General features: G+C 41.8%; 1 protein-coding gene across 5 annotated transcripts; it reads left to right on the top strand.

The window, feature by feature from the left end:
* Positions 1 to 97,350: 97,350 nt before the first annotated feature.
* Positions 97,351 to 254,967, top strand: Znf438 (zinc finger protein 438). 5 transcript variants are annotated; one of them, XM_059263730.1, is made up of 9 exons: positions 97,351 to 97,481; positions 138,085 to 138,162; positions 141,137 to 141,223; positions 177,074 to 177,299; positions 178,822 to 178,915; positions 216,491 to 216,558; positions 216,785 to 216,915; positions 251,017 to 252,802; positions 254,099 to 254,967. In XM_059263730.1, exons 7-9 carry the CDS (start codon positions 216,870 to 216,872, stop codon positions 254,655 to 254,657), a joined length of 2,391 nt encoding a protein of 796 aa, XP_059119713.1. In that variant the 5' UTR covers positions 97,351 to 97,481; positions 138,085 to 138,162; positions 141,137 to 141,223; positions 177,074 to 177,299; positions 178,822 to 178,915; positions 216,491 to 216,558; positions 216,785 to 216,869; the 3' UTR covers positions 254,658 to 254,967. The 5 variants fall into 5 exon arrangements, with proteins under 5 accessions (XP_059119713.1, XP_059119711.1, XP_059119712.1 ...); XM_059263728.1 differs by lacking the exon at positions 216,785 to 216,915 and adding an exon at positions 208,127 to 208,362; XM_059263729.1 differs by lacking the exons at positions 178,822 to 178,915; positions 216,785 to 216,915 and adding an exon at positions 208,127 to 208,362.
* Positions 254,968 to 288,358: the final 33,391 nt, after the last annotated feature.

Here is a 288,358-nt window from a genome sequence, read left to right as displayed (position 1 = left end):
CTTAGAGAGCCAGGAACCCTCCGCCAGGGGCTTTGTCCAACTCCATAACTCATCCTCATATTGGTTTTCCAGCCTTCTGTGCTTCGTCCTCTTCTTCCTACTCCCACTCTCTGGATCATCCTTCCCAATAAATATTTGCACTGGGGCTTTTGTCTCAGCTTCTGCCATCTAGGAGGAAGCCAGGATAAGCTTGTTATTTTTCTTTTTTAACCAAAAAGGGAGTCATAGTGTCTGTCTTCACACTTCCTCATCTAAGTCAGTTCAATAAATGCCAATAAAATAAAAGTTTGCCCTTCATTTTGCGGTGCGAGTCTCTATCCAGTTATGTGTATTAAACAATTCACAGGTGGAGGAAGCTTCCGGACACTGTAACACAATGTCAGAGACAATTAAAAGAGGAGAAGGATAAGGCTGGGGAGAACATGGAAGAACATGCCCAGTGGCATTGAGACCCTGCCTCTTAGACATTTTGCCATGTCCCCATAGTGCCCTGAGATCCAGGTAGCTCTAGGAATACTAGGATGGTGCCATTTTTCTCTTCCCCTGCTCTCAAGGACCCTCTCAAATCAGCTCCATGGGCTTGCCTGGTGATTGACAGCTAACCTGGTCAGCCTTAATTGTCAACTTGATAAAGCTCAGATCCATCTGAGAAGAAAAGCCCCAGCTGAGGAGTTGTCTAGAAGAGATTGGTCTGTGGCCATATCTGTGGGGGATCATCATAATGGTTAATTGGCTGTTCCCAATTAATGGGCTCCTCTCTGGGCCTGGGGGAAGGGGCACCCTATGGTCTGTGGAAGGCACAAGGTCAGGAATGGGGGAACCTCGAAGGCTTATTTGAGGCCTACCAGGGACTAAGCAGCACTATCAGAGTAACCCCCCTTCACTTGGGTGGTCCAACACACACAGGGCACCAATAATGGGGTGCAGGGCAGAACTGAGAAGAATAGCCAGGAGCTCAATCTTGCCACCCACTAGGAAGGTTTTCAGAGGAGAGAGCCACATTGAACAGCTGGAATCAAGGTCATTGTGTTTGACCTTCCAAACCCATGAAGAAAGAAGCATTCATTTTTCCAGCTACTGAGAAAGCTGCAGGAAAACCGTCCTCAATATTGGTCCTTTTAAGTTAATGCCTTGACTTGAGGGAAATTTTCTTCCTCTACCTAGCCACATCAGTAACTTCATATGGATGCAGCAGTCAGGGGGATGTTTGTAGCCATGTTCCCCGCCATGATGGTAATGGACTGACTGACCCTCTGAAACTGTAAGCAAGCTTCAATTAAATGTTTTCTTTTATAAGAGTTGCAGTGGTCATGGTGTCTCTTCACAGCAACAGAGCAGTGAGGAAGACACCGGCCTTAGCATTTAGGTCAGAACCCACAATCTGAGGACTTCTATGACATTAAACCCACTTTCATGAGCTCCATAGACTATTGCATAAGGATAAGGAACCCACTTTTCATCAAAGAGGCTGTTGGCACACAGAAGGAGTGGCACATGCCAGTGAACTCCGCTGCTTCAGTCACACACTAGGCCTTTGATCAGCTCTCAGTCAGAGGACAAGGGCACAGACATGCCTCACGAAGGTTTTCACTAATAATGCAGCTCGTGGGTGATTCTTTGTGAGCTCGCCTTAAATCAAAACCTCTATATGGTGGTTAGGGCCCAAGAGTCTAGGAATAGAAGAGTGGAAACAGGAGCGGTCCTCCCAAACTTCCCCAGTTGAAAATCCTCAATACTGAGCTGTGTGGCTTCCAAGGCCCTCATTCTTAAGACAGGAATGCTTCTGGTGGGATATCAAGTGGCAGTCCAATGAATTATACCTTTAGCTGATCTCTGAGTGCTCCTTGTTCCAAGGGACCAACTGGCAAAGAAGAGGAATGGCCATACTGGAAAGGATCATTGAATCTGATCATCAGGCAGAGGGCCGGCTGCCGTTACAGACAGGGGAGAAAGAATGGATACAAAACCCAAGGGATCTGCTTAGAACCTTTGGTATGTCCTCAATTTTGGAAGAAAAGAAACAACGATAGCTTGAGAAGGACGGAAAGGCAAGTGACCCACTCTCAGGAATTAGCTGCTCTTGTCCCTGGGAAAACCACGATCTGAAGTGGTGTTTGCTCCCACACGTGAGGGAAAGTCCTCATCGGATAAGGATGAAGGTGAGTATCTGTTGGCACCTTGGAGTCTGTCACATCACTCTAGCCTTGCTCTTCTGTCCCCAGTGGGGGCACAGGCTCACTGCTTGAGAAGCTTTGATTAAACACCCACAGAAGAGGCATGTCCAGTGCTGCAAAGGGTGGGCTGGAGCTGTGCTTTGATGCACTGCCCAGATTCCTACTCAGGAGGATTCCTGTCTAGGAACGAAGGCCTTTTCCCCCACATGCTGAGAGTACAGGCAGAACATGGCCCTTGGCTGTTAGTCTACGGGCTTTACCTCATCTAAAGTATAACATCTGTTGTGGAGGTCACATCTGCCAGGAGGAACCTGCTCCAAGTGACTGATATTAAAGGGGGAGGCCATGACCTGCTAGAACGGATCAGGAGCAGCTCTCAAAGACGCCCTATGGATTGGCTGGATCTTTTCACTGGGAACACATTACATGTTAATGCCCCCCCCATTCATTCTGCTTATCAATCTCCCTTCATCGTATATTGATACAAAGAACACTTTTTTTTTCATTTTAATGGCATTTATTTATTTATTTTGTTTTTGTGGGGTTAGGAGGAGCATGCATGCCATGATGCATGTGCGGATATCAGAGGACACCTTGCAGCAGTCAGTTTCTCCTTTTACCACGTGGGTTCTCAGGATCAAATTCAGGTTGACATGTTTGGTGCAGGCTTCTTTACACACTGATACCACACTGGTCCCCCAAGAGCACTTCCTGGGAACATGACTCACAACAGCCTATAAAATGTGGGTCAATAACAAATTAGATGATTTATGTTTCCAGGCTGATAAAAACCAAGAAAAATGTTGGTTACAAAAACAATCCATTTAATTAATACCAAACTATATGCTTAATGAGGGCCTTATTGGCTGTTTTGACCAAGTACACATACATGTAAGCAAAACACATTCTTCCTGAGAGCTCCTGCATGCATTCATCCTGGGCACATCCTTGTCAGATCCCAGACTTCCAAGCCTGATTTTCACCCTCCATCATTTCGTACAAGAGAAGGCACTGTCTCGGAGCCTAGCAGATGCAAAGACTCCTCTGTGTTTTGACTCATGGTCAGAATTTTTATGAGAATTTTTGGATTCATCATTTCATTTCCAGAATCTTAAAGTTTTGTCCTTTCTTTATATGCCTGGCATGCTTTTTGGCCAAATCAGTTTGTAACTGAGCTGCACTGAAACATCAGATATTTAATAGTTCAGATATAGGCTGAGCTCCACCTTCCACAGGCAACTGTAAAAACTTACAGTCGTAGTTTGAATTTACCCAACTTGATGGATCTTTCCTAAATTGGGATTTCATATCTATTCAACAGTAGCTTCATAAAGTCAGAAATTGATTTATGAGGAAATGTTATGGAAACCACTAGTTTGATAGTTAATTAAAATTATAATATATAAAAAAAGGAGTTTGAACAGAAGTATCCTGCAGAGGTGGGCAGTGTTGTTCCCAGAAGATGGGTTATTAAATGAAAATCTCAATGCCGGGCATGGGATGCCGCTCTACAAATAAGGGGTCATGGAAGCCCCAGCGGCACCCAAAAAACACAGGCTATTGCCATTCCTTTGTTTATCGACTGTAACTAACAGTAAGACTACTCCTGAGGACAACATTCACTTTGGATAAAGGACAGAGAAAAATCAACCTCAACTAACCAAGAAGCTCTCTCCCTGCTGGTTAGCTTCTGTAGTAGTGCTATGCAGGCTTCTGGGGAAGAAAAGTCACCAACAGTTTTGCCCAGCACCGAACTTTGCATGCTACAGTTCTGACCTACCTGGCAAGATGTGCCCACTGGTGACATGAGTATTATGGTATGTACTGACCTCTTTCTGATTGGATATGAGGCCTTCTCCACAGGAGGGAATTTCACGCCTGGTACTATAAACCTGGTCAGAAGCCCATGACTGAACAGATCACAGGCCCTTGGGGCAGGGAGGAGAAACCTACTATTGTTTTGATATATGTTCATGCTGTAAAACTGCCTTCTAAATACTTATATTTATACCCATAGATTCCTGCTTTCCTCAGCTTTGGTTAGAGATGCTTCTTTTCACAATGGGTATTTCTTAATGCAGGGAATCATAACTAGTCCAAGGCATGAGTGTAAGAAACTGTGAGTGGTCAGCTGTGAATGAATCATCTCCAGCAATCAAGGCTCAGGATCATTGTGAAAAAGAGGACAGAAAGCATGTAAGAGCTAGTGGGTGTGGAGGACAGCTGTGAGTGCTGACTTCTGGACATGTCCTGGTTGTTGCATGTGTCAACTCACTGAAAACATGGTTACCTTCACAAGATCTACATAGGATCAAGCCAGTCAAAGTTCCAGATTAGTTGGGGGTGGGGGTGCTCGATAGTTGGTGGCTGCTGAAGGAGGGGGCTCACTCTCCCATTGTACTCTTTTACTCTTTTACTCTTTTGGGAGTCTGCCACCCAGCTCCCAAATAAATCACACACACACACACACACACACACACACACACACACACACACACGGAAGTTTATTCTTAATTATAAATACCCAACCTTAGCTTGGCTTGTTGCTAGCCAGCTTTTCTTAAATTATCTCATCTACCTTTTGCCTCTGGGCTTTTTCCTTTTCTTACTTCTGTATATCTAACTTTCACTCTTACTCCATGGCTGGCTGTGCGGCTGTGTGGCTGGCCCCTAGCATCCTCTTCTCCTTGTTCTCTTGATCCTTCTTCTTTCTAGATTTCTCCTTCTATTTATTCTCTCTGCCTGCCAGCCCCACCTATCCTTTCTCCTGCCTTGCTATTGGCCATTCAGTTCTTTATTAGACCATCAGGTGTTTTAGACAGGCACAGTAACACAGCTTCACAGAGTTAAACAAACACAACGTAAACAAAAGTAACACACCTTAAAATACTATTCCACAACACTCTCCCTTAGGGATATGGTCACTTGTAGATTACCCACAGCCCAGGGGTCAGCCCCACACTCATGCACGTATGTATGGGCAGCACTAACTGTACTCAGGATTATTAGTAGGAAAAAGAAAAGAGAAAAGTAGAGAGATGGCTCAGTGGTTAAGAGCACTTGATACTTTTGCAGGTGACCCAAGTTCTGGTTCCAGCACCCACATCAGGCAGCTCACAATTGTTTATAATTCCAGCTCCAGGGGACCTGACACCCCACCCCTGCACCTCTTTAGGCCCCAGAAGGCACACTGCACACACATATGCAAACGCATATACAGACACATACATGACAATAAAAACAAAATAATCCTAACCAATAAAGAACATGAAGTAGAGAGGGAGACAAGTGGAGGCACTAGGGGCAGTTGGAGGGAGGTACTAGTCGGTGGATATGATCGAAACACATTGTATAAATGTATGAAAATTTCAAATAATAAATAAAAATATTATTTTTTAAAAGGAATGGTTACATACCCTGTTACCATCTGCTTGGTCATATGTCTGCTTAGTTGGGCAGGGGTTCCTGCACAAATTGGATGTGTAGTCTGCTTCTACTCCCATGTATGAGGCTACATCCTGAGCTGCTGGGAAAAGAATTCTTTTCTGGGCAGGCTTAGCAGATAAAGGCACTCAATGCCAAGGCTGTTGACCTGAGTTTTATTCCTAGACCCATATGAAAGGAGTGTCGTGCTTCCCACAGGTTCCTCTCTTCACACACAGATAAATAAACGTTCATTTCTAAGAGAATCTTCTTCATGACTTAAAGTTACTGATGTGAGGAGGTAGTTCAGGAAGCTTCTCCAGTGGGTTCATACAAATCCCCCAGGTACACAGTGCAGTGGAAGCTGGGTAGATACACCTTGACTTTGACTTATGTGAAGAATGCAGGACCTTTGTTTACATATAGGTCATCTGAGACATGTGACCTTGCCTTTCTTTCTACCTTAGCTCAAACCCCTCAGCTGTTTTACTAGAAGAGCATGTAAGCTAACCGATTCTATGATGCTGTCATTGTGTGTGGCCCCCAGAAGGGCCACACCTCAAACACACTAAAGGCTTCTCCCTTTTTCCTCCCACTTCCAACTCCATCCTTCCTAGTTGGTTGCTCTTGTCAGTTTCATTAGTCTCTGATTTCAAAAACCAGCCAGACAAACCCCTTGCTTTCTAGTCATGTTCAGGCCTTACTCGTGGAGGGCCACCGAGGCGGGAGCACTGGCATTTGGCATGAAGGCATGGAGAACCAGACAGCGTGAGCGAGTGATTCAGCCCAGACCCTGTGACAGCCTGAGTCAGCACACATGTTCTCTGGGCTATGCGCTTTCTCAGTCAGGTTAGGTTGTCTCCTCAGGCTGCCTTCACAGTTGATCTAGCCCATGCCAGTTGGTCTATGAGGCTGTTGCTTACCCCTTGTGTTTGTCTTATCAACACATGGTTGGATGTCAGAGTACTTGCAGAAGTATTTTTTCCTCTTCCCTTTGAAAACATTTAAATTACCCCTGAGTTTTTCCATTAAAAAAGCTACTCTTCAGAACATTTTAAGCCAATGTCTCCAGTCCTGGGCAACTGCCACAGTCCGTTTTCTGTTGTAACAGAAGGCCTGTAGCTGAATAACTTGGAGCAGAGATTTAGTTCTCATAGCTCTGGTTGCTGAGGAGTCTAAGAGCCTGGCGCTGGACTGTGGAGGAGGTCCTTCCTTAGTGTCACGATGTGGTGGAGGGCATCATGGTGAGGAAGCACGCAAGGCAGGAAGAAGAATTGAGCTGAGCTCGTGATTTTATCAGGAGTTCAATCCTGAGATAAGCAACCTAACAGCCTTAAGCCATTCAAGCTCCTACTTCTTACATTTCAGTCTGGGGGTTGGGGAGACAGGAAGGGGGCATCCACACCACAGTAGTAACTTTGTGGCTCTGACTAGCCATTTAGCGGCCAGTGGCTGCCTTCTTGGGCCCCCTTCTCTTATCATACCAGATTTAGCTACTTGAGTGTTTGTAGGGGGAATAACAAGTGGCCCCATGCTGAAAGTCAAATTTGGATTTGAGGCTTTTCTCTTTATGTGGGTCACGAGAATCTTCCTCAATCCTTCACGTATGGTCTCTGTAATAATTTAGAATGGATCTCCTTCTAGTGCAAGAGCCATGTGACCAGAACATGTTCTTTCTTTTGACTGCTGTTTCTGTGCCTCTAGGACAGTGGTGTCATGAGGCTGACTCCCTGTTTCTGTTGGCAGAGTCAATGGTCACTGCCTCAGGCTCCACGCAAGACTCTACACACACAAGAAGACATTGTGCTAGGCAAACATGTTTGCCTTGCAGAGCACTAGAGTCAAGGATGCAGGGCAATGTGGGATTATTGTCCAATCTCGTCATTTCAGGAGTATAGGGTGTGTGCTATTGAGTGAGGGTCTTGGGGTGGGTGTCAGCACCAAGGAAAGCAACCAGAAGATGGTTGTGTAGCCTTGAAGATAGAAGGAATTTATCGATACATCTGCATTTTAAGCTAACAGTAAGGCCATTTGCCATCTGGTCCCCTTCCTGCTCATATCATTTTAACCTAAGTTCTCTGCACTTAGAAGCCAGGCCTCCTGTTCCAGGGAAGCTAGTCCACTTTCTGTAACCCCAAGGACCTATTGGATATTATCTAGACCCTTTGGGTCCATGGTAGCTCATCTCTGTGGCTATATACATATGATCACTGCATCTCAAGCTCTTGCTCAAACCCACAGGATCCAGTCAGTTTCCCTGATGAATTCTCTTCTGGTCCCTTTATTTCCTCTTACTCATAACATGAGCTTTCAGTGTGTGATGCTAATGACCTATATAAATCACACTGGCATAAAGTATGATTTGGCTGTCTATAGGTAAAAATAACACAAAGAAAAAGTGTCAGGGTTCTCTCCTGTGTGCCTCCCTAAGGACAGAAACCGGTGTGTCAACAGGGAAGTCAGTCCAGCAATGTCCATCTGCTTTAACCAACGTCCTTTCCGTTTCCACTGCCACTATGCCAGTGTGGCCCTGTCACAACTATGTCAAGACTTGGTTCTTTATGTGAGCTTAGTGCTGCTTAGAGATATGTGTGCTTGGATGCGAGGAGTATAGAATGAGCTTAAAAATTACTGTGAGATTTTCTATTTTAATCCTGTGGGAATATGCCCATCTTTGTACTTCAATAAAAAATTAGTTAAGGAGGGTTGGGGAGATGGATCTGTGGGTAAGAGTACTTGCTCTACAAACACAAGGACCTGAGTTTAAGTCTCCAGTACCTACATAAGAACCATGTATGTCTCTAACCCCAGTGTTGAGGATGGAGATGGGAGGATCTCAGGAGCTGCCTGGCCAGCCAGTCTAGCCAGAACAGCAAGCTTCAGGTCCAGTGAGAGATCCTGTCTCAGGGGAATAAGGTGGAAAGAGAGAGGAAGACATTGTCTTTGTCTGGCCTCTGGTGCATGCACACACACACATGTGCATACACATGCAGAGATCTCTCTCTCTCACACACACACACACTCATAGGCACAGGTACACATGGACACACACACACACACACACATGTGCATACACATGCAGAGATCTCTCTCACACACACACACTCACAGGCACAGGTACACATGGACACACACATACACACACACACACACACACACACACAAATGAAGAAAAAAATACCTAAGTAAGCAAGATAGTATTAATATTATACTTGTGTATTATACTGTAGGGTTCACATAGAAAATAAATGCCATTTCTTTGGAGACACCTTCCTGAATCCTTAGAGTTGCTGTGGCCATGGTTTGCCTCAGTGCCTCTCCTCATACCTCTAGCACAGCATATGTAATGGGGGATTGTGGCAAAGCTTATATCTCTGACTCCTAGGCAGGCTTCTTCATTTGCATGCTTCTGTGATCTCCCTCGTCATAGAGCTCAACTCACTTCAAAGATACTCAGACGAATGGATGGCGTTTCTGTATTATTTGATGAAACCTGTGGTATTACTCTTTTACTATGGTAAAGAAACATAAAGCCAATAACTAAAAAAAAAATATTTACAGAAGAGTGTTTAAAACTCTGGATGACATTTTCTAAGATTTTCCTCCAAAATCTTTTATCCCTAGAATAGATGCCGACAAATAGAAGAAGTTAGTCACATATACTTGGGCCAGCATTTTTGCAGTGATGTGAAATTAATGGATTCCGGCCTTTCCATAAGAGTTTGAAAAGAAGTGGTGTCCCAAGCTCAGAAACATGTGGAGCAAATAGTTGTTCTGTGAATTATGGAGTATTAGGTAATTCTCTGGGCATATTCTTCCTCATCCTTAAAAGTTAATCTCTGAGCTATGCACTGTAATAATAGATCCGATTGAAAAAGTATTTCTGGCACTAATGCATAATGCATAAAATATGTGCATACAATCTGAAGGCTGAAAAATAGATCATTCTTTAGGGTCAAAGAATGATATGAGAGTGCCTGCCACTTCAGGGAATGGAGTGTGGGCATCTATGGTCTTAGCTGATTTTAAAGACTGGTTGCTAAACTGTTCAATGAAATATGAACACTTACTATGGCAATCCACATCCTGTTTCAGGGGCGAGAGGTAGCTTCTTAAAGAAACACACTCACCAGGTGATGTCAAGCATTATACAGTGAGTGGAAATTGAGGTTGAAGGGCCCCTTCCCTATTGGTTACTAAACCGGACTTTAATCTCTAAGAAAAGGCTGAAATGATAAACAAAACTCGGTATCCATGGCAACATGCATAAGAAGGTAATTATTTTTCTTTACATTTTCAAATCTCAGAGTTTAATAGCATTGTATATGCATTGCCTCAGGCCCACAGTTCCTGCAGTTGGTCATTAAGAACCAGAAAAATGCCCTCTCTACCAGTCATTGTTACTAATAAAACGCAACGTACAAGGCCTATGAACAAAAGAGCTCCAGTGTCAGTAGAAGGCAGGGAGGCATACCTTGACGATGTGGGGTCTTAGCATAGACAGCAGGGACCCTGGAGCACCTGGCCCAAAAGCCAGGCGTGGGTCCTGCGAGCCATGTTCACCAGGAAGTCCTTTCACTAATGGTTAATTAGACTCAAGAGAAATCACTCTGTTCTTTAGGTGAGCAGACCAGAAGGCTAAGCCCATGTCCTCACAGAGCTCCTCAGCTTCTGTAGGAATTTTACATGAGCAAAGAGTTCTAAGTGAACCCTACACCCATCAATGCCATTTTACTGTAGAGCAGTGGTTCTCAACCTGTGGATCACGAGTCCTTTGGGGTTGCATAGCAGATATTTACACTAAGGTTCATAACAGTAGCACAATGACAGTTATGAAGTAGCAACAAAACTAATTTTATGGTTGAGGGGCCACCAGAACATGAGGAACTGTATTAAAGGGTCACAGCATTAGGAAGGTTGAGGACCACTGCCTTTGAGGCTCGCTCTCCAATATACCAACTTGGAAATCTGGGCCTGTGGCATTGTTTCTTTTCCCGAGAAAGACAACAAATTGGATCATTGTGAAGGCCCAGAGGGAGAATTTACTTACAAATCTATCTGAGGTTCTCTCTGCATCCGCAGAGCATTGACAGCATTTAAGAACATCTGAGAAAATTCAGCCCAGTTGAAACCAAAACCTTTTCTCTGGCCGTAAAAGTCCCTTTCCCACCCCTGGTACACCTGCGTGGCTTACACCAGACAGGTACCAGCCTTGGGGTTTCACCCGGCTGCTTCAGTGACACTGTCCCCAGACGACTCGTGTCAACGGAAGACAGAATCTGTACCGAAAACAAGAGCAGATCTAGGAGGCTCTAAATTTAGACTAGCTTTTCCTTCCAAGAGAGAATTTGTTTGTAAATTAGTTTTGGGAAGCGAAAGCAAACATTTTCCCATGGAAACACCGTAATGTGGCTGTGCAACTCTAACCTCAACAACCAAACTCTACACGGGCAAAAGACGTTTGCATTGGATCTGCTTCTCTGCCATCGTTCCGCTGCATACATGATACGAGATGTACCTCTGTGGGACGGTCAGCACCTGGACCACCACGTACAACCGTTTCCTAGGAAAATAGTCAGTCACACTTGTTCCTGACGGGAAGAACTGCCCAGTTGCTAAAGCTTGGTGGCAAAGAGAGATTGCCTTGACAGTTCTGACAATGCCACCCAGAAGCCGAAAGGATCAGCTTCTCCTGTGCAAAGAACATTCTTAAATCTGGTGTTTGTACTTTGGAAACTGCCAGCTCTTAATTTAGAAAGTATGACAGCTTACTCAGGCTAACAGTGAACTCTGCAGAGTTTAGACCAGGAAGTTGAATAAGACAACATAAACAGTAATGCGAACTCAGAACACAGATTTACACAGAGATAGCCCCTGGAACTAAGTGCTTCTTAGCAGTGCTCTCAGTAAGACCCGCCTTTCCAGCCCCGAAACATGGCAACACAATGTATCTGGAATGGAAAAAGTAAGGAATCCAACCACAGGCAAGGGCGATGCTAGTTCCTGGAAGGTAAGGGCCACATCCTAGCTACTTAACAACCCCCAATTCTTCTCCCTCTCTGCTCTCCTCCCCTCCACTCCCCTCTCTTCTCCTCTTTCTCTCTTCCCTTCTGTCTTTCCTCTCTCTCCTCTCCTTCTCCCATCCGGAGCACGCTCTGGGTAGTGAGTGATAGCTCTCCTTCATAGGCAACTCCTCTAGTTCCTTTTGTCTCCAGAGGCAACAGAGGAAGAATGTTTCCAGCCAAGATGAGGGTTGGTGTAGAATAAAGACAGGAGAAGCCAAGGATGGAGCCACGAGCGTGGGGAAAGGCAGGATTTTCACAGGGTTGTTAGATCAGGAATCCTTTGGGAAGAGAGGAAAACTATAAGCCATAATTCCTGCAGGGAGAAATTAATTCGGAAGGCAGAGCCATGCTAAGAAAGATGCATGAAAGGGTGCTTGGATTCTTCCAGAAACAAAAAGTAGAAAGTGAAACTGTACACAAGGAGGCCAACTCTCCAACACTTTAGAAAAGAGACTGAGTTTCCAAGCAGGAACAGTAACCGTGGGGCTGATCAAAGACTCCTTCCAACTGTCAAAACTGCGAGTCTGTGTCCCATTGATCTGAAATCCCAGGCCCCAAAAGATCTCCACCACTCTCAAACCTTTGCAGGAATCAATTAATTTTCCATTCCCCTCACCTTCCAGTTTGGGTACCTTTAGAGATCTTGGGTTGACATTCTCCCGGTTCTGGTCCTGCCCTTGAAGAATCTTACTGCCAGGCCAGAGGGTCTCAGTCTCCATTGGTTAAAAACGAAGAGGAATTCAAATACTCTGTCCTTCATCATCACAGCTTCTCAGGGCAATGTGTCCCGTTTGCCATTACCACACAAAATGGCAGAAGGGACAGATTTTTCCGAGCTGCCTAGAAGCATTTTCAAATGTCAACTAAGAAAAGCACCATGTCATAAGTTATTTACCCAGCACCCAAATTTAAAAAAAAAATGACAGGACACAGTGATGCTATTGGGGGCCACAGCAGAGAGAGCAGCTTAATGGTTGGGAATGACCAGGCGAGTCACTGTCCTGGGCCTGGGGGTCTCTGCGCCTACAGGACGGTCCTCCATCTCTCTTTTCAACACTCCATGGAGAGGCTTGACCTTTTTGAATAGATCCCTTTCAGAAAGAAAAGCTTTATGATGATGAGTTCAAGTAATCCCTTCCTGCATGTATCCAGTGGAGAGAAACAGGAAAAGCAAATTTAAAATAAGATACAATCCAATGTGATGAGACTGTCTTGGGCTTGCTTGGAAACCCGACACCCTGAGATGCCTGTCACTGTAGCAGTGCTCTTGGGACACAGTGGCTTCCCAGCTCCTGCTGTTTGGAAAGTATGGTTTGAACAATAGACATCATTAAAATACATCAGTCTGTGGAAGGCTCAGGCCAGAAAATTCCTGCTCAGATGGACACTTCATGGGTTTTCCCCACCAGAGGCCTGCATGTCTTTCTTGGTTGTTAAAGGCCTTGATTAATTTCAAAACAAGATTTGAGCTAGGGGAAAGCAATGCACATGCTACCTTTCATCATCTTTATTAACATATCATACCAGAGAAACTTTCTAAAACGCCTCAGTAGAAAAAGGCTGTTCTGAGCCAATGCATGTCTGAATTCCAACACTGCTTTTTGTGCATATCAAGTCTGATTGGGTAAAGAAGTTTCCCTTGACTCTTTACTAGCATTGAGCATGGACTCCGCTGAAGGAGTGACTTCAACACAGTGCAAATAATATATCTTGGGCTACTCCCCATTCACTCCCATTCCACATCAGCCCATGAACTAGTCTAAGCAACGTTCCCCCAGTTCCTTCTATTCATCTCTATTCCAAGTCAGTGTCTAAAGTGGGCTAACAGCCCCCCATTCACGTCTGTTCCACATGAGCCTCGACAGTGAGCTGAGTAGAATTCCTTTGCCTCTGGGGATTGCAGAACAGCAGAAGAAAGTAATGGGGTGCTCAGTTCCTCTCAGTCAAAACAACGTGGGAAACCTCTGTAAAGGTCAATAGTAAATATGTCAGCAGCTTTTGCTGGCGCTACGGATTCTGTCAGTTATTCAACATGACCACTTGACCCATAAGCTTCTATAGATAATGTAGAAATGAACAAGTGTGCTGTTCACCAATAAAGCTTTCTGTACAGAATCAGGCTGTGAGCTGGATTTGTCTCGCCAGGCTGCAGATTGCCAGCCTGCCTTTGATCTAGTCCGACTTCCTCATTTTACAGATAAGGAAAAAGAAGCCTAGAGAGACTGGAATCTCTCAAAGTTGCCAGCTGGCCAGGGCAAAGCCAGAACCCTTGACAGAACCAGGACTAAAACCCAGCTTTCTTCCCACCATGCCACACTGGCTTCATCTTATACCATAAAGATTCCTTTGTCCTGTCTGCGATGCAAATGAGTCAGAAAATAAGATATGAAGAACTCCATCTGGATAGAGCCAGAAAATAGGGTTGCTAATTCACCAAAGAACTGTTAACCTCCAAACTCTGACTCTTAGCTTGGGATTCTGGAGTTAATGGCTTCATGAAGCTCATGCAGATTGCCCTGTGTCCGTTTCTCCTCAAGGCAGAACACACAGGTATAAGATTCCCAAAGGGATTTGTGACCCTCAAAGCCTACAGGGTTATTTATTGACTGTGAGACATCCTCTGCCTGAAGAGGGGAAAATGAAGAGGCTTTGAGAGATGAAGCCCCTTCCTCACGTAGTCTTCTGGGGCTGCTCTCCAGAGGGCAGTCAGTTGGCCACCAAAAGCCACCAAGAGGGGACTAAAAGCCCTCATGACTTGGCTGACGCAGAAGCACAGGCACAACCCTTGGGATGACCCCAGCATCAGCCTGCTAGGAGTGAGTAAAGGCATAGGTCAAATTCAGCAACCAGTGGGAGAGTGTGGGTTTGGCATCTGGAAACTCAGTGACCTAGTACTACCATCACAGAAAGGAAAATGCTTAGACCAAGTAAATGGGAAAAGGGCCTGAGGATGTGGTGACTGCTGTTTGGACACAAAGCTGAATGCAGAAGGAAGGAGTGGAAACTCCCACATACCGGAAGCAAAGAGCGAACTCAAATAAGAATGGGCCGCTTGAACTGTCGCCACAATGGCCCAGGAAGCAGACACCTAGACTTTTAGTCCCCACGCACAGATAGAATTCCAGTCTACTGTCTACTGCATTGAGGAGTGAGAGATCTCAGCCTACAGCCCAAACCCTAATAGGGCTGCTGGGCCGTGAGGAAGAGTCTCGATATCTCTATGCAACAGCCCTGAGAAGTGTTAAGGAGAGATGCTGCATGTCCCAGGGCCCTAGGAAGAGGACAATGAACCACAGTTTCCTGATGCCTCTCCCAGGCTTAGGTGCCCATCCTAGGTGGCCTCTGCTTTCCCACTTTTCCCAATCCCGTCTTGGCCTTGCCCCGACAACTAACATTTCATAGTCAAGTAGGAGCTCTACAGCAGGGGGCCCCTCCCCACCATGGTCTCCTTGGATACTGTACTTGAGGATCTGTTAAGTCTGAGAACTCTGTGACGTGCAGGTGTTAGTAGGGCAAGCTGCTTTGGCACAGGGCCTTAGAAAAGCTGGATGTGAAGATGAGGAATTAGTTTCACAAGCCTCTTACACTCCCAGAGAGCTGCAGTTTTTGGAATTCTGCAGAGACTTGGGCAGTGCACACCAAAGACCAAGACAAATGATGCCATTAGCCGAAGCGATATGGCTGCGTCTTGACAGACAGGACTCGTTCTGGCTTCGGAGGGATCCAGCCACCAGGAGATGCTGAAACACCCTCTGTTTCTCCTGCTTGCCCAAAGCATACACTGTCTGAAGCTGAATCAGCAGGGTGTGCCAGCTGTGGGATAAAGTGAGGACCTTCATTATCTTCAATGATATGTGTCATCTAACTCCCCCAGAAAGCATAATGCCTCTCAATAAAGAGACCTTGAGTTCTGTAAGTATGCAGTCCATCCTCTCAGTGACAGTCTTAGTAACCACCAGAAGGTCCCTCAGAGGTTGCTCAAAGACTAGCAGTAGCTTAGGAGGGAAAGCTGAGCAACCATTTCTCCACCAGAAGCCACAATCTTGACTCTGAGTATCCAAGCAGACCTTCAGTAAATGGCATCCCAAGGTCAAGTGTGTCATCAAGGAGTTTTTTTTATTATAGTCCAAAATTAAAGGTTAGAGAATATCCCCGCTGAAGAAGCTATTTCCAGCAAAGGATTATGGGAATAAAATGGTTTGGGTCTTTGCGCCTGTCATAACAAGACTATGACCTGTCCAATTTTCTCCTCATGGTCCCCTAGAGAGCAGACCAGACCAATTTGGGTACGGGTCACAGTTTTGATGTATGCATAGAAATGTGTTTTGAGGCCTTCCTGAAGCCTGGACCATTTAGGGGACCATTTAGCGGGCAGAGGGAGTACAGAGCCCTCTTTTTCTGAATGCCCATTAGCGAGGCAGACTCATGGCAGCAGCAGATAGCTGAATCCCAGTTCATTCCTTTATCAGTTGTGTGACTTTAGGCATCTCAGTGTTTCTACGCCCCGGACTCCTCTTCTGTACAATGAAGAGAAGAAGAGGCTCTCCCACTGTGTGTTTTTGAGGATAGCTTTCAAGCTGTGAAGCACTTACCTTGTAATAAACGAAATTTTAGCCAAGGGAACCTCCCCCATCTGCAGAGCCGACACACATTATTAAACACCTAAGAGAAGAATCTGTGCTAAATTCCTGGGGTAAAACATCCTTTTAAGGCTCTGTGGCTGCTGGGGAAATATTCTCATACTTGGGCATTTGTAATCAAAAGAACATATTTTTAAGAAATAAGAACAAGAGGTTGGGGGTGTGGTTCAGTGGGAAAGTGTTTGCCTGGTTTGTGCAAAGCCAAGAGAGGTCAATCCCCAGTCCTGCAAAAACAGCTACAAGACAAACAGGACTTGGGTGGGCTGGGGGACAGAGTATCAAGTTCTTCAGTCTGTCCTGGAGTCAGGCTGTCTTGATGCACGAAGGTATGATTAGCGCCTGGCTCAGAGTCTCTGGAAAATTTAATAAAATGACTCATGTAAAAGTGACTGCCCAGCACTTGGCTCAAGCTAAGAATTCAAGATGTGTTGGCCACGCATGTTCGGGAAGCTTTCGAACACAGTGTCCCGTCTCCCGCTCAATCTGACTCATCGCTGAGCGCGTTTTCACAGGTGAATAATCAGAAGCAAAGACACTGGAACTGTCAGACGTATTGGAGCCCAAGCTGGGCCTGGCTACAGAGCTCCAGGGCCCCGTGTTCCCCACAGCAAACCATGCCTGGCTACAGAACGCCAGGGCCCCATGTTCTCCACAGCAAACCACTCTGCTCCTGACTTTCGGATAGCATGGGGCCCTCAGGATCTCTTCATAAGACTTGACCATCTTATAGTGCAGGACTTTTGCCCCTCAGCAAATATCCTGGAATTCTCCCAAGCAATGCTTTCTTCAAGATTCAGTGCTGGTTGGGAGTTTTTTGGTTAGGGGTCCTGATGAGAAAGAGCTGTTTCAAGATCCCACAGTGTGTCAGTGCTCCCAACACCCCACTGCTGTAATCACTCCCCATGGCCAGAGAGAAATCTTGAACTCAGATCCCCATGCTTACATGACAAGCATTTCACTCACTGAGCCACCTCCCCAGGTCCCCCCATAAAATGTTTTCAAATGCACTAATTAGTGAGCCAGCCACTCTTCTACCAGAACCCCACAGAGCAGTCACTTTATAATACTGTTTATTTGGGTTTTAACTAGAGTTTTCCCCTTCCTTTTTCTTACTTGATTCTAATCTGTGGAATTCATTACCTCCTGTTCACTGCTGCTGTGACCTGTGACTCAGTACTTCTCACTTAAGGTTACGAAATGCATTGATGAGCAGTATGACCCAGGAACCTGGCTTTCTTGTGTTTTTAAACAAACAGAATAAAAACATGAGGATATGATTGGGAGGTCCCTAAAATGTCTATGATAGTTAATCCACCCTTGGCTCTTGCAATTTCTGAGGAGTTCAAGGTTCCAATTGTATATACAGCTGGGTTAACTTTTGGAGCAGCTGGACAATGTTGCAGGTCCTGAACACGCGACACAGAATTTTCTTATGATTTTTTTTTTACCAAAGCCCTGTGAAGTGGAGGGTGTTTTTCAGATAAGGAAATGTAGCCTCTGGGTGATCGAGTGACTTGCCCAAGCTTGCAGAGCCCAGTGGGTTTCCTGAGTTTGGGTCTGGGACCCTCTCTGCTATGAGTGTCCCTGTAGATGGTGGAAAATGCAGGTAACCAAAGGTCCTGAAGCCCCAGGAGAGCTGCTGCAAGAGTCTGGGGAGATTACTAGACAGTCATTGGAACAGCTTGCTGAAATTTAGATGTTGGTATTGAATAGAGTGTTGCCAAGTGAGGAAGGAGAGTCCTGGAGACGTTCCCCCACAAATGGTATTGCCTCAATTTGGGAAGACACTGTCATAATTTTCTTACTTGGTCCTGGACATTTTGGGACTGGAATGAAAGGTTGTGTTTTCATTCATAAAGGCAGTAAAATTATAGGTGTGGTGCGTGCCTGTAGTCCTAGGACTTAAGAGGCAGAGGCAGGAGGATTGTGAATTTAGGTCAGCCTGGGCTATGTAGTGAGTTCCTGACAGGAAGGAAGGAAGAAATGGGTTGGGTGGGAATAGGGCACATTGGAGAGGACCATAGACAGGCTTTCTTTTAATACCGTCTTCCCTGACCACCGGTGACCCCCAGGCCTGTTGCACCCCTTGCCCTGGAAGTCTGCCCCACGTTCAGGTTCTCTATGCTCTTTGGGCAACATCCATTCGACTCTTGCCAAGGGAGCTTTCTGACCTCAGAGGGATACACCTTTTACTGCCTGCAAAGGTGTTTTACTAACTTGAGTTCCTGTCTCTGGGGACCAGTTGGAACACAAGTTCACTGTGAGGCAAACAGCGCAGCTACAGCTGCTGAGCGAGCAGCCTGGAGAAGGCATTACGAGCCTGGATGGAGGTTAAGGAGTGGTGAGCTGGCCCTGCCTCCAGCTGCAGGCTTAAACATCCCCCAGGTGAATCTCGCAAATTGTTCTAAAAGCGTCTCGAGTGAAAGCAGTGCTGTGCCAGGCCTGAGGACCTGCTCGTTCTTGGGTGCATTGGACTGCAGATGCTGCTGGGGCCTGAGAAACAGCTGCGAAGAAGTTAGTGTGGGGTAACTGTTCAGAGGAGCACGGGAAGTCAGAGGTCACCTCCATGGTGGGAATTAACACTTCACTTCTGGGCTTTTGAGTAATGTTCTCCTTCATTCCCCAAACTTGTACCCTCAGTCCCTACAGCTCTCCCTCACAGAGATCCCTGGAAAACAGATCCTGCCATGCTTCCTCTCCAAACTACTCTGATGGCTCCCATGTCACCCAGGGCAAGCCAAGTCTCGTAAGGCCCTACAAGATTGCCTTCCTCCAGGCATTACCTCCTATCACCTTTTTCCCAACCCTACAGCCCCTCGGCTGGCCCTCACTAGTCAGCCTGTGCACTGCCCTCCAGCTTTGGTACTCAATTCACCCTCTGCTGAGAATGCTCCTCTTCAGGAAGTCCATGGGTCCTGAGACCTTGAATCAGACTGTCCTTCTTAACATAACCCATGCGTTGATTTACTGCATTCATGGTCTTCTTCCCCTTAGGGACAGGGACATCCCCATCTTGCTCACTGATGCACTTAGGGTGTCTGGCACATGGTCTAGGCCCAGTTTACGTTGTCTGAGAGCATGGGGAATTCAGAAGGGATTTGTGTCAGCAGGCTGGTACAGAGCAATGGCCTCAGTTCCTGAGCGTGGTCACTCTGAGGTGTCCAAGTGTTCCTTTCCTGTTCGGTATGCAGGCTTCTGGAAGAGGGGAGAGATGTGCAGATGGGGAGTCTGGCTCCTGTTACACCAGCTGAGAGAATTCTTCTTTGGCAGAAATCACACCTAAGGCTGCCACATGGGGTTTGCTAAGGCAGAGGCTACAGGCAGACAGTCACCAGAAACCTTGGGGTGGAGCAGTGAGGATCCTACTAATCCCTCTGTTACTCAGGACAAGGGACTTCCCACCTCAGCAGCCCTCATCAGATGGTCCCTAGCAACTCAGCAAATCATTTCAGGCTGAGACTTCCTGTCTAGTCATTGAAAGGTCATGCCAGAACCAACAACATAATCTAGTGCAAAGAGCCCATTGTTTACAAGTTATTGGTTCAAAAGGGCAAGAACAGAGCCTGAAAGCCAGTGAAGGGCCCGTGTGACAGCACAGGCCCACACTCCTGAAACCAGCCATGGCCAGAACTGACCATGACAATGGCGTTTCATAGATGTCCCTGCCAGAAACTCACCTAGAATAGATGCAGACCACTTCTGTTCAAGGTGGGTGGCAGGTTTCGTCTAAGGAAGAAGCCCTCAGGTAGAGTGGAAACTGATCCCACGGAGATCATAAAGGCTGCCAGGTGTGATGGCACACACCTCAAAACCCAGCACTCAGACACAGTGTCAGGAGGAACAGGAGTTCTAGTCTAGCCTGGGCTACAGGACACTCTGTCTCAAACAAAAACTGAAAGAAACCTTAAGGTGCCGGAACTATATCCTCAGCCTCCAGCAAGGATGTCGTGTTGTAGGATGGAGGTGGTCCAAAACAGGTGACATCAAATGACCGAAGGTGGCATTTGCAGTCAGTCTGGGTTAGAGTCTGTGGCAATGAGCAGCTCAACTCTGATGTCATCTCTGTTTGGAAAAGCGGTCAATGACCAGCAGATGCAAGGAGAAAAAAAGAGGAAACTGCAGAGGACAGGCCGAGGTGGAGTCCTGTGGTTGTGGCTGTTAGGCTAAGAGGCCCAGGACCTTTCCCCATGAGTCAGCATATGGGGCATGTGGTTATTTTATTGTCAATGCTTGGTAGGTATCCATGGATACCGTGTGCTGATACAGATGCTTCTTAGGTAGATGGTACTATACAGTTTTGAGAGTGCTTTCCTGTGTATAATGGATGGTTTGGGTCCATCCTGTCAGTAACCCTGGAAGGTTAATCAAGTATCGCTGTCATCCTCAGACAAGTCTCTGACTGCCCACTGGGGACCAGTTGGAACACAAGCTTGTTGTTGACTGCCCAATGGTTGACAGAACTCCATTTTCAGTCTTTGAATACAGAGGAATTTGGACTCAAATTCTGGAGGAAATGTATTTTGCTCTATGATGCTCCGGTCACCCTTGGCTACCATCACCCCAGAGGTTATGGCCCAGGGTAAGCCAGTGCATCATCTGAAATGTCTACAAGTGGAGGTTCTGCTTCCAGGATCCCACCATCCCATCAGTGCTACCGAAGCGGGGACATGAGGAGTCGGGGTTGCAGAAAGGAAGCCCCTCCTTGGAAAAGGATGCCTAGGGGGACAGAAAGTGACTCTCTATGCAAATGTCACATTCCCACTTTAGGGGTCATCAGAGAAGATCAAGTTAACAGGCAAAGAAAAAAGGAGCCAGGGGTCCCTGTCCTCAACGAATGTGTCTTGAAATGGCCCATTAGCTTCTTATCAGGATTCCTTTGAAGTGCTATTGGTTTGATGCCCTGAGATGTGTGCAATTTGCCAAATTGGATTACTGTGCACATCTAACTCCCCTGCACAAACTGGTGCCTGCAGATGCAGCCTGTGGTCTAGCGTTAAAGACCCCAGTCATTAACATTTTCTCTAAAAACCACCTAGAGCAATTAGCCCATATTAATGAAATAATCTCTTGAGTGCATTTCAAAAAGAAAAAAGAAAAAGAGTGCGTTTTAAGCTCATCTCCATTTGAGCACAAACACAGGTTAACAACAGCTGAACTTATTTTTTTTTTCTTCTTCAAATTCTGCAAAATTCACTCCCAGGTTTACTCTCTATGCCAAGTTTTAGAGCTAAGCAAATTTTTATGGTCTAGTTATAAACCCTAGAAAAACAAGGTTTATAGGAAATGTTGACACAGTCGTCACTAAAGTGGAGCTAGCTGACACCTCTCTATTTTCAATTTGGGGATTTCTACTAGGAAAATATAAATGCTAATTCAGCAAAGGAAGCCAACTGTAATAAAAATGCTATAGTCTTCCTGTTCACCTTGTGAAGGTGTACTTCAAAAGCTGCTGGTGCGATGTGGAGGTGAGTCTGAATGAGACTCAGATGTGGGGCACCTGCAAAGGACTCAGCCACTGGTTACCTATAAATGCTGCCCAGGAATGCATGCCGTCACCATGAGTCATGCTGTCCAACGCAGCCCAGCCAGACACTGGAAGATTCCAGGTTTCTGCACCAAGATGTCTACCCAGCACTTCCTGTCCACTGCTGAGTATACCCGGGTGGAAAGAAAGGCAGGTTTCTTACAAACTGATAGGGAGACCCATGAAGACGGTGGGAACAGGAAGATGGAGTGGTGGCAGGAAGGGATCATTGAACTAGGTGGCTCCTGCAGCTTGGGCTATGGCCAGCAGCGTCAATCTGACCCTGGAAAGTCTGTTGAAAGATCAGGAGGAAGGCCAGCATCGGTGCCCATTCCCTGGCCTTCTGAACAGCCCTATGAGTAGCAGCACATGAGCTCCATGACCAAGCTTTGACTTTCTTATTCTGAAACCAGAGGAAGCAGTAGAAGGGTAGAGTTTGATTTGGGCTCAGTGATAAAGAGTGACACTCACAAATGGATCATAATGAGGGGCAGAGCGAGGTAAGCTGAAGTGAATGTTTGAAACTCTCAGCTCCACAGACTAAACAGCTTTGCCTCCCAGGGAGCCAGAAGACAGCTGTCTCTCCAGGCAGCCTTGTGAGGACATGCCACTCAGGCAGGCCACACAGCCTCCCGGGTCCTGTTGGTTTGTTGTCATGTCACGTGGAGGCCTGCTGTAGTGAGGAGACCTGGAGCTAGCTCCCCAGCTTAAGAAGATGGTTGTTTTGTATTGAGTAAATTTCTACTTTGGAAAAGTATCTTTAGAAAACGAAAATACTTTCAGTCAATGGACAAAGGGTTAGCATAAAAGGAATAAGTATAACGACAAAGATAAACTCCTCCTTACCATGTGTGGCATTGCTTCTAGAGGCTTCTGAAACAGGAACACATTGCTGACAACTTTGCTTTCGAGTGAAGTCTGAGAACCTACTAAGAAGGCCACTGAGTTACACCCCAAATTCTACCAAGTAAGTCTGACCTTCCCCAGTCACAAGAGACTGCTAAGTTCATATCTTCATAAGCAGAATATATTTGGGGTAATTGGGTGTTTTTTTTTTTCCTCCCAGGTTTTTAAGCCTGTTGGCAACATTTTTTCAGAGTACTTCCAAAAGCTTTCACAAGATAGCCTCAAAATTTTGGCAAAAAAAAAAAAAAAAGAAAGAAAGAAAAAGAAAAGAAAAAGAAAAAGAAAAAACAAACAACAACAACCACCAAACAGGGAGGCATGCTTTCAAGCTAACCTTCTGCAGACCCTGACTGTTTGGGAGGTTGAAAGGAAGACAGTGCGTTTCTGGATGTACCTGTCAAGGCTAAATGATTGTTCATTTCCTGTGAATTGGAAATAACGTAATGACATGCAGCTGGGGAAGCAGGGCTGGGTTTCTTGCTTTTTCCTCTTCCAGGAGCTGGGTTCCTTACCAGCTGGGAAATATTACCATATGAATGTACTGGAAAACTGAGGAGGAGAGGCAAAAGGAGCTTTCTAGATGTCAGCAATTGCTTCGCTGTTCCTACCTGAACTAACCCTGACAGTATTTTAATAACACATGTGTACAAACGTTCATTTACTTTAAAATAAGGGGTTGTGGGGGGTACAAGGAAGGGTTTACAAAGCCTCGAACACCTCTTTCTGTGGAATTGAGCTGATTAGATGTTCTCTGCTAAGATGATGTATGCTAATAACTGGGTGAGTTTGAAAGAAACAGTTAAGAATAATAAGATATTTTCACCCATGAGGAATGAATTTCTATCCGAGTGTCTATGCCTTGCTAACGCACCCTTTAAACTGAACAACAACAACAACAACAACAAAAAGCACAAATTCAATACCAATTTTAAAATTAAGATTCAGCAAAATGAGCTCCTGGGCACTTACTAAATGCATGCTTCTAATAAATTTTGCTCTGTGTTCCATCAGCCCTAACACTACGCATTGTGACTGTGTCAGATATGAAACGCCCAGAGCTGCAGTCAACTTCTCACGTCTGGTGGCCCCCATCCTCACCCACCATCTGATCAGACGGGAGGCGGTGGCCGTGGGGAGAAGTGATGCTCAGATGACCAGGTAGAGAAGACAAGCAGAAGCCACGGCAGCGGGCAGGTCTCTGCCAATGGAGTCTCACAGAGCAATTGCTTCTTGACCTTGATCTGTGGGGGGGGAGGGGCAATGACCACTGAGATCTGAAGGAGAAAAGAGAGGGCACAGCTTCCTGCTTTACTCTGTGCCTGAGACTCTCAACCGCACTGAGGACAAGAATACCTATAGAGTTTAAAACCTACCAACCAAGTCCCATCAAACCTCAAAAAAAAAAAAAAAAAAAAAAAAACCTCTAAAGTTACTATTGGCATTGAATCCTAAGCTGGGTGAAAAACAAAGGAGAAGTTGTAGTTGGAAATGAACTAAGAGGTAAAATGGAAAGGTTTTGTCTGAATCTTTCAGGCATGCCACTTGAGTCCAAAGAGCGAGCCGCATGTCCTGAAGGTCAGGTAAGCAAACTGACAAGGCTAATGATTCGTCTCAGTCCTTCGTCTCAGTCCCTGCCGCTTTCCGTGGTTGTCCCAGCACTCTTCCCTCAGGGCACTCCTCCATACCTGACAGGCACTAGCACATCTGTGAGGTGGCTGCCCTCTCTCTGTGAGTGCGAGGAGGCAGGTGGGGTGAGACTTGTCACCACATTTTACAGATAAGGAAGAGTGGACTAGGGATACAGTCAAGTTCTTGCCCACACAAGCACGAGAACCTGGCTTTACATCTCAGCACCAGTATCAAAAGCTGAATGTGGCAGTACCTGTCTGTAACCACAGTCCTGAAGAGGCGGAGGCATGTGGATCCCTGGAGTTCCCTGGCCAACCAGCCTATTTGAATCACAGAGCACCAGGTTCAGTGAGAGACCCTGCCCCAAAACTAAAAATAAAGATCCAGGGAGACTGAGGAACACTTCTGACATCCACATCCACGCACACACATGCGTATGCACACCTGCACACACGTGCACACGTACACATATACACATGTGGGAGGGAAAGAAAACACTCCCCATCCTCCCAAATCCCCTAAATGTGAACTGGTGGGCCCACCCCGTTTCATGGTTTTTTTCCCAAAGCAGTTATTGATACCTGATAGCTATCCCGCAGCAAATCGGGGCCAGGATGCAGGGGATTCCGCTCCTCGCCCAGCAGAGGAGAGGGGACCCAGGGGTCTTAAAAGGAGAGGAGGTTTGGGTTTCACTATGGTCTGCAGTTGGCTTGAATCCCGGCATGCTTGCTGGATCTTTTGGTGCTCCATTATACATGTGCTCTTTTCTGAAGTCACCACACCATGTCCACCGAGACTAGATACTGTCTCTTCCTTATCCACAAAGAAGAATGTGAGGAGAGGGGCGGCGAGGCTGCTTCCTTCACAGCCCTCATCAAGCAAGCAAGCAAGCACGTGGGTGCTTCCCTGAGGCCACTTTCCCACCACAGGCAGCAAGTGACACCTAGGTTAAGGACGGGACACACACACCACACACACACACACACACACACACACACACACACACACACACACAAGAATCACACACACACACACACAAGAATCTTCCAGTATATCTGGCGTTTATATTTTTGCTACTTGAATAAGTTTTCAGTGACCACAATGTGATGACGCCCCAACTGTTCTGATGGAAAGGAATAACGGTCACAGCATTTGGGGCTGGTGACTCTCACTTCTCTAGGAGAAGACCAGCTCAAGGAAGACCTGGTTGGAAGGATATTGTTAGACACAGCACTGAAATATTATCTTCCGAAGATATAGCTTACCCAGCTAATAAAATTATTGCACACTTTATGATCACTTACAAATGAATCCTAGATCAGATTATTTTTTGAAGCTGTGTGTTAAATTGTAGGTAGAATGGTGCCCCAAAGGCAGCCCGAAAATTCACCAAATTGCTTTCTACTTGGATGAATAACACAGCTCATGCTTTTGATTTCCCCGTCACGGGAAAGTATATTTACAAAACAACTCAGGTTTTATAACTCAGGAAGCTTACTATTTTATGGAGTTTTATCTTGTACATATGAGAGTTTAATGCTGATGGTGTTTAGGCCACGCTAACTCATATCTACTTTAATAATAACCAACAGAGAGGCATACTTTGAGAGTGAGTAAAAGGTGTTTCATGGGGCGTTGAACATATGTAACTTCGCCAGCCTTCGAAAGCGGGGGTAAAGGGCTCCTTTCTGGGGGCAGACGGGCCAATAGGGCTTTAGCTTAGCACCACCAGGAGAATACTGAAGTGTTGTCTTGAGCAAGCTGGTCTGTGTTAGGGGAGAGACTGTGGACTGTGCTGAGATGGATTAGTAATGCCTGTCATGAAATGTCAAAGGCCTCAGTAGAGGGAGGAAAGGAGAGCCACTGAAAGATGCATGTTTTAGTAAAAGAAGAAAGTGCTAATATGTGGGAAGAATTCCTTGGATGTCATAGTTTTAATTAATTAATTAAATGTGTGTGTGTGTGTGTGTGTGTGTGTGTGTGTACGCACACAGAGACATGCCTATTTGCATGTGTACCTGGGACATGTGCAGAGAGGCCACAGGACAAATTGCCGGAGTTAACTCTCTCCTCCCACCACGTTCATCCCAGGGATCAAACCCAGGTTGTCAGACCTGGCCTTTACCTACTGAGCCGTCTTGCTGGCCCTGATATCATAAGCTTTTACCAAAGTAAGACTTAACTCTGTTGATAATTTCAAAAGTCATGAACTTCAGCGAATTATTCAGGATGTGGGATGCATATTGGTATTTCTAAAAGATAAAGGTTTGGTCATTTTGTACTGCCATTGTAGACTGTGCCAGTGACCCTGAGTCGTTCTCAAAGGCTTTTTCCTTGAATTCCACCGGCATCCCAGCACTCAGCAGCCCGGCGTTTCCACTAGGATAGCCTTCGTAGTGCTCGCAGCCAACAGCCTCGTGCGCACCAGGTGGTTGTGGCACCTGCCACCTCTCTCAGATACACCTGGGAGAATGAGTGTGTCTCCAGCTCCAGATGAGTCATCTGCTTCCGGTGAAAACCACAAAATGGAAAGACATAGTGGGGCGCCCTTCTGGAGAAGCCGTAAGTGTACGCTGATGGGTGCGCTGTCTTTCTTACTGGCTCGGAGAGTGAGTTCTATGAAATGGCGAGATGTGTCAGGCGGACAGAACCGTTCCTCGACTGTGCTGTACTGTCAAATAACGACGTTTAGACGCACAGCTTTTGCACGACGCCGCTGCTGAGGAGTTTCTCTGCGGACGGCTCTCTCTGTTTCTTAGCCAAACTGTTTGTTCCTCTTGTTTTCAAACAGATGGGCATCTTTCATTGTCTGCGGGCTGAATCCCGAAGACACGGGTTAAACAGGAAGGACTCAAGTTATGGTTTTGTCTGTTTGTTTCCCGTGAAGCGCAGGAACGGTCCGTGAATGAAACCCTCTAAGAATTTGCTGCTTACGTCTTCTGTTACCTCCCTCCTGTCCGTTGGGACCCCCTCAGCTAGTCCACAGCCCCAAATTTCCAGCTGCTGACTAGGCATGATACTTCCAGCTTTTCTGCCTCCTCCAAAACCCAAGGGAGGCCAGCCTGCAGGCTCTTTTCAGTTTTTACATTATTCGTTTATTTATTCTCGGAACAGCGTTTGACTCTGTAGCTCTGACTGACTTTGAATTTGCAGTGCTCTGGGCTCACAGGTGAGCACAGCCCAGCCGTGGCTAGTGGCCCCTGAAGCCTCTTCAGCAGGTGTTCCCCTCTCTTGCACATACCACCCGCCCATTGGTTTTGTTGCCATTTCTTGCTTGTTTTGTTTGCTGTTTTTGCTTTAACTTAGGGAAGCACCATGCCTGAGTCGTGGCAGGAAGCAGGACGTGACCGTTCTGAATTCTTACACTGTCCTTGTGAAGGGACACCTTATCTCTCCTGCTTCCATATGTCATTTGTCTCTGCTTATCTCGGGAGCAGAACCCTGGCGCCCTGCCTAGGACCGTGTGGGAGCCAAGCAGTTTCTCTCTCGGGGTCACCATTTAGTGAGTTGTAAGCACCTAGTGGAAAATTACTCTCAACATATGTGCTGCAGAGCCTCCAGGAGAGTGGATGTGGAAGGCGGCTGGAGTTTCTTCAACCCCAGGAAACAGAACTCCCTCACCCTTCTGTAGACAGCTCTGCTGAGGTGGATGGGCAATGGCCATGGCCTTCCGTGCAGCACCTTCAGAGCCTGTGCTGGGAATGTTCCTGGCCTATGGTGTATTCACCTTTACTACAAGAATATGCCGTAAAGGACTTCATTTCTCAGGCACCCTTGCAGATGAGGACAGAAGTTTGTCAGCTATCGGCCTGTGTCTTGTGGTGGACTTTATGACGCCTGTTGTTTCTGGGCTACCTCAAGGAAGAGTTCCCCCTTTTACTCCCTATCCACTGGTGACTGAGCCCTTCAAACCAGGCCTAGTTCATGTTCCTGCAAGAGCAAGGCTTGCCCTGCTGGTGGGTAGCCTGGCAAAGTTTATTAAGAATACAACAGCAAACATTTTTCATGTTGACACAGCAGTAATACAAAACAAAAATGAAAAGACCAAGGTAGAATTAAGTCTGGCTACACTCACACACCTCCTCGAAAGAATGTAGCTGCATGGGAAATGCATATTTCACTGCTATCAATATTAACAAGAATGGATTTATTATTTTAATAAAAATGTGAATGCTTCATAATGATCAGCAATAATGCTTGGGTTGGGAACATCTTAAGCAAAAGAGGCATGCTCGTTGCTCAGCTTGGTAGCTCAGGTCTGTAATCCAGAAGTCTGACACACGGAGGCAGGCCATCCTGAGCTACTTAGCAAGATTCTGTCTGGAACATGCATATTCATATTCTCTCTCTGCCTCCTCTCTCTTTCTCTCTCTCTCTCTCTCTCTCTCTCTCTCTCTCTCTCTCTCTCTCTCTGCTTCTTGGGATTTATAGAGGGAGGACAGGGGGCGATCTCTGTCCTTCTAGACTAGACAACCTAAAGAGAAAGGCACACAATAAGGTAAAGAATCAGGATAAGTATACACAGTAGCACAGGTTGTGCACTGCCCAACTCCAGGGCATGTTATGCATACAAACTCTGGTATAAATGGTGCCTCACTGCCAAGCATGGCCTGCACAACCACATAGTGTTGGACCTTGAGAAATGTTCATTCTCAACTATGTTAAGTAGTGATAGGAGGTGGACCACCCATGGGAGCACATAGCAACACCCCCTGGCCCAGCCTGAAGAGGCTTCTCAAAGGAAATTACGTCAGCTGAAACTTGATAGTAAGTCAGCTTAGTTAGCCAAGAGAAAGTAAGAGTCGTCCAGGGAAACGGAGTTCCACGTTATAAGGACAAGGACAAGGGGTTCTGAGGTCGAGGTGAGCAAGGAATGAATATAATGGGCCTTGGAGGCTCCTGTTGCTGGCCTCCTGTGACAGTCTCCTATCTTTACAAACCCAGATCAGCTGTGCTCAAGGCTTATGGGTCTCAAGCTGCTCCCTAAGTAGCCCTTGTGACATCTGCTTGTCTGGAGTATTTGATTCAAAAGCTCTGGGTAAATGTGATTCCCAGAAAAGATCCCCATCTTCAGACAGATGGCTCCAAATGTCGCCTCTGATTCCTGCCACCTGTTCAACCTGATCAAATGTCAAACATTTTGATTCAGACAACAATCAATCTGATTGTGATACTTCTCTACTTAAAGCTTTTTAATGTAATGCTAAAGGGATTGACAGATGAAACAAGCTATACTTTTTGAGAGAAAGTTATAACTCCTTTACATGACTCATGAGGTACAGTAATCTTCCAGAAGGTGGTAGCTAATTTTATATTGTCACTGAGCACAATCAACTTACACAGAGTAAAATAATGTTATGGGGGATTCATAGTTAAAGAAATGGATAAGTAAAGGGGTGGTTGGATACATTGTGAAGAGAAGGATGGATGGATGAAGGAAGGGATAGATAGTGTATGAGCTACTCTTTGTTGCTATGACAAAATGACCATGACCAAAAACAACTTAAAAACAGTTTATTTTGGCTTATAGTTCTATTGGAAAAAATCCATAATGGAGTGGAAGACAAGCCATCCTAGTGGCCAGAGCAAAAAAATGGCAGAACATGAATACATATCTTCATCTATTTACAGGAAGCAGAGAGAACAGGAAGTGTGGCCAAGCTATAAACCCTCAAAACTTGCATCTTCCCCTCCCACCACAAAAAAAAAAAACAAAAAAAAAAACACCAGCACCCAGTGGTATTCCTCATCCAGCAAGGCCCCGCTTTCTAAAGGTCCTAAAGGTTCCATAACCTGCTCAGACAGTGCCACCAATTGGAGATCAATTATTTAAATACATGAGCCTACAGGAACAGTTCCCACTCAAACAACCACAGAAAAGAGAGAGGTAAATAAGAGGCATCATAGTTAGCTTCAGTGATCAGTTTGATCAGTTTGGAGAAGGAACCTCAATTGATGTACTTCTCTATCAGACTGGCCAGTGGGTCATTGTCTTGATTGATGGTTCATGCAGGAAAGCCCAGCCCACTGTGGGCAGTGATAGCCATAGGCCATGGGCCTGAGATGGCCAGAGGGAGAAAGCCAGTAAATAGCATCCTTCCATGATCTCTGCTTCAGTTCCTGCTTTCAGTTCCTGGACTGACTTCCTTCAGAGACAGATTGTGACCTGGGAGTCCTAAGATAAAATAAGCCCTTTCTATCCCAGCTGCCTTTGGTCATGGTGTTTATCACGGCAACAGAAGCAGACCAGGACAGACATTGGTACTGAGTGTGAAATTGGTGTTGCTGTGAACTTGACCATGTTGTTTGGGGGAGGGTCAATGAAGTGTTTGGATCTTGGGGCTGGAAATCCATTGAGTGCTCAGAGCTTGATAGGCTCCCTGTGGGTTCTCAGATGATAAGAGTATTGAGATGAATGCAGATGATAGAAGCCTGGCCTGTGAAGTTTCAGAGGAAAGCAAAGAATCCACCAGGACAGTTTCTGTGATATATTTAAATGAAGAGTCTGTGGAAGTGAAACCTTTGCTTTAGTGGGAAAATGGATGCTGGTCAGTTGGAACTGAAAAAAAAAATCAACAAGAGATCAGTGTCATTGAGGTGAAATCTTCTGGGAAGTATTTCCTCAAGGTCAGCGCCCAGCAGCTGTGATCTACATCTTCAGCTGGCAGCTGAACTTGGTCATGTGCAAGAGTCTCTCATCTGATCCAGGTTTGAGTAGCATGAAGAGGTCATGGAGAGCAGCTGAGGGTTTTAGCCCAACATGGCAGGGTTGGAGTCCAGGGAGATTCCTGGAGAGGCTGTTGGTGAAGATTCAGCCTCAGTTGCAGTGGAGACTCGGTATCTTCAAGATGCTGTGACTGTGGGACGTCCACCAAGGACAGCAGTGTGCCTAAGAGACAAACAGTGTGTTGTGGATGGCAGACTAGGGGACGTCTTTTGGAGCCAGAGTCGTGAGTGAGTCCCAAATGCAGGACATTGAGCTGTTTACACCGTTGAATATCGATTTTCCTTTGATGTGATTGTAACTGTGCTCTGGTTCTTCTCTCTTAGAATATGAAGTATTTAACTTGTTTGTTTTATTTTATAGGACTCAGTCATGAGACTTTGGACTATTTTAAAGAGACAATTAACTTGTAATTACTTAACTAAATACAAAATGACTGTGAGACTATATGAGTTGATAGATGGGTGAATAAAGGGGTGGTTGGATGAACAGGAAAAGAGATGGATGGATGGATGGATGGATGGATGGATGGATGAATGGATACATGAAAATTGATGGAGGAGGTAGTTGGTCAATCTTTTACTGCTCATATCTCTCCACTTAATCTACTCTTAAGAAGTGACTGGCATCCAGGTAAAATAATTTCCTATCAGCTTCCTCAGGTATCAAGGTGAACCACTTCAAATCCCTGTAACTTGACACTAAATTTTGGTTTATTATCTGAAAGAGAAAACTATACATATTCGAAAAGGTGTACACCCAAGACCATTTGCTACAGTATGGTGCTCACCATAAGGCATCACAGTGCCCTAAGGTGTCCATCACTAGAGTGCTGCTCATATAAATCATGGATATTAATGCACACTATACCACTAAACAGCCTGAAAGTGAGGAGAGGGACTCTCATTTTATCAGACTTGAGACAGTATCATTTTAAGATGCATTATCTTTTTTTTCTTCTACCAATTTATTTTCCTCCTACAACAAATTTATTGTTGGCAACAAGAACAAACAAGGCCATTTCTGTAAGCTGTTACTTAGAAATCCATTGAGCGGAGCATCCAAGTTCCTTGCTTACAAGTTCTGCTTTCCCTGTAGCTATATGACTTAATTGAGAGAAGCACTCTGCCACAATATAATGAAGGTTGTATCTCCTAACGTTTCCATAACAATGTAGTCCTAATGCACAACCAAATGTGTGTAGTACTCACATTTCAATTTTTCTTGTATTTAAGATATAATATAAATTCTCACGTACATAGTCTCATATATATTCTGTAACTTTAATATACGATCTATTTCTATTTCAGACCTGTCATTTCTTCTTAAATTACCACCAGCACACGCAGGCTATTTAATGGAAACTAATCTTTTATCTATCAGACTCTCAAAATTCTGAGCATTATCCAAGTTTAGGGTCACATATATTTTTTAGTTATTTATTAGAACAGCAAACCAATTCCGGGTATGAATATTATATTATGTTACTAGTACAATAAGCTACAAAAAATGGTAACTTTAACGAATAACGATTAATTTTCTCATAGTTATGAAGTCTAGGAATCTAGGATTGCTATCATCTCGCTGTAATCAAGGAGCCAACAGGTGAAATTTTATTTAACAGGAAAACTTTAATTTTAAACTTTTATTTCAAACTTCTGTCACTTGTTTTTACAAACATATTTTGTAGATGCCTAGTCCAGGTTTGTTTTTGTTTTGTTTCATTTTTTTGCTTAAGATGCATCATCTTATAATGTTAGAAAAAAATACTTAGCAATTTCATATCATACTCACTTCTTTTAGTAAGAATATTTAAATTACACACCATTCTTTTGCATACATGAAAGAAAAATACTAGCATAATGAAATATATTCCTGAGAGGTCTTCACTTTTGGAATCCAACTCTTCTGAACACACACCAGCCGAGTGATATTAATGCACAGGTATTTTTGTTGATAAATATCAGTCATACGGAATAATGGCTTTCATTGTGTATGTTGTGATCATGTGTAACACACTGTAATCATGGTACTTCAGTTCCCTCTTCATCCCCCTTTCCCTTCTTTCTTATTTATTCCTATTCCCTACTGGTCCCCCTTGTACTTTGAAGCCCTTCCCCTCCTAGAGTTTGCATATGAGGAAGCAAGTGATACTTGTCAGTCTGGCTTGTGTTGCTTAACGAGATGACCTCCAGTTCCATTCACTTTCCAAAATGGATGTAAATATTGTGTTTGTTTTTCTTGATGGCTGAATAACACTCCCTTGTGTATATGTGCCCCATTTTCTTGATCCATTCCTCTACTGGTGGGCACCTGGGCTGACCATAGCTGGGCTGTAGCCAAAAGTATCCCCATCTCAATAACCATGGTAATACAGGTACTGAACACTGACTTCATTATCTGCAGGTATATACCCAAGAGTAGTAGAGTGGGATGGTGTGGTAGTTCTGATTTTAGTTTTCTGAAGCCCATCCACAGAGGCTACAGTAACTTACACACCCACTAACAGTGCTGAAGGAGCCCTGCTTTTGCCTCTGCCTCCTTCCAGCATTTGTTGTTTGTTTTGTTTTGATGATGGCCATTCTGACTGAGGTGAGATGGGATCTCTGTGTCATTTTGATTTGTAGTTCCTCAGTGGCTAAGGATATTAAACATTTTTTCCTTATTTTGAGATATATCTGTTCAGATTATTTTCCCATTTACCAATTAGATTATTTAGGGGAGGCTGGTGTTTATTCTTGGATGTTAATCTTCTGTTGGATGAGTAGCTGGTAAGGGTTTTTCTTTCATCCTGTAGGCTGATTCTTCTCATAACTCTTTCTTTAGCTGTGTAGAACTTTTAAATTTCATGCAATCCCACCAATGTCCATGTACTTTTATGCAGTGTTATCCTCTGTGACATCAAGAATGGGTGTTGCTTTTCCTGAGAGTACATGAAATAGAAAGGGCCCAACTCCCATCTGGCTTTGCAGTTACTTGGAATGGACTGCCTCTGAAGTCCACCTTTTGGGAATACTGATAAGCCACCTTTGGTCTACTCTAGTAAACTCTTCCCAGGATCCTTTCTCAATAATTTTATTCCTAAGTGTTAAAAGAAAACTTACTTCTTGCTAATAGATTTTCCTGGGCCATTAATACCCCTCTGTCTGTGCTAATGGTTATGTGAATGTGTCCACAGTGGACACTGCCTGGCCATACTTCATCCCCATGGATTCCAAGATACTGTACAATGGCAAGATTGGGGAATGCTTAAAAAGAAAACAAAACATTAAAATCAATGGAATATATTATATCCAGAAGTGATCAAAAGCAAGTTTTAGACTAGCATGTGTGGTGAGGACTTTAACCCAGTAAGTTAGAAACATATTCTCACATATATTTGTGCCAGTTCAAAACATGTCCTTGGATATATCTATCCAAATACTTTCAACAATCATCTATAGATAGTGAGACTGGGGATATTTGGCTTTCTTTGTGTTTTTCTGTATAGCTAGCAGTCTTTATAGTAATAGTATAACATGTTTTAAAATGCAGTAAACATTTATAAATGATGTAAGAAATACTATTTATGGAAAATTGGGCACAACAAACATTCCATTTCTCCCCCCCCCTCTCTCTCTCTCTCTCTGTGTGTGTGTGTGTGTGTGTGTGTGTGTGTGTGTGTGTGTGTGTGTGCTATATATAAATTTCAAGAGGTTGATAAGGCCGGGCGGTGGTGGCGCACGCCTTTAATTCCAGCACTCGGGAGGCAGAGCCAGGCGGATCTCTGTGAGTTCGAGGCCAGCCTGGGCTACCAAGTGAGTCCCAGGAAAGGCGCAAAGCTACACAGAGAAACCCTGTCTCGAAAAACCAAAAAAAAAAAAAAAAAAAAGAGGTTGATAAGGCCCTGAAATTATACTTATATTCTTAATTTCCCCATCATATTAAGCATAGGATCTGAATTTCTCTCTAGGACCCTTGCAGCTTTTGGCAGCCTACTCATCCTCCTCTATCTAGTGTGTCCCTGGCATTTGGGTGTCAGATTAATAGACGAAGCCACCCTAACCATAACCAAGCATCCCCTCTCCCTGTTTGCCATCATATAACCCTAGTTTGCTTCCTTCGGAGTCCCAATGATTTTGGAGACTCCAATCAGTTAAGTGTGTATCCATCTCTCCATATAAGCAGGATTCTTTTTTCCCCCTTTTTTAAAATTTAGATATTTTCTATTCATTTTACAATCCAACCACAGATTCCCCTGTCCTCCCTCCTCCACCCCCCATTCCCACCTCCTCCGAGGCAAGGTCTCCCATAGGGAGTCAGCAGAGCCTGGTACATTCAGATGAGGCAGGTCCAAGCCCCTCCTCCCTGCATCAAGACTGCACAAAGTGTCTCACCATAGGCCCTAGGCTCCAAAAAGCCAGCTCATGCACTAGGGACAGGTCCCGATCCCACTGCCTGGGGCCCCCTAAACAGTTCAAGCTAAACAGTTGTCTCACTTATCCAGAGGGCCTAGTCCAGTACCATGGGGGCTCCTCCGCTATTGGTCCACAGTTCACGCATTTCCACGTGAGCAGGATTCTTGGCTGTCATGGTAACCACAGTCAGTGTGCATAAGTTAGTTTTCCTCCTTGGAAAAGCAAGTGCAAAAATGGAATTGAATGTGAACGAGATGTCCTGGGAGGAAAACCTGTGAAGATCATGGGTGCGAGCAGAAAGAGGCAAGGAGAATAATCCGACAAAATGGAAGCCTGAGTCCAGTGAAAGGGCAAAAGGAGAGGACCAAGTGGGAAGGACCAAGGAAGAGCAGATTGCGGGACAGTTCTGAATTGGCCAGTCTAGGGAGGTCCTCAAGCCAAAGCCAACTTTGGGATTTCCCCACTACAGTCAACCCCTCTGCTGTGTTCAGTCCTTCTCAGGGTTCTCAGTAGCTCTGGAGTTAAGACGTTAATGCAAACGTGGGCTGTGGATCCTGAAGTGGTTGGTCTTGAGGCAGATCTGAGCAGTGTGTATTTCCAGTCTCCTACAGCCTGTGACAGAATGATTTCAAATACACACACACACACGCACATTTATTTTTATTTTATGTGTATGGGCATTTGCTCACATGTATGTCTGTGCACCATGTACTTAGTTGGTGCTTGAGAAGGCCAGACGAAGGTATCAGATCCCTTGGGACTGGAGTTACATATGCCTATAAGCCACCATGCAGTGCTGTGAATCGAATCTGGGTCCCAGAGAAGGGCAGCCGGTGCTTCCAACCACTGAGCCATTTCTCCAGCTCATTTAAATAAAAAATTAAGATATTTATTTTAAATGATTGATGGGAAATTTTTCCGAAGTAGCTCACAATTCAAAAAAGTTAAGGACTGTTGATCTGAAAAATTCCCCAGGGGGCTATACATTCATACCACTTTTGTTTTATGAATTCTTTTTACTGAATTTGGTGAGGGTATTTTTTCTTCAGCCTCTTTTGACCACGAGCATTAGGAAATTGCTCAACAAGATGCTCTTTTCACTTTGAATACACACTCACAGGGCACTGTTTACTGTGTTAGTCCATGTTGCTTTCTTTATAAAGGGAAAACAGGTCTTCTTAGTCGCAGTACAAGGGGAGTCACTTTACTAGACCCCACCAGGTTAGATATCTACGTAACTGACAACGTGCACAGAGATGGAAGAGGTCTGGAGTCAAACTTGTGGCCCATTCTCAAGTGATTTCAACACAAATTTGTGTGTGCTATTTCATCAAATATTGATTATAGACCAGCCTTATTCATGCATTGATCTTATTTTTCCTATACTTAATTCTCTTGTCCCAAATTATGACATGCTTGTTTTTAACTTTTCTTGTACTACATATATTTTAACAAGGTAGCATATATGTTTTGAAGTACAGTTGGGTATAAATTAACTAGTGATTGTTTTATTGAACGCTAAGCATGGTGACAGTCATTATTTAACCCTGGCCTTTAGACTGGTGGTTCTCAAACTTCTTAATGCCGCGACTCTTTAACACAGTCCCTCATGTTGTGGTGACCTCCCAACCACAAAATTATTTTTGTTGCTACTTGATAACTGTAATTATGCTACTGTTATGAATTATAATGTAAATGTTTTTGGAGCTAGAAGTTTGTCAAAGGAGTCACGACCCACAGGTTGAGAACCACTGATTTAGATGTTCATCCCATCTACTCTTCCTGCTTCTTTGTTTTCTTCTTGATCGACCATCAGAGTCCTGAGGACTGTTTATGACAAAAGTTTACTTAGGGGCCTGCCCCAGCAGAGCATTCTAATGTCACTCATTCATACAGGCCCAATTAATCAATGTTCATAAACAAATATGGTGCTCAATTGAACGCCTCCTTTACTCTACCTCCAACACCCTCCACTTTCATTTTCTACTTCATTTATTTCTAAATTGCTTGTAATTTCACAAGTACAGCCCTCTTATCACTGGGGGGAGCGGGGGATAAAGATATATGGAGGTCTGTAGCTGGATTAATCTCTAAGAGACTTTTTGGTCTTTTCCCTCCAACCAGCACTTTAATGGAGATAAAGTATGAACTAAGATGAATGTGTACAGCAGAGAATACCAAAGAACAGTTAGAATTTATTTTACTAGAGAGCTGAGAATAGAAAATCCCATTACAGACAGAACTCTCTCCCCACTCCGATACCCTGTATATATTTAATCAATCAGGAAAATCAAATCAGAAAAAAAATGCTTTAAAAAGCAAGAATGTTCAGATCAGAAATAGAACGGTTTCCATTACTGAATAACTAAATTGGTTTATTACTGAAGGGTAAGTGTGTTTGGCCACTGTGGCATTAAGGAGGAATCCAGAGAATTGAGGTGTGGGTCGTTCAGAATTCATGTGTTATTAGAATGAGCAGACATCTTATTTAGAATGATTGATGGCCCCTGCTGAGATGAGCAAGTGTGGAAAACATATGCCACCTGGTTTTGTGTTTTGGCTGCCAGATGGTGCCTCACCCCACCCAGCCCTGGGCTGTCCCTCTCTCCTACCCAGGTCAGTCCCCTCCTTGTCCCAATCCCCCTCCATTCCCTGTAATCCACTCTCCTCTCTGGCTGGGGGTGGGGAGCGATGTATGAGGCCCAGGTGTCTTTTGCAATTTAGTGAATAAAACAAAAAGCTTAAATTTGAATGCTTTGTTTTCCAAGACATATTTTTAATTAATGTGTGTGTGTGTGTGTGTGTGTGTGTGTGTGTGTGTGTATGTGTGTGTGTGTGTGTGTGTGTGTGTGTGTGTAGTATGCATGCAGGTGCATGGTCACCCACTTGCCATGGCACATGTGTGGAGGTCAGGGTTGCTTCTGTCCTTTTACCATGTGGGTCTGAGGATTGAACTCAGGTTGTCAGGCTTTGTGTCCTTACCCACTGGGCAATCTCTCTGGCCCCCAGGACATATGTTGAGAGCATCTGAATGTCATATAGCTGTCTCACTTACCCAGAAGATCATCTTCCTCTCTTTAGTGCCAAAACATTCCTGGAACAAAGTAGTCGTGTAGCAGATGCTTGTTGTATGAATGAATTTTAAAGAATAAAACCATGATCAACTCATCAGACAACCTGGAAGAAAAGAAAATGTTCTGTGAACCTGGGTTTCTTCCCAACACTGAGTCCACCAGAATGTGCCAAAGACCCACCTTAGCCTTGGTTCCATTATCTCTGAACGTTTCTCCTCTTCCCTCAAAGACAGGGTGACATCAATGGAGTCAGTCTGCTCAGAGTGACCCTGGTGGAACAGTGCCACCACCTGCCATCGCTTCTATCTCCCTGATTATAATTTAACTGGTCTTAGAGGCCAGACTTTCTTCGAGGGGCAAACTCTTTTACTTGGAATCAAATATTCCCTTTTTTCATATGTATAAATCTACATTTTTAAGCTGGGTGTGGTGCTGCATGCACTTGGGAGATGGAGGCAGGAGGATCCAGACTTTACAGTAATCCTTGCCTACATAGTGAGTTCAAGGCCCGCATAAGATATATAATGCATCCTCTCAAAAAAAATGAATAAGTAAATCATGTTTTACTATGAATTAATGCAAATACATTGTTAAGCAGTAAAGAAAATAGGAATTGAGCTAGGGATGTGGCTGCCTAAAGTGGTGGCTTAGCAAGGTACTAGGCTCTACCCCAGCCCAGAAAAAGAAATAAGGACGAAGGGAGGAAAAGACGGAAACTCCTAAGCCTATCACCGTCTGATACAACCATATTAGGACTTGATAATGCAAGCCAATGTATTCGTCTACTGTTACATGGGGTTGTATTCAGTGCACATACATCTTTACTCCCTAAGTTTTTCTCTCTTTTTTTTTAATCACTGGGGAAAACAGAAACCTTAATACCGTAGAAGTTGCTTAATTTAAGGATTGGTGTTCTGCTTTGTTTTATTGTTGCTACAATACACGCCATGACCGAAAGCCATTTAGGAGAGAAAGGGCTTGTTTGGCTGATGCTTCCAGGTTATGATCCATTGTTGAGGAAGTCAGGGAAAGAACTCAAGGTAGGAACTTGAAGCAGAAGCCACAGAGGAAAGCTGTTGACTGGCTCGGACTCAGCCAACTTTCTTATGACCCCAGACCACCTGCCCAGGGAATAGCACCACCCACAGTGGGCTGGCCCCTGCTATGTTAATTATCAATTAAGAAAATATCCCATGGACATGCCCACAGGCCAATCTAATGAAGTAATTCCTCGGTTGAGACTCCCTCAGATAACTCTGAGCTGTCAAGTTGACAGCTGAAGCTAACTAGGAGACTTGGTTAAACAGATATTGGGGAACTAAGACACATAAAGAAGACCCTGAAATAAAACCAGGAAGTGGTCAGCACACCACACCCCTCAGAATTGGAGGACGCATAGGAGGGTTGGGGTAGTCAGGAAGCTTGGTAGGGAAGGAGAGAATGGAGACGTAGACCTCTGGGGAGGGTACAGAGATGCTTCTGGAGAGGGGAGCAATATGGGAGCACCTGTAAAGGCAGCTGGGTAACCAGTAAGCAAAAGCCCACACACAAGACAGTGCCACTTCTTCCTCACCTTGCCTTCAGCGTTCCTGGATCCCTACAGGTAGACTCTAACAGGGAGCTAGCCAGCAAAGAAATCTGATGGGAAAGGTTCCAGCTCCAGGTTCCCAAGAGGAAGAGAACAGCTTTTTAAGATGAAAGCAAATGACTCAATAGCCAACCTATATCTTAAGTCTGTTTCTGTATCACTGCAAAGCCCACATTTCTAATGATGGGGTGTGTTTTGTACAGTGACTTTAAACCTCACTTACTTAACCATTTCCTATTGTTAGACCTCCAGTTTCTGCCTGGGGTTCTGCTTTTGAAAATAAACGTGTCTTGAAAATGTTCCACATTTGTCCTCCTGTTCCCTCAGGGCAAATTCTCAGAAGGTTAATCCCTGTGTCTGAGGGCATGAAAAGTGTCGTGACACCTCCGATTGCCAAATTGCTTTTCAAACCAATTGTTTCAATTTGTGCTGTCGCCCACAGCACATGAAAATGAAAATGAATTGGCTAAAACCCACCACGTTCCCCAGGCCTCTGTGCTTGAAAGATTCAAGACAGTGTCCTGAATCCTCAAAGCTTCCCATTCTGACCTGATAAGCAGACACACACACACACACACACACACACACACACACACACACACACACACACGAGCTTCCGTGCTCACCACACAGCAATTAGGACCCGTGGCCACACTTGGCTAATGTTCTAATTTACAAATTTACAAATTTGGGGTATGTTCAAAAGTCATCCTTTTGGTACAGGCCACTAGGATACAAAACTTTTATTTTTAGGCAGGAGTTCACTGTGTACCCCGGACTGGTTTACAACTAGTGATCCTCCTGTCTCAGCCTCCTGAGCTCAGGGATTCCAGATGTGTACCACCATTCCTGGCTGGAGAAACTCCTGGGTCTCCTCTAATTTCCCCTTCAGATCATGTAGCCCAGTGATTCAGGCCTCAATGAGCGCAGACTACTTAAATGAGTCCTGTTCAATCTTGGACTAACAGTCTCAATTTCTCTAAGTCCATGAGTATATATAATATAAAATTCATTTTAAGACTCTATTTAAAAGCATAGTTAATTTTTTCCAAAGGTACTTGAGATAGAATGAGTAATGATCTCTGCCTTTGAGTTTATATTCTTATCTTTTTATTTTTAAATATTAAAAACTATAACTTTAGTATATTTAAGTTTTAAAGAGTTTAGTGATCTGGAAATTAAAAGTCAATATAGAGATATTCTAATCCATGTCCTTGAGTGTGTGAGAATGCACAGTGTTTGCGTGTGTGAGTTTGTGTCTGGTGTGTGTGTGTGTGTGTGTGTGTGTGTGTGTGTGTGTGTATTGCCAGGTATTGAATCTAGGGCCTCTCACAGACTAAGCATGTACTCCACCACGTCCATGTCTCTCTTACTTTCCATTTTGAGACCAGGCCTCACTAAGCTATCCAGGCTGACCTTGAACTCACTCTATAGCAAAGGCAAGCCCTGAAATTTCAATGCCCCTGCCTCAGACTCCTAAGTAACTGAGATTGGAGGCCAGCAGGCCCAGCCCTCAACCCACCCATAGTGCCTTTAGATAGTGACTTTTTAAACTAGTGCCCCGTGTTAGCTCCCAGAAGAGAAGAAAAGGTATGTGTGTTTATCAGTTACTTTGACATAGGCAAATTTTATAACATCTTGTTTATAATAGATGAGCATATATGAAATATCTTTTTATTCTATATCTTTATGTTCTCTGTATGAATAAATTCATTAGATCAGAAGAAGATATCATTGCATTATGATTTGAATCAAAGATTTTGTGCTAGGCAATTGAGATGGCTTATGGGGAAAGGGCCACCAAGTCAGGTGGGTTCTCAGGACCCACATGGTGGCAGGAAGGACAAACGGCACAGTTGTCCTCCAATCTCCACACGCACTCCATAGCTCCCCTTTGAACACAGGTATGTAGTAAACAAATAACTGTAATTTAAGCATTTTAAAAAATATTTTGTACTTAGAGCCAAACATGATGGCACATGTCTGTAATCCCAGCACTTGGGAGACTGAGGCAGAAGGATCAATAGTACAAAGGCAGCCTGTACTAAGTAGTGAGAAGTTACTGAAAAAAAAAAAAAGACTTAAATCCAGGCACATATGCCGTAGCTTCACACATAACTCTATGTAAAAATGCATCTGTGTTCATCAGCTAGTCCTTGGAGGGCTCAATTCTGCTAATAAATGACCATTTCCACTTCCTTTAATTAACTTTAATAAGGCAGATTTCATGTAGCAGTTTGTTCTATTAAATCTAAGTTGTCTCCTCTTTCTTCCCAAATTTATGGCCTCTAATTTTAGTGCACTTCATATTTATCAAAACCACACACACACACACACACACACACACACACACACACACACACGGAGTGATCACATCCTTGTTTTGTGGGGTTTAGGGTGGCTGGGAAGTTGTTTCTTTGTCTCCTTCCCTGGCTCTTTGGGTTGGTGAACTGGGGCATACTTTTCTCATTGTCTTGGAGAGGGTGTGAGGGGGAAGAAAGACCGACAGAAGCCTCTGTCTGCAGCCTCCATGTGGCCTGCAGATCCTGCCTAGTGTGAGGAGAGTGAGGGCCTGGAATGTGAACCACATTTTATGACCATTCTGAATTGACAAGTTAGTCGGCAGCAGAGCCCAGAGAGGTGGGAGAAGCCTCTGCCACCAGCCTTGAGTTGCCGGGCTGATGGCCTTACTCCTTAAAGTGGATAAATCAAAGGATGAGCATTCAGAACCAATTCTGAGGAACACCTGAAATGCTATAAATATGCGCTTGAAAAGCAGCACGGGGAAGAAGCGGAAGCACCTCCATACACAGCACCCGGAAAGTTCTGGAAAAGGCAGCGGCTGATCTAAGCTGATGGGGGGAGTGGGGTGGGTGCAGAGGCGAGCAAGGAGCAGCGGTGAGGCAGGGTGACAGAATCCAGGAGAGAACTTGAGGGTTTACCTCTTAACAAAGAGGACACAATCTGGTGACACCAGCAGAGGTAGAATGTAAGACACCCAATGATAGACTCTGGGAGGAGAACGAACTCCATGACAGGGTAGGGTAGAAAGAGTCTAGCCCACTAAGGACAGGAGAATTGAATACAGTAGTTAATTTACAGGCTGCTTGGACCTGACAACCTTGGACAGTGTCACCCGCGTCAGACCAGGGAGGTGGGGGAAAGAAAGCCACAGAGAGTCCAGGTGGAAAGGAAGACAGGCTGAACTGTGGAGAGAGGCGTGTGTCTGTGTGGGACACGGGTGGCAGGCCACGGGGCGGGTGGATGAGAATGTGGCCAGAGGCGAGCTCAGGCTCTGAAAACAGGCCTGGCAGAAGGCCCGCGCTGCCAGGCTGGTCTGACCACACTGGGGAGAAGGGAGAGGCCAAGGCCCACTGACTTTTCTGGATCACTCACTCAAGTCACACTACAGGAATAGTCCACATTTGTACCCATTCTATCCCTCGCTCTTTTCTCCAATGGCATCTTGTCCTTCTGTTTCTGTCCCACAGTTGAAGGTATGCCATATTTTAACAGTGCATGTGAGAGACACAGTCAAACCTGCCTGGCCCCAAGTTTGCCATCCCATAAGTGGTTGTGATTGACTCTCACTAGCACCTCAGCCCGGTACTGACAAGTCAGGCAGGCTTGAACCTAATTCCCAAGTCCCTGCCCTGTGACCCTGTCAAGTGGCCTTGGGCAAGTTACATAAGCTTTATCAGCGTCTGTGTCTTCATCCACCAAATGAAGACGATAACGTCTACCCTCAGGTTAGTTTCAGGAAATCAATCCATCTCTTACATACGAAGGTGTTCACACATACTGAGAATCAGACAAGCCTGTGGCAGATTGCTACTGTGGTTCACAAGGCAGGGGATGGGTTAGGAGGTGAGCTGATGCTGCCCCCGGAGAAGAAAGGGCGAAGGGCAAAGCAAAGATTTCTGGTAGGCAGGAAGTCGACTTGGGTAGCTTCAGCTTTGTGTAGCTGGGTCCATGCGATGTGTAGCAAGGTGGTCACTTTGCTATGTGGCGCTGATAAAACTCATGTAGCTTGTGGGCATAACTTCATTTTCAAGAAGTTTTGTCCCAAGAGGGTACCTTCAGTGGAGCTCTGAGCCCAGAGAGGGCTACAGTTCACATTACAGAATTCCCTTCCATCTCAAACTTCAAAAGGTAGGTGTGAAGTTCCTGAAGGAATGCTTCATCCTCAGATAATTAAATGGTATGAACACCACACCTTAGAAGACCTTAGAAGGTCAGTTGTAAACAAATAAATCTAAGCTGGAGGGGTCAGCCCCTCACCCCTGCTGAAAGTCCCTGGCAGATTCTGTGCTCCCAGGCTACATCCTGAAACATTTGCCTCAGTCTATCTTGATGGCTACTTCCTTTCCCCACCTGTTCCTGATTGTCGAGGCCGTGGCCCTGGCCTTGCTTCCTGCCCCTCTGACCCTGCAGGCAGATACTGTTTCCACCAAGCTGACCCCAGGCTTCCTTCTGCAGCTCAGTATCTGAACTGGGCCTGGAATCTCCCCGGTGCCAAGTCCCGTACCAGAGTGCCCTTTGAGTTCACCCTGCCTCCAGGAAGAGACCCAAGACCCACAGAACCTGTAATCCGGTGAGATTTGAGCCGCTTTAAAAATAAGAACACTGGATGACTTTAGGACTTAGGATTGGTTGTCAGTGTGAACAAAAATACAAATTGTGTAGCTCGAAAGGCACTGTGCACAGAAGGCTTCTCTTTCTCTAGGAATGCACACGCTGGAAACCAGACCTCACTCATACAGAATTAAAGATTAGTAACACACAGTAGAGAGTGGCGTGTTGGGGTCAGCCAATAGTCAGAGGGAAACCATGGTAACTAGTTGATCAGGAAAGAGCAGCAGAGCGCCACCGATTTCAATGCATTCGCATTAGGTAACACGGTGGTCCAGTCATGCCCAGTAACCACTTCCCAAGGCCCTGTGTCCACACACGGGGATACACGGCAGCCTCTCCTCCTGTGCAGATGAGGAAAACAAATACTGTCTTTTTTCTTCTTTACCGAGGAGGAAAGTGAACTAGAGCCATTGACACTTGTGCAAGGTCGTAATCTGTAAACGTTCGAGTTGGGAGATGAGCCTTGGAAATCTAGCCCCCGGCTCCATGCTTTCAACACATACCCTCTGTCCTGCTTAGTTCTGTTTTGTTAACTTGATACAAGGTAGGGTTACCACAATTAAGAAAATGTCTCCCTAAGATGGGCCTGTAGGCAAGCCTGTGAGATATTTTCTTAACTACTGACTGATGTGGGTGGTGCCACCCCTGGGCAAGTGGCTTTAGAAAGCTAAGAAAGCAGACGGAGCCAGCCACGAGGAGCAAGCCAGTAAGCAGCGTTCCTGTTCCTCCGTGGCCTCTGCATCAGTTCCTGCCTCCAGGTTCCTGCCTTGAGTTCCTGCCCTGACTTCCCTCAGTGATGGAATGTGACCTGAGAGTTGTAAGATGAAATAAACCCTTTCCTTCCCATGTTGCTTTTGGTCATGGTGTTTTATCACAGCAACAAAAGCCCTAACTAGGACACACTACGTTATACTGCTTCTCAAAAGAAAAATGTCATGCTGACATCTTCCCATTGTCACAGTTTTTAAAAATAATTTTTAATTAAAATGTAATCACATCGTTTCTCTCCTTCTCTTCTTGCCCATCAAGCCTTCCCATGTCCTCTCTTGCCAACCCCTCCCATGTCCCCCTCTTACTTCCTCATGGCCTCTTCTTTTTTGATGATTATTGTTACAGATATATGCATACACATGTAAATGCAACCTGCTGAGGTCATTTAGTGTTATTTGTATGTATATGATTTTCAGGGCTGATCACTTGGTATTAGGTAACCAATCAGAAGGCTCATCCCTTAGGAAGATCAAGTCCTTATTCCCTGTAGTCCTTCGCCTAGTGATGGGGCCCAGTGCAATTTTCCCGTCCACATTAGCATGTCTATCCTATCGGTGCTGTCTTTGTTCAGGCCTTGTTTAGACAGCAACACTGTTGTAGTATCCTGGTTGTCACTTTCCTGTCATCTCAGGTGACACGGTCTCGTGGCCAACTTCCCAGTCCTCTGGCTCTTACAAACTTCCTGCTCCCTCTTCCAAAACGTTCCTTGAGCCTTAGGTGCAGGAATTGTATTGTAGATGTATCCACGGGGGCTGAGCACCCCACGGTGAGTCCTTCTCTCTGTTGTGACCAGTTGTGGTTTTCTGTGATGGTCCCTGTTGCTGCCAAGAGAAGCTTCTTCAGGGAAGGATGAGAGCCGCACTCATCTGTGGGTATGAGGGGAAATATTTGTTCTGTTTTGTGTTTTACATGTTTGCTTGCTGTAGGAGATTTTTCAAGCTGGGAGTGAGTTTAGTGGACAAGGGCAGACACCACTTCAAAGTGACTACTGACTGTTTTCAAATGTTGAAAGAATGAAGCAGTGGGAAGCCAGAAATGCAAGGAAATGGAACTTTTTCTCATCAGTTAACCGACATCCAATACCTGCAAGCTGAGAAACAGCCTAAGCTACAGCAAATGTTCATGTCTGTCCATGTTTGGACACCTAATTTAGACAGCCCTAGAATTATGTGTCCTGAGCTTTACCAGAATCCTCAATCACTGGGTTTTCATCTTGCTTAACTTTATAGGGAGGCCACTAACAACAGAAGATCCTGAGAACTTGCCTTGTCTTTTGCTGGTTTTGTTTGTTTTGCAGAAACTGCAGTGGCTTGAATTTGTCACTAGTATGGCTGTGACCCATCTCCTGCATCCAAATAATCTTGGAGTGGGAACAGTTAGATGCTCCCACAACTTCCGGTTTATTGTTGGAACTCTGCTTGCCAAATGAGAAATGCAGACAAGTGATCCTAATGAAGTCCCAAAAACACTAGCTCTGAAAAAAAAAAAAAATCAAGAACAATGTATTCTCGAAAATTTTTGATCAAAACACTTTTACTATTGACCCAAATATACTATATTTTATTAGTACAAACAATGAGAAAAATTTTTGTGCTTTTTCTATATGAGTATTTCTCAGACACACAGTAGTGGGCATCACCTGCTGCGCAGTCCTGCATTCCTTCTTTAATAGGATTGAAAGTAGAGTTACAGCATCCAAGCTGGGAACACCCCTTGATCATGTATGTACACACATAAATATCAGCCATCATATATGTCACAGCAGTGCATCACGGGGAAACTCAGGTGTGTGGGGAGGGGTCCATTTTTAAGCGTCTACTTTTTTTTTTTTTCAACATTCACTTCAAAAACTCCATTGAATTCACTTGTACACTTTTGAGTCTTAATTATTAGTAAGGAATGTTTGCATCCTCCACAGTTCATACTATAGCAACACACGAGTTAGTTGAGATTCCCCCCTCTGAGAACAGCCTCTCTGTAGACTCCAGCTCTAAACACCATTCCAGACTGAGCAAGCTAACGGAACAAGCACCACTGTAACACACTGAGAAGCGACCAACCCAATCCAAAGCAAATAACTCCCTTCCCTCCACATTCCTGAGTGGCTAGGCATGTTCTTCCTACTCTTAGATGCCTATAATTCCTGGTCATAGAGTCAATTATGACAAGTAAGAGCCAATATACTGAGTTTTTCCTTTATGAGCAGCCCTTCTGAAATGGGAGCAACACATGTGGCTGTCACTGCTGGCAGCCACCTGGGTTCTCCCCCTCTGCTGGTCTTGGTGAATTTCTGACACTTCTCTATCTTTTCCAAGAGGCGTCATGGAGAAGTGGGATCACCGAAGACCCCTGAGGGTTGGTGTCACTGTCACGCGAATGTGAAATGTCCCCTCTGCCTTATTCATGCTTTGAAAACTTGGTCCTGGATTTGTGGGACTCTTTTGAAGGCTATAGAGCCATTAGAAAGTGTACCCAGGCTGTAGCAGTAGGTCACTACGGGTGGGCCTTTGCAGTTTAAGCCTGGCCACAGTTCTGGTTCAGCTTTCTGCTTCCTGGGCTGCTGCAGTGTGTGGTGTCTCGGCCTTGTGCTCACACCACCATGAAGGCCACCACAGACAGCTGCAAGAACCTGAAAGCCCTCTGAACCAAAACACACCCTTCCACCATTGAATTGCTTTTGTTGGATATTTTGTCTCAGAGATGAAAGGTAACGAACACAGTCACCCGATCTGCAGCACCTGGTGGAACCTAACACATAGCAGGTGTTTGATATTGATGTTGAGATGAATGACAATCAACCAAAGTCCCACTGTGCCTGTCTCCTCACCTAGAGCTTCTCTTCTCTTCAGTTCCCCACAGCCTCACCTCACTCAGTCCTTTCCCATTCATAGCTCTTCCAACGGCCTCTCCTGACCTAGGCTCCTCCCTCATTGGTCCCACTGTCTAGCACACCCTTCCTCCATGGAGAGCTGTTGACTTGGTCCTCATTGGTCCCTCATCTACTATCTTCATACCCACGTTTTACCCTGAAGAGTATCCTCTTCAAGATGTGTCTTTCTCTTGTACTAGCAGAGATTATAGTAAGTACATGTTCCTCTTATGAAATTTTCCTATCATTTATGTATGTCATATTCTGCTCCAAATAGAAAGTCAAGTCCTTTGAGGAAGGGCAAAGGACTTTACCTTTTACTCATAATGAGTATGGTCTGTTGTGCATATGCAGTCCATTTTCTGTTGCTAATAACAAAATGATACAGACTGGATAAGTTAGAAAGAAAAGAGGCTTATTTTGACCTATGGTTGTCATCCAAGGCCAGGAACCTCAGAGAAAGCCTTCTTGCTGGCAGCCCTAGGGTGGTGTAGGGCCTCATGTAGTGAGAGACAGGGTTGTGTAGAACTTGCCAAACTGGGTTTTCAGAAAATCCATCCTGAGACAACTCACTAATTGAATAGATTAATCCATTCATGAGATTGTAGCCTATTTCCTATCCCACCTATTAGTGTTCCATAGTAGGGGTTAAGTTTCAGCACCAGACACACCATATTCCCCCCACAGAAGAGGCTGGCTATTAATGTAATACTCTAGAGATGTCTGTGACTCTCCAAACAATGACAAAACCTTAGAAATGCTGGAATTGTGCTTAAATCTGAATGTGCGAGTCATTAAGGGAATTAGGTTGTTACCTTGTTGTTCTATAGACAGAGGCCGCTTAGTAAAAGTGGGATTCGTGAGTTTTGATGTTTGTTTTCTTAAGACATTAAACTATCAAATGTAAACACATTAATTTACATAAGTTCCCTAATTTTTTGCAGAAATGTGCAAAGAAAAAGAATTCTTATTTTGCTAGATTGTTTTCTCCCTTTCTACCTCTTCTGAATTTCTTCCACCTCTGAACCCTCTACACATCGACACAGATGTGCATTGTATAAATAGAGTGTTCAACGGACAAACTTATATGATTTATGGCTGCAAATCTATTTTTTTTGTAATAATTTTCTACTTTAAAAGCCAGTTCCAAAAGCTCCACTCCTTCTTCAGTGCACTGACTGTGGTAATATTGTAAATCTCCATTCTCATCCTGGGAACCGCATTTTTATTTGATTTTATTGGCGCTGCTCTATTGGAATGTGTATCGCTCGGGCCCCTGTGGAGAGCTGAGCAGGTGTGAGGCAAGCAAAGCATCTTTTGTTAATAGACGTTCACCCTGGGAGCTCATGAAAACACTGTCATTCCCATTGCTTTTATGAAAATTCTGTAAATTCCCATGTTGTGAATCTCTAGCCAAGCCCAGGAGACCAACCATCCTTAACACAAGCCAAAGATATGATTGTTGCTATGACCGAAATAAACATTCTGCTTGCTTTCTCACAAAAAATAAATTCACATATTTAATTGGAATATTTAAACCGTAGAAAAATCATAGTAACATTGAGTTTGACTCTTCTAGCTGAAATGAAGTTAACTCTCCGTGAGATCAGCCCACAGAAAGATGATTCGTTCAGCTTCCCTGGGCAGCTTCTTGAAACACGAAAGAGGACTTAACCATCCTTCGCTTGGGTCCAGAAGGACTTGACAATGGCATTGCCAAGCCCAGGCCAAGTCATCTGCATAGACTTTCACTTCAAAACCAAGGGAAATGGGAGCAAGTGTTGCTCACACCCAGTCCAAGTCACAGACTTACAGTTTAAAACCAAGGGAGTGTGGCCAGGTCCCCTCAACCTCTTCGGGGAAGAATATGATATATTCATCTTCTATGTCTTCCTAGGCCCCTCAGAGCAGATGCCACAGAGGATCTGGGGGAGGCTAAGTCTGGGTTAAGGCCAAACATATATGATGTTGCACTCTCTCAAGTTGGAAGGAAAGACGTAGCTGGGTATATTACGGAACTGTATGTGTCATTAGAAAAAGATGCCAGAATGCTTTATTTAAAACTTTGTTTTCTCAGGTTGTGTTGCCCAAGTATATCTTGGCATGGACAACTTCAGATTCAAAAATTCCAAGACGTACCGTGAGTTTCACATAGCTGAGGCTATTATATTTGGTAGTATGCCACAAACACCTTTCTCCCTTCTTGCTTACTAAGGAGTGAAGTGATGACTGAATTTCTACTAAAAATTCGCTCTGTTCTCCCTGCAAACCACAGGGTCTGTTCTTGACAGGCTCATCTGTCTGCTCCAAAATGAAAAAACACAGAGTGGAGAGTGGAGTGAGACAAGTAGGTTTCTTAGATAAGGCCTTTAGAGTTGGCGCTTTCGCCATTCCAGGAACGACTTTCAGAACGATCTAGCAGGCTGCTCTGATAAACCTGCCAAATTGTTCATACTTGGCTAAAAACCATGGGCTCTCAGAGGCGTATTTTTCCTCCACAGAGCAGTTGAGAATGGAGCCGTAAGAGCTAAGCATGCTCACTTCCTGTCCTTGAGAGTTTTCAGGGTGAAGATGAGCACCCGTAAAGGACCCATGACAGCTGACAGCAAGCCGTCTTCATGCCCACTCGGCCATGCTGAAATGAACCTCCAAGAAGATACAGCTTTGCAAACAGCTCTTGTGGTTTCCTGTGCTGCTTGGCAGCTGGGTAGAGAGGTACCCAGGCATGGGTTATTTTTCCCCAACTTCCCCCCACAGACTCTCATGGGGAAACTTCTGTACCTTTTTTAAGTGTGAAACTTTGGTTGTCCTTACCTCTGAACTTGTCTGGGAATACAGTTCTGTTGGAGGAGGCCAAGTCTGGTCTCCCATGAAGATTCCTTGCCAATTACCTGAGCTAATGGACACAGACCCAACTGGCCTGAGTATAGTTGCCTGTCCCTAGTGACATTACCTTATTTCTACAGTTACATTACCTCAGTCTTTCATTGTTTCTACAAGCCATGTTGGGATTTAATTTGGGCCCCTTAGGCATACAGGGTAAGAATGTTAGCTAAAAATTACTGAGAGTAGGAAAAGCGGAGTCTGACAATTGGTGGCTACACAAAATCAGTAGAGCGAGAGAGAGGCCATCTGGTTCTCACAGGCGCCTCAGACCTCCTCACCTAAGCAGGCCAGCTGTGGTTTTGCATGCCTGGAATTCAGTCCGGAGGACTATACGTTCAAAGCTATCTAGGCTGCATAATGAGACCCTGCCTCAAAAACACAGAACAGGACCTGGAGAGAGGGCTCAATGGTTAAGGGCACATTCTGCTCTTACAGAGGGCCCAAGTTTGATTTCCAGCACCCATGACTAGCAGCTCACAACTGCTTATAACTCCAGCTCCAAGGGATCCACTTTCTGGTCTCCAAGGGCACCTGCACTTAAGCATGTATGCATGTGACACACACACACACACACATACACACACACACACACACACACACTTAAAATAATAAAAATAAATCTTAAAAAACAGAACAGAGAACAAGACAAAAAAGATCCTGCTACCTAATCTGACCCTACGTGACTATTGTTGAAATATGCCAATAAAGTGGTCTGGTTCCAATAAGGTGATGCATGGTGACGAGGGTGGGCAGGTGGGGAAGGTAACAAGAAGCTCTTCCCAGGGCCAGTGTTTCCTTGCAAGAGTTTTGCCTAAGACACCTGTTCACTTTTTGTTCACAGGTGGCTGATGGACCAGAAAAGCAGCATGTCAGAGTGAGGAAACAGTCACAGCTCAAATGCCCTGTACAGGTCCCGTGAGCCCAAGGAAGGCAACTTCATTTTCGTAGCAAAGCTGGAGAAATGTACTGGCCTAGCATGGAATCTTCCTGAACATCTATGCTGCTCATGATGGCTGACCCATTTGTATCTCCCACTCCAGGCAGGTCATAGGAAGAGGGAAGCAGGGACCTGGTAAGTTCCATGATGAGTGTTCTGGGCCTCTGGAAGGGAATCAGGAAGCCAGGGCTTTAAAGAGGACACCCACACAGAACTGGAAAGCCAAGACCAGGGCTGGCTCCACCTGCTACTGGGGAATGGAAGACACTAATCGTGACATCTATTTTCTCCAGCAGCTCAGCTGCAGGAAACAGCATCACTGGCCCCCTTATCCTAGACCTGGGAGGAGCCAGTGTTCTTCAGCTGTGTCCTTACCACACCCTTTTGGTGCCAGCCTCTCTGTCCATGGCCACAGAAATTTCAGCCTAGATTTGTATAAAATACACGAATGCACCGGTTTAGGTGAGTTGACCCACATTTACAACCCTAGTTATTATGTAGCTAGGTGTGTTAGGCACCTTATATTTATATAAATGTTTATTATGTTATAAATGCCAAGGCTTTTCCAGACTCTATAATTCTCTAATATAATGGGACCACTGTTTTCATTTATTGCCTGAGCACCTAAATTCTTAGATAATAATTAATAAAATCCAAACCTGTGGTGAGCCTCCAAAATTAATATGGAGAAGAGAGGAGACATTTTGTGGTGCTTGTTAAAGTGCAGATTCCTGGGCCACCCTCCCGTAACCCGTGGGTTAGTAAGTCTGGGAGGAGCTGAGAACTCTAAACTGCTGATTTTGCACCCGAGGTGATGATGGCAGTTGTGGCAGAGGACACGGCAGGAGACACGCTATCCCAAACCCCACCCCTTTAGCAGACCCCATTATTCCAATGCCTGCCGCTCAGTTAGACCTTGTCTATCCAGTTTAGTGAACATGGACTCCTGAGCCCCAGCTATGGATTCCTAGTTATCATTATCCCTCATAGCTCAAGAATCACTTCCCACATGCTTAGATCCCTATCTGTACTACAGCATTCTTTATTTTCTCCATTGGTCTCAGCATTTCATCACATGAAGCTAAAATTGGTACCCTGGGTGTTTCTACATAAAGACTGAATGTATACACATTTTTATTTCTTTTGAAAAATGCCTTCTAGTTCTAAAACAAGAAGGAATGCAGACCCTTAGGCAAAGACTCTCCAGGTCTCCCAAACCTCTTAGACAATGCAAGTCATTCTCAGACCCTAGTAGATGGGTCCTAGAAATGTTCTTGGGGTGGGGAGAATCACTTAAGGGTTCAGCCTCCAGATGGCCTCCTTGCACCCCATGGGGGGTGGTTCTTTCCTTTATATCAATTAATTCCTTTTCTCTCAAAAATTCTTGGGTTTGCCCCATTGCTTTGATTTTCAGCGTCTCCACCTGTTTTGTGGGATCAAGGTTTCCTTACTCCTCTGGCTCCTAAGCCTTGGGATAAGCCATAAATACCCTCCCACTCACTGACTCCTGAAGCTAGCCACAATCCTTTAATCCTTTTGAAGTTGGAAACAGCTGGAAACAGGCTGAGGGTAGAGAGAGCAAACAGAGACCCAGGATGTTAAATCCCTCTGGCTACTTTGTTCCATTGAGCATTTGGCCACATAATTGTGGCTGGTGCTTCCTGGATGTCCTGTATTCTGGGAAGCTCCTCCCAGGTCTACCTCCCGAATCCCAGGGCTCACCCTCCTGGCTTTCTCTCTCTTCCCCCAGTAGGCCTTCTTCCTTCTGCTTTATTTTGATATTGACTTCATTTCATGCCTGCTCAGGCAAGACGGAACCCAGGGTAATGTTAATGATGGACCCCAAGAGAGCTGTCAGCAGAAATAGACTGTCCTTTCCAGAGTCAAACTTCTGTTTCAAACCAACAGAAGGCCTCTTGATCTCCTTAAGGGAGTGAACGCTGGAGGAAAGCACACCAGGACATCAGGCCTAGGGTCTGCCTGGGGCAGGAGAGAAGCGGCTGATGATGGCCCACCCCAGAACTCCCCGTGCATTGTGCTTCCCTTTCCTTTCCTTCACACTTTGGCTTTAAGCCATACTCTCAGAGCTGGCCCCTCTGAGTCCATATCTCCTCCTGTGCTTGAGGAGCTGTCTGCCTGATTCAGGGGTTCACCATGAATGAGCCCAAATGTAAACTTGCACCATCCAGGAACCAGGACAACCTCAGAGGCAGCATTTGAAAAGCAAGTCAATGGAGAAGGCCCCCCATGCAGCCTTAGGAGCTGGGACACCTCCCCCGACACGTGACCTCTGCAAGTGACCTTTTTCTGTGCCTAAGTTTCTTCATCTGAAACGTGGGGTGCTAAAAAACAACCAGAGAAGGACTACAGTGGGGATTCAGTAGGCTAATCCACACATACACACCCAGTAACAGTGCTTCCCGTGTATTGAAAGCTCACTGTCTATAATTTGGTAACTCATCCTATTATTTTGCTTCCAGCTACCCGATTTCCTCATTCACTTCTTGGTTCCCTGAAGATCCTCGACAGTTTGATTCCAATTATAACTCTCCTTCAGATGGTCAAAAGCAAGTGTTTTTCAGTAAGTGGATCTGTGATTGTTCTAAACAATTCCAACCCAATTTGATCCCTTTAGATAAACTAAAATGTAAATCAAGTCATACATAGATGATTGGTGGGAATATGATTAGCAATATTAGGAAATTGACCTCTTTTTTTTTTTTTCTGGGTAGAAGGCCTTGTCATAGAAGGATCAGAATATGACCATCATCAACTAGGGAAAACAGTTTGAAGATCACATTTACCTCATAAATCACATTTTTAGGCAAGAAAACTGTCCTATGTGCAGGGTGAGCACTCTAGGGACGTAGAGGCCAGCCTCGGTGGCTTTCACTTGACAGCCAGAGCTATTGCTGGCACCACCTCCCCCCCCCCATTCACCACTGCCCCAGTCTCTCCCCCCACCCCCCAACTCTGCTGGCCTGAGCACTTGGCCAGCATAACAGCCAAACTGGGCCCTTGGGGTTATTGTTCCAGGAACCAATTTTGTTTTTACACTGCCCTGGTTGCACAAGTTTTGTAGTTCTGGACGGCCTGCTCCAACCTTATTTTTTCCTAAATTGAGTTACTAGAGTGACTGAGTCTACGTCTATGTGTGTAAGAGTTGGCATACTTCACTTATTTTTTTAAAAAAGTCCTTAAGCAGAAATACTTGCATGATCAGTATTACTTGGAAGATATATTTCACTGTATCTTCATTGTCTTAGGTGTTATCTAGTTTTAATACTGCAAAGAAAACCTAGCACTCATTTGTTTGGAAGTAGAGGCTCTAATAACCTTGTACCTCAAGCAGCATTGAACCAGAGTTACCTGGTTATTAATAAAAATTGATGACCCTATATAGACTTCAGTTTCTCAGCTTTATAACTGGGCTTTCTATTACTGTAATTTATGCCTAAGGCTCTCAGTTTATGAAGTGATTTTTGTTCACAGTTGTGGACATTTCAGTCCATCAACTAGTCGGCTAGCCCCATTGGGCCTATGGCAAGGCAGATAGATCATCATAGCATGGGGAGGGGGGTAGACCCCGTGACCAGAAATACAATGTATGAGAAGAAACAATCAGGGTCCCATAATCTCCTTCAGGATACCACCAAATAACAGCTTCTTAGAGTCTACCTCTTAAGGCTAACTCCTTCCCAATCTCAATTTAAACATACAGGTCTTCAAGAAACATTTAAGATGCAAATGATAACAATATTGATACTAAGCCATTTCATTTTCATGACCAGTATGTTTACTCTCAGTCTCTGTCCTCTGTGCCTCTCTCTATCTCTCAGGCTAATTTTATGAAACACCTGTTTCTCAGTGACTGCTTTATCTGTACTGCTGTCAGTGTGACCCATCACGCTAAGAAAAAGAAAGAAGTGATGGACAATTACCACACCATGAAGTTTTTGAGAACTTACTTAGATGTTCCCTTGTTTGGAGAGTTCACACATAAAGCCTATCTTACCTCAGGGGTGGATTTCTCCCAAATGGTGACATATAAAAAAACAAAAAACAAAAATAACAACAAATACCTTAGTTGGCATTCATGAGGAATATTACCTTTATTATGAAATACAGGTAGAGCAAATCCTGTTACAGCATGTATTATACACTCACCATGTTCTCTTTCTCTTCACACACACACACACACACACACACACACACACATGTTTATATATCACAAACAAATGTATTTTGTAATGTATATTACAAATAAAAGTAAAAACTAATTAGCTAATGCTGTAAAAATACTATGTACCAAATATTTTCCAAGTGTTTCACAGTATTTACTCCTTGGTTCTCAAGTCATCCCCTAGAAGATAAGTAGTCTTATTGTGTTGATTTTTTAAAAATATTAGTATTAACTATGACTGTGCATGTAGTCACACATGTGGGGGTCAGAGGTCAACACTGCTGAGTTGTTCTCTATGGTGATATTTTATTTGTATTAAAATGTTATTTGTATGTTAATAAATAAAGTTGCCCAGGGGTCAGAGCTATTAGCAAGCCATAGGAAAGCAGGGTGGTGGTGGTGTACGCTTGTAATCCCAGCACTTGGTAGGCAGAGCTAGGTAAGTCTCTGTGTGTTCAAGGATACAGCCAGTATTGGATACACATGCCTTTAATCTCAATACCAATCATAGAAAACCTGGAGGCCTATACAGACAGGCCATGACGAGGTGGTCATGTGGTTGGGTTTACAACCAATGAGAAGGCAGAACAGTTCTATATAAGGACTTTAACACAGGAAGTAGCTCTGGTTCGGAGAGGTAGGACCACCACAGGAGGAAGGGTAAGGTTTTAGCTCTTAGCTCTGACCTCTTGGCTTTCTTCTTTGCATTGGTTCTGTGTTTCTTATTTAAAAAGACGGTTGGTTACATCTACAGTTCTCCTTTACCAGGGATTGGATGACTATTATTATTAACTATGACTGTGTATGTAGTCACACGTGTCGGGGTCAGAGGTCAACGCCACTGAGTTGTTCTCCTTTACCAGGGATTGGATGCAGGGCACGGGCTTCTGCTGCAAGTGCTTGCCCACTGGGCCACCTTGCCAGCTCCGTTTTTTAAGTTTTTCTTTTTGCATGACTGTGTGTGTGGTATGCCTATGTGTATGTGTGTCTACATGTGTGTAGGTGCGTATGCATGTGTGTGCACATGTAGGCCAGTGACTGACCTTGGGTGTCTTCCTTGATTCCTCTCCATTCTATTTACTGAGTCAGGGTCTTTCACTTGAACCCCGAGAGACTAGTCTAGTCAGCCAGCTTGCTCCTCCAGGGATAGCCTGTCCCCATCTCCTTAGCTCTGGGGTCACAAGCAGGCACCCAGTGCTAGCCTGCACTTAGATGGGTACTAGAGATCTGAACACTGGTCTTCACAGTTAATTGGCGAGTACTTTACCCAGTAAGCCATCTCCCCAGCCCTACATTCAGTTTTCCGGAAGGGAAACTGAGGCACTGGAGAGCTAATGTGCTGAAGGTCGTACTGCTAGTTTGGAGCAGCGTCAACTCTGAAAGCCAGGCATGCTGGCTCAGTATGTGGGATGATCAGTGCGCTCCCCCCACCACATTGTCCTAAGGAGGAAAGAACATCCCCACTTCATAATAAGAATCTGAGGCTCAGAGGCACTAAGAACCTTGTCCCAAATCGCGGGTGTTAAGTGGCGAAATGGACTTGGCCTGATGGGAACCCTCCTGAATTCTAGATTTCTCTGTCCAGGCTCCAAAACCCTTATTACATCCTGAGGCTGGGGAGATGATTCAGTAAGAAAGACCTCAGTGATTTGTATTTATTACTTTTACATTTGAATATTTATCATTTGTTTCTGAACTGCATTTAGAAATGAGGATCTGATCTACACAGGAAGTCTTTCCTGAAGACCCAAATTTAAAAGACTTCTCCAAGTCTTCAAATGTGGAAGCTCTTTTTTGATTTCTATTTAAAAACGCTCCTGAATGAACTTGGCAGAAGACAGGCAATTTCTGACAGCTTTGAGATTCCTTACAATTTCTCTTTTAACATTCCCCAGGGGAGATCAAACAATTAAAAATGGAAATAAAAGCTAAGATCAATTGCAAAAGACCAGCCTGACTCACCACCACCATGCCAGTCAAGGGCTTGTACCGAGGAACACATTTTTTAAATTAAAAGTCTTGTACTCCCAAGCCTGAGCCAGAACAGGACAAATGTGCCTGAAGGGGAGATGGCCCTGGGTCTGACTCACCTGATCTGTAACTGTGATACACCGGGGCAGAGTTAACCAGAAAAAGACATATTCCCCAACTTCTGAACTAGTAAATGCAGAGTCTGATCTCCACCAGGCAGCAGCTCCTGGTCTTGTTTTTGACAATCTCCTCCTCCTCTGTTATTCACCTCTGGCCAGAGTGCCAGTAGAGAGCAGGGTGGAGGGAAGGGGTGGGGTTTATTGGAGAAATAACTTTGTAGCTTCCCATGGAAGAACTTTCCTCAAACAAAGAGACATCCTGGCTACAGAGGAAAAAGGAACCAAGTGCAGCCCTCTCGTCTAGGAGATCTGTCCCAAATTCCATTCAGGCACAAAATGAATTGGATTCTGTGTTATGTGAGTTTTAGTTAGCCTCCTGGATAGAAGGCCAACACTCAGGCTCCCTTCCCGAACCAGAGCCTCCATCTCCCAAGTGCTGTGAAGTAGACACAAAATGCTTTGCTTGGAAAAGCAGAGGAAAGTGTTCCCCCACACCAGGGATGACCTTCAGTGAGCTAACACTAGACAAGACGTCTTCTGCTTCAAGCTGGGACAAGGCTGTAGCTGAGCTCATTGTGGTGGGACTAGACTAGGCTAGAGAACTTACCAGCTTCTTCCTCAGCCCCATGTTATATCTCTAGTCCCTTGGGGGAGCATTTTTTATAAGCACCCTTAAGTCACAGTAAAAGAACCTCCAGCTCTGGCTGCTCTACAGGAGTCCAACCTAACAGAGTATATCGAACAAAAGCCCAGTCTAAAAACACCTCGAGACAAAAGTTAACACAAAAACCTTAATGCACATAGTCTTTCTTCTTATTTTATAATTGTCAAATTAGATTCCAGAAAGTACTGGGCCAGAGAGTTCAGGGTTACTGATAGACACTGCCGGATTTTCTCTAGGGATCATCAAATTGTACAGCTTCCCGCAACACTGAGAAGCACAAACTTCAACAAAGCAAGCTGCCTCCAATGCCGTTGTTAGGCCAATGTCCTAAGTGTGTGCCATTGCGGCTCTTATTTGTGTACCTTGAATTCTTCCAGAGGCAGAGTATGTCCTTCTGCCTGTCTCCTAGCTACACATCTCTCTTATTTCCATTGGATTTCTAATCTGAGAAGGACATTCCACGCCAGGTTTCCAGAAGTTTCAACACCACAAGATTAATCTGAATGTGTATGAGGGCTTTTTAGTTCCGTGGAGACAATTCCAAGTCTGAAGACTGGGCAGAGTCGGGACTGTTTTCCTGTGGAGAAAGGTTAACGTAAAGCAGATGTGAGTCTCTTTCTTCAGACTGGATTATTTGTCAGGGGATGTTAACTCTTACACACACACACACACACACACACACACACACACACGCAGAAATAACAGGCATTAAACTTACTTTTCATGTCTTCTTATTAATAAAAACAAGTGTCCTGAATAAACAGACTAAGAATAACAGCAACAAATGACCTCCTTGGCCACCATCCCCTGCTTCATGGCAAAGTCTCCTTGCTCTGTTTATCTCACTTCCTTCTTCCCTTTCTTCCCACTAAGCGCTCTGAAGGTCCATGTTTGCGGCTTTGGTTATTCCCCCTTTATATTCATCTTTTGTCTTTTTTCTTAAGGTAACTATCCAGGGTAGCTTGAGAAGCTGGGGCAGGAGGGATGAAAATACAGACTGAGGAACTGTCTAAAGAGTACAGAAGCAAAAGCTGATGATTCAGGTGAGTGTTTGTTTCCAGATCGTCTTGTTTCACTCTGGAGTGTGAGACTCTTCAGGGTGCCCCACAAATCTGACAGCACTGATGTGGTAAGGAAGAATGTTCAGGTTGGGTGCATGGCGGAGGTCTTCGTGTGATTCCCACACGACCTTGTAGCCATAGCTTGTTTACTGGAGCTTGACCTTGAGTTTAGAGACATAAAAAGGTATGTGGCAGACACTCAGCCCTAAGGTGTGTGTTTCTAACCTCTGTTAAGACTTTAAATTACTTGCCAATATCTAAATCTGAAATATCCAACCCCTAAATTATTTTTCATTTTACTTTATTTTGTTGCATATTAACTGGGCATACTAATAGGATTTAGTTATATTTCTGAAGATGCCTACATACCCCATATGTTTCCTAATTTCGAATCACCTTTTAGGTCAATCTTTTATATTTATTTACTTAGTGAGTTTCTACATATGAAAGAGAATACTATAATTTTGGTTTTGGTCTGGCTTAGTCTACTTAAAACAATGTCCTCCAGTTCCAGCCATTTTGCTGAAAATGACAGTATTTCAACTTCTTTTTTTTTGTAGTCCATCTTGTTAAAAGATTGTGTGAGTGTGTGTGTGAGTGTGTGTGTGTGTGTGTGTACAAATGCACGTGGGTTCTCTTGGAGGACAGAAGCTTAAGTTACAGATTGTTGTGAGCTGCCTGAAGTGAGTGCTAGGAACTGAACCCGGGTCCTCTAGAAGAGCAGCCAGTGCTCTTAACTGCTGAGCCATCTCCCTGGCTCTAGGTACTGCAATTTCTTTATGGCCAAATAGTACCATACCATGTTTATAGGCAACTTTTTGTATACATTCATCTCTTAAGATTACCTAGGGTAACTCCATATCATAGTATGATAATAAACAAGGATTTAAGGTGTCTCTTTGGTGTTCTGATATCATTTTCTTTGATTGTATACTGTGATAAAACTTGCAGAATGAAATAACACATTTGTCAACTATCCATTTGACAGAGGTAATTTCCAGAATACACAGGACTCAGTGTGATGCTTCCATAGAAAATACAAATAACATAAAAACACTTTAAAAGAGAAAACCAAGCAACTCAATTTAAAAATCAGCAAAGTAGACACTTGTCAAAAGAAGAAACATAAAGACCTGAAAGTACATGGAAAATACCTCAATAGTATTGGCTGTCAGGGAAATGCAAATAAAAACTATAGTAGGTATCATCTAACCCCAGTTAGGATGGGCACCATTAAAAAAAAAAAAAAAGCAGAGAAAGGTGGGTGTGAGCACTTGAATTTACTGCAGTCCGTGATGCTCTTTGTTGCCTTCAACCCCCAGAGCTCTTTTTCTTTTTTGTTTCTTGATGCCCTTCACTTCTTTCCTAGGCATTCTCTTCCTGTGCCTAAGAGTCTCTCCCTCCGTGCTTCCTTCAATTTGTTCCTCTACATAGAACGGCCTCTTCGGTTTAGTATTCTGTTGAGTGTCATCCATTCTCTGTATTATTTCCTGGCTGCACACTGTCACCCCTGTCAAGGTAAAATTGACTCCTCTGTGACATGCATAGCTACATGTATTTACATATAAATGTTAAACACCCAACAAATACTGAGAGAATGAAGAGGATACTATGTTAGTGGGTTTCCATAAAAAAAATGGTCATGAGCAGCATAGTTGTTGGGAAATGCCAGGTTAGTAGATTAGGTAAGGAGCTAAAGGTTCATAGAGAGGCTACTCCATTATAAGTAGGTATCTTGGAAGACATGGCTTGCTTGGTTTGAGATAGGAAAGACAAGGAGACATTAGCTCAGCCAATAAGTTGAGGAGAATATTTTAGGGAAGAAAGCACTGAGATGCATGGGAGCATTGAGTACATCATGGCTTATACAGGGATGGTAATCAGGTCAGTACTGGCACAGAAAATGATGCATTCTAAAAAGCAATAGAAAGTAAGCAAAGAAACATTTGAAAAACTCCCCTCCTTTAAAACCTATAGCTAGAGTTTTCCTGCCTGGCCCACAGTCAGGACAAATCTCTGTCACTGGCCAGTCCTAAGGCCACTCAGACCCATCCAAGTAAACACAGAGACTTATATTGCTTACAAACTGTATGGCCGTGGCAGGCTTCTTGCTAACTATTCTTATATCTTAAATCAACCCAGTTCTATAAATCTACACCTTGCCATGTGGCTCGTGGCTTACCAGCATCTTCACATGTTGCTTGTCATGGTGGCGGCTGGCAGTGACTCCCTCCACCTTCCTGTTCTCTCAATTCTCTCTGTTAGTCCCTTCTATACTTCCTGCCTGGCCACTGGCCAATCAGTGTTTTATTTATTGACCAATCAGAGCAATTTGACATACAGACCATCCCACAGCAAAAACCTGATTCCTTTGACTTCCTATCATAGCTAAAGTTAATACAAACAATTCTATTTTAGAAGCAAGACCTGACCGTTATCCTGAGATATGTGTTATGGATGTGTATGAAGTGCCTCCATCCTTCAAGGCTTGTGCATTAAAGGTTTGATCTCCAGCTGCTGATTCCATCACTAAAAAATGATTAACTAACAAGAGCCCTAATTTCATCAGTTAACTAATCCATTGCTGAGTTTGAGCTAAGTGGACTTTTAGGAGGTTTGAAGAAGTTAGTCAATGGGGGTTATGTATCTTGCCCTGATTCCATCCTGTCTGTCTTTCTGTTTCCTGTCTCCCATGAGGTGAGCTACTTTGTCCTACCATATATACCCTATCACAATGTTCTGCCTTACCATGGCCCAACATCAGTAAGCCAAGTGGCCATGGAATGAGGTCTCCGAAACAATGAGCCAAAGTAAGTCTTTTCTCCTTTAAACCATCAATATTTGTCATAGCAATGAAAATCCTGAGTGTCACACATACATCTGAATGTGTTATATAGTATTATGTGCATACTCAGCCTGTCATAGAACTTTCTTTGGGAGTCAGAGTTAAGGAGGGATTATGGAACGGTAATATAAGAGAAGATGTTTGCTTTTTTGTTATTGTTGTTGTTTTGTTTTGTTTTTTAAATATCCATCCCATCTTGCTTCTTTACTTTTCTAGCCAGAAATGTAAAAGTAAGAGGAAGACATTACAAATAGAGCCAGTGGAAATCAGGTAAGATTGGATAAGGCTTGCTCTCTTACCTTTGATGAAATACGAACTTCTGGAAGTTGCAATCTAATTAAATCTGATTTCTCCAAATCTCCTCTTGGCAATGTTCCAGAAGTATAAAATGTGAACAACAACAACAACAACAACAACATCTCCTTTCAAACTTCCTAATGGAGCATCTGCCACAGTGTTTGGGAAACACTACTAGGATCTGTTTTGCAGGCAGACTATATGATATTTTTACATTACCCTCTAAAAGCATTTCAAAAACTAAGTTGGAAAGGGAAGGGAGCCATTTTAGCACTAGAGTATCTTCCTTGTAGCTGGATTTTAGTTATAACCATCTAAAATGCACATAGTACACATTGACATTAAAATTCATCTTTTAAAATCCCAATGATTATCAACCAAGCATAAAAAGCACTAGTGAAAAGTGTTGGTTTTGAAAATCTGAGATAAATGGTAGTGTCCTTGATATTCTGAAATGGAAGTCTCCACAATCTTTAGTCAACTATCTCTCCTCTTGCTTTGTTTTGTTTTATTTTGTTTTCTGGTACTGGGGGTCAAACCCAGGGCCTTGTGTATGCAAGGTAAGTTCTTTACCATTGACTGTATACACGGCCCCAAACATCTCTCCTTTAACTGTGATCATGAACAGATTTCAGGGTAGAATAGAAGAGCTTTGTTGTTAGCATTCACATTCTCTCAGTAAGACACAGCTTCTAGGACTTCCCAGGAGAGCACCTTCAGGAAGCTATGAGTAGTTCTCACAGATTTCTGGGCAGAGTTTCTCACAGATTGCTGGGCAGGGTTTTGGATGCTTAGTAGCAAATAACTGATCTTGTTTGTCCTGCCAAATTCCTTGCTGTGAATTCCATGTTGCTGGAACACGATTAAATGCACATTCTTATTGATTTTTCCCCCCTCATTTGTTCAGAAGAATTTTGAAAGAGCTTCAAAGATATTGGTTTTGGTTGTAGCCCTGAAGGCTTCAGAAAACAGCTGTTTCTTTCACTTCACCTTTAGCCACAAGTCATGTACAAACACAGGGGTAGCAACAAGTTCTTCGGGGCAATCATAAGATGCATCAGACTACTAGTAGGAAAACAATACTTTGTTCTCTGGAAAAACTTAGTGTGATAACATCAGGTAAGACATTCTCATGGCTAACCACACAATCCAAGAGAGAACAGCTCTGGATTAGCTGCTGAATGACATCTCAGATAAATCTTTGGCAACAAGCTGAGGGCATAGCTTCCTCAGAAGTTCCTGGGCTTATGGAGATTTGTTCTCCAGTGAATAAAAGGATATGGGCTAAAGAGTACAGTTCAAGGGTAGTGTACTTGACTGGCACGTTCAATCCCTGCACCACCCAAATGGATGAAACATAAAGGATATTCTATACAAAATCTTTTTATCCATTAAAGTTTCTACTTTAAATGTTTAAAAATATTTTATTTTATGTGTATAAGTATTTTGCCTGCATATATCTGTGTATCACATGCATGTCTGGTGCCTGTGGAGGTCAGAAATGAGTGTTAGATTTCTTAGAATTAGAGTTACAGATGATGTGAGCTGCCAAGTGAGTGCTGGGAATTGATGGTTTGACCTCCAAGGTCTCTTATGCTAGAAACTTGGTTCCAAGGGAAATGGTAGGGTCAGTAAAAGGTAGGGCCCAGTGAGAGGTCCATAAATCATTAGGACATGGCACTGGCAGGGCGTAAGGGAGTTCTGTGTGGTCAGTTCTTGAGATAGAGTTGTAAAAGTTCAAGTGTGACCCCACCCAACCCCTCTGGCTTCCCATTTGAAACATAACATTTCCTCATCTTCACACTCCCTCCATTGCTATACACATTGATATGCTAGTCAAGAGACTTTATGAGAACTGGCTAATACCAGACAGCATCAGGCCCTTGCCCCTCCAAAACTGAGCTACAGAAACTTCTTCTCTTCACACTTAGACTGTCTCAAGTATTTCATTACAGTAATGAAAAACTCACTAATAGCACAAATCACATTTAATAAGCACAGATTTATAGTATCACCAAGGAAGAAATAGATAATAGGCAATAATAGTCTGCTGTATTAAGGATTACTACTTCAGTATAAATGGAAAGAAAATACCTCTCCATAATAGCAAAAATAAAGCAAAACTATCAACTGGAGACACTAAAACAAAGGTAATATTTATATGAAACTATCTTTTTTTCTTGAAGAAAACAAAACCTGAGTATATTAAAACTTATACCATATTGCTGGATGAAAATATAGTATTATAAAAATTCTTTTTTTCTCAGTTGGATAGGTGATACTTGCCCATAGTCCCATTCCTTGGTAGGCTGAGTGAGAAGGATTGCAAGTTTGAGGGCAGCCTGGACTACATGACAAGTCTGAAGTCATCCTAGGCTACATAATGAGACCCTATCTCAAAGTTAAAACATACTGACCCATTTTAATATGTTCTAGTGCAAGCTGAATCATAATCTACTTAGGTGTTATTTAACATGAACATGAATTATACATCTGCATATGGATCAGGAAAGAAGCAAATTTCAGGAAAATATACAACACTCTTTTACAAAACACTACATGTTTGTGTGTATGCTAATATAAATGTATCTGTGCATTGGTGCATAAAGAATAACTTGATTTACATCCAAAAGGATGAGTTTGTATGCAGACCGGAAGGATCTTTCTTTTGTCTTTATGCATGCTGATATTTGACAATGGAGTCCAGTCCAACAGTATCTTACTAAGAGAATCACAAAAGTATTTCAAATTTTGCTAAGTTTTTACTAAAAGCCGGCATGCTTTAAATTTGTACACATAAACTGAATAAATATCCTGCTCATTGGGCTCTACAAGAATGAAAAGATAAGGAATCATGGGCCAGCTGCCACCATCTGTATTGTTCATTACTCTTCAAAACCAGCGTGGTTGGCTTCAAAATATTGCATTACATTTATTTCTATAAAGTGGCTGCTGTGGTTCAGATTGAAATGTCCCCCAAAGGCATGGACCCAGCCCATAGTACTGTTTGGAGGCAGAAGGTAGTAGAACTTTTAAAAGACAGGGCCTAATTGGAAGAAGTTAGATCACTGTGGCCATGCTCTGAAAGGGGCTAGAGTTCCAGTAATTCTAGCCAGATTGTCAGCATGTTTGAATTAGTGCCCTGGGTCTCCATTCCCACAGTGCTGATGTGAATGGGTCCATATGAATGCTTCAACAAATAGGGGACTGAAACAAATAGGGGACTGAAACAGGATGGTGGAGTTGAAATCCCATTATTTCACTTCAAATGGCAAGCAAGCCTTGTCTTCAAGCCAGAGGTAGAAATAATCCCTTCCATCAAAACTGCTAACTTTAAACACACCCCACGGTAAATTTCAGGTAGGAAAGGATTAGGCTTTTGCATGTTTAGCACACCCAGCAAGACACACAGGAGCATGGGTGGCCTTATGGAGCCTCAGCTCTCATGTAGTGTTAATAAGAAATGATGTTTGCTCTTGTGAGCCACTGTAAAATTAGCTATTTGGTTATACACAAAAGTTGCAAACACATTGGGGAAAAACAACCCATGGCCATTGTATATTTATCTTACATTTTGTCACCTTACCCAATTCCCTTATAAGAAAAAGTGTTTTAATATAGTTTTTTGTCTCTTCTTTATCTTCCGCAAAACATGTGACTTGCCTATTGTTTTCCAGTATTTATATTGTTATTGATTTTTGGCCTTCTTTAATTGGCTCAAATCAACACTAACTTTGACTGAGAGTAAATATGATATTAATAAAGTCACTATATCTTCATTCCAAACCTATTTGACACTGTGCTATGATACCTAGCTCAAGCTCTGGGAATCACATTTTTGATCTGGAATTTAGTTTTTCAGTTCACCTGTGGGTGCAGGTGTTACAGGGCGATCACAGACTGGCTGATGAGTCTAAACAGAGATTTAGAGAAACAGAAACAGAGAGAATATGTGTATGTATGTATGTATGTATGTATAGTCTGTGGGCGATAGACACAACAATCTATTTCACAGAACTGAAATGGCAACTTGCAAAAGTAAGACCTTTGAACTGGTCTTATTAAGTCATATAAATAGCCAAGTATTGATCTATTCTCATAATCCCAATGCCAAGGGGCTAAGGTAGAATGCACAAGTTTGAGACCAGCTTGGGCTACAAAGCAAGATCCCAAGTCAAAGACATAAAAGATTACTCATTTATATCAGGTATGTGATAGGCAAAAATACTAGAAGATTATGAGCTTAAAATCCTACACAGTTGACTTAAAGAAGGGCTTTGTTGAAACTTTTCAGCAGTTCTCTGAGACGCCAATCAAGGGGCAGAAACACCAACTGTACCACATCAGTGTAGTGTCTGTCCATAGTCCCTTCACCGCGTGGCTTTAGGACCATGCTGCTTCCTGTACAGTTTTTACAAACAAACAAAAAACACCCCAACTTTTTGTTATTCTGATTTTTGTTTGGCTGATTTTAAAATGGTGCAGTTATCACTGAAAATAAAAGCACAGATCAGAGGGAAAAATTCCATCAAGTATTATATAGTGGGAGATCACTTCAAACACTTTCCAGGGTTAAAGTGGAACTTGACACTTTGGGCTGTGATATTTGGGCAGATTGTGGTTTGTTCTGTTCTGATCAGCATCTTAGAGTTTGTAAGGATTACTGAACTTTAGAGATAGCCCTGATTAGAAAAAGATGGAGGGAAAAGATGAAAGCAGAATACTGGAGAAATATCAGCCACTACCCTAATTCTATGGTGACATCTTTTCTGTTCTGAAACTATGTCATCGCAGGTCTTCTTATCTTGATTTCTTGCCGAAGGGGAGTGTTATCATGTTCAGAGGTTACCAGAAACTGCAGTGTACTGAAGGCTCATTTATATCTTACAAAATGTTGCTAACTAATCCCTGTCCTCTTAAATGTAAAACAGCTGCTACCCTGGTAGGCTTTAAATCCTCACAGCCAGAATCCTGGGCTCTCTGGATGCCTATATTACACCCTTGGTAATAATAATCTCTGCCCACCAGGGTGACAAGGAGGCAAAGTGCTTCGATGCAAATATTTTCTCTATTTGTATACAAAATGTTCAAACTTAATTTTGTCAGCGCATGGTTGAGTTTAAAAAATATTGATATTTGACACCATTTCAAGCCCCCTGACTTCCACTGCTGCTTCCTTTCTAAGTGTGTGTGTGTGTGTGTGTGTGTGTGTGTATGTGTGTGTAATTTTAAATATTACCTCTAGTTAGAGTAACTTGCTCACTGAGAAAATAGATGAATTGTCCAAAGGAAACACTAAAAAGCAGCAAGTCTAGAGAAACAAATTGCTTAATTTTAAGTTGTATTACATTTTATCAGGTTGTATTTTTGCAATTTAGAATTTACAATGTCCTCAGCCCTTATTTGTCAGGAAGACAATGATTCCAACTTTGTTCGTGAATATTTCAATGTCTGAGACATATGAAGATAGGTATTTTTACGTGACCTTTGAATTTTCAAACACACAATGCTGTTTTTTTCCACTTTATCTTGTTTTCACATCAATGTGTTACCAGAAAAAGATGATTTTGCTCTTCTTTCTCTTAAACTTTCTTGTAGATAACCTGTCCAATTCCTATAAAGATACATTCATCTGTTTGAACAATGCTAAAGATTATCATCATGGTAAGATAAGGCACTGACAGAGAGAGTGACAGATACTTTGCATGTTACCAGAGTCAACCCCACACCACCTTACAGTAAAGTCCTGCACATTGGCTCTCCTCCTGGTAAGGATTTAGTCTTTGAAGAGAAAGTTTATTTAAAGGAACCCTAGTATGTAAATCACAAAATCAAATGTACCAATAAGTACAGCTCTCATATTAAAATAGTCTCCCAAGGCTCTGAAGCCGGAGTTTAAAGTCCTGATGTTGAATTGTAACATTCTATAATTATATAAATAAACAGATGTAAAAAATAATTATTTAATTATTAAAAGTTTTATCTGAAAGGAATAAAATTAAATGCCCAGTAATCCTTAATTAATACCTTTAGAATCCCATCCTCAGTGATGAGAATTAACTTTGCAGTTTTATTTGACATTTTACAGTGTGAAAAAGTGAGATAAAAAATAAGCCTCTTTAGAAAAAGAACATTCTAGGCATTCCTTTTTAATCAAGTCCCTCTTCGTCTTTTTCCACTTTCCCCCTGAAGTTATTGGTGTTTCTCCCCTCTCCAGCCCTCCCCTTTCCTCTTTCTTTTTCTTTGTTTTTAATCAACAGAACCAGTTTTAAAGATCTAAGGCTTGGATTTCATTTTGCCTCAAAGTATGTACTTGGATTTGTTACTGGTTAACCTGAAAGTTCATAACTCAAAACAAGAATGTAGACTCTATCAACAAACAATGCATACTATTTTAGCTATGACACAGGAACCACATCTAGCATAAATTTACAAATGCTCATTACTTAATAATAATTATCCTTTTCAGTTTACCCATTCATTCTTTCATTTCATTTCATTCTTTCATTCTAACATTTTCAAGTTTATTCATTCCTCCTTTCATTAATTCATTGACTCATTCATTTCTCAAAAATGTATTGGGACTCATTAGGTGTTAGACATCTCTACCTTTGGACACCCCAATTAGTAGGAGGGGAGATGGGCAAACACAAGTTACAATGTTGGATGTTAAATCATTATGTAAAGAGCTACATAGTCCTAGCTGAGTGTGGCAGCAGCACACATGTGTAATCCTAACACTCAGGTGACAGAGACAGGAGGATTGCCAAGTTCAAGCCTTGCCTGGGTCACAACAGGAAGATCCTGACTCAAAAAAAACAAACTGGGGTCATAACTGTAGCATGCTTGTCTAGCATGTAGGAGGCCTGGGATCAACCCACAGCATTGCCACACCAGAAAAAAAAATTAAAAAAAAAAAAAAGTCAAACAAGTGAACAACAAAAACCTCCCAGAGGAAATAACCATTCATAATCGATTATTAAACAGAATGAGTGGAGGGAAGGTCATGTGCAAAGAAACTATGGGAGATGTGCAACTATACATCTGTGGCATTGCTGAAGGGCAGCCCGTGGGGACAAAGGAGGAACACATGGAACAGAGCCAACCTTTCTAGGCTGTGCCAAGCATAGGGGTTAATACTATGTCTGCTGGCAAGGGTTTTTGAGCAGAGGAATGACATAATCAGCTTTGCAATGATGACAGGTAAGAGTCCCTAAGAAAAAGCCATTAGAACTCTGAGATTTGCGTGCAGCAGATCATAGCGGGAATTATCCTGGAGACAGCACATGGCCTGGAGGGTAGGAAGAATAGCCAGCCTCCTGTTCCCATCAGTCACAACTGCCTCCCATGGGCTGTGCTGGAACTGGATTTACTGTCCAGAGCTGTAACACTCTGGAGTCAGCTGGCAAAACTTCCTGTGACATTTCTTCCTGAGAAGTTTCTGGATGTCTGCAATTTCTAAGGAGGGGTTATCCTAGGCAAGGGGGTTTCCTATATTTAGGGCAACACCTACAGAAGGACCCAACTGTGAGCATCACCACCCAACAATCCTAGCTGCCAAATGACCACTTCTGTTTTAACCAACGATGGATCAGCCATTGAAGAATTCACTGCAGCAGACTGGTGCCTTTGTAATTTAGCTTGTTTTTGTTTGAGATATATATATATATTGTCTTAAACTGAGCATTGTGAGGATGGTCTGGAGTGAGAAAAGATCACACAGGATTTTGTGAAAAGCTAATAACATAGTACGTGATCGTTCACCAGAAGAAAGATAGTCTGAAGCCACAGGGAAAGATAAAGGAAGCTGGACAAGTGACCCTCCAGGTGGGAAAAAAAAATGGAGTGGATTGGAGTATGTGTGGTTGTATTGGTGAGAATTGTCCCCCACAGGCTCCTGTATTTGAACACATGATCCTTAATTAGTAGTGTTGTCTGGGGAGGATATGGAACTTTTAGGAGATGGAGCTCAGCTGGGGGTGAGCTCTGAAGATTTAGAGCCTGGTGCCACCTTCCCACTTTCTGTTCTCACAGATTCTTGCGCTCTCTGTGTCTTTCTCTTGCTACAGTCCTGTATCATATGTGTCCTCCCTTTCCCCCAGTGAAAAGTATCCCTGTGGAACTCTAAGCCAAAATTAAGGCTTTCTTCCCCTACTTGCTTTTCTCAGGGTGTTTCACCATAGCAACAGGAAAGGAACAAATACAGTGTGTCAGCTAAAACTGGGACCAAAACTGTAACAAACTTTCTAGTCACACCTGATTTAGTTAACTTAAAAAAAAAAAAAGTAACACACCCAAGCAATGCATTAGACTCCCACAAGCTTTGCTATGAATAACACCTTTGACATGTGGGTTATGATAACAGTTGCTTAGGTCACTTTTCAGCATTTTGAAGGCCATTTTTTTTGGGCCCATACAAAAGCACAATGAGTGGGTACCTTTTGAAGTCAGCACCAGACCTCACTCTTCAGGTTATGCTGGTGTTGCCATTTTTTGAACATACCTCCCATGAGAGGCAATTTGATTGCACTCGGGCATTGACTTCCTTCCCCACACCGTAACCCATGCTGCCTCTACCTCACAGATCACGTCAAACTCCTTGGGGAACAAGATGATTTGAGACTTAGGTTTCTCACTTCCACACTATACTATCTTGCAGATAAGCTCATTTTTGTTCTGCCAAACCTATCGTTTGGGGATTGCCATAATGTGTGGAGGCAAAAACAGGCCTACTGTGAAAATAAGACTTCTAAGAAATCAGATGAAGAGACGACTCAGTGGTTAAGAGTGCTTACTGTTCTCTTAGATGACCTGAGTTCAGTTCCCAGTTCTAGGTAGCTCACAAATGGATCCAACACTTCTGGCCTCTGGGCACTCGCACACGCATGCACTCATAAATAAAACACACCTTTTTATAAAATTCTAAAAGAAATAAAAAGGAAAAAATCTGGGCCCTTAGGTTAGTCTAAACTTTCTTAGGTAGAGCCCTGGAAAATTAGCAATGTAAGACCTAATGTTGGTGAGAATTTGTAGGGGCAAGAACTCTTATACATCACTAATGGAATGTAAAGTTTTACAGTGACATTGAAGAAGCAATTTTGCATTTTTTTTGAAGTTAATGATGGACTATGAAATCCAGCCCCAATCTAAGGTATTTACTAAATATAGTATATTTATTCACCAAATTTTTACTGAATATTTACTAAATTTACTAAATAACTACAGACTAAAACATAGAATTGGACTCCAAAATTTATAGTAGTTTAATTTATAATAGACAAAACCTGGAAACTCTAATGTCTGTCAGCATGCAGTCAAATAAGCAAATTTTTTTTTTTAGCTTTTTTTAAAAAATTTTTATTTTGCAATAAAATTCAGTTCTACATATCAGCCACGGATTCCCTTGTTCTCCCCCCTCCCGCCCCCCTCACCCTCCCCCCAGCCCGCTCCCCATTCCCGTCTCCTCCAGGGCAAAGCCTTCCCCGCAGACTGAGATCAACCTGGTAGACTCAGTCCAGGTAGGTCCAGTCACCTCCTCCCAGGCCGAGCCAAGCGGCCCTGCATAGGCTCCAGGTTTCAAACAACCGACTCATGCAATGAGCACAGGACCTGGTCCCACTGCCTGGATGCCTCCCAAACAGATCAGGCCAATCAACTGTCTCACCCACTCAGAGGGCCTGGTCCAGTTGGTGACCCCTCAGCCATTGCTTCATATTTCATGTGTTTCCGTTCGTTTGGCTATTTGTCCCTGTGCTTTATCCAACCTTGGTCTCAACAATTCTCGCTCACATAAACCCTCCTCATTCTCGCTAATTATAGCAGGATACTAGATGTGGAACAAGGATGACTGGACTGCTACTCACATCACCAGGGAGGCTACCTGGAAAACAGGACCCCAAGAAAGACACGGGGATCGCCCAATGACAGAGAAATGGAATGAGGTCTACATGAACAGCCTGGACATGAGTGGGGGTAGTGAAGGGTGAGGGTCCAGGGAAAGAGAGCTTGGGGGAGCGGGAGATCCCAGCTGGATCAACAACAGAAAGGGAGAACAAGGAATAGGAGACCATGGTAAATGAAGACCACATGAGAATAGGAAGAAGCAAAGTGCTAGAGAGGCCCACAGAAATCCACAAAGACACCCCCACAACAGACTGCTGGCAATGGTCGAGAGACAGCCCGAACTGACCTACTCTGGTGATGGGATGACCAAACACCCTAATTGTCATGCTAGAAACCCCATCAAATGACTGAGGGAACCAGAGGCAGAGATCCATGGCTAGGCCCCAGGTGGATCTCTGGGAGTCCAAATAAGCAAATTTTGATAGAGTCATATCATTGCACGGTACTCAGTAAAAAGAGAGTTTTTGAACTCCTGATATAATGTCTCCAAAATATTGTGCTAAATCACAGACACAAAAGGCTGCAATCACAGTACTCCACTTCTATCAAAAACAAAAGAATCAGTGGTACCAGAACCTGGGGTGGGAAAGAATTTCACCATAGAAGTTTCAGGGAGCTTTTTAAATGATGCAACTATTCCTCAATTCACCATCATAACTGTATGGTCAGTTAATGGCTAGATAGGTTGAAATTTGATCAAACAATTATTACTTGCAAATTTTATGGTATACAGTGTGTGTGTGTGTGTGTGTGTGTGTGTGTGTGTGTGTGTGTGTGTGTGTACATATCTGTGGATGTCCAAGGTCTACATAAGGTCCTTCCTCAATTTCATTCCATCCTTGTTTTTGAGATCAGCTCTCTCACTGAACCCACAGATCATCAAACTGGCTAGACTGGCTGGCCAGCAAGTCCCAGGGATCTTCATGTCTTTTTCTTCCCAGAGATGCATGCTGGAGTGTGCCGCCATGCACCCAAGATTTTATGTGGGTATCACTTACCCAAGTTTTGTCCATGGGTGCTGGGGGATTAAATTCAGGTCCTCATGCTTGTGTGGCAGGTACTTTGCCACCTGAGCCATCTGCTAGCCCTGCACACACATTGATGTATTTGCAAGGGTGTTAGGCAGGCATAGTGGTGCTTGAGAGGTAGAATCAGGAGAATCGTGAGCTCGGGACCTGCTTGGGCTCCACAGTGAGCTCTACACAGCAGAATCCTGTCTCCAAATCAAATCTGTATAATGGGCTGCAGTAACAGGCATGGTGGCACATATCTTTAATTCCAGCACTCAGGAGGCAGAGGCAGGAGGATTTCTGTAAGTTTGAGGCCCATCTGATCCAGGCCAGCCAGGTTTGCACAGTTAAACCCAGTCTCAGAAACAAACCAGAACAAAACAAACTGAAAATATGCTGGGAACATAGCTCAGTGATAGATACAGAATGAAACACAGTAAACGAGAGCTCCTGAGCAGAACAAGCTGGGGCTTCATCTCCTTCTGCTGCAGGTCTCTGTGTAACCTGTGCTTTGGATCAATGGCCTGAACTGACTTAAGAAGGGTGGTCTGGGAATTAGCTGTCTTTCAACACTTTAGCTACTAGTGAACTGATAACTAGGTCCATTTTAAGAAGTCAGTTTACTTTATGAGATAAGATTTAAATAATAATAATTAAAGACAAGATTATAAGCTTTTAAAAGAAAAACATCAAAGCAGTTTAGGATACAACAGGCATGTCTTCACCTGAATTCCTTGTGTGTAAATGTAATGAAAATATAGTAAGTACCTTCTCAATTGACTAGATAGAACAGGGATAACAAGGAAACACTGATGGCCAAGGAAATGTCTAGGCCAGAAAATGACTTCTTATCCCTCCCCCTTACCTGTAAATCTAATGCTAATCCCCTACCATCCCTTCTCTTGGCCCTGAGAAAGAGTCAGACATGTTAGCATCTCTTTTGGAAGGAAATGACTATCTTTGTCTGGGACCCTCCAGGGGTCATCATAAATATCTACTGACCTTATTTTCTGCTTTGTGCCCACTTTAAAGGTTACCTTAATGGCAAATGGGAAGAGCATATGACCTAATTCATTTGGGTTGCTCTAATAAAACACTATAACTAGATGGTTTGTACACAACAGAAATTTGTTTTTTCATGGTTTGAGGGGCTAAGAAGTCCAAGATGAAGTTTTAAGCAGGTTCAGTGTCTGGTGAGGGTCTGCTGGCTGGTCTGTGCACAGCATCTTCCTTCTGTGTTCTCCTAAGAGATAAAGCAGCACTCTGAGCCTCTTGAATAAGGGCACCAATCTTACATATGCTGGCACCACCCTCAGGACTTTCTAGTAATTCCCACCATAACTTTCTAGGAATCCAAAGGCTACTCTGGGGAAGCAGGCAGACTAACTGAAGATGTTCATCTCCCCCTCTGCTCCTCCAAATTTAATTCACAGTCTCACCTCCAGTTCTGCAGCTTCCCTTCTCCCTCACCCCCATCTTCAGGAATTGTACAGACCTTCCCCTCCTAACACATCCCTACACAATAGTTGTATTATCCCAGCTCCCAACTCCAGGAGGCACTCCCTGGGAACCCACAGGACACTCTGGCCAGGTAGGCTAATTACAGATCTTCAGCCCTCCATCTGCTCTTCCATGTCCAACCCACTAATCTCACCCCCAACTCTGTAGCAGGCCTGCTGTGGCCCCCCTTCACTCTCTGCTCCCATTCCCAGGACTAACTAAGCAGATACTTAAAAAACACCCTGCTTTCCTCCCTCCTGTGAGCCTCCCAGCTTCCCTCTCCAGCCATTTCTATTCCTAAGTGACAGTTCCCAATACCCAGAAACACATTTTAACTGGCCACAACTATCTGGACCCCAGAAGAATTTCCTACCAGGCAATACACAGACAATACACTCTCCTAAGAACCAGAGAAGAAACAGAAACCAAACCAAAACAAAACAAAACAAAAACACCCACCCAATAAACACGAGATGATAATAAATAATAAACACAGATATCAGCAACTAGAATTACAATCTTCCCAATCCCAGAGTCCTAGATGCTAGTGTAAAACTGCAATTAATAACAACCAAGACAATATATGTCCACTAGAGCCCAGAAACCCTATTACAGCAGGCTCTGAGTATTCCAACATAGCTGAACCACAAGAAAAAGACCTTAAAAGAGCTTTTATGAATATGATAGAGGTCCATGAAGAGGAAATGAATAAATCCCTTAAATAAATCTGTGAAAACAAAAACAGCACAAGGAAATGAATAAAACTATTTAAGACTCAAAAGTAGAAATAGACTCAATAAAAAAATTGAAACAGAAAAATCTGAAAATGAAAAATTTATAAACTCAAATGAACCACAGAGGCAAGCTTTACCCACAGAATACAAGAGATCAAAGAGAGAATCTCAGTCATTGAAGACATGATAGAAGAAATGTATACACTGGTCAAATAAAACATTAAATCTAAAAAACTCCCAGCACAAAACATCTGGGAAAACTGGGACACTATGAATGACAAAATCTAAGAATAATAGGAATAGAGGAAGGAGAAGAAACCCAGGTGAAAGGCACAGAAAATATTTTCAGCAAAATCACAGAAGAAAATTTCCCTAACCTAAAGAAGGAGATGCCTATCAAGGTACAAGAAGCTTACAGAACACCAAATAGATTGGACCAGAAAAGAAAGTTCTCTCACCACATTATAATCAAAACATTAAATGTACAGAAAAAGAAAGGATATTAAAAGCTGCAAGGGAAAAAGAACAAGTAACGTATAAAAGCAGATTTATTATGACGAGATGTAGCTTCTCAGCGGAGACTCTAAAAGCCAAAAGGGCCTGCACAGATGTGCTGCAGACTCTAAGAAACCACAGATGCCAGCCCAGACGACTATACCCAGCAAAACTTTCAACTACCATAGATGGAGAAAATAATACAATAAGACATAAAACAAAATTTAAGCAATATATATCTACAAATCCAGCCCTATAGAAGGTGCTAGAAGGAAAACTCCAACATAAAGAGGTTAAATATACCCAAGAGAACACAGAGAATAAGTAATCCCAGACCAGTAAAATCAATAGAGGAAGCAAGCACACACACACACCACCACCACCACCACCACCATCACCACCAACAACAACAACAACATCAACAACAACAACAGCAACAACAAAATAACAGGAGTTAGCAATCATTGGCCATTGATATCTCTCAAAATCAATGGTCTCAATTCCCCCAATAGAAAGACTAAGAAATATGCAAAAACAAGACCCATCTTTCTGCTGCATCCAAGAAACACACCTTAACATCAAGGATAGATATCACCTTAAAATAAAGGGATGAAAAAAGTTATTCCAAGTGAATGGACCTAAGAAATAAGCATGAATAGCCATTTTAATATATGACAAAATAGACTTCAAACCAAAATTAATCAGAAGACATAGGGAAGTATTCTACATACTCACCAAAAGAAAAATCCACCAAGAGGACACTGCATTCTTAACATTTATGCACCAAACACAAGAGAGCACAAGCCTATTATTTCATAAAAGAAATAATGCTACAGCTTAAATCACATATTGACCCTCACACACTGACAGTGGGAGACTTAACACTCCACTCTTGCCAATAGATAGGTCAGCCAGACAAAAACTAAACAGAGAAATGTTGGAACTAACTCACATTATAAACAAAATGGACCTAACAGATATTTACAGAATATTTCACTCAAACACAAACGAATATACCTTCTTTTCAAAACCTTGTAGAACTTTCTCCAGAACTGGCCACATATTCAGACACAATGCAAGTCTCAACAGATACAAGAAAATTGAACCAACACCCTGTATCCTACCTGACCATTACAGATTAAAGCTGGATATCAACAACAACAGAAACAATAGAAAGCTTACAAACCCATGGAAACTGAACAACTTGCTACCGAATGAAAAATAAGTGAAGACTGAAATTAAGAAAGAAATTAAAGACTTTCTAGAATTTAATGTAAATTAATAAATAATATTCTGAAACTTATGGTACATAATGAAGGTGATTCTAAGTGGCAAGTAACATTAAGGCCTATATTAAAAAATTGGAGAGATCTTATGCTTGCAACTTAATGATACATCTGAAAGTCCTAGAACAAGAAGAAATCATACTCAAAAGGAGTAGATGGCAAGAAATAAAATAAATAAAAGTAAAACTTAAGGATTAAATCAATAAAATACAAAGAAAAAACAAACAAACAAAACCCCCCCCCCAAAACAAAATACAAAGAATCAATGAAGTAGATAGTGGGTTCTTTGAAACAAAAATGAGTAAGATCAATAAACCCTATCCAAATTAACTAAAAGGCAAAAGATAGAATATTCAAATTAATAAAATTAGAAATGAAAAGAGGGCTGTAACAACAGACACAGAAGAAATCCAGAGAATCATACGGACATACTTTAAAAACCTGTACTCCACAAAATTGGAAAATATAAAAGAAATGGATAATTTTCTCAATACAGACAACTTACCAAAGTTAAATCAAGATCACATAGGCAATTTAAACAGATATATAACCCCTAATGAAATAGAAGCAGTCATTAAAAATCTTTCAATAATAACAACAACAGGCTCAGGGCCAGATGGTTTTAATGCAGAATTCTGCAAGATATTCAAAGAAGAGTTAATGCTAATACTCCTTAAACTATTCCATGCAATAGCAACAGAAGGAACATTTCTCAATTCATTGTATGAAGCCAGTTATCCTGATACCCAAACCACACAGTTTCAACAAAGAAAGAGGATTATAGACCAATTTTCTTTATGAGCATAGATAAAAAATTTTCAATAAAATACTTGCAAACTGAATAAAAAACACATCAAAAATCATCCATCGTGATCAACTAGTCTTCATCCCAGAGATGCAGGGTTGTTCCAACATACATAAAATTGATAAATGTAATCCACCATACAAACAAACTGAAAGACAAAAACCACATGCTCAGATCTTTAGATGCAGAAAAGGCCTATGACAAAAATCCAACACCCCTTCATGATAAAAATCCTGGAGAAATTATTGTTACAAGGGACATACATACAACATAATAAAGGTAGTTTACAGCAAGCACATAGCCAATGGAGAGAGACTCAAAGTCATTTCACTTAAATCAGAAAACAATACAGGGTTGTCCACTCTCTCCATGTCTATTCAATATAGTACTTGAAGTCTTAGCTAGAATAATAAGACAGCTAAAGGAGATCAAGTGGATACAAGTTGGAAAGAAAGAAGTCAAAGTATTTTTACTTGTAGATGATATGATAGTATACATAAGTGACTCAAAATGTTCTGCCAGAAAACTCCTACAGCTGATAAACACTTTTGGCAAAGTTGCTGGACATAAAATTAACTCACAAAAGCCATTAGCCCTCCCATATGCATATGATAAACTGCTGAGAAAGAAATCAGGGAAATAACACACCTTACCCAATAGCCTCAGATAATGTAAAATATCTTGAGGTAACTCTAACCAAGCAAGTGAAAGACTTGTATGATTAAAAACTTCAAGTCTTTGAAGAAAGAAATTGAAGACGATATCAGAAGATGGAAAGATTTCCCATTCTCAAGGATTGGTAGGACTGATAGTTAAAATGACCATCCTACCAAAAACAATCTACAGAGTCAACGCAATCCACATAAAAATTCTAACACAATTCTGTTTTGGGATATTTGTTCACACATGAAACTCTAAGACATTGTTAATAAAATTAACCTTGGATCGGGGGCAGAGCCAGTGACTAGTTGATAGGAATTAGTCATAGAGAGTATGAAGGACCCAAGAATACGGATAGAGAGACACACAGGAAGGAGTAGGGAGGGACTTAGAGATAGGCAGTCTTTTTGGTTTGGGACAAATGGAGAGATGCTTCTCTTGCTGGGTCTCTAAAAGGAAGGTCAGCTGGTTCTTTTTGACTTCTCTGATTTAGCAAGTTATCACCCAAACATCTGACTCCAAGCTCTTTATTGGTAAATAGAATGATAGAGACTTAGTTAAATCATACATTTGGTGGCCGCAGCCGAACCAGTGCTGGTTGGACTGGAAATCCAGCCAGGCCACAGTCTGAGCTCCGAGGTGCTGACTGTTGGGCTGAAAGGCACTGATGGTAGTTAAAATAGCAGTAGATTCAGGTGTGGCAGCTAAGCTAACATTAAAACAACATTTGGCACCCAGTGTGCATCTGTTTACATTCCTTGTGAAAGAACTTTCCAATGGTATCTTTTAACAGGCTGGGAATTATTAAAAGTAGGCACTGTGAAGGCAAATTTTTCTCTATCCTGTTCTTGTAAAGGAATAGTTAAAAAAGAAAAACAGTCTTTTAAATCAATCACTATAGTAGACTATACTTGGTAATAAAGGAACAGGAATTCCAGGCTGTAAAGATCCCATTGGCTGGATCACCTTATTAATAGCTCTCAGATCTTCTCTTACCATTCTCCATTTTCTGTAGCTAGAGTTTTCCTGCCTGGCCCACAGTCAGGGCAAATCTCTCTCACCTGCCAGTCCCACAGCCACTCAGACCCGACCAAGTAAACACAGAGACTTATGTTGCTTTCAAACTGTATGGCCGTGGCAGGCTTCTTGCTAACTACAGCTCAAATTAATCCATTTCCTTTAATCTATACCTTGCCACATGGCTCGTGGCTTACCGGCATCTTCACAAGCTGTTTCTCATCATGGTGGCTGGCAGTGTCTCTCTGACTCAGCCTTCCACTTTCCAGCTTTATTCTCTTCCTTGCCCTGCCTATACTTCCTGCCTAGCCAATGGCCAATCAGTGTTTTATTGATTAATTAGCAACACATTTGCCATACATCCCACAGCACTTCCCCCTTTTTTTTTTTTCAAAAAGGAAGGTTTTAACCTTAACAAAGTAAAATTACATATAATTTGGGAATTTGGGCGTAGCTTCTCTTACTACTTCCTGCTGGAAGGGGGGCGCTGTATCTTATGGGGAAACAAAGAAAATTTTAGAATTATGAAATAGTCCATGAGGCTGTATCGTCTGAGCCAGATGCCTTCAAACCGTTCTGGATGTTGGATCATCTGGGCCATGGTGTCATCGGAGACCTTTCAGGGGGTCTTGGCTGGTCAAACCTGATGTATCTTAATCTGGAACAATTCCATAGCCTTTGGCTTTCTGTGGGAACAAAAGCAGAGACTCTTTTCCAAAGTAACATATCCTTACATTCAAATTTTGAAGTCAAGGTATCTTTAAAATATACATATTGGTTTAACTCAGCTTCCTTTACAATCAAATATCTCTCTGCAGTTAAGAATCCCAAAGACAACACAATCCAGATTCTCTGTGTAATATCCATTTTTACGTGGCTTATTTTTTATACTACCTTTACTGTCTCTTTAATGACTTTATTTTTTAAAACTATGTATTTGTTTCTATAACTCTATATATCACCTTTTTTGTCTCTTTCAAGCCTACGTATCTTTTACACACATTGTAAACTATTACATCTGAATCTGTCTTATTGTGAATCTCTTGCCTTAAACTGCAGCAGCTGTGGCTGCTGGCTCTGCCCACCTCAGCTTCCCAACATGGCTACGTTTACCACCAGCTCTGGGAGCTATAGTGGGTCTATTCTTTTATCCAAGCAGCATGTAGTCCAAAAACCTCTTTTTTTGTTTTGTACTGTCAAAGTCTAAATCCACCATGCAGCTTAATGTGCCACTTGCAGAGGCCTCATTCCTGCCATACTGCAGGTCGAGCACGCACACTAGGAACCCACCAGTAGCTCAAACTGGCAGCTGCCGCTCATTTGAGAGAGACAGTTAGGAACTGTTTTTAGCTCCATTTTAGAATCTTTTCTCAGGTTTTAGATGGAAACTCTTGCCACCACGTTGGACGCCATTTGTAGCTAGAGTTTTCCTGCCTGGCCCACAGTCAGGGCAAATCTCTCTCACCTGCCAGTCCCACAGCCACTCAGACCCGACCAAGTAAACACAGAGACTTATATTGCTTTCAAACTGTATGGCCGTGGCAGGCTTCTTGCTAACTACAGCTCAAATTAATCCATTTCCTTTAATCTATACCTTGCCACATGGCTCATGGCTTACCGGCATCTTCACAAGCTGTTTCTCATCGTGGTGGCTGGCAGTGTCTCTCTGACTCAGCCTTCCACTTTCCAGCTTTATTCTCTTCCTTGCCCTGCCTATACTTCCTGCCTAGCCAATGGCCAATCAGTGTTTTATTGATTAATTAGCAACACATTTGCCATACATCCCACAGCAATTTTCCACATTTCTTTTTAATGACAAATTAGGAGAATTCCAAGGACTGGTCGATTCTTCAATAGGTTGAGCATTTAGCTGCTGCTGTACCAGCTGTTCCAGTGCCTGTAACTTTTCTGATGTCAAAGGCCATTGTTCTACCCACACAGGTTTGTCAGTTAACCATTTTAAAGATAATGTTGTTGGTGACTTTGAAAGACCAACAGGTGTTGTGCTTGCTTAAGTACAACCTTAATGTGACTATTCTTGATATACTTCTTACTATTTTTCTCAGAAGTATTCTTTATTTTATGGTTTGCTTCTGAGATTGAAGGAATGTTAATCTGTTTTCCATTGCTGTAGCAAATCACATCCCCATAAATTCATTACTATGTTAGTATGCCTTTAATTTTCCTATCTGTCCTTCTGGCCCTGTACACTCTACCCATCTTGTACTTTGTTTTACCTGAGATAAAGCTCCAATTCCTTGAAGTTGAATATTAACCTCCTGAAGAGGCCAATTTGGATGCCAAGATTTTAGTGAAATTATTGTTTATTTGTATTTTTTAGTCTTGGTTTCTAAGCATTTATAGAAGTTTGCTAAAATACTTGTTTTTTGGTCTCTTCTGAAATTTTTGTCGTATCAACTGAAACTATTCTGTCCTTGATCACATCCAAAGCAATGTGGTTTCTAACAACAGGTATTAAGCCTTTTAATTGCTCTGTGGATGAGTTTCTCCAATGCTGACAGGGAATGATTGAACTGAATTTGATATTGGGGCCTACAGAAGGTCCCCTAAGGCATTTTCCCATGGGAAAGGTTACCTTGCCTGTCCCTTGTTGACCTGCATTCATTAGTTCAGTGCTGGCCTTTGCCACACCTTCTGCATATTCCAGAAGGCTGGGGTTTTCTGTTTGGATTATTTCTTGAAAAAACATTGTTTCTAGGAATGCCTTGCCTACAATCTCTTTTCAAATGACCTTGTTTACTACAATTATAACATCTGACATTTTTTTCTTAAAATTCTTAGAGATTACTACTCCTATTAAAGCAGCATCATAAGTGGGAGATCCAATATCAGTCATATTTCTAACCCATTTATCTTTTGGTGCTAATCTTGCCTTTAAAGGTTTAATCACCCTTTTGCATTCTGAATTAGCATTTTAAAAGCCAAAGATTCAGGTAATATTTGTCTGACTTCTGGATTTGATAGTATTCTATTTACAACTGAAAGCAATCTTTGCAAAAAATCAGTGAAGGCTTCTTTTGGGCCTTGTATAATTTTAATTGTAGCTAGAGTTTTCCTGCCTGGCCCACAGTCAAGGCAAATCTCTCTCACCTGCCAGTCCCACAGCCACTCAGACCCGACCAAGTAAACACAGAGACTTATATTGGTTACAAACTGTATGGCCGTGGCAGGCTTCTTGCTAACTGTTCTTACAGTTTAAATTAATTCATTTCCATAAATCTATCCCTTGCCACATGGCTCGTGGCTTACCAGGATCTTCACATGCAGCTTGTCATGGTGGCAGTTGGCAGTGTCTCTCTGACTCAGCCTTCCACTTCCCAGCTTTATTCTCCTCCTTGCCCCGCCTATACTTCCTGCCTAGCCAACGGCCAATCAGTGTTTTATTGATTAATCAGCAACACATTTGCCATACATCCCACATGTATGACTCAGACCTCTTACTTTATTCTTCAATCTTGTCCCAAGTTTTCAAAGCTGCTAAATGACATAGTGTCAAGGTGTGATCATCAAATTCAAACTGTCTTTGCAATTCAGCATAATTGTCTTCACCGAGAAACTGATCTTGGGTAATATGAGTACCTCTAGCCCTATTTCATTGTTCTATGGCCCTAGCTTCCTCTTTCCACCATGATTTCCATTGTAACTGAGGACCAGTTTCTGATATTGCTATGGCTAAATCTTTCCAGTCTTGGGGATAATTCTATTCTGAGTTTCCTATGAATTTAATATCTGCTTCATACAGAGTGAATGTATACCATATGAAATGACCACTTTCTTAAATCTCCTCAAATCTAATATTTCTATATGATTCTATTTAACTTCTGTATACTCGGGGGTGCCTATCATCTGTTGGCTATTCTTGTATAGTAACTGGATAAACTAAGGTTGGTTTTCTAATAACCTTGGGCTGCTCCTCTTCAGTTTCATCATGCAGGGGTGTGGTAGGTCCTTCTCTAACTATGTCCTAATCCTTTGCAAACAGTTCCACCAACCGGGGAATGAGCATTCAAATATATGAACCTAAGGGGGGGCATTTTTATTCAAACCATCAAAGGCGCACACATATACACTTAGATAATCACATAAATATACATACAGTTTAAAAATGTCAATAGAGATTTTTGAAAATGGACATAATATAAATACATTGTAATGTTATTGGCAATATAAAGACAGTTTATTGTCTTTAAAATATCAAAGCCTACTACAGGTAAATATTAAGAGAATTTGCAAAATAAATTATAAGCCCCAACTTAATTATCTGAAAAATCTCCTTGGAAAGGATGAAATGAAAAGTTAACCTCTTTTTAAATGGTTATTTTTTTATTTTAACGTGTGTGTGTGTGTGTGTGTGCGTGCGCGTGCAGATACCTGAAGAGGCTAGAAAAGGGTACTAGTTGTGAGCTGCCTGGTGTGGGGACTGGAAACCAAACTTTGATCCTCTGCAAGAACAGTAAGTGCTCTTAACCACTGAGAAATGTTTCTCTTCAGACTTTTCTAGATCTTCTTCCCACCAGCTGCAGAATTACTAGGAGTAGGCTGTCATTTGGGGTATGTGAGGTGGCTTTTGAAAAATAGGTATAGAGGGAGCCTAGTCTCTGCTATGGTTTGGATAAGTGACCCTCCCTCTACAGAGGACATTAGATAGCCAATGCTTGGTCCCTAGCCTATCATGCTACTGGAAGTCAATGAATGTAACCTCAAAGAAGTGGGCTCCCTAGGTAGGAGGTCATTGGAGGAGGATAATGTGATCCTGGTTCCTCCTCCCCAGTTCTCTCTTTGCTTCCCAGCTGCCACAAGTCCTGCAGCTCCCTCTTCCATAGCCTCCTGCCATGACAGCAGCCCTGCCTCAGGACCAAGAGCAATGGTGCCCACCAATCATGGTATGCAACTTCAAATATTGAGAGACTAACTTCTTTTTCTTTTTTTCTTTTTTTTTTTGGTTTTTCGAGACAGGGTTTCTCTGTGTAGCTTTGCACCTTTCCTGGAACCCTGGAACTCACTTGGTAGCCCAGGCTGGCCTCGAACTCACAGAGATCTGCCTGGCTCTGCTTCCTTAGTGCTGGGATTAAGGGCATGCGCCACCACCGCCTGGCGAGAGACTAACTTCTTTTGTTTTTTCAGGTTGGTTATATCAAGTATTTTGCTGTGATGACAGAATGCTGATTAACATAATTCCTAAGACTGCCTGAGCAAACTGGCCACAGACCATCTATGTGCAGACATTTCTACAAGGAAACAAAGTAAGTTTCAATCTTGTTGAAGCCTGACATCTTGGTTTTACTGTCCCTTGCTTCCAACCAAACCTTATTCTAACTAATATAAACAACAGTACCCACTGGATGATGAAACAAGAAAATTCCATCAAAATAATCTATTTGTTAAATACTTTCAATTATATGTCATCACAGAACTTACTTCAAATGTAACTTTTATGTGACTGTGATTACCCTTTGTGTAGAATAAAACATAATCCAAATAACTAGCAGATATAATTCTTCCTTCTTTACCTGTTATCTGAGACAAGAAAGAAATCTGTGTAATTTTCTGCTAGGTGGGGGTGCTTGTTCTGTGAATACCACCAATACAGTGTCTGTATGCACTGGGCCCTAACTATGAATCCAACTTTTTACTCTATACTTTGGTTTTTCTGAAGCATCTTCTTTTGATTACTATCAAAGCTGACATCCTAGTGGCCTAAGTCCCTAACACAGAAAAATAATTCCTTCTCCAGAAGATCAATTGTGGGAAAGTTGGTGCAGAGATAACTGGAGCTACTGGAGGTGTTGAACCCACATAAAGCATCAATGATTCTGTAGGAAAGCACTCATGCGGGTTTTATTATCCTTAAGTGAAAGCTTAAATGACCCAGTCCCTTGCTTCGGGATTCCCTGTCGACCCAAGAGCCTTCAGGTGGCAAGCAGATAGGTTGATTGACAGCTAGGTGGGGCACATCTCAGGGCAATGGTGAAGGCTCTAAGTGTGTATGAGGTGGAAGGAAAAAACTCTTTTTTTTTTTTTTAGAAGCAGCCAGGACACTTGCTTTTCTTTTGAAACTGTATCATATTAACATTTCATTCAAAATTAAAAAAGGAAAAAATACAGACCAAAATCAGCACCTCCGAGGGTGAAGAGCTATCTATAGTTCACACTTTACATGTAATTGTGTCTGAATTTTCAAAATCAATATTTTAAACTATTTTAATTTGACTCAATAAAATTATCTCACTAAACATTTCCAGAATCCTATATAAAGGGTAACATATATATGTGACAATTTGCCAAATAGAAAAGAGAGAGGCTGGCTTAATTGCCAGGGAGAAAGATTTTAGACCTTTAGGACCAGATAGAATTTAACTAGGGTTATGTTAAACCCTGAGCCATCTCTCCAATCCTTAGAGAAATGATGACTTTATTTCCCCAGGCCACTAGGGCCTTAGGAACAGTCAAAGCTTTGATGACATTGGATCCTAAATTCCCCCACTTGTCAGTTTGTCTGGCAGATATCATTCCTGTTCCAAGTTAATTAAATACACTTATAAAATGCATCAGAAACTGTGTGGTATACTATAGCCATAGCTTAGTGTGAGAGAAAGACCCACAAGTCACTAAAGTAACAACAATATAATATATTGTTCATTATTTAATCTAAGATATAAGGTACACTTACTGTCTTCTTTTAAAAAATAATTTATTTTACTTTATATACATAGATGTTTTACCTTCAAGTTTGTCTGTATGGGGGAATTAGATCCCCTGGAAGAATTCTAGACAGATGTGAGCTGCCATGTGGGTGCTGGGAATTGAACCCAGGTCCTCTGGAAGAGCAGCCAGTGCTCTTAACTGCTGAGCCATCTCTCCAATCCTTACTTAAGTGCCTTTAAAAATTAAACTCTGATAACCTTTCAAGTCTAAGATGTATATGATTCTAAATGTATCTAATTTTTTTTAAGGGTGTTAAAAAATACTGTAAGTGTTGGCATCCCTCTATGTTCTAACTCTTGGAAGGCTGAGGCAGGAGATCACTTGAGCACAGTAGTTTGAGACCAGCCTGGGCAACACAGCAAGACTCCGTCTTAAAATAAACAAGTGAATAAAATAAAAATTTGATAAACATAAGTATAATATAGGGGAGGTTGTGCTGTGGAATAGAAAGAAGGAATGTTCAAGTCCTTGGGAGAAAGCGGGCAGATACAGTGATGTGTTTAGGAATTAGGAGCCAGGAGCTGTAATAGACGGCACCGCAGTTAAGAGAACTGGCTGCTCTTTCCAAGGACCAGGTTCAGTTCCCAGCACCAACATGGCATGGTGACTCACAACTGTCTGTAACTCCAGCTCCAGGGAATCTGACACTCTCTTCTGGTCTCCATGGGCACCAAGCATGCACATGGTGCACAAACATACACGCAGGCAAATACTCATCCACCAAAAATAGCAAGAAAAAATTTTATTTAAAAAAGAATTTCAAGCCAGCCCACTTTAACAGGTGTGCCTCTACTTGAACTGCCAGAGTTTGCAACCTATACAGCAGGGACTACTTCTCATGTTTCTGGCTACCAGAGTGCAGCATGGAGGGCCCACAGAAATGGTCCCTGCTGGAGATCGCTTTTTTTCCCCCTTAGCTGACAGTTGTCTTCTTCCAGTGTCCTCACAGAAGGGACAGTCTTCCTTTTCTTATATGGCCATCATTCTTGCTGGACTAGGACCCCATCCTGGTGGCCTAATTTAACCTTACCTCCTGGACCCTAACTCCAAATACTCTCTTAGTGAGGACTAAGACCTCAACACATGTGGGGTTGGCAGGTCTCAGGACCCAGGGAAAGTCCCTGAATATTTTATTCTTTATCTGTAAAATAGGAGAATAGTAGGAGCTACCCCACAGAGCTGTTCATGGCAGGCTTAGTAGTGCTTAGGCCTAGGAACTGGTTAGTAAAATGTGGCTCTAACCAGCAGAGGTAACTAATGGCGGTACAAGTTGACTTGCAGATGAGTAGGTCTTCTCCAACTGGAGAAGGGAAGAAACAGTCCTGAAAATAGATTATATAAAGGCCCCAAAGCCAGAACATTCCTCTGAACACAGTGGTTCCATGGGACAATAGAAGGTACGAGGTGAAGTTAATTTTCCCTGTAGAATTTCAAACATTTCTGACACCATCTCCTGCATGTTCTTCTTGGTCTCTGAGTCCAGCACACACCAAGAGGCAGCTTGCTTCTCTCAGAATCAACTTGAAATCATGCAGCTGGCTCCCGACTCCATCATAAGATTGGCTGCTCTGAACAAGGGCTGGGTCCCTTGTCTTCTCCTTCTTTAGTCTGCTTCCCTACCCCAACACACACACACACACACACACACACACACACACACACACACACTCCTTTGCTACCAGGGCATCTTTTGTCCTAAATCCTTTGTTTAAGAGAGTTCATTACCATTATGATCGCTCAGTGTCTGTTTAGCTTTTCCAGGAGATGGCATGCAAATAAGAATCCAGGTGGCCTGACCTGACTCCCCAGAGTTCCTAGAGGAATAATACCCAGCTAAGACATTCATCAAAAATAAAATCTAGTGAGTGTGGTAGTCTGTTTTCTATTGCTGTGATAATAATCATTACCAAAAACAATTTGGGGAGGAAATGGTTTATTTTATCCTCCAGGTTAAAGTCCATCATCAAGGGAAGTCAGGGCAAAACGGCCACAGAGGAGTGCTACTTGCTGGCTTGCTCCTCATGGCTTGCTCAGCCTGCTTTCTTAGAGCACCCAGGACCACCAGCCCAGTGGTGGCACTGCCCACAGTGAACTGCACCCTCTCCCAAAAATCATTAATCAAGAAAATGCACCACAGGCTTGCCTTCATTCCAATCTGATGGAGGCGTTCTTAACCACGGTTCCAACTCTTCCCTGATGACTCTGGCTTGTGTCAAGTTGACAAAAACTAACCAGCACAAAAGTTTACCTGTCGCGTCCGCCTCGACCAGCAAGGATGACGCGACGCCAGACTCTTCTCTAAGCAGTTTATTCAGGAACCTTGAACAATCTTCTGACCCCGGGGATAGTCTTTTCTTCTTCTTCTCTCTCTCTCTCTCTCTCTCTCTCTCTCTCTCTCTCTCTCTCTCTCTCTCTCTCTCTCTCTCTCTCTCTCACTCTCACTCTCTCACTCTCCTCTCTCACTCTCACAGTCACCCTCACAATCACCCTCAAGAAAGCCAGCCCACGCCCTTTTATAGCCACTGGGCAAATCAACCCCGTGGTGCCACGTGGACAATGCCGCTAGGGTCAGACACATGCAAGCAAGCCAGATTAGGTCCAGGTGTGCAGAAGCAAGCCAGATCCTAGCCTTAGCCAAATAAGGAGCACCTGCCATCGGGAAGGCAGAAGCCAGACGCTGCACCATCTTTGAGGCACGGCCGTGCACGGCTCTCTACATTTACCTACCTTTGAAATCTGGAGAAGTTACTGTGCTTGCAAGGAGACCCCCAGGGGCCAGAGGCAACCCAGTTCAGTAGTTCACTGTTACGCTACACTGCATATGTTTCTCTTCCTAAAAGATTTTCCTTCTCAGTGTACCTTTTGTTGATTTAGTACCTTGTTACTCCTTATGAAAACAGTTAGCATTTTGAGTAAGAAACCTACCCAGTCTTTGGATTTTTGTTTTGAGACTGGCCTCAAACTTGTGATCCTCCTGTTTCGGTCTCTTGAGTATTGGGATTATAGGCCATGTGCCAACATGCCCATCCAGTCTTTGAGTCCATGTTGTCAATTGTCTCTACACGTTGCCTATTTGGAGCATGAGAGCTGTTAGTAGAGGATATGATGCTAATCCAAACTAGCACGGTTCATACTCTGAGTTTACAATCAGGTGGAGGAAGCAATGCAAAGAATAGAGACAGCTTAGGGAATGCTTCTCAGAGGAAATTCATGCTGTGTAGTGACTAAAAGGATAAGGAGAATTACCCAAGCAAAAGAATGAGAGGAGTAGTAATAAAATGAGTACAAACTATTTGCAGATGGTGTGTGGGTATGATTGAGTGAAACTGGCATCTCTCCCTCGCTCTCCAATCTCTGCTGTGTGGCTTCTTTCCACTGAACTTCCGCTCTTTTGTTAGAACAATCTTCCTATTGCTCCTTCTAGCACCTGTTCTACAGATATTTCCTCTATTAAGTTATGAGAACTCTTACAGGCCCCAGTGTCTCATACTCCCCTTGCAGACAATTAGTGACCTAAGACCTTTTGCTAGGCTCCACCTCTTGATGAGGACTAATCCTTTAACATTGGCCTTTGAGGGGGGGAGGGGGGAGAACAAGGGAATCAGTGGCTGATATGTAGAACTAAATTATATTGTAAAATAAAAAAAAAAAATGGCCTTTGGGGGAAAATTCTAGATACAAACAATAGCAATTGTAAGATTTCTCAGTCCTAGGGCAATAATTTAACATTACAGCCCAGAATACATGCATATTATTAAAGCATTAAATGGCCTGGTGCCAGATCTTTAAACCCAGATACACAGGACACTGAGGCAGGGGGATTGCAAGTTCAAATACTACCTGTTGATTAGAACAAGTTCAACATCAGCCTGGGAAACTTAGTGAGGCATCTGTTAAAAAGATGTTTTTTATGTTGTTTGTTTGTGTGTGTGTGTGTGTGTGTGTCCCTCCCCCTCCCTCTCCCCCTCCCCACACACACACACACACACACACACACACACACACACACACACACATGCTTGGAATATAGCCAAGGCAGAATGCTTGGTTAGCATGCTGGGGAGGTGAGACAAAACAAATAACTACCACAATCTTGTGTTTTTGGAAAGATTCCTCCTCCTCTTCCTTGTCCTGGTCTTCGCTGTCGTCCTCCTCTTCCTTTTATGACACAGGGTCCCTGGCTGGCCTATAATTCACTACGCAGACCAGGCTGGCCTTAAAGTCACAAAGATCTGCCTGTCACTGCCTCCAGAGTACTAGGATTAAAGACGTGTCACCACACCTGCCTAAATTATTCCTATTATATGTGATGAAGCAGGAATTTTATGTTTTATACTTCTTAAGGTGGAAATGCATTAATGAGTCACAAAATTAACTTACTGGGCCACAGTGAGCACCTTAAAAACAGAATCATCTGCTGGAAACAGAATGGAAAATTGTTGCTGGAGATTTTTTCTCCAGCTCCCGCCACCAAGTCCCGCCAGTCTCAGAGCCCACTTATAAAATAAACACACAGACTCTTACATTATTTAAACTGCTTGGCCATTAGCTCAGGCCTGTTATTGTCTAGCTCTTACTCTTATATTTAGCCCATTTCTATTAATCTTTACTTTGCCACATGGCTCATGGCTTACTGGTACCTTACATCTTCCTTGTCCTCATGGCGGCTGGCAGTGTCCCTCTCTCAGCCTTCCACTTCCCAGAATTCTTTTCCTTGTCCCGCCTATACTTCCTGCCTAGCCAATGGCCAATCAGTGATTTATTTACTGACCAATCAGCAACACACTTGACATACAGACCATTCCACAGCACTTCCCCTTTTCTTTTCTTAAAAAGGAAGGTTTTAACTTTAACATAGTAAAATTACATATAACAAAACAATTATCAAGCAAGAATTACAGTTACAGTATTAAAGAAGAGATCCTATCTATCTTATATTTGTAAGTTTAAGGTTTTATATCTAACTTATCTTTTATTATAACTAAGGAAAATTGTAAGTATCCAGTCTTTAACCACATCAAAGACCTCAGAAGGATATATTACTACCTGAGAAATGGAGAAGGATATAAGCAACTTTTAGGAGTCTTGTAGGGTAGACAGAGACAGCTGGCAGCCTGGACAGTCATTCAAAGTTCTCTTGTAAAGTTGGGGCATCTGTCTTCAGCCCACAGGCCTAGAGTCTCTTATTCACTTTTCTCTGTGTCTTGTAGAATGTCTGGCAGATTTCTCTGCAAAGCAGGAACCTGAAGGACCATTTTGTCAAGCAAAGTTCAGTGGTCACCTTTCTATGGGTCCTGCATGTCCAGTTGATCAAGCAGTCCAGGCAAGAACAGTTTCTTGCCCAAATGGCTATTTTTGTCAAGGTGAAGATAAACTCCATATGGAGTGTCTTCGATGCCCATCCTCCTCTCTGAAGTAAATCGGTGCTGTCAGGAGCAGACATGTCTCACTCTCCAAAAAGTCTAAACTTTTAAAACATTTTAAATGCCATATTCTGTAGGTCTTTGAAGTGTTTGAAGACTACCTATCTATCTGAAATATATCTATGTATACCTAGAAGACTTAACTAACATGGCTACAAATATTATCATAGATGACTAACTATTAATCTATTTTTTAATTATCCATTACAATTTTAAATGAGTTACATAAACATAATACTTCAAACAAGAATAGAAATATATATACAGTATAACAAAATTAAGTTTAAATTTGTATCAATAAACTAAAATCTATAGCAATGTAAAACATTTTAAACAAGTTGTTACTCTTTAAAAGTAGGTTCATTAATCTACCCTTTCATCCTATCATATCTAAACTATCCCCTTTTTTTCTTTAGAAAGAGATTGTATTTATAATCAACCTGATTTAAATAAAAATATTGTTTTTTCTCTGTCCCACACCAGAGGGCTCTTCTGATTTGGGACACAAGAATCTCTTAACCATTTTTTTTTCTTTGAGCAATATGTCTGGGTTTAGAGGGGGAGTGAGCCAATTCCATCTCTAAAGCCAGCTTGGTATATTTGGGAATTTGGGCGTAGCTTCTCTTACTACTTCCTGCTGGAGGGGGGCGCTGTATCTTCTGGAGACAGAAAGAAAATTTTAGGATCATGGAGTAGTCCGTGAGGCTGTATATCTGAGCCAGTTGACTTGAAACCATTCTGGATGTTGAATCATCTGGGCCATGGTGTCATTGGAGACCTTTCAGGGGGTCTTGGCTGGTCAAACCTGATGTATCTTAATCTGGAACAAATCCATAGTCTCTGGCTTTCTGTGGAAACAAGAGCAGAGACTCTTTTCCAAAGCAACATATCCTTATATCCAAATTTTGAAGTCAAGGTACCTTTAAAATATACATTTTGGCATAACTCAACAGCTTTTACAATCAAATGTTTTTCTGCAGTTACGAATATCAAAGAGAACATAATCCAGATTCTCTGTGTGGTAGCCATCTTTACGTGGCTTATTTTTTTATATTAGCTTGAGCCTATTGTTTTAAACTGTAGCCTTCTAAGCCTGAAACGGCACTGGCGCTGTGGCTGCTGGTTCCGCCCACTTCAGCTTCCCAACATGGCGGTAGTCCGTTTTCCGCCAGCTCTGGGAGCCATCAACTCTCAGAAACAGTGGGTCTATGCTTCTATCAAAGCAGCGTGTAGCGCAGAAACCTCTTTTTTTTTTTTTGTTTTTTTTTTTGTTTTGTTTTGTTTTGTGCTAGCAAAGGCTAAATTCACCACATAGCTTAATGTGCCATTCGCAGAGGCCTCATTCCCGCCATACAGCGGCAGGTCGAGCACGCACGCTAGGAACCCGCCAGTAGCTCAAACCGGCAGCTGCCGCTTATTTGAGAGAGACAATTAGGAAGCTGTTTTAGGTCCGTTTTAGAATCTTTTTTCTAAGTTTTTAGGTGGAAACTCTTGCCACCACGTTGGACGCCATTTGTTGCTGGAGATTTTTTCTCCAGCTCCCGCCACCAAGTCCCGCCAGTCTCAGAGCCCACTTATAAAATAAACACACAGACTCTTACATTATTTAAACTGCTTGGCCATTAGCTCAGGCCTGTTATTGTCTAGCTCTTACTCTTATATTTAGCCCATTTCTATTAATCTTTACTTTGCCACATGGCTCATGGCTTACTGGTACCTTACATCTTCCTTGTCCTCATGGCGGCTGGCAGTGTCCCTCTCTCAGCCTTCCACTTCCCAGAATTCTTTTCCTTGTCCCGCCTATACTTCCTGCCTAGCCAATGGCCAATCAGTGATTTATTTACTGACCAATCAGCAACACACTTGACATACAGACCATTCCACAGCAGAAAATTGTGAAGGTAGTGAAACACTGTGACCAGTCTTTTAAATTTTACATGTTTCCTGGGCTTTCTGTTTTGTTCTTTCTTGGACTGTGTGATTTTTTTCTTTTTCTTTTTTTTCACAAAACTATACAGGTCAGTGATTATTATGAGTGTGGGTTAGGAGTATGGTTTCAAGTTTTGCTTCTGCTACCTATAATGGTCTCCTACATCCCGCTTGCCCAGTAGGTAAGACGGGAATAATTACAGTACATACTCAGTTTCAAGGATTAAATGAGGTAATAGAGTGCTTGGCGTCTAACACCAAGGAAACATTAGCCACTGTATTTCTTTACTTTTAAAATTTCTCTCTAGTATTAGGTACTTTTTTTGCAAGGGTGGAGTGGGGCTCTACTCAGGTTGCTAAGTAGTGTATTGAAGTGAAAGACTCTGGGAAGTAGACTGCCAGGGGCAGCAGATATCAAAACGAAACAATCTCAAGGATAAAGCAACACCCCCAAGAGTGGAGTGCCTCACCGCTGCCAGTGCCGATCTCGGGAGGGGCAGATGTCTATTTCCTTAACGGCAGCTCTACCTGCAGCTCCTCCCTCTAATATGAACGCTTCCAGGGCTAGCTTCTCATTACTCTTTTAGACCAAATTCCAGTTCAGACAGAAGGTCCACCAAACCCTACTGTGCCTCTATGTGAGTATATTCTGTAAAGGCGAATGTATCCCACATTAAAAATATTTAACATATTTAGTGTGTACCTCTTAGCCGTTTCCTGCAAATTTCTATTTGACATTGAAGTTCCCTTCTCAGTCTTTTATCACATTCCCTTTCTTCTTGCACGAAGCAATACCAGTTTTTAAAAATATACTTGTGGGACTGGGGAGATGGCTCAGTGAGTAAAGCGCTTGCTGCATAAGGGTAAGGACCCGGGTTCAAATCTTAAGAATCCATGTAGAATTGGATTAGTGAATCCAATCTGTAATCCCAGTGCTCCTCTAGTGAGAAGGGAGGTGGAGCTAGGAAATCTCTGGAAGCTCCAGCTAATGTATATAACACAGCAACAAACACAGAGAACTTGCCTCAGACAAGGTGAAAGGCTAGGTAGGACCCACAGCTGAGGCTGTTCTCTGACTTCCATATGCATGCCATGGTACTCATAGGCCAGCACACACACACACACACACACACACACACACACACACACCCCTAAACACACATCCTACATATACAAACAAACTTGTGGCATTAGGAAAAAAAAATACTGAACAACCAAATGATCAAAGAATATTTTTATCATGCCCTATACTAAAAACATTTAACACATTTGGTACATAGTGTTTCTACTCTTAAAAAAAATTATGATGACATTTGCCTGTGGGAGAATCTGAGGCATTAGCTAGATCTCTTAAAAAAAAAATATCCTGTTTGGAGTAATGACATAGAAGACTTGTCAGCATGTGAATAATGAAAAGACAGTCTTACAATTGTTCTTAATGAAAAATAAGTACCAGTATTTGGAGATATGTGGAAGTTTTAAAAATTGTAATTCTTCTATCTTGCGGCACAAAATAAAGGTATTGCTAAAATTACGTACGGACTAAAAATTTATCTTACATCACTTGATAAGGGTCAAAACATTGCATAGTATTTAACTGCACAGATTAGGTTCTTTCAAAACGAATTATCTACGTAGATTTTTCTGGGATACATTATTGTTTTATTTTATTTTTTGAGGCAGGATCTCTTTGGTCCAGACCATCCTGGAACTCAACTCTCTCCTGCTTCTACTTAGAAGCTTATTTTCAACCAGGTCCCATCTCCGGTTAAAGGCTACAAGTTTCCCAGTCATCACTCCCAAAGAAAAGTGTACACAAACCATTGTTTTAGATTTAAAGACACATAGGAGCTGCCCTGCAAAATCCCTGACCAGGCTATTTGTCTCTAAATTATAAAAGTGGTCCCGGCTATTTTCAACATTTCCTCTTCTAGGCGCTATTTTTCCAAGGCGTTTTGTATTTGCTACATGACATACAATTTGAACTTTTTTTTTTTTTTTTTTTTTTTTTAAATCATGAGGTTTACTTTTTTCTGCCTGAAGGAGTAACATGGGGCTCCTACGAAGCAGAAATCGTCTTCATATACTGTGGTCCACTTTCTGCCTTCACTTTCTTGGCAATGGTCTTTTAGCCAGAGCTGGACAGTCGCATTTTCGTCACGTGGGGGAAGGCTGGAAAGTTTACTCCGGTTACTACTTGTTAAATTTAACAGGTGACTTGTAAAAGCTTTGCTTGAGCCAAAGAGAGAACGCAGTAGGAAGAGCAGACTATTCCTTCTGCAGAGAGAAGCCAACCGAGCACTGGGGAGGGCCAGACCGCTCCGCAGCAGCAGTCCGCGACGAGCCGGAGCCGGAAGGGCGGGTCTCGGGGGCGGGGCCTAGCCGGACCTGGGCGGGCCGTGCCCTAGGCGGGGCTCGCTGTGGTTGGACTGGAGCGGGCGTGGTCTACTCTTAGTGGGCGTGTCTAGCTGGGCTCGGGAGGTGGGGGGCAGAAGTGGGACAGCGCAAGGGCCCATGGGAGAAGTGCCCCTGTGACCCGGGCGGAGAACCCATAGGCCCCTGGTGGAGAACAAGTGTCTGTTACCAAACGTGTAGAAGTTCTAGTGAACAGGTGAGGGGAGGAAGGCAGTGTCTGCGGAAAAACTACGTAAGAGCCCTGTCGTCCCGCCCCGAGCCCGGGCGAGAATTTGCCTGACTTGTTCTCGTGGGTCTCTCCCCTTCCATCGACCCCGGGCCTTCTCACCTCAGGGGCTCTGTGAGGATGGTAACGAGTGGCCGCCTAAGCGCGCCAGCTTGCGAAGCCCACGGGCACGCGGCAGCTGGCCGTGTGCGCTTGCGCGCCGGTCTGGGCAGGGCAGGGCAGGGCGGGGCGGGGCGTCTCCCGCCGCTCGCTGGAGGCGGGGCCTGGGCCCGAGCCCCGCGCCCGCCCGCTGACCTCGTTGAACGCAGGTCCGTGACGTCACCCCCGCCGTGACGCGTACGCAGTAGGAAAACTGTAAGTTTGCGAGGTTCCTGCAAGCTGCCTGGCTTGCGGGGCTCGCGGGGCCTGAGGGCTGCTCGTTGTCACGGTCGCGGTGTTGGCCGCGGGCACCGGGAAGCCTCGGGAGACCCGGGAGCCACGAACGTGACGCCGGGCCGGTGACCGCCCCAAGTGGGAGCTCGCCCTCCAGGGACTGCCTGCTTGTGGAGGCGAGGCCTCTCCTGAGCCTGGCCAGCACCCTTCCCGCTGGCCCGTGACAGCTAAGAGCGGGTGATTAAGGCCTGGTAACGGGGAACTGGCAAGGCCCTCCTTAAAATTTGTTGATAAAGAGATTAGATTCCCAGTCTGCATTCTCATTTTGCAGTAGGACATGCTCGGTCAGCCTGGGATGGAGAGCCCCTTCAAAGACTAGCCCTGTGCTCATCTTCCTTTGGGGTCCTGCAAATGCCCAGGTGGCTGATGACAAGTTACGTGCTGTGTTGCCTCCAGCTTCCTTTATTTTCCTTTCCATAGCGCCACAATACCTTGAGACCCTCTGAGCTAACCCAAGCTATGTAATCCTACACAACTCTTATGAAAATATTGATTATTCTGAGCAATGTGGTAATCCATTTGTACGTAAGGATCTTTCTCAGGGTTTTGCCTCCTCCCCTACCCTGACCCATCTGATCATGACTTTTGAACTTGAAGGTATCTCAGCTATTGTATTGATTGACTAGGGATCAAGAAATAACCGGTATCACTAATAACCAGTTCAATTCACATCTTGGCAATATGTTGTCCCCCACCGCACCCCCAATCTGGCTTTTACAGAAAAATGTTTTTAGCAGCCCAGAACTAGTAGATTATACTCAACACAAATAGGTAGAGGCAACTTGTATGCTTATATGGTTTAGCCAACTGAAGAGTTAGTTACAACATTGTAACACTTCTCACACTCTGGAACAAGAACTTGTCAGGAACTTTGAAGGGAATGTACATACCCTAGGGTGGATTTATACAGTAGATTCAGAGGCCACATTTCTGTGAATTCAGTGGAAGGTGTTAAATCCTTACAGAAGACTCTTTGAATTAAAGCAGGGCTTCTGAGTTTTATTGTGTTAGTAGCTTTCCAAAGACAAGTCATCTAAGTCTTGGAACTTTTTTTTCCCCTCTGTCTCTAAATGGGAGATGATAGTGTAGCTTTTGTTACTTTTACAAGGATCAAATGAGACCATGATGACAGGCAGCTTTCTAAGTATGGGATGTTGTTTGCATCAGCCACCACCCAAGTTGAGATACTGCATTCAGAAGTCAGGTTCTGAGTCAGAACTAGAGATAGCGTGGCAAAGGGGAAGAAGACGGATTGCACCCAACAGAGTTCAATTCCAGTGGAGAAGGAGACACCAAGGAATAGGCACAGAAACTTATTTCATGTGAAATGAAGGTAAGAGGATGGTGAGGGAACAGTGAAGGTTGTTTTAATCGTCCTCAGGGAGGACCATGGGAAGGAGGGGCAGTTGAATTGTTCTGAGGCCGAGTGGGAGCATATCAGGAACCCAGCTGGTGGCTTTCAAGCTCCTTGGGAGGCCAAGGCAGGAGGAGCACAAGTTCAAGGACTGCCTTGGCTGCAGATGGAGGCTAGGGCCAGCCTGGTTAGAAGTAGGACTGAGGAGTGTATAGCTTAGTGGTAGAGGTGTGGCCCTGGGTACAATCTCCATGTGAGAGTGTGGGTGGAGGTAGTATAACTACTTGGCCTGGAGAGCTTCCCATATGCAAAGCACATTTCTAAACACTGAATGCTTTACAACCCCTTTAAGTTAAGAAAACTATCTCTGCTTTTGTAGATGAGGAAACTGGCACATGTTAGATGTGTACTCCGGCTAAAAGCTTAAGAGACTCAAAGTCTTGCATATTTTACTAAATTTGCATTAGTTTTATTTGGCACTGCTATAATTTTTACCATTTGAATTGAGGTCATCTGATTTGAGAGGCTATGTTCCAAATGACTATTCTGTCTCAGAGTATAGTAAGGAAGGGGAAAGAAAAGTGTGGGCATGTAACCTTGAAACATCTGATAGGCTCTGGTGGGGTCTTGGAGCCAGTGTCCAAGTAGACATGTTACTCCTAAGTGTAATGGAAAAACCACAAGACTGGACCATCGTGGGAATGGTATCTGTTTTCTACTTTCCTCCATGGAGAATTAACTGTAGAGTCTTGGAGTGGTGGAGGGGCCGTGAAAATGAGGAGATAAGAGGCTGTTGCTGTGCTGTACCTTGAGATGGGGAGATGGTGTGTACCTTAGACTAGTAGAGACAGTTGTGGAGGTAACATTGAGAGGTAGAACTCCTGCTATATTGACAGGACTTACTGAAGAGGATGCTGAGAGAAGAGGAGAATAATAACTTTTTAGGCTTAGGGTGGAAGAACTAGAAGAGTGATGCTGTTTTCTGAGATGACAGATTTGGGAGGGAAAATAAAAGTCCAGTTTTACTTTCAAGTTTTAGATGCTTGTTAAATTAGTAATTATGAGTGTTCCTAACAGTAATAATAATTAGCATAATGTATAGATGAACTATATTCCAGGCAAGGTTTTAAGTATTTTTACATATATTCTTTTAATCCTTAAAACAGTTGTAAGTGCTAAGAACTTACTGTTCCCATTTTGCAGATGAGAAAATGGAGGCACAGGGAGCTGCCTTAAGTCATCTAGTAGGGCAAGGCCTCTGACCACTTGAGTCCTTACCCATTGTCGTGAGTTTGTGAATATTAGAAGTGGGATTCACACCCAAGTGCTCAGGCTTTGGAGTCCACGAAGGTTAAGCTCTGTAACTAGCTCATGTGGACATGTTGAGTGTATATGAAATGACTATGGTCAAGGATGGAAATGCACATATTTTTGAAAAGACTGACTGCTTTTGTTCTTTTCTAATCGTTGGTTGATAACAAGAGGCAAGAGAAGGAAGTATACACGGTAGGACTGTGCTATTGGTTCTTCCTTGTTTGATTGGATGTCTGCAGCTAACGTTCATTCTGTCTCCCATCTCCACAGTGTGGGTTCAGAGGGGATGAGTTTCTCTTTCACATCTCTATCTCTAGTCTCCTTCCATTGCCTGCTATTCATAGCTGGTAAGGGTGATTTTATATGAAGGATATTGGTTAGGTTTGGGGAATTTGGAGATGAATAAACATAGTTCTCTTTCTGGAGGAGCATAACATGAGGAAGAACCTGTGGGAATAGATTTAGAGTAGAATGAATGCATAAATCCATGCTGATTAGTTCCTTCTGTCTTCCCACACCCTTTCCCCCCTGCCCCACACTTGAGAGATGGGGTGTGAAAAGGGCAAAGGAGCAAAAGAGGGCCCACACAATTGCATGATGGATTGGGAGCTCCCCAAGAGTCCTTTTCAACAAAAGAACTACTCAAAATCTTGCATATTTTACTAAATTTGCATTAGTTTTATTTGGCACTGATAAAATTTTGCCAAATGAAAAATTCTGATATTTGATTATCTCTATGGAGTGATGACTTTCTCCAGTTCTATTACCTCAGTGTTGACAGGGCTTACTAGTGAAATAAGGGAACTGGCTTGAAATGTTACAGCTTGCATAACAAAGGGCAATGGAGGGGCCATGTGTGAAATACTCAGGCAGGTTTCCACTGTTTAGAAATGTGTTGTGCCAAAGTTCCACACATTGCTATTTGACTTCTCTGTTAATCAGCTCCTTAAGATTGATATACATATGCCTTTGGCCTTATTGTTTTGGGTCTGTGGTAGCACAGTACTGTGTGGGGAGGAACTTAAGGTGGAGGAGGTCTGAGTAAGCCCCACCTCCTAAAAGTTCCAGCATTGTAGGCTGGCCACCAAACCTTGCACGTATGAACCTTTTTGGAAGACATTTAAGCTCCAAACCATAATGCATGCTTTTCATTCATTCATTCCCCCCCCCCTTTCTTTCTTGTTTCAGTTAATGCTTTAGAAATGCAGGCTTTTAAAGAAATTACTTATTTTATGTGTATGAGTATTTTATCTGCATGATACACACACACACACACACACACACACACACACACACACACACACTTGGTGTCCATGGAAGCTAGAAGAGGGCATTGACTACCCCTGGACCTGGAGTTGCAGGTGGTTGTGAGTACCATGTAGGTGCTGGGAACCAAACCCAGGAGCAATGAGTGCTTTTAACTGCTGAGCTGTCTCTTCAGCCCCAGATTTCTTTCATGTTTTATACATACTGAATTAGCTACCTCAGTTACATATTTATTAATTTTTCAAAAGTCTTTTCTCTATGAGTTTTCATATGTAATTTTTGGCAGCATCTGGAAGATATAGTGGGCATATGTTATCTTCATAATTTGACAGATAAAAAAATACTGCAGGTCAAATGATTTGTCCTATGTGTTAGAACAATTTAATGACAAAAAGCAAAGTGAACTTGGAGTTAAGTCTTAATACCTAGGGCTACTTTATAGTTACCTTTAGCTGGTAACAGTTCATCTTCCTAAGAGTCCTGTGAAATGAAGCTATTATCTGTCTGATAGAGAAGGAACTGGTTTAAAATAATCATCTAGCAAGGTCCCCCAACTCTAATGTGTATCCTTGACTGTTTCCACTGAATTATACTGCCTTTCCAGATATTTCCAGGACCTGAATTTGACAACTTTCAGTTAAATTCATCAAATCTATACTTTGACTACATTGGTCTCTTGGCACATAGACTTACATTGCTGTCGACACTTGAGTCACCTGGTAAAGTCAGTGTTTGTGATCCTCCCAGATTTGACTTGAGTGGGGATTTCCTGAGTTTTGTTAAATTATATGGTAACAAGATGTGCTGTTTAGAATTTCATTTTTGAGACGACTTAAGTCCAGAAGCAGTCTACAAATACAACTCTGAGCTGTATTTACCTGTAACTAGGTGAGGAAGTCTGTGTGGAGCAGTCACTTTGCTGTCTGACTGATTCATGTTTGGGAGAGTACTCCCATTTGTACCTCCTTTGAATCTGAGTCTCTAGTATTCTTGGTAGTGTGGATTCAAATTAAAAAAAGAGAGATAGAAAGCTACCTTTCATGTCAAATTTGAGGGTATTTCTCTTAGTTTTTTTCCTGTGCTGATCTAATCCACAGACACACTTGACAACAGACAGAATGATGGTATGGAATTTATTGTTATTTTCCTTCTGATAAGAAGACTTATCCTACTCTATTGAGTTTCTCTTTTGTGAGGTAATAGAAGCTGGTGATAGGTAATTATCTCTTAAATTGTAAACAAGAGTTTATCAGATTGCCCAAATAAATACAGTATAAGACTTTTGATTTTTACATTTTAACACTTTTGGGGAGGGGGCGGTGAGACAGGATTTCTCTGTGTAACAGCTTTGACTGCCCTGGAAACTCGCTTTGTAGGCCAGGCTGGCCTCGAAATCACGGAGATCCACCTACCTCTGCCTCCCAAGTGCAGGGGATTAAAGGTTCTTACATTTTATAAAAACCAAGCTGGACCATCATTTTCATTAGATGAAAAAAGATATCTACTTAAAAAGTATTTAAGCAGTTATTTTGTTTGAAGAATATTTAATAGCAGTTGATTCTTGGTATAAGTTTTAGTGGTCAGATGTTTTAATATTTATATAATACATTTATTGACTGGAGTTGGGACCATTGATCATGAGATTATAAGTCTTAGGGTGAGAGAGTTGTGGGTGAGGATTACTATAATTATACTTAAAAGGTCGTAAAGAGTTCTGTCTTCTATGAAACTGGATTATTATAACAAATAATTCTTTTTACTTCCAAGAAGAAAAATATTAATATTCAAATAGCCATAATATTTGCAGTATTGTGACATGAAGAGATCACTACACAAATAGAGCTAACGCAAAGCTGGGATTGCTTGTTATTTAAGCAAGGGAGAACACAGTCCTCCTGGCTTTTTAAAGAAGCATGGTATTTTAAAAATTGCCTTATTTTCAAAGGTGACATAATTGAAGGATTGGCTGACTTTAAACTTGGAATTTGGAGATTGACTGCCTTTGAGGAGGTTTCCAAAGCAAGGTAGTTGATAACTGGCTGAAATTCTCAACTGAGTATGTAGAATAGAAATGTTGAGTAGACTTTAAAGGTTGATTGATTGTGGCAGGTTGAAAACCAGTTTTGTGATTACCTGTTCCCAGCCAAAGAACAATCTTCCTTTCTTGAAGATTATGTACTCTTTATTGACATTTATGTTAGCATATTTTTGCATTATTTCTTGTCTACTTCCTTTCTTGAGGGAATGTGTTGTATCTTATACCCACCAAAATCAGTCTTCATAGATGCTCAATTACATACAGATCTAAAAGCTTGTTGGTTTTGCTGTTGTTAGAGATGCAGTTAGAATTGACTACTTTCAGAAATGGATTAAAAGTTTAATGACTTTATTGCATAATTTTTGCATGGCATGGTCATTTTAATATCTGATTCCTTTTATCACGATTATCATAACACTATTTACATTATTTCAGCTATTTAATATTTAGAATGTTTCTTCAAATGAAATGAAAACCTATTTATGACTACTACTATGAAACATTTTTTTTTCTGAATTGATCTCTCATAGTAATATATTTTAGTTAGAGCTTTTTTTCCTGTGTTGATGTTAAAATAAACTTACAGGGCATTCATTTAGAAATTAGAGAAGAAAAAATAAGGTTTTGATGTAACTTCTTTGTGTATGTACATCTGTGTCTGTCTGGGTACATGTGCACAGCCAGAGGACAATCTCGGATATTGTTCTTAGGCACTATCCACCTTGGTTTTCTTTTGCGTTCCCTTCTCTTTCTTTTTTCTCTCCTGCCTCCTTTTCTACAGAACAGGACAGCTTGCATTTGATTCTCCTCTGCCACCATATGAATCCTAGGGGATTGAACCAAAGTTTGGTAAGCTTGGTGGCAAGCGTCTTTGCCTGAGGAACCATCTCTCTGGCTCCCACCTTGGTTGTTGTTTTTTTTTTTTTTTTTTTTCCATATAGGGTTTCTAATCTCTAATTGAACTGGAGCTGGCTGCCCCTGTTAGGCTGGCAGGCCAAAGAGTCACAAGGATCCACCTGTTTCTGTCTCCTCAGCTCTGAGAATTAGGCAAGCCCCACCATGTCTGGCTTTTTTGGTGGATGTGGTGCAGGTTCTATTTGATATAATTTAAATCCTTGTGTTTGTGCATCAAGCACTAGTCATTGGAGGGTTAGAAGAAAGAAAGAAGATAGAGAGCCATAAGTGGATAAATGACATCAGGTCTCTAAAAAGGCAGATAGCTTGAGTTCCACTGGTTGAAGGTCAGTGACAGGTGCTGCATTGCTTCTTTGGTGCTACCAGGAAGGAGGTAAGAATTCTTATATGGTTGTTGTTTGAGGAAGGAGGAAATGGAGGGAGTCTGACCTAATAAACATTTCCTTTGTTTCTATAGAGTGATGTAAACTGCTAAGTGGAAATTTGAAAAAACTAGGGGAAGTTTGGAATTGATTCTGTGGGAAGTAAGAGAAGGACCTGATTGAAACCCAAGGAAGAATCGATGAACAGCAATGAGAAGGACTTACCCAGGTGGGGAGCTGTGCATTGGTAGGATCCCACTCCTTCTCCTTAGGGCTTTCTATAACATTGATTTCCAGATTGGGTGTGTAAGTGCTGGAGATCCTTAGGTAGATGCTTAGGTGTGTGGTAGAGGTACAAGCCAAGCAAAGTTGAGAATTTAAGGCCAAGGAGTGGGCAAAGCTGGATGGTCAGTTCCTAGGTTATGTTGGACAAGGCATGAAGCTGGGAATATAGTTAATACATGAGGAGAGAATAGACAGGGAAGTAAAGAAAAAAAGTGGGACCTTAAATTTGTTTGTTCTTTCATTTATCCATTAAATATTTGTTAAGCATTTATCTCCCAGATACTGTTGGAGATACTATTGCTACCTACCTAAGTCAAAGCAGGGATGGAAACAGTCTGTCTTGATAGACGTTAGTTCTATGGTAAATTGTGTGTGTGTGTGTGTGTGTGTGTGTGTGTGTGTGTGTGTGATATTTTTCCAGTATATATACACATGCATGCTTGTACATATATAACTCCAAATGGTAAATGTTACAAAGAAAAATGAAGAAGGGGAGGGATAGAGTGATACAGATGCTGATTTTAAATACTATAATTAGAAAAAGGCTCTTGGAAGAAATGACTTCTGAGCAGACCTTGGACAGTATCCAGAGGCATAACAGTACATGGACATCACAAGGTCAGGAGACAGCACTGATCCCTGTGAAGCCTTGAAGCAGCCCTGGCATTGGGGAGTTGTGGGGTAATCAGTTAGAGCCGCTGAAAGGAGTTAGGGTTTTACCGTGCCTTGGGGAGACCATTGGAAGGTTTGAATCAGAAGTGGGACGAGATCTGTCATACTTTTCTGAGGGTGCTTTTTAAAGAAATGATTGGCAACGGGGATTAAGGAACCGAGAAAGCTAGAAAGACCAGAGACGGTGGCCTTCAAAGGAGGCCACCAGAGTTCTGACTCATGCAGTTGAGTGCTTCTGGGTAAAGAAGCCTAAGCTGCCACTGCTCCTTTAAACAGACACACCCACTTCACAATAGTTATTCTTCTTTGGCTATTGGCTTTACCACACCCTTTCCTGTTTTCACTCTGCCCCTTCCCTGCTTCATTATTCATTCCCCCGCTTCCTACTTTTTTTTCCACCTTGTCTTTTAGATCTGGTATATATGGTCTTCCTGGCTACAACTTCCTCCAGATCTCTTTTATGACCTTTTGTTTTTCAGTTTTCAGAAAACTTTCTTTGTAGCTCAGTGTTGGAGTTTCCCTGTGAGTCTTGAAGTAACTCAGATCCTTGCTCCCAAAGACCCCCAAGTGCCCAAATTCACAGTGTGAAAGAGCCCTACACTGAACTGAAACACTGCCTTTTCTTGCATCTGGACATCTCTGGGTCACCTCAGGCCATACTCTCCCAGCCTAGCTTATACCTTTTTAATCCTGAGGCATGAAGCTTGCCAAAAAGGGCAGTGCACCCTCCAGTTCTATATTGCTGTATAGAGGGTACTCAGAGCACAAGATGGTGTACCTTCCCAACAGTATTGTGACTCACTGCCCTTTCTAAATAAAAATTTATGTAGTTCTAAATACAGAACATGGCCTCCATCTGTCCCCAGTACATTCTTTATTGATCCTAATTAAGTATTTTGCGTATTTTACACTAAAAGAAACCAGGTATAGTTTTGAAAATAGTATTAGTATGAAATACTTTAACTTCGCAGAGTTGGAATTTTCTGGTTTTGTTTTTATATTTAATGGAGCTATTGTAACATATCTATACAGCATTAAATAAAGCCTGGCCATGATTTATGTTCTAAATCATTAGGCTTTTCAGACTAAAGAGAAAAGTGTAAATATTTTCTTTTTATGTGTGCTTGTGTATCTAGGTCAGAAGACAACTTTCCAGAATCCAGTCTTACCTTCTACCTGTCTTGAGGCAGGGTCTCTGTCTTCTGATTTCTGCTGCTATGCTGCATACTGCAAGCTATTTGGCCCCCAAGCTTCCAGGGGATTCTCCTGTCTCCACTTCTCACTGTGAAGTAGGGGTGCTGGGATTACAGATTTGGTTTTTAATGTGGGTTCCAGTCTGTACTCAAGTTGTTTGTTGTAATGGAGTAGCAAGGGGTTTCCTAGCAATTCTGTTCCTATATAGCTACTTGTGATAAATAAAACCATACCGCCACATAAAACTTGTACTTAAAAAGTCACAGTGATATTATTACTAGTAGCTATCAGAATAGCCCACCCAAATTTGTTTACCAATGAATGACTTGTTGGATGAACAGAATGTTATATATATATATGCAGTGGAATATCATATAACATCGAAAATGATTGAGGTCCTGACACATGACTTAACATGGATGAATGGTACCCAGATAAAACTGTTGACAGCTGGAAATGTGGTTATTAAGCCCAAGAGGAAAAACAATCATACCTAGAGATACACATCTGGGGGTTGGCATTTTGTTGCTTGTAGTAAATATCATGGGAATTAATGGAACTACCTGAAAGAAGGATCAGTTTAGTATTAGAAAATATGCTTTTGTTTGCTAGAGTTTGAATACTCACTTGAGTGACTACAAACCAGTAATGGGGAAGGGATTCAAAGTCTTCACCCCAAGAATAATTTCTAAGGATAAATTCAAGAGTGGAGAAATCTTTTGAAAATCACCTCCTTCTTTAGTTATCATAGATCAAGACAAAAATCCAACAGACTATATTTAAAAAGCGTTAAAATAGTTTTTCTCATGAAAATCCTTTCATATAAATAAATATATTAAGCATCTTTAATGCCAAACTTTGTTACAAGTTTTGGGTTAAATGAATCCTTCACATAGTGGAGCTCAAGGGGAAGATTGACAGAAATGTTCACCTGAATATATGAGGGAGAAGACCTGTAGCAGGAGTAGGCAGCTCAGTGTGGAGCCCTAGATAGCATTCTTAAGGAGGCTTTGGCTGAGACGAGAGAGCTGAGTGGAGCTCACTCACAAAAGCAGGAAGGGAACAGTTCTGACTTGAGTGTCTTAGTGGGAAGACCCCACAGGGAGAAGTTCAGTGTGGCTGACCTGCTGAGCTAGGGAATGAGAGATAAAAGAAGTGAACAAAGTCCAGGGCTAGGTAGGTGCTGCCCCCTGGGACTTGGTGCTAGTGGTGGGGGAGATGGATTGTAGTTTCCAAAGGAAGCAATGGACTGTCTTGGTGTAGCTCAAATGGTGATCTTCAGCTCAGTGTCACAAGATGTTAATGGACTGGCTCCTGTTGGGTGACTCAGGGTTAGTATTTCTGTAGAAATATTAGCTTCAGACCTTAGAAGCTGTCTTACAAGTTAGCCAGCTTTGACTGTGCTGAGACTGCTTGCACAAGCGTACTTTCTAGGGTTTTTATTTTTGTTAAACATGCTTTTTCTGGTGCTTATGTGGCCATGGTGTTGATTTTTCTGATTTGATATGAATCAGGGATGTTATTTCACAGATGCCATTGAAATTTATTTTCCTTGAGCAGATTTAGAAAACACAGAAGTGTTTTAATAAATTATATGGCTTTCAAAATGTTCTTCAGAGTAAAAGATCCCATCAGTAAACTATGTTGTGTGTCATGAATCTGAAAAATGAAACCAACATGGAAATTGTTATAAGTAAAATATTGGTATGGCTTCACTGTTAAAGTTAGTGGAATGCAGAAAGTAAACAATAAAAGTCTAAAATATGAGCTTTTAAAAAGAGTGACTGAGTTCAATAGCTGCTGTAGCAGCAGATACTATCCGCATCAGAAATTCTTGATTTGGAGGCTGAGATACAGCTGAGTTGGTAGAGGGCTTGTCTAGCATGATCCCCAGCATGGCATAAATGGGCATGATGGTATGGTTTATAATCCCAGCATTCAGAAGGGAGAGACAAGAGAACCAGAAGGCCAAGATTATCCTCAGCTACAAAGAGAATTTGAGGCCAGCCTGGTCTATATGAAACCCTGTCTCAATGATTTTTTTTTTCCTTTTGGAATAAGAATGTTTACGTATGTGATTTTATTTTATAGGAGCTCACTGTTAAAAGGTTTTGGACTTTTAAAGTATTAGGATTTTTAAAGGCTTTGGGGACTTTTAACATTGTGCTATATTTTCCATTAGGAGATAAACGAGACCTTGGAGACCAGGAATGTAAGGTTATGGTTTAAAAGTGATGTTTGTGTGTCAAGTTTGACAATTGGTAGATTGTGGTGGTTAATTTTAAATGTCAACTTCCTACAACCTATGAGGAATTATGTAGATCAGATTTGCCTATAAGCAAGTGTGTGCATGTGCGTGTGTGTGTGTGTGTGTGTGTGTGTGTGTGTGTGTGTGTGTGTGTTAGGGGATGGATGTTGATTGTTAATGTACCCAGCTGCCTAGGCAGCACCATTCCCTATGCTAGGTTCTGAACTGTATAAGAATTAGGAAGCTAGCAAGCAAGTAAGAATATGCTTATTCTGTCTTTACTCTCGACTCTGAGTGTGAGGTGATTATTTGTAGCTCGAGTTTTCCTGCCTGGCCCACAGTCAGGACAAATCTCTCTCACCAGTCAGTCCCACAGCCGCTCAGACCCGACCAAGGAAACACAGAGACTTATATTGGTTACAAACTGTATGGCCATGGCAGGCTTCTTGCTAACTGTTCTTATAGCTTAAATTAATCCATTTCTATAAATCTATACCTTGCCACATGGCTCGTGTCTTACCGGCATCTTCACATGCTGTTTCTCATCGTGGTGGCTGGCAGTGTCTCTCTGACTCAGCCTTCCACTTCCCAGCTTTATTCTCCTCCTTGTCCTGCCTATACTTCCTGCCTAGCCAATGACCAATCAGTGTTTTATTTATTGATCAATCAGCAACACATTTGCCATACAGAACATCCCACAGCAATTATTGCTTGATTTTCTGCCTTGATTTCCCCTAAATAATGGATCATAACCTGGAATTGTAAATCACATAAGCCCTTCCTTCCCCTAAGTTACCTTTATCAGAGTATTTGTCACAGCAACAGAATGAAAATAGAGCAAGCATATTTGATTATCTAATTGTCATATCTGGTTTATAGCTGTGTTAGACTGGTTCTCTTTTCCACAAGTTTGGATGAGTGACCTTTTGTCCTTAGACCCCACCTGGTCTACAGTTTTAGCTGTAGGTATTTTATCTTTGTATCAAAGCCCTCAAGAGTATAGGAAAAGAAGGTGTCTCTTTTCTCTTAAGTGGAGAAGAAACTTTCCAAGACTTCTGGAAGGCCTGCCTCACTGGCCAGACTTGTCTTATTTCCCTTTTTGAGTGGCAGGGAGTATAACGTTCTTTGTTTGGCTTAAACTAGTAAAGATTCATGGTTCTTCAACTGTCCCCCGGTGTTCAGGATTTAGGAGTCTATTGTTTTGATACTTTCAAGGACAAATTTTCCCCATGAGTTCTTCATTTCTTTTGACCTCTTGAGAACCCTCTTCTCTTTGTCTATCTGTTCTTTCTTTTAAAAAAGATTTTAGTTTTAATTGTGTGTATGTGTGTGAGTATGTGCAAGTTAGTGTAGGTGCCTAGAGATGTCAGCGCCTCCTTAAGCTGGAGTTAGAGGTGGTTGTGAGGTGCCGATAATGGATGCTGGAACCAAACTAAGGTCCTCTGCTAGCAGTACGTGCTTTTTACAGCTGAGCTGTCTCTTCAGCCCCTGTTTGTCATTTATTTCTCAGACATCTTCCTGTTTGCCCTAATCTGTGATCACTGATCACCAAAATGCTAATCCTTTGACAATTTTTGTTGTTGTTGACTTTCCTCTTTGTAGTCTCTCTCTGTCATTTGCTTATACTTTACATTTTGTTATTTCCTTCCTCTGTCTGTTTAGGGCTAACTTACTCTTTCGAGATTCTTCTTTAATAGAAGATGAGGTTATTGACTTGGTAGCTTCTTTTTTATTTTATTTTATTTTTTTCGAGACAGGCTTTCTTTGTTTTGCCCTGGCTATTCTGGAACTCACTTTGTAAATCAGGCTGGCCTCAAACTCATTGAGATCTGCCTGCCTCTGCCTCTTAAGTGCTAGAATTAAAGGCATGCACCACTACCACCCAGCTGGGAGCTTCTTTTTTAAAAGATGGGTTTATCTTCTATGCACTACTTTCTCTAGTAGTGTCTCGTAAATGTCTGTTTGGGGATGTTGCACATTCAAGGTATTTTCTAATATTCTTTATGATTTCTTTTTAACCCATTGGTTATTCAGAACTCTGTTCTTTTATTTTCATTTGTAAAATATTTGCATATTTTATTCCTAAAAATTCTTTCTTATAATAATTTTCATTTGCAATCTATTGGATTCATACTCTTGCATGATTTTAATCTCTTTAAGTTAGTGAGGATTGTTTTGGACCCAGCACAGGATCTGCTGTGGAAAGTGTTTCATGTGTACTGAGGGTTCATGTTTGTTTTCTTTAGGGTTCATATTTTCTTTTGAAATTAGTATCTTTTAATGTATCATTTTGATTCCTGTGATATTTTAATTGATAATATCTTGGAGTTTTTTTGGAATGGTTTTTCTTGTTGCATCTTTGGTTAATTCCATTGGGGATTTGTTCTGGGACCCTCTGGAGATAACAAAGCCCATGATTCTCCAGTTTGTTATAGAAAATGGTATATATATATATACATATATATGTATATATATATCATATATGTACACCATTCTGTGTACTTAATCATTTCTAGGCTGTATACCATGTAAGTGTTGCATAAATAACTATTCTACTGTGTTGTCTTGTTTGGGGAATTATAACGAAGAAAAGTAGTCTGTACACGTTTATCATAGCTACAGTCTTTTTCAAATGTTTCCAATCCTAAGTTGGTTGGAAATGAAGATAGAGAATCAGTAGATACAGAGGACTAGTGATTTACTGTGTATCTTGAAGAATCTTTGTTTGATTTGTACTAAATTTAAGCAAAATAGAATTTCCTCCTTCCATATGTAACTCCATTTTACCTTCTGTATTTTGTGCTGTTATTGTATCTATTAAATCACTATATCTAAGAAACTTGATATAATTATAATTTGTATCTTATATAATTTATCGTTGAAGGAACTGGGAGAAGAAAGTAGAACGTGTAACTATAGATAGTTGTATTAGTTTCTCAGTACTCTGCTCTAATAACCCCTATGGATGTGAGCTGATAGTAGAACATGCCCACAACTTGACAGCAAGTACACAGCATCAAAGGCTGGTAGCTCACCAGCACAACTCAGACCTATTGTTTTCTTGAATTACTCTTCGTTGTGTAAGAGACATGCAATTTGAGAATCAGTTCTAATCACGTACATAGTTACTTTTCATGGCACTTATTTTTTGTGACTTTGAATTTTTGTTGGGTGGTGTAACTGCTTAGCATTCCATCAGTGTATTTGAGCTCTTTGTCCTTGAGGCCTGCTGCTCCAGTTTGCCTCCCTTTCTGGGAAGAACCTTGCTTGCACCATTGTGTAAGAACTGGGACAAAGTGCTGCCTCACTTCTCCTAGAGTAACTTTGGTTTTTGGTTTCTCTACTTTCTCAGGGCTGTTGAGAGCAAATGCATTCTTTTTTTTTTTTTTTTTTTTTGGTTTTTTTTTTGGTTTTTTCAAACAGGATCTCTCTGTGTAGCTTTGTGCCTTTCCTGGAACTCACTCGGTAGCCCAGGCTGGCCTCGAACTCACAAAGATCCGCCTGGCTCTGCCTCCTGAGTGCTGGGATTAAAGGCGTGCGCCACCACCGCCCGGCAAGCAAATGCATTCTTGACTTGTCCCTCTGGGTGTGGAGTCAAGATGGCCAGGAGAACTAAGCCATGGGTTCTCTATCTGCTGCACCTAGTATGCCGCTTTGTCACCAGAGAAAGGGAGCTCTTGTCTTCTCAGCCATGCCTGTCCAGAGTAGAGTCTGCAGTAAAGGACTGGGGAGAGAGAGCACCAGCCATCTGCCTTCCCAGGGTACAGCTGTGTGCAGTCACAGTGTACACAGAACAAGGACTGAGCCTGCCTGGAGTTTCTGGAGTTATTCAGTAGGTCACCACTGAAGTATAGAAGCAAGGAGGGAGCTAACTTAATTCAGATGTCACCAAGTAGATCTTGCTGAGACTTTGTGGATTTTCTTAAATGAGTGTTTATTCATCTCTTGTATGTCCTTAGAAAAATGTTCAGAGACTCTGAATACATTTTCCCAGTTAAATTGTTTATTGGAGAATTCTGTGGCACTTCTCATTACAGAATCCAGACTCCTGGTTTTGCCCATTTAAAAGAAATTGGTAAATTTGTCTCATCTTTTGTCAGCCTATTAGTTCACAGATTCCTAATGTTAGATTACTGTTCCATGCAATTTAAAGAACCTGTAAAGTTTGGCTTTGACCCTTGATCCATTCTGAGCTTCAGTGTTTCCATATTTGTGGTATAGACTGGCATGTTTTCCTGACCTCTAGAGGTCAAATTGGTAGCTGTGCAAGGGAACTGAGCCTGAGGCTCTTCCTATTAGCAACACTGTATGTAGAAGCTAGCAAAGCATAGCAGATCTGAGTCACTTGGTGGTCTTATTACATCACAGATTACAGAATCCCATGCCCACATTCTGATATATCAAGTTTGAGGCAGAGAGGGCCTGAGAATTCCTGACAAGTAACTAAATGGCATGGAGGCTTCTGCTCTGGCATCTTGTGATCTTAGCTGACATTTGTGCTTACCATATACGTTCATTCATTTGAAAAACAGACCTATTCCGATTCTTCAGTTCTGTCACTTTCTCATTTAGTAGTTGGGATATTTTATAGACACTTGCCCTTATCTGCTGTTTGCTTATCCAGTGCTATAGTTCACAGAGGTGGGATAAACTCTTGACCTTTTTCTCCCTTTGTTATACTGATGTTAGGATAATGAACTGGATTCCCTAGTGTGCGCGCTGGGAGAACTAGCAAAGAGATGAACAGATAGATGGGAAGAGAGTACACAGGAGTGAGTATGAGCAGCTCACATGATTGTAAGATGAGCTGAATGGCTAGAAACGGAGGCAGGATGTATATGTTACAGTCTCAAGAAAGAGGTTCTTCAAGAAATACCAATCTTTTATAATAAGACCTTGACCTGGTTAGATAGATACTGTGGAGGGTGATCTTTATAATTTAAAGTTAACTAACAGTAAATATAAATCATGTCCATAGGAGACCCTTCTGCAGCATCTGAGCATCAAATCCCAGATAAATTGATATGTAAGGTTAACTTTTGTATCTCGGTTAACCACTTAATTTATTGTGCAAATTGAGATTGTATAGTGAATAAAGAACAATTAATTGTAAGTTATAGTATTACAAATTATAACTAAATAGAATTATATATTATAAAATTATGATATTTTATTCACTAAAAATTGTTTTTTAGTAAAAAAATATTGATGAACCTGTATAACAATCCTGTCTCCATTTTGAATGCCAATTCTAAGTATATATTAAGTTATTTGTTCTTTGAGTCTGGTTATTTTGGTGTGTGATGTTTTTACTTATTTCCAAGATTTTCTTTTGTAATAAAGTTTTAACAAGACCTTATCTTAAAAACAAGTTTATTCTATAAATACTAATATGTGTGTTCATTAAAGCCAAATAAAAACTATTTTGTTGAATTTCCTAACAGTCAAAAAACTGCAAGTGCCTTTATCAGTAAAAGTTAGCATGTATTATTCTGTTTCTATTCCTCTTTAAGATAGTCTCAGTGTGCAGCTCAGGCTGGCTTCAAAGTTGTCACCTTCTTACCTCAGACTCACAAGTGCTGGGGCTGTGATATGTATCACTATGCTCATATCGTTAGTTTCTTCACCTTAAATGTGAATATTTATATATTAAAATAAAGCATTTAAAAATATGGTTGTATTTTTTTTTTATTATTCCATAAAACACGAGTGTTTCCAAATTGCATTTTATGGTTACTAAATTTGAAATTGGTGATTTTTTTTCAGTTTTTTCCCTGTAAATCAGAATTTTAATTATTTAAAACATAATTTCAGATTATTTATGTACTGAGGTACCTGGTAAATTCTAAGTAACTGATATTATAATAAACTTAGATTTTTAAAACACTCAAATATGTAAATATTCCAGGCCATATACCTTCATAGGTATTGTTCTTTTTATTCTGTGGAGTATTTTTATTCAACAAAATTTTTACAAAACTAAGCTTGTCACATAAGTTGTATCTCTTTTAGAAGAGATATTACTTGAAAATGTTACTAAACTTCCATGCTGCTGTTCTGGGGACATTCTTAGGTTCATTTTATCCTCCTTCATAATAAAAAGTTATTTAAATAAAAAGTAGAGTCTCTCTAAAAGCTGCGTCTTGACTAGCAAAACAACACAGACAACCTGTATCACCCTACTGCTGGATGTGGGATCAAGGTGCTGACAGATTGTTGGTTTGAGGAAGGCTTCTTTCTTCCTAAGTGCAGAGGTTTGATCTTAGGAGAGAAGGAGAAAGAAAGAGGTGAGGAGAGAGAGAAAAATGAATCTGAATATGTACTCACTTATATAAATGACCTAATATAATTCCATGCCCTTCCCAAAAGACCTGCCTGCAAAGGCCATCGTAATGGGAATTTGCACTTCAGCAAAAGAATTTGAGAGAGACAAACATTAGCCTGTGTTTCCAGCTGACTTAATTTCCAAAATGAAACCAAGATTTAGATTATGTAGTTATTGGAAATTTTCATTGCTTTTGATGGTTTTGCAAAATAACTTTTAAAGATTCGAAGAAGGCTTGGGAAATGGCCCAATAGATAAGATCATTTGCTGTACAAGGGCAAGGATCTAAGTTCAAATCCCCAATACTCCCATAAAAAGCTGGACATGGTCTCACGTACCTGTAGTCTTAGAGTTGAAGGGAGGAGATCCTGAGATCTCCTGAGAATTCTGAGAGCTCACCTAACAGCCAGCCTAACCAAAATGGAGAGATTCAGGTTCAGTGAAAAAAATTTGTCTGAAAGAAACATTTGGATGCTCACATACTTATATATATGTAAAAGGATGTTTCCTGTCCCAACTGCCTGTTCTCAAATACCTAGCAGCCACTTCCCAAATTACCACACAGAAGCTTATATTGCTTATAAATGCTTAGCTGATAGCTCAGGATTGTTACTAGCTAACTCTTATGTTCAAATTAACCCTATTTCTATTTATGCTCTGCCACGTTTCAGTACCTTTATTAGCATGGCATGTTCATCTCCTGCTCCGTCTGTGTCTGGCTGGCAACTCCTGACTCTGCCTTTCTCCTTCCCATCATCCTTAGTTTGGTCACCCTGCCTATACTTCCTCTCTAGCTACTGGCCAATCAGTGTTTTATTAAACCTATTTGAGTGACAAATCTTTACAATGTACAGGAGGATTATTCCACAGCATTTCCCCCTTTTGTCTAATTAAAAAGGAAAGTTTTACATAGTAAGATTATATACAACAAAAAATTATTAAGAATTACAGTAACATTATCTAATCCATTTGCATTTGGCAAAATTAGAGAAAATAATTATCTTGGTGAATCTAAAGTTTTGTATCTAATTTACTTTCTATTATAACTAAGGAAAACTATAATTATAATTATTTAGTCTTCAACTCCATCAAAGACCCAAGAAGGGTGAAATGTTACATAATGACAGGGACATCAGGCTGCCTGGACAGTCACCCAAAGTTCCTCTGTAATGTTGGGGCATTACAATTCTGGCTTACAGGCCTAGCTTTTCTGACAGTCTTTCCTGTGAAGCAGAGAATTTTGAAGGACTGTCCTATCTTGTCTTGGCAAAGTTTGGTAGTCACTTTTTTTTGCATTCTGCTGTTCCAGTTTGGAAAATAACTGTCAGCAATTGAGGTAAGGGCAGTTTCTTTGCCCACATGGCTAGCTTTCAACATAAAGAAAACAAACTCCATACAGAATTTCTTCAATGCCCATCATCCTCTTTGAAGTAATTGGTGCTGCTAGGAGTAGATGTGTCTCACTGTTGAGAAAAGTCTGTGTTCTTAAAACATTTGAAATGCCATATTCTGTAGGTCTTTGAAATGTTTGAAGATCGCCTGTCTATCTGAAATATATCCCTGTATGACCTTGGAAACTTAACTGATATGACTATAAGTTTGCTATTATAGATGACTATTAATCTGTATTCCTTAATTATATATTACATCTTTTCTTTTTCTTTTTTGGTTTTTCAAGACAGGGTTTCTCTGTAGTTTTGGTGCCTGTTCTGGATCTTGCTCTGTAGACCAGGCTGGCCTCAAACTCACAGAGATCTGCCTGGCTCTCCCTCCTGAGTGCTGGTATTGAAGGCTTGTGCCACCGCAGACTGGCTATATATTACATTTTTAAATGAGCTGTATAAGCACAATATCCTAAACAAGAGTAGAAATATACATACAGCATAACAGAAATCACTTTAAATTTGTATTAATAAACTAAAATCCATACCAATGTAAAACATCCTGATATTAATAGCTGTATTTTTTTTAAAATAAAGTAGATTCAATAATCTATCCTTTAATCCTATTTCTTTGTCCCCTCTTTTTCTTTTTAGAATGAGATCTCTGAATCTAATGTCCTTTGTTCAGCTTTTTTCCTGACCATTACCAATAACAACTTGTAACCAACCCCCCTAAATGATGACAAGCATTCATAATTTATTTTGGGGAATGTGGGCATAGTTCTCTAGACTACTTCCTGCTGATTGGACACACTGGTAATCTTTGAGGGACCCTGAGAAAATTTAGGATAATGGTTAAGTCTTGGCTGGAGTAGTCTGTGAGGCTGTGTCATCTCAGCCAGAAGCCCTGAAGCTTTTTTGGATGTAGAACTCAGAGGAAACTGCAACAGAGGTGCTCTGAAACATTGGATCATCTGGGTCATCCATTCCTATCAGACTTTTCGGGGGGGGGGGGTCTTCCTCAATCAAACCTGATATTTTTTAATGCAGAATGAATCCACAGTCTCTCATTTCCTGTGGAAATAAAAGCAGAACCTCTTTCCCAAAGTAACATATCTTTTGACTTAAATTTTGAAGTCAAGATATTTTTAAAACATATAGATTGGTTTAATCTATAAGCTTTCATAAACAAATGTCTCTCAGCAGTGATAATTTGTTCCATTAGCCATCAAAAAATTTAAAGACAACACAATAAAATACAATATCCAGATTCTCTGTGTATTTTCCATCTTTACATGGCTTATTATATTTTTTATTACTCTATTTCTTTCTTAAGGACTTTTTTCTACCCTTTTTCTTTTCTCTCCCAAGCCTACGTGTATTTTTAAACACACTTTAACCCATTTAGAGGATCTTTTTGTCTGACTGTGTCCTTATTGTGCATCTGTAACCTTTTTTGTCTGTATGAGCAAAAAAACTGCTGCATAACTTGGATCATGGCATACTGGTGCTGGCTCCTCCCCCTCAGTTTCCTGAGAATCTAGTCTCATTATGGAGGCATGTTTACCTCTCCAACTCTGGGAAGTTTCTAGGTCCATGCCGCTATTGGCAGCTCAAAAATACCATTTAAGTGTTTGTAAGCAGGACCTCTTAAAAGAGCCACCTACTTTTGCTGCTAACACTGAGTCAGGAAGCCATCTCTTAAAGGAGCCATGCCTCTGCTTGCCACTAGCAAACAGTCTACCCAAGGAAAAGCAGTTACCAATAAACTAAGCTTGACTCCGTTTACTAGCTAACTCTTACATTTAAATTAACCCATATTTCTATTTATGATCTGCCATGTGGCAGTACCTTTATTAGCATGGCACATTCATCTCCTGCTCCCTCTGTGTCTGGCTGGTGACTTCTGATTCTGCCTTTCTCCTTCCCATCATCCTTAGTTTGGTCACCCCACCTATACTTTCTGTCCAGCTACTGGCCAATCAGCGTTTTATTAAATCAGTTTGGGTGACAAATCTTTACACTGTGTAAGAGGATTATTACACAGCATATATACACATGCCCCCCCTTCAATTTTAGTGAAATGAAAGCAAGTTCTTCTGTGATGAAGTATTTTCATTTTACTCAACATTAAAACTATTTCAGCATCATTATCTGTGTCTATAAGTTTTGATAGAGGTCACACACTCATGTGGAGGCAGTTGTAACATACAATTTGCTCCCATTTTGACTGGTGGTGGTATATTGCAGTTTATATGAACAGAATTATGAGCTGTTTGTGAACCAAGCCCATGTTTGCTTCTGCTCTGTAATTGTTTTAATTTAGTCAGAACATTGTTTTTATTTTGATGTCACGCCCCACTAGTGTTTATTTTACTATTACCATGAAAATGAAGACAGTTGATTTTTATTATTTACAGATGTTACTTTGTTAACCTTTGTATTATTAAAATTTATTCAGAACTTTGAAATCCTTTTGAAAGCATGGAGTTTGGATTTTGAATTCTTGCTCTGTGCACTTCCAATGGAACACGTACCTTCTGCCTTCCTTAGGCTTGTACTGTGAACTACTGCCCTTTTATGGTTTTCTCAGTGTTATGTTTCTGTGTTTTGAGGCATGTTAGTGATTTTGCTGTTTAAAATGACTGTCAGATATAGTACTAAGTGTTGTGTAGTGTTCCTAAGTGGAAGAAGGCTGATCTGTGCCTTAACAGAAAAAGCACATGTGCTAGGTAACCTAGCCTTCATTCAGACTTAAGTTATAGTTTTGTTGATTATTTTAAATAAGGCATATAGAGATAAAAATGCACAAACACCAGTGCTAAGTTTGATCAGCTGTTGAAAAGGTGACACAGCCTCCCAAGAACATAACTCTCTACCCTCTAAAACAGTAGTTCTCAACCTTCCTAATGCAGTTCCTCATGTATGGTGACCCCCAACCATAAAATTATCTTATTGCTACCTCACAACTGTAGTTTTGCTACTGTTATGAATTGTAATGTAAGTATCAGGTATGTGGGATATCTGATAGTTGACTCCCAAAGGGGTCATGATCCACAGGTTGAGAATCACAATCTAAAATCAGTAGTGAATCACTAATTCAGGGTTCATGGTAGTTTTCTAAAGCTTGACTGCTTGTGACTGGTGAAAACTGACTGTAGCTTTATCTTGGTTGTTGGAACTATTTTTAACTGAATGTTAGTAAGCAAGCATAGGAAATGGGGTATGTCATGTTTTCCGAGTGAACCTCTGAAAGCTTTACTTTGATTTCATGAATTAAATGAAACAGTCAAACCATCATTGTAATTAACTGATTTTTCTATTTGACATATCTGACACTGATTTAAAGCTCCCATCATTGAACTTTGAATTTCTTCTATTTATGGAGCCAGCAAAGTAGCATCACCACACTTTGACTGTGTAAATAGAATGGTTTAAATAAAAGCTGAGTAGATTTTTTTTTTAAGAACTTACTTGATCTGGATGAAGTTATACTTTATTGGGTATTGTGTAAAACACTTTCTCTGCTTTTGTTACATTTGTGTCTTTTTCAAGATAGTCATAAAGCAGGGCCTTGGCATTGGGTATTTAGTCCCCTCTTCTGCATATTGAGAACTGAGTCTCATACATAGAGTCATGACAGACTCTGAAAGTGTATAAATAAGTCCTGGCTATTTTAATGCAAATATATAAAAACTCATTGGAAAAAGTTTAGTATAAATGCTATACTAGGTGGGACAGTCCAACAGTGGGCATAAGTTAGGACCATCTGAGGCAAACCATCACATCCAAATACTGTATCAGGCATGTGTATTTTCAGAAGCTTTCAGAGTCTGCCTGTGGTGTGTTGCACATGTAATCCCAGCAGTGGGAGATTAAGGCAGGAGAAATGAGAGTTTGAGACCAGTCTGAGAAACTTAGCAGAATCCTGTCTCAGTAAAATCAAATAGTACCAACACCAAGCCCTTGGTTACTGATTCTCACTGAAAAGTCCTTGCCCTCAGTGTGAATTGCTTGTTTGTGACTGTTACACACATGGAAAAGAATGTGAAGCATCCTCCTTTGCCAGTTTTATTCATTGTGACATTTCTTTTTTTCTGGAACATTTTCTGTTCATCTTAAAACATTCATTAAATGTTATGTTCTATTCCTTTCAAAGTAAAGATTGCATTAGTAACAAGCAATCATTTTTTCTTAAATTAGTCCTTTTGTTTTCTTACTATAAATATCACACAGTAATTAAAAGTGGGAAATGAAAAGTAGTTTTATATGTACTTGATAAAAGTAGATTATCTGAATGAGTATAATTCAACTTTATATTCTATTACAGAATTAATTTAAAAATGTACTATATAACTTATAAGGATAAGAGCTTCAGAAGATAGGTTAATGACAGCATGATTTTGAAGAGATATTCTTGGGACATAAAGTAATTTGGTATTATAGGTTCTTGGCAAAATAGACAGTGTGGCATAACCTTTCTCCAATGATGTATTTGCTTTTCTTTCAGATAGAACATTAGTAGAAACACCATGCTTACAGGAATTTTCTTGTAATTTTCCGCGAGTGCTCAGTAATTGTATTCTTCAGGAAAATTTAGGTTTAATATTATGTGATACCTATAATTAGTATATTGTTAATAGACAGAAGTGAGGCATATACCAAAACTTAAAGCATTTGAAAAATTATTAGATGTGATATGGTACTCTAGGCTGTGCATAGAAACTGAGAAAAAGATGCCAGTGGGAAAAATTGGTAAAAGCTAAAGTTTAAAGTTGAATTCATAGTATTATATCAGCTTTAATTTTGTAGTTTTGAGAAGTGTATCATAATTACCTTTCGAGAAAACGAGTAAAATGTGTACAGAAACTAACTGTACTATCTTTGTAACTATTTTGTAAATCTAAAGTTACTAAAAAGTAAGTTTATTTAAAGGAACAATGTCAAGTTTATTCATTTGAGGATTACAGTTTAGAAGTCACTTTTCTATGTAATAGTTTGAAAATTTTTTGAATTGTTAGTTACCTTAAAAATTTAGACTTCGTGAAGCAGAGAAAGGAAGTCTGTGGAAGGAAGTATGTGGTCATAGGGTTTGTTTTCCAGCTCTAGGGAGTGTAGGGTTTTGTCTTTTGAACATTATAGTGATGTTTGTGAATACTTCCTCTTTGATTCTTTAAAGGGGAGATACTGGTATGGGTTTTCTTTTGTTTTCTGCTTCCTCTTAATCTTCCTTGTAATGCAAGCAGGTCCTGACTATGGCTCCTGATGCACTACTTGGGTTGTTTTGTTTATTTTTTTTTCCTTTGTTAGTGTACGATTTGGAGACAAAATGGCCAATGAAAGGATTTGTGACTTGACATTGAGTCCTCAGAGTCATCTTTACAGTAACACTTTCTTGAGTTTCTCCATCAAATACTAGACATACTTTTATCTGTTGTTAATGGATATGAGTGAAGATGAACATAACCCTTACAGAGCCATTTCTGAAAATGAACTAAAATAATACATAATTGATTGCTGCCAAGGTAGTGGAAATTCTCAGTTTCCAAAATTGTCTGTAGCATGGTAACTTTTCAAAGACTGTAAAAAGAACACTGTGTAGTTTGCCAAACTATTATGTAATTTTCATTAATCAGAGTAAAATAGCCATGCTGGTCATGTAAACGGTTTCCTGCTTTTGTTGCCAACTGTAATGATTTAGTTAAATTTCATAAAGTGAAATAGAAATATACTTAAAGGATATAGTTATTTAAAACAGTAGGCTCAGTAAGTTGTCAGTTTCCTTTTTTTGCTTGATAGTCTTTATCCATTGCTGGTGTTACTAATCTCATGTTAATAGAATTTACAACTTTCTTTTTTTGTTGTTTTTTCGAGACAGGATTTCTTTGTGTATCTCTGGCTGTCCTGGAAGTAGCTCTGTAGACCAGGCTGGCCTTGAATTCACAGAGATCCGCCTGCCTCTGCCTCCCAAGTGCTGGGATCAAAGGTGTGTGCCACCACCACCTGGCAGAATTCACAGCTTTATTTCTTGGCTATAAAACATGATTGTTCTAATCTTGGCATGAAAGTTCAGAAAAAAAAAAAGGGAGTTTTGTTATTTTTTTCCAGGTCAACACTAAATCCCATTAATTATGTAATAGTTCACAAAACCCAACCAACCAAAGAGCATTAAAAATATTGCTTTGGGGACTTGTTCACCATTCAGCTGGCTGTCATTTTGTGAACATCAAAGTATAACATGAGAATAGCTAATATATATTTCCTGTTACCAGGCATTTATGTTTATTACTTCATTTTATCTCACCACAGAGATAAATCTCTGAGATAAATTGAAGCCCCCTTCACATATCAGGCTGGAAGAGTAACAGGTGTCAAACTATCTTCAAGACTGTCCTTGAGACTTCAGGCAGTGAAAACAAGGGCCTTCTGTATTATCCACAATTTGATTTGTGCTGATACAGCTTCTGGGATATGCTGACATGTGGCAAACTTCAAATAACTTCACCTTTTCTTAAGCAAGTGGTTGCTCACATTGAGTGACCCAGAGCAGATTGTCTTGGGGTGCCCAGCCTGAGTAAGGTCTCTTGTTTCTTGTTTCAGTCTTGACTGGGCTCATCTTACGATATCCCATTTTAGGTATTCTTGTCTCCACTAATTGCCAAATACTTGTTCACTGATTATATGCCATGAACTTCTAAAACAGCTCTAGAGAAATACTCACCCTGTGACCCTGTCATTGTGAGACCACAGAAGCTCTTAGTCAGCTTGGGACTTGGATTCAGAAATTAGGATACAAGGACTGGTTGGGTGCATGTCTGACAGGTGGGATGCAGCCACATAGTCTCAGGCAATTGGCTGGGAGACAAAATGGTACAGGTGTGTTAAACAGATGCTAACATTCACCTTTCCAGACTGCATCCATACCATCCATCATCATCCTTACTTCAAGGCCACAGCCCTGACAGTCTCTCACACTAATCTGCCATACTGACTGCTTTTCTCTATCAGTGCTTGCCTTTTTGTTCTTAGATATTTCCATTTTTAAGCAGCTAAATTCACCCATAAACCCCACACCCTTACCATAGCCAGGACAGCCTTTATCTAACCTTGTATCACTGGGGTTCATATTGACCGCTCAGATCCTCTAATTTATCATCCTCTGAGTGATGGGTTTGAAGACTACATTTATTTTACTCTTAAGTATCTGAAATTTTTCCATTTTTAATAGTGAACTTACATATCTAGTAGATACAGTTATTAAAATTATTAACATTTTCAGTTCTAACAGCTTAACAGAAAACTTTTGCTACCTGTTACCTGTTTTCATTGTCCCTAAAAAACCTACTGATTTTTTTCTCTTAATAATTATATTGGTTTAGTGGGGACTGAAGTTGAAAGTCGTTAGTTAAATACACAAATAAGAAACAATATGCTGGGGACTTGTTTTTATTTTTCTTTTACAATTTCACTGCATATACACAATGTACTTTGATCATATTCTTCCTCCTTATCATTTTTAATCCCTTTCCTTGTCCCATCAACCCCCTTTTTCCTAACAGATCACTTTCTTATTTTCACTTTGTTTGTGGCCTGCTGCGTTTAATAGGTTGTCTACCTGTACACGGACAGAGTCTTGTATAGCCAAGGGTGGACTCCGACTCACAATCCTTTTGACTCAGCTTCCTGGGTGCTATAGTTACAAGTATGTGTCAATATGCCAGCAAGAATATTTAAATCCTTGTTTCCAGGGCTGGAGTGGCTTGATGGTCTTGTAGAGGACCTGGGTTTGGTTCCCAGCACCCACATCAGGCAGCTCACAACTGCTGTAACTCCAGTTCCAAGGGTTCAAATGCCCTCTTTTGGCTGCCGTGGGTACTTGTGTGCACTTGGTGCTCATTCATACAAACAAGAAATACACCTAAAAACAATATATAAAAGTTCTTATCTGCATTGTGTTTGAGGGTTTTTATTAATGTTTTAAGTTTTATCTTTGCTTAATGCAGTTTAAAGTTTTAAATTGAACAGTCAAGAATCATAGGAAGCTGAGATTGTTCTTAGCATGTTTAAGGCCCTGGACTATATCTGTTCCTGTGCCAAAAAAATAAAAATAAATGAAAACAAGATCAGATGGTTATCTTTTAATTTTTCTAAATGTTTAAGAATTTTACTTACTTATTGGTTTTTCTTGATATGATCTGAGGTTTTAATCTTAGAGAGTTACTACATTGTAGTTTTTAGTAGTTTTTTCATTACTTCTTCTATGGGCATAAGGATTATGAAACCGTAATATTGCCACAGTCTTAAATAAATTGCTAGTTTTTCCAAATAGATGTCAAAATGAACTTGAAGAAAGTTGTTAAAATGTATTCTTGTACCTTATTAGTCCCAGTGTTTTCTGATCTGTTCCTGTCTTACACCTTCAGAAGATCAGTTTTCCTTTTTGTTGCCCCCTCATGCTGTCGCTTTCCTCATTAGACTGGGAAAACAAGCAGGAAAAGATTGGAATTCAGATTTTGCATTTGATATTTCCTATAGTGAAGTGTAAGGTCTAGAATGTGTTTGGGTTGTCAGAGTGATGGGAGTGGGTCATATGAGAAGCAGTACCAGTTACTTCATCAACCTGTGGGCTTGTTTTCTGGGGTGTCCCTGCCAGTATTATCCCTGAGATAACACTGTGCCCGGCTTTGAAACTTGCATTGTTTTGCCAGTGGGACTGTCCTCTTACTACTTTGGATGTACTCTTATCCCTGTCTTACCTCTACCTAGTCATGTGACCTCTGCAAGTGGGCAACTTTCTCTCTGTCATAAAGGTGCCTAAATAGGCTTTCCCAGGTTTTTCAGAACATTTGGGACACCATTTAGGGGAAGAGGTTCTCTGAAGATAAGTATCCTTGTCTTGGAGTGGGTAGGAAAAGATGCAATTACTAATGGTAACATCACTAAATTATTTCCAGATATGAGCCCTGTATTTCTCATCTTTTGTAGCAGGTAATTATGTGGCTGAACTACCAAAATGTAAGAGAGAGGCAATGCTGGGAACAGCCTCACCAGGATGCTGGGTCAGAATGAGGCTTTTGGCAAGAGACTCAGTTTGGTGTGGCATGGTTATGGAGGTGGGGAAGACCTGGCTTTGCTCACTTTTCTCTTGAGGCCATGGCAAATTATTCATCTTTTCTGGGCCTCCAGTTAGATCTAGTATGAGTCAAGAGGAAGAACTCATTTGCTGTTTTGAATAGGATGATTAGAAGAAGGAACATGTGAGTCTACTAGTTGAGCTCTGACCTATTACTAGCTAAGTGAACCTGTGGTGTTTGTTCTTCCCAGTCATAACACCTGTAAGTGATTGTACTAGAATGACTGGAAAGAATGTTAAGGTGCCATCTTTCCCTGAAAAAAATGAGAAAAGATGCTTGTCTGGACTCCACTGGGATGGGGTGTATATTAGGATGGAGGACACTGGGAGATGGGCCCATGGTGCTAAGATATCGGTCTCAGGTCACACTGGACAGTTGTTTTCTCTGATAAGCTCCTGAGGGCTGGAAAGGTGTTTAGCTCTGAAAGTGTTTCACAGAAGCAGTGAGAGTATGCTGCCTGTACTGGTTGCTTACTCAGAGTTTATCTGAGCATGGTCATGAGCAGGATTGGCAGAACTTTCAATGATAAAAGGTCTTGATTGGGAAGGAGCTGACACAGTGCTGGCAAAATGAAAGCCCACAGCAGTCACAGGGTGATTGGTTTTGAGGAGTTTTTACTCTGTCCAGATCGTGGAGGAACAGCCATCAAGAAAGCCTGTTCAGGGCAGCACAGAAAAAGGCCATGCAGATTGTATTAGGTATTCTCTTTGGTCATCACATTGAGGACAAAAATGTGGACTCAGTTCACTCTTTCAAGAGCTTCTGTGGAAAGTTTTCAGGAACTGTCTTGTGTTAGTAAACAAAGTTTGCCAGGAATAATTTAAAAAATTTTAAAAAATTAAGTAAAGTATAAACTTAGATTAACAGGTGTGTATGATATACTTTTAAGGGCCATTTGCATTTGAGGAGCTCGGCCAAGAATGGCTTTGTCCAGGGAACACGAGTGAGTCAGACAGGTAAATAGCAAGTGTCTGATAAGTGTCATTCAGGTTTTGTGTGGCATTTACTTTGGGTTAGGTACTGTACTAGCTAATGGAACTGCACAGTGTTCTCCAGGCAGAGGTTGAGTCCATAGGTAAAACAGGGTGAATCACCAGAATAAATGATGCAGCTAGATTTGGATGTGTTCTTAGAACCCAGCATCCTCAAGCACTGGTATCTCCTGCTTCTGCTAGACATTAGGACTCAGCCTTATAGAGTGAAAGAAGTCAACTGATAGAGGAACCAGAGTTTGATACTTTTGTGGTTGTAGCTATTTGATATTCATCAGATTCATAGTTTAGCATCTGGGAGAAGAGATCGATGATACATGTGTTGTCCATTCTGTTTCTAGAAATAAAACTGAAGACAAAGATGATGGTTATGATTGAGGTGCCCTATGCTGCCTACGAATTATGTCCAGAATTTTTTATTTGAAATTAAAGGATGATGCTTTTTGATCAGCATCATTCTTCACTAATTCACAGACAGGGTTTTTCTGCATTTTAAATGCACCTAAAAAGATTAACCTCCTGCACCCACCTTCTTTTTTTTAGTGGGAGTTTCCTGTTCAGCCCAGTGTCTTCCTATCTAAGGCAGAGGCTGCTTCTTCTAGCCATTATCTGCTGGAATGGCAGTGTCTTTTTGTACAAAAAGCCTTTACTTTGTACATCAGCTGTGTAAATTGATGGGTCCAGGCTAGGCCTATCTGGCAGGGCTTACTTATGTCCATGTCTGGGAGGTCCAATCCTGGCTACTCTTAGGGAGATAATTTGTGCTTTGGTGACCTGCTTTGTCACCACTTTATGAACCCAAATCTAGATGATCTGAAGTTTGGAAAAGGAATGGGATAAAAAGTCAGTTGTGGCCTGGAACACAGGAAAGTTAGAATTTTAAAAAGCAGTACCAATATGATATAGCCAAGTTGAGAAGTTAGGAAGAGCCTAGGAGAAGAGGGTTTTCATTACAGCAACCTTCAGGACATTGAAATTGTTAGGATAGTTTAAAGTAGACACCATTTGGCCTTTTAAAAAGAACCAAGCCTTATTTGACTTTCTGTGTGTGGTTTATTAAATGTAAACACATACACAATTTAAAGGGAAAAGGTAATCTTTTTATGTAGGACTATTTTGATTTATGGTTTCCTGGACTTTGAGATCCTCCTTCTTCCTTGATTAAATGTGTTCAGTGGCTTTAAAAGTTCATGAAATTGTGGGGATGGCTCTTTTTGGTACAAGCGCGTGTTAATACTGCACTAGGGAGGCCACTGAGAGGGTTATTGAGCATTGTGTAACAACTGCAAATGTCACTGCTGAAAAAGATGAGGTTTTAGAAACCAAGATCCATCAACAAACAAATACACTGGTTTTAAAATGTGAAACTGAGACTAATAATGAAACTACAATTTTATAAGATACTTCTTTTAGAAAGATAAACTGCTGTTGCTTTTTTTTTTTTAAGCATTATAGATCAGACCAAAGTTCTTTGATCATGATCCTTCCATTTTCCCAGGGATCATTTTATCATTTGTTCTTCCAAATCATGTAAATACCTGTATATATATATGCACGTACCTACACACCCCACACTATGGAATGGCAATTTTGTTTTAAATAAATGGTTACAGGGGACCAGATTATACCAATTGCTGCTTCATTGTAATAAGACCATTTGTCCTATGTTTTGATTTTCCTAATCTAGATAATGTCACTAGTAGCAAGTAGCATCTGGTATCTACTGTGGTAAAATTCCACCTTCATCTTCCTTTATATTATGTTACTAATGCTGGAAACTTTGCATCCTAAGACTAAAACTTTTAGAATGCTTTTTTATAAAGTGACATGAAAGCAGAAAGGAAGCTTAAGGGCTTGGATGGGGACCTAGGATGGGGGAAAGGAATAAACAAACACATTTTCTTTGGAATGCTGTAATGAAATCTAATATTGCACATTCTAATTAAAGTTTTCTTTTTAAAAGAATGCCTTTTAGAAGCTGGTAAGAAGAGAGCTTTTTGTTACTTGTGTGCTTCTGTCCTTTGTCAGGTTCATGGAGTCCAGTGTGTGCTGGGCCAGAGGCTGTAGATAGGAAGGCTGGGATTCGGGAATGAGGTGGCAGCATGCCTCATTCTAGGGAGGGATACAGCCTTAGACATTTCCTCAGTAGATGATAGTTTAGAAGCCTGCATCTGTGATGATATCCTTATTTTGGAGAGAGTTGTAGGACCTGTTAGGTTAGTTTGAAGGACATTTGTTTCTGAAAGGTGCCTTTTGTTATGGGTCTTAGTCATACTGGTGTGAAGAGAAGATTGCTGCAGAGGGAACTCAGAGCTATTCTAGGAACTGTTGGAAGGGAGTGATATTAGGTAGGCTGAGAAGGAAACAGTGCTTATATGTAACTGGTTTGGGGGAGTTTGGTTGAGGATATTTCAACATTCCATGATAAGGATTTTTAGTGAATGGTCTAGCTATCAAAAATGTCTAACTTGGGCCGGGCAGTGGTGGCACACGCCTTTAATCCCAGCACTCGGAAGGCAGAGGCAGGCGGATCTTTGTGAGTTCAAGGCCAGCCTGGTCTACAGAGCGAGATCCAGGAAAGGCGCAAAGCTACACAGAGAAACTCTGTCTCAAAAAAACCAAAAAAAAAAAAAAAAAGAAAAGAACCTGCTTGCTTTAGTGCTTTGCTGCTCGAAAAAGGTTACTGTATGGTTCTGTTATTTTAAGAATAGCAAAAGAAGCTCTATTGCTGTGTTTTTTAATGAATACTGAATGCCAGTTAAGCATCAGTCAGAGCTTCTTCTGGTTGAATGCTAGATAGGACCATTCACATAACACTCAACAGGAAGAGAAAGTGTGTGCTGAAAGTAATTACCAAGGGGAAAAAAACCTATGGGCCTTGAAGAAGGCACTTCGCTGTGAAAAAGTCCTTTGGTTTTAATCTTCACCCTTCTGGATAGTTCTTATGACTCTCCTTGGTGGTTTGCTTTGCTATCTCCATATTCATTTTCAGGTTTGGTTTGGTTTGCTGATTTTCATAGGAGATCATCTGTCCTAAAGTTAAGTCAGTGGGAAAAAGTGAGATTTCTTTCAGAGGGGTCTGTGGAGTTCCATTTGATATTTAAGCGTATCATTTGGAAATAGCCTTTATTCCCCTCTCTTTTGTTGCCCCCACCATCTGAAGAATGTGTGTGTTTGTGCATGTTATGTTTAATTAGTATCTTTCAGTTGCACCTGTTCATTTAAACTGAGCTTTTCCTCTTTGCCAAAAGCAGATATGTTAAGAAAAAAATCCAACTAGGGCCTTGTAAAGATACCTAAGACCTGCACAGTCTCATCTGCTTTCCCAAATTAGCTAGAAATGTTTCAGCTTTCTTAGCTAAGCTACTCTTTAAAACAGTCTATAATCAGTTGAATCATCAAGCTTCTGGCTTAGAATATTGAAGAAACTTTTACATAGAGTAGATAAAGGATAGAATAAAAACGTCTGATTGGGTCTCATTATTTATTATGGAAAGAATGCTTTCCCTGAAGACTGACTGGGAACAAGATGTTTAACTGTCAGCCAGGGTGGAGGCCTATTTGTTGGTCAGCTTTCAGGTTCCATGTTTCCCCACTTGTGATGAGCCTGCCAGCTATCCTGTCCCTCCCTTCCCGCCCACTCTTCTCATTTTTCTTGGATAAGGCAGTGATACAGCACATATGTGGCAGTTAGAATTAAAAGCCAATGTCTGTTTTCTAGAGCAGCACCATGTCATTGTAGATTTATGCTCTGCTCTGATGTGTGTGGATAAAATGCCTTCTCTTTCCTGTCCACACGCTCCTGGCTTGTGTATGTTCAAGCAGTAGGACTCCATTTATCACAGGCAATAGGAAGAGGCTCAAAGATATAAAAGGGTTACTGTTCACATTTCCTGTGCAGCTCCCTCTGATCTTCCTGAGCTGTAATTCCTTCATGATGTTAAATGTTCCCAGGCTCCTTTAACCTTCTGGCCTGCTTGCACTGGCCAAGTTTGTCCCAGGTGATTATGTAGGCGAGCAACCTCCTGTTTCAAGTGTAGCAGTCGCTTTCTCCGTGAGATAGGCCATCTCCCTGCTTTGCAGTTCCAGAAGGAAGCCTTCGATTTAAACAACAGAACAGTAACATACTAGGTTTTAAAACTGGCGTCTAACAACTGCGTTTGTTTTCAGGTGAATTCTGTAGGGAGTTCACTCTGCCTGTTTTGATCCAGAGCCTTTAATAACTGAATGCAAACACGTTGTCTTTTAGATTCTACATTCTTCCTCCTAAAGCCACTCTAGAGAAATGTGTTTCAATTCTAAAGGAGCACATTTTGACCTTTTCATCACACTTTAGCCAATTATTCAGTCAGTCCTCTGAAGTTGCATCAAATACAAAGTGGCAACACTCCTACTAATTTTTTGACAGTTCAGAAGAACAGGTACTCACTTCTTTCTAGATTTAAAAATATACAGCAGCCCATTTTGATTCCATAATTTTAAATACATATATTTTTTTGTGGCTGGAGAAATGTTTTCTATTTTTGCCTTTTCCCATTAAGCTTTAGAAGAAATTTAATGTCATGAAGTCTGAATGTGTCCGCAGGATAGCAAGCGCGTATGACCATTCTGTCCCATCTCAGCTTCCACTAGGACATAGCTCTCTTGGCATATTGGATCCCACTGCTTATAGTAGACCTTTGTTCTCTTTCAGTATCTTGGAGCCTAAGGACTTGGGGGACAGAAGTTAAAGCAAAGGAGTTTCTAGGATGATGTCAGTTTGTTGTCACTTTGGCAAAATCAGCTGATTACAATGTGATAAACTGTAATGCAATTTACCCACAAGTGATGCAGTTTTATGTGGACGTGGGTGGATAAGTCCTTAGATTTCTTATGTTTGGATCTTTGGGGAGTCATCAGGAATGCTTGATGTTTCTCATTTGTCTTTAGTTCTTTGGTGTAGTATGAAGCTGTTATATAATAGGTGTCAATAACACGTTTTTTGAATGAATGATAGAGTAAATTGCTTTTTGTAGATTCTTGATCCATACATGCATATTTATGTATGTTTCTAAATCTGTTGTCTTCACCCTTTCTGTTAGCCTCAAATGGTAGACACTGCTTAGAATCCTTTTGCCATGAAGCAGTTAATTCCATCCTAACATTCTGCACCCAAAGTCCTTAGGTGGTCTGTATATCACTGGGCTAGTCAAGATACTGCTGTGTCACAGAAAACAACAACAACGACAAAAACAAGGATGTAGTGAACAATTGCTTCAGATACAACCTATGAATGTTGCCCAAGCTATGAGCAAATTCACCATTTTTACAATAGAAAGCACAAATTTCTCCCAAGGATTAACTGTTTCTAGAAAAAGCATTAAATAACAGTACCAGTAAATTATCAGGTATTGGCTGAATGCTAACGTGAGCATTGTGCCTTCCAATGTGGCCTCCCCAAGGATGTGAGAAATCTTACTCCTCCGTCTAAGGTTCCTTAGAACTTTCAGTAAATGGTCTAGTCCAAAGGTAAGTAGCCTAAAGTAAATTAGGTATGATTATGTGTAAAGTGAGAGGCTGAGGGGGAGGGGAAGTCATTTGGACTAGGATAAGGAAGTGGTGAAAGATTTGTAGAGGAAGTGTGAATGCGACATTGAACAAACAGTTGTGGTCTGGATGTAAAGAAGTGGGGAGCCATTTATGAACAGGGGGATAGTTACACATGCCCTGCTTCCTGCTAGACTTCTCTCCATCTCAACTTACTTGCTCTTTGTTCTGCAGTGGAATTCAAAGAAGCCTCTGCCCATGACATACAGCAGCTCAGTTCAGTAGGAAAACCATCTCGTGTTCTCCTTCCCAGTTAAACATTTCAGCAGAAAGCTAGGAAGAAATATTGGGAAGTAGAATTTATGACTGCAGAATGGCCCATCTAACCTCACTGGCAAGATCAACTGCGCAGAGCTGAGTGATATCTTGATTTGAATTTGAACATAAAAAGAAGTATTTCCAAATTCACTACTTTTGCATATATATGGAGCTGAAATCATTATAAATATAATTTCCTAGGAATTTTATTTACTTCTGATTCTTTTATAATAAGCAATTCTTATATTTGTCTCACAAAATATTTAGCCATACCTTTTGGTTTTGTAAAACAAATTTAATTTTTTCTCTTGAGACCTTTGATTGTATTTACTTGATAAAGGCAAATATACCCAGTGCATTTAGTTTAGCATCAGGCTTTGCAGATGAATGTTTCCATTTCTTGGTCACAGGGACAGCAGCACAGAAACCACAGCAGCCTCAGCACTGACACACTCAGTGTGCAGCTTTGGATTCTAGGTCTGCTGCCAGGGGGCAGTTCACATGGCCTGTGTCTGCTTCTGGATATGCCCATTGTCCAATTGCATGTGTTGCTGCCAGTGAACCATCTAACTTCCCACACTGTTTTGTAACGATCTGGAGTCTTTCAGGATGTCAATTGCTATTCCATGATTAAAGGGTTTGTTGGCTAATTTTAGGGGATTTGAGAGTAATCACAGTGTGCTTTTGTATTTTTTATAGCGCAGATTTCCTGCATTCGAGCTTTGACACACCCACTCTATCCTTCTAATTTCTTTCCCCTCTTCTTTAGAAATGCTTATTAAAATCTCCTGCCGAGGTTTTGAAATGTCTCTCACACACTGCACATGTATGCATATGCACACAGTGTCATTGAAGCTTGTTGCCATGTTGTTCTCAATGATCAGCATTAACCAAACATGTTAAAAGTTATCTCTGGGGGAACAGAGCAGGTTGAGGTGGTAGGAGACAGGTTTTTTGTTTTGTTTTGTTTCACTATTCCTGTATGTTTTTTCTTTTAGTCTGAACTCCTTTTGTGACCTAAGAATACAAAGAAAAAGAAAAAAATTTACTTATAATAGATTACTTAAAACTTTTATGAGTACCAGCTTCTCTGTCATATGTAAACTTACTTTGTTTAGAAAATACCAAGATTTGTAAATGACTTTCGGAAATCAATTTGTCATATGAAATAAAGGAAATCTAATTGATAAAATTCCTATCTCACACTATGCTAGCCTGGTATCCTATACGTGCTTCATTGTTGCCATTGGTACACTGTGCTCTTCCCTACTTGGTTGTTGATCATTCATATGGGAGAGCAGTTGTATCTTACTGTGTCTGTGTCTTCCCGCCTCTTAGTATTGTGGCTGGAATCCATCAGGCACTCCTTCAGTGTAGACACAGAGGAGAGACAAATTCACAGCCATTCCTAAAGAATATATTAATGCCGGTTACTATCAGATCACTTGGGGATTTTTGTTTGTTCTTATATAACTTACTAAATTTGTTCTTTGACAGAGTTCATACATGTATATAGTATATTATGATTACATCCTCCATCCTTCCTAGATCTCCTTAAGCACTTTGCCCCTCTCTTCAAGTCCCTTTCTGCCATTCAAGTTTTTTTGTTTTGTTTTGTGACTCACTGAGTTTAACTGGGATCAGTTGTGTTATCATAGGCGTATTAGTCAGGGTTCTCTAGAGGAACAGAACTTAGAGAATGTGTACACACACACAAACACACACACACACACAAACACACACACACACACACACACACACACACACACACACACACACACACAGACAGGATTTATTTATTAAAATGGCTTACAGGCTGTGGTCCAGCTAGTCCAACAATGGCTATGTACCTATGGGAGGACCAGGAATCCAGTAGTTGTTCAGTCTACGAGCCTGAATGTCTTAGCTAGTCTTCTGTATATGCCAGAATCCCAAAGAAGTAGGCTCTAATACCAGTGAAAGAATGGACTTTCTAGCAAGAGAGCGAGCAAGCTTCCTTCTCCCATGTCCTTATATAGGCTGCCAGCAGAAGGTGGCCCAGATTAAAGGTGGATTTTTCTCACCTCAAAAGATCTGGATTAAAAGTGTGTCTTCTAAACTCAAAGATCTGGATTAGAAGTGGGTCTTCACACTTCAAATGATTTAATTAAGAAAAAAAATCCCTTACACGTGTTCCCAACCATTTGGATTTTAGATAATTTCCAGATGTGGTCAACTTGGCAACCAAGAATAGCCATCTCAATGGGTGTGGAGCTGAGCTGGCCATTGAAGCTTGGTGGGCCCACCAGTGAGTAGACAACTGAAGATAATGGCTACCCTTCTTCCAGAATCCATCGGTAATCAGTCATCAGGAAGGGTAGGGCTCCATGAACCTCTCCCCTATCCACAATTGAGTATTAAGGCCCAGTGTAGTGCAGGCCTATTGCAGTCAGCTGAAGCTGCTGTGATGTCATGATTACATTGACTCTGTTGTGCCTACAAGATAGCATCCCACAGCCCTTCTCCCCATTATTCAGCTCTTACATTCTTTCTGCCTCTTCTTCCTAGATTTTCCCTGAGTCTTGGAGTCCTGTTTGGGGCCGAACATCAACTGTCACTTTTCTCAGCACACTGATCAACCATGCATGGCTTTATTCACTGTCATTCATTATATAGAGAACTTTCTCTGTTTTAGGCTGAGAGTAGCATTTGCTGGACCCTGAGCAGCTGCTGAAACTAGTATTAGGTCCTAAGAGAAGGTATATTCTTTTAAACTATTTTATGAGATTATAATATAATATAATTACATCATTTCCTTTCTCCAAACCTCTCTATCTATCCTTCCTTGTTCTTTTTCAAAGTCATAACCTCTTTTAAATTAATTGTTGTCACACACACACACACACACACACACACACACACACACACACATTTCTTTTTTCTAAGTAGGACCTGCTCAGTAACCTGCTACTCCTATGCATGTTTTCAGGGCTGACCATTTGGTTATTAGGTAACCAAAAATAATTTTAAAGTATAGCTTAATAATTTTTAAATTTGTATCTGCCCTAAAAAAGATTTTAGATGATAATCATAAATACACAGAAGTTATTAACTAATTCCACTTCTTTCTTCTAAATTTCCCAGTTCATAGAAGCTTTTTATTTCACTGTCTTTCTGAAATTGATCACAAGTGACCATTGAGTTCATCTCAGTCTGCTTTCTTCTCTAAGGAGACAAAACAGGGCAGGGTAACCCCCCACCCCTTCTTTTGCCTTTCTTTCATTGGTAGATAGCAATCTTGTGTGGAATCCCATCCTCACATGAATAAACTATTTATGAGATGAACAAACACTAACTCAGAGCAGTGCAAGCAGTCACAGAGACCATTCTGAAGTTGACCTTTCAGACAGGTGAGTGTGATGTGTCTGTTGGTCACAGATTGGGCTCTGATGTTCGAGAACAGATTTCTTAAGGTTATAGTTGTGTCTGATTAGAAAGACACTCTATTATAGCCCAGATCACCAGTGTTTGTCACTGTGTGACAAGGTTGATGGTGGTTCCAGTTGTTAGGCTGAGGTGATTGATGGGGTCATTAATCTAGTTCCCACTCTGAAGGACATCTCTTTTTTTAACATTTTACTTCTGTTGCCATTGTGCCAATTTTTTCTCTTCTTGGCTACTGCAGTAACAAAAGAGATTCCCTGCCTATGGAGTCTACTCCCAATATCTCATCCGTGTTCTAGTACATAAATAATCAAATTCTTTTAGAAGGTCTGTGTAGGCGTTGGGGATTTAGCTCAGTGGTAGAGTGATTGCCTAGCAAGCACAAGGCCCTGGGTTTGGTCCTCAGCTCAAGAAAAAAAAAAAAAAGGTGCGTGTTTATGTATGCATGTAAATGTAGGGTGTGTATGTGAGTGCCTATGGGCACATATGTGGAGGCCAGGGGAAGACATCAGGTATTCTACTCTATCATTCTCTACTTTGTTCCTTTAAGCCAGGGTCTCTTATTGAATCTGGAGCTACTGTAGCAGCCAGCAAACCCAGATATCCTCTTGATTCCAACCCCAGAGCTGTCTTTGCCCTTCATCATGCTGCAGCTGTAGGCACCCCTGGATGCCCATGTCTAGCTTTTTATGTGAGTGCTGGGATCCAGACTCGTGTGTGCAGTGAATTTTCTTATCCACTGAGCTGTTTCTCTAGCCCCATAGCCGTGCTTTGAAAATATAAACTTGAATATGATTCCAACTAAAACCTTTGTGGCTTATTTTAGATATAAATCGAAGCCCCATGTGCTGAATCTAGTATTTAACTCCTTAAAATACAATCTCAACCCAAATTCACCCCCTTATCTGCCTGTTAGCCTCCCGTTGTCCATCTCTGTCTTCTTCCCAGAATGCAGAGCCTTCCCTCATTTTCTTGTAGTCATTGAAGTCCCAGAAGCCTTGTATCATTTGTAGAACTGACTGACCTACCTCAGTGGACGTTTTCTTGCTTGTCTCTCTGGAGGTTTGTGAGATTCTTGAAAACAGGAACTGCCTGTTATGTCAGCTTGATATCTCCATGTTCACCAGAACAGTGACTAGAGTTCAAAAGCTTCCCTTTAAATCAGGCAAGTGAAATAAATGAAGAGGAATAATACAGAGTTCACCTTTAAAAGTCTCTGAGCAGGGCTTAGGGTTTTATTTTAGATTCTTACTTGACTCATAGTATAACGGATATCAATTTTATAGTGCTTCATATAATTTTTATTACTTTTCAGGTACAATCATCTAATTAGTTTCTGTAAGCTACCTATCAATTCTTCCTGTTTTAACACTTCCATTACATTTCCTTTCAGATAAAGATGAATGTCATGCATCACCCAATATGAAAGTTTTGGAAGTTAGAAGACGTTTGCTAAGTCAATTTACTTCAAGTAAGTCTTAGCCCTAGCTCAAGATAGACTTCAGAGCAAAGAATAAAGGTGATTGACATCTTTGCCACTTCATGACTCTCAAATTTCTCAGAGTACCTTATAGTTCTCTTGTATATGAAATCTGTCTTGGGAAGTGGTAGGTCAGCAACTTCTTAAATCCGTGGTGCTATTTTTAATACATGATACTTGTGCTCTTCTAATGCCTGTGGTGGTTTCTGCTAAATCAAACTTGCTACTTCCTGTGTCCTAAATCCCATGGGTATTAATTTTGTGTTGTGATAAAACATCATACTGAAGACAGCTTGTGCAAGAAAGAGTTAATTTTGGCTTATGGTTCCAGGGGGTTAGAGTCCATAGCAGCAAGGTGGAAGCAGGAGGCAGGCATGGAAGCTGGTGCAGGAAGCTGAGAGTTCACTCCTTGAATCACAAGCATAAAGCAGAGAGAGAAAGATTGAAGAGAGAAGGGAGTGAGGGCCAAGAACACCCTGAGAATGGTGAGGCTTTGAAACCTCAGAGCCTGCTCCTGGTGACATACATCCTCCAACAAGGCCACACCTCTTAGACCTCCCCAAACAGTGGCACCAGCCAGGGTTCCAGTGTTCAAATACATGAACCTTTGGGGCGGGGGGCATTCTCATTCAAACTACCGTACCATGTAAAACCTCCATGAAGTTTCAGCTTCCAGGTGGAAGCACTGGTTTTTCAGTCTCTCTCTGCTGCCTGTATCTAATGTTTGTATTCCTGTGTTTTACCATGTAGGTTTTTTTTTTTGTGAAGTTTATATCTGCTGTCCCCTATCCTAGGTTAAGTTTACAAATTAAAGATCTTTCCTAATTTTTGTGTCCCACAACATTTACCATAGCCTGTAATAGTGTTCATTAATACTCATTTTGCAAAATAAGAATGTACTTGGATTTTTTCCCATCTTGCCCTCTGGCATTGATTTTCATGGATACTTCTGACCCATGTTCACGGCAGCTAGTTATTTTTGTTATGCTCTCCTGGCTGCTGTCTTAGCCTAGGAGAATACTGAACATAGTGCAATTAACAAAATACAGTCAGTTCCAACCTCAGACTTCAACTTATCCCTGAAGTTCATGTCTGATCTGTTGTTTGGAATGCAGAAGGCATTTTCCACAAAAACAATGTTATAAATAGTGGTTAGTTTCTCAGCTAGCACTCCCAGGACTGTTTAATTCATAAGCACCAGTGCTTCTTCAACTCTAGGCAGCTGCCATGTATTATGCTGTTTGGTGGAGAAGCTGTACCTCTGTGTCTGGAAGGCTCTAGAGATGGGTCATGAACTTTATGGGCTGAGCTAGAGCTTTGGTAGTCATGCTGGCTACTCTTCTTCCAGTGCAACTTGGCTTTGGGGACTGTGTCATAGACTTTTGCCTATAGGCTCCTGACACTCTAAACCAGTGGTTCTCAACTCGTGGGTCATGACCCCTTGGGAGCGGAATGACCCTTTCACAGGGGTCGCATATCAGATATCTTGCATATCAGATATTTACATTATAATTCATAACAATCATAAAATTACAGGTATGAAGTAGCAATAAAATAACTTTATGGTTGGGGGTCACCACATATAAGGAACTGTATTAAAGGGTCACATCATTAGGAAGGTTGAGAACCACTTCCTTAAACTGAGGGAGAAGCACTCTGGCTCTCTGGTCCTCCCCATGGTGGATTAGGATGGACTTGGCTGTCCCTTTGCTTGGGAAGGCCTTTTAAAGCAGGTGTAGAGAGAAGAAGAGCTGTTTTACTGTCCCTTTCTGCTCATCCACACATAGCGTAATACATATGCATGGAAAATACATAAACATGGAAATCATTCTATCTATAAGGAAAACACATTAATAGATATTTGACATCACGTCAGGTTTTGTGAACAGGTGATTATCATTTCTACATGGTTATAATGATGCTTCTAGTGAAAAACATGTCACTGTGTGCATAAACAACCCTCAAGGTTGACAGCTTAGGTTGTCAGGTATAAGAAAAATCACTTCATAAAATTTAAGAGAATTTAATTTATTCAGTGATCATTAAGTGTTGTGCACATGAGTACCTGATTTATGCTTAATATTGTTGTTAAAGCTAGAGGCTAGGGAGTGTGAACAAAAGATGCTAGAGAAACACAGGGCTCAAGGTGTTAAAGAAGCATCCCCAGTGAGAGTGTCATTGCCATAAAATAATTTACTGAGGAAATTAGTGGGTTTGGGATGCCCAGAATGGCAATCCCATTGTGACTGCCTTGTTTCTAAAGACAGTGGTAGGGGTTCACTGGGTTTCAGAAGAATGGAGGAGCTGTGACTAGAGTTAGGGAAGGAATGATAGTCTTGGGGACAGTCTGCCTGACTAGAGGGCTACAGGCAAGCAAGCTGCCACCACTGGCTGGAACGGAAGAGTTAGGTTGTGTTGGGTCGAGTAATAGGTGGGAAATTAGATAAGTGCTTCAGTCTTGGCAGTTCAAGTGTCACCCAGATTTCTTAAAGCTACAAGTCTCAGAATCTTATCTCAAAACTTCAGTAGTTTCTGGGGCATGGGCTATCAACCTGTTGATTTTTTAAAACTCCCCTACTAGTTTTTATATCCAGCTAAGATCGAAAACTCGTGGATTTGAAGTATTGGCCAAACTTAGGAGATCCAAGAATGCCCTGCCAAGGAGGTGGATCTCTGTCCCTCTAGCAGTAGGGAGTCAGCCCTCTGAGGTTTGTGCAGTGGGTGGCATGATCAAATTGGAGTTTGCTAAAATAAATTGATTTTTCAAGTATATTTGAATGGAAGAGAAGTAAGAAACAGCTTGCCTTAGAGTCTGTGGTAGTATGAGAAAAGGAGAGGAGTCACATTTTAAAGTATACTTGGGTATGTGGGAGTTGGTGATATGAGCCTTGACCCCAGCACAGTTTGTATCATAAACTGATTATACAACCTCATCCTCATTAATTTGATCTCTTTTTTCTTACAGCCTGGCAACTTCAGCAGTAATTCCAGCCAGTTTGCATTTAATGGAAGAAGACCATTGTCTGCCCATGTAAATGTCTAACTCGTAATAGTAAGTGAGGTTATGTGTACGAGGAATATGACCTTTAACATAATCATTAAGAAGCATTTAATAACCTCCCACATATGCAGTAACACAGCCTCAGTCCTACAGGATCATTCCAGGAGTCAGAGTCATGTGTATGAGGTAGTTGTTCTCATACTGTTCTCCAGTATTAAGTTGAAATTTGAAGTCGCACCGTGCATTTTAATGTTTTGGTTAGTTAAATTGGGCAGTTACTTGCTTTTCTGGTGACAGATCTGTGTTTGCTTCCCAGCCTTAGCACCTATCTTCCTTGTGCATATGTTTTTCTCCCCACACATATCTGTGACTGGTGCAGCCCCTTGCTACAAACTTTCCAAATTTAGTGTTGGCTAATATTGCATGTTTTCAGCACTAGTGAACCAGAATGCATTTCTGTGCTTTTATCTCCTCCCTGGTCAGAGTATATCTTGGCAGTGCACTGAGTATTTCCTGCCATTTGTGAGAAGCAGCCATTAGCACCTATGCTGCATCAAATAGGTCTGAACTCTGGTATGTGGTGATATTTTGTTTGTGCTCTAACAAGTAAAGCTTGCCTGGAGATCAGAGTGTGAAGCTAGCCACTAGTTAACCATAGAGGCCAGGCAGTGGTGGCACACAGCTTTAATCCCAGCACTTGGGATCTCATGCCTTTGATCTCAATACTTGGGAGGCACATGCCTTTAATCCCAGCACTAGGGAGGAAGAAACTGGAAGTCATATGGCTGGTTCTAAAGAGGAATGTAAGGTGAGTGGAGACAGGAGCTTGGCCCCTTTTCAGCTGAGGAGTTGGTGAGGTAAGAGGTGACCGTGGCTTGCTCCTTTGTTTCTCTGATCTTTCAGCATTTACCCCAATATCTGGCTCTGGGTTTTTTTTTTATTATGACCAATTAGAATTCACACTACATCAGTACATGCTCATTGCCAGTGAATATAGTAAGGTACTAAGTAGCAGTATGATGTACTAGACTAGAGTTAATATCATCAGTCTCTGAACTATTGTGCCTGTAGTTTGAAGGTTTAAAACAAAGGCACCTTTTTTGTAAATGTTTTCACAAAATTGCTTTTAAAAACGTTTTCAGGTTTCTGGGAAACTTTAATCTTTTATAGGATAGAACACACTGAAAGATAATTTTAACTACTCTAATCCATTTGTGCTCCCTTCATGTATACATGAAGGATGTGAGAAATTTGGGGCACCCAAGACTTCAGATCTGAATCTAGAAAGGTACATCTTCTCAGTCTTGAGCTCCTGAGAATTTGTAGCTCCTCTGTGTCTACCACACTAGCTCATGACAAAGAGCACTTCCTGAGAAGCTAATTCCATTCTGGTTCCTAATGCTAGCACTGCCTGTTTCCTAGGTCAAGTGGGCAGATGCCTCTACTAGGACCAGGTCAGGTAACATGCAAGGGAGGAATGGACTTAGGAAGCAAACAAAACATGTAAGGCAGAGACTCCTGGGTATGACACCTGGAACCAGATTTGGTCCCTAAATGTGTTTTATTTGACCTGTACTCTAGTTTTTGTTTTGTTTGTTTTTAAAATATCAGTTAGTTACTAAGTAGTGTTATTTTAACTGTTAACTAATTTAATGCATAAAACTAGATGGATTCTAATGAAAACTGGAAGATGAGTTCTGTACATGGTCCTATTTTCCCTTGGACAGCTGTCATATCATCTACAAATAGCAATACTTGGACTTCTTTCAAATTTGTATCCTTTTGATCTCTTTTAGTTGTCTTATTGCTCTAGTTAGAACTTTAATTACTGTATTGAATAGATCAAGAGAGAGAGAGTCTTATTGTCTTATTTCTGATTTTAGTGGAATTGCTTTGAGTTTCTCTGCATTTAAGTTGATGTTGACTGTAGGCTTTATTATGTTTTGGTATGACCCTTGTGTTGCTGATCTCTCCAAGACTTTTATCATGAAGTGGTGTTGCATTTTGTCAAAGGCTTTTCCAGCATCTAATGAGATGATCATGTGGTTTTTTTCTTTCAGTTAGTTTTTATGGTGTATTACATTGACAGATTTTTGTATGTTGAACCATGCCTACATCTCTGGGATGAAGCCTACTTGATCATGATAAATGATCTTTTTGATGTGTTCTTGGATTCAGTTTGTATTTTATTAATTATTTTTGCATCAATGTTCATGAGGGAAATTGGTCTGTAATTCTCTTTCTTTGTTGAGTTTCTGTGTGACACAGGTTTCAGGGTGACTGGCCTCATAAAATGAATTTAACAGTGTTCCTTCTGTTTCTATTTTGTGGAATAATTCGAGGAGTATTGGCATTAGCTCTTCTTTGAAGGTCTGTTAGAATTCTGCACTAAAACTGTCTGGTCCTGGCCTTTTTTTTTTGTTTGGGAGACTTTTAATGACTGTTTCTATTTCCTTTGGGACTACAGGACTATTAAAATTGCTTATCTGATCATGATTTAACTTTGGTAAGCGGTATCTATTGAGAAAAATTGTCCATTTCTTTTAGATTTTCCTATCTTGTGGAATACAATTTTTAAAAGTATGACCTAATGATTCTCTCAATTTCCTTGGTGTGGTATCAATTGTTATATTCCCCCTTTGTTTCTGGTTTTTGTTAATTTGGATATTCTCTCTTATCTTTTAGTTAGTTTATCTTGTTGATTTTCTTAAAGAACCAACTCTGTTTCATTGATTCTTTGCATTGTTCTCTTTGTTTCTATTTTATTGATGTCAGCCCTCAGTTTATTTCCTGCTGTCTATTCCTCTTGAGTGTACTTGCTTCTTGTTTTAGTGCTTTGAGGTGTACAGTTTAGTTGTTAGTATGTGATCTCTCCAATTTCTTTATGTAGACACATAGTGCTATGAATTTTTCTTTGAGCATCACTTTCATTGTGTCCAAAAAGCCTTAAATCTCTGGTGGTCTGATAGAATACCATGGGGCATTTTAATTTTCTTGTATCTGTTGAGCCTTACTTTGTGACTGAGTATGTGATCAGTTTTAAAGGAAGTTCCGTGAGGTGCTAAGAAGAAGGTATATTCTTTTGTATTTGGGTGAAATATTCTGTAGATACCTGTTAGGTCCATTTGGTTTATAATGTATGTTAGTTCCAGTATTTCTCTGTTTAGTTTTTGTCTGGATGATCTGTCTACTAGTGAGAGTGGGGTATTGGTGATAGTAGTCTTCCACTATTGGTGTGTGAAGGTCAGTGTGTTATTTAAGTTTTGTTAATGTTTCTTTTACAAATGTTGGTGCCCTTGCATTTGGGGCATAGATGTCAAGAATTAAAATGTCATCTTGGTAGATTTTTTTCCTTTGATGAGTATGAAGTGTTCTGTCCCATTTTTTTTAAACTAATTTTTGTTTGAAGTCTATTTTGTTAGATATTAGAATATCTATACCAGCTTGCTTCTTGGGTCCATTTGCTTGAAAAATCTTTTTTTAACCCTTCACTCTGAGGTAATGTCTATCTTTGATGTTGAGATGTATTTCTTCTATGTAGCAGCAGGATGGATCCTGTAAGGATGGATCCTGTTTTCACATCTGTTCTTTTAGCCTGTATCTTTCGGGGGGAGGAATTGAGTCCATTGATATTGAGAGATATTAATGGCTAGTGATTGTCAATTCCTGTTATTTTGTTGTTATTGCTGGTGGTGGTAGAGTGTGTGTGTGTGTGTTTTTCCTTTCTTTGGTTTTTCTGGTGTGAGAGTCTTTATTTCCTGCTTGGGTTAGAGTTTCCCTTCTAGTACCTTCTGTAGTGCTGGATTTGTGGATAGATATTGTTTAAATTCGACTTTGTCATGGAATACTTTGTTTTCTCCATCTATGGTGATGGAAAGTGTTGCTGGGTGTAGTAGTCTGGGCTGGCATCTGTGGTCTCTTAAGAGTCTAGAGCACATCAGTCCAGGCCCTTAGGACTTTCAGAGTCTCTGTTGAGAAGTCCAGTGTAATTCAATAGGTCTACCTTTATATGTTACTTGACCTTTTCCCCTTGCAGCTCTTAATATCCTTTTTTTTTTTTATTCTGTATGTTTAGTGTTCTGACTATTATGTGGTAAGGGGATTTTCTTTTCTGGTCCAGCCTATTTGGTGTTCTGTAAGCTTTTTGTACCTTTTATGGGCATGTCCTTCTTTAGGTTGGGAAAATTTTCTTCTATGATTTTGTTGAAATTATTTTCAATGTTTTTGAACTGGGATTCTTCTCCTTCTATTCCTATTATTTTTAGGTTTGGTCTTTTCATAGTGTCCCAGATTTCCTGGATATTTTCTGTCAGGAATTTTTTGTTTTAGCATTTTTCTTTGAACGATATATTTATTTCTTATATCAGATCTTCAGCACCTGAGATTCTCTCTTCCATCTCTTGTATTCTGTTGGTGTTGTCTGTGTCTATAGTTCCTGTTCGCTTACCTAGATTTTTCATTTCCTGAATTACCTCAGTTTGTGTTTTCTTTCTTGCTTCTATTTCTATTTTCAGGTCTTAAACAGTTTTATTTGTCTCTTTCAAATGTTTGTTTTTTCTTGGCTTTCTTTAAGAGATTTATTCCTGCCGGGCGGTGGTGGCGCACGCCTTTAATCCCAGCACTTGGGAGGAAGAGCCAGGCGGATCTCTGTGAGTTCGAGGCCAGCCTGGACTACCAAGTGAGTTCCAGGAAAGGCGTAAAGCTATACAGAGAAACCCTGTCTCGAAAAAACCAAAAAAAAAAAAAAAAAAAAAAAAAAAGAGAGAGAGAGATTTATTCCTTTTCTCCAATTGTTTGTGTTCTTCTGTCTTTCTTTGAAGGATTTATTTATTTCCTCTTTAAGGATCTCTATCGTCTTCATATAACTGGTTCTAAGGTTTTTTTTCCTGTGCTTCAGCTGTGTTGGAATATTCAGGGATTGCTATAGTAGGATAACTGGGCTGTTTCCTAGTGACTTATTGCCCTGCCTATTGTTGATTTGTTCTTACACTGGGGTCTAGGCATCTGGGTTGGGGTGATTATAGGTCTAGGCGCCCATTTCTGAGTTTATCTTTGTTGGATGAGTCTTTTGTTCCTTGGTTTCTGTTTGCTCTTTGGTCTTCTGGTCTTTGTGGCCTGGATTTCTAGCAGCTGGCATGACCTCTGGTCCATCAGGGAATCTCTGTTAGAATTGGGGGCTAGACTTCTGGTGGCTAGTGTGGCCTTTGGTTCAGCAGGGGGCCTCTGCCCAGAGTTGGGGGTCATTGATGAGGAGGGAAGTGAGGATTGGGGATAGTGGGGTGGGACACTGAGAGACTGCCAGGATGTTTTCTTGCCATTTTCTTTTTTCTTTTTTAAGTGCTGAGTTGGGTTTTGCTGAGATCCCAAACCAACTAGTTGCTCTACTGTGGTTCTGACACTTTATAGTTTATTTTTGTAGAGTTCTTTGGCACCATGATATCAATGATTTTAAATTAGAATTCTAGAACTGAAAGATATCCTTCTTACTCATCTTATAAATGAAGGAGCTGAAGTCCCAAGAAGCCTTGATTATGTATGTTTTACAGTAGTCAGTGGTAAGGGTCGGAAGAGATGCAGGGCCTCTTGGCTGTCAGTTTAGTGATCTTTACAGTAGACTCCTCAGCTTTTTTTCTCCAGCATCATTTTATGTGTAGGACACGTAATTTATTGCATTAGGGCCAGTTGTCAAATTACAAATTTGGGTTTAATCTCCTGAAGCTGAGGGGCTTGTGGGATTAAAACCAGATAATACATGGATGGCAGGAAACATGATGAAACATCCTTGATCAGACTCCAATTCTGACCTCTAAGAAGAACTCCGTTGTTTGCTGTTCTCTGGGACTAATTCTGCCTTCTGGAAGGTTCTTTCTGTCCATTATTTCCTAAGACCGTGTTTATGTGGACATTAGGGGATATGTACGTTGTTGGGTTTGAGCTCTGTTTTCAAAGAATTGTAGTAGCTCCCTTTCACATTACCGTGAATTATCTTGTCAAGCAGTATTTTAAACATGCTCTATGACTCCACAGCACAGCTGCCTTGCTTTCTGTCTCCATTCTGTTCATCTCCGGCTACTTGAGCAGTTGCCTTTCATTTGCTCATATCAGCAACTCTTGAAAGATGTGTGGTTTCATTTTGGGTCATGGTATTATTGACTGCTGGGATAAATAGTCTCTAAAATGCACAGAGCTTAAATCCAATTCAGGTTTACTACATTCCTTTACTGCTAGTAAAACTGTATCGGTTAATTGGTGACCTTCAACAACGGGCCTTTGAGCTCACCAGCACCCAGGGAAGACCAAGAAACACCTCCCCTGTGCCTGAAAAGTTTCTGCTTGGGAGTTGACATCTAATCATGTCACTGAAGTATTTTAGGGGGAGAACCGTTCACAAGGCCACATCTGGTGCTGAGAATAGGGCTTATAATGTGATTCTGTAGTTGGATAGCTTTTTAGTTGGACATTTCCAGGGGTTGCCTTTATACTTTGCCAGGAGAAAATGAAGTATGTATAGGTTAATATCATAGTTTTTATTCTGCTTGAATAACAATACCACATTGTATTCCTTGTCTTCATGTTACTTCTTTCTGCTTGTGTTATATATATTCTGTGCTTTCTGGATTAACATTCAGCATTTAAAACTAAAACAAAATGGTATTGCTATCTCTGTGGAAGAAATAGTCAAACCAAAAGGACCTTATTTGCCCATAATCTTGATGAGATTTAAATGAGTTGTGGGCATAAATAGATAAAGAAAATTATGTCAGATATCACCATTTATTCAATCTTGTACCAAAGGGTCTGTCCAGAAAAGCAAGTCAGGATTAGGGGAGGAGACTACAAGAAAAGATGTGAAAATTAGAAGAAAATAAAATACCATTATGAGCATATGATGTCTATGATAAGATAAAACAATAATTTTAAAAGAACCTTTCAGAATTTCACAACTACATTATTAGCATGAACTGGTAAGTTGGGTGGGGTTTTGATGGAAAGTCAGTAGAAGAACAGCAGCTGCACTTCTGTAGACCAGTGACAACAGCCAGACAGCACGGAATGGTGGGTCTTAGCACCCAAAGCCACGCTGTTTATCAAAGCTGTGATTAAGTGGGATGTAACTGTTCCTGAGACTGCACTCGGTTGCTTCTGTTTTTCTACAGCTCCCTTCTAGTCAGGATCCATTTCAGAGTCTCACATTATGTCCAGTGTTCGTCTCTTCAGTGTGTTCTGTGTTGTACACTCGCTTTCTTCCTTCCTTCCTTCCTTCCTTCCTTCCTTCCTTCCTTCCTTCCTTCCTTCCTTCCTTCCTTCCTTCCTTTTTTTATTGTCTTTGGGAACTGGAGATTTTTGAAGAGTAGTGATCATATATTTTGTAGAATGGGCCTCAGTTGGGATTTGTTTAATGTTTTCTCAGGATTATATCACATCAGATCAGGGGTAAATTATATCAACATGACTGTTATTGGTGGAGTTAAATTTGGTTTCTTGGTTAAGGTGGCCTCTGCCAGGTTTCTCCACAGTGAAGGAATGACAGTGGATCTTATTGGTGGGGAGTATGTTTCATCTTCCAGTAGATGTCAGTCTGAAGCTGCAGATTGTACTGAACCCTAGGGATAACCATGCTTTTTACTTTATGTGCCTATAAAAAAGTTCAGTTCTAAGTTAGACTCAGTAAAAGATTTTTTAGAAAAATAGTTAAGGATAAAAAATTAAAATAACAAAAGTGATAATATGACCCCTCCTTGTCTCCGTGTCATTTTTATTTTTGCTTTTGCAAATCCATGGATTCTTTGCTCTGCACGTGATGCCAGCTCTTGCTCTGTACCACAGCACTACCACACGCTTGCAGGGCTCATCTGTCCCTCCATGTTTCCTCCCTGTGCCCATACACAGGTTTCGGACTGCATTCTCATGCACCTCTTCTTTCAGGAAGAGCCTGTATTTGTCCCAGGTGAGGGCTTGCTTTGGCTCCTGTCCCATCCCTTAGAATCAACCTCTTAACTCTGCATAAGTGTAGCAGCAACTTCTACAGTAGCTTCCCTCAGGAATTTACATATTTTTAACCTAAACTTGTCCTTGAGTCTAGAAAGCATTCCTTACTTCCAGTAAGTGTTTTGGTGTCGCTCCTTTGATGAGATACTTGCTTGCATCTTCATTAGGCTCAGTGCTTTCTGGCACATCTCACCCAGAATACATCTTGTTTGTCTTCTTCCCACACAGCTGCTGTCTTTTCTTAGCTGAGTACTCATATACTGTAGCTTTTGCAGTTTGCAGTTCTTAGGTGCAGTAGCAAAGCTGGCATGATTTTCTTTTGAAGTTGCTTTATATGTCAGCATTCTTAACATATACTTGTGTTTTCTTTCTAAGTGAGAAACTTTTACTTTTTCACTCATAAGAAGTGTTCTACAGATTTCACATATTCAAATTCCCAGCATCACTATATTTCTAAGATTTGGGGACTAAAGTTGTTTAAAAGAAGGGCTACTGTGTCTGTGGTCATAAGCAGTAGATCTAATGATCCAGATGTGTCTGGTCAGCAGGCAGGAGGATTTGCAGTGTACATATGCTGTGCAGAGGAAGAATCTATCCCTGATGCATAGCATCAGAGTATACAATTGAAAACTTATGGTATCTTTATTTTAGGAAAATAACATTTATTATTTTCAGTTCATGGTCGACTTTGGGTAACTAAAACCATAGAAGGCAAAACCACAGATTGGGGGCAAGGGAGATGCTAAAATGTTTAATTTTAAAGAATACAATTTACATAGCAACACAATAGAATTGACTTGAATAAGAAAAGATTAGAGCTTTTTGGAAAAGTTACAAACTTCACTGAATGGTATTAAATATAAATGAAATGTAGAGAACCCTTAAGGAGATGGTTCTGAAGGGGGACGGAGATACAGCCCAGTTTTTGCTTACGTTGCAGAAAACCCTGGGTTCATTCTCCATACTACGCAAACCAAGCTAGGTGGCCCAGCCTGTGATCCCAGCCGCTGGCAGATGCAGGCAGGAGGATCAGGAGTTCAAGGTCATTCTCAGTTACATAGCAAATTCAAGGTCAGCCATGCTTATGTGAAACCATCTCAAAAAATAAAATTTAGGGGAAAAGAAAAGACTTACCATTGGAAAAAAATGTTAATTTTTTCCAGTGCTCTTAAAATTGAATCCCTAATAGATCTGGTGGGGGTGGGGATTTTGTCCTTACTATTAACATCTTAGAGAATAAAATACTATTATGTTTTTATTTTTGTTTTGATGATCTAATTTAATTTTGACATTATATTTTTGAACTTAGGAAAGAGGTATCCTCCAAAAATTATAAATGTACTCCTATGAGGTACATTTTCACCCTATGTCAAGGACCTGTTTTTTCTGCCTTTGTAGCATGACTTAATGTAAACCCATAGTAATTAAAGCCATCTATGATGTAAGAGTATACAAAATCACCAGTGGGAAAGACAGAGAATTGATAAATAGACCCATTTCTATGTGGAAACGTGTTTATAACACAACTGGGACATTGTAAATCTGTGGACGAATGGATGGATAGTTTTCAGTGTGTGGTTCTGGGGACAATAGATTGTCCATATGAAAAAGAATGAGATGGGATTTTTCTATACATAACTGGGAAAAAGGTTAAACTTATAATTTAATTTAGATACAGTAAACTTAACTGGAAAACTAGAAGTTATAAATCTAGAAACACAACTCAAGAAAGACCTAGACTCAGAAACATAGCTGGCCAAAGAATTAAAACAAAATGGAATGAGCACATGAACCAAAGACAGCCGGGAGGAGTGAGTGCAGGCCACACTTGAGAGCCAAGCAGGGCTTGTCCTAAGTGCCCTGAGCATTTCTCACACTGCTGACTTATATGTGAAAAACCAGGGGCAATGTAAAATTGTAAGGATCTCTCACTGGCAGCTCGATTGTCCTATGGAAGGCACAAAACTAGAAGCTGCTTGACTTGCCAAGGTATTTGCCATTTCTTTCCCACCCAGAGAAGTTTCAAAAAGGTTTAACTAAGATTCATGAAATGACAGTTCAACTTACTACTTTCTATATAAATGGCACCCTAAATTCACCCAGTATTATGCATAAAAAGGTGGTAAGGAATATTATTGATTTTAACATGTATTTTCTAACAGATCTTAGAGGATTTTTTAATGTATATGTTTTGAATATATTTTTTTTCAAACCCTTGTACCTGTAAATGTAGATCACTCAGTTTATGGAAAATGTCTACTGCTTAATCTAATTAACAAGGCTAGTCTTCATTTTTAAATTTATCTTAGAAATCAGACATCTTTCACTAAATGTCCACTTGATTTTATAACTCAAATATGTTAATATATGCCACCATGACAACCATCACATGGCTGAATTCTAATTCTAATAAAAATAAGTAGGGCACAGAGCTGCACCATGTGTTACCTAGATACAGTAAGGTGCTGTTCCTACAATCTTTCTTGTGTTCAGGAAACTCTTCCAGGTAGATGTTGTTTAACAGGAAGTGATACAGCTGTGGAAGAGGTAAGCTGTGGAAGTGTCCACACTTACTGCCTTGTTTCATGATAGAATTAAGTTATATGTGCCCAAATACTGTACTTATTAACAGAATATAGAGAGACTGGTGAAGAACAGCATCTTGTTGCAGTGTTACATGAAAGGTGGATTCATGGGTAGCATTATTTTAATTCTCCCCTCTTTAGATCACCTTGGGAGTTTCTACATCCCACGAAGTAAGTCCATCATATGTGGAGTTAATGATACAACAAAACCCCCAAACTGATGAAATCAAACCAACCTTTGGATTTTAAACTTCTTTGAGAGTAAATCTAAATATTGAATGAACCTGGTAAAGTTGCTGGACCTCAGAGGTAAAGGAAATTCCTCAGAGGAACTAGGCAGGTGCTTTGAGACATCAAAAAACAAGAAAGGTATTTTGGCCACATGTTTCATTTAATGCACAGTAGTGAAGCATAATTATAAGATTTTAAAGAAAAGAAAACTTCACAGTACCCATCTAAACAGTCTCAAGTATAATTCATCAAGTTTTCTTGAGTTTAAAGGAATTCTTAAGCCTTCATTGAGCCAATATTAGAAAACAGACTTTTCTAAACATAGGTTTCAAGATAAAGATTTGATGCAGTCAGGACACCTGGTCTCAGTGCTGAAAACTTTTTATCACTTGTTGTGAGCCATTAGTGGATGACAGTGGCTTCTTTGATTAATGCTTCTTACGATAGAACTAGCCTGTTTCTGAGGCTTTGGCCATTCTCCACAGAGCAGAAAGGTCCATACTTCTCAGCAGTCTCATCACTGATGGCAAGGGTCTAAACAAGTTGCTTGAGGAACAAACCCATAGGTACTCTATTCTTTGCACAGGCTCAATCTCAACACAAAGATGAAATGGTGTTCTGTACCAATCCTCATAGAAGTGACAGGGTCTTGGGCAGAAGCTTTGCTTGAAACCATGAAGGTTGTTGCCAACATTTTGCCCAAGAAACATTAACTTTGTATTTTTCTGTGTAGAACAAATTAAATTTGTTAAAGATCTTATATCGCTGAGTTTGAAAAACCCTAAACTTTACCTTTGGATTGGTAAGAAGAATGGAATATAGCACACCCATGACACTGAAACACAAGTATGCAGGTGTTGCCCTATGGTGAAATGTTTCCTGTTCAGTTTAGAGAAGTCTTGGAGAAGAGCATATTTCTTTTTCCACTTGCATTTACCCTCCAGTTCCTGCTCTTGCCCCCTGTGGGTGATGACAGCAGGGGAGGAAGATGAAGTCTGTAGTGAGTCTGTCTGAAAGAGTGTGTCCATGATCATTGCTATTAGCATGGCAGCTGGGGTGCTGGACACCACAGGCGTGAATTGCACACCTCAGCTTGCTAGCTCCGAGGTGCCAGCCCATGCACAGAACAGCTGGGCTCTCAGTAAAAAGGGAGTATTAAATATTAAATGCCTTGAGAGGAGAGTGCCTATGAGAGGAAAATGAATCTAGGAAAGCCTGTAGATGCTCAGAACAAGACAGATGGAGAATTAAATGAAGGACCTCAGAGGTTTGTTTCTCTCTGTGTCCCTGCATCTAGCTAAGTAAGTGTGAATTGGATAAACTTCCTCTACCTGCTGCTTTGTATCTAGATCTTACTGTGATGCCTTGGATACAATGTCTTCATAAAATGTGGAAACAACTGACCAAAGAACTATACATGAGCAAGCCCATCTCTTCTTATCAGTGACTTGATGGGAGAGGTCAGAACTTGAAATTGTCAGTCCTGTGAGGTGGAAAGACTGGGAGCAGGGGAGAAATAGTCCAGGATGGTCAGTTTTATCAGAACAAAGACAGGGAAAGGGAGCTGGCAGATGAAGGAGAACGTGGAGAAGTAGCAGAAACAAAGTCTCAGCTCAGTCGGCACCTGACTCGGCTAAGGCACTGAAAATCTATTTCTATGATATTTGTGAGCACCAAAGAGGGCAAAGGTGGCTGTGATGCTCTCTTTCTAATTAAATATTCTTTTAAATTTTTATGTGTATAGATGTTTTGCCTGCATATATCTGTGAAGCCCATGCATGACTGATACCCATGGAGGCCAGAAGAGGGCATCAGATCTCTTGGGAATGGAGTTACAGACAATTGTGAATTGCCATGTGGGTGCTGGGACTTGAACCTAGGTCCTGTAGAAGAGCAGCTAATGCTCTTAAGTGCTGAGCCACCTCTTCATCGCTGATGCTGGTTTCTTTAAGAAGTGAAATGTATAACTTGGACCTTAGAGTAAATATATTATGAAATAAAGAATTGCCTTAATCTCTTGACAGAAAAAGGTGATCAAAAATCACAGAGCATAAAAAAGATGGCTTAGCACTTAAGAGTGTTTGCTGCTCTTGCAGAAGACCTAGATTTGGTTACTAGCACCCATATCAGGCAACTCACAGGCATTTTTAACTCCTGGGGAATCCAGTTCTCTTTTCTGACCTCTGTAGGAACCTTCATGCACATGTATGTACACACACACACACACACACACACACACACACACACAGAGGCACGCATGCATGCACAAGAGCTCACATCAATTTTTTAAAGTCTTTTTTAAAAGGACGTTCATATAAACAGGAAATTTGTGCTTATCAATGGAGGGAAGCAAGTGTAGCAATGGCCTCCAGTTTAGAAGTCCCTTGTAAAGGAGGTGAAGGAAGAGGACAGTAGTGGAATAAACCTTCATCAAGCAGAAGGGCTTCAGGAAGAGAACAGATCTGATCATGAAGAATATGAAGTACAGTTAAAACAAAGTCTGCACAGAAGACTTTGCAAAGGGAAACCAGAAGAGAAGCCAGCAAAAGGCAAGCAAAGGCCAGAGACAAGGGGAGCTGAGCAGGATTGTTTGAGGCCACCCTGGACTGTACACAGCAAGACCCTGTCTTGATACATTAAAAACAATGGAGGGAAGACAGGGAAGGACAGAGATGGAGAGGAATAAGAAGAAAGGGAAGGGGAAAGAAGGGACTTGCTTCAGGGATGGGTGACACTGCCAATCTCAGTTAACCTGTCTGAACACTATCTAGTATAAGGTGTACAGTGAAAGTGAGAGCAGCTTCCACAAGCCACCTGATTACATTAGCAGTGTGGTCCTGTTAGATATTATCTGCTCATTTCTTTTACTGCCAAGTTTAGAGTCCTTGGCCCATTTTTGAAATGTGCTATTAAAATAACTTATAAGTTTGATGTATTAGACATTTCCAGAGAGACTATGATACAGCAGTTCTGAGAGACATGCTTTTCAAGTATGATGATTAGTAACACATGCTTTTCTTATTTTTAATAAATTAGAGAGTTTAGGGATATACCTAACAAAAGACATACAAAATTTATATTTTGAAAACAGCAAGTCAGAACTAAGAAGTTGGAACATCTCAGTAAGTGAAGAGACTTTTTGTTCAAAGAATGGAAAACTTGGTTTCATGATATTTCCCCCCAAATTGATCCATAAATTCTACCTAATCCCTATCATCGTCACACAGTTGTTGCTGGTGGTAGTTTTTTACTTGTTTTTGTAAAGTAGTGAATCAATTCTAAAAGTATTTGCCTTTAAATTTCCTGATATCATTGTTTTTTTAATACTAAGTAATACTCCATTGTGTAAATGTACCACATTTTCTTTATCCATTCTTCGGTTGAGGGGCATCTAGGTTGTTTACAGGTCCTGGCTGTTACAAATAAAGCTGCTATGAACATAGTTGAGCAAGTGTCCTTGTGGTATGATTAAGCATCCTTTGGGAATATACTCAAGAGTAGTATAGCTGGGTCTGGAGGTAGATGGATTCCCAATTTTCCAAGAAACTGCCATACTAATTTCTAAAGTGGCTGTCCAAGTTTCTACTCCCACCAGCAATGGAGGAGTGTTCCCCTTACTCCACATCCTCTCCAGCATAAGCTGTCATTTGTGGTTTTGATCTTACTCATTCTGATAGGTGTAAGATAGAATCTCAGTCATTTTGATTTGCATTTCCCTGATGTCTAAGGATATTAAACATTTCTTTAAGTGTTTCTCTGCCATTTGAGATTCTTCTGTTGAGAATTCTCTGTTAAGATCTGTACCCCATTTTTTACTTGGATTATTTGGTATTTTGATGTCTAGTTTCTTGAGTTCTTTATATATTTTGGAGATTTAGTCCTCTGTGATGGATGCGGGGTTGGTGAAGATCTTTTCCCATTCTGTAGGTTGCCATTTTGTCCTATTGACAGTGTCCTTTGCCTTACAGAAGCTTTTCAGTTTCATAAGGCCCCATTTACTAATTGTCAATCTTATTGTCTGTGCTACTGGTGTTCTTTTCAGGGAAAAAAAAATCATTATGAGTGAGGTAATCCAGACACAGAAAGACAAACATGGTATGTTCTCACTCATAAGTGGATATTAGCTGTCAAATAAAGGATAACTATGCTACAATCCATGGACCCAGAGGCTAGGTAACAAGGAGGGCTCAAGGGACGGGGATGCATGGATCTTCCTTGGAAGAGGAAGTAGAGGAGACCTCTTGGGTGGACTGGGGGCAGGTGGGGATAGAACTTGAGGGATCAGGTTGGGAAGAGTACTGAAAGAGATGACTGGAAAGTGGGGAGTATTTCAGGGTAAGGTAGAAACCTGGTGCAAGGGAAACTCCCAGCTAAAACTCCTAGCAATAGTAAATAGGTAGCCTGAACTGGCCATCTCCTGTGATCAGATTGGTGACTACCCTGATTGTCATTAGAGAGTGTTGATCTAGTAACTGATGGAAACAAATGAAGAGACCAACAGCCAAATATTAGGCCAATCTTGGGGAATCCTGCTGAAGAGAAGGAGGAAGGATTGTAGGAGCCAGAGGAGTCAAGGACATCGCAGGAAAACCCACAGAAATAACTAGCCTGATTCATAGGAACTCACAAGTCTGAACCAACAACCAGGGAAACTGCATGGAACCAACCTAGGCCCTCTACATATATGAGACAGATGTGTAGCTTGATCTACTTGCAGGAATCCTAGCAATGGGAGCAGGGGCTGCCCATAATGCTTTGGCTGGTACTTGAGAACCTGTTCCTCATGCTGGATTGCCTTGACCAGCCTTAATGCAAGGGGAGGTGCTTAGTCTTTTTTTTTTTTTTTTTTTTTTTTTTTTTTTTTTTTTTTCTAGACAGGGTTTCTCTGTGTAGTTTTGATGTTTTGATGCCTATCCTGGAGCTCACTCTGTAGACCAGGCTGGCCTCGAACTCACAGAGATCTGCCTGGCTCTGCCTCCCAAGTGCTGGGATTAAAGTTTTGCGCCACCAACGCCCGATGCTTAGTCTTACCACAACTTGATATGCTTTGTTGATACACATGGGAGGCCTGCCCCTTTCTGAATAGAAACAGAGGAGGAGTGGATGAGGGCAGGCAGGGGAAAGGGAGGGGAAACTGCCATTGGAATGTAAAGTAAATATGTGGTGATATTTTGTTGTACCCTAATTAAAAAAAAATTTTGCCTGAAGATCAGAGGACAGACAGGCCACTAGATTAAACATGGCACACACTTTTAATCCTAGCACTGGGAGGCAGAGATCCATCTGGATCTCTGTAAGTTCAAAGCCACCCTGGATTACATGAGAAACAGAGCCAGGCAGAGAAACAGAGCCAGGCAGTGATGGCACACACCTTTAATCCCAGTATTTGGTAATCACACTCCTTTAACCCCAGCACTTGAGATCTCATGCCTTTGCTACCAGTATTTGGGAAGCACACATGCCTTTAATCCCAGCACTAGGAAGGAAGTAGCATGGCTGGCAGAGAAGGGTATATAAGACACGAGGAGACAGGAACTAAAGCCTTTTCGGCTGGACCCCTTTCAGCTGAGGACTCAGAGACATTCAGTCAGGGGATTTCTTGGAGTTGACGAGGTGAGAAGTAGCTGTGGCTTGTTCCTTTGTCTCTCTGATCTTTCAGCATTTACCCCATTTATCTGGCTCCAGGGTATTTTTTATTATAAGACCTTTAGGAATTCGTACAACATAAATAAATTAATTAAATTTTAAAAAGACTACAATAAACTAATTATCCTTTATGTTGTAGAACATTAATTTTAGTAGCTCTGCTTTATAAAGTAACGTGACCATAATAAAGAAACTAATAGAAAACTTAAAAAAAAGAATATTCTTTAGTCTTGAGAACACATACACAATGCAGATAATACAGGCAAATGTACAAAACTTTTTTTTTTTTTTTTTTAATGTTTAGAGACAGGTTTTCTCTGTGTAACAGCCCTTCCTTGAACTCACAAGATCCACCTGGCTCTGCCTCCCAAATGCTGGGATTAAAGACATGTGCCACCATGCCCAGCTGCAAAACATTTTTTTTTTAATTCAAAAGACTAATCCCAATATTTTACTTTTTATAAGTAATCCAACATTCTCTTGGATGCTAAAGAATAAGTCTAACCTTCCAGATATCTAGCAGGATGCCCATATGGGTGTGGACATAAAGTATTTGAGTATACACAAGTACAGTCACCAAGCCTTATTGCTTCATTTATCACAGGAAGTACCAGACTTATACAGTATTTGAAGAAAAGCTATTCTACTTGTGTAGATTCTCATGGGAGTGACCACAGGCATTATGCCAATTTAATCCCAAGTATTAAAGTTAGGGTTTTAAATGACATGTAATAGTATGATTTATTTTCTGTCTTGAGCTTTATAGGGCACAAAACAAGATCCTATCCTTACATATTGCTTTTTATTTTTAGAGTCAGAGTGATGATAAAAATCTAAGCTTAAGAACTGTCAAATGATTTATGATATTTCATTTATTTTTCAAAGGCTTGGAATGTCACCAGTGAGCCCATTAGAATTGTAGACTTAAAGCACCACGATTTTTAAAAAGACCAGCTGCATAAACAAGTGTGCAAACTTTGTAATTTAATTCTATGTGATTTTTTTAACACTTCAAAGTGCCAAAGAAGGCAGTTTTTCTTAGGTTATAAGTAGTTGTCTGAGTCGTTATAACCTCAGACCTTGAAGTTCATTTCAAGACCTCCTCTCTAAAATGCTTATACTTCTCTATTGTGTTGAGTACAACCTCAAGACAACTGTGTAGCTACCCTGGGCATCCTTTCTTCATGAGCTGACACTAGTGTGGGTGGAATGCGGAGGAGCTGGAGACTACTGTGAAAAGATTCAAGTCTGTGTCAAGGGGTGAGGAGTATAAAATTTTTGAGGATGTGTTTCTGTTGCTGTGATAAAAGCAACTTAAAGGAGAGGGGTTTTATTCTAGCTCACAATTCCAGGTTACAGTCCTTTATTGTAAGGAAGCGAAGGCACCATGAAGCAGCTGGTCACATCTACAGCTAAGAGCAGAGAGAGAATGAATGGGTGCATGCTTACAAGTGATCAGCTCGCTCTTTTCTTCATTCAGTCCAGGGCCCAGCCCATGAAATGGTACCTTCCACATTCTTAGTGGGTCTTCCCACCTTACCCCACCTCAATTAATACAATCAAGTTGACCCCCCACAGACATGGCTATAGGCCAACCTGATCTAGACAATCCCTCATTGAGACTCTCTTCCCAAGTTATCCTAAACTATGTCAAGTTGACAATTAAACCACTATCATAGTGGTAAAATGCTTTAAACTTCAAAGTTTAAAGGATTTATCTGTTTGTCTATTATTATTTTTTTATTTGAAGTGCCAGCTATGAAACCCAGGGCCTCACACATGCTAAACAAGTTTTCTATCCCCTCCACTAAAGCAGTTTTTCATTCATAGATTTAGATTTGAGGTAATTATAAATGCACATAAACGTTCAATAATACACATGACATTATACACCCTTCTCAGTGGTACTCTCTAGAGCAGTGATTCTCACCTTGTGGGTTGGGACCCCTTTGGGGAGTCGAACAACCTTTTCATGGGGGTTGTATATCAGATAGCCTGCCTATCAGATATTTACATTATAATTCATAACAAAATTATAGTTATAAAGTAACAATGAAATAATTTTATGGTTGGGGGTCACCACAACATGAGGAAGTGTAGTAAAGGGTCGCAGCATTAGGAAGGTTGAGAACCACTGCTCTAGAGTATTAATATTAATACAGTCTTCATCTTTTTCAGATGCCTAATTTTTCTTGAACTCGTGTGTGTGTGTGTGTGTGTGTGTGTGTGTGTCTATGTGTGTGTGCAATTCTTATTTCAGGTATAGCTTTTTGTAACTATGTTCCAAAATGAAGGTTTCCATTACAGAGAGTCTTCATATGGCCCTTTTATAACCCTGTTCTTCTAGTGTTTCACCTGTCTACCTCCATCCATAAGCCCTGCCAATCACTGGTATCTTCTCTGTTTTCTTAGTATTTACATTTCAGTATTGTGTAAGTAGACTATTAAGTGAGTAACCTTTTAGTATATTTTCATTTAGTATGATACCTTTGATACTCATTCAAGTTATTACATGATCTATAGTTCATTTGTTTTCATTATTGAGTAATAGTCTGTCAAAATATATTTTGATATTTTGTTTACATATATGAGAAAATAACATAAAATGTCACTTTAAAAGTGCCAAAGGCATTACATTGTTGAATCTTACTTGTTAATTAAGAGTATAGATTAGTTTTGACATGTTAATCATTTAGATTAGTTTTATCTGAACATACTAAGAATAGATGAGTCTGAGACTGTTTCCAGTGGGAAAGAGGAACATCTTTCTATTCCCTTATTCATCAAGATCAAAACCTGCAGGGCTGAGAGCACCAGGCAGCTCTTCTTTCTGATTCCCTTGTGTGCAGCCTGTGATCACTCAGCTAGATCTTCATAAGACCAGTGCTCCCCATGTGAATCTCCTACCTGTGTGCCTGTGTTTGGTTTCTCATCTAAATGATTATTTTCTTTAAGTTCTGTCTAACTGAAATACTTCTCCCCTCCTTCTATGCCCTCCCCCTTTCTCTGCTTCCCTAGGGAGGGTGAGTTAAGCAAGACTCTGAAGCTGTTTAAGAGTTGACTAGGAAGTGAGCAGTTTGAACACTGGAAGGGGTGAGGGACTGCAGTGATGAGGAGAACAAGGTAAGCAGCAGGAACTGGATGGGTCCAGAGTTACTACATTGTCTAGGGAATGAGAGAGACACCACAGTGTTAAGGAAGTTCCCTGATGTCAGACAATAATGGGAGAGATAGGTTTTGAATGCAAGGATCCTGTCTTCAAGGCCCATGCTGGGCATGCAGACAGACATGAGCCTACAGGCTTAGAGTTGGGGAGCTCAGAAAAGAGGTGTCTGAACTTCAGATTAAGAATACCAGGGGATGGCTTCTAAGCTTTCAGTGTTGTAAATAAAACCATAACTGGTAAGATTCCCAAGAGTGAAGGTGCACAGTGAGGTCTGATGTTTACTTAGAGGAACCTCAGCATTTTCTCTCATAGAGTGAAAAGCAAGTGGTACTGGAAAGGTTGAGAACAGTAGTCAGTTGGTGGTGAGATGAAGACCAAGCAGGCCCTGTGGATGGTGTTGACAGAAGCCATCTTGGAGAATGGAGGCAGGATGTCAAGAGAATGAACAGGAGACGAGAAGATGAATAAGAGCACTTAGGTAATATTACTCATAAGTTTATTTGCAATAAAGAATATTTAAATAGGCCTGTGGGCTACAGCTTCAGGAAGTTGTAAGGCCACATGATAATTGCTGCTGTGTAGATGTGGGTTTGTTTAAAGGTAGTGCAAGAGGGTCTGCTTAAAGAGAAGAATGCTGTTTCTGTATTGTTGAGGAAGCAGGAGCATGTAGATATCTAGCCTGAGTCAGGGCCTGGTCTCAGGAAGGAGAAGGGGCAGCTCCCTATTGTTTCAGGACTGAGATAGGCAGGAGAGGTCCTTCCATAGATAATCCTGAAAGGCAACAAACTCCCTTTGGACAATTCATATTTCTGTGAACAAAAAAGGAGAAATGGTTCAGATAGAGGAAGGTGTAGTACATTTTTGAGGAGTGAGGAGAAGGTTTAGGCTAGTCAGTTTAGAAGCCTGGCTCTGGTGTTTTCAGAACAATCAAAGCAGTGAGCTTCCCACTGCACCGTAGGCCTCCTCTTCTGAGTAGGTAAGCATCTGCAAGTTGAGGGAACAGAAGTGTTCTGTATACAGGGAGAGACTCAAGGCAGAGACATGGAGCTCATGATAGAACCCATTTTCCAGAGGATAAGCTCAATGTTAAGGCGCAAGTAGGGCCCTTACAGTGTGTAGATACTACCATTGGAGGGCATTGCAGATGAGAAAGCAGTAAAATGTTGTACTATGGAAAACTGGAAACACATTTTTAAAAACTGTATGTGTGAGTGTGGGCATACCAATGCTATGTGTGGTGCTTTAAGTGAGAGTGGCCTCCATGTTTGAGTAATTGGTCCCAAATTGGTGGAACTGTTTGGGAAGGATTCTGAGGTATAGTTTTGCTGAAAGAGGTGTGTCAGTAGAGGCTGGCTTTCAAAAGATTCATACCATTTTGAGTTAGTCTCAGTCTCTCTCTCTCTCTCTCTCTCTCTCTCTCTCTCTCTCTCTCTCTCTCTCTCTCTCTCTCTCTCTCTCTTCTGCTTGTGTTTTGAGATGTGAGCTCTTAGCTTCTTCCCCAGCTTGTTAGCCTGCTGCCATGCTTTCCTCCTTGATGGCAATGGACTCTTACCTCTTAGGAACTGTAAGCCCTAAATAAATCCTTTCTTCAATAGATTACCTTGGTCATGGTATCTTATCAAAGCAATAGAAAAGTAACTAAGAGAGAAGTTGATACCAGGCATAGGGTATTGCTGTGACAGACTTAACCATGTATTTTTTGGGTTTTGTTGTTCGTTTGTTTGTTTGTTTGTTTTAAGAAAAGGCTTTGGAACTTTGAATTTGAACACTTTGAACACTATAATACACCACCTAGTAAGAGCTTGGGAGATAGTGCTGAGAACAACTTGGACTGTAGAGGCTGAGTTCAAGAGGTGAGCTCTTAGCTGCTCCTCCAGCCTGTTGCTATGCTTTCCTCCATGATAGTAATGGACTTTTATCTCTTTGGAACCATAAACCTCAAATAAATTTTCCCTTCTATAAGTTACCTTGGTTATGCTATATTACCACTGCTTTGAGGACCAGCCTTCAGCAACTCAGGGATTTAGGAGGAAACCATGGAGTCAGCAAACTAATTATTCGACTTAACTTTTCTGTCTGAGGGAGTAAAACTTAATTCTCTGGGGCCAATGAAAGGGGACAAAGCTTAACTCTCTGGGGCCATCGGAAAAAGGGGAAAAAACATACATACACCTTTAGGGTCTCTCTATCATCTTTTCTTTGTTCTCTTTATTTCTTACCTCTATCCAGATGTATCCCTTCTGTCCCTCTTGATATCTTCCTTCTAACTAATTTTATTTTTGCCCTTACAGCTTATATATCCTATCAAAATTATAATGTAGTTATATTCTATTTTTAACTAAATGATTACAATGAATAAAAGAAAAACATTTTTTCCCACATCCCTTACATGATTAAACATTTTATGTATTACAGGTGAAAAACAATTTGTTACAAGAACACACATACATTCATACCCAAGCAACTTGTTATAGATTAACAGAGTGTAAACAAGCAAAGTATTTTTCTCTACCTGTTCTTTTGCTAGCAGGCTGCATTTTGTGGTTGCAAAGAAAGGACCAATCATTTTATTACTTATCTCAAAAGGTAATCTTATAAGGAATCTTAGAAGAATCACAAATCTTATCACTTATATATGAAAAAGAATCAGTCATCTCTACTTTAAATCCTCAGGGTGCGTACCCATTCACCAACAATTTCTTTATATCAGGAAGCTAAGGGCAGAAATGAGTACAAGGAATTAGTCATCACCTCTGGTCACCAACCCATCCTAACAAGAAAGGCATGTCAGCCAGCAGTAGCCAGGCTACCATTGTTCCTGCTCCCTGACCTCAATAAGTCCCTCACTCAGCTATTAAAAGTATGCCCTTAAATTGTTTTCCAAGATTTTTTCTACCTCAGAGCCATCAACAAAAACTTCTTAACCTAATCTTAAGTCATTATTTAAAGCTTTGTTTTAGCTATGATGTACACCAAAACCTGTGAACATACCTCCCAACATTAAGGTGAAAAGAACCTGAGTTAACTTAGCTTCTGGAACACAATTGTTTTTCTTAATCATTAACCTAAGCCACAGTCTATATGGCTCCTCAAGAGAAACTAGCTGTGTGACATTTCCTTGTTCTTATTTTCTATGTTCTGCAACCCCTGCTTTATCGTGGGTGGGGGCAACACTGTATCTTACTTTTACCTTAATAATTTTCCCATTAAGCTGACCTTTATCATAATCCCTTACTATATTTATTAAAGACCCTCAATCATCAAAATCCTAAAATTTAAACTAACACTATTATTGTATAAAATCATTGTTTTAGTTAAACAGTACAGCTTAGGAGGAAATCATCTTCATAATATCCACAAGTAAAAATGCCCAATAGAAGGTGATATTTTCATGAGATAATCACACTACATTAAAGACAGTGGGGATCCCCCCCAACACCCATTCACACCATGCCAGACATCAGAGAAAAATGACTGTGACAAACATGTAAAGTCACAGCAGTAACAAGAGACATTCTAGAGCCTAAGCCCTCAGGGCCTTGCCTATTCTAGATTCTCCCATCAGAGCTTTGCTTCCTGGTGGGCCGATTTCCTGAACTTCATTTGCCACCTGCTGCTCCTCTGACATGGCCACCAGCACTGTATTATCACAGCAATAGAAAAATCTAAGTACCATGGCATGCGTGTGGTCAGAAGACAACTTTCAGGAGTAGTTTTCCCATCCCACCTTGAGTTCTGGGGATTAAATTGAGGTCGTCAGGCTTGGGTTGCAATTGCCTTTACCCACTGAGCCATCCCACTGGCTCTGTTATCATATTCTAAAATGGACACTTGTAATGCTTTAGTTTGATTTTACCTTATTTTTAGTAAAAGACTCTTCTGGGGCCTAGAGAGATGGCTTAGTGTATAAGAGCATTTGCTGCTCTTGAAAAGTCTCATGTTCAGTTCCTACCATCTACGTTTAATAACTCACAGTGGCCTGTCACTCCGCACCCGTATGCATGTATATGCATACGTATACTTAGAGACATACACACACACATATACCTAAATATTTCTTTTAATTTTCTGACACATTGTGTGTATCTGGAATTGTACTTGTTTTAGAGGATTCTTTTTTCCGCCAGCAGAGCTCCTCCAACAACTTTTACAGGCTCAGACCTTTACATTGCTGAACAAGCTTCTGTATGTGTGCCTATTCATTAGATAAGTGGTGGGGAAAGTGTGAGACACTTCTGACACATTTTATTTGGTCAGGAATTTTTTTAATAAAACATAATTTAACGATGGGCCTCTTCTTTATAGCCTGCCAGGAGAATTACTTTCCCTTAACCAATTAGAATTTTTATTAAGGTAACAGTGAGTACCTGTCATAATTGAAATATTGTGAGTGTGCATGTGTGTATATGTGTTGCTTTCTTAAGACAGTCTTGATGTGCATCGAAGACTGGCCTGGAGCCTGCAGCAGATCTTCCTGCCCGCACTTCCCTAGTGCTGGGATTACAGGCTGGTGAGCAGTAGAGCTGGCTAGTTAATGAGTGTGTGCATACATGTGCTGCGGTTCTCTGGATGCCTGGGCCAGTAGAGGTAGAAGTCAGCCTCACCCATTGCTCTTTAGGAGCCATCCATCTTGTTTTGTTTTTTAGTTTTTACCACACTGATTGGTTAATTAAGGTAGGTGCATGTGAGCACAGGCAAGTGTAAGCATGAACAAGCACATGCAAGAACAAGCATGTGTGTCCTACCATACAAATGTGGAGATCAAAGGAAACTTTTGAGAACTGATTTTCTCCTTCTGCCATGTGGGTCCCAAGGGCTGAGTTCTGGTTATTAGGCTTAGCAGCAAGTATCTTTACCCATTAAGCCATCTTGTCATCTCAAATAACATTTCTTTTTTCTATTTTCCTTTTCCCTCTTCTCTTTTCTTCCTCTTTCTACCTCTCTGAGGGTGTGGTGGGAAAGATAGTAGTCCTTACTGCCCTAGTCTTTGTTAACCACGTTGGCCTTTAACTCACAGACCTACTTGCCTCTGCCTCCCAAGTGCTGGGGTTAAAGGTATGTGCCACAGTGTCCAGTTCACTCTGAGTTTTGAGACAGTCTCTTTCACTGGAAACCTGGGCTCACCAATTAGGTGAGGCTGGCTGGTCAGCAAGCCCCAAGGATCTACCAATGTGTCACCATGCCCAGCTTTTTATGTGGGTGCCGAGGATTGAACTCAGGTTCTTGGATCATGTGGCAAGTACTTTTCTGACTGCCAGTGTGGTGATATTGTATTCCCTCCATGCCAGCTCATATTTGTTTTTTAAATTATGAAAATTTTTATTAAATTATATTATACTCAGATATCCTAAAATCATTTTGTATTGATTCTCTTAGATATTTTCTGTCCTAGAATATATCAATTTTACTTTTGATTTTTGAAAGAAAACATGCTTATTATACTAACTAAATTTTAACTCTGTTAATTTGAAGTTGGCTTAGAATAAAGACAATTGACTTAGAAACAGCAGAATTGTTACATAAAATACTAAAACATATTTTTGTTTTCACTAGTTTTATGAATAACACTGTAGGTCAAAGGATAATGTATTTCTTGAGATGTATTCCTTGCCAACATAATAAGAAAGATTGTGTTTAAACCTACGGTTCTCAAAGGGAAGTAGAGTTTTAGTTCTTAAGATAAAGTTCCTTTATGCTTCTTTTGCAAGATGTTGTCTTTACCCACCATGCAGCCCCCTGTGGGAACAAGGTTCTTACTCTGTCTGGTGAGACTTGACCATGTTGCTTCCTTCCACTGTGTCTGCCCAGCTAGGGCTTAAGGGCCTTATCCTTGGCTGTTCACCGGAGGCCTACAGGACTTCAGCATTTGTCCCAGTGTAGCACCCTTGTCTCCTAAGTACTAATCAACTCGTTTTCCTCCATTAACCCAATAGCCTCCATTTTTCTTTCAGCAAATCTTGCTTCCTCCAATCCATGATCTCTTTAAATATACTCTTTGGTTGTTTTTGAGTCTCTCTTCCTTCCTCACTCCTTCACATGATCATTGTGGGAATACATGCTGTTTTTCTTCATCTATCATCATACACAGGGTTGGAGCACAGAGACTTGGACTTTCTTCCTAGGACTGCATGGTGGAACCCAGTTCACTCCAGTCCTTACAAACTAATGAGATTTATTGCAAGACAAACTGAAAGTAAATTTACCTACAAGATCTATATATTGGTGATAAAGGTAGTTAAAAAATTTCATTGAATCTCTACATATACCCTACTTGTATGGAGACTTTGCAATATGCTCATCAAAATTGGAAGAAGGTATATAGCATGTGAGTGTAAAAGCATGTTTTAGATTTGGGCTTGTTCTTCCTAGTGGCTGCCATGTATGCATAAGCCAAAACAGCTTCTAAAAGTCCTTTGCCATACTTCTTATGATTTGAATCATACAGTTGGTGCTATTAATTTTCTTTCATTAGAAACAACAACATCATGAGGTATCTAAAAGCAAAATGCTTTCATTACTTTCAACAAGGAACACATGACAGAAAGAGCAGCAATTCAATACTAACATCTACGTGTATATATGTGTGAATGTATGCCGTGTGTGTGTGTGTGTGTGTGTGTGTGTGTGTGTGTGTGTGTGTGTATGTGTGTGTGTGTGTGTGTTTAACTCAGAAAAATGTTAGATTTGGAAAATGATAGGATCTCCCTGTTGCCAACCAAGAGAGTCATGCTTTGGTAAGCAGCAGCTGGTGAACATGTGTTGACTGCAAGATAATCTAGAAACAAACTTGGACATTTCTCTGATCTGTAAGCTAACCATAGTTAATATGGTTAGTCTTTTAAGTTACATTCATGTACATATTGTTGGAAAAATTAGTACTTTGTTTAAAAGTGATAAACTTTTTTATTATAGGACATGAAATTAAACATAAAAGATGACAAGTAAGTTTATTTCCTAGTTTGTGCCTCTTAGAGTTATTAAAAATGAGTGTATTAAAAAGTAACTCTAAACTAGATTTTATTATGTGTATATCTTGCCAGTTGGGGGTGGCATAAGTATTTATTCTAAATACAGTAGAATAAGTTGGGTTCCATTCCCAGACTCAACATTAAACTAGCAATACCTAACATTCACCCATAGAATACTCAAAAAGAACATTCTCTTGAAGCATGTGTGGATCATCTCCAGGACAAAGTGTTAGGTCATACAGTGAGTATAAAGAAGAGTGCATTATCATAGTGTACTAGCTGACCACGGTGCGTACCACTAGTGGGAGTAACAGATTTGGGGATCGAACATGTATGTAGAAATTAAATAACACTCTCAAATAATTGGGGATCAATAAAGAAATTACAAGGTAAATCAGAAAATATTGTAAGGTAAATTAACCTAAAGCCCAGTACACTTAAACTTACCGGATCCAGTTGGAGAAAGGCAATTTTCATAGACGTTTGTTCCCAATAATAAGGCAGAGACAAGGTACCCAGAAAATGTCTTGGGAAAGGAGAGAGACCTACCCAAGTGAGTGCACATTTAGGACTGAAGCCTTGTTTACTGTTATTTTAACATAAAGTGTCTAGATATGAAAGGAATGTTATGTATATGTTGTCAGCTTTGACAGAAAATCCTAATTGTGCTTTCTTGCTTCTTAGCTCTAATCAAACTCCCAAGTAAAAGCCTCCTTTCCTTTCTCTTATGCCCATATTTTTTTCTTTCTATTCTGCCTCAAAATGTATAGCTACAAATGCTGTATGTGTGTATGTGTATGTATGTACATGTACACACACACATGCATATATGCATGCTCCTGAGAGTATGTGGATATCAGAGGACAGCCTCGGGTGTTGATTCTTCTTCCTTCTTTGAATCTTCTTTGAAGATTCCCTGGCTCACAAGCTTCTAGGGATTTTGCTGTCCTTGCCTTCCATCCCACCATCCAAGCACTAGGATTGCAGATGCACATACCACTTCATCTGGCTTTTATGTGAGTTCTGGGAATCCAAATGTAAGCCATCTCCTCAAGGTCCCTAAATGTCTATTTTTAAAGAGTGCTCTCAAACTTAACCTCCACCTTAACAAGCTAGAAAAAGAACACCACCTACACAAGCAATAGGAAGAAAATAATAATTAGTAAACCACAAATGGGGTGTGGTAATACACACTTTTAATCCCAGCACTCAAAAGGTAGAGGCAGGACGATCTCTGTTTATGGCCAGCCTGGTCTACGTAGCAAATTCCAGGCCAGCCAAAGCTACATAATGAGACTTTGTCTTTAATAATAATAATAATAATAATAATAATAATAATAATATAGCAATAGTGACAATAATAATTATAAGGCTACATAAGACCTTGTCTCAAATAATAATAGCAACAAAAACACAAGTAGATTATGAAAACTACTGGGCAAAATCAGTGATTAGGAAAGTTGGTTCCTTAAAAATCAATTGACAAAAATTAATGAACCTTTAGCCTGACCAACAGAGATGAAAGTGAAAAGTCCAAATACTAAAGTCAACATTGAAAAGAAGATATTACTGCTTGTGCTACAGAAATGTAGTCTTATAAAGGAATTCTGAGAACAAATATATTGTGCTCATTACTTAGATACAATAAAATTTCTGAAAGACAAAAATATACCAAAACTGACTCAAAAATAGAAAATTTGACCCTTTAACATGTAAAACAGTTGCTTCTCCCCACACAATATTTCCCCTCCCTTCCTTTCCCCTCTTCTCCCCCCTCTTCTCCTCTCCTCTCCTCTCCTCTCCTATTCTCCTCTCCTCTCTGATTCTCCTCCCCTCCCCTCCCCTCCTCTCCTCTTCTCTTCTCTCTGATTCCCCTCCCCTCCCCTTCCCTCCTCTTCTCTCCTCTCTTTTTTTTCTTTTAGGCTCAGATGGCTGCACTGATGAGTTCTATCAAAAATTTGAAGAATTGACAGTAGTCTGTGATTTCTCAAATGTGTGGAAAGGAAGGACATGTTTCCCAGATTATTCTATAAGGCCCAGTATCACTTTAACAATAAAACCACACAAGAAAACTAGACAAATACCCTTATAAATACAGATGCAAAAACAGTCAACAAAATGCTAGTATACTAAATGAAATACCTAAAAGAATTGTAAATCATTACCAGGTGGGTTAATCTCAGGAATGCAAGGTTGACTCAACATTAAAAAAACGCAAGGAACATAGTATATTAATATACATGTTTTTACAAGCCGTGTGTCATTTTAATAGACACAAGAGAATGCATTTAGTGACATCTAAGTCCCTCTTGTGATAAGAATGAGCAGACAAAGAGTAGAAGAGAACTTCTTACTCTGATAAAGGGCATCTCTGAAAACCTGTCAGCTCACATACTTGGTGGTAGAAGACTAAAACGCTTCCCCATCAAAGTTAGGAAAAGGTAAGTCTTTGTCCTGTGTCTGCCTCTATTCAGTGTTGTTCTGAAGGTTCTAACCAGACAGGTAGACAAAGAAAGAAGTCTCAATTTGTTTATCACAAGATTTTGTTTGTAAAATCTCTTAAGAAACATGTTAAAAAATGATTCTACTAAAAAATAAATTTATCAAGGCTGAAAGATATAGAATCATATAAATACCACTTGCATTTTTATCCACTAGCCTTGAATAATTTGAAAATAGCATTAAGTAAAGCAACATTTACAGTAGCATCAAAAACAAAAATAAATTTAACAGAAGTTTAAGATTTATAACACCAAATGCTAAAACAATTTGAGAGTTAAAGACTTAAATAAGGAAAGGCAGTCCAAGTTCTTAAGGTGGAAACTTAACGCTGTCAGCATGACATACTGAACTACAGATTCAGTACTAAGTCTGTGCAGTCAGGACCTCCTCATACTTTATCTGATCTTTAAAATTTAAATGGAAATTCAAGGGAGGTAGAGTCACCAAAATTGGCTGTGAGTGGGGGATATTGGTTTATCCTTCTTAGTGTCAGGAATTAAATTACAAACTGTAATAAAGAAATCATCATGGTACTGCAATAAGGATAGACAGATGCATAGAATAGAAGGAAGATTCCAAATGCACCCAGACATTTCTGCTACACTGTTTTTCATTGAAGATATCCAGAGAAATCAACAGGGGATAGGGTATCTTTTCAATTAGTGGTCCTAGAACAACAACAACAACAAAAAGAGAATCTCTATATTATGTATAGAAGTTACCTAAAGATAAGAGGTATAAAATATGAAAAACTCAGAGGAAAGCAGGGGTTAACATCTTTATGACTTTGAGTTATGCAAAACAGTTTATCAGATTGACACCCAAAGCACAAGTAACAAACTAAACATGGGTAAATTGGCTTTCACCAAAATTAAGAACTTTCAGGGCTGAAATGATAAGCCAGGATATGAAAGAGAATATTTGCAAATCATACCTGGTAAGAGGCTTATATCCAGAGTAGCTGAAAAACTTACAACTCAACAATGAAAAAAACCCTAGTTAAATATGTACACATACATATACATTTTAATTTTTTCAGATTCACAAGTTGCCAGTGAGCACTTGAAAAGACAGTGTCACTAGTCATTTAAGAATAGCCACAGCGAGATGCCATGTGATAGAGAAGTAGATAGAAGCAGACATTTGTGGGAATATGTAGCACCTGGAAACTTCATATACTGCTAGTGAGGATTATATAGGAAGTGTCATTAGAAAGCCTGGAAGTTGTTAAGAAGGTTGAGCATGAAATGCTATATGACCTAGCCAGTGGCCGTGTGGTGTACATCCATTCTGATTGTGTATAGAAGGGCTACTGATTTTTTTTTAGTTGATCTTGTATCCTGCTACATTGCTGAAGGTGTTTATAAGCTGTATGAGTTACTTGGTCGAATTTTTGGGGTCACTTATGTATACTATCATGTCATCTGCAAATAGTGAAAGCTTGACTTCTTCCTTTCCAATTTGTATTCCCTTGATCTCCTTATGTTGTCTTATTGCTCTGGCTAGAACTTCAAGTACTATATTGAATAAATATGGGGAGAGTGGACAGCCTTGTCTTGTTCCTGATTTTAGTGGAATCGCTTTGAGTTTCTCTCCATTTAATTTGATGTTGGCTCTTGGCTTGCTGGAAATTGCCTTTATTATGTTTAGGTATGTTCTGTATTCCTGTATTCCTGATCTCTCCAAGACCTTTATCATGAAGGGGTGTTGGGTTTTGTCAAAGGCCTTTTCAGCATCTAGTGAGATGATCATGTGGTTTTTTTTCTTTCAGTTTGTTTATATGGTGTATTACATTGTCAGACTTTTGTATGTTGAACCACCCTTGCATCCCTGGGATGAAGCCTACTTGATCATGGTGGATAATTGTTTTGATGTGTTCTTGGAGTCTGTTTGCCAATATTTTATTGAGTATTGTTGCATCAATGTTCATGAGGGAGATTGGTCTGTAGTTCTCTTTCTTTGTTGCATCTTTGTTTGGCTTGGGAATCAGGGTAATTGTAGCCTCATAGAGGAAGTTTGGTAACGTTCTTTCTGCTTCTATTGTGTGGAACAATTTAAAGAGTATTGGTATTATTTCTTCTTTGAAGATCTGGTAGAATTCTGCGCTGAAACCGTCTGGTACCGGGCTTTTTTTGTTTGGGAGACTTTTAATGACTGTTTCTATTTCCTTAGGGGTTATTGGTCTATTTAAATAGTTTATCTGGTCTTGATTTAACTTAGGTATGTGGTACCTATTCAGAAAATTATCCATTTTTTTTTAGATTTTCCAGTTTTGTGGAGTACAGGTTTTTGAAGTATGACCTGATGATTCTCTGGATTTCCTCAGTGTTAGTTGTTATGTCTCCCTTTTCATTTCTGATTTTCCTAATTTGGATGCTCTCCCTCTGCCTTTTGGTTAGTTTGGATAAGGGCTTGTCTATCTTGTTGATTTTCTCAAAGAACCAACTCTTTGTTTCATTGATTCTTTGTATTGTTATCTTTGTTTCTATTTTATTGATTTCAGCTCTCAATTTGATTATTTCCTGGCATCTATTCCTCCTGGGTGACTTTGCTTCTTCTTGTTCTAGGGCTTTCAGGTGTGCTGTTAAGTCACTAACACTTTAAAGGAAGATTTGTGAAATGTAGATTGGTACCCTATAATCTAGCTTATAGCTATATGGAATATAGCTATTCTAGCTGTAGATAGAACACTATAAAAGGAGGCTTTGTGATATGCCAGTTTTATCACAACCAATTACTGATTGAGCTCCTCTTGGGTTTTGTTGTGATTCTAGATGCTAGATGCTGAACACAAAGAAATATGAGCCCACTCTCCTAAAGCTTCTCTGTTAGTGGCACTAGGCATTATTTAAATAAAATCACAGTAATATGCAGGAAAGATGCAGGATTCGCTGAATGTATTAAAAGGGTATCTGAGTCAATCTGGCACTGGACAGCTCTGAGGAGATGGTTTTGCCTTGATACCTTTTTATGCTTTGAATCTTCAATGTTTCCTAAAGGCTCGTGTATTGAGGTGTTGGCCAGTCTATAGCACTGTTGAGAGATAGGAGAACATGTTGGAGGCACAGCCTAGTGGAAAAAAGTTAGGTCACTGTGAGGACATGCTCTTGAAGGGAATATTGGGGCCCTATCCCTTCTTCTCTGTCTCTCCTCTTGCTTCCTAGCCACCATAAGGGGAGCAGGCTCCTCTGCCATTCCTCCTGTCGTGAAAGATACTCCCAACCACGGGCCCCATAGTGACTGGGCCAAACATCATCTGAAAGCTAGAGACCACGAGTAAAGTAAATCCTCCATTAAGTTGATTGTCTTAGGCATTTTGTCATTACACAAGCAAGTGCAATGCATGTAAGGACTTCATTGAGAGGAAACTGTTATGCTCAGGAAATTCAGAGAAGGCTGTTGTAACTGAAGTGCAGAACTGAGGCAAGAAGTGTAGGGGTAAATGAGTCAGGAGCAGACCATGAAACCCCATAGAGGCCTGGTAAGAGTATCTGGTTTTCTAGGTAGGGGATGATGTAACATGTGCCAGGAGGTCAGCAGCGGAGAGAGGGAATGTGGCATCCAAGGGGCTTTTAGGAGATAGTACCCATACAGTTTGATGAGTGCCAAGGCAGAGAACGTGAGAGGGAGAGTGTAAGCCACAGCTCTTAGATGTAGCTTTTGAAAATGAAAATGTGGGAGTACAATTTTAAGCCAGAAAGTTTCTCTTGGAATACTTTGTTTTGAGCCACCTCAGGAAACATGGCTGCTTGCTTTCTGCTGAGAAGTATCATTTTCTTACTAGGCTAGTCACACATGTTATAGAATTGTGCAGTTTACTGATAGCAAATGTTTTTGGAAAAGTACAAATTTAAGAGAATTTGGCAAATGCATTTTATAACATTGGCCAGATTAATTTTGCTCTAAGCCTTGTCCTGGTAAGAACCCCAGTGTCTTATGTCCTTGGCCCAATGCTGTGGAGATCATCTGTCATGTAAATTTCCTCATGTTTCTGTAAGTAATGAAAGCAGACTCTGAAGTAATTGTCTGGCACATAGCTACCTTCCAGTGACAGCTCTTTGGAAGAAGTTCACTTTTAGACATTTCTTATTTCCTTGGCCAGCCAAAGTCCTCAAATGTCAACTTCTTCAGTGTTTTTATTACGAAGTTATTTGAAGTTATGGTCTTACATTATAACTTCTAAAAGCTACTTTAGCAATTTAATACTATGCTGAAATAAATTTTAAGTATTTAGTTAAATAATTTTAATAACCCCAACTTTTTTCAAATGCCCACTAAAGAATCTGTTATTCTGCACATTGTTGGATTTGGAACACTCGCCTTCAGAGCCAACAAAGTGGTAGAAACAAGAACATCATGCAGATGAGTGCAGGTTAAGTTCACTATACTGGGGCTATTGAACATTACTGCTAGCATAGCAGTAAGGGACAAACAGTATAGGTGTGTAAAGGCCCTCCACACAGCAAAGCTAGAAGGAAATTTAACTTTAAGTAAGAAAGTTAAGAAGTCATTTAGAGATAACAGTAGTGACTTGACTTTTGCCACCCTTTTTGTGGGATAGTGTCATCAACATTTATTCCAGTGAATAGCACACAGGAAGGAATAGGAACTTGGTGCCCAGTCTTTCCATGAGAATACTGAAATCCCCTCCATCTGAGCCCTTCAGTTGTGTTACTGTCCAGAAAGGCTCAGTAAAGCTTAGCTGTTTATTAGTCATTGTTATGTGTATCACATTGTTTTCTACATGTGCTTAATCTAGGGTGCATTGTAATTTCTGAGAATTGTCACAGGAAATGGAAATTTTGTAAGAAAAGAACAGATGATGAAGGTAAAGGACAAAACATGGTGCCTGTCCATGAGCCTCAAGAACATATTTACTCATTGTGTGAGCTTAGATAGTTCACATAAGCCATTTGTGCCAGTTTCTCTATATGTAAAATAGGGATCATAGAAATACCCATCCCATGGCTGTGATACAAATTAAACTACGACATGCTGAGAATACTGCTTGGTACATTTAATCTCAGATATTCATGTCATTTATTTATTTATATTTGCTGCAGTTGTTATGTTAGTAGTATAACTTACTCCTGCCTGTACGTTAGAGCTTAATTCCAGCCTAGTGGTGGTAGTGGGCTTCCTCATGTGGGGGTGGGGCTAGGATGGCCTTAAAGATAAGGGTACTTAGCCACTAAGTCAGTGGTTCTCAGCCTTCCTAATGCTGTAACCCTTTAATATGGTTCCTCATGCTGTGGTGACCCCCAACCATAAAATTATTTCAATGTTATGTTATAAACATTGTAAACATCTGATATGCAGAATATCTGATATGCGACCCCCAAAGGGGTTGCTACCCACAAGTTGAGAACTGCTATACTAAGTGGCATGAATCAGATGTTCAAACTATTGAATTAGGATAACAGACTATAATTCATTAGTTCACCTTAGGCCTGGTTTTGTGAGGCCTGCAATGTAAGAATGTGGGGTTTCTTGTTTGATTGGATTTGCCCCCCCCCCCCCTTCAGACAGCTTCTCACTATGTCTCCCTGGCTGACCTAGAACTCTTTGTATAGGCCAGGCTGGCCTGGAACTCAGAGTCTGCCTTTGCTTCCCAGGTACTGGGATTAAAAGCCTATGCCATCATGCCTGACTAGTGGACTTTTACATTTCTGAATTATTGGGGGAACCTAAAAGATTATGCTTGTAACAAATGAAAATTAGACAGTTTGGTTTCAGTGTTCAGAAAAAGGTTGGAGTAATTTTGTAGATATCCTTTGTTGTTTTAGTAGCAGGAGTAGTGAGGGACAATGGGCACCTCAGAGCCACAAAACTGAAAATAGTTTCTGAGCGTTTACAGAAGTTCCCAACACTTGCTATGTGTGCTCATTGGTTGTGTTAACTAACAAACTCGTAATTTTTAACTATCCTGCTTTGACAAAATATGAACACATATATACAGAAGCATATGATTTTCACCAGCCATTTTTGTGGCCATAAAATATCTATTCCTGTTTTTCAAGTATGTGTCTGTATGTGGGAATATTCATGAATGCATGTACCCTTGGAAGCCAGAGGCATTGGAACCCCTAGAGCTGGAGTTAAAGGTAGTTTTGAGCTGTCAAATAAGGATGCTAGAAATCAAATTTGGGTCCTCTGCAAGAGCAGACAGTGCTCTTAAATGCTGAGCCATCTCTCTAGCTCCAGGAAACTTTTATTTTGATATGATTTAGAGAAAATATCAGTTTCTGTCTTGCTTAAGATTGCCTTAAAGCTAGAATGCAAGTTTATGAATAGCTTAATTTGGTTGTGCAAATATTGACAGAGCCCAAAGCCTTACATTTTTATTAGTGATTGTTAAGATTTGGCTTCTTCTCATTAATAATCAAGAGCAAAAACTGATGTGTGAGCGTATGAGTATGTGTGTCTGTATCTGTGTGTGTTAAGAAGTTTGTTAAACTTTTTTTTTTTTTTTGCTTATGATAGGTTTTGAGGCAATCTAGCAGTAATCATTTTCAGTAACAGCATGCCTTTAGAATATAGTAGTAGTAGAATCCCTTCAAAGTTCTGTTAAAGGTTTTGCCTTTGTGACTCAGAGTTTTGTTTTAGGAGGTCAGAGGCTTTGAGCATTATGCTCAGAGGACATATGCTTTAATTTTGTCACACCAGTCAGTCATTTGGGCAAATAATCTTTGTTCCTGTCTTCATCCTGTGTAACTGTGTGGACTTTTGTTTATTTGTTTATGTAACCTTTATAAAGTATTGGAAGTATTTTGTCCTAGAATATCTGTAAAGTCTTGTGTCTCCTTTTGTTTAGGTCTGTATTCTTTAAAGTGGATTTGTCAAATGTACTTGAAAGATGCCTCTCCAAGGACCTTGGAGTAATGGGATCAAGACAGAGGTGAACCCTGCCCTTGTAGAGTCTTGAGTCTCTGGAGGAAGACACACATTAAATTACATCAATGTAAAGATGATCTGTATTTGGAGAAGAGAACTAAATTTTACACAGGCAACATAACATCTCAGGACTTCAGCTCATCTCGGTAAGTCAGATTACTTGTCTCTTTAGATTATTTTTCTTTTGAGTTTTGTGCTGACATTTTAATTGATCTGTTAATAAACTGAAATTATTTTCAGTTTGGAGAAAGTAGAAATACAAAAAGTTGATGAACTTACATATAATGTCATCTCAATAGAACTACAGTCTAGTAAATTTAATGGCTGATGGATAGATTTTGCATAGTTGATTTTTCTAGAAAAGCATTTGAGTATAATGTCACTGTGAAATTAGAAGACAAAGGCACAAAGAATTTTTTAAGTACTCTCAGTTTATCTTACTTGAAAATCAAAATAAGTATTTGCCCTTGAACAGAAAAGGATCTTAAAGAAGATTCTAGCTAGCAGTGGTCCTCTCTCTTATAATAGTTACTGACTGGTTATTGAGTGTATGTGGAGTGTTCTTGCATAAACCTGAACAGTGTAGCCCACTGCACACATGTGTTATATTGCATAGTCTATTGCCCGTAAGCTATAAACCTGTCACCTAACTGGATACTGTAGACAATTAACACTGTCCTGTATGCACATCTATTTTTAGAAACAGTACAGGAAAAGTAAAGCTAGCATACTTATGTAGGGCAGACATCTGAATAGAACTTAACTGAACCTACCTGAAGGTGTTCCTAGTCAGTAAGGAAGTGGAGCATAAGAAGACCTGGCCTGAATGTCTTCTCTGGTTGCCTCTACTCTAAGGAGAAACTCAATTTACTTTTAAAACTTTATTTCTTACTTTGATTATTTCTTTATTCTAATTAATTCAGTAAAACTGTTACTTTTTTACTTTGTTAAATTTTACCATATTTTACATGTTACTTCTTTTCTGGGGGTGCCCGGCTGGAACTCACATGCCATGGCCCAGATGTTAAAGCTAAAGGACAACTAACAGGAGTTGGTTCTTCTTCACCCTGTGGACCCCAGGCGTTGGACTTGGGTCATGAGGCACCTTTACGTGCTGAGCTATCTCACTGACGTTTTAGAAATCTAGTCATTCGTAATAACTGTATAAAACACAAGGACATTACTAATACAGCTAAACAAAAATATTTTAATCGTATTATTCTATAAGCCTTTCCTTTTAATTTTTAAAAATCTTTTCACTTAACTTTTTTGTTACAAACTAAGACAAACACACACATTAGTCTAGACCTCCATAGGGTAAAGATCTTCCTTAGTACTGTCTTCTACTTGTACTTTGTGTCCCATTAGAAGGTCTTCAAGGACAATGACTCACATGTAGCTCTCACTCCTATGAAAACAATATCTTCTGGAATCCTTCCACAAAGAACTGCACTAGGATTCTGTGAAAGTAACTTCTATTTTTAATAAGTAGAAGGAATCCGTTGTGAAATATCCATGATGAGTGTAATGTAGTAAATGCCCAGTAACAGCAGGGTTGGCTGTCACTACCCAGTCCTAGATATTGCATGACTGTGTGTGCTGTCTCTGTATGACTTGATGGGGTTTCTTTACAAGGCCACTGCAGACTTTATGCTGTGATTTTTCTAGGTGAGAGGAATTTTTCAGCTCCTGACAGTCATGAAACCTGTGGGGGTTCATCTTCAGCATCAACCTGATTGGATCCAGGCTACCTGAAATATTAGTAAGACACACTTCTGGGTTTGTCTGTGAGGGTGTTTCCAGAGATCACTGGGTCATGAGGCCTTGACCTAATGCATGGCAGATCCTTTATTCATCATACATTGACACTGTTGGGAGGAGGGCTACATGGAAGTAGATCACTGGGACTTGTCCCTGAATATTATATCTTGCCCTTCCTCCTGTGTTTTCCTGAACACTATACTGTGGATGTCTCTGCCCTACCATTCGCTCCCAACCATGAAGCAGTGATACCTTGGAAACTAGAGCAAACAGATTCTTCCACCTTTAGCTTGTTTTTCTGATGTCACAACAGCACAAGAGCTTGCTGACAGAGACCCACTGTCATGTATGGTCTGTTGTTGACCAGATGTTATTATCCAGGACACGATTATATGTATTATGTACTTAGACATGTGAGCTAGTAATGCACACAGAGAGCGCATAGACTATATATATGTGTGTGTGTGTGTGTGTGTGTGTGTGTGTGTGTGTGTGTGTATGTATGTATGTATATGTATATATGTACACACACACATATATGTACACACACACACACACACACACACACACACACACACACATATATATATATATACATACAGGACAGAAAAAGAGGAAGTAAGTGAACCCAAGCTCTACAAGTCATCTCTGTTGCTGATTTAGCATTTCTGGGAATGTGACTTTTTTTTTCTCTCTCTAAAACCTATTTGGGTTAGAATTTTCCCAGTGTCCCACAACCTTAAGATTATTTCGTGGATGTCTTTCCCTGGCAGTACTTACTAAGGACTGTTTCTGTAGGTCCTCATTGCTCCTATTATTCTTATTCATGGTAGTTATAAGTTGTAGATCTGTAAGACACAACATTTGAAAGGTTTCCAGGAAGAATATTGAGTGGAAATCACACTCCACAAATCCTGCTGAAGTATGCCTCCCTGTTCTCTTCTCAGGCCCTGACTTATTGTTATAGCATTTTGAAGTTATATTTTTGTTTTAATAAGCCCTTTCTTAAACTAAAATTAACTTCCCCAACCAGCCAATTCATAGAAAAACCAATGTTTCCTCAATGCATTGTGGCAGCTGATTGATTTTTGTAATGTTGGCATTTAAGGTTGGATACTAAAATAAAAATAAATTTCAGTCCATTAGTTTTATTTCAGTTTCAGATTTAGACAGCACTAGCTATAGGCAAACCATCTTTCTTACACTTTAGGTCCTTAAGCTATAACTCAAGTGTTTCAGGAGAAACCCCTAACATTCCATGTGCTCCCCAGAGCACTTTGTCCCACTCTTTCACTCCTGTTTGCTGCTCTCACTGTGGTAATGTCCATGTACACCTGGCCTTGGAGAGCACAGGAATCAGTGGCCTTGCTGCTTCAATATTCAAAAGAATTTAAGAACTTCTATGTCATTTTTGTGATGGTACGTTTTAGTTAATTCTTTGAATCTGAAGCTACTTTGGTTAACTTGATTCCTTCACTTATCTCTGATATTGGCCAGAGCCTGATGTGTGGGAGTTTATCTGGGTGATGGTAGAAGGGATAATGGGGGGTTTCTGCCTGAGTCTGTAGCTGATATTATTCATTAAAACGCTGTCTCTGTAACTTGAATCTTCTGTCCACTGCTCACATTACCTTGAAAATGCCAGCTTTTCTGGTAAGCTGTCCAAAGAAGTGCAGTGATATGTTTCTCAGAAGTAAAGAAACAAACCAGATCCAACACAGTGACTAGAGTCACTGTTAATGGACAAGACCTAAAGAGCCCTTGGCTGGTATTTCCTGTTTATACTTACTATTTTTTTTATTTAATATTTTCTTCAAAAAATGCAGAAGTACAGCAATAAACAGAAAAATTGACATACGCTGTACCAAAAGATATCCCAGTGTCATTGCTGAGTAAGATCAAAGTATGTATGTATGTATGAAAATGTCATAGTGAAACTCATTTTGGGGCTAGGGATGGAGCTTTGGTAGAATGCTTGCATTGTGTACATGAAACCTTGGGTTTGACCACCAGCTTACATAAAACCAGTGTGATGGTGCCTGTATTAGCAGCCAGAAGTTCAAGGGCATCATCTGCTACATAGTGAGCTTAAGGTCACCCTGGCCTATAGGAGAGCCTGTCTCCCAAAAAAGAAACCTGTGATTTTCTGCAGTTAATTCATGCTCATACAAAGATGTTCCACTCCCAAAGAAACAGTATAAAATTTATATTTTATTTTATATAAATCTATATAATACATGTCTAGTATAAGTACTGCATGTTATGTAAATATTCTTTAATCTCATGTCTAACTAGTGTGCTTCCAGAAATTAGCATGCTGAATGGTTGACATTTTGCTTAATTGTGTGCTGTATTTAAGACCTGTGCTTCTTAACTACTGGTACCTTTATTTTCCCAATAAAAGAAGCACTTAACAGAACTTACTATGTTAAACATTTTAAGTGTATAGTTGAACATTGCCAAGTATATACAACAACTCTACAACTTCTTTGTCATGTAAAACTGAACTTCTCCACCCATCAACTTCCTCTTCTTCCAGAAACTACCATCTGCTTCTCTTTCTATTAATTTAACTACCCTAGTATGCAAATAGATTCTCATAACATTTGTGTTTTTGTGTTTTCCCTCAGTGTTTATCCATGTTGTAGTATTTTAGTCTATACTAGAGTTTGCCCCTTTTGTAGGGCTCAATAATATTCTATTGTATGGGCATACCACACTTTGTTTATCCTTTTATTTTTTACTGTTAGAAACAAGGTCATTTTACTTCTTGGCTATTGTGAATAATGAGTGAACCTAGGTGTGCATATTTTCTCTTCAAGATCTTACTGCCATCCACCAGGACTTTTAATTTCTCTATATCCTTGCCAAGACTTATTTTGTGTTTTTGTTCTAAGCAATAGCTATTTTAATGAGCATGGAATAATTATGTTTTTGATTTCTGTTTTCCTAGTGATTACTTATATTGAAGATCTTTTTAATGTGTTTGCTAGCCATTTCCATACTTTCTTTGGAGAAATCTCTCTTTAAAATCCTTTGACCATTTTTTAATTTGAATATTTTTATTCTTTTAATAATTCATGTATATATACAATGTATCTTAATCATATCCACTTCAAGATTTTCCTCCCACTCCTCTAGCAACCTTCCCAACATGTCTCCATCCAACCTTCATGACCTGTTTTTAATATTTACCCAGAGAATCAAATTAGTGTTGCCTGCATGTGCATGACTATGGAGCTGTCTACCAGAGCAAGAATAACCCACCAGCCCCAAAGAAAATGACTTTCCTTTCCCAAGTAGCATTAGCTGCCAGTAATTCTTCAGCAAGGGGTGGGACCTCATGAGCCCCTCCAATCCATACTGGAATGTTGACTGGCTTGCTCTTGTACAGGTAACCACTGCTGCTCTGACTTCATGATATGCCATGTCACATCCAAAAGGCCCTATTTCTCAGCATTCCTCCTGCCATCTGGTTTTTATATTCTTTGTGCTCCCTCTTCTGTAATGTTCCCTGAGACTGGAGAGGAGAAGTTTGATTGTCCCTTTTAGGGTTGCACATTCCCTGGTTGCTTAATCTCAGCAATTTGGCCAGCTTTGAGTCTTCGTATTAACGTCAGGTCAAGATTTAGAGACTCACTGATCTTTGGGTATAAACATAAACATTTAGAAGACAGTTTAACAACATGACCATTTAGCAAAACAATAGCAGTAGGTTCCCTACTAGGGCCTATGGCCTATGGCCAATTTTGGGCTTTTGACCTGCTGAACAGTACCAAGCATGAATTCCCTCTGTGGAGCAAGCCTTTAATCCAGACAGAAAGCAGTTGGTCACACATATAAAACAGTCATACCACTATTGTATCAATGGGCATATCTTGTCTGGCATGTCATTATTGTAACACACAGGTCCACTGTGGATAAGACTATTGGTGATTTTTATTTGCTATGAGCCTGCATCATACCTGCTGGTACAATGAAAGATAACCTAGAAGGGAGAAAGTTTCAGGTTAGTTCCAGCTTGATTTCTCTATTTCTAGCAACTAAAATGTGTGATGTCTTCAACAATAGTTATAGTAGCTTTTCCCCATTTTTAAACCTATTGTTTTTTTCTTGGTTTGAATCCTATCTTTACAAATTCTGGATATTAGTATTTTGTAAACTTATTATATGCTTTGAAAATAACTCTTCCCATCAGTTGCCTTTTTATTATTGCCTTTGATGCACAGAAGTATTAAATTTTATTTATTATCTATTTTCATTACCTGTGAGTTTGTTGTCATATCTGTTACATTTGATTTCGATCATTTTATCTTCACTATTGTTCTAAGATACTAAGAACAAAATATAATGGAACATTTAACAATTAATTTTAACAAGTTTTATTTACTAGGTTAAAAGTTTGCAAAATGTTACAGTTTGAAGTACAAACTATGTGTTGAAATAGGGATTGATGGAATAGATGGTGGAAATGTGGCAAAGAAATGGAAATAGAGGCTGAGGAAAGCTCTCCTCACAGTGTCCTTTGAATTAGTATCTTTGAGTGTCCACAGTAAACTGATATGGAAATCCTTACAAGGAAATGGCTCTTTGCTGCTTGCATACTCTTCTCACCTTTCTGTGACCTCGTATCTCATATTCAGTTACCATTGCCAGCAAAGACATTTGAAATCTTATTCTGAAGTTAACTTTCAAATGTGGACGGATAAAAGATGTTCTTAAAGTACTTAATGTTATCTCAACTCATGATTGCATCTGATCAGCAACAGGACCACTTACACTAGTTGCTAATTAGTGGTTTTCAAGCCCATCAGCAGTGATCAAGGCATCTAGAAACATCTCTGTTGAGTTCAGGAAAGTACACGAAGAACCAGCTCTTGAGTGGTTTCCTGTGTCATAGTATCTCAATAGAGCTGAAGGAATTTATTTCTTTACCTTCCTTTTCTGTTCCTAGTGTTCTTTTTTGTGCCTGCATTTTCTCTTCTTGCATTCACCATCTCTTCCTGCTCATCAGTTGTAACCCAGTGGTTGGTAGTCTTACTTGCCAAATTTTCCCTCACTGCCCATCAGAGTCATCTTCACTGGCCTCACCTCTCATCCCTGTCCTTGAGCATTTAAAAGAATTAAAGCAAGCCCATGTAGTCTGTGGCTATCTACGCAATTTCAGAGCACTGGCAAACTCATGCAGCAAACATGTCCTCATGACAGTTCAGATGGCTTCCTTTCCTACCTGAAGCTCCATCCAGATGTTGGTAAGATGCTAGGAACTTGAGCTAAGAGGACCTCATTGAGCTTGGGTGTTGTCACTGGCCCGTCCTCCCAGTACATAAAGCAGCTTGATTCTTAAACGCTGAGGAATGGGAGCTGAGGTGATGGCTCTGTGGGTAAAAGTGCTTGACATACAAATGTGAGGACCTTAGTTTGGATCCCTAGAACCCATGGAAAGCCAGGCCCAGTGACATGAATAAGTAATCCCAGCACTCACTCCTGTGGCAGAATGACGGGTGGAGACAGAATGCCCCAAAGATTGTGAGCCAATTAGCCTGTCATACAAAATGACAAAGAAGGGACCCTGTCTCAACAAGCAAAATGAAGGGAAGGGCTGGCATCCATAGGAGCTCTCTGACCTCCACATACCCACTGTATCATGTTCATGCCCCTCTCCTCCAAACACACCAGAAAAAGGATTTTTAAAAACTCAATCACAGAAAGAAGCTGTTGGAATACTAGTGTGTTTCCTTTCCCTCTTAACTTTCAATTAAGTTTAAATAAATAGTGAGGATGACTATAAGCATATCCCTAGCAAGCAGATGACAATAGGAAGTAGTAATGAGTGACCATATACAGGCTATAACTAGGACAGATAAGAAGAGTCTTGGTTCAGCATTCTACCCAGTGGCATTGCAAGTTTTTGCCTCTTAAATAAAACTTTGTAGATAAAACTTTGTAACAGATATCACATTTTTTGTAAAACAAGTCCAGGGGCACGGCCAAGTTCATTACATCAGACTTTCCAGTTGAGCCTATGAGAATGGAAATTCAAGTTTTGCATGGTGGTTTTGTTCTACTAGGCCTCTGTCAAACCATTTTGCTCTAGGCATGAGTGAGCTAATCTCATTTGAGAAGATGTGTTCATTAGCAAAATTGTACCAAAATAAATTTCACTAAGGTCATTGTGTTTAATTTAACAGTATTATGATAATAACTGCCATAATTAGTTTCAGATTTGCCTTCTTTCCCAAAGGACAAGAATTTTTGTAGTCTTGGATGAACACTTAAGGAATAAGAATGACAGTAAAATTAATGTCGTGGCCTTCAGAGCTTGTTTATGGGTTTTCTTGTTGGGCCCTAAAGGACTTAGGGGGCATTGCACATTGAAATAAACCACTTAGGATGTGCAAGATAAAATTGAGTTAATTGGGTTCACCTGATCCTCAGCTAGGCCACAACTCAGTCAACATAGCATTTCTTATTAGTCAAGGAATCGTAATTTTTATCATTAGAAAATTACCTCAGAACTACACAAAAAGGCTTAAAGAATACTTTCTTCAAATAAAATATGTAGGATTTTTTCCCAATTACTGTTTTAATATAGTTTGTCTTTAATTAAGAAATCACTTTGTCTTTTTATATTCATAGCAAGAATGTTCTGGTGCTATCAGGGCAGGCCTCTTGAGCACTAATACCCACTTTCTTTCAGGAATATGGTCAGCACACTGTTCTACAACTGGCATTCTCTACCCATTCTTCTAAGCCCTCAGGCTCTGAGTTCTGCTTTTCATTCTTCGTCAGGGTTTATGTATCAACAAAATGAACTTTGACACATCCAGCTGAAATCCAGAGAAACATGGAGGTACAAATGTTAGAGTCTGTAAAGCTCTTGTAGCTAATTGTAAAAGATGCCAGCAGTTTTCCCAAATGGTGGTTTTAAGTTGTTTCCTTATGTTGTTAGTTAAATTAATAGTTTTTTTTCATTTCTAAATATTTCTGACAATTCCATATATATGTAGATAGATAGATAGATAGATAGATAGATAGATAGATAGATAGATAGATAGATAGATACTTTTCCCTCTCCTGCTGACACTTCTTCATCCCAAGGCCCTTCCTTCTTTCTTTGTGTGTATGTGACCGATGTTGACATGTTGCTTGCATGAGTATGGGTTGGAAATTATTTACTGGAACATTGAAAACCTACCAGTATCTGTACCACAAAGAAAATGACGTATACCCCCAGTACTCATTAACTGGTAGTAGTCCCTCAGGAGGGGTAGGTAGGGCCTTCGAGCCCCTTCTCCATCCTTGTTGGAATGTTGATAGGCTTCCTTGTTCAGACCTTGTGCAGGCAACCACACAGCCCTGTCATGTCCAGAAGACATTTTTTTTTTTTCAGCACCTCTTCCTATTCTTTGATTCTTACATTCCTTCTACTCGCTCTTCATGATGAACATTAGGGATTGGTAAAGATGTTCCATGTTGAACTGAGCACTCAACAGTCACTTATTCTTAGCACCTTAATCATTTAGGAGTCTCTGCCTTAAACACTACTCACTGCAAAATTAAGCTTGTCTCACCAAAGTTGAGAGTAGTACTTACCTATGGATATAAACATAAATATTTATAAGGCAGCTTGGCAACATGTTCAGCTAACAAAACAGTAGTAGGTTCTCTTATGGGGCCTGTGAGCTCCTGAGCTATAGGCCTTTGAGGAGTTCTACAAATACCAGGTGTGAATTCCCTCCTGTGGGCCAGCCTCCGATCAATCAGAAAGCAATTGATTGCCCCTGTAATCATGTGCCACAGTTTGCCTAGCACGTCACTATTATAGTTCTATGATTTGCTGTAGTTACATGAGATTGTTGAGGACTTCTTTCCTCCAGCATCCTACATAGCACCTTCTACTACTATGAATGCTAGATTTCAGGGAGGAAGTTTCCAAGTCAGTTACAGATGGATTTCACTATGTCCTATAATAAAAATGTGATGTCTTAGTTCTGGTGGGTAATCAAAAGCACTGGCAATAGCCTGTATTGGTTTATGGGCCTCTGGGGCTTCCCTGATCAGCAGCTTATAGGGAGGTATCCCATACCTGGCACTGGAATTTTTGTTTAATAACTATGGCTTCCCATAGGTTATCCACCCAAAGTGGGTACCTCTATTTAATTGTTATAGATATATTTTTAATAAGCTTACAAACTAGTAGGTTTTCATGTGGCTTTTTCATATATACTTAGTTTTTGTTAACACTTCTCCCTACCCCCTCTTCTCTACCCTCTCCACCACCATTTCTGTTTAAACCTTTCTACCTACAGTTACACCCCTACTTTTGTCATATGTCTTCTATTACTCCCTCTCTTTTTTTTTTACTGCAAATTGTAGTTTAATTTGAATAGATTTTTTTTTAAATTTTTATTTTGCAATACAATTCAGTTCTACATATCAGCCACAGATTCCCTTGTTCTCCTCCCCCCTCACCTTCCCCCCAGCCCGCCCCCCATTCCAATCTCCTCCAGGGCAAAGCCTTCCCCACAGACTGAGATCAACCTGGTAGACTCAGTCCAGGTAGGTCCAGTCCCCTCCTCCCAGGCTGAGCCAAGGGACCCTGCATAGGCCCCAGGTTTCAAACAGCCGACTCAGCAATGAGCACAGGACCCGGTGCCACTGCCTGGATGCCTCCCAAACAGATCAGGCCAATCAACTGTCTCACCCACTCAGAGGGCCTGATCCAGTTGGTGACCCCTCAGCCATTGGTTCATATTTCATGTGTTTCCGTTTGTTTGGCTATTTGTCTCTGTGCTTTATCCGACCTTGGTCTCAACAATTCTCGCTCATATAAACCCTCCTCATTCTCGCTAATTGGACTCCCAGAGATCCACCTGGGGCCTAGTCATGGATCTCTGCATCCAGATCCCTCAGTAGTTGGATGAGGTTTCTAGCACGACAATTAGGGTGTTTGGCCATCCCATCACCAGAGTAGGTCAGTTCGGACTGTCTCTCGACCATTGCCAGCAGTCTGTTGTGGGGGTATCTTTGTGGATTTCTGTGGGCCTCTCTAGCACTTTGTTTCTTCCTATTCTCATGTGATCTTCATTTACCATGGTCTCCTATTCCTTGTTCTCCCTCTCTGTTGTTGATCCAGCTGGGATCTCCCACTCACCTAAGCTCTCTTTCCCTCGACCCTCGCCCTTCACTACCCCCACTCATGTCCAGGCTGTTCATGTAGATCTCATTCCATTTCTCTGTCATTGGGCGATCCCTATGTCTTTCTTGGGGTCCTGTTTTCCAGGTAGCCTGCCTGGTGATGTGAGTAGCAGTCCAGTCATCCTTGTTCCACATCTAGTATCCTGTTATGAGTGAGTACATACCATGTTTGTCTTTCTGAGTCTGGGATACCTCACTCAGGATGATTTTTTCTAGATCCATCCATTTGTCTGCAAACCTCATGATGTCATTGTTTTTCTCTGCTGAGTAGTATTCCATTGTGTATATGTACCACATTTTGTTTATCCATTCTTCAGTTGAAGAGCATCTAGGTTGTTTCCATGTTCTGGCTATTACAAACAACGCTGATATGAACATAGCTGAACAAGTGCTCTTGTGGTGTGGTTGAGCATTCCTTGGGTATATGCCCAAGAGTGGTATAGCTGGATCTTGGGGGAGATGGATTCCCAATTTTCTAAGAAAGCGCCATATTGATTTCCAAAGTGGTTGTACAAGCTTGCATTCCCACCAGCAGTGGAGGAGAGTTCCCCTAGCTCCACATCCTCTCCAGCTTAAGGTGTCTTCAGTGTTTTTGATCTTAGCCATTCTGACAGGCGTAAGGTGGTATCTCAGAGTTGTTTTGATTTACATTTCCCTGATGATTAGGGATGTTGAGCAATTCCTTAAATGTCTTTCAGCCATTTGAGTTTCCTCTGTTGAGAATTCTCTGTTTAGTTCTATAGCCCTTTTCTTTCTTTTTTTTTTTTAATTTTCATTTTGCAATACAATTCAGTTCCACATATCAGCCACAGATTCCCCCGTTCTCCCCCCTCCCGCCCCCCTCACCCTCCCCCCCAGCCCGCCCCCGACTCCAATCTCCTCCAGGGCAAAGCCCTCCCCACAGACTGAGATCAACCTGGTGGACTCAGTCCAGGTAGGTCCAGTCCCCTCCTCCCAGGCCGAGCCAAGGGACCCTGCATAGGCCCCAGGTTTCAAACAGCCAACCCATGCAATGAGCACAGGACCCGGTGCCACTGCCTGGATGCCTCCCAAACAGATCAGGCCAATCAACTGTCTCAACCACTCAGAGGGCCTGATCCAGTTGGTGACCCCCCAGCCATTGGTTCATACTTCATGTGTTTCCATTCCTTCGGCTATTTGTCTCTGTGCTTAATCCGACCATGGTCTCAACAATTCTCGTTCATATAAACCCTCCTCATTCTCGCCAATTGGACTCCCAGAGATCCACCTGGGGCCTAGTCATAGATCTCTGCATCCAGATTCCTCAGTAGTTGGATGAGGTCTCTAGCACGACAATTAGGGTGTTTGGCCATCCCATCACCAGAGTAGGTCAGTTCGGACTGTCTCTCGACCATTGCCAGCAGTCTGTTGTGGGGGTATCTTTGTGGATTTCTGTGGGCCTCTCTAGCACTTTGTTTCTTCCTATTCTCATGTGGTCTATAGCCCATTTCTTAATTGGACTGTTGGTCATTTTGATGTCTAATTTCTTGAGTTCCTTATATATTCTGGATATCAGTCCTCTGTCAGATGTGGGATTGGTGAATATCTTTTCCCATTCTGTAGGCTGTCGCTTTGCTTTGTTGACCGTATCCTTTGCCCTACAAAAGCTTCTCAGTTTCAAGAGGTCCCATTGATTGATTGTTTCTCTCAGTGTCTGTGCTACTGGTGTTCTATTTAGAAAGTGGTCTCCTATGCCAATGCGTTCAAGACTACTTCCTACTTTCTCTTCTAGCAGGTTCAGAGTAGCTGGATTTATGTTGAGGTCCTTGATCCACTTGGACTTAAGTTTTGTGCTCGGTGATAGATATGGATCTATTTGCAGCCTTCTACATGTTGATATCCAGTTTTGCCAGCACCATTTGTTGAAGATGCTTTCTTTTTTCCATTGTGCACTTTTGGCTTCTTTGTCAAAAATTATTTGTTCATAGGTGTGCGAATTAATGTCAGGGTCTTCAATTCGATTCCATTGGTCCACATGTCGGTTTTTATGCCAGTACCAAGCTGTTTTTATTACTGTAGCTCTATAGTACAGCTTGAAGTCAGGGATCGTGATGCCTCCAGAGGTTGTTTTATTGTACAGGATTCTTTTGGCTATCCTGGGTTTTTTGTTTTTCCATATGAAGTTGAGTATTATTCTTTCCAGGTCTGTGAAGAATTGTGTTGGTATTTTGATGGGGATTGCATTGAATCTGTAGATTGCTTTTGGTAAGATTGCCATTTTTACTATGTTAGTTCTGCCTATCCATGAGCATGGGAGATCTTTCCATTTTCTGACATCTTCTTCAATTTCTTTTTTCAGGGACTTAAAGTTCTTGTCATATAGGTCCTTCACTTGCTTGGTTAGTATTACCCCAAGGTATTTTATGTCATTTGTGGCTATAGTAAAGGGTGATGTATCTCATTTCCTTCTCCGCTTTTTTGTCCATTGTATATAGGAGGGCTACTGATTTTTTTGAGTTGATCTTGTATCCTGCTATGTTGCTGAAGGTGTTTATAAGCTGTATCAGTTCCTTGGTGGAATCTTTGGGGTTGCTCAAGTATACTATCATGTCATCTGCAAATAGGGAAAGCTTGACTTCTTCCTTTCCAATTTGTATCCCCTTAATCTCCTTATGTTGTCTTATTGCTCTGGCTAGAACTTCAAGTACTATATTGAATAAGTATGGGGAGAGCGGACAGCCTTGCCTCGTTCCTGATTTTAGTGGAATTGCTTTGAGTTTCTCTCCATTTAATTTGATGTTGGCTGTTGGCTTGCTGTAAATTGCCTTTATTATGTTTAGGTATGTTCCCTGTATTCCTGATCGCTCCAAGACCTTTATCATGAAGGGGTGTTGGATTTTGTCAAATGCCTTTTCAGCATCTAGTGAGATGATCATGTGGTTTTTTTCTTTGAGTTTGTTTATATGGTGTATCACATTGACAGACTTTCGTATGTTGAACCATCCTTGCATCCCTGGAATGAATCCTACTTGATCATGGTGGATAATTGTTTTGATGTGGTCTTGGAGTCTGTTTGCCAGTATTTTATTGAGTATTTTTGCATCAATGTTCATGAGGGAGATCGATCTGTAGTTCTCTTTCTTTGTTGTATCCTTGTTTGGTTTGGGAATCAGGGTAATTGTAGCCTCATAGAAGGAGTTTGGTAATGTTCCTTCTGTTTCTATTGTATGGAACAATTTAGAGAGTATTGGTATTAACTCTTCTTTGAAGATCTGGTAGAATTCTGCACTGAAACCATCTGGTCCTGGGCTTTTTTTGGTTGGGAGACTTTTAATGACTGTTTCTATTTCGTTAGGGGTTATTGGACTATTTAAATAGTTTATCTGGTCTTGATTTAATTTAGGTATGTGGTACCTATCCAGAAAATTATCCATTTCTTTTAGGTTTTCCAGGTTTGTGGAATAGAGGTTTTTGAAGTATGACCTGATGATTCTCTGGATTTCCTCAATGTCTGTTGTTATGTCCCCCTTTTCATTTCTGATTTTGTTGATTTGGATGCTCTCTCTCTGTCTTTTGGTTAGTTTGGATAAGGGCTTGTCTATCTTGTTGATTTTCTCAAAGAACCAACTCTTTGTTTCATTAATTTTTTGTATTGTTCTCTTTGTTTCTATTTTATTGATTTCAGCTCTCACTTTGATAATTTCCTGGCATCTATTTTTCCTGGGAGACTTTGCTTCTTCCTGTTCTAGAACTTTCAGGTGTGCTGTTAAGTCACTAGTGTGAGAATTCTCCAGCTTATTTATGTGGGCGTTTAGTGCTATGAATTTCCCTCTTAGTACTGCTTTCATAGTGTCCCATAGGTTTGGATATGTGGTGTCTTCATTTTCGTTGATCTCTAGGAAGTCTTTAATTTCTTTCTTTATTTCTTCCTTAACCCATTGGTGATTCAGTTGGGTATTGTTCAGTTTCCATGAGATTGTAGGTTTTCTGTAGTTTTTGTTGTTGTTGAAATCCAACTTTAGACCTTGGTGGTCTGATAGAACACAGGAGGTTATTCCAATTGTTTTGTATCTGTTTAGATTTGTTTTGTGACCAAGTATGTGGTCGATTTTAGAGAAGGTTCCATGGGGTGCTGAGAAGAAGGTATATTCTTTTTTGTTAGGATGGAATGTTCTATAGATGTCTATTAAGTCCATTTGAGTCATGACATCAGTTAAGTCCTTTATTTCTCTGTTAAGTTTCGATTTGGGGGATCTGTCCAGTGGTGAAAGTGGGATGTTGAGGTCTCCCACTATTAATGTGTGGGGTTTTATATGTGATTTAAGCTTTAATAATGTTTCTTTTACATATGCGGGTGCCCTTGTGTTTGGGGCATAAATGTTCAGAATTGAGACTTCATCTTGGTGGATCTTTCCTGTGATGAGTATGTAATGCCCTTCTTGATCTCTTTCGATTGATTTTAGTTTGAAGTCTATTTTGCTGGATATCAGGATGGCTACACCCGCTTGTTTCTTAAGACCATTTGATTGGAAAGTCTTTTCCCAGCCTTTTATTTTTAGGTAGTGTCTATCTTTGAATTTGAGATGTGTTTCTTGTATGCAGCAGAAAGATGGGTCCTGCTTTCGTATCCATTCTGTAAGCCTATGTCTTTTTATAGGTGAATTAAGTCCATTGATATTGAGGGATATTAATGTCCAGTGATTGTTCATTCCTGTTATTTTTTGGTGGTGATGTGTGTGTACTTTTCTTCGTTGGGGTCTACTGCTGTGGCTTTATCTATTGCCTGTGTTTTCGAGGTTGTATCTGACTTCCTTAGGTTGGAATTTTCCTTCTAGTGCTTTCTGTAGGGCTGGGTTTGTGGATAAATATTGTTTAAATCTGGCTTTGTCATGGAATGTCTTGTTCACTCCATCTATGATGATTGAAAGTTTTGCTGGGTATATTAGTCTAGGCTGACATCCATGGTCTCTTAGTGTCTGCATTACATCTGTCCAGGACCTTCTGGCTTTCAAAGTCTCCATTGAGAAATCGGGTGTTATTCTGATAGGTTTGCCTTTATATGTCACTTGGCCTTTTTCCTTTGCTGCTCTTAATATTCTTTCTTTATTCTGTACATTTAATTGTTTAATTATTATGTGGCGAGGGGACTTTTTTTGGGGGTCTAGTCTGTTTGGTGTTCTATAGGCTTCCTGTATCTTCATAGGCATTTCCTTCTTTAAGTTGGGAAAGTTTTCTTCTATGATCTTGTTGAATATATTTTCTGTGCCCTTGAGTTGGTATTCTTCTCCTTCTTCTACCCCTATTATTCGTAGGTTTGGTCTTTTCATGGTGTCCCAAATTTCTTGGACATTTTGGTTCATGACTTTGTTGACTTTAGTGTTTTCTTTGACTGATGAATCTATTTCTTCTATTGTATCTTCAACGCTAGAGATCCTCTCTTCCATCTCTTGCATTCTGTTGATTATACTTGCATCTGAAGTTCCCAATCGTTTTCTCAGATTTTCTATTTCCAGCATTCCCTCTGTTTGTGTCTTCTTCATTTTTTCTATTTCCCTTTTCAGGTCTTGGACTGTTTCCTTCATTTGTTTCATTGATTTTTCTTGATTTTCTTTCAGTATTTTATTGTTCTCTTCCAGGACTTTTTTGATTTCTTCTAATTTGTTTGCCCTTTCCTCTAGTTGTTTACAGCATTCTTCACATTTTTTTGTCTTTTCCTCTACACGAGCCTCTAGCTTCTTCATGATGACATTCATAAGGCTATTTTCTTCTGCTTCTTCCAATTTCTGATGTTCAGGTCTAGGTGTTGGAGGAGGGCTAGGGCCTGGTGATGGTGTATTGCTATTCATTTTGTTGTATGTGTTTCTGCCTTGACGTCTGCCCATCTCCTTGTGGTTCGTTCTTGGCCTTATCCGCACACTTGGTTCAGACAGAGCTGACAGATTCAGGAAGTCTCTCTCTCTTGTCCAGATAGGAGCTCTCTTGTCCAAATTGGAAGTCCGGGGCAGGATGGGAGCTCTGTGCTTCAGAAGGGAAGTCCGGGGCAAGATGGGAGCTGGAGGCCGGCCTCTAAGTCTCAGGAAGAGGCTTGGGGCTCAGGCGGATGGGCGTGGGGGCAGGGCGTGGAGACTGCAGGGTCTGCCAGGGGTCTTGGAGAAGGGGATCCTTCCCGGTGGGGCTGTGCTGTGCTGTGCTTCAGAAGGGAAGTCCGGGGCAAGATATTACTCCCTCTCTTAAGGCCTCTTTCCCCCCTCTGTTTCTATCTCAAACACTCCAAGTTGGGAATTTAAGCTAGGATACAAGAGTGACTTGTGAATTTGCCTTTATGGGTCTTTATTATCTTATTCAGTATAATATTTTCCATTTCCATATATTCTACTACAGATTTTGCAGTTTAGTTTTTTTTTAAGCTGAACAAAATTGTGTGTGTGTGTGTGTGTGTGTGTGTGTGTGTGTGTGTGTAACTATATTGTCATTATCTAGTCATCATTTGACGAACACCTAGTCTGGCTCCATTACCTGACTATTGTGAATGAAGCAGCAATGGAACATGGATATACTACTGTGTGTGTTTATACACATGGAGGCCAGAAGTCAACACCTCTGTCTTCTTCAGTTCTGAGTTGCTTCTGCACTCAGCTCTTTATGTGGGGCTGGAGATTGAATCAGGTCCTGATACTTTCTCCCCAAGACTGATACTTTAAAATTTCAAGAGATAAGACTACTTGTTTAATACAGAATCTTGCTATATAGTTCAGGCTAAAAGGGCTACTTGACTTCAAAATTTTCTAACATTGGCCTGGTCTGCATAGTAAGTTCCAGCCCAGCCAGAGCTACAATATTGAGATTCTGTATAAATAAATAAATAAATAAATAAATAAATAAATAAATAAATAAATAAATAAATAAAACTTAACATGATTCCTATAGAGAAGTAAATAAATTGTATGCAAAGCATTGAAATCCTCATTGTCTTTACTGATATTATCAACCAGAGGAGACTGGAATAAAGCTTTTCAGTTTCAGTCTAGAATTCTATACCTAGAGATTATTATTAATCATCATTAATCATCATTTTCATTGATTGAGAAATAATCATTTTTCATTCTTCATGGAAAGACAGCAGTAGATATTACCTAAAACTGAACAATACAGAAATAAAATTATAAATGTGTAGTTAACACTCATGGATGTATGGATGTCTGAATACTGATCAAATAAGCTTTCAGTGCTAAGAATTCAAAGTGCTTGTCTCTGAGGAAGAGAATGTAATGTTTGTATATTTAAAATAAAATAGAGATATAAAATATAGCTTTGACTTAAAAATGTTAATTAAAAAGAAAAAAGGCAAACACTATTTTTAGCTGCACAGAGAGAGGTGGTAGAAAAGATGGAAGAATGCAGGCAGGAGAAAACTTTAGGAGGCAGGAAGATAAGACTTCCTGGCCGAGGCAGCAGCATGGGGTGGATCCAAAGAGTGGCTCTGTTGGAGGAAGGTGCGACATTTTGTTCATAGGTGTCCAAGGGTCATGTGTAGTAAGCAGTGAGTTTCCAGTTTCCCCTGGAAACAGAAGAAAATACAACCAGATTCAAATAAAGCCACCAAAGTTGAAAGGAAGTTTATAAAAAAAACAAAAAAAACAAAACAAAACAAAACAAAACTTCTGAAGGGTAAAGAAGCGAGGGTCTGAGCTAGAACTACTTTTCCTGAACATCCTGCCTTTATTGAGGCAGAAAATGACCTCAAAATATTGTTAACCTCTCTAAGAAAGAACACAGACATCACTTAACGAGCACCGAGACCTGGGTGTGTACACATTTTGTAAACATAGACAGATCTTACAATAGGAAACCCTGGCATTCATTTTTTAAGTATATTCTATAATTTTTACTATTATTCATTTTTGAAATGGCAAAGATATAATAAACATTTCTTTTGCAATAATACTAGAAAATTTTACTGACATATTAGCACCCTGTTTTTAATTACTAATTTTTACAAAGTATTTATAACACACAGAATCCAATTTAATATTTTTTTCAACTAATGAGTTGAATATTATTTTTCTGTCCTTTTCCAAGTTGTAAAAATTGAAGACACAGTACAATAAGAAGAAATAGGGGCCGGGCGGTGGTGGCGCACGCCTTTAATCCCAGCACTCGGGAGGCAGAGCCAGGCAGATCTCTGTGAGTTCGAGGCCAGCCTGGGCTACCAAGTGAGTTCCAGGAGAGGCACAAAACTACACAGAGAAACCCTGTCTCGAAAAAAAAAAAAAAAAAAAAAAAAGAAGAAGAAGAAGAAGAAATAGGGGCTAGAGAGGTGGCTCCAAGGTTAAGAGTACTTATTGCTCCTTCAGAGGACCTGGGTATGGTTCCCAGTATCCACATGGTAGGTCCAGGGAATTCAGTGCCTTCTTTTGCTCTCCGTGGACACCAGGCATGCATGTGGTACATATACATCCATGTGGGTAAAACACTCATGCACATAAAATAAAATAAATATTTTTTTAAATGAAGACATAGCTTGCCCAGATTCAAATGTAGTGACTCAGTTAAGGGTGGTCATCTCCTCACTCACTCTTGATCCAGTGAGTGTTAAATGTTTTGCACACAGGAGATTGGGCTGAATATGACCTTAAAAATCAAGGGTCAGTCCAGTGTTGTAGCATATTTTTTTTGAACAGCAATCATGTACCTCTGAGAAGACCACCAACAGGTCTGGGGAGTGGAAAAAAATATCATTTAAATGTAAAGAAATTCTTTACATTGAACTTCATAATAATATATATGCAACTATTGAGGAGAAAATACTAGTGTTAATGCAAACAGTAATATAAACATTAAAAAATTTCCAAATAGATGAAAATTTATTATGCAAATAAGTTTCAGCTTCTCTGATCCTTTAATACCAATTCATTGTGATTTGAATTTTTCTTTATTCTTTTTTTATTTTTTCAAGACATGGTTTCTCTGTGTAGCTTTAGAGCCTGTCTGGAACTCTGTCTGTAAACCAGTGGCCTCTAACTCACAGAAATCTGCCTGCCTCTGCCTCCTAAAGTACTGGGATTAAAGGCATGTGCCACCACTGCCCAGTGTGATTTGAAATTTTTATTTTTATTTTTTTCCCCCAGAATGGGGTTTGAACCAGGGGTGTTATGCATGTCAGGCAAGTACTTGAGCAACATCTCCAGTTATTTGCTCTTTAAATAGGACAGATTAAGATAGGAACAAACATTATTACAGTTGAGTATCTGGGGAGTACTGTTATCAGTCAGGATTTTTTTTTTTTTTTGAGAGAGAGAGAGAGGGTTTCTCTGTGTAGTTTTGGTGCCTGTTCTGGATCTCACTCTGTACCCCAGGCTGTCCTTGAACTCACAGAAATCCTCCTGGCTCTGTCTCCCGTGTGCTGGGATTAAAGGCCTGTGCCACCACCACCCATAGTCAGGATTTTTTTAATAATAGACCTTTATTATTTTAGCAAAATTAAACATCAAGATATTTAGATTCTCTTAATCTTGAGAAAACCTGAATTCCATCACTACTTAGAAGTCTGTGCTTTTAAAGCAATGAAATACAACACACGCACTTTGAATAGGCAGTTGCTTATAAGGTTAAATAGCCTGCTACTCTTAGATTTTTACCCAGCAGCTATAAAACCATTTATCTGCACAGAAATTGAACACATACATTATATTACATTTATTGTTGATAACCTAAAGTTGGCAAATGCTCATTAGTGAGTGAATGCCCAATAAGTGGAATATTGTCACCAAACTAAAAGGAGCTCTATTGAAGAATGCAGACCAGGTGGAGCTGTCACCTGTAGACTCACTGACTGTTCTAGCATTAAATCTGAAGTCTTGTAGGACTGTCACAGTGTTATACTTTAAAATCAAGAAGCATGAGATGACAGAATCAAACATGAAAGGCTTATCAAAGGGTCAGCCAATCAGGCTATATCTGTGGCATATGCCAATTGTAGTAGAATATTATTTCAAGATGTATTACTTTTCTTTATGTTGCATTTGTTTAACTCTGTGAAGCGGTGTTACTTTGCCTATCTAAAATACCTGATGGTCTAATAAAGAACTGAATGGCCAATAGCAAAGCAGGAGAAAGGATAGGTGGGGCTAGCAGGCAGAGAGAATAAATAGAAGAAGAAATCTGGGAGGAGAAAGAAGAAGAGAGGTGGAGGAGTAGAGGGATGAAGTAGCCAGAGAAGGAGGAGGTCTCCAGGTGTCAGCCACTCAGCTACACAGCAAGCCATGGAGTAAGAGTAAGATTTACAGAAGTAAGAACTGGAAAAGCCCAGAGGCAAAAGATAGATGGAATAATTTAAAGTTAAGTAAATCTGGCTAGAAATAAGCCAAGCTAAGGCCAGGCATTCATAAGTAAGAATAATGCTCCATGTGTGATTTATTTGGGAGCAGGGTGGTGGGCCACCAAAAGAGCAAAAACAAACAACAGCCAATGTGTAAAAAGATCCTGGGCTCAGTGCTACATGGCTGCAACCCTATCACTGAAGCAGATAAGGAGAAGGATCACACCTCTGAGGCTAGCCTCAACTACTTGGCAAGCTCTTGTCTCAAACAACAAACTAGGGAGGTGATTCAAAGGTAGAATACATACCCAACATGTATAATGGCCCTCAGTTCAGTCCCAGCAGCAGGACACACACATTCTCAGAAGTTGCTGGTTTTAAGACACCAAAAGGCTCATTGCCTGTTTTTATATTTCCAGCTTAATACTCTCACATTTTAACATCTACTGGCCAAACTTATTATGACATTTATCCTGATGACAGCATGTCTATCCAGTGATGTATGATCTGTTTATTCCCTAGGAAATAGTTTTCTGGAAATGCTAATCTAGATGGACAGCTAAACTGAATCTTGTGGTCAGTGCCCATACAAACACAGGAGAGCATGCCACACAAACTCTTAGCATAAGCTAATGTCAACAACCTGTGAGGCATGAAACAAGAGATTATCTCTTCTGAGGTTCTCTATCTAAATTTCTTTTCAGGAAACTTGGCAAGGACATGTAACAAAGACAAGCAGTGCCTACCTTAAAGTCCATCAATAAGAAGGAAATGGAAATTTTCCATTTCCAGCATCACCAAGTCACTTTCTCAGATTCCCATTTCATCTGATTTTATGTTCAGTCAGCTCTCTTTAAACACTAGATAGTAACAGAGCAATTGTATGTATGACTTATTAAACTCATTATGATAGATTTTTCTGTAACTGATGGTTTCACTGTTTTATTCTGATAGATTTTTCTACTTAAATATACTTTTCAGTTTTTCAAGTTTTTTAAAGAGCCAGATTATGATTTACACAGATTTTTTTTTTATACCTTGAAGGAAGTGTGGAAGCTAGTGCTTTTCCATGGTGCCCCAAATGCATAGGACTTTCCTTGTGTGAGATTTGAAAACTACAGTCAGGTTTTATGTTATTGTTTAATGCCTCTTTGCCTCTGCCATTTTTAATAATGAATTCTCATCCTATCTAATTATAAGATGTTACATTATAATGTGGTCCAGTGGTTTTTTTTTTTAGTGTTAGTATACTAATTACAAAATATATTTATTTTTCAATTAAATTAAATGAAATCCAGCCATATTTTACACAGCAGCCAATTACAGCTCTCAAGTTTTCCACTCTAGATATCAACATGCTGGTGATACAGTTAAAGTTATTTTGAAGATCCAAAAAGCCAAAACAATCTTGAGTGAAAAGAACAAAGAGATTTGTACAAAATGTGACTTGAAAATTCTAGTGATCAGACAGATTTCTTTGTATTTGCATGACACACAGTGGAGCTGAGGACTGTAAGAAACAATCCTGCCCATCTACAGTCGGTTTTCAAAAGAGGTGCTAACCACACACAGTGGAGGAAGGACAGTCTTCTCAATAGACAATGTTGGAACCATTGGACATTCATTGGCAGAAGAATGAAAATAGACTCCTTGAGGAAAAGACAAACAAAAAATTGGAAGAAATCAATAAATCCCTTAAAGAAAGCCAAGAAAATCATGAAAAAGCAATTAAACATGTAAAGGAAACAGTTCAAGACCTGAAAAGTGAAATAGAAACAATGAAGAGACACAAACAGAGGGAATGCTGGAAATAGAAAATCTGAATAAACAAACAGGAAACACAGATGCAAGCATAACCAACAGAATACAAGAGATGGAAGAGAGAATCTATGGTGTAGAGGATACAATAGAGAAAATATATACGTCAGTCAAAGAAAACACCAAAGCCAAAAAAGTCATAACACAAAATGTCCAGGAAATCGGGGACATCATGAAAAGGCCAAACCTAAGAGTAATAGGGATAGAAGGAGGAGAAGAATACCAACTCAAAGGCACAGAAAATATATTCAACAAAATCATAGAAGAAAACTTTCCCAACGTAAAGAAGAAAATACCTATGAAGATACAAGAAGCTTATAGAATGCCAAATAGACTAGATCTCCAAAAAAGTCCCCTCACCACATAATAATTAAACCACTAAGCATACAGAATAAAGAAAGAATATTGAGAGCAGCAAAGGAAAAAGGCCAAGTGACTTATAAAGGCAGACCCATCAGAATACCACCCAACTTCTCAAAGGAGTCTTTGAAAGCCAGAAGGTCCTAGACAAATGTAATGCAGACAGTAAGAGACCATGGATGCCAACCTAGACTAATATACACAGCACAACTTTCAGTCAACATAGACAGAGTGAGCAAGACATTCCAAGACAAAATCAGATTTAAACAATACCTATCCACAAATCTAGCCCTACAGAAAGCACTAGAAGGAAAATTCCAACTTAAGGAAGTCAGATACACCCACAAAAACACAGGCAATAGATAACCCCACAGCAGTAGATCCCAAAGAAGAGAAATACACACACACTAGCACCAGAAGATAACAGGAATTGAAAATCACTGGTCATTAATATCCCTTAATATCAGTGGACTTAATTCATCTATAAAAAAGACACAGATTAACAGAATGGATACAAAATCAGGACCCATCCTTCTGCTGCATACAAGAAACACACCTCAACTTCAAAGACAAACACTACCTCAGAGTAAAAGAATGGGAAAATACTTTCCAATCAAATGGACTTAAGAAGCAAACTGGTGTAACTATCCTAATATCTAACAAAATAGACTTCAAACTAAAATCAATCAAAAGAGATTGAGAAGGACATTACGTACTCATCACAGGAAAGATCCACCAAGATGAAGTTTCAATTCTGAACATTTATGCCGCAAATACAAAGGCACCCACACATATAAAAGAAATATTACTAAAGCTTAAATCACACATCAAACCCCACACATTAATAATGGGAGACTTCACCCCACTTTCACCCCTGGACGGATCTGGCAGATCGAAACTAAACAGAAATAAGGGACTTAACTGATGTTACTACTCAAATGGACTTAATATCTACAGAACATTCCACCCTAACAAAAAAGAATATACCTTCTTCTCGGCACCCCATGGAACCTTCTCTAAAATCGACCACATACTTGGTCACAAAGCAAATCTCAACAAGTACAAAAAAAAAAAAAAAATGGAATAACCTCCTGTATTCTGTTGGACCACCATGGCTTAAAGTTAGATTTCAACAACAACAAAAATTACAGAAAGCCTGCAATCTCATGGAAACTGAATAATGCTCAACTGAATCACCAGTGGGTCAAGGAAGAAATAAAGAAAGAAATTAAAGACTTCCTAGAATTCAATGAAAATGAATGTACTACAAACCCAAACTTATGGGACACTATGAAAGCAGTGTTAAGAGGAAAATTCATAGTACTAAATGCCCAGATAAAGAAATTGGAGAAATCTCACACTAGTGACTTAGCAGCACACGTAAAAGCTCTGGAACAAAAAGAAGCAAACTCACCCAGGAAAATAGATGCCGGGAAATAATCAAATTGAGAGCTGAAATCAATAAAATAGAAACAAAGATAACAATACAAAGAATCAATGAAAGAGTTGGTTCTTTGAGAAAATCAATGAGATAGACAAGCCCTTATCCAAACTAACCAAAAGGCAGAGAGCATCCAAATTAACAAAATCAGAAATGAAAAGGGACACATAGCAACAGACAATGAGGAAATCCAGAGAGTCATCAGGTCATACTTCACAAGCCTGTACTCCACAAAATTGCAAAGTCTGAAAGAAATGGACAACTTTCTGGATAGATACCACATACCAAAGTTAAATTAAGACCAGATAAACTATTTAAATTGACCAATAACCCCTAAGGAGATAGAAACAGTCATTAAAAGTCTCTCAACTAAAAAAAAAAGCCCAAGACCAGATGGTTTCAACAAAGAATTCTACCATATATTCAAAAAATACCAATACTCTTCAAATTGTTCCACACAATAGAAACAGAAGGAAAGTTACCAAACTCCTTTTATGAGGCTACAGTTACTCTGATTGCCAGGCCACATAAAGATGCAACAAAGAGAGAATTACAAAGAGGGAGGGAGAGAGGGAGGGAGGGAGGGAGGGAGGGAGAGAGAGAGAGAGAGAGAGAGAGAGAGAGAGAGAGAGAGAATTACAGACCAATCTCCCTCATGTACATTGATGCAAAAAAACTCAATAAAATATTGGCAAACTGACCCCAAGAACACATAAAAAAAATGGCCACCATGATCAAGTAGGCTTCATCCCAGAGATGCAAGGATGGTTCAGCATATAAAAATCTATCAATATAATACACCATATAAACAAACTGAAAGAAAAAAACCACATGATGATTTCATTAGATCCTGAAAAGGCCTTTGACAGAATTCAACACCCCTTCATAATAAAGGTCTTGGAGAGATCAGGAATATGAGGAACATATCTAAACATAATAAAAGCAATTTTCAGCAAGCCAACAGCCAACATCAAATTAAATGGAGAGAAACTCAAAGCAATGCCACTAAAATCAGAAACAAGACAAGGCTGTCCACTCTCCCCATACTTATTCAATATAGGACTTGAAGTTCTAGCTACAGCAATAAGACCACAAAAGTAGATCAAGGGGATACAAATTGGAAAGGAAGAAGTCAACCTTTTACTATTTGCAGATGATGTGATAGTATACATAAGTGACCCCAAAAATTCTACCAGGGAACTCCTACAGCTGATAAATACCTTCAGTAATATTGCAGGATACAAGATTAACTTAAAAAATTAGTAGCCCTCCTATATACAAATGATAAACAGGCTGAGAAAGAAATCAGGGAAATATTACCCTTTACAATAGCCACAAATAATATAAAATACCTTGAGGTAACTCTAACTAAGCAAGTGAAAGACCTGTATGACAAGAACTTTAAGTCTCTGAAGAAAGAAATTGAAGAAGATATCAGAAAATGGAAAGATCTCCCATGCTCATGGATAGGTAGGATTAACATAGTAAAAATGGCAATCTTACCAAAAGCAATCTATAGATTCAGTGCAATCCCCATCAAAATCCCAATACAGTTCTTCACAGACCTGGAAACAACAATACTCAGCTTCATTTGGAAAAAATGGAAAACCCAGGATAGCTAAAAGAATACTGTACAACAAAGCTACCTCTGGAGGCATCACCATCCCTGACCTCAAGCTCTACTATAGAGCTATTGTAATAAAACACAGCTTAATATTGGCATAAAAACTGACATGTGGACCAATGGAATTGAATTGAAGACCCTGACATCAACCCACACACCTATGAACACCTGATTTTTGACAAAGAAGCCAAAACTGTACGATGGAAAAAAGAAAGCATCTTCAACAAATAGTACTGGCATAACTAGACGTCAACATGTAGAAGATTGCAAATAGATCCATATCTATCGCCATGCACAAAACTCAAGTCCAATTGGATCAAAGACCTCAACATACATTCATTTACACTGAACTTGATAGAAGAGAAAGTAGGAAGTAGTCTTGAACGCATTGGCACAGGAGATCACTTCCTAAATATAACACCAGTAGCACAGACAATGAGAACAAAAATTAATAAGTGGGACCTCCTGAAAATGAGAAGCTTCAGTAAGGCAAAGGACACAGTAAATAAGACAAAATGACAGCCTACAGAATGGGGAAAGATTTTCACCAACCCTACTTCTGACAGAGGGCTGATCTTCAAAATATATAAAGAACTCAAGAAACTAGACATCAATATAACAAACAATCCAATTAAAAAATGAGCTATAGAGCTGAACAGAGAATTCTCAAAGGAAGAATTTGAAATGGCCGAGAAACATTTAAGGAATTACTCAGCATCCTTAATCATCAGGGAGATGCAAATCAAAACGACTCTGAGATACCATCTTACACCTGTCAGAATGGCTAAGGTCAAAAGCACTGCAAACAGCTTATGTTGGAGGGGATGTGGAGCAAGGGGAACACTCCTCCACTGTTGGTGGGAGTACAAACTTATACAGCCATGTTGGAAATCAGTATGGTATTTTCTCAGAAAATTGGGAATCAATCTTCCTCAGGACCCAGCTATACCACTTTTGGGCATATACCCAAGGAATGCTCAATCATATCACAGGGACACATGCTCAACTATGTTCATAGCAGCATTGTTTGTAATAGCCAGAACCTAGAAACAACCTAGATGCCTCTCAACTCAAGAATGGATTAAGAAAATATGGTACATATACACAATGGAGTACTACTCAGCAGAGAAAAACAATGACATCATGAAATTTGCAGGCAAATGGATGGAACTAGAAAATATCATCCTGAGTGAGGTAACCCAGACTCAGAAGGACAAACATGGTATGTACCCACTCATAAGTGGATACTAGAAGTAAAGCAAAGGATAACCAGACAACAACCCACAACTCCAGAGAAGCTAGCTAACAAGGAAGAGCCAAAGAGGGATGTATGGATTGCCCTAGGAAGAGGAAATAGATGAGATCTCTATGAATGAACTGGGGGTGAGGGGTAAGCAATGGAGGGTAGGGGATGGTGGATGAGAACATAAGGGAATGGGATGGTTGAGCTGGAACAGGGATGGAGTAGGAAAGCAGTGAGAGAGAGATCATGGAGATAGAGAGAAACCTGGTGCTAGGGAAGTTGTCAAGAATCCCCAAGGATGACCCCAGCTTGGACTACTAGAAATAGTGGAGAGGGTGCCTGAACTGAACTGTCTTGCCCCAGTGATCAGATCGGTGAATACCCTAACTGTCATCACAAAACTTTCCTCCAGTGATTAATGAAGGCAGATGCAGAGATCCACAGCCAAACACCAGGCAGAGCTCCAGGAGTCCAGTAGGAGAGAGAGAGGAGGGATTTTATGAGCAAGTACATCAGGATCATGATGGGGAAACCTGCAGAGATGACCAAACCAAACTAGTAGGAACTCATGAAAGTTGGATCAATGGCTGTGGAGCCTGCATGGGACTGAACTAGGCCCTCTGCATGGGAGACAATTGTGTAGCTTGATCTGCTTGGGGGTCCCCCTGGCGGTAGAATCAGAATCCATCCCTGGTGCATAAAGGGGTTTTTGGAGCCCACTACCTATGATGGGACACCTCCTGCAGCCTTGAGGCAGGGGGAAGGGCTTGGACTTGCCTTGACTGGATGTGCCTCGCCATGGGAGGCCTTGCCTTCTTGTGGAGGAGAGTGGGAGGTAGGTTTGGGTGGGAGGATGTGGGGACAGGAGAAGGGAAGAGGGGGATCTTTGATTGGTGTGTAAAATGAATGAAAAAAATTTCTTAATTAAAAAAAAGGAAAATAGACTCCTTGTTCTCAAAACCACTCAAAACTGATTGAAATTTTAAGTGTAAGATATGAAAGTATTAGCAGAAAACACAGAGAAATGTTTCAGGATTTTGGAGTGAACAGTAGTTTTTTGGACAAGATCCTAAAGCCTAGGAAGCAAGCAAAATCAATTAATTGAATTGCATCAAACTAAAAAGCTTCTGCCAGCAAAGAAAATGTCAGAGTGAAAAGACAACCTGTACAAACTGTACATCTAGCAGGTGGTTTATATCCAGAAGGAAATGTGAGAACTGGCAAGTAGATAGCCTGATTTAAAACATGTTATAGACCTACTGTGTCTGTTACTTTATGTTGCTACAAACACCATGCCCAAAAGCAGCTTATGGAAGAAAAGTTTATTTTAGCTTACAGTTCCAAAGGGAGAGTCCATAATAGGGGGAGGGGGCATGGCAATAGGCAGCCAGAGAAGGAAGCTGAGAGATCATATCTCCAACCACAAACACAGAGCCGAGAACGTGAACTGGAATTGGTGTGGGGGTACAAACCCCTAAAACCCATCCCCAGAAATGTACTTCCTCCAGCAATGCTCCATGTCTCAAAGGTTCCAAAACCTCCTAAATTGTACCACCACCTGGGGACCAAGTATTCACGTTTGTGAGCCTATGAGGAACAATTCCTGTTCAAACTATTATACCTTCATAGACATTTTTTAAAAAAGAAAAAAATGGTGAATAGATTCTGAAAAACATGTTTAATATCATTAACCACCTAAGGAATGTAAATCAATGAATCCACAGTCAGACATCACAACACCCCAATAAGAACAGCTTCCTTCTCTAAAAGACAAAGGATTGTGAGTGTTGACAACAGCATGAAAGGAAAGGAAACCTTTGCACAGTTAATGGGGATGTAAATTAATATGGCCATTGTGGGAAACACTGTGAAGGACCCAGAGTTTAGAAATAGAACTATTATATGATCCAGTAGGCCCACTCCTGGGCATTTATCCAAAAGAAATAAAGCCAGTATGTTGAAGAAACTTCTATACTGCCATGTTTATTGAGCACTGTCATACAGCCAGAATAAGTAAGCAGCCTAAGTGTCAGGCAGTGATAGATGAATAAAGAAAATGTTCAGGCACATCATAAAACATGAGTGAACCATCTAAAAAAGAATGCTACCCTGACAGTTGTAGCAATGTGGATGGATCCTGATAATATGTTAAATAAAGATTAATACTAACAGTCTCACTCATGTGGAACATAACTTGAAAGTAGATGGTGGTTACTAGGCATTAAGAAAAGTCTAGTGGAGATGAGAGATGGATACTGAGTTAGAGTTAGATTGGAGTAAGATGCTTGAGTGTTGTAGATGTAACCAACCATCTTATTAAATAAGAAACACAGAGCCGATTCAGAGAAGAAAGCCAAGAGGTCAGAACTAAGAGCCTTACCCTTCCTGCTTCAGCCAAGAGAGTGTGTTTGTCTTTATAGTCTTTCTGTTCTGTCTTCTCATTGGTTGTAAACCCAAACACATGACTGCCTCGTCACTGCCTGTCTGTAGAGACTTCCAGGTCTTCTATGGTTGGGATTGAGATTAAAGGCGTGTGTCTCCAATGCTGGCTGTATCCTTTTACACACAGAGATCTACCTAGCTCTGTCTACCAAGTGCTGGCATTAAAGGCGTGCGCCACCACCGCCATGCTGTTGCTATGGCTCTAATAGCTCTAACCCCCGGGCAACTTTATTAACATACAATTAAAATCACATTTCAGTACAAATAAAATACCACCATAGAGTGTGAAATCACTGAGTGGGTGACTGCAAATAAGTTATTAATGCCTATCCATCCCACAGTGCTTGATGGAAGGATGTTGACTCATTACACCAGTGAGAAGTGATGAGTGGTTGAGGAGGCATGGTTCACCTAATTGAAAGATTTCACTACGAGTGCATGTATGGAAGGGCCACATGGTACCCCACTAGTATAACAGTGTTTTCCATACAAAATAAAAGCATAAGCAACCAAGCACTGTTGAAAATGGTCCTCTTTTTCTAATATGTTGTTCTAAAACAGTAACTTGTGTTTTCTTCTGATTTCAAAGGTAGTAGTTGTTCATTAGTGAAACAAATGTACATACAAAAAGAAAGTATTAAAGTGTAGTTTTTCTTATGTATATATTAAAAAAATGAATGACATTGCTCCATACTCAACCTTTTTAAGCAAAAATATCTTAATCACTTTTTATGTTTAAGTAGTTTTTAAGAAACAGCCTTTAAAATAGTGTCATTCTTTTCAATGTCTAATTTCGTTGTACAGAACTGAGTTGGTTTCAAGACAATGATGTTTATGACAGTGATGTTGGATGCCATGATGATGCTGAGAGTAATTCCTAAAGTGGAGAGAAGGTGTAGCCCTGAGGAGTAATCCCTCTAAGCTTCCAGGAGTGCTGTGCACAACACACAGCAAGTGCCTATGACACCAGCAGCACCTGGGCAACCTTCCCCTCACATCCAGCTGTTTCTGTATTTTTCACAACTCAGAAGCAAACAAAGGTAGTTTTCATGTTGTATTTCTTTGATTTCTTAATAAGATATAACATTTTTTCCAGTGATTCCTACTTTATTTTAACATCTTCTTTTAAGAACAAAGTATTAATAATTTCATAGTTGAATATGTTCTCATCAGCTTGCTTTATGAAAAGGCATGAGTGTAAATAAGTGATATCCATGTCCATAAAGTCTTTAAAAAGACTATGAAGCTACAGTTGAATCACAGTAAGGTGCACATGTGTAGAATGAAGTATGATTAGTTTTGAAGTGTGCATATCCCAGAAGCATATCTGGTGAACACCTCTTTCATCCCCTTAGGTGGATATATTTTCTTCATGCACACCTAGCCTTCTTTCCAAGATCCTTGTCTTCCCTGTCTCAGGCAGCCATCGGTTTCCTATCCCTCCAGTTTGCATTTTCTAAAATCTTACACAAGTAGATTCACATGGTATGTATTCTGGTTTTGCCTATATGCTCATGTATGCTCTATTTTTCTCTCCCTTTCTCCTATATCCTTGTCCATATTCACCATATCGCTTCTGATAGATGCATGGTGTCCTTGCATTATGGTTTTGGTTTGTAACTAATGATGTCCAACATCTTTCCTGTCCTTATTTGTAAGCTGTGTATCTTTTCTAGTGACATATACATTCAGATTTTGTAAATTGGGTTGTTTGCTCATTGCTAAGAGGGATTTTTATTTTGAATACTATTTATTATATTTATTATTTATAAATATTGCCTCTGTTGTGTGGCTTATCTTTTCATACTCTGTGTCTTTTTAGTTTGAGGGAATTCTATCCTTTTAGTTTGATATTCTATGGAATATGCCTCAATTGACATTCTTACTCTGATAAATTTGCCTGACCAAAGATAATAGTGTTTCCTAAGGTTAAGGCTTTATGGTTAGGGTTGGGAAAATAATAAATGAATTAGTGAATAAATATATCATAGTTTTTCATTTAGGAATTTTATGGTTTTTAAGTTTTATGCTTGAGTATGTGGTACATACTAAATTTTGTGAGATGGCTCAAAGTTTTTCATTGTTGTTTTTGCACATGAGTGTCCACTGGTCTGTCATTGCTGAAGTGGCTGTCTGCAGCAGCTCTGGGGAATAGTGCTAAGGATGGATATCCTTTTCTTAGCTGTGAACTTAGAGTGCAAGCAGGCAGCTTTTCATGATTTAGCTCTTTACCAAAGTGACTGTCCTTTCTGTTCTTCATTTTCTTAACGCTCTTAGCAGGCATGGATTTAGACCATATCAAATATATTTTCTGTACCTTTTGAAATGATCACATAGTTTTCTTTTTTAGTTGATTAATATGTGAATGAAATTCATTTTGAATGTTAAACCAAATGTGTATTGGTAAGGATACCCTGCCTGGTTACAATGTTGTATCATATTGTTGGATTTGATTAGCTGAAATTTTGCTTGTAACTTTTACATGTGTGCTCATGCCAGGATATTGGTCTTTAGTTTCTTTTCTCATAAAGGCTTTGTCTAGCTTTGATGTCTAGATATTACTCACTTCTTAAATAGTGAGAAATTCATTCTTTTCAGTTTCCTTTGTGTATGTATGTGTGTTTGTGTGCACAGGTACACATGCATGTGTATGTGTATGTAGAGGCTAGAGGTTGACATCAGATGTCTTTCTCGTTGCTTCTCAACCTTATTTTTTGAGATGGTGTAGCATGAATCTTAAAAGTTTTTATTAATAGGATCAAACCCGAGGCCAGTTATTGGGGTCAGTGCTGGTAGATCAGAGAGACAGAACAAGCCACAGCTAACCTCACCTGGCCAACTTCTCAGCTGGTCTTGTTTCCTCAGACTGGAAGCTTCTGTGTCCTCATCCCAATGGCTCTCAGCTGAATTGCTGCTCGAAATCCTGAATGCTTAACCAGCCAAATGCTTAACCAGCCAAATGCCTAACCAGCCAAATGCTTCTCAGTTTCTGGTCCTCACGCCTTATAAACCTTTCTGCTTTCTACCACCACTCCCTGGGATTAAAAGCTGCTTTCTGGGATTAAAGGCATGAGTCACCATGCCTGGCTGTTTCCAATGCGGCCTTGAACTCACAGAGATCCAGAGGGATTTCTGTATCTGGAATGCTAGGATTAAAGGCGTGTGCTAACATTTTCTAGCCTAAGTATCTTGTGGCTTTTCTGTTCTCTGACCCCAGATAAGTTTATTAAGGTACACAATATTTTGGGGAACACAATACCACCACAAGACGGAGCCTCTCACTTGGCCTGGAGCTCACTTGACCTAGTATAGGATTCTGTTATACTAGCTGGCCAGCAAGCTCTAGTCTTTGCCACCAATGCTATGATCACAGGCGTGCACCATCATGCCAAGTTTTAACATGGATGCTGGGATCCAAACTTGGGTCTTCATGCTTGCACAGCAGGCACTCTACCTTCTGAGCGATTGCTCAAACCCATCTTTGCAATTTTCTAGATGAATGTGTGTATGGTTGAAGTCATTTCTTCCTTAAGGACTTGTAATCTTTAGGAAGCTGTCTAAGCCTAGTGTTTCTTTGTGGGACATAGTATTTTAGATCAGAGGGATGTTTCTCCCTGCCTTCTTCATGCTTTCTGTTTTCTTTTCTTTTTTTTTAAAAAAAAACTTTATTTTGCAATACAATTAAGTTCTACATACAGGCACAGATTCCCTTGTTCTCCCCCCTCCCGCCCCCCCACACCTTCCCCCCAGCCCGCCCCCCATTCCAATCTCCTCCAGGGCAAAGCCTTCCCCACAGACTGAGATCAACCTGGTGGACTCAGTCCAGGTAGGTCCAGTCCCCTCCTCCCAGGCCGAGCCAAGGGACCCTGCATAGGCCCCAGGTTTCAAACAGCTGACTCATGCAATGAGCACAGGACCCGGTGCCACTGCCTGGATGCCTCCCAAACAGATCAGGCCAATCAACTGTCTCACCCACTCAGAGGGCCTGATCCAGTTGGTGACCCCTCAGCCATTGGTTCATATTTCATGTGTTTCCAGGCAGGCTACCTGGAAAACAGGACCCCAAGAAAGACACAGGGATCGCCCAATGACAGAGAAATGGAATGAGATCTACATGAACAGCCTGGACATGAGTGGGGGTAGTGAAGGGCGAGGGTCGAGGGAAAGAGAGCTTGGGTGAGTGGGAGATCCCAGCTGGATCAACAACAGAGAGGGAGAACAAGGAATAGGAGACCATGGTAAATGAAGACCACATGAGAATAGGAAGAAACAAAGTGCTAGAGAGGCCCACAGAAATCCACAAAGATACCCCCACAACAGACTGCTGGCAATGGTCGAGAGACAGTCCGAATTGACCTACTCTGGTGATGGGGTGGCCAAACACCCTAATTGTCGTGCTAGAAACCTCATCCAACTACTGAGGGATCTGGATGCAGAGATCCATGACTAGGCCCCAGGTGGATCTCTGGGAGTCCAATTAGCAAGAATGAGGAGGGTTTATATGAGCGAGAATTGTTGAGACCAAGGTCGGATAAAGCACAGAGACAAATAGCTTTCTGTTTTCTTACTTGTATTATTTCTAATAAGGTATCTCCTGTCATCCTTAATACATTGTTCCTCTATATGTAATACATGATCTCTACTTTTTCTTCTTTTCACTTGTTTTGGGCAGGTTGGTCAATCATAGTCTTTGCTATAATCTTTATGTTTTGTGTATTGTAGGCTTTTACATGTTTGGATCTATGTGTCTACAGTTTTATCATAGTGTTTGGGCTATTATTTCTTAAATAAACATTCCTGTCTTTCCATCTCTCTTCTCTCCAGCTATTGTTTTGAACTTCTAATTTGTCGTACAGCTCAGCTTATGATACTTGCATTTTCTGTGTTTTGCTTTGATTTAACTCCTCTTCTCAGTTTCATTTTGGGTAGTATCTCTTCTTCCAAGTATCTCTTCTTCCAACATGCCTAATACGAGTTAATTAACATGAATAGATACCCCATATTCTTATCCATTATTTCTAACACCTGGGTCGCTTTTCCTCATTTTCTTTATTATGGATCATATTTTATACCTTTTTGCATGCTCAATAATTATAAGTAAAGAGAAACACAATGGAGACTCTCTTTCCTCCAGACTCAGGACCCTGCCTCTTGCATCATAATTATCCAACTCACTGCTGTGGTTTCCTATCTCTTTGGGATCAGTTTTTTGGTTTTGTTTTAAAGATTTACTTGTTTTTATTTTATGTGTATGGGTGTTTTGCCTGTGGTATGTCTGCATACCACTCATATGTCTGGTGCCTGTGGAGGCCAGAAAAGGGCATCCGATCCTCTGGAACTGGAGTTACAGATGGCGGTGAGCTGCCACACAGGTGCTGGGAATCCAGCCCAAACCCTCTTGGAGACCAAACAGTGCTCTAAACCTCTGAGCTGTCTCTCCAGCCTCATTAGGTGTAGTTGGAAGATATCTTGTGTCCCAGCCTGCCGGCGGTCTGGACATATCTCTCCCACTTGCATCCCTCAAGTAAACATATAGAGGCTTATATTAATTAAAACTGCTTGGCCATTAGCTCAGGCCTACCACTGACTAGCTCTTACACTTAAACTCAGCCCATTTTTGTTAATCTATATGTTGCCACGTGTTCCGTGGCTTTACCTGTGTGCCATTACATGCTGCTCCCTGGACAGCAGGCTAGTGTCTCCTGACTCAGCCTTTCTCTTCCCAGAATTCTCCTTGTCTGCTTACCCTGCCTATACTTCCTGCCGGGCTACTGGCCAATCACCGTTTTATTAAACCAGTGTACAAAAGCATTATCCCACAGCATTTCCCCTTTTTTGTTTAATTAAAAAGGAAAGTTTTAACTTTAACATAGTAAAATTATATATAACAAAACAGTTATCAGGCAAGAATTACAGTTATAGTATCTAGTCTATTTGTATTTGGCAAAATTAAAGAAAATATTTTATCTATCCTGTATTTGTGAGTCTAAAGTTTCATATCTAATTTATCTCTTATCATACCGAGGGAAGATCATAATTATAACTGTCTAGTCTTCAACTATATCAAAGACCTCAGAAGGATATAATATTACCAAAGTAAACAGGGAAGAGCTTTGTGAGCAACTTCCAAAAATCTAGAATGACAGAGACAGCTACCTGCCTGGACAGTCATCCACAGTTCCTCTGCAACTTTGGGGCATCCATCTTCAGCCATATAGGCCTAGAGTCTCTCAGTCTCTTCTCTCTGTGTCCTGTAGAATTTCTGGCAGTTTCTTCTACAAAGCAGGAACCTGAAAAACCATCTCACCTTGCAAAGTTCGGTGGTCACCTTCCTATGAGTCCTGCATGTTCAGTTGATACAACATTTTGTCAAGCAGTCCAGGCAAAAACAGTTTCTTGCCCAAATGGCTATTTTTGCCAAAAAGAAGACAAACTCCATATGGAGTGTCTTTGATGCCCATCCTCCTCTCTGAAGTAAATCTATCCTGCCAGGAGCATATGTGTCTCATTGTCCAGGAAAGTCTAAGTAGAGGAACCTCGGGTGACTGTCCAGGCAGCTGGCTGTTTCTGTCAACTCACATTTTTTTGGAAGTCGCTTGTTTGCACTTCCTGTTTTACTAGGTAACATTATTTCCTTCTTGGGTCTCTGATGGAGTTAAAGATTAGATAGTTGTAGTAACAATTTTCCTTGTTAAGAAATTCAGAAAAGAAACTAAGAGGTGTTAATTGTATAAGTTTGAAAGACATCATAAGATAGTTTTCTGTTGGTAATACAAGTTAGGATAAAAAGTGAATTAGGTATATTTTGGACTTACAAAAATACGATAAATAATGGAATATTTTCTCCGAATTTGTCAAATGCAAATGGACTAGACATTGTTGATGTATTTATTGCTTGTATATATTGTATATAGTTATTGTACATATTGTATATAGTTTTTCTTATGTTAGTTATAGCTTTTTTATTAGACAAAAAAAGGGGAAATGTGATATTTTATTTGTGCTGAAATGTGGTGGTATTTTATTTGTATGTTAATAAATAATGTTTGCCTGGAGATCAGAGAAAATAGCAAGCCATTTTAAGTAAACACAAAAGTCAGGCAGTGGTAGCACATGCCCTTAATCCAATCACTTGGCAGGCAGGGTCACTGTGTGTTCAAGGCCATACTAGGGAACAGAGCCAAGCATAGTGACACACATCTTTAATCCCAGTACCAACCATAGAGATCTGGAGGTCTATACAGACAGGCAGTGACAAGGGAGTGAGGTAGCTGGCCTAAGGAGCCAATGAGAGGGCAGAACAGCAAGGCAATAAAAGCCTGGGTAGACATGAAGTCGTGGCATTTTGGAAGTTGCAGAGCTGGTGAGGTAAGGTTGGTTGGTGGCTCTCACTATTTCCCTGATCTCTAAGGCTTTCACCCCTATATTTGGCTCCGTGTTTTTTATTTAATGAGACCGCCTAGAAATTTGGCTACAGTTAGGATCTGTTTTTATGAACTAATTTCTGGTGTCTTTGAAAGATTTGATTATCTGTTCCATCCTTATTTTTTATCTAGAACTTAATATGTAGACCAGGCTGGTGTTGAACTTACAGAGATATGCCTGCCTCTGCCTTCTAAGTGCTGGAATTAAATGCATGTAGCACCACATGGGCCAAAATTCTAATTTTGAGGATGTAAAATAGAAATGTGACTGTGACAATTAAGATCTTTGGAAAAATAATGCCCAATATTTTTATAAGCTTTTAGGTGCAGATGTTTTTCTAAGTAATATCAACAACAAAAACCACTGAGTTCAAGACTGATGAAACTTTACACTTTAAAAAAAAAAAGTTGTAAGCCACAGCTGCATAGTGAGACCCTGTCTCAAAATAACAATAATAACATGTTTTACATTCCAGGTTTTTTTAGACAAGCTGTCATGTAGCCCGGGCTGGCTTTGAATTTCTCATCCTCCTGCTTCCAGCCTCAAGTGCTAGCATTTACAGGCATGTACTTCCATGCCTTGCTTCAAAAATAGTTTTTAAGCTGTGTTTATAGCTGAGCATGTTGTTCATACTTGGGAGACCGAGGCAGAGGCATTTCTGTGAGTTCTAGGCCAGACAGGGCTACAAAGTAAAAATTTGTCTCAAATAAACAGATGAATTAGTTGCCTATAATTAATTAAAGCTGCATCTATACAGAACATGTAGTGACTTTTTTATTTTATTATTCCCTAAACAAGCAGCATGTCCACCCCTTGGATGTTGTGACATGACTCTTTTATCTACAGATATGTTTGACCACATTCGTAGCTAGGCCTCAGGTTGGATACACCCATATTACCGGTATCTATTTATGTATCATTTACATTGTACCCAAGTAGTGGAGTAATCTAGAAATTATTTAAAGCATACAAGAGAATGTGTATGGATTATGTGCAAATAGCATACCAGAATCCTGACTTCTGATCTCTGAGAGGTTTCCAGTACCAAGCCTCATGAATACTGAGTTGCTGGTCAATGTATAGACAACTTGGAAATTTGCTAACCTAAAAAGGAAAACTTATAATTCCATGACCAAGCACAGTGCAGACACATATGCTAATTTGCCACCATGTGCGTTCCTATATGCCTATAATATTGACATCTGTCTTTTAGTTTGATTGTATCAGCATTTCTTATGCTCCTCCATAGGTTTCATATTCTTTTTACATTGGTGAGACTATATTCTATCAAGTGACTGTATTAGACTTACGTTGCTCTTGCAGCTTATGATTTATATTTTAGTGCTTGTTTTAGTATTTTAGTTGTCAGCACTTATAATTTATTTTAGTAATTATTGTTTAAACAATATGTGTGAAGTACAGTTATCAGGCAGGGCATTTTCAGAAACTCTGCACTTGGCTTACTTCTATTTGACTGTGACAGCAGAAGTGTAGGTAGGCCCTCATACCACATCATAGCATCCTTCCCCAAGTCCAGTCCAGTCCAGTATATTTGGCAAAATCCTATCATAGAAAAATGAACAGAAAATACATGCAACGATTAGTAGCTTAAGCCCATTTCTTAATACTCATTTAGTTATAAATAAGGAAAACATTTTTCAAAAGCTCTTATAATTCATATTTTACTGTGTATTAACATAATATCTCAACAATTCTCTAATTCTTTGTTCTTGAATATTTTAGGAAAGTTACTGTTCAAGTCACATACATCATAATGCGGAATTCTTCATCAGTACCACCAAAAGATCAAGGTAATACAAGCCATGCTGCAGAAGATGCCACTGTACACATTATACTATAGCAATTTTAGTTGATATATTTATGCCTCCACCTTCTAGTCATGAGGTGGCATATTTCCTAGAATTAAAAGCAAAACCTCCAATTACATATAAAAGTTCATTGCCTTTGATAAATTAATCTAGTAAATATGGATTCCCAGGTTGTCAGGACATTATAAGGATCTGTCTCCTTTCCTAGGCTGAAAGGCCCCTAGAGCAAGCCAACTCATTCCATGCAGAACTGAGAGGCCAGCCCACCACTGCCAGTTAGCTGGAGGTAATAGATGTCACTGGGATTGTGGATGTTGCTTCACTGGCAGAATGACCCAGGTATCTTAATAAGTATTGCATTCATGCCTCATACATATTTACATTCATATATATAAGGACACACATATGTAGAGAGATGATGTTTGCTTATATATTTACCTGTTTTATCTCATACCATTCAAAATAAAATCCATAAGAAAAATTAATTTCCCATTATGAAACCTATGAAAATATATATACCATAATTTTTAAATTACTTTTTATTTTTGAGAGTATAAAATAATTACATATTTTTCCCCCTTCCCTTTCTTCCCTCTAACGTCTTCTATATACCCCTCCTTGAACTCTTTCAAATTCATGGCCTCTTTTTTTCATTAATTGTCATTACATGCATATATGTATATATTCCTAAATACAATCTCAGTCTGTATGATATTATGTGTATGTGCAAATTGAGGGCTGACAGTTTGGTATTGGATAATTGGTCTGCTTTTCCATGGGGAAGACTATTTCTCCCACTTGGCATGTCTATTGCTGTTGTCCTTGTTTAGCTCATATTTGCATGGCCATGTTGATGAGACTTTATGGGCATAGCTTCTGACAATCACTAGCAGACACAGTCTCACAGCAAACTGCCTTATACTTTGGTTCTTACATCTTTTTACCCCTTCTTCTTATACAGTGTTCTACAATTCTTCTACAATGTTCCCTGAACCTTGGGTGCAGGAATGTTTTGTAGATGTATCCATTGGAACTGGGCTCCACAACTCTTGCATTTTGATTGGCTGCAGTTTTCTGTAGTAGGCTTTGTCTATCTAAAGTTTCCTTGATGAGTGAAAACTACATTTACTTTGAGTATTAAGACAAATGTTTAGATTGTTACTAGGGATTATACTGGTTTAGTAAAGTAGTGGTTGTAAGTTCTCTTCCAATATCTATGATTTTACTAGCACTGAGTAGTTTGCTAGGTTTCCAGTAACAGGCGTGGTTTCCGTCTTGTTGAGCAATTTGAGAGCTGTTGGTTACTACCAAGGTCTGCACGCCACTACTGCACCCATAGGGTTATTGTAACATGCTGGACATTGATGTGGTTCTTAGTGTCATAGCTGTGAAGCACTGTTGCTTGCTTCCCTCCTGTGGAAACTTGTGTGGTACCTTCTGATGCCGTGAAAGCTAGTCCTCAGGGAAGAAGCATTCAGGTCAGTTCCAGCTCAGAGGTCTCTGGGTCCTGTTTCTGAATGCATGGTGTCTTCAACAATCTGGAATTACCTTCTACCTCTAGGGGTGGCAACCAAGGGCAATAGCAATAGGCTGTTTATTTAAGGAATCTCTTGGACAGTGCTGGCTAACTTATCAAAAATAAGTGCATCTCATGTATGGTATTGGGTTTTTGTTAGGTGGTCTTTGGCTCTTGGAGGGAGCATTGTCAGCCCAGATGAGTAAAGTTCATTAAAACTTCATATGTATGTTTATAGAAAGAATTACATTATTATAGGTTTTTTAAGTAAACAGTCAATAGTATGATTCCTTATGACTTATATGATTTCTTATTCCTCAGACATCCTTGCTGTTTTTCTGAGTCTATTAAGATAATCATGTGATTTTTGTCTTTAAGTACATTTATTTAGTTTATTACATTTATAGACTCGTATAGGTTGAAATATCCCTGCATTTCATGGATAAAACCAACTTAGTCATGGTGTATAATCTTTCTTATATGTCTGTATTTGTAAGTACTTTATTGAGCATTTTTGAGTCTATATTCACCATTGACATTGTTGTTTTCATTTTAGGTTGTGTTTTTGCCTGTTTTTGTTGTTGTTGTTGTTGTTGTTTTTAGAGTGATACTGGCTATGTAGAAGGAGTTTGGGAATACTCCTGTTTCTGCTTTTTGTTCGTTTTGTTTTGTTTTCTTAATGGTTTAAGAAGGACTAGCTATAGGTCTTCCTTGAAAGTCTGGTAGAGTTCTGCTGTGAATCTATCTAGTCCTGGACTTCTTATGGCTGGACAGCTTTTTATTACTATTTCAATCTCCTCATTTGTAATGGGTATGTTTAGGTTGTTAACTTCTTGGTTTAATTATGGTGGGTTTGCTGAATCTGTAAGTTCATCCATTTCTTTTAGATTTTTCAGCTTAATGGGGTACAGGTTTTTAAAGTATTCCCCTATAATATTCTGAATATCTTTGATGTCTGTTGTAATGTTTCCCTGTTCATTCTGGTTCTAGCCCTACCCCACTCCCACCCTACCCTTTTTTTTTTCTTTATTGCTTAGTTGGGCCAAGGATCTGTCCATCTTGTTTATCCTCACAAAGAACCAGATTTGAGATTCATTGATTCTTTGTATTATTTTCTTTGTTTTATTATTTTCTTGCTGTCCACTGGGTTTGGTTTAGTTTGTTCTTGCTTTTTCAAATTTTTGAGTTGCACCATCACACCATTTATTTGTGCTATCTTTTTTTTTTTTTAATGTAAGCACTTAGAGCTATAAATTTCCCTCATAGGACTGCTTTCGGTGGTTTTGTTGTTTTGTGTTTTCATTTTCATTTAGCTCCAGAACATTTTTATTTCTTTCTTGATTTCTTTGACCCACTCATCATTCAGTAATGAACTGTTTACTCTCCATGAGTTTGTGTATTTGCTACAGATGTATTTGTAAGCCCCTTGAGGGAATTAGGTAGCCAGACCCTGCAACTGAGGACCTCCAACTGTCAGGCTCCACCCACAGAACCCTATAATGGCCATAACAGCCAGACCCAACCCCTCAAAACATGGACAAGCAAGCTGTACTCTACAGAGTGAAAAGCCCAAGATCAGGTCACAAAGCCCCACCAATTCCTGAGCTTGCCCCAAGATCAGACAACACAGACCCAGGCCACCCTGGAAAGTTCTGTCCCCAAGAAATTCTATATAAAACCTGCCTCCTGCTCAGTTCCCTGCTGCTTCTTGCTCTAGCAGAGGCACCACCCTCCTGTGTCTTTCCCAATAAATCTGTTTTGTAAAGTTTGTTGTACAGCGTGACTTTGTGGTATTCCTTGGCTCCTGACTGCCAGGATACCTTTCCCCCCAGAGCTGTAACACTTGCATTTGGTGCTGTGACTCAGATAGGTTCTCCTGGTACTTGTGCTCCCCAAAAGGTCTGAGCCTCACTGGGATCCTATCCCTCCTCTCTAGTCCACCCACAACAGACTCATTTTGGCTCACTGATTGCTCAGCATCCCATCCACCAGCAGCAATTTGGTAAGTTTCCTCTTTGGTCAGTGTAAATGCTTCCCTGAGTCCAAGGAAGTGACTGTTGAAGGTCCCACACCCCTCTGGTACTCTTGGAAATGGAGGTACCCCAGCCATGATCTTTAAGGTTGTGGCTGGCCCATTTTGCCTGATCCCATTGCCCCATCCTTAGAGCTGCAGTCCTGAAGTTTGCTTAGGCCAAACTGGGCTATTGTACCCCTTCCCTGCCCCCTTCTCCCACCTTCCCTTTGAAGCTGTCCATAATCCCACAGTTTCTCTAGGCCCTCATGGCTTTTGTGACTCCATTCTCCAACCCTTTCCTGTGATTGAGGCCTCATTCCAGAGCTCAGGTTTTCATTGCCTTCTGGCAAGCCTTCAGGCTTATTGAAAGCCCTGGTACCAAGTGCTGAGTCACCTCTTCAGGCTGTTAGCCCTGACCCACCTTGAGTGAGGTGACAGCCCTCCCTCTAAAAAGCTTGGAACTCGTTTGGTCCTCCCTGAGTCCTGGGTATGCCCATGACTACAGGCTGCAGTGATATTTTTTCTCTTGCCCTCTCTCTCATGCATGGGAACCATGCCTTCTGTATGCTGTCCTTCCCCCTGGGATACCATTTAGAAAACCTCAAGCCTCTACACCTGGTGCCCAACCTGAAGGGCCCTAAACTTGTTTGCCTTTGCAATCAAATTTGGCCTCAATACCCCTTAGATAATCAGTCCAAATGCTGCCTTATGGCACCCTAGATCCCAATACTATTCAGGACCTTTGCAAATACTGCAAGAGGTTCAAGCTTTCTCTTTTCTCTGCTCTAAGCCATTTATTTTTGACTGGTCTTACCCCCCAACACACACACACACACACACACACACACACACACACACACACACACACATATAAACACACACTGCATACATGTCTGTCTTTTAAATTACAGCTGATGGATCTGTAAGTTTGTTGCAAAGTGGGAGTCCAGAGCAGGACCTAGCAAGGGGGTGGAGAAAGCAAAGGAGTAGGCCAGTTGCAACAACGTGCTGTACACACCCTGCACACGCTCCTCACTGGCTAGTGCATCTCTCGGCTCCCTCTTGCATCATCCTCTGTCTGTAGCCAGGGCTCAAAAATTTCCTGTCTCTGAACCTTCTCTCAGCTTGCTGGATTCAGTTTTATAGGAATTCAGTTGTCTTTTAGGTATGAGTGGCATTAGACTGTTATTTTATGCTGTCCAACTTCAATTAAAGCTGGCTCTGGAGTTAAGGTATGGTTTCCCCTTCCTCTAGGCCCAGGTATGCTTGTTAAAAGGTTTTCTCTAAAATCTCTGTCCCATATCAGGCAAGCCACCTGACTATAACATAGAAAGGAAAGAAAAACAAAATAAAGGGACAGACTATTCCCAACGGGGACTATTGCTCATATAGTCATCTCATATTCTCTTGGTTTTAGTTTTAACTGTCTAAAACTTTTGCTAAGATATAAATCTTATCTCAAGATTTGCAAGACTATTGTGTAAATTCTCTGTACCTCAAGATTCGTAGGCATATTGGGTATGGTTAAAAATCTGTAAAATCTGTACAAAAGGTGTAACTTAAAACTGTCACCCAGGGTTGACAGTTAAAATCTGTGCATAGGTGATCTTAGAGGACACATGTGGCGTGCCACCATCTTAGCTGCTGCCCTCATCGGGACAGACAGCCCCGTAGCTGATGACCATCTTTGCTAGGGATGGAAAAGATGGATTTTGCCATGTGCCTTCTCTCCCTTCCTGATTAAAAGTGACTACATGGTATAAACCAACCAAGAAAGAAACAACTCCTCGCTGTGAAGCCCAGACCAGATGACTCCCCCACTATTTGCGATCATGCTAAGGAGCCTCCCCCGTATTAGCCTCCACCCACAGTCTCAGGCCTCTTTAGTCTCCCTTTGTCCCTCAGAAATGAGCCTCCCAAATCGATCCTCTCATGTTCCCACTTTTCAGCCTTTAGTCCTCCTGCTACTCACTCCTGCTTCACTATGGAACCCCTGTTACCCGCTCCCCCTACACACACTAAGCAAACACTTTCAAATATAAAAGGATTGGGATCCTATACTGCTAATTCTTACACCTTTATTAAAGAATTCCAATATATTACCCAATCTTACAACCTTGCTTTCCATGGCATTTATAAGATTCTCACCAACAACCTTCTCCCTGAGGAACACAGGAGAGTCTGGGACCAGGCTAGAGCACATGCAGATGAAATCCAGACAAGTTGCCTCCTGGCTTATCTCCGTAAACCTGTCCTTAAAGCACTCCTTCTCCCAGATTCTCTGACATTAGGGCCCAACCTAAAAATCTAGAGAGGAACCCCCTAACTCCACAGGCAAAAGTCTTAGTAGTGGCCTTCACGGTGTACCATGGGAGAGATGAAAAAGGCCCCCAAACAAAAATACCTGCTGCTAGCTAAGGCCTTTCAGCTGGCCATAGCAACTGCCTAGGCTCCCTTGCCTTCTAAAACCCAAGGACCTCCAGATCCATGCCTCAGTGTGGTCAGGAGGGTCAGTAAGCTTGCCTGAGCGCTCCTTAAATCACTTTGACATGTCCAAGGTGACATCAAGGGAGGCATTGGGCTGTTAGCTGCCCCTGTGTCCCTCTAGTGTGAGGACATGAAGCACAGATTGCCCCCCAGCCAACCTCCTAGGTCTGGCCATAGACAACTAAGGAGAAGGGCTCCCTTGGCCCGACCACCACAATCTCCAACAGGGAGCCATGGGTTATCATAGTATCAGGGTGATCCATTTCCTTCCTTTTGGATACTGGGCCAGGGCCACCTACTCAGTCCTGATGGAATTTTGGGGACTCACCTCTCCTTGTTCCCTTAATGTCAGGGTATGGGGACAGCCTTACCAACTTAGTTGTATCTTTAGGGGTGTCCCCCTTACCCATCCCTTCCTAGGGGTACTGGACCTGTCCTATCCCCTTGCTGGTTGGGACCTCCTGGCTAAAGTAGGAGCCTCTATTTCCTTCACTCCCCTCTATTTGCTTCACCTGACCCCAGGCTCATCAGCTATTCCTCTCCACCCGCTCCTCCAAGCCACAAAATCTGTCATACCTTTCACCTTAACAGCTGCCCAAGTGGATCCTCTGGTATGGGACACCCAGAACCCCTCCATAGCCAGACATCATCCCCCTCTCATCATTCAACTACAAAACCCTACCAATTATATCACCCATGCTCAAAACCCACTCTCTCTCCAAAGCCTCAGGGTACTTAAGCCTCTTATCTCTGACCTCCTAAGAAAGAATCTGCACCCCACTTCTTCCCCCTTTAATATCTCCATGTGCACAGTTAAAAATCCCAATGGAACATACAGCTTGGTTCAGGATCTATGACTTATGAACTTGGCAGTGGTTCCCCTTTACTCCATAGGACCTAACCTCTGTACTCTCATCTTCACCACCCCTCAGAGACCTCTCATTTCTCTGTCCTAGACCTCATGGGCACCTTCTTTTCTATTCTTCTGGACAGCCAGTCATAAAATATCTTTGCCTTACTTGGACTGAACCAGACATTCACTTTTCTACCCAACTCACTTGGACCGTCCTACTCCAGAAGTTCCAGGACAGCCCACATCTATTTGGCCAGACTTAACATTGTCTCTTCCTAAATCCAAGCATATACAAGACATAGATGATCTTCTCTGTGGCTAGAGTTTTCCTACCTGGCCCACAGTCAGGACAAATCTCTGTCACCCGCCAGTCCCACAGCCGCTCAGACCCGACCAAGTAAACACAGAGACTTATATTGCTTACAAACTGTATGGCCATGGCAGGCTTCTTGCTAACTGTTCTTATATCTTAAATTAATCCATTTCTATAAATCTATACCTTGCCATGTGGCTCGTGGCTTACCAGCATCTTCACATGCTGCTTGTCATGGCGGCGGCTGGCAGTGTCTCCCTGACTCAGCCTTCCACTTCCCAGAATTCTCCTCTCTCCTTGTCCCGCCTATACTTCCTGCCTGGCCACTGGCCAATCAGTGTTTTATTTATACAGAACGATATCTACAGCACTTCTCCTTGGTAGTCTGTACCCACAAATTAGCCAGGCAGACACCTCTACCTTGTTAAACTTTCTGTCCAGCCAGGGATATAGGCTTTCACCTTTTAAGGTCTGATTGCCTGCTCCTCAAGTAACTTATCTGGAATTAGCTATCACTCCCAACTCACAAGGCCATTGCCCCAGACAGGAAATACCTAATCCAATCACTTTCAGTCCCCACCACCAAGGACAAAATTCTGTCTTTCCTAGGGATGGATGGCTTCTTAGACTTTTGGATTCCCTCTTTCTCTTATCTCACCCACCCCTTATATGCGGTGGCCCTTGGCCCCTCACATGAACCCCGCTTGCAGCTATTACCAAGCCCTTTTGTAAGCTTCAACAAGGCCTCCTCCAGGCTCCAGCACTGTCTTCTGGACTTAACTTGCTCCTTCTCTCTCTCTATGGTAGAGAAAAGGAGGCATATGTGCTCTGATTCCTGGGTCACCAACTGGGACCTTCCTTTGCTCCTGTTGCATATCTATTGAAGAAACTAAACCATACTGTCCAAGGATGGGCACCTTGCCTGCATATTCCGGCTGCATCTGAACTTCTCATGTGTGAATAAAAAGTGTTAACCTTCAGGTCACCCACTACTGTCTTCTGTTTTCACCACCTATCTCATCTCCTAACACACAAGTGTCTCAAGCACAACTCCCTTCCTAAGTTCTCTCTCTCTCTCTGCAGGTAGCATTGGTAGATGGTGTCATACTTACCTTTCAACCATGTCAGTATCTCAACATTTCAAACTGACTCACGTTGCTGATTTGACTCTCTTAAGGTGTGTACAAATCATGTTTCTACCAACTTCTGACACTCATGATAATTGGTTCCAAATTCTAGAGCCTACCCCTTCAGCTGCTTCTTCCCTCTACCCGCTCTAACCATCCATCTCTCCTCCCCTACTTGGTAAGTGTCCTCTCTCTGGCTTCTGGAACCTGCTATACCCTCCAGGGCCCCCCATGTGGGCAACTCTCTAGTTAATAAGACACTTGCCCATCTCCCTCTACTGGAACCCTCCTGTTTCCTTGCCTCCTCCCCTAGGAGTTTCCTGAAGCCCTTCTGGGTCTCTACCACCTTGTCCCTCCTGTTTCTCGGCTCTGTCCTGAAAGTCTCACAACATCTCTATGTCCTCCTAGGCTTATCTCGTCTCTCAGCTTGGAGCTTGTCTCTCTAACTTGGAGCTTATAGAAACTCTCTCCAGCAGAGTTCGATTTGCAACTTTCCCTCTCTTCCTCCTTGGACTCAGATTTTATTAAAGCCTCTCTCTATTACTGCAAACATCTTTGCCTCAGTATAGTTCAGTGGCCAAAAGTGGCATGCTCAGTTTTCAATGGTGGCAACTTCTGCCACTGCACAAACAAATGATTTGAAATCCTTTATATCTAAACTTGCTCTGTCCTCTGTTTCTTCCTATCTATACTTGTCTGAAGTAGCTCTTCCATATGAATGTTTATCATCAAGAGATCTCCACCTTTAACTAACAGCCTGTCCTAATAAGGTCAGGAAACTGCTCTACAGTGGGCTTTCAAAGGCTGATTCAATTCTCTATAAATAAGGGTATTCATCTCTTCTTCATCTGGACTTACCCCCATGCCTGTTTCTCTTTTACTTTATGATAATTCCTGAAAAATCATAAAAACAGGGCTTATGATAGGATTTACAAAACAATGCTTGTTTAAAAGGTATTAGAGCTGCACCTCTATGTACTCATATACAAGGATGTACCTTGTGCTGATAGCCAGACTTTGTAATATAAGCGTCACCTAGGTAGTTAGTTTTAAAGAGACTTGAATGGGTCATGGAGAGCAACTGAGGCTTGGCACTGTGTAGCACGACTGAAGTTCCCAAAGAGACACTAGGAAAGGCTACCGGTGAAAATTCAGCACAGTTGCAATGAAAGTCTAAGAAAGTGTATAAAGTCTGAGGATGCAAAAGCTTAAGAAAGTTCTGAAGGTCTAAGAAAGTGTTTTAAGGCATGTAAATGAATGTTCTGAAGGTATAAGTGATTTAAGGTAATGAAAAGTGTTTCAGATTTCTTTCCCCCTCTTTGTTATTGTTATATTAAGATTTCAAGGGTTCAGGAAACCTATACTCAGTGGTTCAATCAGACCACTGGTATGGTGGTGTCTGGAGAGTGCTCACCAGCAGGTTTCTAAAAGGAGATACTTATCCCTATAACACCTAAATCCACTTCTAGAAACGCCTGTCTCCTGGGCTAGCTTTTTCTATAATCAAACTAAAGATTACTGTCAACACTGGCCAGAGAATTATGGAGGCTACCTTTATTGGTCCTATAGGAGACATGAGGCATATTTCGGAAGGCATTCTACCTTATTTACAGAATGGGTTGGGTTTTTTTAATATCCAAATTAAGGATCCATGGCACCCCAGATGGCAGACGGGTTATTGGTAAACTTTACTATAGCATTTATCACAGCCTCCCATTAGGCACAATCAAAATACAGAGAGCACATACCCCACTCTCTACCCTAGGCATAGACACAGTGGAAGAAGTTGCCAATGCTCCTCAAAGGTCCTTACATCCCTAACATTACCTCTCTCACATGATGTTGATCCCACCTGCCTGTCACACCATCTCTTGTTTCAGACCTTAACCATGTCACCTATTGAATACTACTCTGCCTGACCACTTTGGAGAATGTTGGTTATGTGTCCCTCCTGGGTCAAACTCATGACCACCATTTGTGGCCTGCTTATTGGCTTGTTAGACACTCTCACCTCGCTGCTAGTTAAATGCTCTAAGCCAAATACCACTACCACCCCTTATCTTTTCCATATCTCTCTCTTCGGTATCATAGACTACTTTAAGTCAAACTGTAGCTGTTTTAACTCCTCAGCGACACACTCTATGGGCTGGATCCACAACACACTGGATCCCTTGATCTGTAATAGTATTTTGACCCTGAGCACTGCTACCGAGCCCTTTTGTCCGAGCACTCACAATGCCTTGGTCATCTGCAGCACTAAAGTTTATTGCTGCCTACTAGCTTGGTGGTCAGGGACCTGTATTCCTTTTCCCAAAATTAGGGATGGTACCTGTAGAAGAACCCTGGACAGTTCCCATCATAGAGTTTATAGTGACACAGCATGACAAATGAGCAGTTCAGGTCCTACTCTTTCCTGAATTCCTGGGTATAACTGCGGGAGTCACCACTAGAATGTCAGGACTGATTGGTTCTCAAGCTGTTTACCATCAATTTCCCTTTAAGTTCATACAGGATCTCCAACGGGTGGCTCAGACCATCCTTAACCCTCCCGGGCCAGATAGACTCACTGACCGCCATAGTGCTACAAAATCCATGAGTATTAGATTTACTAACAGCAGAGAGGGTGGTCTTTGTCTCTTCCTCAAGGAAGAATGTTGCTTTTATGTCTACTAGTGAAGTATAGTAAAAGATAGGATCTAACAGCTCCAGGTGGATCTCCAAAATGTAAGAAACAGCTAGCTCAATGCTTCCAGCCAGTGGCTCATTGAAAGACCAATATGAAATTGGATATTACCCTTCTTAATTCCCCCTTCTTTTCTTAAACCTACCCTACCTTTTAAACCTCTTGTCTAGATTTCTTCAACAACAGATCCAAAAGATTTCTAATTAAACTTTTCATCAGTAGCTATTACAAGATTACTGGCCCTAGCTATGGAGCCAGAGGCCTGCAGCTCCTGATTATATCCTGACAGTGAAGACCAAGCTTGCCCTAAGGACTTCAGTGCTCCCATTCAGCAGGAAGTCGTCTAATGATAACATTGTCCCTGCCCCTTCCTGACTCCTGATTGTCTATCAACAGTAAACAAAAAAGGGGGGAATGTAAGCCAGGGGTCAGACCTTGCCCCTAAGGACCTCCAGCCACCAGGCTCCACTGCCCTTCCCCTCTTCCCCTCCTCAAACCCCACAGAATACTCTTATGGCCATAATGACCAGACCCAGCTCCTCAAGATACAAGTGGCCAAGCTCGGCCCTACAGAGTAAAAAGCCCAAGATACGGCCACTAAACACCACCAATTCCAGGCTGCCTTGGAAAGTTCTGCCCCCAAGAAACCCTGTATAAAGCCTACTTCCCACTCAGTTCTTTGCTGCTTCTCTCTTGAGCAGAGGCAGCCACCCTCTTGTGTCTTTCCCAATAAACCTCTGATGTTAGGTTTGTTGTGTGGTGTGACTTTGTGGTATTCCTTGGCTCCCAACCACCAGGATAACTTTCCCCTCCTCCCCTACCCCTGGATCTGTAACACAGAGTTTAACTTTTGTTGCGTTGTATTCAGATAGGGTAAAACAAGTTATTTCAGTCTTTTGAATTTGTAAAGATTTGTTTGTGCCCCAGAATGTGGTCTATTTTAGAAAAGATTTTGTGTGCTCTTGAGTAGAATGTAGGTTCTTTGGAGTGGAATACTCTGTGAATATGTGTTAGGTCCATTGTATGCATGATATCAATTAATGCTGATTTTTTTTTTTTTTTGTCCAGATGACCTGTTGGAGAAAGTGGGGTATTGAAATCAATTAGTATTAATGGTTTGATGTTAATCTGTGTCTTTAAATTCAGTAGCACATTTTTTATGACATTGGGTGCACCAGAGTTTGGTGTATATATATTTAGGATAGTAATATCTTCTTGGTTAACTGTTCTATTGATTACAATGAATTGTTTGAAGACTATTTTGTCAGATATTGGGATAGAGATGCCTGCTTTCTTCCTGGTTGTCTTTGTTAGGGTTTTTATTGCTGTGGAGAGGCACCATGACCACAGCAACTTTTATAAAGAAAACATTTAATTGGAGTATTCAGAGGTTCAGTCCATTATGATCATGAAGGGGAACATGGCAGCATGCAGGCAGACGTGATGCTGGGGCTGAGAGTGCTACATCTTGCAGACAACAGAAGTCAACTGGCTGTCACACTGAGTGAAGCTTGAGAAAAAGACCTCAAAGCCTATCCCCAGAGTGACACACTTCCTCCACCAAGATCACACCTCCTAATAGTGCCACTCCCTTTGGGGGGCTATTTTCCTTCAAACTACCACACTGGTCCTATTTGATTGTAGTATTTTTGTCCATCTTTTTACTAGAAAGCTTTGCCTATCTTTAAAGCTAAAATACGTTTTTTTTAGACAACAGATGGATTTTGTTTCTTGAATCTTCCTATGTCTTTTGATTGGAGAATTAAGGACATTGATATTTAAAGTTGAAATGCATTTGTTAATTGCCTTCTTCATGTTGTTGATTTTTTTCTTTTTGGTGACGTTTTTAATGTTCTCAGTGGTATTTTGTGTTTTACAAATTATGGCTTCATATTTCTTTCCATAGTCCTTTGGCATTCTCTTCAGTCTAAAATATTTTTTCTGTTACTTTCTTTAGGTTCAGTTTGTTGAATAAAAAATTTTAGGGCTGGGCGGTGGTGGCGCACGCCTTTAATCCCAGCACTCGGGAGGCAGAGCCAGGCGGATCTCTGTGAGTTCGAGGCCAGCCTGGGCTACCAAGTGAGTTCCAGAAAAGGCGCAAAGCTACACAGAGAAACCCTGTCTCGAAAAATCAAAAAAAAAAAAAATTTTTAGACTGTTTATATCATGGAAAGTTTTTCTTTCTCCTTCAGTTATGGCAGATAGTTTTGCTGGGTATATTAGTCTAGTCCTTGTCTCTTAAGACTTGGAATGCATTGTACAAGGCTCTTCTGGCTTCCAAAGTTTCCATTAAAAAATTAGCTGTTATTCTGATGGGCTTTGCTTTATATGTGACATGTATTTTTTTCTCCTGCAGCTTTCCATACACATCCTTTTTTTTAAATGTATACTTAGTGTTTTAGCTATGATATGCCATGGAGATTTTCTTTTCTCATCTTGTCCATTTGGTTTTCTATATGGTTCTTGTATGTTTTCTTGTATGTCTTTCTTTAGTGTAGGTGAGTTTTCTGTGATCTTGTTGAATATCTGGTCTATACCATTGACTTGAGATTCTTCTTTCTCATCTAAGCTTATAGTTTGAAGGCTTATTTTTTTTCCTATTTTCCCACATTTTCTGTATGTTCTTGTTTTTTTAAATTTTTCATACTACTTTCTATTTGGTCTAGACCCTCTACTTTAGCATTGAGTTCTATCTATCTTCTGCTTGGTTTATGCTATTTGTAAGGCTTTCCTTTGAGTTTTCTAGTTGAGTAATTGGGTTTTTCAATTCCATCTTCATTTCAGCTTGAGTCCTCCTCAGTGTTTCTATCTTCTTATTGAATTCTGTTCTCAAGTCTTGCATTGTCTTCATCATTTCTGTCAGCCTTGTATTTGTGGTTCCTTGGCCATGCCTCAGACACTTATTCTCCCTAAGTTCTTTCTCCTTAATTTCATCGAGTTGTTTCTTTATGTCTTAAATTCATTTAATTCTTTAATGAAGTTTATGACTGTTATTTTAAATTTAGTGTACTGAGCTTCCTTTAGGTAATTCTCCTTGGCACACATTTCTACATGACTGGTGGGTTTTACAGAGAAGATATTAGCTTGATCTTTCACGTTGTTGGTATTTTTGCCATGAGATCTGGGCATATGGATTTCTTTTGTTCTAAGTCTGATATGGACAGAGTAGGTTAGAGCAAAAGAAGAGATGTACAGGCAAATTGGGCTTAAAGGTTGGAAATAGCTTGGGAGGAATGAAGTCAGGTGGACAGAGGGTACTGGGCTGATAGACAGGATATGCCCTACCGTCCAAGCCTTTAGTGTGAGGTAGATCTTACTGGGTAGAAACGTTGGATGTGGCAAGGTGCCTTTGGGTGTAGGGTTGGCAGGGTAGGTCCTGGCAAAAGCCTAGAGATTGGTTGTGACACAGGCAGGGTGGCCAGACTAGGTCTGAACACTGGATGTGTGATCCAGGCTAAATCTGATAGGTTGTGGAGGAAATAGTTAGGCAGACCCACCAGACTAGACCTTGGAGAAGGCTGTGCTCAATCTAGCTGTGTAGGGGGTTAGACATGGTATGGGAAGGACCTGTGGGTTGGTGGCGGGTAGGGAGGAAACCCAGAGATTGGTTGTATTGCAGGCAGGGGTAGCCAGACAAAGTGGGACACAGTCTAGATCTAGCAGGTTGGCGTAGCTGTATGGCTTGGGTGAGTCAAGGAGACTCACCAGGCTAGACCCTGGAGAAGAATGTGGGATATCTAGCTGGATGGAGAAGTTGGATGTGGCGAAAGAGAGACCTGTAGACTGTGGCAGGTAGGAAGAGTTTATCTTTTTTTTTTTTTTTTTTTTTTTTTGAAGACCATGTTACTTACTGTGGCCTTAAAATCAGGATTGACCCACCTCAGTTTCCTTAGTAGATAAGATTGCAAGTGTCACTACCATACATAGATGATACCATGATTAATTTTTAAGAGAAGTTTCTAGTGTGTTCATAGAAATAGATTATAGGTAGAAATAGACTATAATAAAGACTAATTACACTGTCCTTCTATAAAAAATAAGCTAACATGTAGAAGGAATATTTATCTTTCCTTTCCCGGGCATAGTACCTTCTATACAGAAAAGAAATTATGACATAGGTATAAGAAAAGATGTCATCTTTCATGCTGTAAAACTGAATAATCTTAGTATAGCAAAAAGAGAGAATTTGCTATAAAGATCTTTAGAATAAATGGGACAAATACTCTGATCTCTACCCCTTAAGTTTTAGAAAGCTTGAAAGCTGGGTTTGTAATTCAGTTCTATCTCTTAATTTTATAATCTTAGGTGCATTGTATGACACCAGCACCCTTCTCTATAACTGTAAAATATAGTAAGTCTCACTCTATAAGCAATATGGAGATTAATGGAGCTAATTTATATACCTCACCCTGCATTTTACTGACCACAGAGTGGGCACTTAGAAGTATCACTCTTCGTAGTTGTTAAAACAGAGCCTGAAAAAAAAAAAAAAAACAGAGCCTGCTCTATTCATGAGATGTGCATGAAGCTGCCTCCTGCTTGGGATGATATCTAGTCCCATTAGAAAGCCAAGCATAATCCTAGGCACCCATTGTCAAATAAGCTGGGACAGACTACATGTCTTAGATTTCGTCTACACGTCAGGCCAACAGGAAAATCAGTTACCTTGAGATATACAGAATTTAAGCTCTGAACACTAAGTCATGAAATAGGAATGAGAGGGGAGCAAGTCCTAAGTAGAAATGAAGAACACAAGTTTTCTGAGTTCTCTGGTGTGTATCCTTTGGAGTGACTAGTAGCAATGTGTTAGATATTCAGTGTCCTAACTAGTCTCTCCTCTTTATCTGCACAAAGGAGAGACAGAGTTGCATAGAAGAAAAACTAATGGGTCAACTATCAAGAAAGTCAAGTCTTGTCCTAATTACCACCCCCACCCATCCCTGAATCAAGCTGTGGAACCTCAGACAAGCTATTTTTGTTCCTAAACCTCAGTTTCCAATTAGGAAGTCCAGGGTTATCAAACATCCTTTTTAACTTTAAGATGCTACAAGTCTTTTTGATGTGTCTCTACTCAATGAACTCTGTGCCTTGTGGCTCATAGAAAAAAATAGCATGCCACTCCCCTCACCTCTTGCCTGCTTTGCCTAGCCTCAGGGTTTTGTTTCTGTACTGCCTCCAAGTTTGGTTGCCAGCCTTGACTTGACCTCCAGATGCAACCGCTTGAGCCTCCTCGAGATTTAGTATCCCTAGTAACTTCCTCCTTAGTCTTTGCTGAAACCCCAAACCTGGAATTTGATAGAAAAAGAGGGATAACAGCTAAAGCAACCAAACAAACTAAACCATTAATCAGGTGTGTGGTGTGATGGCCACTCTGCTGCAGCTTTCCATCCTTTCTTTATTAAGACCTCACAATAGGTTGGATGTAATCTTTATTTTAAAGGCTCAAGGAAATGAAAAAAAAAAAAAAGCCAAACAATAAGCCACTGATTTGAACCCAGATCTGTCACAACCCAGAGGTCACTGTCTCCATTGTCACCATATAAACATACAAAGTAGATTACTAATAATCATTTGATCATCCCCTTTTTCTTTTCCAGTCAATACTAAATTACATATTTGAATTCCTAAAGTCATTTTAATTAATATAAACAGAAATCATATTATGGAAAATTACTTAAGTAAAGAAAAGCAATTTTAAGTGAGTATCTGGAGCCTAAAAGTTGCCCAGTTTTTTCATTAACTTTACTCATTCATTCAAATGTTTCCTGATTAATACTAATATTTTAGCAAAAAAAAAAACTAGATTCATTTGTTATTATTCTGCTTATATTCTTGTCTCTGAAAACAGTTTATGTGACATGAGAAGTTTTCTGGGCACATGCCATTTATTAAGTAAATACTGATTATAAATATGGAATTTTTGAATTTCAGATTTAGAAACAAGCACACATTCCAATATATAATTCACATGGGATACCATTAGCAGAATTGTGGCACTTAAGGAAAGTATTCCATTAGCATGCTTTTACTTAAGGAGGTTATGTGTTGAAAGCAGGTTCAATGATGGCCCACATGGTTCTCACCAGGAACTGTGTTACATGTCTGATGTTTACAGTGAGTTCCATGGGGCTTGGCTACTGGGCAGTACAGAAAATAGGGGTAATAAGGAAAGGGGGGAGAAAATACAAGTGCATTTATTTAGTTTTGTTTAACTAACACACACACACACCCCATATCGCCAAATAGTTCCCTGACCAGTAGTCTCTGTGTGCTAGGAAGAGTTCACTGTGGCCATGCCCACTGAGGATTAAAGTCTACACTTTGAATAAGGCAGGAGGAATTTGGAGTTCTGTCTTCATTTACATCTAGTGGAGGCTCTGTTTTATGGGAATCCCTAAGAAAGATCTTAGTCGTTTGCTAAGTTGATGATTTGGTTTTCTGTTTTCTAGGCAGGTTGACTACAGGTAGAAAGCTCTTGCTCTATGGTTTTGTGCTGCATTTCTGAACTCTGCTCTAATGTTTGATTAACCTAAATATGAGTAGGAAGTGGATGTTGGAAAAGAGCAGACGCCCTGAGGCAGGCCCTGTTGGTCTGAGTGGTCCCCTTCAGGACCACTGCGTTTAGCTAAGCGTGTGCCGTCCAAATACCATTTGTATACTGTCTGACTGCAGAGCCACTGCCATTACTGTCTTCCTTGTGAATCCAGATGTGAAGATTTTAGAGGCTGAATTTTCTGATTTCTTAACATACTTTTAAGGCCCTAGGGAAACTTAGTATTTACTGCACATGCATTTTGACCTGAGTTCATTCCCCAGAACCCATGGAAAAAGGAGCTGGTTAAGGGGATGAAAAGATGACTCAGTGGTTATGAGCACTTGCTGCTCTTTCACAGCATTTGGTGCAGTTCCTGGCACCCATGTGATGGCTCACTACCATATATAACTAATTCCAGGACATCCGACACCCTCTTCCAACCTCCCCAGGGCACCAGCCATGCATGTGGTACACAGACATACATGCAGACAAAATACTCATACACATAAAAATAAATAAAATTTAGAAGAAAACAAGGTGGAACATGATTGGGGAAGATACCCAACATCAACCTCTGACCTACACACACACACACACCACCACCACCACCACCACCATCATCATCGTCATCATAAATATTTTTAAAAATAATAGACAAGGGTGGTGCCTCATGCCTGTAATCTTAGTCCTTGGGAAGGTGAAAACAGGAAGATTACCATGAGTTTAAATTCAGTTAGCTAGATAGTGAATTCCAGGGCAGCCTGGACTACAGAGTAAGTAGTAACATAAGTTATGATATTCTGATAAATAAGTAAAATAAAATAAAATGCCAGGGTAGTATCAAAAGAGATGTCCTCATATCTTATATACATAAATGATTGTACACATCTTACAGACATAAACAATTTGGTATTTGTGAATATGGCATTTTAGAATTCAAATAAGAAACACTTTATACATTTTTTAACATGCTACAAAAAAAGGTTTCTTAGCCTCCCCTCTAGGATTCTTTTCCCTCCTGCCTCCTCTCTCCCTCTTCTCTCTGTCCAGTGAACAAAAATGAAGCATTCCATGGAGTCTACTCTTCTGTGCTCTGTGACCTTGGCTAACAGCAGTCCTCTGCAGGGGCAGCATAAACATGTCCGGTGATGAATATGTGAGGGGAGATACAGGCAGCTGGCTGGTGTTTGCAGTTGAGTACTCTCTGAGGTCTCTAGAACACTGTACTAGCCAACACTGAACCACTACCCTTTGTAGATACACAGAGTTAACTTTCTGTGGGCCTTGGTCACAGCAGTCAGTAAATAATCTTGGTTTTCATGTTTCAGTGTAAAGATGCTTAGTTTAGTACAGTTGATTCATTAACAGCAAACCCATAGACCCAGCAGAATAATTCGTACTGGAGCAAGGGTTTCTCTGTCATTCATGCTTTCTTCGTAAGGCACATATGAGGCATTGCTTCAGGGCTGTGCTAGAGAGCCATTCTAAATAGTGACTCACTGAGAAAAAAACACAAAATATGAAAACCGTGGTGCTAAATAGACCATGAAAAGAACTCTTATTTATAGCATGAAAGCTGAAACATGAAGGCAGAGTGTCACCTTGCCTGACCTCAGCTGTGAACGGTGAGTGTCATGTAGCTCAGATTTTTTCCATGCTTTGCACATGTTTGTGAATGAGCAGGAAAATGCCATGCACATTGGATTTGGGGTTACAAATAAATTTTACCATGTGGGCAAATTTGTGAATATAGACTCTTTAACAAAAAGTAACTGTTTGGCCGGGCGGTGGTGGCGCACACCTTTAATCCCAGCACTCGGGAGGCAGAGCCAGGCTGATCTCTGTGAGTTCGAGGCCAGCCTGGGCTACCAAGTGAGTCCCAGGAAAGGCACAAAGCTACACAGAGAAACCCTGTCTCGAAAAAAAAAAAAAAAAAATTAAATAAATAAATAAATAAATAAATAAATAAATAAATAAATAAAAAGTAACTGTTTATAAATGTTCCTTATAAATTCCTTTAGAGCACAATAGAGATCTTAACATAATTTACAGAGTAAAACTTATTTATTCCAGGGAAGAGGGCTCAGTGGAAGTACATAAGGACCTGAGTTGAATCCTAAGAACCCATGTGTAAAAGGGAGACCAGGTGTAGTGGTATGCAATTATAATCCCTGAATTGGGGAGGTGGAGATGGGAGATCCCTGGGGCTCACACTCACCAGCAGTCAGTGTATCCTACTTTTCCAGCTCCCTGCCAATAAGAAACCCTGTTTCAAAAAAGGTGGATGAGAAAAAATTATATAAAAAAGGTAGATGGTGCCTCTGCCCACACACACATGCGTGCACACACACACACACACACACACACACACACACACACACACCATGTACAAACACAAGTTATTTTGGACAACAACTCAGGTATAATGACTGAAGGTTGGGACATTTAAATTGCAAGTTAGTAAAGTAGATCTTGCATCTGTAACAGTAACCATAGTACTGTAGCTTAGGGAAAGCTTTAAAGAAAACTATTTTAAGTGTTCCCACTCTCCAGCCCATGGATCCACTAGTGGCAGTTAACACTGCTTTTGTGACCTGACCTCTTTGAGAGGTGGGGGAAGGGATCACTCTTATGCATTACCAATATTTTGTTTGTAAAGATGTGAAATTCATATGGAAACATTTTGATCCTAACAAATGGTCCAAGTGTTGCTCTTAGACCTTTGTGCCACTTTATGCTACCAACCAAATACAAATGACAGTCTCAAGCTGGTTTTAGTTAACTGTTTAATGTTGGAAACCAAGACTTCCCAGTGCAATAACTTCTGCAAAGCACTGCTGTACATTATCAGTATGTTATTCTGTTGACAGAAGGACAAATGGGAAACATACACACCTAGTTTTATATATGTATACAGCCAAGTGGAAATGACCTGGGTGGCCTAAAATAATGGAGTAGACCATAGCTGGAAGCTTCTTTTATTTTGGGATAAAATATTAGATTTTAAAATATTCGTGAGAGTAAACTCAGATTATGAGTACTTTTATTGAAGTACCTATATTAAAAATCAGGATGATAAGCAGACAGTTTACTTGGGCATGTCAGTGTGGCCGCTTGGCAGCATAGTCTCCAGGAATTCCAATTAACCATGTAAATATATTTCATAGCATCACATCTCACTTTGTCAGAACCCCTGCTGCTTTCTATCATTATCATAAATGCAGGTGCAAATAGCAGTTATGTATTCTGATAGAAACCAGTGGAGACATTTCACTGTGGGACACAACACTTTGAGATTGTGTACATCTGTTCAAATAATGTATCCAGCCCTGGTGACAGGAACACAAGGATGGAAACATCTGCCCTGGAGACCGTTTGCCATATAGCAGATGCTTGCATCTTTATTTATGCAGATGGTTGGTGTGATGAGTTGAACAGGGATAAAAGCCAAGTAGTTTGACAGGGGTATTTAGGCTGTTATGCAAGCCAAGAATAGAAGATAGGCATTTTGTTTTAAAAGTGTAATACTGATAGGGCTAGAGACTCGCAGATCTGACAATGCTTTTAATAGAGTTGACATACTCTTCTTGTCTTCAGATTAATTGACATCAAAATCCAAAAGATACTTACAGAAATTCCAGCATCCAGCATATGTTAGGAAGTACCACTCAGGTTGAGGTCTAGCTCAGTGGTAGAATTCTGTGTTTGCCTAGTGTGCGTAAGGTCCTGAGCTTGATGCTGGTTGCTATAAAGACAGAAAGGGATTTATGATTGTTTTGGTTTTAATAAACTAATTTAAAATAATTTTGAATACATTTCTGTTTTTTTTAATGCTTTAGAAACTGCTCTATTTTTAGAAAGATTATATAGACTTTCAATGGAATCTTCTGTTGTTTTTTAAAAACTGGGAAAAAACATAAATGTCATGAAATTGAAAATAGTTTATGAGATAGTCCTTTAATATCCATTCAAATTGGGTAACATAAGTTTCTGAAGAATTACAGTTTCTGCCAGGCTACCAGTTTATCATATAGTATTTGAAGCTCTTGGTGCTTTCTGTTGAAATAAGCCACAACTCTCATCAACCAGGAGACAAAAGGGCCAATAGTCAATACTCTCCTGTTTGCTGTTTCCAAGCTGCGATGTTTGCTAGATGAAGGATGGTAGATGCTAAGCTTTTTTTTTTTTTTTTTTTTTTTTTTTTTAACCAATGGATTTATCAGGACCCATGCCCGTCATAAGTAAGGAGCCATCTGAGTTCAGAAGTTCTACCTTCCAAAATTCTATTTGCTGCATGAAAGATTATCTTTATCACTGACAACTAATACTTTCAGTGTTTTACTTTTGTAAATAAAGCTCCACTCATACCCAAATCTATGCTCTTAACATATGTTCCATTAGATAGAGGGGAAAGCAGCTACCTCAGCTTCACTTTTCCTAAAGCCAACCCCTGTGGCAGAAGTGTGCTGTGAGTGTGTACCATCCCATCACACAAAGTAGTAAAGGGGCGTTTAAGCTTTAAGGGTTAACATCACCAAAATCTAGAGCTGTGTTCTCGATCTCCTATGAGAATGCAGTAGTATGGACGGGATTGCTTGGTCAGCATGCTGTCACTGCCTGGCTTCAGGTGGAGATGGCTTTAGGTAGTTTGGCCCAATACATCCTTTGCCTCTGAGGTCTATATTAGCAATAGATGGTGTTGGGAGCCTCCTCAGTGTCTTCAGATCTGACTAGAGAAACACTGACTCTTTCTAATCACCACTTTCAGAGAGGAAACTGAGGCCAAAATAGATTGAGGATTGGTTTCCTGCCCTATCTTACGTGGACTTTGTTGTCTTGTCTCTGAGGAACTTCCCCACTCTCTGAAAAAGGAAGTTGCTCAGATCAGGCCATATATGACAGCCCAGGTGATGCTCAAGTTTCCATGCCCCAGAATGTACCACATGAAAACCTGGTCACATTTCTATACTTCTTGTCTTACACTAGAGTTCCTCAGTGACCTCAGTTTGCAGAGTAGTATTGTAATTAGAAAATTTCTGGGTAATTTCTGTTGTTATTTTAAATTATAAAGGACTCTAATGCCAATTTTTAAACAGTTCATCATGCTTGTGATGATTAGTTTTTACTTTCAAGTCGGTTAGATTAAGAAATACTGGGGGTTAATAAAACACACCACTTCTGGGTGTGTCTGTGCAGGTATTTCCAGAGAAAGCTAATAAGGGCCCTGAGGTAATCCATGGATTAATCTCTTGATGGCTTCATCTTTTGGCTTTATTGAGCAGTGATAAAAAGGAGGAAGTAGGTCCTAATTGGAGGAAGTAGGTAGTGGTGGTAAGTCCATAGAGATACACCTTGCCCTGACCCCTTCTAATATTCCTCCTTCACTCTGCATCTTGACTGTAGTGAGTATAGAACTTCCTCCACCACATGCTGACACCACCAGGGTGGGTTGAACCTTCTGATACTGTGAGCTCAAACAGTCCTCCTTCCCTTATGAATTTTTTTCTGTCTGGGATTTTGATAACAGCAGCAAAAGGCTAGCTAACACAGTACTTTAAAATACCATGACATTTCCTTGTGGAATTTCTCCTTTATAAAGCTGTCTTGGGCTGGGGAAGATTGTCATCAAGCTCAAGAGCCTGAATTCAGTCTCCAGCACCCAGGTAAAAAGCTGGATACAGTGACATGCATCTGTAGTCCCAGCAGTCCTACCTTAAGATGGGCAGTGAAAACAGGAGAAGCAGCCAGAAGCTTTTGAGCCAGCTAGCCTGGAGTATTCAGCCCAGTGTCAGAAACAATAAAAGAGGCTGCTTCGATGAAATGGAAGGCAAGAATCTACTCCTGACACTTCCCCTCTCACCCCTACATACATGTCATAACACACTCACACATACACATGTGCACAGTTACAGCCAGGACAGAAATGGGTTGCTGTAAGCCTGACGTGTACACCAGAAGCTCTGTGAAAGCATGCTCCCTAGATGCCAACCAAGCCTGTCCTTTCAATTCTGTGGCATTGCAAATTGCTCTATAGGAGCCTCACTATCTGCCTTTATAACCCTAGGCTATGGGTTGCTGTTGCAACTAGAAGACAAATACCCCCTTACCAGTGACTCTGCTCCCTGGAGTCATGATACAGCCATTAAAAAAGTCCAACGTATGTAACGGGAGAAACTTCAGAACTACTTAGTGAGTTCATTGTGTTTGGAACAAGGGGAGTGCTCTGGTACCACATAGATCTGGATTCAAATCCAGCTCTTTTCAGCTTTGTGGCCTTGCAAGAAATGTTCAGTTTCCACAACCATAGATTAGCTGTTAACTTAAAAATAGAGAGGAGGGCTGGAGAGATGGCTCAGAGGTTAAGAGCACTGGCTGTTCTTCCAGAGGTTCTGAGTTCAATTCCCAGCAACCACATGATGGCTCACAACCATCTTTAATGAAATCTGGTGCCCTCTTCCAGCCTGCAGGGATGCAGGCAGAACACTGTATGCAAAATAAATAAATATTTTAAAAAAATAGAGAAGAAAGTGAAGTCAAGCTAAACTCTCAGTCTTACCCCTGACTTAAGTGCATTTTAGTACATCATAATGAAATTTAAGGATTGGGGGAAGTGGAGGGAAGAGATGAGAGGAAATTCACAACCAGACACAAGAAATGTATACACTACCTACAGAACATGCTCTCATGAAGGAAGGAAGGCAGGGATGTAGCTGCAGCCAAAGATAGCCTGGGTGCTCACTGTTCTTGTGCTTTTTATATCTATATTGCCAGAAAAGGATTAAGAGAAAGCAAGACAAGATGATTGGGAGCTCATAGTTCACCTGTTTAGTCAGTAAATACTGTATTGTGCAAAGCCAGGTGGCATCTGGGGCCTGAGGTCTGGCAGTGGCTGAAACAACTCCTGCTTCATGGAAGTGGTTGTAGTGGAAGAGACAGATGATGTCTCAGTATATTGATAAAAGCCATAATGGCCAATTAAAGCAGGTAAGGAGGATGGCCAGCAGTGGCTCTGGGCCAAGCAGCACCACTAGAGTGGTCAAGGCAGGCCTCCCGAGAGCTGGGAGCTCACTATGTGTGGATCGCAGAGCACATGAAGGGGTGCAGAATGAGGGGAGCAGTCTTGCATCTCCTCCTTCTATGGTGTGCATTTTACTGTGTTGAGACAGGTAAGTTGACAGTGCATCCCCTTCCTCCCCATCCAGGAAGAGGTGTTACTTGTGGAGCATAACAACAGAACGAGAACTTAGAAGCAGAAAGAGCAGATGGTAAATGATTCCCCATATGATGTCCACTTCTTCATGAAATCATTGTCAGCCATTGGCAAGAGACAGCCTCCCTGAGTGTAAAGGAGGCATAGGAAATGTGCCATGAAAGATGGGAGAATCTTCAGTGAGCCCCAGTGAAAACACAAAGTCCGGGGACAACAGACAGACAGTGGCAGAGATTGTGGTGAGCTTTGGAGACTAGAGGTTTCAAGCTTCTAACATTGGTCACTGTTCATGGAGGGTGGATTTCTCCAGCTCTGAACAGGCAGTGTGAATGAAGAGCACATGGTGGGCTACTTGGGGTAGCCATAAGAAGACAGAGATGGGGCTAACCTATGATATGCTAATAGTGTCAATGGGTACCCAGCCATAAAGCCATATATGGAACCAGAATGTCTACCTATGCACATATACACACAGACAAGCAAACCCAAAAGGCAAGGAGACTGCAGATAGACCTCATAATCATTCTATCTCCTGTAGAAACAAGAAGCTGTCATGTGTTCCCAACCAGTAGATGAGACATGTTCACTTCAGCCAAACTTAGTAGTTGTCATCAAAGGAGAATAAAGACATTGGTGGAGGAGAAGCCAGACAGAATTCAAAGAAAAAGGAATCCAAAATTCCCAGAGTTTTCAAATCTGTGTACTCTGTCTTCCCAGGGCATTCTGACATGTGCTGAACAAATGGGAACCATCTCCTGAAAGAGTTTAGTGCCCAGCATAAATGTCTGGGCATGGAATCTTCATCAGCCAATGAAACTGGTCATTTCTTTTAAAATCATGTTTTGTTTGCTTGCTTGCTTTAAAGATAGGGTTTTGTATAGCCTGAGCTGGCCTCAGGTTCACCCACCATGTAGTGGAAGATGAGCTTGAACTCTTGATCCCTGAAGGCCCACTGCTGTCTTCTTATGGCCCCTAACCATCTGGGCCCCGCCTGTACTCTTCTCCCAAGGGCCAGGATTACATCATCTTTTTCAACTTTGTATTTCCACAGTAGTTACAGTAGTTAAGAATCTGTGATGATGAACAAGATGACATTTGATGAGAAAAACCTTTTCTTTAGTGGGTTAAACATAGATTAAGGTTTTAGCACCAGAAAGTGTATTTAGCAGGGATCCATGCAGAAGGTTGGGTGTTTCTTACTGTTGGTCAAAGCATCACCATATAACTTACATGGTTAAGACACAACCTTTTAACACTGGTACCACAAAGACACTATTTTTGTTCTATAATTTCAAAAGCAAGTTTATACATTTGGGGGAGTATACAAGCTGCATTAAAAAAATAAGGGTTGGAGGTATGTGGCACCTGCCCGCCATGCTCACAGCCTGGACTCAACCCCTAGTAAACACAAAGGAGAGAGGGGGGGGGGGGAGAAGGACTATATTTTATATTTTATACCATAGTCTTACAGATGCTTTATCTTTGCTTCTGATTTATCTGCAACTCATAGTGATTTATAACATTTTTGGTTGCACTTTTTCCCACACCTCAGCTTTTATGCCAACAGTTTATGATTTATAAGTACAAATGCACAATTTTGGGCAGCTGTGGATCTGTCACAGGAAAGGCAATCCCTTGTGACCACTTTACTGTTTTCTAATACTGGTTGTTAAGTCTTGCCTGTAGCTCTTCAGTCAAGGCACATGTTTCTTTAGCATGGATCCCTGCAACCCTAAGACTGTGCAGGCAATAAAGAAGACAGTGAAGCGCCAGCACAATGGACTAGCACAGAGAGAACTGGGCCTGGAGTAGCCTTTGGTGGGAGTGATCAGGTTGGCTTTGTTAATAAACATCTACAGGCTCAGAGCTACAACTAGTCACATCTGCCTGCATAGATGGCCACACTATCCGGAATGTGCCCTAGATCAGATTCTTTGAGAGTTGTTACAGGAAACAAAGTCACTCAGATTTGAAAACTCTGGGAATTTTGGATTCCTTTTTCTTTGAATTCTGTCTGGCTTCTCCTCCACCAATGTCTTTATTCTCCTTTGATGACAACTACTAAGTTTGGCTGAAGTGAACATGTCTCATCTACTGGTTGGGAACACATGACAGCTTCTTGTTTCTACAGGAGATAGAATGATTATGAGGTCTATCTGCAGTCTCCTTGCCTTTTGGGTTTGCTTGTCTGTGTGTATATGTGCATAGGTAGACATTCTGGTTCCATATATGGCTTTATGGCTGGGTACCCATTGACACTATTAGCATATCATAGGTTAGCCCCATCTCTGTCTTCTTATGGCTACCCCAAGTAGCCCACCATGTGCTCTTCATTCACACTGCCTGTTCAGAGCTGGAGAAATCCACCCTTCATGAACAGTGACCAATGTTAGAAGCTTGAAACCTCTAGTCTCCAAAGCTCACCACAATCTCTGCCACTGTCTGTCTGTTGTCCCGAACTTTGTGTTTTCACTGGGGCTCACTGAAGTGTTGAGGTTCAGTTATCAGGGTCTCAATTTCATAAGTGACTCAATATTAGCAGTTTTAGAAACATTCAGAAGTTTCTAGTTACCTTACATAGACTCTGTGGAAGGTTATTAGCACTTCGTTAAGTCACTACACTGTCCAGTCCTTTGTAGGCTTAAGGAAACACTTAGCTTGACTGTTGTGTAGCAATAGTAAGCTTTGTGTGTGCTACATATTATTCCTTCCAAAAACAAAAAGTTAAAAACAAAAGGTGTTCCTTGTATGGTTTTTAGTGTTTCTTATCTGAAGTTCTTAAATAAAAAGTCCTCCCAGAAATAAGAACGAATACTAGAGTTTTAACTAACATGGAGAACCTTGAAACTTGTTGAAATTGAAAATTATTAAAAGATATTTTAACTAAAAAAGCCTTTTAAATTTTCTTTTCATTTGGAACACGAGCTGTAGCTCCTCAAGGAATAGTTACTTGAGTCTTATTGTGTAAATATTTTCTTTTATGGCCATTAATATTTGAGGTAATTAACTTTTAAATTCTCCCACAAAGAACGTTTGTTTTCTCTTACTTCATAGTCTTTGTGCTTATCTAACTTATTCAGTTTTAAAGACTGCAATTCTCTTTTGATGCCCAACTTTTCTTTCTGTACTCAAGCTTTCTTAAAGTCCTTTCTAATTTACTATTGTGTTTTCACAGGCACACATAATGCATATGTGTTGGCATGAGTGCCACTGCACACAAGTGTTAGGACAGTTTTGTGGAGTTAGTTTTCTCCTTCCACCATTCTATGGGTTCTGTGGATTGAACTCAGGTCAGGCGTGTGCAGCAAGTGCCTCTGCCTTCCCTCTGGGCCATCTCTCCTGCTCCATTGAACTAATGTCTTAATTCCTTACTAAGTAAAATGTTTCCCCTACCTCCTGGCCACAGTTTTCACTTCTGCTATCCTATAGAAATGTGGCAGCCAGTGAGCATCCTAAACCACACCAGTGACCTTCCTCCCTGGTGGCCTGGAAACCGGCCTTAACTATGCCCTTGAACACCCTGCAAGCCAATAGCTTTCTTCCCTACTGTGTATAAACAAAAGCAAGGCACACTATCCCCACAACACAGCTCCTTAAAATGCACACGTTAACTCCTATTCACACTGAATTGTTAATCCAATTAACACTTAATCAACTGACAAACTGAGAAGGGAGACCACTGGGAATAGAAGCTGACAGGATGGATCAGATGTTGGGCAAAGCTAAGCTGCCACAGACACAAGGAGAGACAGGTTTGTTGGATTCTAACAAGCATCATTTTTCACTCCCTTTCCTCAGTTGCTTCTCATAAAAGAAATGCAGGTTTTAAAATTCAGAACTATTCCATAGCATGAGAATTTAAGTTGTGTCTTTTTTCTTCCTACTGAGAATAAATATTAGAAACTTCATGGTTACTTACAGGCAGGAGAAAGAGTATCTGCTGAGCAAATGAGTGGTGGGATATTTCCAGAGGATATTTCCCTTATTTAACCATGACACCACCTTTGTAGTTATATATTGCTGTGCCCATTTTATAGGTGACAATATTCATGTACAGAGTGACTTGCTAAAGCTCAAGAACACTGCAGAGGTAGGTGACACCAAATCTAACAGAACCTGAGCCCCTCTATTGTTCTAAGAGAGCTGGGAAGGTGTTCATAGCTGCCCCTGGAGAAATGGAAACGCATCCCAGGCCAGAATTTAGGTGCCAGCATTGTTATTTACTAGCTTGGAAATCTTCATTTGTAAAATGTTCATAACAATCATTTCTTACCCACCATACTTTGGGGATCAAATAAGGTAATGCATGTGTTTTACGTAGTACCTGGTACATAAAATATACTTAGTGTTGGGATAATGTTTGAGAAACAGTATTGATAAAGAAACACAGCTGCTTAAAAAATGAGAATTCTCTTTCTTGCTAAGGGAGGCAGGAAGTCAACATGTTTGGCCCATGCCAAGTGGCAAGGCCTGCTGGTTATAGGTGTTGTCATTAGAAAAGAGGGTATTAGCTGAAAGCTCAGTTCAGCAGGGCAGGACAGGGCAGGGTAGGTGTGCTAGGACGACTGGGCAAACCAGACTCAGAGTTCCATCTGGAACTTGCGTGACTTCCAATTTCCTGAAATGTGGCTTCAAGTAATAATGACTCTAGCAGTCATGGTGGAAAAGTATAAGAACTTGAAATGCCTTTGACATCCTGGGCCCTTCAAACAAAACTCAGGCAGTTGAGTACACTGCTAGGACGTTTATTATATTTTTTCAGCAAAATGAAGATGTAATCCTTTGTGTTTTGAGTCTTTTTTCTTAGATCTCTTCCCAGTCTTAACATGCTTGTGTTAAACAGAGAGCATCTTGAAAAACAGTTTGAACCCCAGCTGAAGTTTACAGTTTCAAAGCCAAATGAAAGAGGGAGAATCTAGATCCCAACAAATAAAATTGAAATGGTTTTTTTTTTCATTCTGATAAAATTAAAACCTGAACACTTTCTAAGATTTTGTCTCTTTGAGTTGATTTGACAGCACGTTCGTTCTAAGCCTGAGTCCAAGGGGCTTGAGTCCAGAGCAGGGACATTTGTCTCTGCCTGCACCCTCCCAAGTTCTGCAGGTAAAATAACTTCTCCAAACCAAGAGCAGAGTGGAGGGGAACAGCTTGTTTAGCCTCCAGAAATCAGGACTCCCAGTTCTGCTATGGAACCCAGGAAGGGAGTGTATTACAACCACCTAGAGAATCACCCCATGGGCTTGTCTCCTCAAGGTACAGCAAGTATTTTGAGATGGATTTGATAATGATGATAGACACTGACTTCCAGAGCTCTTGAGGCCTCTGGTGGATTACTCCCTACCATCGCACGTGTTTAAACTCTACAGTGCTGGCAAGCACGACCGTGGCTAGTCTCTCTTGGCAACACAGCCACAATGCAGCTTGCTGCTCTGCACTGGGACCTTCCGCAGACGGCACAGTCTAAAGCCCCGCACCCGCACTCCCAAATCCCAGAGCTCACAGAGCTGTGTGCTGAATCATAAGGAGAAATTTCCACTGGCATTTATAATTTCTGGAAATCATGCAAAATTAGCCATAACAGAGTTAAAAAGACTCACAGGACCTTCAGGTACTAAACTTGGACTTTTATTAACTAAAAGCATGAAAGGCTCACTCAGTAAAATTAATTTTGCACAACTATTCAGTGAGAATACTTAATATTAGAATTTTAAGTGTGGGGTGTTTTTAGTATTTTAAGTATATTAAAGTAACCACTTGAAAACTGATATCTACAGCTGGTGAGAATTGATCAGACTGCAGAATAAAGGGAAAGAGGAAGTGCTGAGTACTTTACGGCCTGAAATCTATAGCAGGTATTTTAATTGAACCCTCATTTAGTGCCAAGAAAGTATCGTTGCTCCCCTTTTATAGATTAGGAAAAGTGAGGCCAAGGAGAAAGCAAGCCATGGACTGTGTGACATGGCCTGACCTACTCCTTCTGAAGGAGCAATTTTCCTTCTCTTCATTCTCCTGCACCCTATTAAATCCTAAACTAGAGTACCATTCCAGAATTTTAAGGGAAAAAGAAGACAAATTGAAGTTTGTCATTTCCTCTACAGCTACAGAACACTGTGTTTGAATTATCATTAGCTTCCTGTTGGGCATTTAAGTAGGTTCTGGGGTTTGGGGTTTTTCTTCCTTCCAATGTTGGGGTTGTGTACTCTTGCCTCACTTTTCCACTAACATGCCAGTTTCCTTTCCTCTCTTTTGTGATTGTGGGCAGTGGAACACCATTGCACACTTACGGGGAACTCCATCTTTGCATGCACTTCCTGATAGATGCATGCCAGCGTACCTAACTGCAGTATTCTTGGCAAGGCTTGTTCTTCACCCCACAGATGTGAATAGCTGCGATTAATGATCTGAGCCAGCTGATGCCCTTCTCATCCCCAACATCAGGCTCTACTGACTGCCACTTGCCTACCCCCTAGTGCTGTCACTGCAGGCGGCCCACACTGCTCACCTGACGATCAGAGTCTGGAGCAGAGCTGGGGGCCTGCAGGCCCGGCCTTTGTTCTCATCCACAGTTGGCCTCTGGTTAGTTAACTGCTCTTCTGACTGCTGTACAAAATACCTGGTGGAAGCAGGGCGGGCAGGAAGGAGGGTTGGTGTTGCCTTGGGGCTTGAATGGCCTGCATGTCAGGGAAGGAATGGTGGTGGGATGAGGTGACTGAGGTCACACTGCAGCCGGTCAGGAAGCAGAGCAAGATGAAGGCTTTCACCTTCACCCTTTTCGTTTCTCCAGCCCCCAGCCCATTTGCTGTGGGTCTGCCCCTAAGTTAAACCTCTTCAGAAAGCTCTCAAGACATACTCAGAAGCCTGTCTCCTAGACAACTCTGAAGTCATCACAGCCTCCTTTTGCTGTGAAATCACTGCTTTTCCTGTGTGGTTTTGTCTCCACAGGGTTGGGGAGACACATGGACAGCAGTGGAGAGAGTTAAGTGTGTCATAGTTCACTGCCATTTGGTATGGCGGTGTAAAGTGTATCCAGTTTCATTTCTGAAAACCCAGAAGCTTGCTTTCTAATCCCTAGTCACAAAAGTAAGAACCCTTTTCCCAGCTTCAGTCTCTGGACACCTTCAGGAAACCTTGACACTGGCTGTTGGTGGCTTCTCTTTGGGTGGCCATCTTTGTGTCCTGCCTCTGAGGGTCAGCTCTCGTGGGTCTGTGTCTCTTCTGGTCCCTCTCTTCCCCTCACACTTGTTCCTCGGTGTGTATGTTTCTTTTTTTCTTTTCTTCGAGACAGGGTTTCTCTGTGTAGCTTTGTGCCTGTCCTGGATCTTGCTCTGTAGACCAGGCTGGCCTTGAACTCACAGAGATCCGCCTGTCTCTGCCTCCTGAGTGCTGGGATTAAAGGTGTTCGCCACCACCGCCCGGCTCCTGTTTGTTTCTTACAGTTTCTTCTTTTCTGCTCTGACTACATCAGTTTAACCCCAGTAGCATAATGTACTGTTCCCAGTGTCGTTTCCTCTGCTGTCTAGTCAACTAGCCCCACCTCTCTTCCCAGCGTCCTCTACCACAGCGCTGTCCTCACTCTAAGGCAGCTACTGTGTGAAGTAATGCCTTCCTCACTCTAAGGCAAGTAGCATGTGTTTCCTAACATCCTTTTTCTTTTCCTTCCTTCCTTCCTTCCTTCCTTCCTTTCTTTCTTTCTTTCTTTTTTCTTTTTTCTTTTTTTTTTGGAGACTGTTTTTCTGTGTAGCCCTGGTTGTCCTGGAACTCTCTCTGTAGACCAGGCTGAACTCAAACTCAGAGATCTGCCTGCCTCTGCTTCCCAGGTGCTGGGATTAAAGGTGTGTGAGATCACACCCGACATCCTCTTTCTTAACCAAATATTAAAGTACTTTCTAAAGTAAGTTGTCATACTTTTCAAATTATTCCTACCATGTTGCTTATTACCATAGTGTTAACAGGCAACTTTCTGATCAAATTGTTGGTTCACTAACTGTGGGCAGTCAATAAGGGCTAATTTTAAAGCTTTTACTCTGTATTTCAATGGATTTTTAGCTCCCCACATTCCTGTCCCTGGTATCCGAGCAAACAAATGTTTCTAAAATTCTTTACACAAAGCTCCAAAATCTAAATTAAAAATTAGTACCTCAATCATTCAGAGGCAAACCCCTGAACTGAAATAACAATTCAGAACTTTCATTTCCCTGCTGTGTTGCAAGTGCTAATGTACTTTGCTGCAGGTGTGGCAGTGGGTTTAATTATCGATGACCTGCAGATTCTGCTGGGTGTTGTGTAACATTTGGTGTGTGTGTTTCTATCTTACTACTTTTCTAAAATGTGAAAGTATAAACTCCAACCCTCAGGTGGCCCCACAACTTTCAGAAAGGGGATTATGGGCTTGCAATACCCAGTTCCTAGACTAGTGCGTGCAGCTAGTACATGTGAGCCTACATGAAGTTTGATTAATAGGAGGCACTTAAAAATAAGAAACTTCTCCACAGCCAGGCCTTGTGACCTTGAGGCCTTGGGGAATAAAATGGATGATTCAGTTCTTAGAATGGGGAACCAAAATGTTTCCTTAATTGTTCTCTTAAGGTTGTAGTAATTGCTCTGTGGTCAGGCCAATAAATCTGGGAACGTTATTCCATCAGTTGAAATTGTTCCTGTTAGTATCCTGGAAGGTGCTTTCTGTGTGATTCATGTTTTTTTTTTCTCTTCAGCTCTGTACCTTTATCATCCTGTGTCTCTTTGGTTATGTTTAACGTTTTCTAAAGTGTCACATCAGGTTTTTTTTAATGCTGATGATTTAATTGCAAAAGCATACATAAACAGTTTGAAAAGTGTGAGAAGAAATTTCACAAGTCACACAGGGAACAGCACCAAAGCCACCTTCAGTCTGGAATTCGTCACTTTGCAAAGCAAACAAACTGCATTGCTAGCACCAAATGGTGCAGCCTAAACCAGAGTGAAAAGCCAGGTGATGCAAAAAGCATTTGTTTCAGACCAAAGATGCAGTGGGTGATAAGAGATGAACTTAGTATGTCTTGCCTTCATAAAGCTTAGGTGTTCTGGGAAAGCAAGACATATGTATAAAACAGAAGTCACAGTAGAATGTTCCAGAGAAGATGCTTTGCAGCTCTGGAGATCAGGAAGGAAAGTGGGATTGCTCTGGCTTGTGAAGATGGGTCAAAAGTGGGTAAGACAGAGGCTGGATGAAGGACTTACAGAGCACAAGGACCAGAAGAACAGAGTCCCAGCTCTCTGGAAGTTCTCCTTAGTGGCTGCTATTCTAACAGGAGAATTATGTTGCAGCAGTGGAGGAGAATTACAGTCCTTGGGAAAGCAGGGCAGGTGACCTTCAAACTTTGTCTTGAAGGATATAGACAGTTGCTTAGGAAGATGGGGAAGGGCCAAGGAATCTGTTCTACACAGAAAAATTAGACTTTTTAAAGTTATGTGTGTTGTGGGTTTGGATGTATACACATGAGTACAGGTGCTTGCATGAGCCCGAAGAGGATTGGATCCCCTGCAGCTGGAGTTACAGCGGGTGTGAGCTACCTAACATGGGTGCAGGGAAATGAACTCAGGTCCTTTGCAAGATCAGTATATCCTCTTGACTGCTGAGCTAGGTTTCTAGCCCAGATCAGATATGAATTGAAGTTTCAGTACCAGGACAGTTACACTGTAGTAATCTGTGTATTGTCATTGCAGATGAATCAAACATCCCTTCTGGAACAGCACAGAGTGGGAAAAGTTTACAGAGTAAGAGTCAATTTAGGACCATTGCACCAAAAATTGTGCCTAAAGTCTTAACATCCAGAGTGCTGCCGTGTCCTTCCTCACTTTCTGACCAAGGGAGTCTGGCTCTAACCTCCAAGCCTCTGGGCATGCCCACCCAGAACTATGCTCTGATGCAGGTGGCTGGCCAGGAGGGGACGTTTTCTCTTCTTGCTTTGCCGAATGTTGCCTCAGCTCAGCCAGTTCAGAAGCCCAGAATGTCCCTGCATGAAAACCTTAAACTGCCCATTCCTCGATATCAACCACTAAGTAACAAAGGGTTAAGACAGAAACAGGACCTGAGCTCTCCCAAGAGTAGCTGGAATGAACCTCCTGGCCCAGCCCAGACATGCCAGATGTGCCCTTCTCCACAAGCCCGTTCTGAACTGCCTCACCAGACCAACCTGTTGAAGCAAATGCCCACTTTAAACCCTTCTCCCACCATCAGAACAGCTGCACTGACCAGTAGTATTGACCACAGTGATTCAAGTCCTCTAGTGACCAACAGCTGTGGAGACCTGAAGCTTCCTGCCATCCCAGCATGCACTACAGAGGATTCCTCTTCCCCACAGGACCTCCCAGCAATCATGCAGAAGGCAGACTCTGCCAGGAAGGAGGTGCCCACTAAGCCTGCTGGTGCTGGTGATGAGCTCAGAGAAGAGGTGGCCCCTGCACACACTGTCTTCGGCAGTGTGGTTCAGTTGGTCTCTTCAGTACCGAAGGGTAAACTGCCCATCCTGCCCTTCTCAAAAGGGAAAGCCACAGATGCTGATGATGCCGAAGTATCTTCATTTGGATACAGGGCAAACTGTGATGAGAGACTGTCCATAACAGAAAGGGTTGATGCAGCCACCACGATGCCCAGCAAGATGAGTGCTCTGCATGGGTCAAAGCAGAGTGCTTGTGAAAGTACCTTCTGTCCTGTCACCAAACTAGACCTCAGCCACAAAGGAAAATCCAGCGGTGGGGCGGCAAGGAGAAGAGGAAGGAAATGGAAAGTGCCAGATGAGATTTTAGCACTGCAGGGCAAAAGGAGGAAGTTCATTATTGGTATGTGTGGAGATGGCGTGGAGAGGGGGAGAAACAGTCCCCAAGAACCCAGAGACCAGAAGCCCAAGGCTGCTTCGAGAAAGTATCGCAGCATCATGCCCAAGCCTATCATCATCATGTCTGCTTTGGCGCCCCTGGCGTCTCCTGCAGCCGCACTGCAGTCCCAGGCTCCCAGCAGCCTAGGTCAGGGTGTTCTGCTGAACAACACACTGCCTCCAAAGTGTCTTGGCTCCAAGCAAAATGACAGCCCTACCCCTAAGTCCAGCTCTGTGCTCAGAAATGGGTTCTCTGGCATTAAGAAGCCCTGGCACATGTGTCCTGTCTGTAACCACCACTTCCAGTTCAAACATCACCTTCTAGACCACATGAATACACACACCAACAGACGGCCTTACAGTTGTGGGATCTGTCGCAAGGCCTATGTCCGTCCCGGCAGCCTGAGCGCGCACATGAAACTTCACCATGGTGAGAGTCGCCCCAAGAAACTAGTGTGCTGTGAGTTTTGTGCAAAAGTGTTTGGTCATGTCCGAGTCTATTTTGGCCATCTGAAGGAGGTGCACAGGGTTGTGATCAGCACAGAGCCCTCCTCCAGTGACCTGCAGCCAGGAGACACGCCAAAGAACAAAGACACAGATGCCTGTGTGCAAGGACCTGATGGCCCACTGGAGAGGTGAGTGCTCCCAGAAGGGAAGCCTGGCAAGACAGTCTGTTGTGATTTGAGAAGATTAGGATTCCAAAATGTAGTCAGGAGTGGTGGTACACACCTACAATTCTAGCACTTGACAGAGACACTGAGACCAGGAATTCAAGGTCAGCCTGGGCTGTGTGAGACCCTGGCCCAAAATAACAACAACAAAAGATGTCATAAGGTAAAATAAGCCACCTCGTCCCACCCCCTCAGTTCTTTGAAGAATGACCATATTTCTTGTTGGTCTGCTCAGTCACAATATTTACTTATCAAACTTGTGTAAGTCAGGGCATGAATGCCAGTTTGGGTATGCTGGAGACAGCTGAGTGACAGATTATTTTTGCATCTAAAAATTAAAATAGTGGATTACCATATATAGTTTTTAGTAGTCTTTATAAAGTAGTTTCCCCAAAATTATTGTTCACAGAATTCTTATCTAAACAGTTTTATCTACCCCACAACACCATGTGAAGCTACCCCCTTCACCAGACCCCAAGGTACTCCAGCTAAGCCTCTGTCTGTGCCTTTTGTTACCTGTCAGGCTAGGTTTTCCCTGAGTCCTTCTGTTTGGTAAGTACTGCTCCTTGACATTATTCAACAACAGCAAGCTCCATAATCTGGGCGCTGACAAGGCCAGCACTTGAGCAGTAATGACCCCGGAAGTGCCTGTAGTGTGGTCCACGCCCACAACTGAGGTGCCTGAGGGATGAGAAGGAAACGCTGCCCAACACCTTATGTTCTCTGCTGCTTGTTTTTTTATTGTCCCAGTTGCTCTGAGTATTTTGTATTCAGTCATAATGGAAAACAACAAGATTCCTTGTCTTTCGCCTTTCCCCCTCTCCAGTAGTTCATTCCATCTCTCACTAGCATGCTTTCCGCTCATGTGCCTGGAGCCTCCCTTCACGCTTGCTTTCATGTACTCAGATCGTCTTAAAGTAAGATGTCAGAACTGCCAAAGTGGTGGGGGTGGCATGATGATGGGGACAGTCGTCTCCAGCAGTGCCACAGTGTGCTCCTGTCATATGACCTAATCTTCGTGTTGACTACACCTGTGGTAACCAGGGAGGTGGTTCACTAGGGGGAGATGCAGGACTCTTGTCCCTGGTGGCCTCAGAGATGTCTGGCCCTAGGGGTGGCAGCTTGCTGTGGCCTCTGCTCAGGCTTTGCAGAGATCTCCAAAGCACGATGCCTTATACCCCTGGAGGCCAAGACCTGACGGCAAGAGGTCCACCTGCATTTTCCTGGGAAGTCTTACCTCTCTTGTTTCCCCCTTTCCAGGGAAACCAAGTCAAGTTTGGAAGAAGATTTCCTTCTAAACCAGGCAGATGAAGTCAAGTTGCAAATTAAATGTGCCCGTTGTCAGATCACTGCTCAGTCTTTTGCTGAAATAAAGTTCCATTTGCTTCATGTGCACGGCGAAGAGATCCAAGGCCGACTTCAGGAGGCTATCTCACCAGGCGGCAGAGCTGGGGCTCCCCACCAGAAGCCTCACACTGAGAGAAGGAAGCAGGCGAAGCCTTGTGCCTCTGTGGAGGACTCCCCAGCATTTCCTAAAGTAAAAAGGCAGCCACCCCCTCATCAGAAGAGGGAGGAAGTGCTGGCAGAAAGTGAAGGTGGCCTGTGGGGAATGAACAGCCCACAGCCCCCCACCAGGCTTCTCTGGTCCCATTCAGGCTTTAACTGCCTGCTCTGTGCCCAGAGGCTGGGGAGGAAGGAGGACCTGCTTCTTCACTGGGCACACCAGCACAACTGTGAGGACCCCACCAGACTCTGGGCTATCCTGGGTGCATTCTCTAACCAGGGAGCTCCTGAGTTCCCCAGTGAGGTAAAGCAGTGACACTGAGGCCACGCAGCTGAAGAGATGTCACACCACCTTTCTGTCATGCTGTTTCTGTTAGTATTTCATGGTAAGGATCCAGTACTCCAGGGCTAACATCAGGGCACAGAGGTAATTTTTTGTGCATAGTTTTATTTTCTTAAGAAATAAAATATGGGGCTGGGTGGTGGTGGTGCACACCTTTAATCCCAGCACTCGGGAGACAGAACCAGGCAGATCTCTATGAGTTCGAGGCCAGCTTGGTCTACAGAGTGAGATCCAGATCCAGGACAGGTGCCAAAACTACACAGAGAAACTCTATCTCAAAAAAAAAAAAGAAAAGAAAAGAAAAGAAAGAAAGAACAAAAGAAAGAGAGAGAGAGACAAAGAAAGAGAAAGAAAGAAAGAAAGAAAGAAAGAAAGAAAGAAAGAAAGAAAGAAAGAAAGAAAGAAAGAAAGAAAGAAAAAGAAAGAAAAAAGAAATATGTGCCCTGGATGAATTTTTCTAACATATATACTCTCACTTTAAAATTCCATGCATTCTCTAATATCATAGACTTTATTTCATAAAAAATAAAAATATTAAAATTAGGAAATTGAAATGTAGAGAAGATTGTTCTCGATTGCAAATTTTTGAGTGTGTGAGAGAGGGTTTGGGTGTGTTTGAGTGTGTGGGGGTGTGTAAGTGTATGTGTATATGTGTCCTCTTATTTTGATACTGTTTGGCTATATTTATCAGCAGTTAATTCTACAACAGTGGCATGTAGTCCCAACTATAGTATATAGGTACATGATAAATGTTCATGTTATTAGTCTCTGGTTTATTTGAATATGCTCTAGAACAGTCCTTTTAATGTTTTCTCTACCATAATTTAAATCTGTGTTTTCAAGACACATTTTTTGTAATTTTGCTGTTTTCTTAAATGTGCAGTTCTTTGAAGAGTAGCCAGCAAGTATTCTAGTGTTCCATCTCAAAATAATAGAAAAAATGGATACTTCAGCTAATAAAAAAAAATCTACTTGCATGTTGGAAAGTTATTTTCGGGAAGTCTTTGTGGCAGAAGATTTACAACCTGGAAAGTGAACTATATGGTGCAGTCCAGATGTGGCGGTGCCTCCTGCTTTCTCTCCCGCCCAGGAACTTCAGAGAGTTGTCGCTAGCTGATCAATTTTAGATGCAACTGTGCCTTTAAAGCCCAGAATCTCTTTGAAAGTCAAGAGTAAGTGATAGCCTCTTAAATTCCTGGGAAATTATCTCAAATCACAAAAGTAGCCATTTGAAGTTTCTGGCCATCCTGTCTGCGAGTTATTTTCTGGAAAGTGGGGTCTAAGCACTCAGCACCCTAAACCCGCTGCCTTCCCTGAGAGCTCTGTGCATGCAGCCAGTCCTGTTTTGTTTGCCAGGCCCGGGCTTGAGCGAGTTACCAGGAAGGAAGAAGAGAATGTTGATGCCTAAGCTACTGGGTCTTACATCACCTTTTTTAATGTCTAGCTGTTATAGGTACTTTGTGGCTGCAGCAGTGTGGAAAGGAGACCCTTTTGGTAACAGTTTTGCAAATCTGAGAAAGAAGGTTGGTTTGGATTCTCCAAAGCATCTTTCTGTGGTCTATCCATTGATCACCCTCAACTCGGCTTCAGAGAGATTGCCGCAGCGACAAGTGCTTGATGCTCTTAGACGACCCCTTCCATTAATGATGAAATAGTCTGCATGTACTGATAATGAATTTGCTAGTTCTTAGCAACATTTATTTTAAAGGTATAAAACCTGTATGTACCAAGAATACCATTTGAAATCAGCTGGGCTGTGGTGGCGCACACCTTTAATCCCAGCACGCGGGAGGCAGAGGCAGGCAGGTCTCTGTGAGTTCAAGGCCAGCCTGGGCTACAGAGTGAGTTCCAGGAAAGGTGCCAAAGCTACACAGAGAAACCTTGTCTTGATATATATATATATATATATATATATATATATATATATATATATATATATATATATATAATTTGAAATCAAACTCTGAAATGATTCATAGACCATCCAGTCCTCCAGTACAGAGCAGGGTTTCAGAAAACATTGCCAAGAGCAAAATGGCCATTCTGGTGGATGTGTACCTGGCAGGCAGAGCAAAGTTTGATGGCACTTTGTTTGTGGGACCCTCCACTCAGCCACAAGCCCTTGGTGTAATAAGAAATAGACTGGAAATAGGTGGCAAGCTGGGGTGGAGGAGAGAACAGAAGTGAACAGAAGGTATGTATGCTTGGCTCCAAATTTCCTTCTAGAATGTGTTTCAGGGTGGTGGCTGAAGTTACTGACCAAAGTTAGAAACATGCCATCAGAACACTGATTCGTGGCAAAGAGGGTCTGGTAGAAGAGTGGAATCACCGAGCATCTACAAGAAAACTCTTGGGCCTGGAGACATAGCTCACTGATAGAGTGCAGGCTCCTGGGTTCAAGTCCGATTGCCTTTGAAGAATGAAAACATGAAGGACCTATATAGAAGAACTCCTTCAGATGCCACCCCGTAGAAGTAGACCTGTGCAGCAGTGCAAACTGTCCTGGTGCTGGCCAAGACAAGAGACTTCTGGCCCTTTAAATCAGTGCTTCTAGAGGACAGGAGAAGAGGGCCCTTGTTGGGGGAGGGAGTCACTGAGCTAGTAGGTTTGAGAGAGGCGCCCTTGGATCTTGGCACAGTTCCAGCCAGTCATCCCACAGAGCCCATACCAGGAGAATAAAGTACTGTGCCACTTACTCCCTGTGGCCTGGAGAGAAGTCTCTTTCTGGGGCTCCAGCCTCTCTCTAAATTAACAGTGACAATCTCACCTCAAGAAGTGGCTAGGAAGAGTTCTTGAAGCATATAGCAGCAGGTGGATGGTATTTATTATGCTTTGGCTCAGGTTTGAAGGAGGTTCATCGTAGCATATAAGAGTCACTAAAAATGGCCCGGACAGCCCTTAGGTATAGATTGCAAGATCAGAAACTACGGAGAACCAGAGGAATCCACATCTCTGTATAAAAAGCGCATTTATGGAGGCTGGAATTCCAGATCTGCACCTTTCTCCTGCAACTGCCCCTCTGCTCTCCCTGGTGAAGCTGTTGTCATATGCACACACGATCCAGAAGCTGGTTTAAGGCCCCTAGTCTCTTGAGGACAGAGATACCCCTTTGTCAGACTGAGCCCTACTATACAGGGAACGGCACACAGATCGTTACCAGGGGACAACAACAACAAAGCGTCTGCATCAGCTAAATGCAAAATTGCTGCTTTGCCCTTTTCTTTCTTTCTCTCTTTCTTTCTCTCTTTCTCTCTCTCTCTCTCTCTCTCTCTCTCTCTCTCTCTCTCTCTCTCTCTCTCTCTCTTTCTTTCTTTCTTTCAATAAAGCACCAAGCTCATAGCTAGAATGGCATTGCAGCAAATTGGGTCTTCAACTCAGCATCTTCGTTTTGCTTAATGTCTTTGCTTCTCAGAAAATTGTCCCAAAGCCAGATTCCCTCCCCCCTTTTCTTTTGACCCTAAATTATTTCTGAAAGTTACAATGTTTCTGATTTGTACTGTTTTATTGCTTGTCATTTGTATTCATGTCCCTTTCGTGGTGCTTGCTGGATCTCTGGATCTCATCCTGGTTTAGCCCACCCTCCTCTGCTGAACTGTTCCTCATATGGAAGGTTGTCTCTTCATCTGCACACCATAAATAATTGAGCCTGGGCACGTTCCATGGCCTTCTCGGGCTGCAGACTCCTCCTCTCCCAGCTGCGTGGCTCCAGTTTTCTCTGGGCTAGTGACATGATGGTTGGCCATAAATGTTGCGCTTCGTTTATTTATTAGGGTTCTCCTATCTGGACAGGCCTGCCCCATTCAAGCTGCTGATATGCTTTGTTAGGTGCATGTTTTATTGAGTCTTTTCTTTTTACTGAGCTCCTGAGAATAAGCCCTGGTCAGGATTCACTGGGTTTAGCAGCATAGAATTTCAGCTTCAAGTCCCGCTGGACTATCAGCAGCTGATCGAGGCTTCCATGCTGCATGAACTGTTTCTGGGAGTGTTACTTTAGGGGGAGAAGTCTGTTGTGTCTCATGCTTGCCCTTGACTGTGGCAGCTTCATCATGAAACCACAACACCTCTTTCTCAGATGTATTGTGAAGTTGGGTTCAGGATGCAGACACCGTTTGGGGAGTACATCACAGTAGCCACGCTCTGACTTGTGGAAATGCCTCGGTGTATTGTTTAACCTTAGGAAACACTGTGGGAAAAAACAAAGGTAACAGCTAAAAGTGATATCAGAACCCCTTGTTGTAGGTTTCATGTGAAGTTAAGCAGGTTCCATCCTCAGAATGCTCCCATTGCTATTAGCTTAGCAGTCAACAATTCGCTTCCAACGGGGTTGATAATAGTTGCCTTTTTCAGTATGCTCCAAATACCAATTGCCAGTTATTAGCATTATAATAGGTCGTATTTTTGAGAAACCAAATACCTATTCAGTATTCAAAAAAGTTAACTGCTTTTTTCATTGAACATGAATTGAGTCCACACCTAAGGGCTGGCAAGAACAACTGGGTGGTCTGCAAGCCTCCACAGAGGCAGGGCAGTGAGAGTAGTCTAATCCACTGCCACCCAAGTGTCAATGACAGTTTTGCACAGAGATGCCCCAAACAGAGGTGCTCCCAGCCGCCCTGAGGCTCTGCCTGTGGGGTAACGTATAATGATAAATGTCTCCACTCCCACCATGTCCTCAATGAAACACATTTATATCATTGGTCATGACATTCATGGAGCCAAGCTTGTAACAGTGACTATACTCAAGAAATTACTCTAATGCCCATAAAATCTGTCTTTCATAGGTGTTTGTTTTTTCCAGCTGAGGCCCTAACACATGCAAGGCAAATATTCTACCCTGACCCACAAATAGTCCAGTCCAAACAGTGTTTGAAGAAAGAGCAGGGCAACAATCTAATGTCATGATGTGACCAAGGAACTTGTTGACAGTAATAGGTACAATCGGAACCAGGAGGGCAGAGTAAACCTGGCCCCAGTGTCTAGACAGCAAAATGGCATGAATATTTTGATCTACCATCAGTAGAAAGAAATTATACAGCATCAAAATTCAAAAGGCACAGATCTTTTGACCCAGGGATCCATGAGAACACAAATAGATAAACAATATGTCCCTGAATTTTTGTTTATAAATGAAAGATTGGGTATAACTCATCAGAATGGGCTAAAAAATATAATGGAATACTGTGGTCATTAGGCTTCTCTAGAGGAACAGAACTTATAGAATGAATATATATATGTATATATGTGTGTGTGTATATATATATATATATGTATGGAAAGGGAGAGAGATTGATTAAAATGGCTTACAGCTGAGTTTCTCAACCTAAACCCTTTCATAGGTGTTGCATATCAGATATCCTGCATCTCAGATATTTATATTATGATTCATAACAGTATCAAAATTATAGTTATGAAGTAGCAATGAAATAATTTTATGGTTGTGAGTTACCACAACATGAAGAACTATAGGGTCACAGCATTAGGAAAATTGAGAACCACTGGCTTATAGGCTGTGGTTCATCCAGCTAGTCCAACAATGGCCGTCCACCAACCAAAGGTCCAAAAATCCAGTAATTGTTCAGTCCATGAGGCTGGATGTCTCAGCTGGTCTTCTGTATATGCCAGAATCCCAAAGTAGGCTCTAACTTCAGTGAAGGAATGGACTTGCTAGCAAGAGTGAGAGCAAGCTGGGAAAGAGAGCAAGCCTCCTTCTTCTATGTCCTTTATGTAGGCTGCCAGCAGAAGAGGTGGCCCAGATGGAAGGTGGATGGATCTTCCACCTCAAAAGATCTGGACTGAAGGTGTATCTTCTCGCCTCAAAGATCCAGATTAAAAGTGGATCCTCCCACTTAAATGACTTAATTAAGAGAAAAAAAATCCCTCACAGGTGTGCACAGCCATTTGTGTTTTAGTTAATTCCAGATGTAGTCAAGTTGACAACCAAGAATATCCATCACACTATGCTTTGGTGTAAAAAATTGAAGTAGCATGTCATGGTGTTAAAATATGTGTTATGGAAAAGAAGCAATGCATAAGGTGTTCCTGTCTGCTTTTATAACTATTATTTCTGAAAATTTCATACATGCATAAAATATGTTTTATCAATCACCTCCTGATCCTCCCCTAACTTCTCTTGGATTTTGCCCCACTCTCTCCCAACCTCATGTCCTCTCTCCTTTTTTATAGCCCACCAAGTCCAATCTTTGCTGCCCATATACACATGACTGTGTGGTCCTTCAGTAGAGCATGGTCAGCGTAGCCGCAGTCAAACCCTTAAAGAAGATTCTCTCTTTCCCATGGGAGCCATCCCATGGGAGCCATCCGCTGTCTGTAGCTGCTAATGGACCTTGATGAGCCATGCTGGATTGGTGACTGGCTTGATCATGTACAGGCCACACAGCTGCTGTGAGTTTATGAGTGCACTGGTTCTGTCATGTCCAGATGACACTGTTGTGGTCCATTCTTCCCCAGCTTCTGGCTTTTCCAATCTGCCTGCCCCCTCTTCCAACATGATTCCTGGGCCTTGTAGGGAGGGGTACGCTGTAGATGTCCAGTTTGTGGCTGAGCACCACACACTCGCTTCATGTCTGTATTTTGACCGGTTGTGAATTTCTGGGTTAACTGTCATCTACTGCACAAAGAACCTTTTCTGATGAGGTCTGAGAGCTGCACTCATCTGTGAAGTTAGAGGGCAGTTTAATTTAACTAAGTTCATTTAATAAAATAATAGTAGCAGGCTCACCCCTTGGGCCTGGGAGCTCCCCAAACCTGGGTTCTTGGCCAGATTTACAGCACCAAGCGTGTATTTCCTGCTATAGAACAGGCCTCAAATTCAATCAAAAAACATGTGGTTCTCTCGTGACCGTGACATTCGTGTACTATTGCATCCATGGGCTTGCCTTGCCGTGCATGTCATTATTGTCACTCAGAATGTTCACAGGTTCATAGGACTATCGATGACCTTTCTTCCCAAGCAGTCTGCGTAGATAGCACCTACTCTGAAAGCTAGCCAGTGGGAAGCTTCCTCGTCAGTACCAGCTTGATTTTTCCATGTCCTGTGGCCAGAATGTGTTTGCATTTTTAACTGGATGGGAGGTGACGGGGTGGAGCATGTTCTTTTACTCTGTTGGAATGTTTTTGTTACTTTTGTTTTTCAGTTTTAAAAAAGTAGCTTTATGTGCTGAGAAGATAGCTTAGTGGGCTAAGTCCTTGCTATGAAAGTGTTTGGGTTGACCTGAGTTTGGGTCCCCAACACTCACAAAAAATGAACATAGTGGCATTGTCTGTAACCCCAGCACTAAAGAAGTAGAGACAATAGATAGATCCTTAGGGCTCACTGACCAGCTAGTCTGCCCTTATCGGTGAGCTCCAAGTTCAGTGAGAATCCCTTTCTCAAATAATAAGTGGGGCATGCTTGCAGAAGGACACCCAGTGTTAACCTCTAGCCACTGTGTGTACATGTCCCACAGAGAACAACCCACAAGAAAGGCAGATTTTCAACCTAGCACACAGACAAATTTTTGCTCCATAAAATAATACACACTGCTGACACTTTCTGTTTTGTTTCATTGCTTTAAAAGGCTGAATTGCTATAGGTGGTTGAATTACTCTAGATGGCTGAATTGCCCTAGAAGGCTGAATTGCTCTAGATGGTTGAATTGCTCTAGATGGCTGAATTGCCCTAGAAGGCTGAATTGCTCTAGATGGTTGAATTGCTCTAGAAGGCTGAATTGCTCTAGATGGCTGAATTGTCCTAGAAGGCTGAATTGCTCTAGATGGCTGAATTGTTCTAGATGGACGTTATGACCCACTTGTGAGCAGCTACAATCTGAATAGATAGCTGTAGACTTTTGGCTTTCTGACCTCTTCCTGGGCAACATGGCCTGTCTTGGCTCTCCTTCTGTTGGGGGCCTGATGAGTGGCTTTTGTCTCCCTACAAACTTGAATGTTAGGCACAGCAGGACTGGGGATGCCTGTGGCTAGTAGACCTTTGATACCACTTTCTCATAATACCCTGGTAGCCCTGTTTTGCCCTGTGGTACACCTGTGAAGCCACCACTTGGGTTCCAAGAGACAGTGTGGTGTATGTGCATAGCCCTACACTGTTAACAGTTGCCAACTCTAGGGAGGGTTTGAAATCATTGCTTATCCTAACTCCAAATGACATGGCAGAAACCAAGTCCAAAGAAGACAGGGATTCTGGCAGTTGGGTCCCCAGCCCATCTTTTCTTACTTTACAAAGAAGTCATACCCACTCCACCACCCCACCCCCCAAGTTCTAAGCAGATGGCTCTGCTTCCGTCTTCCCAGCCTTGCCTTCAGGCTAAGTGTCCTGCTGCCAGGCCTGCAGGGTCACTAAGGCCGAACAGACTGTTTGAAGGAGAGATCTCTTGCATTTCAAAGTGATCTCCATCTTCCTGTTTCTTCCCAAGAGGAGGTTCTGGAGTTAGACAAAGTCTCTGTGGTAACTAAATGCTGCTGTCTCTGCCTGTGTGGTGCTGGGAGCCCATACAGGAAGCCTTCTTTTTGCTTAGCTGTTGCTTGGCCCCAGTCATTCCAGTATAACATCTGGTTAGTCCACATGCTTCTGTAGGCACTCCTCAGCAGCCCCTCTTTCAGGGTTAGCATGATTTTGGCTTAAAGAAAACAGCTATGGTTTCCCTTCTCATAGCAGCTTATATCCCCAGTTGCCAAGAAACTATGGAGTGACCAACCCCCAGATCCGCTAAGACCTTACCCCATCATGAGCAAACAGCTCTTGGGCCTTATCACTCATGTGAAGAACCCCTCCCCACAGTGTGCCCCTGTGGGGACACTCCTCAGAGAACCAGGCTGACATAGAGCAAGCAGTATGGCCAGGGCAAGCCTGCACTTTAGCTCAGATTGGAGAAGGAAGTTTGGCTCTTGAAACGAGAATAAAGGGCATGAGGGAGAAGAAAATTAGCAGGTGTTAACTCCAGTTGGGTGTTTCACCTTACTTTCCCTCTGTGTGCTGAAATACTACCTCAACACATCATGTAGTGAGAAGTAATAGTGAATATGGCAGGGGAGATAACTCAGTAAGTGCTTGCTGCATAGTCCTGTTAGTCAATCCCCGTCACCCACATAAAGGCTGAGCACAGCAGCATGTGTCTGTAAATCTCAGCACTGAGGAAGCAGAGACCAGAGACTCTCTGGGACTTGTTAACTAGCTCACCTAACCAAATCAGCAAGCCCCAGGTTCAGCGAGAGACCCTGCCTCAAAAAAAAAAAGTAGAGCTCAATTGAAGAAATTGGATAACAGCCTCTGGCCTCTGAATGTGTGCACCCACAAGCAAAAAGAATAATAGTTCTAACAGTAAGGGCCTTGTGGGGTACAAGCTTAACGTAAGTGGGTAGGACTTTCCTGAGCCCTATAGATTCACTGGGGACTTTATTCAGTGAAGTTTCAGTTGAGCTCTTGACATTAAGAGCTCTGCAGTCTAGATGACATCCAATCATCATCTGGCACTTGCCAATTTCTTAAGGACCATCTCCAGTTGGTGCCAGCACAACCCATAGGAAGCCCATAAGTCATCCCCCATGTCTGCTCAGATTAATTGACATCCTTGGGAGAATGTCTTAAAAAACAGAAGACAAAATAAGACAGAAAAGATAGATAGTAACTGAAAAGAGCACTGAGTCTGTAGTGCACAATGTATTCACCCCTCCTCATACCACACAGCCCATCTTACTTCCCCTTTAGGCCAGGTCATCAGGGAGTTTGAGTGAAGATGGTAGACACTGTCCACACTAAGGCTGCCCTTCAACAACTTCCTTTCCTGCCACCTGCCCCCGCCCATCCCTCTCTGCATCCTCCTCTGGAGAGAAAACCCCACTCTCCTAGTCTCATGAAAGATGAAGCATTCCCAAGGAAAGCCAGCCCCACCAAAGCCCCGCTGCTCACCCCAGCCATATGAGACTGAGCCCTCTCCTCCAACAGTGACATAGCATTCAAGTAGCCCCAAGCTTGGAGGTGGCTTTCTAGTCCTTACAATGACCTGTTCCTCCCTCTTTACTCTCTTCCTGCACACACTTAGTAGTGGACTCTATCCCTGCTCCAGTTCTTTTCCCTGGAACACTAGAGACTAGAAACTTAGGCAAGTGGCTGTGACTCAGATCCACACCTATAATAACACACTGTTCCTGCTACAGGGTAGTGCCTTAGGAGTGCCCGTCATAGCGGAATGCACCCTCCAGGGCTGAGGAATCCTGCTACAGTCCTAACATCCAAGCATACTGTGCTTCTCCCCTTGGACTGCTTGCTTCTGGAAACGGAAGCAACAACTGCTTGAACAAAGGGAAAGCTGGTGTGAGCTTGGCCCAGGTGATTGCTGCTCAGGTCAGTTGTCTCTAAATGTCAAAGCAATTAAATGTGTGAACCTTACCATGGACAGCATTTCGAGGGCTGTGAAAGTCACCGCTGAGGGTGGAGGAGCTCCCCCTGAACACCTCAACAAAGGCCCTCAGTAGGCAAAACAACTGAATATTCCTATCCAAAGAAACCATCCCTCTCCACAGGTCAGCCCCACAAGTGTCTTACAGGGACTCTTCAGATGGGAGAGCCACGCACCCCGCCCCCAACATTTGGAACTGAACTTCATCAGAATTTCCTTGCACTTGAAAGCAATGCAGTTAGCGGGCCATCTTTCAACACTTGACCGTATTTTCTCCAGTCATACCTTCCTGATGAATTAAGTGCTTATGGAAGGCGAAAGACTGAAAACATTAGCAACTGACTCTCTCACAGGATCTGCTTGCCAGACATGGCCAATGCCGAGGCACCAGCATGGGGGACGCTTGCACGTTGCTTCTCCACAGCAGTATGGCACATGCTGTACTGAGCTCTGCAGTAGGTAGGTGACCTGGCTTCTTTGTCTCCATCATTTCCAAGCCAGTTTGAACAAGGCCTGCTAATTGAATTCAGTTTTTTGTCATCTTAAACGTCCTTGCTGTCCACAGAGCTGAACTCATTTCGTCTGTCATCCAAGAATTAGAAATGGCCTTTTTATTACCAGTTGACTTGGGCTCACCACTATCCCAGAATTTTTTTTTCTTATGAAATGTATACAATGTAATTAAAGCAATGTAGTCACATTATCTGTTTGAATTGGTCCCTTTCTGGGAAGATAAAGGAGAAGAGGTGGTTACAGTCACTGCCTTTTTGCTGAACGTGTCAGCCTCCTCACAAAACACATATGTGTCTGCTCAGCGAGAGCGTTCTGTGTGTCACTGGTGGCTTAACAATTACAAAATATTGTAATTAAATGTCTGAATGCTCCCTTCCCTTCCTCATTACAAATGATCGGGGGAACTTGATTAATTTCTGCTGTTTGTTTCCTGTGTCCTCCCCTCCAGGGGAGACGACCAGCTGAATGCTGAAGTCGGAGCCAATTAAACTGCTACCCCACTGCAGCAAGACCAGGCCCATTTTTCAGGCAAGGCTCTGAGTAGGCTTGTCAAGACTCTGGGGCTCAGCACCTCTGAGCACCGTGGGCCTACTGCCAGCTATGAGGGGGTTCTGTGGATACTGTGACATGAGAGGAAAGGGAATCCATTGATAGATCCACCAGGGCACACACCAGGGTGCATGCTTCCGGGGTGCAGCATTAAGAAAACCCTGCCTCCTGGTACCGGTTTCACACTGGGATTACCAGAAAGGGGTAATTGGCTAAGCATGGGTCCTGAGAGAAATAAAATCTGTTCAACATCAGAAGGGGTGAGACTGCCCAATAGAATTTGCCTTTGGGCTGAATAAATGCAGAAGCAGGTCCTTAGGTAAGCTGTCAAGCCAGAAATTAGCAAACAGGGGCCCGGTAATGGAGGCTCCTTATTTGGAAAGGCGGTTTTTAACAGTCCCCCAGATGCTGCACACAAACTGCTGGAGGGCCCTGAGTTTCTAACCTCCAGAGAGGGGGATGATGGGTAATCCTGCACTCTACTTTCCCCCCTGACTTTGCTATTAAATAAACAAACAACCACCACGACAGCCCAAGCCTACAGTATAATTAGGATCTAGCAAATGAGTTGTCAAAAGCACTGCCTGTGTCTCCCAGGAGGCCTGGTGCCAGTCTGTTTGTTTTACAGAATTTAAATGGCGCTCCCCTGCTGAACAATAAATGCAAACCCCAAATTTGCTGCACAGATGTGGTCTTTACTAAGGAGACTTTGTTTCCTTTTCTTCCTCAACCTAAAGTAGATCTTTGACATGTAATACAGAAGCCAGGGTCTTTCATCATCTCTAATCTACACGGCAATCAAACACGGGTGTGTGGTGCAGAAACCCTGCTACTGGGTCTTGAGGGACCTGCTGTCCATCCCCCATGGTTCTCTTGAACATCCAGGCCCCGCCCTACTTGGAGTTTATTCCACAGCATCTGCTCCTTCCTTCCTCATATGGTTCAGCCACAGATGAGTAACTCTTTGAGCCCAAATCTTCCTAGATGTCCTCTTGAAGTTCAGCAAATAGTATTTTTAAATGCTCTCTGAGTAATAGTAAGCTGGGTTTTTTCTCATGGACCCCTCTCATCAGGAGCCAGGCCCAGTGTATTATTAGCACATCCTTTGTACCTACAAAGGATGCTACTTTTGATGCTGTCTCCATCTCAGAGCAACGGTCTTCCTGGTGTTTGCCAGCAGTGCTTTGCACCAGAAGAGCACTTCTGTGAGACCAAGAGCTCCTCCAGATACTGGCCAGCCTGGGGTCTTGACCAGACGAGCTATCTCACCATCCCTGAGCTATGATGTAATAGCTTTCTAGAGTGTCCTTTGACCTCAGCAGTGTGGTCCCCACATAGCCCGATTTCAGAACTGAGCCCTGCTGTAGCACCTAAGGTTCATGGCAGAAGGAGACATGACCAGTCACCCATTCTAGAAGACAGGTGCTCGGGCAGGAAGGCCCTTAAGAGACTATGACTGTCAGGCCATACAAGACACCTGGCCCCTCTTGGCCTTGTTCTGGTTTAGCATCTCCAGACTGCAGCATCTTGAAACATGTCTCCAGTCCCCTGCTGCTGGAGAGCCCAAGCTGACCTAATAGCCAAGGTTCTCTTTAAGTCAGACGCTGGTAATATGTCCCCAGCAGAGTGCACAGAGGCAAAGAGGACTGAGAGCATGGAAAGGAAGGAACAAAAACATAGAAAGAGGCCATGCTCCTCCTGAGGGGCTGGTCTAGACAAGCCCAAAGCCCCAGTCCTACCCCTTCTTTGTCCAGGAAGAATCACAAGAGCAACTCTGCTGCCTCAGCACCGGCTTCCACAATGAATGATGCTTGACCTCGGCGAGATTCTCCATCCTGGTGCTTCGGAGAAATTTCCCATTACAACTTGTGAAGCCTGGTGGGATTTATGGCCGGAGAGGACTGTGCATGTGGGAATTGAGCTGTTTGGTATGCCGGCCTCACCTCGCTCCCCCACCCATCACCCAGCAGCCGATGGCGGATTTACTCTTCAGGATTTACCCCTGAGCTAGCCTGAAATGTACCTTGCTCCAGACTAGGAGATAAAATGGGATTTAGAGGCAATGCATTTTCTGGCTGGTCCTTATCTAGATTGACTGCTCCATTTTTTCAGCCGAGTGTGAATGCAAAGGATAATTACCATCATGTGTTACCTGAGATTACAGGGTTGTGTTCCAACTAATGACACCGCAAGAACCAAGCAGTGGTTAATATTTAATCAGTCTCTTGCCTTAACAATTGGATAAATGAGGTATGTAATTACACAATTATAAAAAGACGTTTTCGATAGGAATGGTGCTGTTATTAATACTGACGGTAAAAAGCTGATGGAAAACGGCGCTGGGTCATTTCACAGGTATTACCACAGAGGCCTCTTGGTGAGGGCTCTACTTCATGAAGTTTTAAGTGTGGGTTCCAGTATGAACATGGACTATCTGACCAGATATCTCATTGGTTTTCTGCATTTCTCTGGAGTCTTTAAATGAGGCAAGCTCCAAAATTTTCTTGCTTACGTTCTAAGGGTGAGTCATAGCTGGTAGATATTCAGTGGTCATTTTTATTTTATTAGTTTTAGTACTGTCATTCTCTGTCGGTGTTGGAGAGAGATTGAGCCACTGCCCAAGGCCAGCTCTCTGTATTTGATCAGTACTTGTCACCATCCACCTACCCTCACCCCCATGAACTGCTTAGATAGAACCACTACTCATGCCCTTTAGTGGCATTTGCCTTCAAAGAGAGTAGTCCGGGTGGTCCCCTGTGCAGGATGCTCTTGGCCTTAATCCTGTGTTCTCCCATAGGTGTCCGGATCTCCTTGGTGAAGAATGTGTGTACATTCCTGCTTGTAGGTATGGAGAACTGAGCTCGGATCCTCTGGAAGAGCAGCCAGTCAGCTAGTGTGTTCCTCTGTGGCTCTACAGGGAAAACACAGCCAAAAGCACATTTATTTCAGTTATGTGCATAAGTACATGTGTGTCCAGGTGTACTCACCTGTATGAATGCTGATGGAGGCCAAAGGTCCGTCAACATGGGATGTCTTTCTGTATTGCTCTCCACATTACTTTTTGAGACAGAGCTTCTCAATGAATCTGTATCTTGCTGTTGAGGATAGGTTAACTGGCTAGCAAGCCCACAGGATTTGCCTGTGTCCAACACTCAAACACGAGGTTATAGTCACATGCCATTATGCCCAGCTTTTACATGGGTATTGGGGATCCACACTCAGTCCACATGCTTCCACGGCAAGCATTTTATACATGAAACCCCCAAGAGCACATTTAAAGCACTTGAATGTTTTCAAACTCCAACTAGTAGTGTCATTGGCCAGGATCACGGCAGCTCTATCATGGCATCCAAGTGACATGTGTGTAAATTTTTTTTTAATATGTGTGTGTGCATACACACATGCCACATGTATACAGGTGCTCTGAGAAGACCAGAGGACAGTCCCTGGAGCTGGAGTTACAGGAGGTTGTGATGTCTCAGTCAGTCTGGTGGCCGATGTACCCATGGAAGAGCCTGTCTCATGTTGGTGAATAACTTTGGCTCAAAGATGATATACATTGCAAGCACATCTGTTCAACGCAGCAGGCCACGTCAAAAGTTCACAGCAACCATCCCCTTGTTCCTTACAGTTTGTCTTCACATCTGAAAAGAGGGATCTTAAAGCCTCTTTAGAAAACCAGGGCTCTGGCCCCAGGACGCTCTTAACACAGCTGCATTTGTGGGTAAGCAATGCATTGAATCCTAGGCACCGCTGCTAACTATTTGGGGAAATCCAGCAGGGGGAAGCTGCTGCTGCCACCGCCCCACCGTGATGCTGGCTGATAATGAGGTGACTGCGCAGACTTCTTAAACCCAAAGCAAACCTAGGCTCCCCCTGCCCCAATGAGGAACATGCAGAACAGCACAAAAGCCTCTGTAATGTGTCCCTGCTGTCCCCAGGCTCAGCCTGGTCTTTCTCGCTGGCCAGTGTTGAAAGGCAGTTCTCAGCTCAATAGGTGATGTTGGTTGGAAGCTGAGGCAGTTGGAATTGAGCAAACTCTTCCTCCACCCAAATCCCAGGCAACAGTCTGGCTTTGGCTAGCTGTTTGAAAGTGGTATGTCGCTGCCTTTCCATGCCTGTGAAGGGACTCATCCACTTTGGCCAGTGGCTGTCACAGCCGGCAGACAGCCTCTCTCCTCTTGGTGGATGGTCGCATCGCACCTCAGAGTGGAAGAGGATAGTATCCACAGAGCCACAGATGTGTCGCAGCAGCTGCAGCTAGCGCCCAACTTGGTGAAGAGCTGAATGGATCTCTTGGTCAAAGCTGTTCTTTGCTCCCGCTTTGCACCCAGTGCTGCTTCCAGGAGTGCCAGCGAGTGGAGGGCCCTCCTACCCAGCGCCTACACAACCTCAGGTGGACTCTGCTCCTACCCAGCGCCTGCACAACCTCAGGTGGACCCTGCTGCTCCCCTGGGAAGTGGCCAACAGATCAAAGCAAGCCAACACTGCAATGTCGAATTCATATGTAGGTAAATGTATGAATTGTAGAGGAGCATTTAATCTCAACATTCAGGAGACCTTGGCAGGCAGATCTCTGTGTGACCTCCATAGAATGAGTTCCAGGACAGTTAGGGATACAAAGTGAGACCCTGTTGTGGAATATTAGTTTAAGTTGTGTTACATTTGTCTGTGCTGTGGAATATCTGTTTAATGATGCAAAGATGTGTTGCATTCTTTTATGTTGCATTTGTTTAACTCTGTAAAGCTGTGTTACTGTGCCTGCCTAAAACACCTGATTGTCTAATGAAGAGCTGAACGGCCAATAGCTAGGCAGGAGAGGGATAGGTGGAGCTGCCAGGCAGAGAGAATAAATAGGAGAAATCTAGGGAAGAGAGTGAGAGAGAGAGGGGAGTAAGAAAAGGAGGAGAGGAGGACACCAGGGGCCAGCCACCCAGACAGCCATGGAGGAAGAAGAAAGAAAGATATATAGAATAAAATAAAGGTTAAAAGCCCAGAGACAAAATGTAGTTAAAGAGAAACAGGATAATTTAAGTTAGAAAGTCTGGCTAGAAACAAGCCAAGCTAAGGCCAAGCATTCATAAGTAAGAATAAGTCTCTGTGTATTTATTTGGGAGCTGGGTGATGGGGACCCAAAGAGTTTAAAAGAAGGAGGAGGAGAAACAAGAGAAGAAGGAAGAAGAGGAAGAGGAAGAAGAGGACATGCCTAGTATGTGAGGCCCTCAGTTCATTTTCTGTCATAGAAATTTCAAAAGAGGGACCTTGGTCCCCAATCCATGGCACCACTGGAAGGCAGAAGAGTGATGCATAGTGGGGGAGTCCGGAGTCACTGGTATGCCCCCAAAAGGGGGTTCTGAGACTTCAGCTTCTTCTATTGTCCTTTCATTCTAGTTGTGACATGAATAGCTTTTGCTGTGGTCCCCACTGGCCACCATAATTTGCTGCTCACCACAGGCTCCAAAGCCCATGAATCTTCCCAAGCATGGACTGGTACCTCCAAAGCTCTGAACCCAAATAAACCTTTCTACTTTATAAGTTGATTTTTCTCACCTATTTTGTTTTGGTGCCAGAAAGCTGATTAACACAATGTAGGAACCTTATCTCAGCTAGAGTCCTGTTCATCTGCCTCATCTTATCTCTGGCCACATAGCTAGGCAATCTGAAAATTGCTAGATTGTAATCCTGTTTCTGAGTTTACCTGAACTATAAAGAATCAAGGGACACGGTCCACTTGATCTCCTATCACTAACAAAAGAAGTTGGTTGGTTCTAGTCATTCACTGTGGGCATCACGTTCCCATTCTCTGGGAGAAGATGAGTGAGATGTACCTTCAGAGAGATGGGTGCTAAAAAACTATGAGCAGGCTCCCCAAACATAAAAGGCCTCCAAAGAAGAGACCAAGCTAGTATGAGGATTCCCTCTGAGAGGCCCAAGAACTTGACCAACGCTAAAACAACTGTGTGTGTTTTGGGGTGAGTGTCTCATTAGTCACATGTGTTATTCAGTCTGGGCATTTCCTCTATGGCTTGTTGGAGCTTGTTCTGAAAAAAATTACCCTGCAGTATATTTAGAGAGGCAAGTCACTGAGTCAAAGGGCCGACCCCGAATTGCCTTTAGTCACATGTGCTTCTCTTCTACTGGGAGGCAAAGGCCTGGCCAAGATGGGGAGAAACATGGACTAAATTGGCAAGAATAGGCCATTACTAACCCCATCTCATTTTAGAAAAAGCAGGAAAGAGAGAGAGAGCCCAAGCAAGCTTTAAAACGGAATACTCCCAACATGACTCAGGGGTTGAGTTTCTCCTGGCAGCTTCTAATTTGTTTTTATAGATGGGAAGGTGGGCTCATGCCATCAGGCTAATCTCAGAATGAGGGGCAAGCATATGTCTACATCACATGAGCATGAAGCTTATGGAGGGCGTGCACCAGCATCAAGGGATGGGAAATGCAGTCCCGTGGCCTCGCTCCAGTGTGTGTGTGGAGGAGAGTGGGGAGGGCATGGTGTGGAAATGGAGCCAGTTGGTTGGGAGACAGGTTATAGAAGTCTAGGCTTCTCCTTAGGACCCTCTGATGTTGGAAAGTATGAGTTTCACATGCTTAGTAGAACTTTTTATGTTGAACTCAAAGAGGAAAATTAGAAGCCGTGTGAATGATCCAACCAGGCAACAAGTGGCCAGCAGATGTTGCAGCCTTGTGGCTGAGATTACATGCTCTGAAATGGCAATGTACTGTGTTCGTAACAAGCATATTATCAAAAGCAGAACATATGCAGCCCTGGAAGAGGGAACGTGCAAACCGGAGCCGGCTCTGCTCCGAAAACGGCACTTCCCACTAACCTGCTGTTTAGGAGAGCTGGGTTTGTTGTTTTTTTTTTTTTTTCCTTTCCTCAAGAATGAGAAGTTAAATTTACCCAAGTTCACAGAGCCAGAATCTGTCATTTTAAATAGCAACACAGACCAATGCCTTCCAGCCTTTTTACAGCAAGGCAATATTCTAGAGATACACAAGTGAGTTGACTGTCAGGCCAGGCAGAGCTGGGAGCCACCGGGAGTGTCTGGGATTCCAAGCTGGACATCATCCTCCATGTTCCAGGGCTGGGAACTGGGGGAGAGGAAATCTGATGAATCAGGATGGGTGGCCGGGCACACACACACACACACACACACACACACACACACACACACACACACACACACAGAGCTACAGGCTAGCGGGAGAAAGGAGACAAGAACCAAGCTGTGAGGGAGAGGAATTGGGTTCCCCCATACAAGACTGAGCAAAGGAAAGGGGGACAAACCTGCCTTTGCATGGTGACCCACCACTCTAGAGGGCTGATGAGAACTGGCTTGCTGGGAATTCCCAGGATCCTGAGGTTTTCCATTCATTCATTCCTTCATCCATTGATAGTGGGGACAGGGGTGGCAGATACACCAGCACATGTAGAGATCAGAGGACAACTCATGGGAATTGGTTCGCTCCTCCCACCATGTCGGTCCCAGAGAGGGCACCCACAGCTCTCACCCAAGCACCTGCAGCCTGCAGTTCTAACACTAGAAGTATGCCCAGGAGCTCCTACCACACTCAGCCTAGCAGGCATGTAATAAGCACCTGCTGTAAACACAATCTGAGTGGGGCATTGACTGCAAAGATGGCAGCCAGGCCTGGCTCTGCCCTCAGGGCCCTCAGAGCAGCTGGGAGGCCTCACGGATTGTGGAGTGCCTGTTTGCCCTATGCTTCTTGTCTACCCACCTGAGGGTGACAAGTTCCAAACTTCTCCCTTTCCTGGATTCTTGGGGAAAGCGCCCCCCTCCTGAGTGCTCCTGGCTTCCCAAGGTTTGTTAAGCCCCCAGGGAGAGGTAACAAAGTCCCTGTGTCTCAGCTCAGGCTTCCACAGCTGAGGTCCTTTCCCACTGTACACAACAATGCTCAGCTGTGATTCCATACTGCCTGCAGAGGGGAGGGCCTGGGGGTGGGGTGGGGTGGGGTGGGGTGGAGGACACATCTGTGAAGGTCTTGAGTGGAAGATTGTTGGAAAGAAATATCAGTGAGAAGGAAGAGGCGGTGCCGAGGGGTAAGGGTGTCGTTTGCACAGTGGACCAAGAAGGCCTCAACTAGAACAGGAGGCAATTAGAACAGAATTTAGAGGTAAAGAAGCGAGCCCCGCAGATCTCCTGGGGAGACACTGGTCCCAGAATAGGTACAGGGCTCTGCAGTGGGAGCCTGAGGGGCCCAGGTCCACGTGGAATTGGCATACAAGCTGACGTCAGAGTGAAGGGACAGGGGGAGGCCTTTTGGCCTGAGCCTCACAGTGAGAGGCAGAGCGGATAAGAGTGACAAGGGCCCAGCCAGCATCAGGGAGGGTGACCAGGTATCCCCAAGTCACACCAGCTTCCCACTAGCCCACAGTACCCATTCTCAGGGTCCTTGGAGCATCTTGGGCTGATCTTCTTTCTTGCCTCTAACCCCAGGAACAAAGTTCTTGCCCTCCACCCCAAATTCCTAGTCTTTTATGGTACCTGAAACCATCCCAGCAGAGACCTCCAGATTCCCACCTTATTCTAGAGGAGACATACGGGAATCCACATACCTAGTGTTTTCTTTTTGAGCATCGGATCAGAAAGGATAGAAGCCCTGAACCTTAACCCTGGGGAGCTGGCACAACGGTTAAGCATTTAAGTCCCATCTCTACAAGTTAACGATTCTGTGACATGAAGCATAATCTAATCTGTGCCTTGCTCTCCTCATCTATAAAATGGGCATAAATAGCAGACCTTGATCCCCAGGGTTCAGTGAGTTAACAAGCCCTAAGTTCTTAGAACAGTGCTTGACATATCACGAGTCCCCACTAATTTCCAAGGACTATTATTATCCCTTGGAGAAGAGTGACAAATGGAGAGACCTCTTGCTTGCACCAGGCTAGGAGCCATTGTCAGGAAATAGAAAGTGATCCATTATTTAAGCCGGGCTACTTTCCTATGCAGAGTCCCATGTCACATTCACCTGCAGGGTGGAACAGGGTCCTATTTTGAGCTAAGGGAAGGAGCTGTCACCTGCATTTTAGTTTAAAAGTATCCTTGAGAGCTTTAAGAATTTAGATAATCCAATCCAGCAAATTAAGTCCAATTCTTGAAACCCAAAAGGACAGGAAGCAGATGAGTAAGCAGGTATCCACACATGTTCTGTTGTTACCTCCTCATGTCTAGACTTTCTTACAGGTCCTGGGGTCTGTCACTGCATGAGGACAGCCAACCCCACATGCCTAACTCCCTCCTGTGCCCAGAGGCAACATTGCCAAGAAGCCTCACTGTTTTGAGAGTCCACACTCCCACCTCCTGTATCTGCCACCATTCTTACTAATTCAGCCGAAACCTGTGAATGGTTGGGAACCAGCAGCATTAGCAACAGCTGCCTCTCCCTGCATCAGCCTCCACAAAGCAGGATGGGAGGTGTCAGTCCACACTCTTCTTTAAAAATAAAATGCCCAAGGAACTACATAACAATTAAAACAAAACAAAACAAAAATCACGTTTTCTCCAAGGCACCTCAAGCACCGCTCCCATTAAAGTGATGGCGCCACATTTAGGACTAGCCACACTGGGCTTTGGCTGCCAGATGCAAAGGAGCCTGAGAACATGGAGCTGTGCCCATGTTTGGGAACTCAGTAGACTGATGCTCAAGAAGTTTGAAGAGAAGGGCCAGCTAGGCCTCACCCTAAGGAACAGCTTCCCCGGGACCTTTCCTGCAAACCTCCTTCGCCTTTCTCTCCCACAAACACAAGACTTGCTCTGCCCCGCCCTGGTCTGAGAGCTCTTCACTTCCTCCAAAGGGATGCATCCTCTTGCTCATCCTCTCACACCTGTAGAGGACTCTCCATGAGCCTGAGGGTGTCACAGTTTCAGCCCCATGTGCACAGGACTATAGAGAAGGTCCCTGTCCTTGGCCATTAGTGTGGATTTCTAGACCAGCATACCTGGTCCAGAGTATTAGCAAAGAGCTTTCTGGAATTTTAATTCCAAAGATAAAAGACCTTAGAGTCTGCTCATTTTGGAGAACCAGCCCATATGTAAGAGATGGTATTTTTCCAAGTTTAAGGATATAATTAGCTATTCCAGGCCAGCCCATCACACTCCCAGGAACTGGGTCCTATGAAGTTAAAACATCCTTTGAAATGTCCCGTGCAAAGCAAGTTCTGTGTGACCTTGGGCAGTCTAGGAAACATTGTCTGTCATTGCCTCGTGGAAAAGTAAAGCCCAAATATAACAAACTCAAGGAAATGTCCTAAGAGGCTGGGAATATAGCTCAGGGGTAGGACACTTACCTGGTATGTGCAAGGTCCCAGTCCCCTCCTCAGTCCCAAGGATAATAGTAACAGTAACAACAACAACAATAATAATAATGTAACGCGGAGGAGAAAAGATCCCACAGAGCAAGCAGGCTTGCTGAGCACAGCTGTCCCCTAATGTGTGGCCACAGAGTCCCTTCTTTAAACCACAGGATTCAGGTCCTTCCCTTCCAAGGCCTCACTACTTCCTTTACTCTGGTCTGTGGTGAGCTCTCATTCAATGTCTGAGACAAATGTACTGATTTCCTGTGATGGTGACAATGTTGTGATTGCCATCTTGTAAGCCCCTCACCACCCAAACTAAAACACAGAAGAGGAAAAATATGTTTCTGGCTTCAAATGGAAGTAAACAGCTGGTGTTGATGAATTCCAGAAGTAAGTGTCCTTTCTTCTCTCAGAGGGAGGAGGGAGGAGAGGGAGGGAGGGAGGGAGGCAGAGAGGCGGAGACGGGGGAGACAGAAGGGAGAGAGAGAGAGAGAGAGAGAGAGAGAGAGAGAGAGAGAGAGAGAGAGAGAGAGAGAGAGAGAGACGGGGGAGAGGGAGGAGAAGGAATGAACAGGGGCTATGTAAATATAATTATTCTAAGTAGAGTTCCTTCAACATTTTTCCATTAGGTAGCAGGGAGGTCACCCCGAGGCCAGCTGTCCAAATATGGCTGTCAGTTCTCTTGAGTCAGCAGAGTACATGAAGGAATTTCTCTTTGGGGACAGAAATTTCTTGCCACACAAGTAAATCTCTCCATTTTATTTAGGACTGTGGTTTTCTCGGAGCAGAAGGAAAAAACTATCTTTTCTTCAAGAGACATCCTAGGCAAACCCTGTCTCCCAGCTCCCAGGCCTGCCCCAAGGCATATTTGGAGAACCCCAGCAATCTTTTGAAACACTGTGGTCCAGGGTCCACTCAGTGCTCAGTGTGCCACAGCAGACCAGGGCTGTCCAGGGGCAGACTCTCACAGCCCAGCCGGCCACCCCCAGGGATGCAGCCCACCCCCAGGGATTTGTAAACACATTAACATCAGAGAGGCAGGCCTGGGAGCCCTGAGCTTGCTCCTGGGTCTGTTTTCCTCTCTTGGCTCATCCTAAATCCCCAGAGGCAACGTCTTGAAGATCATTCTGGACATTTCAAGCTCCAGCCCAGCTATGACTCTGAGCAGAATATTGCAGCCAGTGGTGCCCGGCACTTGGGCTCTCCTGTAAAATCCAGTCCTTGCCTGGTCTCCAACAGACCCAGCAGCAGGAGGAACAAGGGATGCTGGGAAGAGGAAGGAGGCAGGGGTGCCATGTGGCTGAAGTAGACACATGGAATCACACCACAGGGCTCCTGTCTCAATACTCCGTGCTTCTCGTTGGGTTACCTCAAGGAAGTAGGCTGTCTGCTCCCTGCCTTGGGTCTTCAGACGTGGGGATGAAGGTAATAGTGACTGTGACAGTGAGCAGGAGACCACTCAACACCAAGCTGGAGGAAGTGTTGAGAATCACGTGGGTCTCTGTTAAGGGTGCATGTTCCTTGGTCAGCAGGAGTCCTCTCTACTCAGGGGCTCCAGTTGAAGGGACATGAGAAAACCTGTGTCTATCAGGCATACACCATGGAGGGATCCTAGGAGAGGCTGTGGGCCCTTCATTGTCCCGGTATGAGAGATTCAGTTCAGTATAAAGAGCATGACGTGGAAGCCCCTGAGTTCCAGCTCCAACAGCACAGGCATCCACATCTCATATAGTGAGAGGGAAAGACCCAATGTACCATGTTTACTAACCTGGGAGTCTTCTAGACCTAGCGTCAGCAAAACCTTTGTTTCTGTTGGGTTTCTGTGGAGGACACCAGCAAGGTCTGCGTAACATTTATTCCATTTCCATTACACAGGTTGTATGTGGGCGTGGGGTGTTCACAGGAAAAGTGGGGCTTGTGGTGGGAGTAGACACCTGCCCAAGATCTACTGTGGACTTCCATCAGAGTGACAGGTGTCTCAACGTCTAAGCTCTGGCACTAGAACCAGACAGTGAGAACACACAGGAGTCCTGTCCCAGTGAGAGAACATAGAGGTCCTCCTGCCCCAGTGAGAGCACATGGAGGTCCTCCTGTCCCAGTGAGAGAACATGGAGGTCCTCCTGCCCCAGTGAGAGCACATGGAGGTCCTCCTGCCCCAGTGAGAGCACATGGAGGTCCTCCTGCCCCAGTGAGAGCACATGGAGGTCCTCCTGTCCCAGTGAGAGCACATGGAGGTCCTCCTGTGCCAGTGAGAGAACATGGAGGTCCTCCTGCCCCAGTGAGAGCACATGGAGGTCCTCCTGTCCCAGTGAGAGAACATGGGGGTCCTCCTGCCCCAGCGAAAGCACATGGAGGTCCTCTTGCCCCAGTGAGAGCACACAGCACAGTGTCCTTCTGTCCAACAAGGGCACAGCATAGAGTGGGAGGCTGTGGGTGACACTGGCCTAGGGGGAGCTTTTTCTCCACAGTGCTCTGACCTTCTGTAGCATCCCTGGATTTTTGGCACCACGAACTGCTTGATCTCAGACCATCAATTTAGTCTTATAAAGAAGAAAGGGAAGAGAGAAACGTTTTGAAAAACGGTGGGAATTACATCAGCAGAGACACTCCAATCCATCAGTGAAGTCCATGGCTCGAGATGAATTCAGTGACCTCTGACCACAGCCGGGACTTGAGTAGGAAGCCGAGTGCAAACAAGACTGAACGGGGCAGGCGAAGAAGAGCCAGGTGAGCCTAGGGGTGTCGCTCAGTGCTGGAGTGTGTGCTTGGTGCGCAGGTGTGGGGTGCTACAAAGTCAGGGAAACTCCACCCACTGGCTGCACTCTGAAACATGGACAGTTGTAGGGCCTGGGGAGTGGGGATTCGGATCTTTGAGAATGACAAGGGCTCTTTCTCGGCCCAGATGGCTTGGCCCAAAGGCTAAGGTACTGGATAATCAGTGGTCACCAAAAGTCAGCCTGAGACACTGGCTCTCAAGTTCTTTGTCTTGCATCAGTGATGGTGAAGGTTGTGGGTACCACAGCAGGCAAAGCAAAAGCAGGCATTGTTAAGAAAAGATTGGCACCAAGGCTCTTGTGCAGGAGCGAATCTGAGGGAGGTTGCCCGGGGTTTATTTTTACTACTTACGTTGGAAACTGAGGTGATTTTTATTAAAATTGGCTATGTCTCTGCGTGCATGAAGAGCAAGCTGATGAGAAGCCCCACACTCAGTGTATGCCCCTTTTTTCCAACCAGAGAGATGATCCCACGCTGTCCAAGCACTGCCCCCCCCAATTAGGGAAGAAGTTACCTGTTACAGCCACCCCCATTCACTCCTTCTTGACCTTGTCTTGATTTATCAACTCTTGGCCTTGGCTGGGTCTGTTAGCCCTTGACCTTGGCAGGGACCACTAGCCCCAGCCTTGGTTGGATATGCTAGCCATTAGTTTAGCCACACTATTTATTTTCACCTTTGCATGGCTAGCTTGTAGTTCACCATAGATCCTCCTTCTTACCGCTGCCAGGGAATTAACACCCAGCCCAGCCACCACGATGTAGCTGCTGCTTTCTCGATGGCCCCGTATCGAGTATCCTGTCTATGGGGCTGTCTGCTGGGCTCATTATGGGAACAGGTGGAGGCCTTTTAGAACTGTCTTTATTCCAGGTTTCCTCTGTTGTGGTAGCTGTAGCAATATGTGAAAGGGGGGTGGCGCCTTGCTTGTACCTCAGTGCGGGGGCTTTGCTGGAGACTGTGGAGCCTGGCTTTGTGTTCGCCTTGACTTCCTTCCTTGCCTTGCTCAGCTTGGCTGTCTCATAGGCAGCTGAGAGCCCTCTCATTCACCTCTTCAGCGGCCCCAACCTGTCTGTTCCGTCCCTTACATTCCTTTCGCTGCAGTCTTATTGGGGAGTCTGCTGAATGTTCTTTTGGATCAGAGAGGTTCTTGTGGAGGTTGGCGGGTGCCTTCACAATTCACCTTCCAGTTTTCTGGTCTACCAAACACTAGGAGTTTGCATGTCAGCATACCATCTCCCCTCAGTGAGCATCGCTGGACTTCTGGTTCTGTGATCTTGATGCCAGCATATTTTAAGAGGAGGAATCCATCATTAAGATTCACCTTGCTGGAACAAGCAAATGGAGCCAGCGAGATGGCTCAGAGGGAAAAGGTGCTTGTCCCCAAGCCTAACCACCTGAGTTTGACCCATGGGACCGACGTGGTAGAAGGAGAGAACTGACTCCTGCAAGCTGTCTTCTGACCTCTGCAAGTACACCCATGCACACACACACACACACACACACACACACACACACACACACACAATAAGTAAATCAAGTGTAATAAGAAATGTAACAACAAAACAACAAGAATTCTCATGGCAGCCTCCCAGGTGCTTTGCAGAGCACTTTTCTTCCCAGTCCATCTCTGCAGTGACTGTGCACCCAGGGGAATGCATTTGCACCTTGGATCAGTGGGATACATTTCAGGGTATCAGTGAAAGTCAGGAAAAGAATGAAAGTAGAAAGCTCACTCCATACTGGCTATGGCTCCTTGCCCTGTGAGCAGTGAGTCCAAAGGGTGTCAGGAGAAAGGAGCGTCCAGGTGTCTGCGAACACAGGGCCTTCAGGTGAGACTGGATTTAACTGATAGGAAAGCAAAGGGAAGAAAAGACCTGAGCTGTGAAATGAGCACTGTTCTGAGGTCAGCTGAAGGTCAGCCATCTACCCTGTTTCCTTGTCTGTGAAATGGGTGTAGTAACATTTATCTACTAATATGAGGACAATAAAATGAGCGTATTTTAGACCCATGAACTGCAGTGCTACATGTAACCTTTTAGGCCTACAGCGGCCTGCACATATGCCAGTGGTCCAGTAGGACAAGAGGGAGCAGAGAAGTTCCTGCTGCCCAGGGATGTAGCCTAGAGATGCTGACAGCAGGCAGACCCGACTCCTTGCCAGTTCTGTTATACTAGTATAGAGTACAACCGTGTGCAGTCTATAGTGTTTAATGGTAGTGAATAAAGTACTGGCTGTTTATGTATATGCTGTATCTTTTATCTTCTTGGTGGTGGTGGTGGTGGTGGTGGTGAAGTGGTGGTGTGGTGGTGATGGTGGTGGGTGGTGGTGATGTGGTGGTGTGGTGGTGGTGGTGGTGGTGGGTGGTGGTGGGTGGTGGTGGTGGGTGGTGGTGGGTGGTGGTGGGTGGTGGTGGTGGTGGTGGTGGTGGTGGGTGGTGGTGGTGGTGGGTGGTGGTGGGTAGTGGTGGTGGTGGTGGGTGGTAGTGGTGGGTGGTGGTGGTGGTGGTGGTGGTGGTGGTGGTGGTGGTGGTGGTGGTTTGGAACAGGGTTTTACTATGTAGCCTAGGTTGGCTGGCCCTGAACTTGTAATCGTCTGGTCTCAGCCCTCTAAGCGCTGGTATGATGGGTATGTAGGCTCCACCACTCCTGGTTCACCATCATTTGAGAGTGCTCTGTTCTTGCACATTTGCTGGTCTGCCAGGCTGCACGGTCAGTGGTCTCACACACCTAGTGTCATGTGGCTTTCCGAATCAAAGCACTCCCTCCTGGCGGAAGGAGAGATGCCCACAAGCCAAGGGAATGTGCAAGGCTGAGGAAGCTCATAAAACTTCCAGAAAGTTACAGCATTCCCCAAGCCTCTCCCCAAAGTTCTATGGACCATAAGCAATAGCTGGAGGTGAAGAAACATTCTTTGGTGGTGCTTCCTGCAACATGGGAGCAGGGAATGCTGGTGATGCATTTTATGATTTGTCACTCATGCTCAAGGATGTGGTAGTCTCTGAGTCACCCACGCTTCTGTAAGTAAACCCTTCCCTTGCTACTGTAAGTAACCCCCACTAAACCGAGCTAATAATGTAGGTTCTGTCTCATCAATGGTCCGTCCAGGGTGAGCTGGTGTTTGTTCCTATTTCCTCAGGAAAAGTCACACAGCGGGTGTTTGCCTCGTCTCTTTTATGCAGGGAGAGACCAATGAAATGAGGGACCCAGGACATCCGGGTCTGTGAGGAGCCCCAGGATGCTTGTGTGATGAACTTGACTGACAACACATTTCTCAGAACATGTCCCTTTGTTTACAGGTGCGTGATTGTGCTGTGTCCACATAATGTTCTTCAAAGTCGGCCATTTGTCCTGCACTGGCTTTTTGATGGGCAGCAGGCTACTGCTGTTAGATAGATGGTCCCTTTTTAGATTTGGTAGTAACCCAAAAGGAAGGTAGTCGAATTCAGTGTCACCTCACAGAGGAGGGAGGCACAGGCTGGTTAACTCACCCAGCATCCTGTGGCTGGCCCCTGTCCCTGGTCCCTGAGCTTTGAGCTTGGTGCTGACAGTACAATCCTCGTCAGGACAGTGTGTCTGTGCTGCACCTCTCTGGCAGCAGAAGTGTGTGACTTCTCATGGTCACATGCTGAACCAGCCCCCACTGGGCAAAGACAAACTTGATCTACCAAAGTCTTTCTCACTTCCAGAACCATCTTTAGACTTGCTCAGCATTTGAGTGGCACCAGACACTCCAAGTGACCTGGACAAGACATCTGCCATCCCTGCCTTGGTTTCTCCTGGCACACACTGGTTCCCCAGTGTCCAAAGAGGAGACTGCAGACCCCCCCCCCACATCTGTGCTCAGCTCGGGGGACCAGCTCTCCTGGGGACAGGTGACGTTTCTTCAGTCATTCCTGAAGTGTTAGCTGGGAGTTTATTTCTTCTAAGGTTATTTTCCAAAGAGGCTCTTGTCCCTGTTTTCTGAGCGTGGACACCGGGAAGCTGCCTTCCACTACTCTCCTTCCCTCTGAGAAATAAACTCCCTTTCTTTTTGTCTGCGTACCACCCCAGGTTCTCAGGGCAGGATCTGCAGTGCAGTGTGAGGGCTGGCTGATGCATCCTCATCCACCTCCATCCTCACGGGCCTCTTTGCCTCATCCACCTCCATCCTCACTGGCCTCTTTGTCTCATCCACCTCCATCCTCACTGGCCTCTTTGCCTCATCCACCTCCATCCTCACTGGCCTCTTTGTCTCATCCACCTCCATCCTCACTGGCCTCTTTGTCTCATCCACCTCCATCCTCACTGGCCTCTTTGCCTCATCCACCTCCATCCTCACTGGCCTCTTTGCCTCATCCACCTCCATCCTCACGGGCCTCTTTGCCTCATCCACCTCCATCCTCACTGGCCTCTTTGTCTCATCCACCTCCATCCTCACTGGCCTCTTTGCCTCATCCACCTCCATCCTCACAGGCCACCTCGAGGCCTCCATCCTCACTGGTATCAGGAGTTGGGAGAAACTGCCTGGACTGTGAGGGGAGGGTAATCACCTGAGGTGGGAAACAGGCAGATGGGGATGCTGCAGGCAGTGTTCCCAGGCCCCAGCAAGAAGCTGGTCTTTTCTGCAACTGTCCACATGACAGTGCCACCTCTTCCCTCTGCCCACAGACCCCAGATCCCAGAAAGTATACAGACTGTGAACATCTGTTGTATGATATTTTGTTTGTGTTCTGACAAATAAAGCTTGCTGGAGATCAGAGGGCAGAGCTAGCCACTAGTTAACCATAGGGCCAGGCAGTGGTGGCACACACCTTTAATCCCAGCACTAAGGAGGCAGAGACAGGAATATAAAGTGGGTAGAAACAAGATCTCAGCCGCATTCGGTCTGAGGATTCAGAGAAGTAAGTAAAGTCTCTCTCTAATGGCTGCTGCTCCGCTTCTCTGATCTTTCAGCTTTCACCCTAATATCTGACTCTGGGTTTTTATTTAATAATTCTAATTAAGATCGCACTTGAAGCATCCAGTCTGGAGAGTCCGTGGTTCTTTCATCTGAGCGTCAGTGACAGTGAAAGACCATGTCCCAGCGGCACCCATTTCTGTGCGCAGTGGAAGGTGACTAGGTTTGTTGAGGATCTTCTGAGTGAGAGAGCATCATGGAGGGGGTGTTGTTTCCCCTGGTGCATAAATAAGTTAGAATTCAAATGCAGGCCTACCTCAGAAGCCCAAGCCTTTCTATGGCATCAGCTGCTTGGGGCAGTGCAATCTGTCCATTCAACAAGTGTCATGGGGACCAAGTCTCTCGGGACCATGTGGCATTCAAGTCCTGCCAGGGGCTCTGTTCCCACTTCTCAGCTTTGTTCCATGCAGTGCAGTTCACACATACCTATCTCTCCATGAGGAAAGTTCTCAGGAGTAGGTTCTAACGTGCAGCACCAGAGCGTCCTTTCCTTACCCCTCTGAGGTAGTCAGCGGTCTTGCTGGGCTCTGGCCCTCTCAGAGCCGCCAGTCCTGGAGGGGACAGCAGGGGACCTGGGGGCTGGTCAGGACTCCCTGGGAGCATGTTTGGAAAACACTCTCCAGGCAGTGAGTGCTGGCCAGGGTTCACATTCCACAGGTTCCTGAGAGACTTGCTCTCAAACGCCAGGCTCAAAGGAAGGAGAAAGCAGAACCCCACTTGCTCCCAGAACGTGACACAGTGGAGCCAGAGTGCAGCCTTGGTGACTGTAGGTAACTCCTCCCACATCGAAGACCTAATCTGAGTGAGTCCCCCGAGCCATGCCGCCTCATGCTCCTTGCAGGATTCTTCCCAAATCTGAAGCGCAGCACCTTTGCCGTGGACATCGTCACTCTTATTTTTCTGGCTGAAGAGAGGGAAAGCAGTGGAGGGCCACAGCCTGTCCTGGCAACATCAGACACTCTTTGGCTGCATGTTACCCTGAGGCTACATGCACATCACTGCAAGTCTCCTGGGCATGTCTTATTTTCTCCAGAGGTGAAGAGAGCCCCAGAGGACTGCCCTACCTCACCCTGTGTCTGTGCGTTACTGACCCTCATCTTTTCTCAGTTCTGCTGCTGTGCATGTGAACGGCACCTGAGTCTGAACCCTGGGCTGGTGTCCCTGCCCTGGCAGCATCAATTAATTCTCCTTTCTGGTCTGTTTCTCTTTTCTCCGGACATCCACATGCAGCCCGGGGCTACAGTCGGGGGTGGCCCAGCTTCCAGGTTGCCACACTGACTGACACCAAGGGGCCGGGGACCAGCACTGAGTCACCTCACATTGCTGATATTGTGCCATGACTGATGCCAGCTGCCCATCCCCCGAGAACTGCTATGAATCAGATTGGCAGCTTTGAATGAGGGTTCAAGACAGCTGGCCCCTCTGCCTGGTGATCTTGCAGTTCTCACGACAAGCTCTGAGGCCCAGGGAAGTCAGGGAGTCCCCCCAGTCCTGTAACCCCGGCCTCAGCACCCTCTTCCTTGGGGACTTTGGCCAGACTTCACTCACTACCACCATCCTTATCCCGATCCCCTCGAACACTCTCATAATCTTAATGATTGTTCAGAACCATAATCACTAGCATCTTGTTAGGTATTCAATCTATTATCTTTATATTGACTCGAATTTTACTTAGATGAACTGGTTTATAAGGAAATTTCGTATTACCTTGCTAAATGGGAAAAGACATCCATTCATCAGACCATAAAACGTGCACAATTGGAGCTGGGTAAAATGTTTGCTGCATGAGCCTGAGAACCTGAGTTTGGATCCCATGTAAAGGCTTGGTACCTGTGACAGCCCACCAGCAATCCCAGCACCCTGAGAGGCAGAGAGAGGAAATCCCTGATGTAAACCGGCTGGCTGACTAGCTGAATGAGTGACCTGTGCGTTCAAGTGAGAGACCCTGCCTCGGTACAGTCAAGGCAGACACCTGATGACAACTTCTGAGAGCCACATTCGTCCTGACACACGTACCCCACACACGTATGAACACACACATGCACTCCACACATGTACACAACAAAGGTACAGGGTGAGTGAGCTCTAGCGGTCTGCTGTATAGCAAGCACAGTTCCTGCACTCAGTGTGTGGTGAACATAACTCGTCATGTTAAATCTCATGTTAAGTGTTCTTGTTATAAAAACCATTAAAATCCTGAACAATATACAGGAGCTCAGGCCAGCACAGAAGCTGTAAGGGCTATAGTTAATTATACTGAGCTGTATTGTAGAATTTTTTTTTCTTGAGAGTAGATCTTCGGGGCTCTTAACATATGTGCACGTTCAGGTACTATGAGAGGTGACTGCTCTGGACACAGGCTTGGCAGTAGAAGTAATGTCATTAAAACATCATGAATACTTTAAGTGTATAGTACAGAGCTTTATGAAAATAAGGAAAGGCACAGGTGACTATGGCCGTGATGGGTGCTTATTGCCGTGACTATGGGGATGCTTCCAGATCTGCATGGGTGCGAGCTTGTCAAGTGGTACATACAACAAGTATGTGCAGCGTTCGTGTGTGTCAATTCTATTGCAATAAAGCTTTAAATTTAAAAAGCAGTGACGGGGCTTCAACAGTGGTGTGTGAGCGCTACATGCAGGGGGGCCTCGGTTCCATCTCTAGCTCTGAGAAAATAAATGCAAGTAAGACAAAACCAGGTGTTAGAATGCCTGGCCCTCCATGGCCTTGCGCCATCACAATACCATGTAGTCTGGCAAAATTCAGCTATGAGGCCTGCTTTCTGCTGGTCACATGAATGGTGGGACACACCAGCCTGACATGGAGCTCTGATGTCACCAGTGGACAGGAAGAGAACTGCGGAGAAGGTACCTTTTCACCAGGGACTCAGGATCCCTTGAGGGACATATAATGGGGACCCAGTCTGTCCTGGTACTTTGGCCCTCCCTCTTTTCCCAGGTCACTGTGGTGTGGTCCCCACCCTCATGTACCAGCACCTCCTGGTTTACAGTTCTACCCCCTTGCAGCCTCTCCCCTCAGAATGTCCTTTTCATTGGTTTCAAGCATTGAGGGCCAACGGAGTGGATCCAGACTTCCAGGTGCTCTTGTACTAGAACCAAGAATCAGACCAGGAGCAAACCACTAACAACAGAATTAGAAACAGTCCTTTAGACGCTGAAGGGCACTCGGGGTTGCATGCGGAGTTCTTAGGCAGGGGAAGAGACAATCCCAGAACTGTCTGCTTGGCTTGGGAAATCCTGCAGGATGCTCCTCTGGGTCCTTTCCCAGCCTCGCAGTCACTGTGCTCAGCAGCAAGCCCAACCCTGGGACCATGCAGCCCCTGCAGACAAAAAAGCTGGAGGGCAGGACACAGTCTCCAGGACCCTCAGAACAAATTGTATCAAGTGGAACGTGGAGACTTGGGGAATGCCCAACTCCAGCTGGCCCGACTTAGAGCCGCAGGACTTCAACAAAGCAACCCTTTGACACAAAGCACACCAGTGCTTCCTTGGATCCCGTTCAATCTATCATGTTACCCTTTGGCCTTGGAGGTGTCACAGAGCTGCGATGGATGAGGTCCAGAGCCGGGTTTACAAGTGTCTTGCTTAGAAGTACAACTGTGTGTTGGCCCAGCCAATGCTCGAATTTTTGGGGGAAAGAAAAAGATTAAAGGGACTATAAAACCACAAAGTATGTACAAAATGTATTTAGGGCTTTAAGAATTTTTTTTTTCATTCTTTCTCTTTTTTTTTCCCCAAACAGCTGCAGGCGGTGACTTCTAGGAGACTCTTTTGTTTGCGTTTAAAGCCTCTCAGTGGAAGTGCTCCTTTCAAAGTTTCAGGGGCTTCTGAAGCAGCTGGGAGTCCTGCCGAGCACTGAGAGGAAGTCATCCAGGTGACCCCAAGTTTAGGCTGAGGGTAGGGGGTCCTATCTGTGGAGAAAGTCCTCCCCAGTGAGAGATAGCTGGTGGGCGAGGACCAGGTCACACTGGGACAGAGCCCAGAATCCGAAGAGCACAGAGCTGTAGCTCAGCACCCACCCCTACCTCCTGGACTTCGCCCTAAAGACATGGAGTGCGAAGTTCCTGCTTTTTCTTGACTGGGTTTATCCTCAAAGCACTGGCATCGCTGTGCCCGTCAGTCAGCTCTGACTGAATCAAATCAAC

Source organism: Peromyscus eremicus, chromosome 5 (genome assembly GCF_949786415.1).
Source record: "Peromyscus eremicus chromosome 5, PerEre_H2_v1, whole genome shotgun sequence".
In the NCBI taxonomy this organism is placed as follows: Eukaryota; Metazoa; Chordata; class Mammalia; order Rodentia; family Cricetidae; genus Peromyscus; species Peromyscus eremicus.
This window is presented reverse-complemented; position numbering and strand designations above follow the sequence as displayed.

Coding starts and splice junctions, on each gene's coding strand:
- Znf438 (XM_059263729.1), top strand. CDS start 208,283: ATGACACCAGCAGCACCTGGGCAACCTTCCCCTCACATCCAGCTGTTT. Junction 216,559..251,016: donor AGTACCACCAAAAGATCAAG/GTAATACAAGCC, acceptor TTGTCATTGCAG/ATGAATCAAACATCCCTTCT. Junction 252,803..254,098: donor CCTGATGGCCCACTGGAGAG/GTGAGTGCTCCC, acceptor CCCCCTTTCCAG/GGAAACCAAGTCAAGTTTGG.